The 262,192-nt window shown below is 33.3% G+C and overlaps 1 protein-coding gene across 17 annotated transcripts; it reads right to left on the minus strand.

The window, feature by feature from the left end:
* Positions 1–2,434: 2,434 nt before the first annotated feature.
* LOC124369008 (proteoglycan 4) lies at positions 2,435–220,852 on the minus strand. 17 transcript variants are annotated; one of them, XM_046826629.1, is made up of 20 exons: positions 220,658–220,849; positions 177,897–177,990; positions 169,414–169,488; positions 145,078–145,155; positions 91,796–91,938; positions 81,987–82,151; positions 71,161–71,416; positions 64,411–64,543; positions 61,230–61,410; positions 60,184–60,314; positions 58,180–58,288; positions 57,297–57,387; positions 53,107–53,235; positions 50,490–50,633; positions 41,064–41,159; positions 33,273–33,497; positions 27,164–27,190; positions 14,138–14,242; positions 7,834–7,854; positions 2,435–5,491 (listed from the first exon to the last, which is right to left on the minus strand). In XM_046826629.1, the coding sequence occupies exons 1-19, from the start codon at positions 220,712–220,714 to the stop codon at positions 7,850–7,852; spliced, it is 2,244 nt and encodes a 747-aa protein (XP_046682585.1). In that variant the 5' UTR covers positions 220,715–220,849; the 3' UTR covers positions 2,435–5,491; positions 7,834–7,849. The 17 variants fall into 17 exon arrangements, with proteins under 17 accessions (XP_046682585.1, XP_046682586.1, XP_046682572.1 ...); XM_046826630.1 differs by lacking the exon at positions 27,164–27,190 and having other exon boundaries at positions 220,658–220,848; XM_046826616.1 differs by lacking the exons at positions 2,435–5,491; positions 7,834–7,854 and having other exon boundaries at positions 11,646–14,242; positions 57,303–57,387; positions 220,658–220,850.
* Between the last annotated feature and the right edge of the window lie 41,340 nt (positions 220,853–262,192).

Raw genomic sequence — 262,192 nt, forward strand, 5'->3', positions numbered from 1 at the left:
GGAAACATCATTAGTCTCACATATAAGCACCATAGCATCATTGTTGTCCAGTTTTTCTGAGTCAATGTTTTTGGAATTTAAAATGTTTTTGGTTCGACCGCCAGGACGGATAAAACCAAATCCATTATTCTTCATTTGTTTCTTGTTGATGTGATAAGCGATATCTCATCCATGGCTATCACCTCAAATCATAATTTTAGATTGCACCTCTTTCATATTAATTTCTTCTTCCACTTCTTCATCCAAGAATGTTAGGGAGGCAAAACGGTTTGTACATGGAAGGCCAGCTTGTTCAGGTATTCCGGTGGTTATGTTAACTCTTTGAGATGATTTGACTTGAGTCCATATCAGAGTCTCGTCAGAAATTTGTTTACCTAAATTTGATTTTGAAGGCTGCATTGGAGAATAAAACACCTGATACACTGAGTAGACAAAATGGTGATTTCTTGAATTTTAGTTTGTAAAATATTGTTATCTGCCTGTAGAATAGTTATAGCAGTTTTTAAATTCTCGTTTGTGTTGTAGATTGGTTTTTTCATGTAGCTCATTTAAAAAGGAACTTTACAATTTCACTTTTAGTTAGTATGGCCCTTGTTGGTAAATGTATTAATGTAGAGTTTCGGATCTGTACAATACAACTTTTTAAAGTCTCACACTGTTGGTGTTATCCATACTACGGTGCTGATGAAACACAACACAGTTTTAAAAATGTATACCATATTAATTATACGTTATTGATGCCAACTTAGTTAAAGTTTAAGATTTAGTTAATTCCACCACCTTGAAAGGGAACTCCACACATTACTCCTTCTGCTCAGCCTGATAACATTGACTTCATTACTGATAAGTTCACAGAATAAATAAAAAATTCAACTTACATTATACTATTAATATACTGCCACTATCATATTCTTGATTATATTGTGACACAAATAAAAAGGAAATAAATATTTTTATTAATTTAATTTTTTTAATTCACAAATATTATTCTATTTAAATATTCAAAACTAAATAATATTTCTTTAAGTATATGTAAGATGTAACTTTATACTAACCATAAAATGAAGAACTAGGCTTGTTCCCAGCCAAGATCCACCCTCTTATTTCATTTGCAATGTAACTCAACCCACACTTACTTTACTTAATTACTCCAAGTATAGCTTGGTTACATCTATGGGATTGTGATCTTGGGTTGGAGGGGAGATTGTTTGTGTCTGTTAAAAACAATCTTGTCCCTTCAGTGGAATGAATGTAACTTTTGCAATTATAACAAAGGTACAGCCATATTTTATACACCATTCACAACAACTAATACATTTTTATTTTAAAAGAGGACATCTTTCAGTTTTTTAAACAGCCAACATTTATTTAATTTCAAACGAATTACCACCCTATTTAAAATAAAACATTTGTTTAATAATTTTATTTTGGATTTGAGAACTTTTAGGAGATGATTTAAATTCTGACTCCAGAATAAATTGAATTCAGAAAAATAAATCGAAAACCACCAATAATGCAGTAAATATAAAATTCTAATTTTTGTCTATAGACTTTCATTACAATAAGAAATGCTCAGTATAAGCTTTATGCATTTTATTATGTCCGTTATGAGACACTATTGTATAAAGTAGAAAACTGTGGTGTTTGGTCTGAATGGCTTACTCTATATTTCTGCACTGAATATGGCCAGTGGATGCAGATTTTAAATATCAAAAGAACGAACAGTCCTATTCAAGATATGAGTTAATGATGAGCCATAGGGAAAATTTCCCCTCAAACTATGCTCCCTTAATATTAAAGAGGTTAACTATAATTACAGGAATAATTGTACTCATTGAATAAAGTACGTTTGTATGTGTCAATGTTGCATGGTCAATGCCTTGTTAATGCAAAATGAGTTTAACCACAAATTACATGTTTTTTTTTTCAAAGCAATCAACCTTTTAATTTAATTCCAAAGTTGTAAACCAAATTAATTATAATCTTGAGATTGGTGTATTATTGACTTTCCAGATGTTTTATAATTGAGCAATCTATTGTTGGCAGATTCAACTTTTCATAAATTATACCTCGCAAAAAGAACATGGGCTGATTTTTTTGTTCTCACCCATGAGAGATACTTGTAAAAAAGGATAAAAGAATTTTATATTATTACAAAATATTTTGCATTTCATATCTAATGATTTATAATAACAGTAATTTATTAATAATACCACATGTACATAATATAATAATTATTAATGAATAAAATTGAGAGTAAATTAATTATTTTAAATCATTGGTTATCAATACAGTTTTCAAACTATAATGGTATTTCATAAACTTATTATTAATAAATAAAATTTACTATAGGAAATATTTTTATAAATTATTAGATATGAAATGTAAGTGTTTTTAAATAGACAAAATGGAAGAGGAGAAAATAATCAACACATTTAGCATTTTGGAGTTAATTTTTTATTGGTTTTCAATTAACTAAAAGACTTTATATAGTTCTACACAAATAAATAGAACTTTCTATTTAATTAACATTTGCAAATATAACTTGTTACCATGATCGAATACTTATGACATATAATTTATGTAATACGGTTTATGTTTATTAAGAATTGTATATTAACAAAATAGGACAACTTTTGTATCTATAAGCTGTTATGACACTTAACTTCCAAAAGACAATCAACATGGATAACACATAATTTCAGTTCCACCGGTAGCTGGTGTCGGTTTTCACTCCAACATTTGACAACATTTTAAAGCATATTGTCTATCAGTAGCAACATAGGTACAGTAACAGTAGGACACATCAGGGTTCTAACAAAACAATATAACCCATTGTATTTTAATACCTACAGTAAAATTTAATGTTCTATAAAAATGGTACAGTCTTATCATAAAATGATCGATTCAAACATTAAGAAACTTTTAATAGTCTAGTACAACCCTGCTGGCTTTCTCCTTCTCAGGCACACTTGAACGTAACTATATAGGGAACTATCGTACATATTGTAGGCAACAATATGCAAAATATACTTAATCCGAAAACAAATTTTAAATTATTGGCTAAATAGACTACATGTTAAAAACAACATTCCATTTGTATATTAAATATTTTCTCTGATTCTGAGTAACGGTTATAAACACTCCATTGACTTCCCTTTCCTTTTAAAGCCTCTTACAAATTCAATTAATATGTTTTAGTTATATATTTATTCCAAAAAAACTACTTGAGAATTTTCAAATTTCTTTGAGTTTTACACATCAAAACTTATTCATAACGGTAATATTAGTTATTTAACTTTTAATAAAATAGTTTCTATTCTCATACAAAAATTATACAAGCAGAAAGCACAAAGCACAAAAAAAGAGAGGCAAGCTTCTTCAGAAAGGACAAATACGTATCTGGTATGGACACATATGATACGACTACAGCTTATATATCCAAAGCAGGTTACAACAGAAATTTTGTCAAAAAACTTGGCTCAAATTGTAATTAGTGAGAGAATTAAAAATATTTTTAGTTTTGATTTTTATCAAGAAAATAAAGATTCAAATACTCGTACTCAAAATACAGATTTACTTAAGTAGATCTAAACTGTACAATAAAATTCCCATAGTGAAAACTGGGATCTTCAAAACTGTTTTTACCTTCAAAATTGAAAGTATACTTTACACAGGTCATCTTGGACATTTTGATTGACTTTTATCTATCACATTGCATAATGTTGAATGATAGTACACGATTCTGATTCTGAAAACCATGTTTTGATTTTCAATATACTGGTAAAGTTTTACATGCCAGTGAATCTGTAAGACATGAATATTCATCATGACTTACTTAAACTAAAACTAACAAAAAATGTCTATTGCAAACATTTAAAACCTTTGAGTATTTCCAAAACTAATCAAGAGCAATTATTTAACACCTTAACCAAACACTTCTCCATTACTGATACAGAGCGGTAAACTTTTAACTCTTGTATGTGCAGCACATACCTTCCTTGAGGATATTCTCTATGGAATTTTTCATATTTACGAAAACTCTCTTGGATGAAAGATAAAAATGGCTTCCCTGCAAAATAATGTCATCATTTCTCACTTAATTTTTTTACATCTTATTTTAAGTCAGATTAAATAACATTGAAAACTAGATAAATGAGACATAAGGACATATAGATATTCAAGAATAAGATAACATTAAAAAAGAAACCCAACAAAAAGTTATTTTAGATTTATTACTAAATTAATATAAAGTAAAATCAAAGGTTTTTGTTGGTTGGTTACTGAAAATGAAAACATTTGTTTTTAACTCTATGCCTAAGAAAGTTGATGAGGTTAGGGGATCCAATATTTGACACAGTCATAATATGTAAAATTTTATGGAATAGCCAAAAGCATAAAAATAATTATTGTACTCGACCTCACATACATATGTACCTTATTTTCTCTAAACCATTTCATAATCATTCAAAGAATCTGCCAACTAAAATCATATTATTCGGCTCTTTATTAACATTTGTTATATTTAAAATCGTAAAAAGTACTACATGGATTGACTTATTTATATTTTTAGGAATAGAGGAACATTTTATTTTTGTTATACAATCATAAAAATCACTGTAGCTCAATACTCTTAGGAACCTGTTGTAATGTTAGTATATGTATGGTGTGATCTACATAACAATAATATTAATTTAAAAAACTTATTTATATTTTAATACATTTTGCATGTGTTAATACATTTTGCATGTGTTAATACATTTTTCATGTGTTAATACATTTTGTTGATTTTTTACTAAGTTTTACTCTATTTTCTTCTTTTAGCATTTGTAGACGAGGAATGTGCTCTTCATGAGAGCACAAAACTACATTTCTCAAAACATTATATGGAAAATAGGTTTTAAAAATTAAAACTTATGTTTACTCATTTTATAGTGCTCCTTCTCAAACAAATATTTTGCTTTTTATTTTCTTGTGATTTTTGTTTTTTAAAACAATCAAACTAAACCAAAGTAACAAACTTTTAAAACTGCTATGGTTGTTCAATCAAAACTGGTAAATTACGTTTAAGATAATCATATAAGAATGTTTAATTATTGTAGGAAATAAATTCAAAGTGAGCCAAAGTTTTTTGAAAACACAATGAACGGATCAATCACAACATAATAAATAAATGATCAGAATTGATAATTTGTTGATAATCTATAAGTTCGTATGTTTTCCTATACCATTCCTTCTTTTTCTGCCGGTTCTTGCTTACCCCCCCAAAACTTTTCAAACCTGGAGCGAGCCATGTCCATGACATCGGAGACTGATGACTTGCCGGAGGTGGGGGAGATGAGGGTGGGAGGAGTGGGGGTGTAGGAGACCCCGCCGCTGCCTGAACCGGACTGCGACTGTCCATCTCCGTTCACGCTAGGCCTTAAGCTGCTGTCTGTGTCCGTCTTTCCATTCAAGATGTCTTCAGGGTGTGGTTCGGGGGATTTCCAACCTGTAGTTTAAAATTTACTCATGACTGCCAATCAGCCTATTAGTTGCTAGGCAGGGCCGCACAGATGGCCTTTTGCGGCCGGGGCAGAGTTTTGGCTTGTGATCCCACATCCAGAGCCCAATACACAACTTGTAATATGACTGCCAATCAGAGTGTTATTTACTAGGCAGGGCTGCCCAGAGGCCTTTTGTAGTCCGGGACAGAGTTTTCGCTTTTGGCCCCCATCCAAAACCCAATATTCAACTTGTGACATGACTCAATGAACATTTATTTCTTTTTATTAAGTGCTTCGGTTATACCTTCCAATTAAGGTTATTTACTACTTCATAAGACAACCATGTTGCAATCACAATTAAAGCCATATCTTAAAAGAAACATAATTACTATATTAAAAGTAATTCCATTTAATTTTCTAAGGTAAATCTAAACTAAAGTTGCTGTCAGAAAAGACACATGATTTAGAACAATTTTCAAATTAAAGTCAAATAATAACAATAAATTCATTGATTGTTACTATGGAGATTTACAAGTATTTTTTTTTACTCTGCAATTATTTCATTCATATTTATTAATCAAACAAATAATAAATTTAATATTGTTTCAAAACTCGTGAGACAATTCATTCTCTAGCATTAATGGAATACGTACTTTGTGCTCACTCGGTTATTGAGCTGAGTGGAAAAACAAATGATTGAAAAAAACAATCGAGCAATAGTTGGTTTTGTTGAATTTGGTTGATTTTCACATCCTATGGAAAGAGGAAGGGAAGAGGAAGGGAAGAGGAGGTAAGAATACACAAATCACACAAAACAAATCTCCTATGGAGACATATACACTACATAGTACTGGGCTCTTAGTTTTTAATGTACTAATAAATGCACAATATGTTAAAAGCGTTCAAATTTCAAAAAATATTTTCATTTCTAATTTTTTATACTTCACATATGACCTCCGACTTTGTGATTAGGGCAACTTGCCTCTTTTCCCTCCCCTCCCCTCTGGGCAGCCCTGTTGCTATGTCTTGATGCTGACAATCATATTTTTAGTTAATCATATTTTAGTGAGTTCTGTTGGACAACTGTAACAATATCAATATACGGTAATAGAGTAAAGTTAATTTGCCTGGTAATAAATGAATGTAAAGAATTTCAGTATCTGATAACTTGATTAAGTTATTGAATATTCAATTATTTGTTTAAGAAAAGAATGAAAGTCAGTGAAATATTAATATGAAACCAATATTTGTACATGTATAGTATACATATAATTGTTCTCTATCGTTACAGAAATACAGGAATCAATGGTAAAATAGTTAATCATATAAGTTTCACCCTGCAAGTTCTGAATGTGTTTATAACATTGATGGAAGGGGAAAAGTAGGTCATGCAAGCTCAGAAGTCCACTCAAATACTTTAGAGAATTATAGAGAAGTCTCAAAATGCAATTTTACAGAATGTAAAATAAGTTTAGTAAAGTCCAATCATCTCGTCTTTAACTATACTGACAAGGCTTGAAATACCTTTGCTTTGCAAAATTAAAATAAGAATAAAATTATCTGGGACTAAAAGCCCCCAAATTACTAAATTGACCAATTGAACAACCAGATACTCTGGTTACTGTGATTACAGGTACTGATTACTGTAAACGTGAAAAGATACAACAAACAGCTCTGGTATTTTGAAATAACTGTCATCTTGTCACTTTTTTTCCAGCCTTCAAGTCATTACAAAACATCACTAGTCATTTTCGGTTAGTAACTAGTAGAGGCAAGAATTTGTCCAAACCAAGATTCAAGATTCAACCTTTGCTGATAACATGTGTACACATGTACACATTTTAATTAATAACACCCTTTTATGTCATTCAACAAATACATATATAGAAAAATTACCTTAGTGGTACAAAGGAAGCACCTATAATAAACAAAGTTTAAAAATGTAAAGAAAGTCCAAAAGTACATTTTTTAAATTAAGTCTTAGGTCTGCTGCTTTCAAAAAAATATTTTTCGTGATGTGAAAGTCCATGCGTACATTAATATGCGTACATTAATATGTATGTAATATGCGTACATAATTAGATTTTCATTGAATTTTAATTTTTTTAATAATGATGAGAATTGATTAAAAAGTTGAAAGCCCTTAGAAAGACACTAGCTGTTTTTATGAACCATATGGTATCATAATTAAGGATGAATAATTATGCTTCAATTAATAATGTCAATAACAACAATATAAAACTCCTCAGATGCTGTAATAGACATATGATACTGTAATAAATAAATAATGTGCTACAAAAATAATCTGTATTTGTAAAATAATTAAATTGAATAAGAGTTTACTTACCTTCGATTTTCTGTGGTCATCCTGCTCAGCAGCATAAAATAAACAAATCATGAGACATCTGTTAACTGGTCCAACAATAAAAGCAACTTCTTATTACAGAGTTAACAATTACAATGTTTAAAACTTAATTCTTTAAAAACTTAAGTTGAAACCGTCATCCTCATTTTAAACATTGCCTACAACATAACATTATATTATTAATAAAATTCAGTATTATCTCAACACTTGCGGTTAGTGATGTGCCACTCCTGGACATCCACAGGGTTGCCTCGATGTAAGTACATATCAAGCTGTACCCAGTGTAGTTCAGCTGAAAATTTTAAACTGCCAGGAGTGAACCCTTCTGAGGAATTCAACATGATTGATAGCCAATGTATTAATTAAGATTGGGACACACAGTACCTTCTGTTGTCTCAAAACTGGCAATGAAAGTAGATACTTTTAAATCTTCTTTGAGTCCAAAAACTGAAATGAACAATGCTCAAGAGACTGATCATACTCAACATTCAAAACCTCTATAAATTGTTGTAACTGATTTGTCTGCCTCTTTCTCTGATAGTGATGAACTTCACTTATAGATAGAGCTTATAAACTTTTGAAATAGAAAATCGCTAAAAGGAATGCAATTGTTGAACATTTACTGGATTGATCATTAACCCGGGAGCACTCGCGCTATTAGATTGAATCTAACATATTTTTTGTGGTATATACAATTTTTTTATCTGTTATCTTACAACATTGAACCCTTAATTTATTCTTCTATGGGTATGTCTGCTGCGTATTGCATCATGTTTAGACAGTAGAAGTCGCTGGGGTGGGGCGCCATAGTGGGGGGGGGGGGCGGAGGCTCCTCGCGGGTTATTAGTTTCAACCTAACAGCGCGAGTGATCACGTCAGCCCAGTGTTAGGAGTGATCTAACGGCGCGAGTGATCGCGTAACTGTCAGTTGAAATCCATCAGTTTAGTGATTTTTCTTGTTTTTCAGTTTGCTTTTCAGTTATATTTCCTAGATTGCTCTTTTATGACTTTACAATTATTGCAATGAATGAAGACCATGAAAAAGCCGTTCTTAGTTGGTTGGAGGAAACAGATTTCAGTGAAGGAAATATTTATATATTGGACAATGTGAGTGATTCTGATCGTTCTTCTGGACACAGTGAATACAACACGGACACGGAACAGTCAGGTGATGAAGATGTCAATGTTATTCTTCAAAATGAAATTGATGCTGCAATTCCTGGGCCATCTCAACAAAGAAAACGTCTCTCACCAAATGTAAGTTGTGTTTACACATCTAAAGACAATACAACTAATTGGAATGTCCATAAGCCAGTACAAACAAAAACTTTAAAACAAAATATTGTTAAAAAACTTCCCTCTGTTGTACGTGAGTTTAGGGAGCACAAGGCTGTTATAGATTGTTGGCAAATATTTTTTCCTGATGAAATGTTACTTGAAATAACTCGCTGTACCAATCAACAATTGCAAGTCATGCGTCAAAATTACACTCGTGCACGGGACTGCAATGACACTGACGTTATAGAGATCAAAGCTTTTTTTGGATTATTATATCTAATAGGTGTGAAAAAAGCTCAGCACTTATGATGAACTATGGTGCACTGATGGCACTGCTCCTGAAATTGTTGCCACTACCATGTCTAAAAAAAGATTTCACACCTTAGTGCAAGCCATCAGGTTTGATGATAAGTCTACTCGTGCACAAAGAAAGCAAGTAGACAATGCTGCTGCAGTACGTGAGATTTTTGAATGGTTTGTTAGCTTATGCAAACTTTGCTACAATGTAGGTGAAATGGCAACCATAGACGAAATGCTGGAACCATTTCGTGGAAAATGCAAGTTCCGCCAGTACTTGCCAAATAAACCGGCAAGGTATGGCATAAAGATTTATGCCATTTTAGATGCAAAAACTTTCTTCACGTCAAATATGGAAATTTATGCAGCAAAACAACCTCCAGGACCATATGCTTTGGAAAATGATGCAAGTAGTGTCGTTAAAAGACTGATACTACATGTCGATAACAGTGGGAGGAACTTGACAATGGACAATTACTTCACAAGCATTCCTCTTCTAAATGATCTGTTTACAAATCATAAACTAACGCTTGTGGGAACAATTCGAAAAAATAAGCCACAACTTCCCCAGGAACTCTTAGACATAAAAGAAAGGCCAAAATGTAGTTCAATGTTCGCCTTTGGAAAAGAACCAAATCAAGTAACAGTGGTATCCTATGTACCAGATAAGACGAAAAAAAGAAACATCCTTCTTGCGTCTACCATGCATAAAGATGACGACATTGATGCTGAAACTGGAGATGCTATGAAACCTGCCATTATTACACACTACAATCTCACAAAGGGAGGGGTAGATGTTGTCGATAGACTAAAGAGCGAGTACAGTGTTACTCGTATAAGTAACCGGTGGCCTTTTACTATTTTTAGTGGTCTGCTCAATGTTGGAGGTATTAATGCACAGATAATATACAAGGCCAATACAGATGATCTCAAACCTCGAAGAGTATTTTTAACTGAATTGTCAAAGGACCTGATGAAGCCACACATGATACGCCGGGGATCCATTGTAACACTGCCCACAAATCTACGGCAAACAATCGGACGTCTGACAGGTGGATCAGTAACGCCTGGACCAGTGGAACCACAAGAAAGAGGAAGATGCGCCTTCTGTCCCAAGAGGAAGAACCGATTCACTACTCGAATCTGCAGTACATGCAACCGGAAGATATGTGGTGACCACACCCAGACATCAACCTACATGTGTCATTCCTGTGGACAAGATACAGATTCGAATGATGAGTAATCATCACACAATAGGACTCAAAGCAATTTATCTTTAATTTTCACTTGTTTAACATTTTAAAGATTATATAAAAATATTAATTTGTAGAAAATTTAATGGCTGACTTGTATAACAATTAAATGTATTCAATAAACATGTGTCTACTTCTATGCTTTATTTTAAATCTGTTTTAAACCCATTCTGTCCTACTCTAAACAGGTAACATTAAAAAATGTTAGATTCGATCTAACAACGCGAGTTCTTGCGTAACTTCTTGTAGCGCGAGTTCTCGCGGGTTAAATACATAAGATAATAATTTTTAAATTTCTAGTAAATGAATTATACACATTCATCCTCAAACTTCATAGTATATTAGCCTCCCAAACGATGGCTTAATTTCTTCGGTAAGGTAGGGTCCTGTAGTGTCCTTCACTAAATGAATTCACTATATCAATATACTGTAGTGTCACTGAATTCTATCTTGTGCCTTAAGAAGCAATGGCAACAACTGATGTACAAATATTCACACAGCAATGTATAAAACATCTATGCCTTTTCCGAGGTGAATATTTTAGTTATGTTGAAAGTTATATTATCATTAGTACATCAGAAAACAAAAATTAACTTTAGTTTTTATGTCATATCCAAAATATTTAAATATGTCAATTTTCGTCCCTATCATTTGTACTACAACAATGTTTAATAGTACTTTTGAAATAAAATTAGAGCAAATATATTTTTAAAGCAATCCCGTTTTTGTAATTGTTATTAGAAAAATTCAAGCTTTTATACTAGGAATGAGCATGGAAAAAAATAAAAGTTTGTAATAAAGTCAGAGAAAATTATTGTGGCAGGTAAACTCTATTATGTATTATGACCTTTCATCTCAGAACTAGAGGAAGGCATTATCGCTCATAAACAAATACGTCTGATTATTTACAATACATATGTTACAATGGAAAACTCCTTGGAATAAAATGAATAAATTTAACTCATGCATGTTAATGAAAGGTATATTTGTAGAACAATAATTAAAATAACAGGTTCTAAACTTACTTTCCATTACTAGTGTAATATATCAGTATTGGCCTCTCCTTGTAAACAGTAGCTTTATAACTATATTTATTTCGTTGCTTTTGAAAATTCCCAGATACTTACTGTTTTTCGATTATAAGCCTTATTCATAATGTTTGTAAAACATTCATTTAATGTACATTCTGTACTATAAAATCTTTAAATTTAAAAACAAGCATATTTAATATAACTAAGTTTGAATATCTGACATTACACAGATTTTCAAATAACAGAGCAATGATTTTTAACTTTACCAATTACATATACTAAAAGACTTACCACAACAAAGATATCATGAAAACGTAACCTAAATGCAAACTCTATGTTATATCACTCATCCTATTAGAAGTACCAGCAAACAAAGTACCAATTAGTACAATACTGTGCAAGTTATAATTAATATAAACTAATTTATACAAAATTAGAACTAAATTAAAATTAATTATATTTTTAGGAAATGTTGATTTTCCAGTTGTACTGACTACATACACTGTTGGATTGTTACATTTTATTTGGATCTTTTATATAAGTTTTTGGACATTTTGCATAAATATCCCTTGGTTTCTCTATAAACCATAATTAAAAATCAAACTGTTCATTGTCATTAGGTATGAGAAAAACACAAGAATCTACTCCAATGATAAAAAAAACACTATGTTTAGATTTGATTTCTGAGTGCAACTACTACTATTTAGTTTTAGAAAATATACAGGAGTTGCATTTTTTTAAACTAACCATAATGCATAATGTAATTTTGGAATTTAATTACAAAAGCTACATACAAATGTTCTACCTTTTCCAATATATAGAAAAAAATGTAAAAGTTGAAAGATTGATAGTGTTTAAAACAAGATAACAAACATTAATGCGTACTTTATGAAAAAAGTTTACCAATTAAAATACTATTACAAAAGTAATTCCAAAAGTAAGGTCTCTAAAGGGCTATGTCTACAGAAAAACTGTTAATAGACCACACATATATTATGTTTCTTGCTTTCCTCATTACCAAACATATTTTTATTAGGCCCTCTGGGAAGCAAAATTTGATAGCTTTTTGTAATGGAAGTCTCCCAACCCATTACAGCATGGCTTGAATTTTGCTCAATTCATGGTATCAGAGTGCAATATGTGTCACAACCTATCAAAATATATTTATGATTGAGTAATGTATATAGAGTCATGTGTGGGTGTCGGAAAGGCTGCAAGTGCCCCAGAGAGCTTGCACAAATTGTACTATAATTTATGAGAAAAAAAGCTGTAACCGTCAATTTTCAATTGATAATCAAGAAAGCTGAACTGTTAATGATCTCTGAATTTTCATTTCTTGAAGGAACGTTTAAGGGGTTTTCAAAAAGTTTAGAATATCATAAGTATGCTAAATGTGTGTTATGCACATAATCACAAATCATCGATGGAGACGCATTAACTCTTCTCATTACCGCCTTTGGTGCTACATAAAAGAAAAGAACTACTATGACTGTAATGAGTAAGAAAATCTGCTTCAAAACTGATACCAAACAACAATCAAGGTAGTAGCAACATTCATAGTTGACTGAGGCTTGAAAATTTAGCACTTCAGTAATAATTACAAAGTAAAATATAAGGCCCAGAACTTCCTTTTGTGTTTATTTTTGGAGGTGATAATAATGTATAATCGTAAATAATTAGTATACTAATAGTTACTATTACCACCAAGGAAAACTATTCACTTACAAATGTTATATTATTCTAATACATATCTAATACATACACCCTGAGATTCTAACTAGTATTTTTCAATTTGGTTAAATTTGAAACTTTTCCCAAGTATGCTCCTCCAGACATTTCCTCTACCCATGACTCTGAGTAGATTAAGATTTATTCCATTATTAAATAATATGAGACCTTACTTTTCCTACTACTTTCATCATACTTCATTTTGAAACATAATTAAAAACACATAATACTTAATTTAATTATTTACCATTGGAACCAAAAAGAAGTTTTCATTTTTAGATTTACTTGGACTACTTCACTATAACACTGCATTATGTATTACTTGAGCCTCCATTTGCTAAGTGAGAGTTTGTTAAGAATCATTCAGGGGTGCTACCTCTGGTGTCAATACTACTGGTTCTGGACAAATATTTTGCTGTGATATGTTGTTCAGTTCAGTTACACTTTTTGGTTCTATTGAACCGTTATGTTCAGTTGGACCATTCTGTTCCAGTACACTCGTTTGTTCAATCAGACTATTTTGCTGTGAAGGGCCATTCTGCTCAGTCAAGCTGTTTTGTTCAGTTGAACCATTCTGATCTATCTGACTGTTCTGTTCGATCAAGCTGTCCTGTTCTGTAAAACCATTTTGTTTTGGAGGATCTAGTACCAACAAACTATCCGTTTGTTCCACAAGTTGTGTGGGGACTTTCTGCTCACCTTCAGACTCAGGGAGCTGTGGAGGGGCAGACTGGGGGGCTGCAGGGGGTGCTGCTGGAGGGGTCCAGGCTTTCGCTTCACTGTGGGGCCTTGTTATCAGGTCTCCTAGAACAGAGTTTATTCCAACTACATTTTCTCCAAACAAATTTTACTTTAATGATCAAACACGAGGTTAAATATCTTCTTCATTACCTGGAACATACACAGAGTGTGGCAAAAAGACATTGATATTAGAAACATGAGAAACAAAAGGAACGTCTCTTACTCTCGGTTATTAACTTATAAGTAAAGTTGTGTATCTAGTTTTCTAATCATGATACCAATTATTTTTAGTATTAGTAATATAAAAAAACTATTAATTACAATACAATTTAAAGACACAATGGACTTATTTAAGTATTATATTGAGTAATTATCCTTACAAATTCAAATTAACTTTGAATTTTTTTGCTAAATGGTATTGGTATGGTATTTGGTATATATATGTATATGGGACTAAAATTCAACAAAGAAATAAGCCAGGGTAGGCTCACAAAAGATGAACACAGGACTGGCTTTGCCAAGCTTAAAATGCCACTGTGTCCTGGGAGTAATCCTTGGGTTTTTTCCAGCCACAAAGAGAGCAGGGGTATCTCCTAGTAGAGCACTATAATCAGCTAAGCAACTATTCCAGAGAAACAAAACAATAATATACTAAGCTACAATTTCTATAGCTACAACAATCGTGTAATATACACAAGGAACAGAATCTGTATAATTTTGGTAACTGATAGCTACCATGCAGTCAGTGATGGCTCACCACCGATTTTATATTAAAATCAGAATTCAATATTATTGAATTCTTGGATAACCCCAGATCCTTTCCCAAGTACACCTATACTTTTATTGATAACTTAACGATATAAACATAGTTTATATTTTGTTCAATAAACATATTCTTAACTCTTTTAAAACATAAACATTTATTTAGTAGTGCTATATTTACGTTAATTACTTCCACCCAACACAGACATAAAGGCCTGAGATACTTGTAATTGTTTGAATGGTTGGCATGTGAGGCGGGACAGCACGTTAAACAGAGATATGATTACCCGATGTTTATAAGACCAAACCAATTTTGGGTAATCAAATTTCAAATATGACAGACCACCTAAAATGTAATAAGTTCCTAACAGAAAGCAAACTAGTAGCATATTGTACACCACTAAGTCTAACTTATTTACATATAAAAATTTACAAAATAATATATATTTATTTGATAAAATGTAACAATATTCCATTGTGCTCAAATGCAAACATCAATGAGGTTGACAAAATAGTTTGACATCTAGCAATAGTCACTTGTGACATGTTCACTGCTGTTAAAAATCACCCATAAACAGTAGTCACTTGTGACTTGTTCACTGCTGTTATATACAACTATGAACAGTAGTCACTTGTGACTTGTTCACTGCTGTTATATACAACCATGAACAGTAGTCACTTGTGACTTTTTCACTGCTGTTATATACAACCATGAACAGTAGTCACTTGTGACTTTTTCACTGCTGTTATATACAACCATGAACAGTAGTCACTTATGACTTGTTCACTGCTGTTATATACAACTACGAACAGTAGTCACTTGTGACTTGTTCACTGTTGTTACAATAACAAAAGACATTTTGTAGTCAGATAGTATAACTATCAAGTTGTAGTAATATACAATATAATTCATAAATAGTTATGTTGAGTAACTTTCTGTTTTAAATGGATTTATAGCAATAATGACTGTATTATGAAAATCATTTCATTCTAATAAGCGCATTTTGGATAATTGTGTTCCTAGTATGCAAGTAACCATAATTTAGTCTTGCACATTGAATCATTTGGTTAATACCTCTTTCTTTTCACTATATAAATTTCATGAATGGAATGGAAGTGTACGATTAAATTAAGACATAAATTTAATAGTGGAATTAGCAGAATTAGTTAGTAACAGTTATTTTGTAACCTTGTCACAAATAAACTTGGATTATAGTTAGCATTTTCTGATCTTTCATTCAGAACACGAAAACAAGCTTATTTGTTGGACTTTTTACTAAACTATGAAAAAACATGAGAACTCAATGAATGCCGAGACCCTAACCTCAGTGAATGCTTAAGGGCTATCATTTGGACTTCTCACACACCATTGATGTGCTAACATTAAACATAAAATGCAGGTTACTAAAACTATGTCACAATATTTATGTATATTGATTTTTAATTAAATAGCATAGTTTTATCTGATTATTACCACTAAAGCAGTTTTAAAAGAAATATTTGAACTTTACGTGTTATACCTATAAGAAATTAGAAGAATTAGAGAAGGCTAGTGAGATGTTGCCAAGCCTTGTGCAACTGCCTTGTTATGCACTATAATTGTGTCTACCTGCTCATTTTAGAGCAACACCTTATCATTATTTAACAATAAAACAATAAACTTTTCTGAATTCAACACCAACAAAACATTTTATCAGCTCATCAAAATCTAATTTAGGTAAATAAAGTATATTTACAAACAGCAGAGCTAAAGAACAAAATCTCTATTAAATCAGAATATATTTGATAATGATAATTATATAACAAATTAAAAATCTTTTTATTAAAGAGGTGGAGTTAGGGATAATGAAAATTTTTGATTACGCTTGATCAAAACCTAGTTAAGTTTATCCAATGTATTTTATTTTATAATTCAAATATAATTCATCATCTGATCTGATGAAACTTTTATGAGACTTTTATGAAATTTAAAATTGTATTGGCTTTCAGTGTGTGAAATAACAATGAAGCTATAAAATTACTAGAATACATTTTTAATACAAATTTTGCAGTTTAAAAATTATAAAACATTAATAACACCTTTAAAAAGTTTTTTAAAATCTAAAAGTTGAACAAAATATTGTTACACTGTTTTATTGATAGATTGAATATAAATAGATAATGATTTATTCTGATTACCCAAACAAAGACAACAACGAATCAAGCCGAAGTCAGTGTGGAAGGAAGAAACTGGGATACGTAACTTTTCAAGTGACCACTGCTTTTCGCTAATTATTATTAAATAGGCTATTATTTCTCATGACAAACGTACTTTTGTACAAGATTGGCACATTTCCATATTTTCTTATTGTCAAATGTCTTTTTAACATAATTAAATGCAGTGTGAAGTAATTCGATTTCTTCTAATAAGATAAAAATTTTTACTAACTATCTCAGTCACACTCACTGTAAAAGTGTTACTGATGCAAATTGATTATGATTACCACCCAAGGACAGTGACCCAAAATTTGAAGTGATGTTAATGGGATATAAGTTAGCTGGGTGAAAAGGATCAGACATTTTAATGCTGAAAGCCATGTAATAGTAAAAAATTATTAGGGAAGCCATAATAGCCATTATAAGAACAGTGTTGAATACAATAGATGCTCGAACTGCATTCCACTTCCTGCAGTGAGAGGTGCAGGTGAGAGAAGGATGTTAGAGGTGAGGTGAGAACCTCTTCTCAGGTCACTGAATTCCACAGTGTGATGGAAGAACTCTTGCCTCCAAGGCAGTGGTAGACCTGATGAAACTTAGTGTGATGGTTGGTGAACAAAGTTCATAACATTTGCAGGAATAAATTTTATGTTTCTTGTTAAACCATTAAATGCCTCTCTCAAAACTCTACTTACATCTTTTTTATGTACCATTTTTCTGCTTGTATTTTCTTTTATAACTCGACATCTTAATCAAGGGACATTGGCAAAAGAATGCAAATTTGGACTATCTGACTCAAAATTGCCAAAATAATAATTTTGTGTCAGATATAAATCTATAAATAGAAAAGGTTTACACATATGTTTCACAGGCTTCTTTGAACCCTCAGTGTGTTATCCTTGCCCTTCACTCAGACAAATGCCCACATCTGCAGAGGATGATTTCCTCAGTACCTTTAATAGTGTACAGTTTCTGTATATATTGATTGTTTTCTAATATTCATCAATGCCTCCTACAGATCAATGCATTTTTTGCTTATATTATGTTCTAAATTGTATAAATATATTTTCTGAACTAAAAGGCAGTATTCAAACACAATAAAAATGTTCACTTAATTCCATATTACACTTTGGTTTTATCACAGATGTTCCTTCCTCCTCAGATGACATCCTAAAAAGTATTTAGCTTAAGTTGAACAATGTTCACACTGCATTCAGTTGTTAACAAGACTGTACTCAGCTTTGGTGGGCCCCGGAAAAGATATTCGGCCGGGCCCTGTCACGTCCCGCCACCGTGCCCCCGTCACACACACCGTACACATGCAGTGGGGCTCTACCTGGGCCCCGGTAAAATTGTCAGAAAAAACCGGTCTGAGTACGGGCCTGGTTGTCATATATAGTTAAACAGATATTAAAAAAATAAATACGAGTAATGACAGTTTAAAAGAGGATGTAGCTTTACCAACTGTCCTAGCTCAGTAATCATCCCTTCAAGGTTCCTGAATACATGTGTACCATGTAGTAGCAGCAGCCTATTTAAAACCAATAAATACAAAACTAAAAAAAAATATATATCAAAGCCGTATACAATTTAATGTTAGAATTGTTGCTTATATCAAATGTTCAGATCCTGGGTAATTTTATAATATATACTTTAAACATATTTTACTTTCAAGTTCATATTCTTTTTGAGATTTTTCTAGCTTCCAGATAGCACGGGGCACTACCATTCAGGTGTCTGTACCTTCTCTCTTTAACAATGGCCCCACGTATTATATAAGAATATTATGAGATATTGGTCCTTTAGATTTTATTATAACTCTTAATGTACCACCCATCTACCTATCCTTAAGGCAAAAAATAATAATTCTATATAATTATAGATAAAAGAAGACTTCTAGAAATTTAATTCAGAAGAAATAAAGAACTACAGACTAATATATGAATACATTCTAAACATATTCATAATCTATTTGCTACACTTTTTTCTAATTCGAGTATTCTTTGAAGGATGGAAATCTCATTTACATTTTTTTATTGCAGTTTGTTTGAAGGTCAAAACTGAAAACATGAAAGACTATTTCATTTCTATTTATCTTACAGGCTACTACAGGATCGGCATCATTTTAGCAAATAAAGTTTTTAACATAGTGTGAAACATACATGTGCACAAATGAAATAGTACGTTATCTAGATAAAAGGTGATGCACACAGAAAAACTAACCACTACTAAAAAGTGATAACAACAAGCACTACAGCCGTCATGCACTGCGGCTTTATCTACTATTATTATAATATGTACTGTACAGTTATGCTGCATCAACAGTTGAGCTATATTGTAATGTTTTCTTGCTCAAAAGTTTAATTTCTAATCCTCTAAAACTTAAACAAAATATGTGCCAAAATTACTTCAGTGTTTTAGAGATGCAACCTTAGTATTTAGCAATTGAATATAAGGTTGTTTTCAGGGAACCAATACAGTTATTATTGATCTATGCTTTTTTGTCCAAGGATATACAGGTGGTTTACGAACTCACTGGAAATTATTTGGGGACTGGTTCTTTGTATCAAGGAAAACCAAACATATAGTATAAATATGGATCATAAATGCTTAGTTTATCTATCTTTCTGTATTTGTTTTATAGACGCAAGTAAAGTAAAGATCAAAAATTTAAATTCTGAACATTTATTGTTCTTGCAGATACAAATAAAGAGAAAAGTTAATTTAGGTTATTTTTTCAATTTTCAAGATGGCAGACAGTTATTAACCCTCTCCCGGGCAAACGCCTCGAAACGCCTCGGCAGGGCGCCTGGCTCAAAAGTCCAAACGCCTCCAATCGCCTCCAACTGCTTTATCAATGCCCTCTGCTTTGTGCTGCTGTCATACGGTTGTTTAGGGAACTAATACTGGAAATATCTATTGGCAGTGTCATTGTTGCCTTGTTTATTCATAGTTTTATGACTAGGGACGCTATCTAGGATTAATAATTTGAAACGGTTCATTGATTACTTCATTGACGGTGATCTAGTTGTTTAGTAGTAATTCTTTCTGACTTGTGCTGCTATGTTACGTAATTTGATGAACTATTTGAGACTTTTTATAACCACTCATTTACTGAAATCATTTTGTTAGTTGTTTTCAGAATCAATCAAAACAAGATTTTTCATGTAAGTTTGACTTTTTGTTTGATTTTAATTTACCTCATAAGTATAATATTTTTTAAAAAATAAATACAACATTATTATAGAGGATTTAATCATCTTTGTAACGATGCACAATACATAATAGTTTTATTAAAATAAAGTTCTTAACTTAGTAAAAACGTGAATAAGTGTCCCCTCGTATCAGAGCGCCGATTTAATTCAGCCCAGTAGCGCCAAAAGTGCGTCGCGGTAATTCGACCGGGAGAGGGTTAATGCTTAGTAACACAAAAATTAATAAGATTATGAAAGTTCTTAATAAAAGTTAATACATTTAAGTACACACATTTTAAGACCTAGATAATAAAGATCTGTCATTAAGTAATGTAAATTTGAGCTTTACTATTGTAATGCACAGTTAATAAAGTTGAAAACAATGGAAATTTGGCATGCATTACAACAGTTAAAAGCTTACATCTACATTATTTTTACTCAATTTTATGTTTCAGGTGTGTTTTATGTTCTTTACACAGTTTCATACTCATAACACTTTTTATTTCATTGAGATTTAAAAATATTAAATGCCCGCCATCTTGGAATTAGATATGATAATGTAATATTAATTCTTCCTTTGACTTGAGACTGCAATAACAATAATTGTGGCAAGCCTGAATTTTTTATCTTTCACTAGTTTTGGAAATATAAAATTAAACTTAAAAAGACATTGAGACAGGAAAACAGTAAACTAAGCATTTCTGACCCATGTTTGTTTTACATTTTTAGTTTGCATTAACCAGAAGAACAAACCCCAAAAGAACTCCAGAAAGCTCATAAACACCTTTCTTATGTATAAACAATACTTCATAAATAAACCAAACTACTGTAAAGTTAATTTAAAATAAAGAATAATGCACCCATTAATACAGTAATATCCAGTTTCTTACAAATGGACATTAAAATGTTATGTACACAAATTTTGTGTCTCTGTATTTGCAGCATAAACTACTACACATTTTTTATGCCTTGGATGATGAATACAACTCTTAAAAATACAAATATGAATTTCTTGCTTTTAAAACTAGGTCCATACAAATTAATAAACCATATTATTATGAGATTCTTGCTATTTTGTTTAAATAAGATCATTTATAATTTTATATGGAGATATGGTTATAGTACTATATATTAAATGTTATGCAGTTTAATTATTTTAAATCTTAGTATAAATAATATGTGACATACAAACACTCACTGGAAAGCTGTTTTCAGCTTTAATGTTAAAAAAACTATTATTGCTTTAATTTTATATTAAAATAACAAAAGGTTATCACAAGAAATTGTGAAAATCTCTATTCTTTTTTATAATTATGTTTCAACAAATATTTTTCAGTTCAAAAGAAGTAACTCTTTGACAGCCAACGGTAAGTAATACTGAATTATAACAGTTATTGTTTGTGTTCCAAATAATATAACTACTTTGATATTTAACATAACAAATGCTGATGGCTTTACATCGCTTACAGTTTGGCTTAACCAGTAGTAATTGTATTTAAACAAATTATCTGCACAGGTAATTGATGTAGAATATATTTATTGTACAACTCTGGGCTGCAATTTGCATGATTAATTAATCATTGTAATATTATTATTAAAAAAAAAAAATTAAAACCGTAAGCATGTATATTTATATGTGTGTTTTATCATTCATACAGTGTACGATAAGATTACTATTCTTTATTATTATTCGTTGTTTAAAGTTAGTTTGTTTACAGATGAATTTAAGCTGTTTAAGATAAAAGTCTTCACATCTAACTCCTATATTGTTAAGTATTATTAGGTGTGTTTGATGTCCTTCTTCTCAACTTTTCAACTTACTGGTATCTTAACTTTAATTTTTAAGGTTGATTCAAAGAAGAGAGCAGTACCAATTCTCCAAACACCACATTTAAGATTTTTTTTAACTCTACAATCTATAAAGTTTGCTAAACTGTTATCCTTCTATGTTATTTTGCTTGTTCATTTTTTAATAATTAGTTATTAAAATTTAATATTTTATGTCATAATGTGTTGTGAACAATATTATGATTCATGTACTACATAGATTACGTACAAATCCAAAGTAATGAAATGAAACCGGTAGTACGCAGTAAAAGAATTTTGTAAAATCCTTATGTATTGACAATATTTTAACCAGAGAATTTGTTGACTACAAAGAATAAAAGTATAGTAGCATTTATATTGTGTACTCCCATATTTTACATGAGAAGTATTACTGTTATTATTATTAGTATCACTCCTTTTCATGTTCCATAAATGTCTAAGTATGATAATTTTGCACATATTCAAATCTGTAACAAAGTTACTAATAATTTTTTCCACTGAAGAGTTCATTCAAATAGGTTTCAAGTAAATAGTTGTATGAATATTTTACCCTAAAAATTACATTTGTATTAAAAGTTAGTTACTAAAATCAGCAAATTTAGCTAAGTTAACAATTAAATCTAAAGGTTACATTCTCATTCAAACTTATATTGTTTACGAATGGATGTGTAAGAATAGGACAAGATTAATATAACCTATTTTTAAAAGGGATAAAAATCTCGTTTCATTTTTACCGTACAGCCTGTAATAATTAACTTGTTTTAACTATCAACTGTAATAATGTATTGAGGGTTCTTAATGTGAGATTTCTTGTCAACTTCTTATATTAAATATAAGCCAGAGTAGACTTTTGTCGAAACTTGGGTATGTGTAACAGTTGATTTTAGTCAAACTTCAAGATACAGTAGAAACCTGCCAATTCACCACCTATGAAATTGAGGTTTAGTCTGAACATAAAAAGGTTGAATTAAAAGTATACCAATTTTATTATTTTTGTCAAATAAACAAAGTTCTGAATACTGTTTCATATTCAGTCCTTTATTAGTAGTCCTGACTAGTAGTGGTTCTTACAATTATTTCCTTGGAAAATGTTTGAAATTATTTCCTTTTGTCCAGCACTTTAACTTTCTTGCTAAATGCAGTTTTTTACACGTTTACGTTTCATCCTAATATAAACAATTTCATTGTAAACTCTGTTAGGTAAAGATTAAAAAAACCGAGTACTGTCACCAAACCCTGCACAGAAGAAGAGTAAGTAGCGTGCAACAGATACTAAGCATATCCCAGCAGGGTTGTTGACCAATAAATCATCAATAAGATGGTGCATGAGCGATGGTCTGAATAGCTGGAGTGAAGGATTAGCCGAGGTTGGACTAGAGGGATTATACTGTTTTTTTTTATATTATAGTATGTTGAGAGATACATTTAATGATCAAATGTTCTATAATAAAAAAAGATACATAAAACTACAAAAAATTTAAGCCTATCATAAAAACAAATGCGTTACACAGGGGTTCACACATTGTCAAGTCATGGTGCAGATCATCACATTAAAATGTTGGGGAGGGGGTATAATAAATGAAATAGAGAAGTTCAAAAAGATGTTTAGTCACATTTTCTCTACGAATGAGTTTATTTGTTGTAAATACATATTACACTATAATTAGTGCAAGAGCTATAAAAATAATAATTATATAAATATTACTTTTTTAACTGAGAAATTTAGTGCATTATGAAAAAAGAAAATGTAGCTTACAATCAATAATGCTGTCTGTCGTCATATCTATTTGAAGACAAGTGTGCAAAGTGGAAAAAAGGATAAATTGAGGAGGACCAGATGTAAAATCAACTGGAAAAAGTCACTCCTTTTATTCTTGTGTCACACATATTTTTACATTTGACATTTAAATTTCTTTTCTAAATGATTTCTCTATGTTTTAAGTTCAAAATACAGCTTGTTATATTTAGTACTTTACAATAAAATATTCGGAAATAACTTTTATAGGATTATCAAAAGCTTAGAAAACCAATAGTTTTACCTACTCATTCTCTTTCATTCCGGTAAACAGACATAAGTTAAAATAATCAAGGTTGCTCAAAAGTAGGTTGCTGTATGACTAGAAGGGGTGAAGAGCATGAAATAGCAATAAGAAAAAATAGAGAGGAAGGGGTGTGGAGAAACCCTAGTCTATAAGAAAATATTTTTTTTTTATTTTATCAAATTTTAAGGAATGATATACAATTTTTTAACTAATTTATTACACTCCTAATACTTTACATAATTGTAAGCTCATATAGAAAAATAATAAGAATTACAACAACTAACAACTTAACTGTCAAACATTCAGTTAATACATGGAAGATCTTCAAATTGTCAAATCTTCCACAGAACAATTTAACTGTTATGAAGAAAACTAAAAAATTAAACGTATTCACGCTTTAAAATGTACCAATATAAATTTTATAATCATATTTGTTACTTCTATAACATTTTATGATGGCGGGGGACATAGTTTATAGCTAGGATTATGTATTTGGATATGAGCGAGAATGAGCTGGATTGTTTGGGTACCCTTGCTTTGTGGGTTCGGCAGTCGTCTTCTTATTATTTTTTTTTTTCTTTGAACCTGCTAAAAATTAAATTTTAACCAAAATAAAAAAAAAAATTAAAAGATGTTGTGTTAAATTGTTAGTTGATTTGGAAATTATAGCTTCTCTTATGATCTTGCATGGTGATCAGACACATATTACAGACACACCGTGTGATCATTTTAATCCACTACATAATTATTCTTGTCAGAAAAGATTGGAAAGTTCTATGGTGTCAGCTGCAGATTTTGAAATTCAGATACAGTGAAAGGAGACTTAACTGAGCTCAATCATTTTATTTTGTGTCTCTAAGTAAACATTTAACTTACTTGTTTCCATAGAATTTCTAAGACACAACAAATATGGCTATCATATATCTCAATTTGATTCCTTCTTGTTTGGATTTTTTTGATTATGAGTATGCTTCTTATGGTGAAGACCATTTCAATTTTTTAGTTTTCATTATCTGAATATAACTATAACTGGAGAACTACTAAATTCAAACCGATTTAGATTCAGAGGACCAAATGCTTCATTAGGATTCAGTTGCTTTTTTGAGTATACAGGTGTATTCATCTTCATTATGCCCAATACAGAGTTAAGTGCTGTGTAAACTGCTTCTAAGTGATCAGACTCAGAACTTAGATCATTGCTTATATGAGATGAGCCCTACCACTGTATAGCTGCTAGTGTGAGCAACTCACACAAGAAACTCTGCATTCAGAGTTGACGTCACATTGCATGAGTTGTCTCAGTGTTGCTAGTAATGGTTGCACAAATCCTTCCTTGACAAACTACTAACTGATGAACAGATATCACTTGTTCAGAGAAGTCTTTAAGGTTACAAACTAAGCTCAAAACTCAACCTGCACGATCTGGTCTGTACTTCTAATTTGTATTTTAAGAAATAGAAGCTAGTCTATACACCATAGATACAAAGGATCACCTAGAGTATTGAATATTGTAGCCACCTTCATGACAATTGCTGTGAATGATGATCAGTTTGTATTCAGCCATATGAGGGAGCTTAAACTACATGCAACTGCCAACTACCCAATGGTAATGTAATAGTCTTTTATTGATAATTCCCATGCCTACGCAATCACTGACAATGACAACAATGATCAGTTAATCAGTGATGTTGATCAGTGATTTTTGAGTCAATAAAGGTGAATGTGCTGGTCACTGGTGAAACATGAAACTCACCAAGAGATTCCAACTTCACCGAACAATCTCCAACTTTTATTACAATAAATGAGGCAGATTTTCTAAAAGAATGAGTCTTCAGATGAAGAGATAAATAGTACATCTCAATGAGCAACTTAAACACCAGGGAATAAAAGAAACAATTATTCAGGTGTGATTGAAGTTTATAAACAATCTTCAGGAAAAGTGATTTAATTTCTCAACTCAGGTTCGGCCAAAAATGGGCCGTCTTTGATGTTGAATGATGACGTAGTTGTCTAATATCCAATCTAATCTACATGATGTGATCATGTGTGGTGGAATATATACCATATATTTGAATTCTATTCTACATGAACCTCAAATTCATCAAACTCAGTCACCATGATTTTGAACCTAACATTGTTTATACAACCTTTTTGAAAAGAGTAAGATTTATTTTTCTAATTACAAGTTACTGGCTTATAGCGAAGATATAACACAAAGGTGCAAAATAAAATAATCTCTTAACCTCATTAAGTACGTTTGCCTCTGTAGATATAAAAATTATATATTGTTTGCTTTTATTACATTATTCATTAAATATTATTAAATACAACCTCATTATGAATGGAAATATGAGTTTTTAGATATTAATAGAGTTTCATTTGCTATATCTCACAATGTGATAACCGAATGTCTTGACACCCTAACCGATACAAAATCCTAGCCAACACTAGTATATTTATCTAACTTCGATTTTGAACTGTGATTTGAGGTTACAATTTGACATTACTGACCTAAATTTGTAGTAAACCTAAATTAATAAACAAAATATTAAAAATCAAAAGAATCTTGTATCTCATGAAAACTTGGTATCTCTTTTGCAAAACTGGATTGTTTAATAGTGTTACAAAACTATAGGTACAGTGTTTAATTTGTGGCAGGAAGACATAGCTATTACATACAAAAATTTCAATTTAAAACTCTGATTTCATTATTATGTTATCAAATAACTTATCATTTCTATTAAGAATAACACAATGTTGCAATATTGAATGTGTTTAGATTATTATTATTATTATTCGAATGATATCCTTCAACTAAACAGAATCAATATATATTCAGTATTTATAAATTAAATGTGTTCATTTGCGTATTTTACACAAAAAGCTTGATATGAGCAAAAAGCCACAAAAAATATGAAATCTAAGGCAGGCACAATGTAATAAAAATATGATCTTTCATTTACCTCGACAAAACTTCACATAAGGTAAGGCTGAAGGAAGAAAGTATAAATAATAATAATTATTACTTTTAACAACGCAAAAATAACAATTTTCTTCTAGTCTTATAGAAGTAGTAAGTAGCCTTCCATTGCAAAACTGGCTTGCATTACTTCAAATCTGTGTGATGTAATTCTAGCTTATTGTTAAAATCTTGTAATATTTGTACTTTGTAAATTATATTATGACTGAATATAGAATGTAAAATACAATCTTAATCTAGATATTACTCTATTTTCTTATAAATTACATGAAAATTATGATTTCAGTTTAATTATATTTTTAAATCAATTCTTAATTCTCCTTACATTTCCTAAGGAAAATTAAGAGTTAATTTTAAAACGTATTTTATAATCAAACTGGAACAGAGAGAACACTTAATATCAACACTTATTCTTATTGGGCTAAAGTCAAGATGGCCACCAGGTGGCTCTTATGACTTTAAAGTACTATAGGATATTCAAGCTGCATGTATACATCCATATGAAATACCTAATATTTAAGTGAGCTGTATGGTGTAGGGATATGTTGGTCATAAAAATTGATCTAAATAATACAATCAAACCTTCTGATGCTTGGATATTCATAGAATTCTAAACTTTCCGTGAGTGTTGAATTATAATCAAGAAATCTGTCTTCATGTAATTTTTTATTTATTTTATTCATAATACCATGGTTTTGTTAAATTCCAGAAAAATACAGTAAATTTGATTATACTGGCCTAATTGAAGCATTTCAAATTAACAAACATGAAATTATCTTCAGATTCATCAGATAAAGTCACTAAATAAAAATAAATATATAATAGAGGATAGTAGGGTGAAAGGAACCAAGTTAAACCAACTTCTTATTGTTTTGGTTTATTTGTACTGCTATCATACTGGAGGGATTTTACCAATAAAAATGTTATCCATTACATCCAGACATAACTTAGTCACAACATAGTACTGTGTTTACGTTTTGTACAATGGACTTTTAAGGTTCTCATTTTATACATAAGATATTTGATTTATTGAAGATAAAGTTACTATACACCCATAGAAATTAAATATTGTTACTTAAACACACAGATTAGGTGTTCTTAGAGTATAATTTAATATAAGACTTATTCACCACTTGTTGCCCTATTAACCTCAAACTGCCTATTTTTTCAGCCTTATGCTGTGGGGTAAAACTAAAACCGTAGTGTTGGGTAGAATCGATCCAGGTTAGTTTTGCCCCTTATATCTATGATAACACTAAAACTCCAGTTTGTCGTCTTTAGCAAACTAACTTTAATCAACTAACCACACTTTGATTGCATTAAAATCATAAATTACAGAAGATAAACTAATTTTTAGTTTAATTCAAAGACAACTTGATACTTTTTATTTTATTGAATTTTCTCATTTAATTTATATTTTTTTTCGGTCTTACTCTATCCATGAAGCCAAATCTAAATTTTTGCAGTCATCTGGAAAGAAAATTATTACTAAGATAATTAATTATAAACTTTCTTTTAATAATTCTTAATAAGGTTTAATATCTTTCTGATTAGTATTTTTTCCACACTCTGAAGATGTTGTTCCAGTTACAACGAAACTTATAGAGGTTGATTAATCCTACGTTCCTTTACCATCTGAGGGGTAAATCTTTCTCCCACTCGATTTTAACACAAAAACTATGTGTACGATTGTTTAGAATTAAACACAATAACTAAGGCTGCACAAAGGAGAACCGAGTTTACGGCAATTACTCTTGTAATCAATTGGAACATCTTTCTCACGAGGTGTTTGACAGCATCATTATCGTATCTGAATACACTAGTCTCCCTTGCAACTTCTTATGTCACTTTACTGACAGCTTTACCTACACAGCCTCAAGCTAGCCTAAAGATACTTCAGCTTCTACAGGTGACTAAAATCTCAATTATGATCTCTAGTTTAAAATATCATACAGGCTGTGTTTACATCTTTAAACTGCACCAAGTCACAAATTAAGTCAGAAAATTCAGTAAAAATACTAAATAATCATTAACAACAATTGTTGTGTTGTTAATTATTTCATTACTTTTCAGACTTACTTTATTATTTTAATGTTAATTCCTGTGATTCAATTTTCTAAAAATACTGGACGATTATGTTATAAATTTCTATACTACACATTGTATTTCAAGGATGTTGATATCTAACATTAAACTATTAATATTATGGTTACAATAACATTTTTATATAAATCAAAATTTAATTTTTACAACTCTACAGATTACAACTGGTTTAGGATAGAATTTGTTCTATTTTGTTATAGATAGTACTGTGCTTAAATTTTTATGAGGACTGGGGCTGCTTATTGAGAAAATTTTAGGTTTTTAACACAAAAATGTTTAAAACTTGTATGAAGTATAGCTGTGTATTTATAAATTAGATCTAAATGCTGAATTTGGTTAAAATTTATTTTTTCATTTAGTTTCTGGAGACACATTACATACACATATTTAGATGGACATTTTTAGGAAGCCATTATGACTGACCCCATTACTTATTAGTTTTTTTATAACTCGTAGAGACTTAAAACAAGTATTTTAACCAAAATCTGATAGTACATTTTGTGGAGATTCACAATATGTTCTCTTATATACAAGGTATATGTACATTTTGTATATTATACAGCCATATGTAGATGTATAGTGGTCTTGTAAGATTCAGGCTTCAACAAGTGGTATAATCTATAGATTTGTCTTGAAATATATGCTATAAATATCTGTTGTTGTATAAATATCTAATCTATTGAATTTTGATTTCTTTTTTAAACTACTTTGCCACAATTAGGAAATACATGCTGTAAAAAAATGGTATTAATAACTGACATTTAAGTTTTTGTGGTTCATGGCAGGTAGAAAATTTGCTAATACAATTCAATTCTTGAAATATTTTAGCTTTATTGTGGAGAGCCAGTATGCATGTTGTACTCAGTCAACAGATGCTAAACCAAAACATTAGTCATCATATGTTGACTAAAGATGGCTCTCCATAGTGAAGCTAAAATATTTCTAGAACTTAATTGTATTAACAAAGTGTGAATCAGAAAACTTAGATGTTATTTATGAAACCCACCCAACTAAGATTTAAAAAAATAACCTCTTCTTAAGGTTAGTTTTATTTCATGATAATTTACAAAAGTGATACATATACCAACTTTTTGGACTTCCAATAAAGTTCTCTGATAGTAACAATGAACTTAAAACAATGAATGTTCTACTTAGTTCTATTCTATTATGTTTGTATTGCTTGTTGATTTTCACAAAGTTCAGACACACTACATCTATATTCTAGGCTATATCATGCACTGATAGACTTCAAATTCTTTCTCAGATCAATTGCAATAATTTGGACTCTTGAGACATTGTCTAGTTCTAACCTCCAACATCTGCACAACTATACAAAACCAAACTTGGAGTAGTTAAGACATTGCTGCAGCAACTGACTGCACAGAAAATGTAATGGTAGAAAAAACAAGACTAGTGCAGATCTGTGCCTTACTGAATACCATATCCTTACCTTCACTCTCCTAACCTAACCTTACATTGATATATCAAGTCCATTTCTGTTATGTTTGTGTGGTTATAGGTATTTGACTATATATATATATATTTTGATTCACAAACAGAATCTCTTGATATGATGTCCTAATGCTCATAATCCATTTTTTCACTGGAAACAATAGGCATTAAATATAGAGAGATAGATATTGGTCCAACCTTTACACTATCTCCAAGATTATTCAAATTAGCCAATTACTATCAGCTTATATAGAGAAGCATTTGTAAAAACTAACACAACATGTCTCAAACACTGAACATTACCAGAATAGTCTTAAACCAGGAGGCTTAGATCAGTATTGAAAGTTAAGAAAGGTGCATTTTACCTATTTGTAATTTTGCTCATAATTTTAAAAATACCGTAATTAAAACGTATACACTGTAGGTTAATATGTTCACTGTAGCATGGTTCATTGGTGACTGATAGTACACTATTAGTTGAGAACCCTACTGGATTTCATCAAACCTACTCTATTTTGTGGGATATGTATTTTTACCAAAGTAATTGGGGATTTAAGTGGTGAGAAACATATTTTATAATTATTATATATGAGTCACAGATGGCTCATGCTGCACATGACTTATTTTGCTTACAGATATTTGTCATATGTGGCTTGAGTCACCCATGAAAGACATGTGCAGTTGTATCGGCGATTTCTGCTGCTGTCTTTGTCTGCTGCGTTTTGTTGTTTGTTTGCAAGCTACACAGTAGATCTTTACATTTGTCATGTATTAGAGCTTTTATAAAGTTTATTTCCTCACAACTAACTGAATATAAATAGTGTGCTGCATGAGTGGGGTGGCTCATGACAGTTAAAAGTAAACACCGTACACGGCAGTCTCTGACAACACAATCTTGTAGTTCCACCAAATTTACCTAGAGCGCTCTAGTGCTGACCTTCACTAAAATATCAAATGATAAAATCCACCAACTTCATGAGTCGGTGAACCATATCGCACTGAAATTAATGCATCTTTATGAGTCACGAGTGAATCAAGTCACAATATGAGAGAGATTACCAAATTTTAAAATGCAGCAAATGTGTTTAGCATTTCTTTATATATACAGATTAAATTTGTCTATTTTAAATATTACAATAAAATTTTGAATAAAGAGATTATATGCAACAAACTAGTTATTACTACTACATAGATGACAAGGTGTGCACAGGATAAAGTTGTAGATAAATCCAGCATATATGCAGCTAATATTGATCAAATTGAAGTGGTATTAAAAAAAGATGCACAAGTAAACTGTGGGAGCAATATAAAAGGTGAATGCAAATTTCAGATTTTTATTGTAGTTATTTAAATATTGGAGGAGTGATGGGAATTAGATACAAACTATTAATCGTAAAACTGATCAAATTCAATCACTTAATCAGTTTTAAGTGAATGGCCTAAAACCAAACTAAACCCCAAGTGATAAATTTCAACTTGATGCTGGGGAAATCACAACTGGATACTTATATAGATTTTCAAGAAAAGGGTTAAATCATGTGTAAAATCAGTTTACTTTGTGGATGTTAGTATGAAGTCAATATTACATTAGAAACATGGTGTACAAAATAATGTCTAAACCATTTTCAAATTACAATTTTGCACAACATTAATAGAGCTTAATTAGATAATTGATAATATGCTATGGTCAGCTTGTTTTAGTCTTTCAGTGGCTCGTAGTATTCTGGGTTATAGCATGAAAGGCAACAAACCAATTTTAAGAATCAATATTTTTTAAATGGTTATATGTATTTATAGTATTAATCAATTCAAAACATCATTTAGGTTAAGTGTTGTTAAGATAAATGTAATCCAATTGAAAATCTCACTTGTTTTGTCTGGCTTGGATAGTGTGTAAACAATAAATGCATTTTAAAGTTTGAAGCAATATCTCATGAAATATTTGTTTTTGTTGAAATTTTGTATATTTAGGATGATGAAGGGGTGGATAGAAATGTAAAAAGCAGTGGTATGTTATCAAAATCTCAGATTTGATCGATATATTTACTTAAATTGGTCCTGATTAACAGCAATTGTTAGAATTGATTCCCTCTATCAGGGATAATGTAATTGTAATCCTTCTAGTTATTTTACTTAACTATCTGTCTCAAACAGTTAAATCCTAAAGAATTAAACATCCAAAGAATTTGGTTACTTTTGAGTTACAATCTCTCTTCCTCAATTCTTAAGAGAATGAGGGACATAACAGAACACTCAAATAATGGTTTCTACTTGTAAAGACGTCTGACTGAAAAGTTTTTTCTCACAATGAATAAACTGTTACAATAAATACAGTAAATACAAAATTATCAATAAAACTATATCACTACAAATTGAGCTACTCCAAGAACTATTGCAAACTAAAATTAACAGGCAAAGTTCATCAGCTGTACAAGAAAAACATTTTCTAGATGAGTTCTTAGTTGGTTTAGTAATCTAAACAATAAAATCCAAATACAGGTAAAGAGATGATTAAACTTAACTGCATAACTACATACCTTCATGAACATTTTGTGTGACAGTAAATGTTTTTCCTGTGTCAAGAGGAACTGTCCAGTTGACTGGCTCGGGAGAACGCATGAGGATCTGCTCTGGTGACTTGACTCTGGTCGGTTCGGGCGGAGACTTAACAACCGGTTCAACATCAATAACTGGTTCTGGCTCGGTAGGCTCTTCTGGCTCGGTCACACCATCTACATTCTCTGTTTCACCAGCGTTTTCTTCTAAAAACACATCAAATATTACGTAATTCTATATTACACAGAGATGCTAAATCAGTGTTGCTTTTTAAATAAAAATTAATTCATGTAAGGCTCGTACTATAATTACAAGGGGGCTAAAAGAGCTAAAGCTCAGCATAGCCAAATCTGAAGTTTGCTTTGTTTATGATGATAAAATTGTTATACTTACATAGAGATAAAATAATTTAATAGTCTACTAGACTTCTACCTAAACTCCAATGGCATTCATGTATTCAATGATGTCACCATATTGTTTACACATAGTTATCAAGACAATATACATTTAAAGCTTGTGTGTGGGGATAGTTGGCATATGGTGATAGATCTCTGATTTTGTTAATCATGTGAGTTTTTTAACTATGCAGTTTTTCATTTGGCTTGCAAGTGCTGTATTACATAAACAGAAACAAAGCTATTGATGTACATAGCAACAAATGTTTTTTTCGTATTCAAATCTGTATTTTCAAATAATACTCCATTTATTAAAATAAACAAATTACAACTTTTTTATAGTTTTTTTTATTTGCTTTATACATTTGACAACTAGTTTTAGACAACTGTATGTCTTAGTGCCTGAGTGAAAAAAAACGAAAAAGAAATATGGATGTCAGTTCAGAGTTGGTGACTCTAAGGGAAGGGGGCAAAATCTGTATTTGGTAGGAATCTTCTGTACAAGAAACTGAAAATGCTGACAGTTTTCAGTCTTTGTGTCTCATTTTCTTATACCAATACAAGAATTATTTACATGGTAGATGGTTGAATTTATGTGTATAAAATAAAAATATGACCAGTGACTAAATAATCATAAGATATTTTAAACCCTCCACTTCTCTCCCATTTTGATCTTCACCAAAACTAGTGGAGCTGATGATCAATTCCTTTATTAAAGAAAATTCCTTTATCAAGTTCATGAATATTCATCACAAACACAGGGTAAGACATTAGTGTGTCAATAATTTTAGAGGTTCAAATGCATCCTACTGTATTGAATCTGAACCACATACATTATTACAATAAGTTGAGTGATCATTTGTGGACTTCAGTGGAGACATTAATGCAATATAGAGTTAGTATTTAATTTTACATTTATATTTGATTGTGATTTCTACATTACTTTTGAGTAGCTTTACACTGTGAAATAGTTATGTATATACATCGATTTATTTAGTTATATATACCACAGTGCAATATCAAATTTACTCTAATTTCCTAGCAAATGTCTGAATATTATGAAACTGATTTTTATAATGGTATAGGTAATATTTTAGCAGCCTATTAAGCCTCAGTTCCTTAGAATTCACCTAACTAGAATATTTAAAAAAATGATTTAACTGAAATAACATAAAACTGAAACTAACTTTAAAGTGAGAATTAATCGTCCTTAAACTGAAATTGGACACAGGAAGTTTATTTTCTTCTTTTTAAAATCACTTTTAAAAGACTCCAACAATGTCGTCAAAGATCCCAATTGACATCCTCGTGTAATTTTGAAACATCTCTTGACACCCTCGCATTTGTTGGTATAGGTGGTGAAACTCTTCAAACTTATAACACTCTTCAAAAATGTAATTTTTTGGAGCCAAACGATGTCATTTATCTTCTATCAGCTATACATTAGCTGCAAGTAACATTTTTTACTTAAAGACCATATGTTTACTTGTCCTGTGCTTAATGTAGAGTAAAAACACCTTCCGTTGTAACCGTCATATTCCGTTGTCATCTATTGCCAACCCAGCCAATTCCCAACCTATTAGCTTCACTCCAGGGTCAGTCAGGCATGTCCATAAGATCTTGATTGCCTTCAGGAAGTGAACATAATTGATTTGTGTCAGTCTAGCTTTGACAATGGCAGAGCTGAAAATTTCAAAGTCCTAAGTAATATCTTATCAGAGGCCCAGCTGAAGTTGAGCCAGCTTCATGTTACATCTCTAGATTTTGCAGTCACATTATGTTACACACAGATCTTTACTCAAGATAAACGTAATTTATTTTACAAAAACTGTTTGACTGTATATCACCTGCTCAATATGTAATTGTCAAACTCCTCAATAAATAAAAAAGTTTTGCTCTAGAATAGTTTATTGTAAAACATACTCCATAAATCAATCCACATTTTACTGAAATCCCACTTCCCTTTAAAATTTTAATTATTTGTTTGGCTTTAACATATATTTATAATTGTCAAATATAAACCTCTACTTGCAGCATTAACTTTTCTCCTTTCCTAAAATTAGGTGGCAACTAAATAGATAACTGTTGTTTCATCAGATAACACAATGGTGGTCATTATCATATAACTAATGAAAATCGATTTTTATTTGATGTTAATCTCACTCTTCCCATGTTTATGTTGAATTCTAAAACTGTGTATTTAATTCTTACTGTTTACCTCTATTTTGTTGTCACAATCCTCTATGGCAAATACAACAATCAAACTATTTATAAATGGTTAATACTGCAGTCATGAAAACTCAATTGACTGCCATTTGAACCATGGTTAATGTCCTAGCCGATAGTGAGATTTTCCTCATTCCCATACAAGTTTGTACTATGATGAATGATCTCACTGAGAAATAAAGAAGAAGTGGGATAAGTTTGAACTGGATTTGGTCCATGCTATTGAACGAATAGATAATGTATATAAAGTAACTTTATTTCAAGGCAAGAATAGTGTAAACGAGTTGTTTGTGCATGTCACAAGATTAGCTGAGCCTCTTAAACAATTATTTTAACCCTTGTTCTTATTACTTGCTGTTTTGCGAAGTAAAGCACTTTAACTGTGGCCACTCAAGATCAACTCCCTGAAGCTTCACAAAACTTTGAAGACGAACTTACAGAATGAGCATTGTACATAAAGTTGTACTCAGCATTTTATATCACTCAGGTATTCTCTCAAATGTATAAAAAATATAGTATTTTCTCTCCACACTCAGTGGTGAACCCCTTCTGCTAATTACATCGTGACTTATGACTTGGTGATCATTATCAGAAATCCAACCTCAAATTATAGCGCTGTACCAAAACCAAATCATGGTCAGCCAAAATCATTAGCCAAAAATCCAGGCACACTTAAAAAAGGATCTAATCTTTGTCAACTTGTATCACATGCTCTTGAATGTAATACTGCTTAAGAGTCGACCTTTTGATCACCACTTTCCTTTGCCAAAATGACATAGCGTCTAAGAGAATCAAGGCTACGCATTAGTGAACCTCATGCTCTACTTGATGTACAACGCATCATCATCTTCAATAACAAATGCTCGCACACTGAAGATGCTGGTCTGTATAATTATATGAGCTCTATTAAGCTATAGAGCAGACAACTCCTCCCCTAAATTTATAAAACTAAGCCATGTTTGGAAAATCTCAATCTTGACCAATTAAAATCCCAGTTCACATGTTCAACTTGCCACAAACATTGTCATAGTCTGTTGTTTATTCAATCTGGGGACAAGGCACTCTAATGACTTAAAGACCTGTATTTAACATAATAGTTTATTTTCTGTATTTTTTTATACATCCTGCTGGTGCAACTTACCTCCACTCATGGGATTACTTAAGCATTAAGAGCACAAATGGGCTCTGGGAAAATGTATGACTGAACAAGCTGCTCCACATACTGAATAAAATATATGTGAAATTCCCATAGTAAGAGTGGCTTTGGAAATTATTTCTGAAAGCTGAAGCACAGAGTACTCTAGGAGATCCCTTCACCTCCAAGGAAGCACTTATGTACTCTGGGAGGAAAATTGTTTCTTCAATCACTTACTAATAAGAGCTCTTGTTCCCTAGATGCCCCATATGAGTGGGAGTAAGTTTGGGTTCATAATCAAGGGACATTCATGGTTTGTGAATCACCTGGCCCTCTCACTTGAGGTTATTCACTCCTTATACTCTCTAGTAAAGATAAAGCCCTGCATTAATCTCTACAAAAAATCAGTAGAGATGGAACAACATCTATAGCACTTTGCTTCCACAAATTAGTTAGAGACGTTATACTGTTCAACTGTTGATTAAGAGTTAGCAATATCTCCTCAAAAACTTTTGTCTTGCTGCTAAATGCTGGTTCCACTATCTAGAAATAAAATTCAATTCATAGCCTAACTTCCATTAATTCTACAGTCAATCTGGGTAAATTACAATGTGATTGGGTATATGAACAAAGAGTTATAATGTAATGAAGAAACTTGTATCAGTTAATTTATTTCACTAAAATGTTCAATTCATATATTTTCTTAACTTTGTTATATGGTATATTGTTTTATGTATGTACGTAATCTAAATGTAATTGGAGTATATTTAGTTGTCGTTTATACAGGTTAATCATAAGAAAGGGCTATGTTGCTGTACATTTTGCCTCTCTAAATAAAGATTTTTTCATTTCATGTTTTATGATATGTAAAGGAGATGTTTTGAAGTTTTTCTTTTATCCTGATAGTAAAGTAAAGATGTCTTATGGCTTAAAGGAGACTTCCGAACCACCACCAATGGCCGGGCAGGCGGGCTGCTTGCAAGGACAGGATCGCTCAGCGGTCACCCATCCTAGCAGCAACCACGCTCGACATTGCTTGATCTGGTTATCTTGTGATCACCATTGTACCTGCTACACTGTGCCATTGGCTTGATAGTGTTGTTGAATAAATCCTAGTTCTGTATGGTGGTAGTTTTTTACAGCGGTGCATCAAAAGTTTGGCATGCTTTTACTAACCAGTTGCCTGTCACCAGTATTTATGCTCGTTTACATGTGGTTGTCATTATGCATAGCATACTGTGCACATTCGTTATCAGATAAAATAAATCTTTTGCCAGGTTAGAGTATGAGCAATACTAGTTCTATTATAATCTGATTTAATTTACCTATGAATAATCTAGAGCACATCATACAAGGTCTGACTTCCCATTACGAATATGTGTGCAAAACTGTTTAAGATTCAGAATATTTCATAGAATTCCTAATTAGAGGCCATGTCATAGGATGAACAGTTTATGGTTTAGTAAGGGAAAACATGTTCAATTTGCATTATTTGTTTTTTCCTAAGAAAAGTTGGCTTGTAACCAATACCTCTGTGACTAGGGTTTTTGGTGTTCCCTAAACTATAATGCCCTTCAGTTGCAGACTATAGTAAATCCACTACTTTTCTAGGGTCTGCTTCAAATCTAAGCGCTTAGGAAAAGCTTTACCAATCCACACCTACACTAAGTTAGTTTTGAAGAGATTAAAACCTGCAACTATTCTCATCAGAAGTCTTCATTTTCTTTTTGGGTAGACGGCCAGAAAACTGTTGCAATTCTCTCCTCAAAAGTGTCTATGAATACAGCATTGATTGTCTTAATCAGTAGTTGTTCTATCACAATGATATTGTAGCTTACCCCTCCTACTTCTTCACAGATCCTTTCTTAACTTAGGAGAAACACAAAGTTCCAGTCTTGTCAAAGGAACTTCAGAAAGACAATTTTAGAAAGAAACTTAATGATAATTGTATAATGATCTTCATGTAATTTAGATCCTCTCCTTATTCCAGCTATTACTAGTCTATGACAGGCCGTGATAGCCTTTGATACGGAAATAATGTCAAGGATGGTAATTCTGGAAGAACATCCAGTTCAACACAGGGTGTGCCTCAGATATAATGGTACTAGCTCTAAAGCTCTGGGAACTTATAGAGTATATTGCATTAAAAACACATTTGCATTCAAACTATATCACACATAAGTGAACTCAATCACATCATGACAAATATCAATAAATAGTACAACTTACAATTTAAATGCTGATATAGTTTGTCAAAATAAAAACTCTATAACACGTAAAAACAAAAATATTAGTGACTAGTTGGAATACAGAAATAGTATAAACAACATTCACAAAGGAATCATATGGTACTGAACAATTTATAAACAGATGTTATGAAACAAATGACAACATTTTTTGAGAAATAAATTTTGAACACAGTAATGAAGGTAAAGTTATGTCTAAAATAAAATTCTCATGTAAAACGGAACAGCAAAATCACCAATTCAATAAACCACACTCAAAATTACACTGAAACATCCCAATGAATCTCACATACAAAAAATCCTGTTTCCTTCACAACCCTTCCATCGGCAAAAACAAACCTCAAACATAGAATATTATAATCTATTTAAATCTCATTTCTGTCATATAAAATATGCTTAAGAAGATGGCTGCAAAAACGACTGGTGGCTGGTATCTTGCCGTTGTGGATTTGTTGTAAATGACTAACCACTTGTTGAATACACAATGTACCATTTTACAATTTGTGGTTTTATATATACACAAACTTAAAAAAATTGTAAAAAAATTAGGCCACTGATAAAACTTTCAGATCAAAGACAAGAACAAAATTATACATTGTACATGTGTGGAATCAATTATTTTGTGTGATTAATTCTTACACTATGGTTATCACTTCAGATTTCTAAAGAGAACCGATTTAAAATGGGAATGATTATTTCCAGCTAGGGGAGGAGTAAAAGAGTGAGAGAAAATCATTTATGGTTTGAACTTAGCTGGCTTTGATTTAAGGACATAATTATTACTCCTGGATATTAAAAAGTCCCCCTGTCACAGTTTTTTTTATCTTAGTCCATTACTGACTAAGTTGAATAAATATTTTCTCAGTAACCACATTGATATGTAGCATTTCACATTGATTAGTTAAATTATATAAAAGTTACTGAGGTGTTTTGATACTTTTTACATGATACATACATATGGATTCATATATAACATTATTATCAAGTGAACAGTTTTCCAAACTAATCACATACTATAATCTGGTGGTTCTGTTAAACCGGCAACTCAATTAAACAGTTGGATAAATTCACAAACACATTCTTTTCCTAATATTTACACAGAGAAATATTAAAACTAATATGTTCTTTAGTCCATTCTAACTTTAATTGTTTAAGATCTTCCTTATCACTTTTATTACTGCTTTTGATTAACTTTTCATGTGTTTTGGAGAAACCTCAATGGTTCATCACTTTTGTTTATTTTAATACTACAAGTGTTAGAAGCAGATTTCAAAACAAAGAAGCCAAGCAGTGATTCCAAGCTATCTATAACTAATATGAACTAAATAACTAATATGTTACTGTGATTGTACAACTAGCCCTACATTCTCCATGTAGGTATAGTAATACTACTGGCAAATAAATCGTAAAAAATAGCTTATGTGATCTAAAGTATAAGTGGCAATAACACTTACCTTTTTCTTAATATTTCAAGTTACTTCTTAACTGTTATACTAAAGTATGGCACATACTTAATTTTAAAATTAAATTATAATTTATACTTAACATATTTTTTCTGCTGATAGCTAATATTAAATGTTTAATGCTACAAGAAAAGCCTACCTGTGCCTCAGACGATTTACCGCAAGCGATGAGAGAGTGTATGACATATAAGGTATATCATGTAATAACAAACATGCGACACAGTACGACAATGCTGGGTCTGGATTGCCCTGGAAATACAAACACTTCTTTTCACTCACAACGAGATCGGAAGCAGAAGATACTCACTGGTTTTGTCGTCAGGCTTCATGGCCACCTCTTTGGGAGTTCTTCGGCTACCTGAGTTACTTTTAGTTCGAGAGGGAGCAGTGGTGGATAAGGTTGCTAAAGAGAGACAGACAAAGAGAATAAGCTAAAACACTAAACTCTTAAACAAGTTTGCTACCATCTATGACATAAAAAAATTCATACATAAAAACTATGGTAAACAATTAAAGGATTAGAATTTATGATCTTTTATTAAGTTTTATTCTGAATGTATAGTTTTTATTAATTTTACAAATAGTTTCAAAAGTAAATGATTTTTGAGAATGTTAATTGAAATACAATAATCAATGAAATCATAAATACCAACCCTTATTGAAATAATAGAGTATGGTTCATTCCCATATGTACTGGCAAAAAACTTAAAGAAGAATAAAAACTCATTGGTATATATTGTAAATGCTACAACAAACAAGGCACTAAAAAAAGGAAGGAAGCAACCGCTACAACAGCTAACATACTGGCAACGCAACGTACAGGAGTCTATAAAATGCATACAAGCGATCAACATCTAAACTATGTCAAGTTGTTGGTGTCCTTTGATTTTTCACTGACATTGAAACAGTTAATGGCATGCTACTAAATATTGTGATCTGGTGATACATTGTCCTGCATCAGTAGCATTTGTAATATAACAAATCAGGGTTCTTACAAAAATTACCTGAAAATAATTTTCAATCTCTCACACTGATTAATAATTTTAAATTATTTAAAATGTTGTGTTAACAAAGACCAACAATGTTTAAAAGGGCTAATAAAACATAGTCTTGGGACTGATACAAAATACATTGATCAAAGAGTGCTGGCAGAATATGTGATAAGAACAATAATAATCTCTGTTTTTATTTTAGGAATAATTGTACAAATATAACTTATAGGTTATATGCTAAGACTCTTCAAGTTACTATTTTGTATACTAACATAGGCGTAGCGTGACCTAATAAATTTGGGGGGGCACGGGGTCTCCGGGGGGGGGGGGGGGGGGTGGTGGTCCCGTGGAAACTTTTTTGAAAACTACCACTTAAGAACTAAAGTAAAGTATATGTGTATTTTTGTTAAACATTGGTTTTAATCAATTTTTACTATATTGATGGATTGTAAAAAGACTCAATTTCAAATTATACAAGTTTATTCTATTCTAGGACATAACTGCAAGGACATTTATAACACAAAAACAAATTTGTGTACAAGACAAAGTTTTAAGGTGAACAGAACTACAGTAATGGTTTTCAACGAACCAATGTTCGTTACTTCTAATGAAGCATTAGCCTCCTATCGGCTAGATTTGAAAATCTGTCAACTAACAGATCTAGTTTTTTATCTTTCATGTATTCAGACGTCAATTCTTGCTCAATAGACATCAGGGCAAGCCCACTTAAGCGGTCTTCTGTCATGGTGCTTCGAAGAAATGTCTTTAGCCTTCGTTAGTGTAGAAAACGATCTTTCTGCGCTTGCTGTTGTGATAGGCCACGAAAGTGATATTTCTAGTAGCTGCCAAACATCTGGTGCACTGGCTTGAAGATCATTCTCAATAAAAAAATCAGCCAACTCTTGGAACGTTATTCTTGTGGTTGCTTTGTCTGTTTTGACAAAATTGTTCTTTGCATAACAGTGAAAAAACTTAAGATGTACAGGAGAAACTTAAAGACAAGTTATAAAACTTTTGGATTGCCATAACAGCGTTGTTGTCAAATTTCGGTCCAATTAAATAGTAACTGGGCAATGCAGTTGATTTTATCATAATCGTTCTTGGAAAAACGAGATTGCAGGTTTACAATTACTGTGTCTAAAGCAGCAAAGTAAAATGCCAGTCTTGAACATCTGTTCAGGTTCAGGTTCAGGTGATTGATGAAATGCAGCAATCTGAAGAGCTACTACTAGCTTCAAGTTTTTTCGGAATCTTCCGTTTGCGTGGTAGTGAAGGCCTTTTCAACTGACAAACCTTTCATACCATATTTGTTACACTGTTCTTCTGACTCATTCCACATCTGAATAAAGCCATCATCATTTCTGTCCAGTTTTAAACAGTCAATGACTGATTCAACTTTTGCAAAAACCTTAGAAATGTCAAGAGATTCACTCTGCAGTTCTTTGGAGAGTATATCAGTCTGACTCAAAACGCTGTGCAATAGTTTTAAACTGAATACAAATTCAAATGTGCTGATTTGTTTGGCTAGACCATCAGCTTCGGCTGCAATTTTACGATTTGATACATCGTTTGCAATAACTTCCAAAGTTTCGTACACTTCAGGGAGCTGCTCTAGAATTACATGGATTGCTTTGTGTCGAACTGTCCATCTAGTTCGAGACAAGCTCACCAGTCTTTTCATTTTTGTTTCTCCGCTTTGCTTACATATTGATTCAAATATTGAAAACCTGTTAGCTGATGCATTAATTAAGTTATACAGGTGATTTACTATGGATAAGCAATTCCGAAGCTGTCTTATTTCTTCACAAAATCTCTGAACAGCCAGATCAAGCAAGTGGGCATGGCAGTGTGTGTACAAAGCTTTAGGCTCTTCTTCTTGGAAACCTTGAGGCAACACCTTTGAATTTGCCGCTCATGTTACTAGCTCCATCATATGCCTGGCCGTGCATTTTATTTAAGCTTATACCCAACTGCTGCAGATACTGTTTAATAGTGTGATGTAAATTTTCACCAGTAGTGTCTGACACATCAACGAAGCCCAAAAAACCTTTCATTGATTTTAATGTGTCCATCTATTTTAGTAATGTATCGAATGCAAATGCTAAGATGTTCACGGGTTGAAATATCCGTAGTTTCATCACAAATAATTGAGTAGGCCAAAGCCTCACTCACCTCTTGGACAATTTGTTGAAGCATTTCACTTTTTATGCAATCTATTATCTCATTTTGTTACCTGGGCACTTTTGTATGAATGGACTGGGGATTTCATTAATGTTTGGATTCCTTCCTCCATTTGAGTAGATCTCAGTGTAGCAGTTCTATAAAGTTCCCCCTGTTAAATGAAGCAGTACTTCTCATCATGTCCTCTTAAGGGCAAGATTCTGTTTTCCAAGGAATAGGATGTTTTTCAATTATGAATTTTAAATACCTCTATTCATCTCAACCATTTTAGTATGTGCCGAGGACAACGAATCTGCTACCGTGCTTCCTGCTTTTCTATACTCATTGAGAAACTGTTTAGGATTTTTGATGCATTTCACTATTCTCATGTTTCCTGAATTTTTCCAAAGCTTTCTTCCAATTGTTCATGCCCAGTTTAGTGAATGACTCCTCCCCGAGACCAGACTTATGTTGACAAAATAGTCGGCCATGGGTAACAAAATGCAGCGTCTTTAATGGGGCTATATTCGACCCAATTAAATTCACTGTACCAGGATTCTTTGAACTGCCTCGATTTGGATTGAATCTTGCTTACCTTAAAACAATCAAACAGGCTGAAATGCTCCTTTTGCAATATCTGCACTTTGTACTCCCAATGAAGGATCTCTACTTTCGCCCTGGAATTGTAGCATCACGATCTGGGCGTAAACAAGATGGCGATTCATCACCAACGCTACCTCCAGTGCTACTTCCCGCTAAATGTCTATCTTCATTTACACTTTCACTTGAATTTCCAAGTTTTTTAAAGAATGTTAGTACAGAGGACTGTTTCTTAGACTTGATGTAACAAAACGAACATCCGCAAAAATTACACAAAACAATAGCAGCTCAGCTAGTAACAATAAGCTTATTGAACGAATAAAACGTGTGGCGACACCTACACAACACAACACACGCGCAACTGAGCTGGTATGATATCCCTCCGCCAGGCGTTCGTCAATGCTCGGAGGCCCTCGGCCGGCGTCGGCTGGGCTCGGGTGCATTCGATCGGCTGCTCCAGGCTCGGGCGCAACCGGCCAGAGTCGGCTCACCGGCACTTGTAAATTTAGTTGTAACACGCGCATACTTTACACACACAGAATCAAATTAGATGCATACAGAAAAATAGAACTAACGGGGGATCTATATTAGTTATTCATTCGTAACTTTTAGTGTATACATATACGTAATTTAAAGATAATTTATATTATTTTTTTCTTTTTTTGCATAATGTTGGGGGGGGCATGTGCCCCCCCGTGCCCCCCCGGCCCGACGCCACTGTATACTAATGTTTCATAACCTATCAGTTAGACCGAACCAAAGTATTCAATCCTGTTTGTGAATACAAACATAGCGAATAAGAAAGTCTACTACATTCACTTGCCTTTGTTTACTGTGTTTTTATTATATAAAATACATTGAACTTTTATAAGTTTATAGAAAATATGTTCAACCAATATATACATAACTCAAATGGTCAGACAACGGGAGTTTGACTATTGATGAAAACAAATCTCAAAGAAATATGATGTTGTTTCTTGAAGGATTCAAATCTTAAATTAAACAACAGGAAGAGCAATAGTTGTAACTGATGACGTAGGTGAAATTAAAATACAAACATTTGCTTACAATTTAATATAGTTTACGTAGGTATTGAATCAGAATTATTGTAGGAAATGTTGAATCAAATTCTTTTCACTATAACGTCTATGCTTCTTGGATTATTATACACAATTTAACTATTATGAATAAATTAATAGGAATTAAAAAACTGTAGGCTAGGTTTGAAAATCCTCCTATCATATAGTCTTAGTGTTCAATTTAAAATGTGTTATCTTAATAAATTTAATTGTTATTTGTAACAATATACATTAAGTTATGCTATAGAAATATTTTGTATGGAAATCATACATGACAGCATCACAATTACGACAGGAAAAACTGTGGTTCCAACAATACAGCAATATACAATTCAGAAGTCCGTCCTAGCACATCAGTTGAATAATCCAGCAAGCTTACATGACAACATATCTTATACTCCCCACGGTGGTACTGTTATTTTAGTGTACAGTTCTTAGTATCAAAGTCAACCTGACGTTTGTTGGTACACCACAGTTAGCATCAGTTTCTTTACTAGTGGATATGCAGTTGTAAAATGTTCTCATTATTGAAATATCTTCCACTTTCTTATGGTTTTTATTTTTTAATACTCAACTATGTTGAATATGAAACTCTACACCAGCTGCCTTTTTTAACATTCAAAATTGTTCACTTGTTTTTTAATTATATCTGCCTGTCACTTATATTTGATTTAATTGTTTCTGTATCTTTGTTGATAAAAATGTCCTTTCGGGGGATTTTCATCAAAAAATTGTTTCAATCTTACTGTGATTAACATGGTCAAGTTCAGAATCTTTAAAAATTAAAATTTTGAAAAAATTTTTTAATCTTAAAAATGTGTATTTTGTTAAGTCATTTTTTTATCTCAGTAACCTCAGTACCCAGAAGGTAATTTTTCTTTGTGGTTTGCTAATAAGAAGTAAACCGGGCATATTAGAGTTTTTAAAAGTAATCAAATTTGTTGATAAACAAAAATTTAAACTGTTTTAAAAAATGTCTGTCTCTCATTTCCTTCTTACTTGACATGTCTAAGAGTCATTGATATGCCCATAATACTTTTCAGTTCACATAAGGGTATTTTTACAAATTAAACATCACATTAATATTTGAGCTGTATCCAGACTCTTCAAAGATCCATCTATAGCAATTGAATTGTGGATGTAAGCCTACCAACGTTTCACGCACTAGCTAGAAACAGTTATAATACTGAAAAAGTTTCACTGGATGTTTAAGAATCAATGATAAGGTGACCGAAGATGTCCAGAATGCATGTGGAACAGAAATAAGACAGCGTAGCTATTCACGAACAGTAATTCATCCGTATACAAATATGCTGTGAACAGTCAGTAAATGTGATATGAAATATTGAATAATTACATTACTAGATTGAAGGTGTCTCAAAACACTAAAACATAATCTCTTTGCTTTGCCATATTTTTAAATAGTTAGCTCCAAAAAATACACATATAGATGGAGAAAATGTTTATAGATAACAACTGAGATTCCTAGTAAGTATTTTCAATGCCAAGTGAAAATTGATTCAACAACTTCTTATGACTGTGCTAAACATTCTTCAGGATATCTACAGTTCTTTAGCCAGTGTATATTGAAACATTAGGAATGGCCAGATGATAAAAAATATTTATTATCCAAAAGCATCTGTTCTAAAAGTTAATAGTAAAAATGTTTTAAGAATTTTTTAGTTCCGTTTTGGTCTATGTAGTTTCATGTTTACTAACAATTTCTGTGAAAGAATTATTCAGCCATTTCCAGACGTTCGAACACTGAATTTATAGTTTTTTATATCATTGGAATAATCTCCTAGCAGCAATATCTATAGTATATTAATTGTTATATCTATTGTGTGTTAATTATTATCTGGGTCTGTATAGACAGACTACAATTTCTATTTGAGAAAATAATTATTTAAAGATTAAAACATCAAAGTTCCAATTGCTATACAACAAACATTACACAAGATGACATGATTAACAGTTATTGTATAACGATGTGCAAGAATATCTGAGTAAACTTGACTGTCATGAAACGTGCTTCATGCAGATGTATGGATATGTCATTGGCACTACACTGACAGCATGGCAGAGCAGAGCAGATGACCAGAAGCATGGAAATGTGTTTACCGTACGTACCAACCGTTTGTTGTCACTCGTTTGCTTAACTATCCTTCTTCTAACACTTTGTCACTTTACTTACAAAATATATTCATGTTTATTCAAAAAACACAAACTATAGTATCCATTTTAAATGTTGGTAGAAATTAATTACCAACTTCTCTTGAAAACTACACTTGAGCCTTCTGTTTTTGAGCAGAATTCATGTGTTATTGTTAAACCAATCCTTATTATCTCTATCTACCCATATTGCTCATTACGGTAAAGAAAAGAAGAGCTTTTAAACCAAAATATAAACTGCTAATTACATTCACATAGGGTAACCATTCTTTGTTTAAATATTTGGTATTGATGATTTATTTTAATTTTGTATTTACCGTTTTTAATGGGTTTTATTTAATTTTCTTTTTTTCTTGAAGGATGATGAAGATTTTCTTATCTCTTCACATATCTTTCGACACAGATCTTAACATCCGTTAGTCTTCTCCTTGGTTTTTTGAAGTGGCTTGATACTTGTATTTGCCTACATCTACTTTGATGATATTTGCTCCACACATAATATAAAGCTAAAAATAATATCACTTCTAATATTTTCGGTCAGTATTGCATGCTGCTGTTTTAACAGATAAAATTTTTACAAAGACATTTTTTATTAAAATTGTTTAATATGAATATCCAGCAGTTTCCTCACACATGAGACATTGTGTAGTGTGTCTAAATTTTATATTGGATTGTGCAATAATTTTAGCTAATTATTTATAGAAAATGTTTTATAAACAGAGAATTTCAAAATATGCTAGAACACAGCTAATAAAAACCTATATTCATAGGGTTTTTGGAAAACACTTTCATTCAAAAGAATACTAAAAATTATCAAATATCAGCATGACCAACTGGTTTTTGAGAAACCTCTCATATTCTGGATCTATCACAAGTTGAGAGCCAGCTGAACAGGTGGTCATCATGATTTCAACATTATAAGAACACTTTACACCCTTAGTATTAGTCATAGTATGATGAAAGATGTCTCATTTTAAAGATATGATTAAAATGCATCCAAACACTTTTTAGTTTTCACAGTATTTTTATTTGCTGTTCAGAAAAAAAATTCAAACGTTTTTCTAGTAAAGTATTAACTTTTTTATCATATGTTTGGAGTTTAACATTGTTGTTATGGTGTAAAACTCAAGGATGTTTCTTTACAGTTGGCTTTGAAAGAGCGCCTATTCCTTTTTCTTGTGAAATGTCAATATGTCGTTTTGTACTAAGTATTAAATTCTTTGTTTTCATAATCCAATAAAACCTAAACCTAAGAAGATAGCTTTCTTCTAAAATAAATGTTTGAACCCTAATGTACAGTAAGACTAACTGATTCAAACAAAAAAACTATTTTTCAATTTAATATAGTTCTTGCAGGTGGTGACCGTCTTCTTCACTTTCTGGGATGAAACTCTTTGCAAGGCATGAGCCGCAAGCAGTTAGACAGTTTGCTGTAACACAGTTTGCTATATCACAATGATGAGAATGTGCTAGTTATGCCCGATGAGACAAAACAACATCGAAACAGCTCCAATCTAACCACACATCTGTGCTCCTGCGCAGAATTAGCTGGTGGTGGTGCAGGACAGAACCGTGCTAAGTGTCACATGGGACTGTATGTTCCAAAGAGTCACTGAGACCTGTTAAAGGTTCTGAGTCGAACAAAGCCTTGAATATTCAAGGTCTAATTTTTCTATGATCATAAGCAGTCGCTTATTTACATAGGCCCAGACAGAACTTGTAATGTTCTTATATTCAAGTTTCAAAGTACAGTGATTTGTTATTTCATATTGTTAATCTAGCACAATTGAGTTAATTAGTAATTACTTCATCGAGTATTTTTACAAGTACAGTTTTAAAAAACATCTAAACCTTTTTGGGTAAAATGCTTCAACTCAAGTCCATTGTGTCCTGCACTAACTAATCTCAGAAATGTTCAAGAACTCTTTCAGTTCTATGCATATCAAACTCCATAGTACCATAGCTATTCTGGTCACAGTTATCCCAATTTTGCCTCCACTCATTGGAAATAATGGGAATAGATAATGAAACAAGTTAATAATAACATTTAAATAATGAATTAGTCAATTTCTAATTTTAAAAAAGGAATGTAAAACCTTTTAATGCTTTCTTTGAATATAATCAACTTAACTTATCAGTTAAATTAAAATTATGGTTCCTGATAAATTTAATGATATTCTGCCCTAAAATAATTGCTTTAATGGGCATTATATGAAATTTGCATGTAAATACAAAAGGATGCAGTTCGGTTAACAGAGAAATTTTGTGAATCCATCTCTAAGATCATGTTCATGTTTCTGCTCCTCACCTAGACCAAAAATAAAATTAGGTTTATTCCAAAACATTAATAAACTATACCACTAACTGCTAATAATAGACAGACAGCCTTGATCATGTGCTCTAAGTTACCATGAATGGAGCACGTGAATACATGTATAGTTAATGTATAGTTTCTTCTGACTATTGGTATTATAAATTGCTGTACTGAAGTCCCCACCAATTACTCTCATATATTTTGTTCAAGAAGTTTGAAAACATATACTCATATTTTCTGAATTAAACCATGCAGTTAACCTTGGATATTAATATGGTGAAATTGGACTGTGTTTTGTTCAAATATATCAGCTGTAAAAACTGTGCCAATCTGAATGTAAATATACGAAAATGATTATTGAAGTCAAGTGTAAATGAAGCGCAGTTGCATGCTCTGGAACTTAACCCAACACTCACTGGGTCTGTTGCGCTTCTCTGCAGGGATGGGACCGTTAGCCTGTGTCTTGCTGCTTGCAGCTGCAGTGCCACTCCTCATACTTCGCTTGGGAGACCGGTTCTCACTTGAGTACGTTGTATTCGGCCCAACAGAATGGGACCTCCCTGTAAACAGTTAAACGAACCATCTCAAAAATGAGCATGAAAAGACATTTAGTTAATTTAATTTATCTTTAATCACATTTTTTTCTTGTTTTTAAAATTACCTATGTTTTAAAAATATATACGTATTTAAACAAAAAAGAATTCAAATATTTTCCTTCACAAAAACATTCACTATTCTTGACATTGCACTAAATGTTTCAGTATCATATTTAATGGTTCATGACATAACAGTCTACTTCTGTATAGTACACTGCTGCCTGTAGCTATAAAAGAACAGGGACGTGTTTTGCTCCCTCAGGGATAAATAGATTGGAAGAAATTTAGAAATTTTTTAAACATTAAATAAATATGAAGAGGAAGAATCTGAGCTTAAGTGATTATCTTTTACTGGGATCTCAGAAGAGTCCAATTTTGCCTAGTTGAGCTAATTGGCAAAGTACATCACTGAAAGTCAAGGTAGCCACGAGTGGTGAAGTGGACATAAGTTTGTATTATAGAAGGAAACCCCCTTGCCTGTATACCCCCCTCACCACCAACTCCAGCTGAGTGTTTACCATCTTATCTTGAAACTTAAACAACATTACAGAACCCATAGGTCTTACTCCATTAGGCAATAGGTCTTACCTTATAAACATGCCACAGTATAAAGCGTGTAAAAATGTACTTGTATCTTTAACTGCATGGCTCTTAAAGGTAACAAGGGGAGAGATATTTAAACATTGTGTACTGACTCAGAAGAAACAAAATGTAAACCGATTCAAAATACCAAAAATCTAAATTAGTACATGCCCTATACTGGTCATTTGAACTTAGCATAAGATAATTATATTTTTACAACTGACACTGAGGTGCAATACATAGAGCAATCATTAAAGTGAAGTCACAGCACTTTTTCTGCACATCAGTGTTTCAAAATACACTTCACCTCATATTAAAAAAATATTTTAAAAGTTCAGTTCTAGGTAGATCTCAGCATTTGAAGATAGAGAAAGAGCTGAATACCAAGGAATCTGAAAAAGAATGCTGATAATTAACCAATTATAATAAAATTTTGACTTTTTTCGTGTTGATCTTTAATTATTTTGTAGTTCCAACTCAAAAATGTTATGCTTTTTTCGAAAACTTAAGCTTAGGGATCAAATTTCCAGCACAACCATAGAGTCACCAAGTTTTGAACCATATTATAAATAACTTCAGTAGCCCTGTGGCGAGCAAGCAGTATGTGCTTATGCATTAATGCTACATGCACAAAATGTCAGCATTTCAGAAAATTCATGCTCTTAAAGCACTATAAAGTGTGCTCTTAAGAAACTCAGAATATCCTTATAAGGACATAGTACACAGTGATCACAACCACACCCTCTTCTTCCGCAGAAGTTGGCAAGCTTAAGAACTTGGGACCGCCCACAAACAAAATGTTTCCTGACTCCACTGTCAGAAAATGGGCTCTAATAAACAAGCTTGGACTGGCATCTCTAATGATAGAATGCTGAATACTAAGAAACTTGAAGTTACTCGGCATGAGGAAACAAATTATAGTTAATCCTTTGAGGATATAGGAAGGCACCCTTCTGAAGTAACTTAAAATGAAAAGGAATTGTGCTGGTTGGCTGTTTTGTTTGTTAAAGGGTGTGGGTATGAGTCCTATTTACCAGTACTGTATTTAATATATTTATATATTATTTGAATTGATATATTATATATTTATTATTATATAACTTTATCAGCATACCCCTGCTAATCATAGTGCTAATAAACATTAATCATTGAATACTTGGTGATAACAGGTCCATTTTGGTAAGTACAGCCTGTTGATTTAGAAATCAAAGTTACTATAGTCAGATTAGAGTAAAACCTTCCATCATGCATCAAAAACTCATATCCACACTTTATTTCAGATTGGTGAAAGAAGTAGTTAACAAAAAATAAATGGTTAAAACTAAAGGTATAACACAAAACAGTAATGAAGAAGAAGAAAAAGATTCTCAATTAGAATGAAGACTTCCTATTCTCACTCTGGCAACAAACATTCATTATTGTAGTTATTACTTATCAGACTAGCAGATACTAATCAATTCATTCAGCTTAAACTTTGAAATTACAATCAATAGTAGAATCAACCTAATAAACAAAATCTACAATTTAATTTCTTAATGCTTTAAAATAAAATCATTAAGAACTTATTAATGTGTATGTAAACCAAATATTATTAGATATTCACAGTGCTTTACTACAACACAAACTGTGTTTTTCCACTTTAAATCAGTTTTAATTTTTAAATTAGCATAGGTTAACATTTTTAATCTAACAAGGTGCAGACTAACATAGGAGTTCACTCTACATAGATCCTTCACACAACATGATACTAGCTACAACACTCTATTCTAATATAGCTATAGTATATATATGCTAAATATACATACATATACTACAGTATATATAAATATATATGCTATAAACAGCCTCTAGTTACCTGACGTACCGGTAGAGTGACTTGGTTTTTGCGTACTCTTGCTAACTTGCTCAGAATTATCTTCTTTGCGACGAGGTAAAACAGGTTCTAGTTTCTCGCGAGTCGGAGAGTGCAACAAAGCTCCGTCAACTAAATCACCCGACAACGGAAAACTTATATTCATTCGCTCATGCTACTATAAAAAAGGATGTGATGGATTATAAAAACTGTACTGACATTAGCAAAAAGACAAGAAGGGCCTCCTAATACGAAAACTATGTATGAACTGAATGTTCAATTGAATTGTGTTACACTCAAAGGAATTGCATGATATTAATTTTAAACTGTCTTAATAAAACTGTAGAAAGAACAGGTTAGTTGATAAACTATGTTTTAATCCTGCCTGCCTCATCTAGCCATTAGAAAAACTATAAGGTAGAATTTATAAGTTTTTCTTGTATACCTGCAATATTTTTCATATCAAGTTGTTACTTTGTCAATCATTAATTCACAATAAAGATATGGCTTTCATATATGATTAAATAATTGAAAGTTTTATATATTACTAATGATAGTCTATTTAATATTATTATTTTTCCTAATAATTTTCATAGCGAATCCATATTCCCTCTTCTTCAGCGTTCTCTCTAGTGCAACATTTTCATAGTTCTCCATGAATAGGTTTGTCACTACATGTAACAACAGTAACTATGTCAGTTTAGTTACTGTGCACTCTGTAAGTTTCTCATTGAAGTTCTCTTCAAAAATGAAATAAGTTCATTTAAGGCATATTTCTGCCTATTCTACTATTTATGAGAATTCACACTGTGTTGAAGAGCGATTCTTCGTAAAAACTGACAAGAACATATTATCAATCAAATTTTGCAGAATGACTTCAACAAAATTACATAAACTACCGGATCCATAAAACATGATATTGGAAATTTAAATCTAAAATGCTGATTTTTCCAGAAATTGAACAAAGAATTTATAAAATATACTAAAATGCATGTACCAGTTATTGAAAGTGAGGATCTTGTTTAAAATCAAACATTTTACATATATACGAGGTCTGTCCAAAAAGTATCCGACCGCCGACCAGTAGGCGACCGTGGCGTAACCGACTGACTCGAACCGGTTATTGGAGGGGAGGGGCAAGCCTACTCCTTCCCATATTAGGCATTGAATACGATCCGGTCACTCAGTGAGTCACAGCGCTCTGTTCTGTACAGAACTGCCGTGTGTGTGCATCGCATTTCAATATGATTGAACATGTTGAGCAGCGCATTTGCATTAAATTTTGCCATAAACTTGGCCATTCAGCATCAGAGACGGCCATTAGTATGATATGGAAAGTTTATGGTGATGATGTGTCTATGGGCGATACACAAATAAAATAGTGGTTTAGGCGGTTTAAAAATGGTCGCATATCAGTGGAGAGTGATGACCGATATTGTCTTCAACGGCCAGAAACGCTGAAAATATTGAACGTGTTCGTGCAGCAATTAATGGAAACCGTCGATTGACTGTCTGAGAGCTGGAAGAAGATTTAGGAATACCAAAATCGTCAGTTTGTAACATTTTACACGAAGATTTAAAAATTAACCGTGTTTCTGCAAAATTTGTTCCTCGGCTGCTGACAGGAGACCAAAAGAACTGTCGACTTGAAATCACACAGGACAATCTGGATTTGATAAAAAGTGACCCTGGGCTATTTAAAAAAGTTATTACTGGTGATGAGTCATGTGTTTATGGCTACGACCCTGAAACAAAGGCTCAATCTGCACAGTGGAAAACTCGCGAAGAGCAACGGCCGAAAAAAGCAAGACAAAGTCAAAGCAACGTCAAGACAATGCTGACAGTTTTTTTTGACGGCGTTGTTCATCACGAATATGCTCCAAGAGGCCAGACAGTGAATAAGGAGTATTATCTTGAGGTCCTAAGGCGGCTACGAGATGCAGTGCGAAGGAAACGACCAGAACTGTGGACAAGCCATGACTGAATCCTGCACCACGACAACGCGCCAGCTCATTCCTCAAATCTTATTCAGCGTTTTTTGGTCAAACACGACATCAACTAACTACGACAGCCTCTGTTAAGTATTATTGCGTTAAATAACTTGTTTTTTATTGCCTAATATGAAAAGGCTACTTTTATTGAACAATAATTATGTATATATTTTTTGGGCAATTTATACTATATATTTGCCTTTATTTTACTAAACTGTATATACTGCATTAATTCTATATCTCTTTCTGCGGCCTAGTGCCTACAATACCATTCCTTACTGGATTAAAATATTCACGTACAGTGACAGACCAATGAACCATTGTTTCACGAATCAGCTGTTTACTGTACACTCACGAACCAATCACAACGGTTGACTTATCAATTGCCCACCTTGCAAGCGACTGCACGCTTGCTCAGTGTACGCTCAGTCTCGCCTGGGGCACTTATATAGCACTCTAGCCACTGCTGACCATACTTACTCAACACGTGACTTTATGCCCCATGTGTTACTCTCTCACTTAAATATTAGTTTATCTCTATTTGTTGTACATTTACATTAACATTAAAGTCAGTGCTCTGGATTGGCAATCTCTACCAGAACGTCTCTGTTCCCGGACACCCACGTCTACCGTGCTTTACAGGACTGGCCACAGTGTTATGAACTATTTGTTTGCGGTCGTATTGTGCGTGAGTGAATCCGTGAAGGACATCTTCCGTCTTCACGCCTGCCTACAAGACAGCAGCCTATTTCCACACTTCCTGATCACAACCTGGCCCTCAACAACAGCAGACTACGGTTATCCCTCATGAAAACAAAGGTAACTATTTATTTTCTGCACTTTATTTGAATATGCACTGTTCATAAACTCATTATGTGTAACCTGGTGAACTCTTGTTAAAATCAGTGTGTTCGGCGTCTTCACTGCCTAGTGTGAAGTGGTCCTTCTTAATCGAGCCTCTAAAATCTTATTTCACGGTTCTCATAACCAAAATCCATTCTTTTCAGCCTCCCTACAGTCCTGACATAGCTCCTTGTGACTTCTGGCTATTTCCGAAATTAAAAATTCCTTTGAAAGGAAAAAGATTTGATGATGTTGAACAAATAAAACAAAATGCGACGAAGGATCTGTTAGCCATTCCGCAAAATGAATTTAAGGAGTGTTTCCGGAAGTGGGAGGAGCGTTGGAATAAGGTAGTGGCTTGTGGAGGGGAGTACTTTGAAGGGGACCAGATTGCCGTTGCCGCTGAATAACGTCAGTTCATGCCAGACGTCAAGGTTGGATACTTTCTGGACACACCTCATAATATTCATGAGCAGCTAAAGTGATTTCAGTTGTAGGTTAGGTGTACATAATTTCTGTATTGTTAAAAAATGTATTGTGTATCAATCAACGAATTTGGAAGAAATATTGGAAAATTAGAGATTTGTATATGAAAGACACAAATCAATAGTCTCAAATTGGACTGGTGTGCTTACTGGATGCTGCATAAAAATAATAATTTAATTCAAACAATTTCTATGTAGGTGTAATAAAATTAGAAACAATTTCAACATAGGACTTTCCTCATATTTTCAATTTTTACTATTTTTATAACAAATTGAAAAAAAGCATACATTATTCAGTTTCAGAACATATTGAAAGGTATTGTAATCATATTTTAAAGTCATAAACGAAGTCTAGTCATTTGACATATTAGTAATTAATTTTTATTCTTAAGCCAAATGTTACCTTAAAAAAATTTATATTCTTTTAATGGATACAAAGAAATAAATAAATGATTTATATTCATAAAAAATATCATAAATGGAGTTAGTGACACTGTGGTCTTTCTGTAACAGGAGATTTTAAGAACCTTGGCCTTCATAAGAACAAATTTAAAAGTATAACAAAGAAAATAAACATGGAGGATGAGTAAGCGTGAATAAATATAAAGAATCATTGAACGAGAATATGTATAGAGCGTAAGTAAGCGACAATAAAAATAAAATATAATGGAATTTGAATATGAATGGAGTGTGAGTAAGCGACAATAAATATAAAGAATCACTAAACGAGAATATGTATGTAGTATGACAGAGCGACAATACATATGGAGCATGAGTGAGTGAGAATAAGAGTAGAATATGAGTGAACAAGAATTCATATGTTATGTTTATATGTGACGGAGAGATAAAGGGAAGGTTATAGAAAAGAATTCACCTGCACCTGTGGTTCTCTCAAGATGGTGTCGAATCACAGCTTCCTTCCTAGACCTTGCACTTTCCTTCTTGTTGTCATCCATTTTCTCAACCTAAAATAAGATAAATAGCCTAAGGTGTTTGTGAGGCAAAAGACCAAATAAGTGAAAAGATATTAAAGATACTTTTAAATTTTCTTAAATAATAGCATCCTTGATATGATGATTGATTTTACTGTGTGTTTGTATATATACTATATACCGCTTTTATATATAAAAACAGAAAGTTGAGTCTTTTGCAGGTCTCTGAGAAAACATTAATTGTTGGAATGCCTTTTGCTGATCGCTAAACTTAAAACTTAAAATGTTCTCAAAAATTGTTCTAAAAAATCAATCCACCAAGAGTGACAACTTTATTACATTACTCTCAGTATAAATTTTATGAACCTATATACACTTTGTTATTATGGTTACTTGATGATGCATATTGCTTTCTAAAGAAATGGAAGCTTAAACATCTATTTGTTTTTTTCAAAATTAATATATGAAACTATCTTAAGCTTAATATTATTATACTATCTTAAGATTAGTCAGCAGGAGGCGGAATCAAGATTGTATATTTCATGTGACATGTGGTTACCATGTTGAAACTGTCTAGATATATTTCAGAGACTTGAGTTTTGTATATTCTAAAAATGTATGTCATTCACTTCATGACAGAGGTGCAATTTTAAATGTTTCTAACACTGCAACGTTTACTATCTTAAAACTTTGAAGTATAATAAAAGTTACTATCGAATTTTTTAGTTTAGCATATCTAGAAATCCCTTACTTAACTTTTGTCAATCAGTGAATTGTCTTGTATAGCTTTGAATAGTACAGTACCAAAACTTTCGTTAAACTTACTTTTTTCTGAGGACTGACATGCCTGCTGGGACTTTGACGGGACCAAGGGGGCTTTGTCGGAGAGCTTTTCTTGTTGTTTTCTTTTTCTTTTTCTTCCTTACTAATAGATCTATGACATACAACAAATATCCTATCAGTGACATCAGTGATGAGTAAAAAAATCATACACCACAAAATAATAAATAAATGTTAAAATTAAGCTCAATCACTTCTTAGATGCTGACCAAAGTTTATAAGATATTGTTGTGAGATCAATAAATAGCCTTTACAAAATTTCTTAATATCAAGTTATTAAAATTAGTGTTTGTTTAGCATATAACAAACCAAATGTTTATTTCAGTTAATAGTTTCATAAAAGACATATCCACAAATATTGTTTTAAAATAGTGAAATCAAAAGTGAAACTAATTTAAATAGTTTTTTTTTAATTTGATTGAAAAATGCCCACAAGGGTCCGTTTTGGACTTTCCTTTATTCCTATTATTTTTAGTAAATCAAACAACAGGCATCTATACATTTCTTTGCCTTCCCTGAAAATGTTGAGTTCCCAATGTCATGATCTGAAAGTAACAGGTGACAGTCAAGTTCAATACCAAGATGCCAGTATCACAACCCTTCAAACATTCTCTTCTGACCATATCTTGTGAATTGATTTGTTTTACCTGTCTCAAAACATTAGGGGTTGCTATATGGATAGTAGCAAACTTGTCAATGTCAAAAGAAATATACAAAGCATGATACCATGTTTAATAAACTAGGTACTTTGCTCTCTAGTTTGCCATTTGCCAGAGGTCCACAATGGATACCTCCGGATCATACGATAGGTGCAAGCTGAATATCATCAGCATAATCATGGATATTGCAATGCTGTGCACAATAGGGAAAGTCTGCAGAATACAAAGGCAACTCAAGGTAAATCAATTGAGCTATTTCTCTTGTTTTTATAATGGAAGATGAGATATTTGTACCAACCTTTGTCACTTACAGACACTTTTTGAAGTAGGAAATGAACCAGTTAATGGCACCACTATACAAGAACCCAAGGAAACTTGTTTTGTGGGAACCAAGATGTCAAAGCCCTGAGAAAATTAAACATGACTACTGAATTACACTTATCTCGGTCAAGAGCCTCAAGTAAACCCCCAAATCTTAACAACCTCTATATGGGATCATGTAAAGTATACCAGAGCTAGGAACTTTTTAGTAATCCAGATTAAGCAACATCCATTTTCACCACACCCCTCGGAACACTGATTCTCCATTTTAACATTCTTTAGGTAGTTTAGCATATTCTATTAGATAGGTTTGTTTTATTGTATTTGCTGAGTGGAGAGTACCTTGAGATTTTCAGCAGGAGGATGGCTCTTTCCAATTTAAAGGGCAGCTTTTAAGAATTCTCTATGATTTGTAAGACATCATGCCACTGATACCTTTAAGGTGGGTTTACATGGGTAGAGTAACCAGTAGGGCAGTTTACCTTCTACTCTACCACCTTACTTGTCTCTACCACACAATAAAATTGGATCCTTTACAGCTAAGTAAAGTGTGATGAATTGTGGAATTTTAGGTTATGTAAGTGCTGTCATTTTGTTGTGGTTCAATAGCCACTAATAATAGCTCTACTCTACTCGAAACTGTTTACATCGGTAGAGTAGACAGTGAAGCCAACATTACAGTCCAGATTTTGGTGGTGGGGGAGATGTTATAGTAGAGTAACTATATCACTGTGTTAATCACTCCTACTCGGCCATGTGATTACTGAATGTTGTTAGTCTACTTGACTTACACTAATCCCTTCTTTCATACCATACTTCCTCATATCTGCATGGTGGCAACTACTTTTCCTACCAGTTAGGAATTAAATTTCCAATGACATGACAGCACAAAGGTCTTCTTTGCAGTGTGCTTAACACATTATTCTGGGTTCTGGGTTTAATTGAAATCAAACAGATCCTTTAGGTGTCAAGAAACAAATGTGGTATATTAAATACAGTAAAGACTGACCTAGGTGTAGTAGAGGCCAGACTGAGGGCTGACAGAGAGCTGCGTCGGGACACCTGTTCCCACAGAGTCATCTGTTTGTTGTATAGTTCAGCTATATGCTGAGGCACCAGCTCAGTGCCCCAACCTCTGTGCTGTAAACACAGATCCTACAATACTTCATATGAAGAGATTACAAAATCAATGTTTGATGTACAAAGACAAATATTTTAAAGAGCAACAAAAATTATTTAAAGAAAAGAAACCACTAAGTTTGTCTACCACCATTTTCCCTTAGAGATTCTATTTTTTTATATGTCAATGTTGGTGATCCACCACTTAGTCACTGCGTAGTAGCTTCAATTTTTAGATTGTGCATTACAGGCAAGAATGACTAAGTTTGGGAAATATTACTTTTGATTGGGAAGGAATACAATTAACTCAAATACTGAGTAATGCTGGAATTGAATGAAACTGTCAGATGTGATATAACCAGGTTACAACCATGTCGTCAAGCTCTCACTGAACATGAATATGTATATTTTAAATTAAGTTCATTAACAAGATATTTAGCATAATAAGGGTTAATAGATAGAAATAGAACAGTTTATACATTGAAAAATACAATGCTGATTCTGCCTTTCTGTTTATAAGTATATTTGCCCATGTACCGCCTCCTGAACTGAAATTAATTTATCAACATATCATTTTGTTAGCCTTCACCAAACCAGATCCTTTAACCATGACGATGATTCCTCTTAATTCAGTTCTTTTTCTAAGCCAATAAGATACAAATTAAATAATTCTCTATCTTCCATATTCCATATTCTAGCTTTGATTACCCAGTGTATGGAAGTGATATCCAGATTATCACTAATACAGGAATTAAGGCAGAGTTGAAGGTCAAGAAACTATTCAGTTGGTGATAGATGCATTCCTCGTGCTCTGTAGGTCTAAAATTACAATTTTATTCATAATTTTTTTATAAAATGTAAGAATGAAAAAGTTGATCAAACATTTTTATGTAAATTAAAAATCAGAAGTAACCTAATAGCATAAGAGATTCTTACTTTGTATTCCCCAGCTTTCTTGCGCAGCTCCAGGACCTCCCGATACCATGAATCTCCATGTGCCAACTCATGGACTAGCACTGGCTCAGGTTCTTTCTTGGCCTTGAACTTGCCCTCCACATAGTCATACTGCGAGAATGGGCGGAAATTCTTCTTGTACTCACTGTGGAACTCAGCTCGACTGAAATAAATCATAAATTGTTCCTATTAATATTAAACAATAATATCTTATTTTAGGTTGTTGTATGTCATATGAGATATATTATATACAAACCAACAAGGGAGTTTTAAGCACTGGCTGTAGTGAAACCATCTTGGGTTTTTGCCCACAGAACAACGTTAAACCTCATGCAGTTTTACACTGTTATTTTTAGTCATATAATTATTCGAGATATCTCATTTTAAAGATATAAATACTATGCATCCAAATGAGTTTTAGATATCTCAATATTTTTTTGGATTGTACAGAGAAATCAATTAAACATTCAAAAATTATTCACTTTTAGGAAAAAGAACTAAAAAGTGTTTACATTTGTATCAATTATGTCTTTAAAATGTAAAATCTCCTAGAACGCTACGATAACAAACAAGGATGTAAAAGTACACGAGATTTAACATTGTTCTTATACAAAAACGTAGCCAGGAAAAAATTTTGGGCGGGAGGCTACAGACAACAAATATTTTCTTGTAGTGGACAGAGTAAGGCCCCATTTTGTTCCTTAAAAAGTTGTTGACCCGTTTCTTTGTTGAGAACGATCTTTCAGCAGTACATGTCAAGAATACTGAATTATTTAAATAATAATTGCTTATTAAAAAAAGTAAGTGAAAAAATTGAAAATTTAGGGAGGGTCCAGACCCCTTGGACTGCCTCACTGGCTACGTCCTTGTTCTTAGAGGAGAAAACTCATTTTTCTACAACCAGTTCCCTAATATCTGCAAAACCAAGGAATTTTGTTTTGTTCAAGTGTGTTTTGTGTTAAGATCATTCAATATACATATATATGTATATTATGTGAGGTTGAGTGGTAGAGAGGGCTAAATAGCCCTAACTCCGCCTCTTAAATAAAGGCATATTTCATTTCATTCAACAGTTTTTTGAGGAAAATTATTGCTTTAATTGTAGTTTTCAGTATGCTAAACAATTTCAAAATTGAAATAAAAAACAGTAGCAGTCGTGGGACTGCCGATAGAAGTGAAAACGGAACTATTAAGTTGAGAGTAATTAACAATACGTTATAGTAGCAGTACATCTGTAATTGTAAATGTGACGCGTTTTTAATTTTCCAATTTTAAAATCCACGAAAAAATATTATCAAATAACTAGAAATCTATTTTACCACGCTAGTAAGATAAATCTTATACCGTAATAATACTCATTTCATGATGAAGAGGTTAAATATTAAAAAACATAATTAAAATGAATAATGCTAAATTTTAAATACAAATATTCGTACAAATATTCAAAATGTTTAAAAATATATTCGTTGTTTTCATTATTCATTTATAAGTGAGTAAACACCGAGTGAACAACAGTGAGTTGAACACCGTTGTAAATAATACAGTTATTGCTACGGATAAAGTATATAATTGCAATAACAATTAAACCCACAATATTTTTAAAACTAATAAATTAGTTAAATTAACTTGGTTCTTTCGTAAAGGTATTTTTATTGCACAATAAACTAATTTATTGAGTTAATACGGTATCAGTGAGCCAATGCGCCAACTACAGTTCCGGCAGAAACGTTCACTCATCACTTCATACGCTACTACAGGCTAAACTAAACTTCCAATAAAAAAATGATAAATTACAAAAAAAATATTCATCTATTTTCACACAACTTTCTCGCTGACAAATTTTGTCTGACCAAAAAATAAAAAAATCCTCGCTTACTACTTTTTTCTTGTCATTGTAAACGCTATGTAAAATGTAAACAATAATCAAAATTATTTCAAAATTTTTTTAATATTTAAAAATGTAACCAATAGATTGCCAATATTAAGAGCTTTAATTTGACGCATCTTACAGAATTGTACGACATTGGCTTCACTTTTAAATCGCGAGAGGAAGCCGTAAAGGTCACTGATTTTCGCAGTCTGTTTTCATACTCCGCCGGGACAGTTTTTAACACAGCGAGACTGACTTTTTCTTGCAGGTTAGTAGTCCGCGGCCAAGTCTAAACACAGCGAGACTGACATTTTCATGCAGGTTAGTATCATTAGCATGTCGGTGACGCGAACCGAGGATTTTACCCTCTACCAAAACGCTCAACGCGCCTAAAGAAGTTTTCACTTCAAAAATCAAAATATATAATCTAATATAACGCCTTACACCAGTATAGATAGAATGTTTTTTTTGACAATTCACATTCAATTACAAGCATTTCTGTCACTCAGTTAATCCAGGTAATGGATCCGGTTGATAATTGTATTATCACTACTAGTAATCAACACACCTATTAGTAAGTAATGTTTTCTATCTTTATCATCTTCATATATAACAGGAAAATTTAAATTGAGACAGCACCTGTGCATAAAAGTATTAACTCTTACATCTCGGCAGTCTACCAAGTGTGAGCCTTACTGATATCTCACAGTGCACAGGTGAAATGTCAGGATTTTTGTTGTCCCTCAGCTCATCAGACCATGAGTCAGCGATGTTCCGAGTCATTAATTGGCTGTGTACATCACTGTGACTCGAATTTATAAATGGTAATATCAGACCTCCGATCACTATAATCACTGATATTTAAATGCAATTGTTGAATACTTGCAATGTTTACTAGAGTTAACTTTGTATATTTATTTTATTGGTTATATACTAGTATTTCTATAAAATTATAGTGTACACTATAGCAGCTACAGTTGCACTGACATTCGAACAAAAAAAACTCTAAAAAATGTTTGTTACAGTACCTGCTGCAAATATTGAAATACAGATTTAGTTCCTTACTTCTGAATAAAAATTAGAAATACGACTAATTTAAAAAATGTGCTATACAGTGGGTCACACGTAGTAGGGCCTGCTGAAATGATGGACTGAACGTGATGACAGTCCTCCTATCTGACGAAAAAAAGCCATTGCCAACTGTAGGGATCTGCCAAGCTGAGGATAATCACATAATTTAAAAATAAAGTACTAGAACTTAAGGTCAACAGATACTACTATTTTGATCACAACCTTAGCTTAGGCTGAGATTTCTCTTCTTTGCTAAGAGATTCCTCTTGAATCTTCTCTTCTCCACCATCATCCTGAGTAAATCCATCATCTTGAGAGTCTGCTCCCCAGCCCACTAGTGGCTCCAGCTCAGCCCCTTCAATATAAAAATAATAATTAACAAGACAAATAAATAACAATTAAGCAAGTACAAATAATTACAGAAAATTTTGATCTTTATGTTCAGGGTGAACTTGAAGATCACCCTGAACAACCAGGATGATCTAAACCAGGATTTAATGAGGGATGTTTGATTAGGGAGGTTGCAGTATTGATGTGTGTTGAAATTATTTTCAATTAGTAACATCTCTTGAATAAACAAATTTTCATCAATTCTGAATTATTATTTTGTGTGTCTGTATCATGTATTCAAGTGATTTCCAAAAAATAAATCTTTTCCAACAAGATTTTTTTGAAATTTATCATAATTTAGTAATCTTTAATCTAATCTCTTTATCAAGTGGATAAATAAACTAAAATTTCAGATAAATAAACAAATCATACCAGAGTGTTAAGACACATAAGTCAGGAATCACAACTAATATGTTGTGTGTCAACTTCACACACACACTATCTCTAAAACATGTACGTAACAAAACAAAGGACAAATTATTAAAACTGATCTAAAGAATACAGGTCATAATAATTCTGCATTGAGTGAACAATCATTGACAACTGACCAGATGCTAATAGTAAATGGCAATCGTGACAGCAGAAAGAAGTTTTTGGCAAATCAAGAAATGGGCTGTGCCATTTTTTAAAACTATTGCTTCATTCTAGATTAACTTCTCAAAACTTAGAAATCTCTATCTGCTTGATTCTCTAGACTTCCTTTTTAGTTCATTCTTCAAAATTGGTAACCAAAGTAGTAATTTCTACTGATAGTTGACTGATCGGGTGGTCCACTAATGTAATATATGAAGCCTTGATTAATGTACTTTAACGAAATGAGGGTTCCTATGTATTATGTTGGCCTCATCTCTATTCATACAATGATCTTCAGACCAACACCTGCGGAAGAAAACAGATTGAAGATCTCTTAAAGTAGTGTTACTGATTTCTTATATCACTGAACAATGTGGTCCAAAAAATTCCTGTTACCGTCTGAATCCTTCCATCATCAAAAACATCATCAGTGGATCCAGGAAACTTCCATTATCTGTGTATAAAATATGGAATCAGTAGCACACAACTGAAACCAAAGAACAGTCCAAACTGAGGGTGAGATGCGTTGCACCACAAAAGGCAGACATCTTCAGATAAGAGGATTACTGAAGTTATAATATATAACAAAGACTAATCACTTTAGGATTTGTGGCCACAAAATTGAAGAATAAAGTGTTAAAACAAGATTTTCATCTCCCTTCCTCACCAGATTTGACTCCTGATTATCACCAATGATAACATGTTCCTGTAGAGGATTTTGTTCCACGGAGGAATTTGTGAAAACAAATGCCTATTTTGTGGAGTTAAACCAATAATGTTATTAGGAGGGGATAAAAAGATTACAGCACTATGGGATAAAGTGTGTAATATTGAGAAGAGATTATGTTAAAAATAAACATGATTTACTTTTTATTTTTGCACTGATTAAAAAATTCACTTTCATAATGTATTGTAACACAGACAAAAAACTGTACATTTTAGAACCATCATGCATAAGAACTTTTTAATTAGCATAGACAATCAATGGTTTGAATCTAATATGGACATTTATCAACAATAACATTCCTGCATGTTTTAATAGCAGTTTACCAAGTATGAATCCAACTAATGGTGGAACATAGAGGCTGTAACTAAGTATGTAGGAAAACACTTTACACTGTGAAAATAAAAAAATCACTATGGCATTGTTAGTTAAGATGCGTAGCATGCTAAAATTTGTACTGAGTATGCAAAAACATTTTTCACACGAAATGTTGACATTGTAATTTAACTGTAGAAACAAGTTCACTTGTATAAAGTAAGCAGAACTCATATATGCTGGTTAGTTTAATAGATTAGTATAAAAGGAAGAATATTTATTCCCCATAAAGCACCAAACTAATGATAAAATATTTCTGTTTTCATTAAAACAAAATTACAAGGTAATAAAGTGGACCATTATATCACTGTAATATGATGTCCACAGAGATACTTGCACAGACATGGATTGCTGATTTATATTAGTGATGTATTAACTGGGGTATTAGTCTGTGGAGGGAGAACAACCAGCATATAAATTTGTCATCTGATCTATATTTGGGAGAGGAATTTAATAATGAGGTAGGAATGTGTTCACATTCAGATTGAAAATTGTGTGAAAAACTATAAATATCAACTTACATATTTGTTCTTGATTTCATGAGATTTTCTTTTTGTAAGGTATATTATTAATAAACAGAATATATATATATATATATATATATATATATATATATATATATGAAATATGTTTTGAGAATAATTATAGACTGTTAAATGTGGTAAGAAATGTTTAACACTAATTGATCCAGCAATGAAAAAACAAATGACTTCTTAAACATTATTGTTCTTAATAATGGTCTGTTGTTCATCGTAGTAGGCAATAAATCATCTTGAAGTTAGTTGTTAATTTACAATTGATCAATATCAGACCAATGACATAAAAGCATTAACAATGTTCGCTTGGAGCACTCTGATTGATTGTTGTTGTGAAACTCTGGTTACACATCTATAGATCTCTCAGCCAACATTTGTAACTATTTACTCATACAACCACAAAACGTAAATATCATTTGCTGTTTCAAGTTCATTCTTTATAATGGTTGATTGTAGAATATTCAAGGACTAACTACAACATGTTTCATTTATTGTCAAGCTGGTGAGATGATGAAAGGAAACCAATCCCAAAAAGAAGTATTCCAGCTTTGAAAAGAAAACAGTGACTGAGAACTTTCCAGGTGTATGAAACTAACATTATGAATTTAATCCAGACATAGTTGTTGGATACTTCGAATTGTTCAGAAATGACTGTAGAATACAATTCATTAATGTTTAATTTTATTAGAATTAAGAGCACACTGAGATACTTAGTCAACAACCCAGGCCATTACTGATGCGTCCCATTCCAAAGAAGTTTAGAGGTGAATTAATTGGGTCAAGAAAAACTATTTACTAAGCACCTGTGGGGATCTATTGAACTAGAGCACTTCACTGGTTAAAATATACGGTTTAAGTTAGGGAGGGTCTGAATAATGTGTCCAGAGAATGTGTGAACTCTGATTCCCTATGAATCTTAAGTTGGTGTTAAGTTCAGTTCGTTTACATTCAACCTATTGCCTACCAACAGCAATACACAAAATAATATTGGTTGTTCAGTGCCGACCTGGTTGCAATATGTCAGAGACTGCTGCTCACAGATACTGCTGTCACCAATCTTATAACAGTTACATGATCATGGTAATCCTTAAGCTAACTTTTACTCGGGGCTCTGTCTATAGGCAACAGAGTTGTTCCGATGTGGGTGCCAGAGTATGAGGGAGTTGCAGGGAATGAGACAGTGAATGGTTGGGGAATGTTAGAGCTATGTTACATCTTATTGGTCTGGAACGCCTGGAAGTGTTGGGTCAAAATGCTGTGGAGTTCAAGAAAACCACGGAAAACATAATTTGTAAACAATGAACCGACTGTCCTGACAAGACGATTATCCACACAAGATAGGAACACCTTCATGGGGTATTCCTTAAACCTAATGAGTTGGATCTGTAGCTTCTAGAGAAATATTGGGATTTTATAAAGAGTCAAGATTACATTACATGGCAGTCTAGATTATAGGATTATGAAACAATAGATCCATAAACTTGCAATATCCTGTTTCCAATCAATTTTATATTTTGTGTAGTAGTCACAGATAAAATGGCATGATGCTGTATCCAACAAGGTTCTTTTGGTTTTATCAGATCCTGGTTTGAATATGGTATATGAGGTTTTGTTTGACACTGATGTAGAATACCTTAAGGCTGATTCTCTACAATAAACGATAGCCTCATTGTAAGGGGAATGTACATTTTCAAAAATTAAATTTACTAAAAAAATCTTTGCGGTGTTTGAGAGAGGTCATGACATTATCCTCTTATTCTGTATGATCACTCAGATCAGTTACAGAAATCATCACGAGGGTTATCCGATACAATCATATTAACATTCTATATATAGAAGTTTAGTGTATTGTCACTAACAGTGCATGTTCTAATATTCCTATTGTTTTCTACTTATTAACATTTTTTCTTAATTTTTGTTTATATCCTGGCAATGTCAATTACACAACCAATTTAAGTTCGGTATTTTTAACAGCTAGTTTTATGGTGTAATGACTTCATATTCTATTGCTTTAAACTATGTTTTTAAAAACACCATTGCAAAAATGGTTTCTGCAACGTGTTTCTTATAAATAGTAAAGTATTTTTAAAGTTCAGATTTTAAAGTATAATATAAGATATTCATAATCTAAAATATTATTCGTAAGATATTCATAAACTGCTTGCTTTTAGAGAATGTTAATTTAAAACTAATTTAAAACTCATAATTTCAGTAATCCCATTCTACTTTATCAAAGATTTTGTAGAAGGGGATTAAGCGTTCTCCCTTCTTATTGGGAGTTTTCTTCTTTCTTCAGATTAACCCTTCGAGAGCCCTTCAGGTCATCATTTGTACGTTGATTGCTACTATAATTAGTCCTCAGCTCGCAAATGAGTTGCTAAAAAAGAACATTCTCTTGACGGGTACTGTAATGCAAAACAGGAAGGGAATGCCCAAAATTGAGACAAAGAAAATGAAGCGAGGGGATGTTAGGGCTTTCAGAAAAGGAAATTTAGCAGTATTGTGCTGGAAAGATAAGAGGCCAGTGACACTCCTCAGTACCAAAAATAAAGCTAGCAAGTTAGACATGACTGCAGTGGCAAATAAAAACCCTTCTAAAGAGCCAACAATGAAACCAAATAAGGTAATTGACTATACAAAACACATGGGCGGTGTGGACAGATCCGACCACTATATAAGTGACTACCAATTCATGAGACGGACAAAAAGATGGTATAAAAAAATGTTTTTCTGGTTGGTTGAAGTAGCCACTGTAAATTCATACTTTCTATACAAAAGTGTCCAGGAAATGAATGGCAAACAACCTATGAAACACAAGGACTTTACAATGAAATTAGTTGAGCAGCTTGTTATTGACCACATGAGCCAAACCACCAGAGCACCAAGACGTTCAGGACGTCCTGCTCGTGAACAAAAAATGTATAGGTTGGATGGAAGACTACACTTGATGAGAAAAGCCCCAAGAGGAAACAGATGTGTCATATGTTACAAGAAAAAATTAGAAAAGAAACAGTGTACCTTTTTAAAACATGTCAGGAAAAGCCTCATTTGCACCCGGAAGACTGTTTTGAGGCATACCATACTAAGAAAAAATATGCCTGAGTGGAGTCATAAATACATGTTTTATAATATTGTAAAATAAAAGTAAGTTTTGAATTCAATTAGCACTTTCTGTACTAACTACCTAAATTATAGACTAAGATCAACAAGTGTTTGACGGGTATAAACACACAAAATAATGTTACTCAGAGCTTATGACGTGTACATACGCATGGTATATATATATATATATATATATATATATATATATGCCACCCTATTAGATAAAAAAATTATTTAGTCCTAACTAATGTTCATATTGCATATTCCAGATCATTCTAAAGCGTATTACTCCATAATATTATAACATTATTTGACCATAACCACTATAATTATGCGTACATAGCAATTTTTATTCAGCTTTTGAAGGGTTAAGTATAAAAAATGGTAAATTGCTACCAGTAAAATATGAGTTCTTCATTTCTTAGTAAAATAAATTAAGAACGAAATTTATGAATATGGTTTGTTGTTCATCCTGGCATTACAAAATGTTTAATAGCACACATTGTTTATGACTGAGGTAAAACACTTTCATACTCCTCCCTATGCACAAAAATTAGATGAACATTACATATATACTAACTAGTATGCTCAAACTCATTAATTCGATTAATTTGCCCAGGAGCTTAATTTAGATGTTTATATCAAAATAGTACAAGCAAATAATGTAACATTTACTTTTATCGTTTACTTGTCTTATGTTAGATTGGAAGGACCTCAATACATTACAATCCAGTAATTATAATCATTTAATGATTTTGAATTCATATCCTTATTAGACTGGCTGTATGCACATAAAAATTTGTGTTTTTGCAATTTTCTATGTTGCAAACAACACAAATGAAAGTGTTGATGAAAAATCATGAAATAACTAATATATTAAGTTAGGCAAATATTTTAGAAACAGGATATTAACATGCTCATATAAAAATGTTGAATTGTAATTAGTTAATAAACAATGGTTGTAATCAAGCTTGTGAAGTAGCAATGTTGATTAAAAACTTCACTGCTGATCTAACTCAACGACACCAAGCAGTCTCCCACTGCTAGTGCACTATAAGGCATCTGACGTACTGAACATGTTAAATTGAAACCTAGAAGGCTGAATTTCAGATCAAGATCATTATACCTATTAAAGTATAGTGAAATAGTTAATAAAATAATGTATTTATGGTTATCATAACTGAAAGTTGAAAGGATAACAGGATTTGGCATTGTAAACATACTGTCTACCATCTCATAAATTAGACTTAAAAGAGAAGTATTTATGTTTACCATATTTTCGATCAGCGTCGGTGATTCTCTTCTTGTGTACAGCAGCTATGGCAGTGTTGAGAGGCATGATGTTGCTGGTAGGTTTGATAGCTCCCATCGACAAAGACTTGCGAGGTGGACCTGCCCCTGCAGCAGCCTTGTCCTCCACTTGTTCCTTGGAGCCCTTGGGCCACGCGAACTGCAAACGGTACTCAGTGCTTATACGCGAGATGGCATTCTTCAGTGCTCCTCCAGTAGGCTGCACTGTTGCTATCATCTGTAAATTCCATACAGTCTGATATTACGTGTAATCATTAAGACCTTGGATTTTAGGACAAGTGTATGGTGTTTAGTTTATTTTAAAAATTTCTAGGCAGGCATCACTACAAAAACATGCTCCTTAATTTCTTCATCTGCTTTGCTTGTCAAATTAAGCCTTCAGATGTCTACGTTGTCTACAGGTGTATGGTTCGTTTACATTGAGCATCAAATTATACTTTATAATTTATTTCTTGACTTAATTAATCACACTTATCTGCAGTAACATTCATTCTATTACTTTTCATTTGTTCATTCAGAATTGATAAAAACTATAGAAAAGTCTACAATCAGGCACTAAAAGTTGCTATAAAATTCGTAGATGGTTTGAATGAAATTCAACATGAGAGTGTAATAGCTTCCAACAAATAATTACATAATTGGGTGATAACTGAAGATAATATATCAACAATTTCGTCAAATTAATAAAATGTTTTAATCAATGTTTTGATTCATTCTTAAGCTCAAAACACCTCCTTAGAAATCCGCTGTACTGATGCAACCTTGTGTTAATTTCCATGAGAACCAGCATAAATTACAAACCATTTTATCCACTTATTTCTGTAGTTAAACCTTGATAAAACACACTTTAAAGATATGATTTATTCGTATCCAAGTACCTTCAGTTTTTTGTATCAAGTACTTTGCTGCATATCAAATACCTTAAAATAAGATATCTCACAACATTTTACTGCTTAAAAGAGTAAAATAGTGATGATTTATATATAAGTTCTTATGGAACAAACTTTAAGGCTCATTCAGTACAGCTGACTGTTATAATAATTGATAGGTGTATAAATAATGCAGCAAAATAAAAAATAAAAAAATCAGAACCTGAAAAAAATAATTTTAAATTAAATTAATTAAATACTGTTGAATTCAAATACTTTTCACTATACTCTTTTTCTAAAAATTTGTAATATATAAATTGAAATTTATAACTTCTTTCCCCTTCTAAACTTCTGAACAGGAGAATGTTTCCACTTGCCAATCAGGAATTGGCCATTTTTTTCATCTAATGATTCCACTTTTCTTCAAAATAGTAAGAAGGGTATAAAGAGATACTAACAAACGTTTACTAAAATTAAAGTAGCATAATTTTATTATTCAGAAGAAAACTAATAAATAAATTGATTATTTTATTGAGACGATGATTGTCATTTTGAATAGTGACGCTGAAAATTAGTTTTTTATCCTGTTGGTTCTGTTCCATCTTCAAGGTATCACGTAACAAGTCATCCCTGTATTAATTTTGTAACATTTTGCAAAGTGGGGTTATATTGAATGTATTAAAATGTATATCTGCAAGCATTATTACTAATGCCCACAGAGTGTTCTGTTTTCCAAACATACTCATTCGTTCTAAACTTAGGAGACTGCTCTGTTTCCATATGGTGTATTTTTTCTTCAAAAAGTATATTATCAAAAAATGGAGCTCTACTAGAAAATACATTTTTCAATATACAAAAAAATTGCACCATTTACGTAGCAAAAATTTAAAATTGAATAGTAAATACTTTGCAACACACATCAAATACAAAAATGAATTCAGCCTACAAATGACTAGATACTTGTTTTTAAATAAATATGATAAAAACATAGTGGTATATCTATTCACACCAGTTATTAGGTGTAATACAAAGATGCAATCAGCATACTCAAACTAACAACTACTCTAGTATTTTGAATTTCTTTCTTCATTATAAGGATCTCAAATAAACAACTTAAACTTACATAAGATGAACAGTAATATATTTGGAGATATTGTAGTATCATTATATTTTATAGTAAGTATTTAACGAGAATGTTTGAAAAATTAATGTAGTCGAACATTAAATAGAATATATTTTTTAGTACTTCAGTACAGTCATTTCTAATGCTTCCCTTACAATTGATAAACAGCTGTATATACCTGATGTGGTTTTAATAAATAAGTACAATACTATACACAATTTTAAATATTATAAATTTAATATTTTTTTGTTATGTTAAATTAACAATCAACAAGAAAACACATTCTGAAACTTTTTTAGTTACCTTTACTATCTAATTTGTTTGAAAAATTAATTTAAACTCTTTTACCACAATCCATTATGGGGCATCCCATACATAGCTTTCAAAAGACCGAATACTTTTAAAATATAAACTTGGAAGCTTAGAAATAATCAACTACTTTTTGCCATAGCCATGACTGATGCAAATGTTTCAAAATTGGGGATGTAGGGTATTGAGGAAGTCATAACACTCTTAAATGAAGCATGGGTTGAATGATAAGTTTTATAGCTCTCTAGAACTTTTTAATTAAGCTCAACCCCACTTGGGTCACCCAGTCAAAAATAAAGGTCGTTTAAAGTTTTAAAACATACTTGTAACATGTGTCCCATGCAATGACAAAAGTGTACGGCATGAAAATACTAGCATAATAAACAGTACCACTTCATTTAATAACATTTTTCCTCATCAACTAGATTCTTAAAACATTTATTAACTTAATAGGGATGTTTAAGGTTTATAAGTTTTCATAAATTAATAACAATTAGTTGGGATAAAAAAGATATATAAGTATTTTATCTAAAGTGAGGTTAAATTACAGAAATATTAAACGGTAACTAAAGTAGATACTCAACATTATCCTGATTAGTTTAACAATTGACTCTGGGACTGAAGTGCAAGAAGTCAATAGTTGTTCTGTCCAACTCTTGAGGAAGGAAATTGAGACACGACGTCTGAATAGTTCCTTAAAGCTACCAAGTTTTACTATGACATAAATCTTGTTTTGCATCACTCCATTCCAGGACTTCAAGAACATCTGGCAGAGTATAAACTGTACAAGTATAACTTATATTAATAGTTCTGAGAAATATCACTGTTGAGGATAGAAGTACGCTTCACTCGGAAGGAATTGTATATTTGCGCTGAAGCTGGCAACTACTTGCTTGAGGCATTTAGCACTTGACTAAGAGACATTGTGTAAGAGGCATGTTTTCTGTTTCAAGCTAAGTGTTTGGTGTCAGCAGCTTTTATTTGTCATAAGTTTCTACCATTAGAGAGTTTATGAACATTGATAGTTAAAGAACCGCATGAAACAGCAAAGATTTATCATTTGGTTCCTTTAAAGATTGATTGTTTCTCATACTAATACTGTGGGTGATGTATTAACCCAATGTTTTGATAAAAAATCACCCATCACATTTTTCCATGTATAAGTAAACACTTCTTTACTTTACTAGAATGGTATCCACTAAAAAATTAACCATTAACACTTTTACTACTAGTCTGCGAGTTTTTAGGAGTTAATATTATTTTACTCCTAAAGAGTTAGATACACCAAATTTCCATACTATATTTGGTGTATCTAAATTTTCTTATATTGCTTAGATAAGACTTATATTTTCTTAGTTTTGCTTAGTCCAGGAGCCAAGAGCCAATTTGCAATAAAGCATACAACCCGGATTTTCTTGAAATCTATAGAAGATATTTCCTAGAAAAGAAATTGATCATTAGCGATACTAATTTTGGCTGAGCTCAAAAAGTATGGTATCAAAAGGGTTAAAAATAAGAAAAATATTTTGTTTTAAGATTATATTTTTCCTAGATTGATAAACTTAAAACAGATTATCACACACTTAAATAATAGTTGTATCATAGTCAGACAACTAGGTAAAATGCTGTAGTCACCACTTTAAAAGTCTGTATAAAGTTAGTTAGCTGATGCTTACACTTGTTTGTGTCTGATGGTCGATTTTAAGTATGCCAAGCTGAAAAATAATCATTTCATATTTTTAACCCTTTTAATACCTTCCCATTTTGACCCCACCAAATTAGTGCGGCTGACGATCGATTTCTCTCTTAGAGGAAGTTTCTCTACCAATTTCATAAAAAATGAGGTTGTGTTCTTATACCTTGTACATTTACTCTCAGCTCCTGAACTATTACCGTACTTCAAGTAAACAGTGTTTGTGTGATAAAATCATATTCAAGTTTTTACCAAGAAAAACTAGTACAATTAACTTTAAACCCTACTTCATAAAATACATGACAGTCTGTAACAGTCTGTTTTACCACAAAATCACGAAGCTCAAAATATTTCTAATTTTCTAATTTTTCTTTATCATCAAATATGAATATGTCATAAATTGCTGATTTATTTCAATTGCTGATAAACAGAAATATGACAAAAAATGTATAACTATTTGGAAATTTTTAAACTGTTGGTAATGCACACAGTGTTTTTGTCTCTATAACGGATTGTATCAATGTTCATTTACTCTCATCTGTAGTCACTTTCAGAGCAAGAGAATGAATCAAGTGAAAACTCAGTGTTAGATCAAACAATTTGAAAGAATGACAACTAAAAGAGCTACAGTACAAGTCATGCTAAACAATGTAACAGATTACAAGCACTCAGATTGACGTGCCATGCAAGGCTCCTGTATACTACAAGCAAACCGCAAACTGTGAAAGAGGTTTTGTTTTCTCCCATCTACTGCAGAAACATAGATAGATAATATATTCAAGATATAAGTTTGCCATAAGAAGTATAGAGACAATTTTGATACTTTTATGTGATTTTGCTGCCTGAACTAGACGTATCTAAGTTAAAACATAGCACAAAGAGTAACTTAGGTGTCACATGTAAATGATTATAACAAAATGAAACAAGTATTACAGTAACTACAGATTTTTTAAATAAATCCATATAAGTTATTGCAACCAAATCTCAGATCACAACATTAAGGTTTGCTCTTGGAAAAATTAATGATTACTTGTAAATGTCTAGTAAAACAATTAAGTGTGTAAATAATATAAATTTCATCAAATGTAATGTTTTAGGTTCTTCAATTTTACAATTTACAGTGATTGTGGAAACAATATTATCCATGTAAACATTCAAAACAAACTGAATAAATGTTAGTTATCGACTTTAGCATGTTAAAGTTACATACAAAGTATTATATTAATTCAGCAAAAAGCAAATGAGGACAATTTTTTAGATTTAGATGGTAGATACTATTAGCATTTTGAAAGAAACTTTATCCATTGTAACGTGTGAATATTTAAAATTATTTTTTATTATCAGAAAGTTTAGACATTTAAATGTATGTTATTAATGGTGACAATATTCTCAGTGAGTATAAAACAATTTTATCTTCGATCTTTGCGAATGTAATTTTCAAACAAAAAAGGTACAATGATTTATCTTTATAATCTTCATTATCTTTATCTTAGTTCTGAATCTTTTAACACAATTACAAGTCTTAGAGATGTTTAATTGAAGACAACTTCTTTGAGTGCCTTTGACTTCTTTGACGATAATTTCTTAATCTTTTTTGGATGATGGATATATTACTTATACAAAATAATAGTTTATAAATGGGTTGAAATTTGAGTTTCTAGCTCTAAATTTATAAAAATGTTGAAACCCCAAATTGTTCTTCAATTTTGTATTTATAACCTTTTAAATTTTCGACTGAGCAAACTTATGGTTTTATATTATTTTTATTGCTTATTTTTAAAGGCACCAATTGAAAACTTGGTTTGTGAGATTTTTATGTTTTGTTAGGAGAAAGTTCTACTGCAAACATTACAAATTAAATGTGTGTGTGTGTGTGTGAGTTTTGTTAGCATAAAATGGCTTTCAAACGATTTAATTGGGTGAACTAAGTCTATCACTTGAGAGGCCGGGAAAATTTTATTACTATCTGTGAGCAACATTGAGTTTGATGATGGTGTATATTACTCCATGGGATTTGGCTGAGCGTTAGTGAGTATTTTTATATTGGTCTCAAGGATAACCATGATACAAATAGAAGAATAAATACATTTGTAATCTGCGTACAATCATATGTGATCTGAACATGTGACATTTTATTCATAGAGTAAGTAAAAAACGTAATAGAGTGAAAAGTCAATCTTACAAGATTTGATTTTAATGCACTCTTGCACTGCCGTACCCTCCCTAGCTCACCGGAACTTTTATTATTTGAACACTGCTATGAAACCTAACTTAATGAATAAAAATGTGTACCATGAAACAAGTTATCCTGAGAAAGATTTCATTTGTAGATTGTACATTTTACATGATAATTTATTTTACACAGATAATAATGAGTTCTATGATAGGACATGTCTATCTGTGGAATTGGACCGATCGGCATGGAAAGCTGTTACTCAGTAGGCAGACACAATGTCTGCTCAGATTGTGGGAGGGGGAAGGTTGTAAAAATTATCTATGTAATAGAGAAGAATTGGTTCTATGATCGTGCATGTCCAACCATGGAATTTTGCTAAACATAATGTTTGTGCCAATTTAGTTTCAATATGATTGTCTGTCTGTATATCTTCCCACAGGACATGTGAGGAATTAAATAAGTTATGGAATAGAAATTGTGCATGCAACCACAGCAAAACCTGTTAGTTAACACATGTGTGGTGTACTCCTACTATGTAATTGTTACCACGATTTAAAAATACCACGATTTAAAATATCCCACTAATATTTATTTATTAGAAACAAATTCTTAAGAATTCAGTATAAATATGAGTTATTCAGGCCCGATTAAGCATTAATATTTCTCAAGGCCAAGCGGGGTAAGAATCTAATAGCAATGGCAGCAGAAATAGTCCTACTATTTATCATACTAAGATATGATTCACTACTAAATCATAGACTAAACACGTGGTGCATTTATATTTTTATTTAATGCGTTTCTTAATAGATGTTCATACTGAATTACGGAATAAATACATGACTAATGGATTTATATTTTAATTTAATGCATTTCTTAGTAGGCATTGAACTAAATGGTGTTAAATCAATTATTGCAGAGAACTTAAACTCTTACTTTGGTGCAAGAGTATGAATAAAATGTCCTTTATCTAAATCATTAATGAATTTCCCATTTAGACCAAAAGGAACATGAGCACCAATACTTGTGTGTCTAATTTGGTAAACTTGATTTTCTTGTTTTATATCAGTTGGTAAACCTTGTTGAAGAATCAGTTTGGCATTCTGTATTTTGATCAGCTGCCATTTCAGTTGTTTCTAAATGGTGAAGCAAAGTTGTTGTATATACATATACATATATAGAGGTTATTTTATGTTTATGAAATGACTAAAAAGAGATGACTCAAAAAAGAGAAGAAAAAAGCTACCCATTAAATAAGATACAACAAAATGTCATGAAAACATCAAGAGCAAAACATCAGGCATTCATACTGAGGTTAAGATGCAAAAAGTGCAAGAAACATTTAAAAGGAGATTTACTGAAATATCATGTGTAATCTTAACAGATGAAATAAAAAGTCACATTGGGTATATATTTTTATGTTATTAATTAGATATCAAAACGTTTAGAATACCTACTTAAGTTAAATGATTTTAAACAAAATGACAAACCATAAAGAGTCGGTCTCAGAACTAAGAAGTTGGTGAGGGACAGTCTTTCAAAGACAAAACCAGAAATGTACTAGGCCTATAGTACTATAGAAGACAGACTCCATTGGTGAATAATATTTTTTTACTTTCAACTTGAATTTATATGGTGCAATAGGAGTTGTTTGTAAAAACACGTCCATTAAAATACATTATATTATAGACATGGGCTTTTTTTCATCATGTACTACAGTTACTGAAAAAGTTTTGTTAACTTCTGTGACAACTATTTTCTTGTTTGAGAACTAGTTGTTAATAACTAGCATACCTGTGCCTGGTATAAACATTGTATTCCATAAAGTAAATAATACTAAACTAACATGCTATTGCTAATACAGAAGACTCCTCTTAAATTTGTAATATTTCTTGAAAATCTAGGGTTTTTATTGTTTTAGTCAATTGGCAGCAGTATATAGGGGGAAATTTAACCAAAATAGTTAATTTTATGACCTGAAAAATGCAAACGCAATGCACATCACAGAAAATGACAAAACATTCTGGTATTGGAAAAGATTTATTAAAGGAGACGGCTCTTCATTTAACAAGATAGCAACAACTGCAGAAACATGAGTACTGTTAACATTATTATCACTCCTAACACAAATTCATAGTTGTAAAATTTATAAAACTTGTCACATCACTTTACATTTATAAAAATGTTATACAACAGCTTAACTATTTCATCTTTAGCCTTTAGTAGAGAAAGGCTATTCTTGATCAACTCTCTCACGATTGAAATACTTAGAAATCACATCATATTAAAAACTCCTCTACTATCTCACTAGAAAAGAAAAGAACTTCTGAACCACAAATATATGACTTGCACAATTTCAAAATTGTTATTGAATTGTAGAATTAGTTTTATTTGTAATATTCCTCAGTTTCAGAAAATTAATTAATTTGATCTTTCTCTACCACGATGGTTGGTATTCTATTGCTGTTCTATTCTTAATGGCACCATTTGAGGATATGCCTTACATCTATGAGATGAGTATATTAATAATATTTAAAGAGTGTGAGTACTACACTGTTTTTAGATAGAGCACCCGTTTGATCGAATACTGAGCCTATAATTGTAGACTAAAAGTAAATTGTTCATTTGGACTTCCAATTTTAGTTTTAGGAAAATCTATTATCTTGTAAGGGAGAAATCCAAAAGTTCTAATAAAACGACCACTTCAGATTTATCTTAAGTCTTCTTTATCTACTTTACAAATGTTTCTTTAATTTTATTCAAATCTTCCAATTTTGTTTAAATGTGTGAGAACATTCTAGAAGCTTTTATATGCAGCAGTCATTGAAGTCTTTGAGAATAATCACTCTCCAACTGTTTATTTCCTCTCGTTATCTGATGCTGAGAAACTCCATTAGATATTGAAAAAGTGAATACCGTTGGCACCAAGTTTGGACTAAATGGTGGATAAATCCTCCAAAAGATCTCATCAGTTCTCATCCAAAAGATCTGATCAGATATTGCGTTCGAATTGCAAAATTGGGGTCTGGCATTGTTAAACACTAAAAAAAACCGCGTCCAGACCTTTTCGATGGAAACAGGCACTACATACTGTACTGTCCAGACTTTGCATCTAGTAATTATCACTTGTTCAAGTACCAAAGAGAATCTCAAAGCTGCAAGTACTTTCCCACAAAAGACAATGTGGTAGGAGCAATTGAATACTGGATATCCTCGTTGGCAACACACTTCTACAAGTTTAGAACTAAAAAAAAACTTGAATAGTATTTCAATAAAAATGGAAATTATTTTTAAACAAAGATATAAGGAATTAAAAAAACAAAAAGGTACACCAAAAAGGTAGGTAAGGTACTTTGAAAAATATGTAAAAATTATGTTTGATAAGATATTGGACCTTACTTTCTGAATAACTGTTTTTTGTAATATCTGATGAAAGAATGTTTTGAAAAAATTAATTAAAATGCACATCTGAGAAGATTTAGTAAACCACGGGTCCAAGTTTGGTATTAGTATTCTTTTTACCAGAATTCACAGTGTTCCAAGAACTTTAAAATAAGGTGTAATATGACATAATGATGTAATTCTAGTATTAAGGTATTCAAGATATTAAAACATCCAACATTATGTTTTCATTCTTCCCTGAATCTAAATAACCATCCACCCAACAAAATCATTCCATATCAAAATGTTATGAACACTCGTTACAGACAGTTTTAAAATGAGTACTGTATATTTAATCAGAATAAGGAAGAGCACACTAAAATGCTCTTTGAATCTTGTTTTTTAGTTAGAATACTAAAATAAGGCTCCAATAATGCTAAATACGCAGTCTTTCAAAGCCCCATCATCCATCAGGCGGATTACTAGTTGAAAGATAGTCTGATCTTTGATCTGTCCAAAAAAGCATTTAGGCAAATGCTTGATGGATTGTTGTTAAAACCCTGAGAATATATTTTAAAAATCTACAAATTTTAGGAGAAATACAGTAAATTATTTTTTAACCATAAAACACTGGTATGTATATGAAGGTCCTTGATATTGTTCTCAGTTCTTTGTACCCTGTTTATGTGTTGAAACTTCAAGGATCCAGTATGTGGGTGGACATTAATGGTCCTGAGGACAGTATTGCTTTACAAAATACCTTGCCCAAATAGTACGGTTCTCTATCAGATTGTCGCAAGACAGAGGAATCTGGGGAAGAAATGTGATTGTGCAGTGCAGATTTGACTCAATGACTCAGACGAGACTTAAAACCACGGCATTGTGTTCATGGTATAAAAGGTTAATTAATATAACTTGCCGAATTTTCAAGAGTACATTTGAAATAAATTATTCCTTAAAACTATAAAAATTTAAAAGAAATATTCATTTGAAATTGTCTAACATTATTAGTACTATAATATTAAATAATTACAAAACTATCATAAGCTTTGATTTATAAACTTATATAAAAAAAGGCAATGCACAGTATTCATACTCATTTCTTCTATTGACTAACTACTTCTATGGTTTACTACTCTATTTCCATCAGATCATCAATGGCCATGGAAAAAACAAAAGCCTCTTTCACATTTTGAGCCATTCCAAAAAAGAAGGTGTTTGTGCCGAGATGGAGCGTACCACCAAGTCCTGTTCAAAGTTGTTAGGGCCTGAATCACAGTGCATGTTGCACTTGCGGGCCCGAGGGCTCAGATACCGAATGCGGTACTCAGATTCTCCTGGAGGTCCTTCTGATTTGCTTCGGCGAGAAAGGCCCCGCGCTCGAGTTCCACTTCTTTCTTCAGACTGAAACAAACCACATGTGACCTACGAACCATGCACCGTTTCCACGTAGACATCTACAACTAGCCAGCTTTTACCTCAACCAATTGTCCAATTGAGACCAACACTCTCGTTTTATGTGCAAATCGATCAGGTTTTTAGCAAGTGAGAATGTGATGACTAAAATGCTACTTCTCTACTATTCCAAACTGACGTACTCACTGAAGATATCCATTGGTAACATTTTCAATAAGTTGTGAAAAGCTGTATGAACAACAGCAAGAAGTAAAGGGCAATTAAACATGTAATAAAATATATGTTAGTAAATATGACAGTATGAAACTTAGTGTGCACTGTTTGTATCCTGGGTAGCTAAATAAATCAGTAAGTTATTCACTGACTTTACTATAGGAATATCTTATATATTACAACAAAAGCTATTAGCAGTATACCATACTCCAAGAACTAGAATCACTTTCCATAACGTTTTACTAGTAAAAAAAATTGTCTGTGCCACGTGTTTTAGTTATTTTTATCAAATAAACTATAAATGAAATGGAATATAAAAAAGTTTCATTCTAACTTTATTTAGCTGGTCAATATTAAAAAAAAAAACTTTGTATGAAACATAATAAGATGGTGAACATCTAAAACCAGACTTCAAAGAAAATTTCTGTAAGGCAAGGACAAGGTCAAGAGTCAATTTATTCTGGAACAACCACAGAGCAATCTAATTTCAGATCAAATTCTTTTAAAACCCTTATTAATGTTACATTCTGTTTCATACCTACTACACCAACTTTTCAAGATAAAGAATTGGTTCAGAAGTATATATTCTTATATCAAACTTAGTAGGCCTAGGAATCAATGCTCATCTCTCATCTCTGCCCAAAGGCAAGTTCCTGTAATTTGATTTTAATTTGTGATTTGTGAAGTCCACCTTTGTATTGTTGTACTATTAAGTATTGACAAAGCAGATTTTCTGTTCTTTTCATATTCGTACTTTTATTTTAGGCTAGTACAGCTTCAAAAACGCCTTTGTTTTCAAAACTGTTTTTTAGTGATCGACTATGTCACATTTCGTTCAAGTGAACCGTTCTTAATCAAACAATAAAAATTTGCAAGTTTTTCTTTGAAATAGTTGAGATGACTCTGTAATTGAAAGGTTTCACGTTTTTACCGATAACCATCCATGCCTAGACTATGAAGATTTAATCTTAGCAAGCATCTGCTCATATCTGCATGCACTTCCAAACGATTTCCCCATGTTTTATGGACTGTTTGAAAACTTTATGCTGACTAGAAGCAATGAATAATCATCATGTGCTTAAAAATGTTTTATCCAACTCATATTTTTGCTCAGAGACATCCCATTGATAATTTTTTATGAAACCGTAACATCTGGGTCTTAATCCGCCTATGATGGATTCACGATCATGCAAGAATCACGATAGATGCCGCATGTAACCGCACGAGTAGATTTTGTGGACCCGCGAAAACGGCTTGTTATGTGTGGTGTGGGTGAGAGGAAGAGAGAGGCAGAGGAGGAGGTCTAGGAGGCAGCAGCAGCACAGGAAGTGAGGCAGAGACTGCGGTGTGCGGTGAAGCAGCAAGGCAAGCCGCACCTTTCGTTCTGCACTAGAGTTACGACAATCACAACCCACAGCCCACAGGTTCCTAATACAACGGCAGGACAAATGTCTCATTTGTTCATTTCCATAGAAAATAATTCTGTTTCCAAAATGACCTATTGTTCTATAGTATTTGCTTTATGTTGAATCTCCTCTCGTTCCATTCAAAAAACGTAATTTAGATTCACCATTGTGAAAGATTCGATCAGTAATGCCACTTTTCTTAACCCTTAAGTTGGTAGTTTTAATCACTTGTGACATTAATTTCATGTTATAAGACGAATTCAAATTATCTTTAGAAAAAAGATGTAAAATATTTGCAAAACTCTTCTAATATTCTCTACTTAATTTATATTCCTATTACATAATTAGGCTCAATTTCAAATTTCATCAAATTTTATGAAAGTATGTCTTGTTAAGTCAAGTTAATTGTTCTGTTCCATCATCTCTCACCTTGACCTGAACCAGAGTACGCACTACTGAGCACAGCCTCTTAAAATGGCGAACTCTAGATTATCATCTAGGCTGTCATTCTTTCCGTATACCATCAGTATTTCTAGCAGTCTAGGTTCTGCACTTAGAGTCTAAAGAACAGTCTTTCAAGTGATATAAAAAAATAAGAATAGATGTAAATTAATCGATATCTGTTCAATTTTTGAAGTAGTAGAGGAGACCGACAGAAGATTGACCAGGCGTTTGTACATAGCCTACGACCAATCTTGCCGTTGCCAGTATGTTAATTTTATTTTCTCGGGCGTTCAACAAGATCCTCTACTTTACATATAGCTTAAGTTTGAACATATATGCAATATGTTTATGTAGTGTTAAAAGGTCTTTAACACAATGTTTAAGATAGTCGGTATTTTAATGTTTACCAAGTCCTTTAATTTTGAAAATGTTCACATAAACTTATCCAATATACTTGTACTTTAAAAATATAGGCATCAGATTAAACTACATACATTTTTGTTATGTTTTATTACTTTTGGAACACTGTAATAACTAAAACAATGTTTTATAACTATTGGTACCTCATCATTGATCACCCTCTGGCTACAACTGCTTTGTTTTAAACTATAAATAGGAAAGACTCTTAAACTTGATTTGTCCACCTACACATCGTGATTGTTGTGTACATAATCCGAACGGCACACAAACCTTGACGATCCAGACCTTGTAAAGTTGTTACTGAAATCAACTCAAGGCGCACAAAATCAGGACGCCTTTTCAACTGATACAGGACTATGTAGTTTATTCTGATCATCGACTCAAGCGAAACTAAATGTTCAGACACCTTAAGTTCCAAGATTGGATATCATGTGTTTGAACGGAATCGGCGTAAATGTGGTTGTATCTTCATTAACTTGAGAGGAAGGTTCCGCTAGGTTTGTAGAATCTTAGTATAATTTAAGTTATCAATTATAACTCTTAATTTTTTTGCAAAAAATATAATTGTTATATATTTTAGACAATCACGGAGCAAAATTTGTATTTGCAATTGACTAAAATAGGACCAATCAGTCAAGGGGTTTATACTGTTTATAGCCCGCTATTGCATATTGTCTGATAAATAAAATTATGATCTTCATTGTTGCGACTGTGATCAAACCTATCTCATATAAAGGAGCAAAAGGTAACGATATCCAATAGTTGGGTTATGATAGAATAATACAGTTTTTGATAGAATTAAGGCATTAACTCAAAACCAGATAATTAGACTGAACACAAAACTAATATATTAGTCAAATCTTGCGAAGAGCAAATATTTCACTATAAATGTATAATATTTTTGTTTACTTTCATGTCAGACGTTTAGTAGAATAATGAATTCTCCCGGAGTCACGTAGGCGTTGTAGTATGCAATCAGTTTTAAGTTGGATTAATTCTAAAAATCCTTTTTAGCCACACCCGAATACAATATTAGGTACCTTCCCTGAAGACAGGGAAAATATAAACATATTTTTAAATGTTCATAAGGAATCATAAACATTAAATTACATTCATTAAAGTACCAATTTTGGCCACATTGAAATCAAGCGAACGAAATGATAGTAATGATAGTGATGTGATAGTAATGACATTTTCACAATAGTCCTACCTATATATTAAAGGGAATAAAACAGTGTAATTTCTTCACGTCGTATTTCATTTAGAAACATTTATATTTTAAAAGTCAACTTTGTTATAAAATGTTGTTTGTGTAAGTTACATTTGATTAAAAATAAGTCGATCCTTTAAGCCATAACTAATATACACCTAATTTATAAATATTCCATCCTTATCTTCAGCCGTTTGCAATTGGGTTTGATTACGAAATTGGCCAAAATAATTACTTTTACTGTCTAAAAACCTATTGCCTGATAAACTAGTTTTTAAATGTGTATTCTCTTTAGGAAATGTGTGTATTTTTAGGCTGTGGATATAAATAAAAATTTAACACTACCAAAACCCGATCGCACCATTGACCTAATGTCAGTCGGAAGTTAAAGCTATTAGCTAAATTATAAAGTACTTAAAACTACTTTATCCTTCACGCCTTTTCTCTATTTGAGTAATTTCGAAATGACGTATGTGTAAATTCGGTCTATGATCATGATACAAATCGGAAAGAATGCAGCTGATGCATCCAAACACACAAAAAGCCAAAATAATATAAATTCGGGACATTCTCCTTTGGCTGATAAATTCAGAAGATGTACTGAAGTTCCGTGCTTGAAGAGAAAATACAAGCCGCGCGGCGAGGAGCGGCGCCAGTTAGAAGGCGAAGGGAGAAGACTAATCAAGTCGACTACGAGTTTCCTTCCACTCTCTGGTTGTTGCCGAGGAAACGTACCGTGAAGGCGACATCGTCCCATCAAAATATCACGCCTATTCATTAACATTCCGAATAATTACTACTTGCATATATTTCCACCGCCCTCGTCCGCGTCCAGGTCGACACGTAAAAACGTTCAGAACTCATTGGAGATTGTCTCTGACTCTTTCGAACTGCCAATTTGCTAATAAAGTTGCTTCCTCAAGCCGTTTTAAATACATAATGTAGAAACGCTATTGCAAATAATTTAAATGCACTTTTAGTAAGTCACAGATAGACATAGAAAGAAGTGGCATGTTAGACTTAGAAAGATACAAATCGATTTTGGTGAGGAAGGACAGAGTAGTGGTGAGGTCGAATTACAATTTTGAAGGAAATAAGACGTATTGAACAGTCCTGTGCCTTGCATGGTGCCAAAAAATGCTTCGCACCTTCAGTAGCGTAGCCAGAAATTTCGTTCGGGGGGGGTCCAAAACTGGGGGATCCGGGGACGTTTTGTGTGTTATTTGCCAATGAATTCACTGGTAAAAGGTAAATACCAAAAACATGGAGCTTTAGTAACTGCGCCTTATAGAAAGTGGAAATATGTTATAGGCAAATTAAACTCTCACAGCAACTCTAGTACACAAATTTTCTTGTATAGCTACAGAAACTTTACGAAGTTCGATTTCTGGCCGGGTAGAAGGCACCAAAAGTGATAAGAAAGAAGAAGAACACAACAGAGCTTCACTCAAGCGTATAATTGACTCAACTATATTCTGTGGAGAAAATGAAATACCCTTCGGGGACATTGGGCCACTGACGGCCGAAAACCCTTTAGAAAAGAAGGGAGATTTTCGAGCGTTGCTCGGGTACAGATCAAACTAACGCAACGGTCGGAAAATGCACCGGAAAAACTCTACTGATTAGAAGTTCGGCCACTTTGGATTTCACTGATTGGGGTATTTATGAATGAGTTATAATGACGATTTTTTGTATCATTACACTGTAGACGAGTATATAATTATCGGAAAAATCACTTTCGGTTGGAAATGAAATACACCTGAAAAACTCTGATGATTAGAACTTCAACTACTTCGGACTTTGGTTATTGAGGTAAACGTGGTATTTTTTTTTGAGTTTCTACGATTTTTTTGTTGTCATTAAACTGTACTCGACTACCTATATAATTATCGAGAAAAAAAAAAACACTTCCGGTCGGTAAATACCGAAGAAAAGCTCTCTACTGATTCGTTTTGACGATTTTGGATTTCACTGGTAGAGTGGTTGAGGTAAAAGTAGTACTTATAATTAATTATGTTAGGACATTGAATTTAGAGATTAATTCAAACGCCGACTAATAAATATATAATTATCGAGAAAAAAAAACAAAAATAATCACTTCCGATCGTAATATACTAAGGAAAATAAAAAAAATACCTCAGTCAGTGAAATCCAAAGTAGTCGGAACTTCTTATCAGTAGAGTTTTTCCGGTGTATTATCTGACCGGAAGCGATTTTTCAATTTTTCTTTGATAATTATAAAGATATAAGTCGGGCGTTCAATTTGATACCTAAAATCAATGTTCTAACATAATTCTAAGTACCACTTTTATCTCAAACGACTCAACCAGTGAAATCCAAAATCGTCAAAATCTGAATCAGTAGAGCTTTTCCTCGGTATATTCCGACCGGAGGTAATAATAATAATACTTTTTATTGTGTCAACAATAATAAAAATTGCGTACAATCGTCAAATGAAATTATTTAGAAATCTATATATCTATTTTAAATTTCCCCCATTCATACCCGTTCATACACAGTCCACACTCATTCCTAAGACTGATACATACTTACAGCCATACGTTTTTAAAATCTTCTAAATTTTACCACCAGAAATAGAGGATGACCGAATTACTTTAAATTTCATCCCAGCGGCTCATCATAAACTCTTCCACTGAATAAAACACCCTCGACGCCAAAAAGTGTCTCAATCGAGCTTTAAATTTTTTTGGTTCATTCAAATTTTTGATTTCCTCAGGGAGCTTTGTTGATCAGCTTAACACCAACCTCGGATGGCAAACGTTTGAATGCGGCGCTGTTCTGTGCGGATGTAACCCAAGGTTGTCCCTGCCTCTTGTCCCATATTGATAGAGACGTCCCTGCCCGGACGAACTCGCACTTAAATCGGCAGTAACAGGGCGACATCGAGGATGTAGAGATAGGGCAAAGTTAGAAATCCAAGCTCCCTAAAGGCATCTCTGCATGAATTTCGGGATTTCAATTTTGAAATGATGCGGACAGCTTTCTTTTGACTTCTAAATACTCGCTCACATTTGTATTTAGAACAGCTGCCCCATAGCCTCAAACTCGTACATTAGATGGGGGTGTACAAGGCCGAAGTAGGCCATTTTTAGTACATCCCGGGAGCAAAATTTGGAAAGGTTCCGTAGAGCATAAATGCCTGAAGAAACCTTTGAGCAGGTACTTCTTTCAATGTGATTGTCTCAATTCAGACTTCGATTAAGGTACATTCCGAGGAACTTGGTGGAATCAGTTTCCTCTATGAAGACATCGTCCGCCATCACAGCAGCGCGATCCTCAATCTCTCTTTGCCGCAAACAGAAATTTAGTGCATTTGATTTGAAGTTGTTGGTCCTCAGATTTAATTTAGAAAAAAACTGAATACATGAATTCAGTTCTAAAAAGGAAATGATTTCTAATCCATGTTTTGTTGGAGCTTTAATGCAGAGCGTTTGTATCGTCAACATACTGGACCATTTTCCCTCTCAGGAGCGATGAGTTCCGCCTGCTGATGTACACAAGGAACAAGACTGGTCCAAGTATAGATCCCTGTGGGACTCCATAGGAAAAAAGTCGCTAATTTAAAGTGATTTAATTGTTTTTTTCTCGATAATTATATATGTATTAGTCGGCGTTGAATTAATACCTAAAATCACCGTCCTAACATAATCCTAAGTACCACTTTTTACCTCAACCACTCAACCAATGAAATCCAAAATTGTCAAAACTTGAATCTGTAGAGAGCTTTTCTTCGGTATTTACCGACCGGAAGTGATTTTTTTCTCGATAATTATATAGGTACGGTGTACAGTTTAATGATAATAAAAAATCGTCGTTCTAACTCAATCGAAAAACCCCACGTTTACCTCAATCATTGAAGTTCTAATTAGTTGAAGTTCTAATCAGTAGAGTTTTCAAGTGTATTTTCCGTCCGAAAGTGATTTTTTTTCAATAATTATATACACGTTTACAGTTTAATGACACCTAAAAATCAACGTCGTAACTTAATTCTAAGCAGTCACTTTACGTCCCTACGACGAATTTGAACGAAGTGGTCGGTAATTTAAACTGTTCGTCGTGTTACGGTTCAGGTGACTTTGCGACGTCACGTGACCGCGCGCTCTATAGAAATACCGTGATTACACTACACTATCCGAAAGGCCGAGCCCAAAAGTATCGTTTGATACTTTATGATGAAAGGACAATTATATATTTAACAACGGTCACTTCAATCAGTGAAATCAATCAATTTAATGTTTGTAGACAAGAGTAATGATAACTGTCCTTCTTTCTCCTGCTCCATGCTTTATTTTTTAATATGTCTTAAAATTTCGGGGGGGGGGTCCGGACCCCCTGGACCCCCCCCTTCGCTACGCCACTGCGCACCTTCATTATGAAATATTCTTGTAGAAAGTTTGGTTTAAATTAGTATTATCCAATGAAGTCGTCAATGCAATGCGTAAAACATTTTAAGTGATGGAAACGGTTGTGTAACAACTTTGAATGTTGTAAGGGTAACATAAATGCGAGTTTTAGTTGCGGAATGAAATAGAAGGACTCTAAAAAAACTTTAAATTTCCCACGAGTCACCACATAACACATTTTGTTTTATAATAGGACCCACAAGGTAAATGATTAAATTATTAAACCTATTTACCCTCGGAATTTACATTAGCGATCTAAGTGCGGTCGGTGCTCAACAAACTGTACGGAACTAACGTTACAACTCACAACGGCTAAATACTCATGGGTACTTTAAACACTCCAGCAAACACAATCCACGCAATGGAATGAGAACACATGGTTCTGCTTTTGTGGTCCAATCATTCAGTAAAATGTAGCCATACTGCTTTGTGGCTAATACGATTCTTAAATAATCATTATTCGTAAATTAACTAAAATGAATAAATACGGTAAACAATAATTACTTTATTTCAGTAATCAACTGTAACAATAAACATTTGTTTTGGTAGTTTAATAACTTATAAATTTAGTTTGTACAAAAATACAGTGCAGATGTACCGTAAATTTCAACTTTTACGTTTGAATCTGACACAAGACCTAGAAAGCCACTCGAGAATTTCGTTCCTCAAAATAATAATAATAATAATAATAATAAAACAACCAAATACTACACAATTAAATTAAACTTTTGATAACAAATTGTATCGTAGAACCTGCAATGCCTACGACCTTCAAATTGTTTAAGTTTGTTAAGACAGTACCAAAACTTCGACAGTGATCGCAATTTGATCTTCTCAATTAGAAAATATTTAAGATATTTCTATTTTATACCATGGAAATTCTCGGAAGCACTGTATTTATCGTTCTTGTGAAACCTGTAAGAAACTTGAAAGATACAGGAGCACCTCATATTATATTGCATCATTATTTTATGGAATTACTTAAATTGAAGAAAATGTACTCTTGTGGTGGTTCCAGAAAGCTGTATGACATAGTAAACGACAATTATCTGTCTACGTTATGATTTCAAAGACATTTTATGATTTGGTTTATCCTCAAGAAGATATATTTTTATATTTGTCCCAGCAAGGCCCCCCATAAGTCTACATACACTTGGACCAAACACCTACACTTTCAAAAGCTGTTATTTGAAAGGTATAAAATGGTATGTTGAGTTTACAATATGTACAAAATAGTGGATATTTATACCACAGTTTTTATGTTAGGGATTTCCTCTGTTGTACACATAGACCTGTAAATTGGTAGTTTTTCACGTCAGTGCATTATGTGTATTTTATATGTACTTTAAGTATTGTATTAAAATAACAGTTTTGTAATAATTTCAATACGTTTATATCTTTAATCTCTCTTGAAATCTTTAGTAAATTTAAACCCCTAATTTGCGGCACTGAGGTGAATATGGATGAACGTTGCAACCTGAAAAGAAGAGTTAACCGTTGAATGAGGTGACTTACCCGTGCACGGTCGACGACAACGCTAGCATCCAAGGATTCGTTGGATCCGACGCCATCAGACATTGCCAGAAACTCATGCGTCTTGTAAGCCAAAGCCGGGTTTTTCTTGCGGCGAGGAAGCGCCGGTTCGAATCCTCCCGGCCCTAAAACAAGGAACACAATGAAAACAATGAAACATAAACATTTCAAAGTTTAATTGTATAGCAAATAAGAGCTTTCAACTAAATTACACACTCAACAATTCAACTGTATTTGTAAAAAAGACTCAATGCACCGAGCTGTCCTCCCGTCAAAGATATATTTTCAGAGGGTTTCTCAAAAAGGACGAAATTTATCTGATAATGTCACTGAAGCAGTTGTATATGGCAAGTAAATATTGTTCAAGTGATTCTTGGCAAGGCTTCAATAGAGATAGTGATAGAACATCTTCTCCAAGCAGTTGCAACCATGTGCAGTTATAAACTACACGCCTGTAAACTTTTTCTTCATTCACACTTCCAGCATATTAAAAAAATCTAAACAAACTGGATAGGAATAGGATTTGGATTTCATACATCATATGAAATATTTGACAGAAAATAGATTAATGGAGTTATATTTTAAGTAACTTTTACCCAAGAAAAAAATTATGTGATTAAATAATGTTGCAGTACGAAAATCTTATCTCCGGGTCTAAATATAGTCTATGCTTATTTATTATACAAATGTACAAATTCATTAATATTGATCGGTTTTATCAATGCACTAGATTAATGATTCCTTTGAGTATGTTTATAAAAAGAACAAACACGTAATTAAAAATACCATAATGCCTAAAATTCATCGTGAAGTAATAAAATATGTTTTTATTACCCTCCTCTTCAGGAAATACTAAAGAGAATGACTATGCAATTTAAAAATACAACAAAAAACCGATCGCACCAAATTATTCGTTACAAATTTATCACATATCTCGCAATACACGATGCCTAGAAGCATAGTACACGATGTACGTCAGAATATAGTACACGATGTTAATACTAATACTCCCAACCCCTTGTTCTCACAATGAGAAGTCGCTGAAAACGCTGAAACAAATTTAAAAACTAGTTAAAATTGTATTCTTGAAACTAGAATGCGACCAGACGACCATAGAAAGCACATTACACTTCGATTTGTAATCACGAGTAGAATACCGCGGGAAACCACTGAAACTCAATCAACGCCCTTTCTCTCAAACCATTATCGTTGAAAACACGAGTTCAGAGTATAGATTGCTTTTGATGCTCTTGAAATCAGGGTGTGATGCAATTTATTGCTATTCAAGATGAATTATACGTTTTTCTGACTGTTTCACAAGGGGTTTCTGAAAAAAAAAACATCAGTATTGTGAAATTGTTGCCACGAAATGTGTATAAAAAATTACCGAGTTATTAATGCACAGTCAATTTTTGTGATCCACGTTACTGAAAACGCATTAAATGTTTTCCTTATGTAACTCTATTATTTTATGGAGAAAACCTAACAATTATTTGGCAGACATTCTTGCTTACCAACATCTAGGAAAAACCTTGAAAAAGTCTACAGTGGTTGAAGGCACATTAATTAGGAGAATATTAAGCATAAATACTATGTATGTTTATATTACGAGTTTATGTTTATATTTACTTTGCATAGGAGCAGTGTGTACTTTTCTACTTATTTTCAATCAAATAATAATATTAAATGTCCTTTTTGAAATGTTTAGGGCACTCAGATGTGACGTACGATTTCTGGACAGTTTTGAAACTGCCAATATTTTGCAATTAGTAGTTTTGATGTTTAGCAATTTAATTAACAATAGTGCAACGTTGCCAAGTAATGGTGATTGCGAAAGGTGTAAATGGCAATCATCTGTTAGGATATCTAACCATTATTTGTTAGGAAGTCTAACAAATTAAGTACATCAAAGACGTGAGACAAACATAAGGTCAAATGGTATTTTTCTGTCTATTTTAACGTATATAACCATTTTATAAACGCTTTGTTCACTCTTTTCAATTGTATTTACAAACTATATTTTTGTTGGCTTTGGTAAAACCCAAAGCCGGTCTGCAGCAGGCTATTCAAGTTAAGCCATCAAAGCGGGAAACGTGATGTGATAAAAGAAAGAAACTGAAGCTGAAGTACCCTACTTTTACCCTAGCAGCGTAGTGAGTTAAGAAGCCAAGGAAAGAATTATCTACGACTATAAATAAGTATTTAATAGGCTACTTATTTCTAGCCTGTTACTAAGCTTTAAAGAAGTATATAACTTATAGTTGAATGTCGGCGCACGTATTTACTTGAACTTTTATAACTCATAAACGGAATAAATAATTGAACGAAGTCAGCATTTTACGTTTTCATGAATACTTGGTTTATTACCAGCTACTTATAATATGAAATTATAAAAATAAACTTTCTGCTTTTAATGCCTAACACAACTTAACAAAGACCATCATAACAGGAAAATATGCTCAAAATATTGATCAAAGTATTCCCAACATTTAGTATCGTATTTATGGTTTGAGATCAAAAACTTAGTTATTGAGGTATTAATGTTCAAAGAAACAAATAAATGTTAACACCTAATCCACCAATATTTTGTTGCAATGGTTAGAGAAAACCGTTTCCTCTTCATCCGATTTTTGAAATTTTCATTTGTGATCTACTGTCAAGAATTTAGAAGGTAATTATTATTTTTTTATAAATTGCAATGATTCAAAGCAGATTTAAAGTTTCATTTAGTGAGAATGAAATGAAGGGGGAATGAAAAGTGGAGTTAAAAGCAAAGGTACCTCAAAAAGTGGACCATTGCTGGAACATTCGTAGGTCTAAACCAAATTCAATAACATTACACTTTGAAATGTCATATCTACGTTCGCACATGCCACACACAAGGTTGAACCGAACTACTAAAATATCATACAGCTAAAAAAATTATAATTGGCGAGTTTTTATTTTGTTCACAAATTCCACAAAAAATATAATTCATTATTATGGATATTGAAATATATTTCTGTACTTTTTAAACGTTTCCACTCATTTAATTTTTCGTTCTCAATAACAATAATATTTTTCAACTGCGCAAAATATAAAGTGTAATATTTTAATGAATATGTTAGTTTGCTATGTACACGGGTTACACCAAGTATTGATTTAAAACATTTCAATAACATCAAAGATTTCTATAGCTAAAATTGCCTCAGTGGAACACATTTAAAAGATGATGAGAAATCCATTGCCTTTGTTCCTTAACAAAAGCGTCTGTATATTCCCACAATGGCTCCCCAAGAAAGAGAACCTAGCATAACTCAGGCGTTGATCAAATTCGTCGGCTTTTGTCTTTCCAGAAGATACATATTTTAAACTAAACAAGATTTAAATATAGTGTACAGTATGTTACGATCGAAGTTAGGTTCCTTCGTTTATTTAGATAAAAAAGTACTGAAGAGAAATTTAAGAAGTTTTAAAGTAAAATTTTACTGATTAGTTTTCTCCCTAATCGATACTGTTACACACTGCAAAATGTTCAAAAGGTTCAGAAAAACATACGCTCAGCTAAGAGTTCTTGATATTGACATATCACTTGATAAGTAAACAATATAATAAAATGAAAAACAGAACTTTTGTTACCGATCTGATTCACTTTTCGTGATATACTAAAAGTAAACATAATAAATAGAAGCTGCTTTGAGAAAACAGTTACTATGTTAATATGACGAAAATAATAAAATCAACTTATAATGAAGATAGCTAATTATTACTTAGTTAATTTTGGAAAATTCACCTTGAGATGTAGTGCTATGTAAGGGTATTTGGCGAATTGCACTGGTTTAAAAATATATCCAAGTGTATGGAACATTGACCGATCATTACCTTACCTATGGTGTAAAATTTCGATCTCTGAATTTTAATAGCCTAAAAATAGAAAATTGCTATTGCTTCAGTAAGGTGGCATGGTTGTTCACACATCTGGAATAACCATTTCATTTTAAGAGTGGTTTTCTCTTATTGACACAGTTTTCACACAAAACCCGATTCCCAAATTAAAATTTGTTTTATTTCTTGAGGCATTCAAAGTTACTATCATACACCATTATCTACAAGTTTTTCCGGTTATTCTGCGCTAAAATCTGCTCACTACTCAAAAGTTAATTAAATTTAAGTACCAGTGGGATTGTTAAATGTCGACGTTCTTTCTACCCACACTTGGTATGCTCATAGGACGATGAAATAGGCGTGATGAAATTTATAATTCTCATTTTAGTTGTCTTTTCCAAAATGCAATGGGAAAGAGACACTCAACATTTAATAATCAAACTGAAGAACACAACAGTTGAAACACAGCACTGCTTCCAATTTTACTATCAATTTTTAATTATATAATTTGCAAAACTAATATCATGCAGTCCTAAAAAAACACTTAGGGAACTTTTTTTGTAAGTGATATAAATGCTGTGAGGATTGATTTTGCAACTCTAAGTAAACAAATAATTCAAAAAAGAAATAATGTCCACTGATACCGAAAATGTAATTATGTATGAGTATTGTGTATGGTTCAATTTCGTATACTTAAAAATGTACTTAGATGATATTACCGGTTGTACACGTTTATATCAAGTGCCACCAAAGAAGTCCTTTGAGTAATAGACAAGTGTAGAGTAGGGCAAATATGTTAACAATTAATTTGGACACAGTACCTATCAGAATATATGGCCTCAGTGCTCATATCAGCTAAGTCAAGCGGTATTTAGCTACGCAGCGGGATTCGTGTGTTATAATCGTTAAATTTTGATATTGCTAGATAATAATGAATGTAAATTAATCATGTTACGTTAATGACTATGGTCTAAGTTTTGTGTGTTGGTTTACACAGCATTAAAATATTACAAACTCAATTAAAATATCAAGTGTTAGCTATCTTTCCATGTGTTGCAAACAGTAAATAATTACATGATAGTAATGACAATGGACATGTGATTCTGAGATCTTCATGCCATACTAAAGTTTAGCGAATTTTGAATAAATGTTTCCTTAGTTTTAGTTTCATAGTTATTACAATTTTATGCCAAAATCGGTAATAATATTAATAATTAAATTATTTTCAAAAAATATATCATACTATTAATTATTCAAACATATAATTTGAGGGTAAATATTAAATTTACCTAGTACTCCGATTTAAAAAAATCATCGTTAAAATAGACTCTAGGAATTATTGTGAGGTACTTTTTTGTTTTAAACGGATACGTATTTGACAGCTGTTAAAAGCGAGAATCTCGCGTTATTCTCAACGACGTATCTCAAACTTCCAAATATAAGAATGTTGTTTGGCCCCTTATAGTTAATTTAAAAAAATATAATCATACTTTTTAGCATTTTGTCTATGCCTTTAAGCTAGAAAACAACTTAGATAGACTCTTTCTTCAATGGACTTCTTTGCCGGTGCCTTCTGTACATGTGTACATGCACATAGATAAACATACGCAAATATTATCGCATTAAAGACTTTTTGTTTTAGATCATTCTCAGCACGATCAGATGGTACTTGTACACGTTAAAACTTGTGCTTCCAATTGTACTTTGCATTAAATAGGATTGAAAAAAAACATACAATGCTCAATAATTGATGTAGCTGGTTGTACGTATACCTCTTTATTTTGACTTGTTTAGTTTTGTTCATAAATAAGCTGTCAACTGTGACGGTAAATAAACCCCTATTATTTCTCAGATATCACGATCTCTCCCCCCAGAAAAATCACCCCTGCTGTTTTGTGAAAGCCCCACCAAACATAACGCCTGGTGCCGCTCCTGGTCAGATCAATTCAGAGGATTTGTCATAACGCTCGGGCACTCTCATGTTCACTGAGAGATCTAACCCATGAGATACATAGGATTTTTCTTACACCCTGTGTACATAGGATGTCAATACATTAGGATATTACTTGACTTGGAAACACAGACTGAGTACGAGTACGAGTTTAACATTACTATAACATACGACATAATCCGATAGCATCCCACATGTTTTCATTATTAGTTTAGGGCACAAGCAGATCAGAGTTGACCTTATGTAACTTGATTATTACAGGCATAATATCGCTAAATAGGGCATGTCTCCGTCGCTGGGCCGTATACACACCCGTATGACCTTTCACCATATGTCACCAGCCACACTATACTAGAACTGCTCTTTGTACTAAATTGCAAATTAACATTTTTAGTGGTTTCAAATTGTATTTACACCTCGACTGTTTCGTCATAAATCCGTAACGATACTGCAACTACAGCGGTGTGAATCATTTAAACCTCGGATATTAAAGCAACTTCCCAACCAGAAGCCAATCACTGTGCCAATGAGATTGTAATATTAGTTCAATTACACGCAATAAATAAAATATACGAGCTGTAAAATAGCTTTTAATACGTGCCAAATTATATAATGTGATTTCATTAAATATGTACACAACTAATTCAAATTTAGGCATTAAATAAATAGGAAAAATCCTGCCTTTTGCTACGTTTATGTTCTGTATTATATAGTTTATTGCAGAATAATGTAATAAACTTCATGAAGTTGAAACGATTTACTAAAGAAAACTATTACATTCACGAATAACAATACATTTTCTTATGATATCTCATTACAAAATTCTTAAACATTGTTGCCACTACGAACAACGAAGCTTTTGTCACTTAATAATTTTCTAATTTTTTTTACACCCTGTGTACATAGGATGTCAATACATTAGGACATTACACTTCACCACACTACTCTTGACGTTGGAATAAATAAAACATATCATACAAAGCATAGTTCTATCTTGCTGAGTTCACCACCTGTCTATTTGGGTTTTTATAAATAACTGTATACTTAAATCGGAAAAAGGCATGAAACTTAAACCTTTAAAAATGTTGTTAGTCTAATTAAGATTTGGTTTTAAAAAGATGTTTCATAAATACAGAATTTCAGATTTAAAATGTGTGCCATATACAATTTAATAAATCGAAAAGGGATATCTTATGAAACACGTATAAGAATAGTAAAGTAAGACTTACTCGGGTGAACAATTTAAGATCAGAGTTATTGCGCTAGGACGAATAAAAACGGAGTATTGAAGATTTTTCTGAGTACTCTCCTTCACTTAGAAATAATATAATAGTAAAACTACAGAAGGCCAAACTAGATAACAATAGCTGATTATTTTTTCCGTTAAGAGTAGTAATGAGATATAATGAGATAGAGGATTTTATTAGTTACTATTTGCACAGACAGTTCAGTGGTATACAGATGTTCACCGACTAGAGTATGTAACCGTTGTGTTATGCGGTAACGATCTCGTTACGCTCACTAATTACTGCTGTTATTATTACTTACTTTAACCTCAAACGCTACATCCATCATTATATATTAAATGGGTAGTTATATTCGACAGTTACGGTTTTCTCTTGTAACTAACAATGGCTTTTTATTTTCATGTTAGGTTTGATTTTCGTTGCCTCGTGCGTAAACACCAAATTTGCGTTTTATATTAATTTATAATATTGAACAACTTAAATAAATCCAAACTTCTATTTGTATCCAACTTTTAACCGTTGGTACTCGTGATCTCAATAAAGTTTCAAATAAAAATTAATTATGGTTTAAAATTACCAAACAAAAATATTCTCTAAACAGCATTTATAAATAAAGCATTATCTTGGAAATCGGGTAGACGAATGCTTGGACAGAATAAACAGAACGGAACAACGTGACAGGAGATAGCACACGATAATAGAAACAATTCTGTAGCGCCATCTAGATGTTTTGTACTCTATTTGCGTTTATTAAATTGCTTACCATATATTACAAAATTACTGTGTAAGGCTTGTAATACAACAAATAAAGAAACCCAACTCTAGAAGGTGATTATAACAGTATCAGCATTATTAATATAGCGGTATATACGACACAAACAGAAGAAAAGAAATAAAATTATTATAGTTGTAAATAGTAAAACCATGCCAGGGCTAACTATTACTGACATTTATAGGAGAGGACAACATTTATTTTCAAATGATTTAATCTTCTGAAAAACTGTAACAAATTGGGATGATTTAATAGATAATAAATACCTCGATAATGACCCAAACAGTAACAAATTCCAGCTATGTAATTATCCTGATTTCATAACAGAACTATTAGTAAGGTGATCATATAGTAACAAATATTCTAAATCATACTAATAAATCAAAGTTAATGTAATCACACATATTGAATATTGTTTTTATTGTATTGCTGTAATAATTGTTTGTATTTTTTACCCAATTTTGAAATGGCAACTTTTTAAAAGGAACCAAACTTTCTGGTGCAGGGAAAATCACATTTCGTTTTCATTATAGGTCTTTGGAAAATTATTCAAGGAGAAATGTTTACAATTTAAGGTATTTTGCTTTTCCGTCCAAAATATACATTGCATTTTATTGTCCATCCAGAAAACGTATATGTAATTCTGTTTACAAAAAAAGATGCATTAAATTTTGTTATAAATAAAGGAATCTGGTCTCTCTGGCTCCTGTTGTTTACCTAGTAAAGGAACAGGTCTACTATAATTCTTTCACGTTGGAGTGAACAGTATACTTTTGATTACAGTTGCATAAAAGTCAGGTTAACTTGAAATTTTTACGTGAATAATGAGTATCGTTGTTTTTTCCCCATTTCTGGGAAAATAGCCATACCCTTATCGTTGTAGATTTCTTACCTCCATTTGGTCAAGAGGAGGTTAGAAGTATCCAAATCCATTGAATAAATAAATATGGAAACTACGACACATCCACAGTTTTTGAATGAATATATTATTAAAGTTAATATTAAAGTATACACATATAAATATAACAAATTTAATTTAATCGGTAATGTTATTAATTATTCCTAGATTTTGTTATTGTTCTCATAGCTAGACAAACGCTACGGTCACGTCGGTGTACTTCGTCTGACACTTGAGGGGCAGGATTTGATATCGCCGTCCGACCAAGGATTTTCGAATTTCTCTTCTTGTTAAGGATTACATTTGAACCTTCAATTCATACACTAGGATCAGTGCAAACTTGTGCTTTGTTCAAGCAAGTAAGACGATTCAAGCGACTCTATTGTAGCGACCTCTGGTCGTTTAGGCGAACCCATTGTAATGTGATGAATCGTAAGCAGCCTTCCCTGCTTTGCATAGAATCTTCTTACCTCATCTGTATCGAAGTTACAGTGACAATTAGGACCCAATTTTGCTAAGCACGTACATAATAGTTTATGATTTTAATTTAATTAAATTAAACACATTATACGCAGTTGAAAAGATATTTTAATTTCATTATCAGATAAGTTTGTCATGACAATCGACCTGTATAAGTAGCTAAGAGGTGAAATTAAGAATTAATAAATTCTCAAGCTGTCAGAAAATCATACAAAGTGCGTTAATATTGTAAATTTTGTTAATAAGGTAATGTTTATAATATAAATAATAAATAATTTGTTAGATTGGGTTAGACATAAACTTGGAAAAATAAAATATGTTTGGATATTTTAAGAATAATAAGTCTCTGGTGGTGAGCCACCCTAATAATTTACGATGTAAAATTACAGCGAGAATCAAACATTAATCTTTCCGTCGGGAATTGGAACAGCGGCGTCATGAAAGTTTGGGTGTGGTCAGAAATATATCGCCTTATATTATAACAGGAATACAACTGGCATAGAAAATATGTCCCTCGTTGTAAACCAAAACTTCTAAGACATGCTAAGGGAAGTTGGAAATATTACATTAAACTTATATAAAAAGCAATATAATTGTTTAAATGAAAAGGAGTAAGCAATGTAAATGGAAGTCAATGTTTAACCATATTCTTTAAAAACGTTCATATCAAAATAAATAATAAGGTAACTCATTCCTCGTAAGATTAATAAGCTAGGCGGAAGAAGTCCCTCCTACTTGACAGAAGGAGATGTGTCATGATTTCCTTGACGGGAAGAGGTTCCTCATACGCTATTAGTCTGCTTGACGGGAAGAGGTTCCTCATACGCTATTAGTCTGCTTGACGGGAAGAGGTTCCTCATACGCTATTAGTCTGCTTGACGGGAAGAGGTTCCTCATACGCTATTAGTCTGCTTGACGGGAAGAGGTTCCTCATACGCTATTAGTCTGCTTGACGGGAAGAGGTTCCTCATACGCTATTAGTCTGCTTGACGGGAAGAGGTTCCTCATACACTATTAGTCTGCTTGTCGGGAAGAGGTTCCTCATTTGTGCGCGCACGGAGTTCTTCTAAAACGTTTTTGGTCTGTAAACATTACAGGTAACCAATAGGGCGTGAAAATAAACTGCAATACTCTTTTAAAACAATTAGTCTTTGTGAAGAATAATCAATTTCACTATGGTTGCATATTTGTAGTTTAAGTTAAAAGCTGAATAAAATATTGTTAAAGACATTTTCTGTGTCAATTAAAAAAAACATGTTTTAGGATTTTCATATTCTTGCTAGTTAGATTTCGTTTAGAAATGAAAGTTCCGCCACAATACATAAACCAATACACAGTATCGACGTCACATTTGACATTCAAAACTCTGACAAGCTTCCGGCTAAAACTTCCGAAGATCGTTCCAAAATTCATCTTGGATTCGAGTGATCCAATGTTTTTATACATACTTTGTGAGTAATTATTTGCAACGTTACTTACAGTCAAGCAACTTTATTAAATGTATAATCCATTTGCCATTTTTTTACAAAACTGTATAAATTCTCAGCGTTCCTTTATAACGTTTTAAAAACATGTTAAATTTATAAAATATAATCAGAAGCCTTATGTCAAAATGATTAGGAAGGAATGATTTTTTTCAATATAGTGTTGTATATTTTATATGGTATTTGCATTGATTATTTACTTCGGAATTTATTACACCTATAGTTAACTATGCAGTTTATGCAGTTTTGATATATTTTATTAAGTTATTAACTAAGTTGGGTTATAACTAATTTAGGTACACACCCTTTTTTATTTCCTTTCAAAAAATGTATTTTATCACAATGTCTTATTAGTGAGGTACATATATTATGTGTTACAGGTCAAATTGAAAATATAAAAAGTATTGAACTTTAACCTCACAAATTGCACACATGCAATAAAAGTAACGTATTCATTATCAAGTATGTTTTTATGTAAAGTTACTTAAAATTATTATAGATATTTTATACTCATTTTGACTTAATATGATGAAAAATAAAAAATTTTGATTCTAACAGTGAGCTTAACTTTTAAGATGTGGTATTATTTTTGTAAGGAGTAGAAAATAAATTACTAGATATTGTATGTTTTAAAGTGATCCTTGTTATTAAGCGGTGTTGGATAATTGGTTAGATTAGGTAATATAATTAAATTTCGGTAAAATAATGTAAATTGGGCAGAAAAACGACAGATTTTTTAAAGCTCGAATAAGAGGTTTTCGAGTATTGATGATATTTTTGAGGTTGATGGTAAAAACCTTCTGAGGAAAAATGAAAATTTTAAATATTGGAGTATCTTTGTTGAGGTACACAATAACATATATTGCATTGAAAAAAATCTGTGGTAATTTTGACACGCTCTTCACAGGCTTCTAGAGGCAAACACACAAAAATGTACATTCACTCGCTAATTATGTTACTCCCAGTCCCAGCTCCGCTGCCAGTCCGCGAAATGGGTGGTTTCCCAGTCAAACACGAAACACTCGCCGACATCATAAAATGTTTGTAACGCTAAGCAGCATTTTATCCCAGCGTTGGTGCATTCTTGATTGTAAGATATGTAGGTTTAGGTTTTGTACTACATAATAAATTTAATGTATATTAATTTAAATATTAATTCTAAAATGAATCCGTTCGTTGTCTGCACGAATTGTTAAGGTGGGAGTCAACTCCGGCTGACAAATATGTAGCATATCTTTGATACATGATTGTATCTATAGACCAACATGAGTGACCAGCAATTTTATTGTGATAAGATTGGAAATGAGTGGCTGAATCTTCATCCAGACAGACGGATCGATCGCTTCCTCCCCTCAGCCCACCACCCTCTTCCCCGCCGCACTCCCTCTGACACTCACCACCCTCGCCCCCGCTGCACTCCCTCCGACACTCACCACCCCTTGCCTCCGCTCAGGCTACCCCGCGGCCGCTGCAGCTGCGTAACGTGCGATATTGTCATCGACATTCGCCAGGCTTTCGATCACGTTTGACACACAATCTCGGCGCTCAACACTTGACAACCTAAGTGGAGGAACACATGTATTGTCATCTTGTGTTCTGCGCTAGTTCCAGAACCAGTGATCCAGAGTAATAATTGACACAAGACGGTGTTATAATTGAATTAACGATAAATTCAGTGGTGTATTCGTGGGGCTAGACGTACTAGAGTAGTAATTTAAGGACTGTCCATATGTGGCGACAGTAAACGTTTTTTTCAACATGGCTGTGTGTGTGAGACCCATAATTATATTCCCTCGTCTTTCAAATAAAAATCTGTGCAAATAAAACAACCGATGCATTTTACTTCAAATTAAAAACCATACAGTTTTGTGAAAATTTTGCTCAAAGCAATCTGTAACACAATTTGCTTTATATTTTACTAATTTAATTAGTATTACACATATATGTTACATTATTATGTCACTACTAGTAATTCTGATTTAACTTTATTCAGTTTATACTGCCCTTACTAAGTAGTTAAATTGTTGGACTTTCTAAAATAAGTTTAATTTCCTTACAATGTTTAAAGATAGCGCCCTATCGGTTTCAACTTTTGAAAATTCCCCAGAAAGCCATTGAATTTGTAATTTAATAAAGAGATTTTGGAGAAGCGCTTTGAATAATTAATTACTGAATTGAATGTTTGGTTTTTTAAATGTAATAATAATATCGTGATATTCGATTTATCTGTAATATTAAGAGGCACTTTATGGTTTGAGTATAATTTATGAGCGTTTGTATTATTTTCATTTTTTTAGATAAAAAGCAACTTTTATAATAACTTCCAAACATCCAATTTGTTTGTTGGATACATGAAATATGTTGCTTTTATTATAAGTTTTAAAATGAGGTGTATATTTAACCTGCATTTTAAAACTGTTTAAATTCCGTTGTTTGGAATATCAGTTGAAATTAATCGTGTACGAGTTGAAACAATACTGTACGTAACTATAAAACAATCTTAAATGCTTATGTAAAACTACAAAAGATGAATAAGATCAGATATTCTTTTAATCCACCCCCTCCCATTTCAGCGCCCAGTGGGCAAACGAGTCAATTGTCAGAATTTTGTTTTATTTCTCCAATACTACAAGTTCTGTACGAGCTTTAAATAAAATTTCACATATGTCATAAGTTGTCATTTACGACATTTGAGATGACGGCTTTGGACGAATTTGAGAGAAAATTTGGGGTTTTATGTAACTTGTTTACAGCAGTCCTTGTTCGTGGATAATAGCAACAAATAAAATAAATCTGTTTCAAAAACTTTATGGAGGAAACAGGATTTTTCCGGACATTTGCCATTGCTCAGTGGTACAAACTAGCGTGCGTTCTTTATTAAAATATATCAATGGTGAAACATTTATTCCGAACTGCATTCCGTTATCACAATGTTAACAACTGCAATTAGAATATTTAGTCTAACGAGGCACTAGTAAAATATACAACTAATAGCCAGTAATGGGACAGTAAAGTACAAATACTTTGTAAAAACAAATAATCTCGAAACTCGACACTTTTAAATTTATTAATACGAGTTGATTTCCATAACAAAACCGCGAACATGTAACCTTAATAATATATCATACGAAATTAAGTACATCTGGAAAATAACAAGTACATTTAATAAAACATATTAACCAGTTGGCTACAACGAAATGTCGTTCAATCCAGTTTGGTTCCATAAATTCCAATTTACGAATAAAAGCGTTTATAACGTCATAAAGAATCGTCGATAGAACGTTTCTCAGGTCACTGCACACCTCCTATTGCACCATATACTACATTGTCCCTGCTGCTGCCTCAGACCGATTTAGTCATCTAACGTGATGAACACGAATAAGAATATAACAGAATAAAAGTAAAAACAAATATTTTACAACTAAAACAAATATTGTATTAGTATGAATTACGATATGGTTCATTATAAAATGTGGCGAACTGAGCAACACGTGGCGTTAACAACAGATCATTTCATATTGTTAAACCATAATTTCATGCTTCATATTTAAGGACACCACACTAGTGGTGTGCACTATTTCAAAATATGTGATATGTGTACAAAATCTGATAAATTGTTGCCACTTTTAAATGTCACATTTTGGACGTCCTAAAATTATTGGAGATGAATGTTATATAGTTCCCTGTTCAAATAGTTTTCTATTATTCCTTAGTTTACTATTCATATCCTTTCCCTATACTCTTTGTTAGCAATATTCTAAATAACTTTGAACTTTCTCTCTGATTAAACATTACAGAGGTGCAAAAACTGTTTTATTTGTTAGAACATAAAGGCATTTTAAAGTTTATAGAAAAAGTTATTCAAAGAAAAAAATAGATTTAAAACTTTTAATGTCAAAGGACTATTTAATCCAGTATACAGTCGTTCACCGACAAAGTACTGCTTTATCACTTTAGGTAAGAATTACTAGAGAATTGCGGTTTAAACCTTGTTTACGAACCCGTGTTACACCGCATATGGAGTTTGTACAGTGCACAAAGCACATGCGGGGCAAGATTAATGTATGTTAAACGATAAACACGAATTCGTATGATAAAAAAATAAGTCAGATAAGAACTTCTCAAGCATATAACTGAAGGCCTACGCTTTGTCATTAACAAAGCTTACTGAGCACTATACTATTTGTAGTCACATGGTATAATAAATTTCGTGTTAATAGCAAAAAATTAAAAAATAAATACTGAAATGTGTTAGTTAGTAAAGGAAAGAGATATTTAAAAAATACTAATCAGATGAGAACTTGTCAAGCATACAATTACAAGGGCCTCCCTCCCCTTTGTCATTACGAAAGCTTACTAAGCACCGTTTTATTTTGTCGTCTCATGATAGATGAATATTTACACATACTTACACTTGTTATGTATAGTACAACGCGTTCAATCCACTAAAAATAGGTTTTGGGGAGAAAGTAGGGACTATGGAATTCAAATTTTCCTGCAATAAAGCTGTGAATACAAATTTTCTTTTGGTGGTTGCAATGAATCTATAGTGACTCGTGAGTCATGATGAAGATAGACTGGGGTGGATGGTGCCACACCCAACCTTGCGTGACCTCTCGCCACACACCGGACACCCACAACTGACCCCCCCCCTCGTCCTGAGGTCACCGACTTCAAAGCGAAATAAGTTCAGTTTTAATATGTTGACTTGAAATATGCACTTCGATATTGAAACACTGGCCAGGAAAGGTTAAATGAGTAAAATTGATTCGAAAATTGTAGACATGTAGGAATGTGAGAAACAGCAGAGAAATGGATGAACAATAAAATAGATGTATACGTATAGATATAATAAACTAAAATAACATAATATAACCTGATAAATGTGAACGTATATGGACAAAATGGAATTTTTTGATAATATACATATTGGTTTAGAACAAAGTTAAACGAATAATAACAGTTCAGTTTCTGCTTGTAACATACACCAATCTTGCACACTGGACTTACGATGAAGTTATAAGTAATAGATAAAACTTAAATTAAAATTATAAAACGAAAACTATAGAAAATAATGACGTGCAACAATGATATCTCGTTAGCCTGAGTACGGATCTTGAGGTTACAGGTAAGAATACTACAAGATTAATGGACAAGTAAAGACATTTTAAGGTGATGCAATTTTAATTTAAGCTTTAAGAAAACGTTAAACCAAGTGTTGGTGTTTCGTACGAGGATTACACCAATATACGGCCAGAGTGAAATAAAGTGGACATTATTCATTGCACAACAGAGAACAGCATTTTGCTTGTTCTTTTTGCGCATTTTCGAAAATAAAATATGCAAAGTTAGGGTTTCTCTACGTAAAGGTATATTACGTAGTATTATGGATTACAATCCAGAATATGAATAATTTCCATCCGTTAAATAATTAATTCATATTCTTTCTTTTATTTATAGCTCGACCAAGCAGGGCCTGATTTGCATCTTAATTAAGCAATTTCATTCTCTCGCTTTCAAGTTTCATAATTTATTCCAGATAAATCTGAAGATCTTGAATGACGTGTTGTTTTCCATGGAAATTCATTGTTAAATTTTAATAGTAACTATTTAGTAATGAAGATTTGGAACGTATATAGTCTAACAATGATTTGAATGACCTCTAGACTGCATAACAGAGATTAGTATGCTTTCAATGTACGTAGATCTACTTATTATTTTTTGCACGAATTAAAAACACAAACATTTCCCATTATGCCATTTTCCTCATTGAAGTTAAATTATTTTATATAAATTAAATAAATTTCCTCATATCTCGTGCTTTTTATAAATCTTCTCGATTGATTTCCAAACTTATATATCTGAGTGATTTTGATACAGCGATGCAGTTGTAATACAAAAAAGTGCATCCTTGTATGTAATAATATTTAAGAGAATTTTTCTAAAAAATGTATATAATAAAAAATGTTAAATATTAATTTAAAAATTACAAAAAATAATAAATAAATATGAAGAATATGCGTAACTAAGAAGAATTAAAAGATAAATACTGAAATGTGTTAGTAAAGAAAAGAGATATTAAAAAAATATACTTAAAAATATATAAAAGTATATACTTAAAATATATACTTTCAAGTAAATAATATAAAAAAAAAAAAAATGTACAAAAAAATAAATATATACATTACAAAATACAAAATATATATATACATTTTCTCCATATTTCCTATTTAGACTTATTTTATGTACAACCAACCAGATTTAATTAATAAAATTTATTAAATCACTACAAAAACTAAAAATATCTTTGAACTTGTTAACTAAAAAGACTAAATAGAGATCAGACCATATTTGACAAAACTTTTTATTTTGAAATAAATCAAAGTACTGTAATTATTTTTTATGCTAAATAAAAATAAAATTTTGTGTATACGTAATATTCTTTGGCGAAATACTGTCAATAAAATTTCTAATGTTTCTAAAAGTGTATTTTCATTGTTATAAACAAGAATTCATTGTTTCAAGTATTAGTATAGTTTAAGAAAATTACAGTTGCTAAAGCTTGAACGTTAGATTAATATTTGTGTGTAAGATGGATCATTTACATTCTTTATATGATAGACCCCTAATATATTTGTTCTGGGTGTATAGCTCACAGACAAATTTCATTTTTGTGTATTATAAATTTCTTGAAGAGAACTTCGATTCTTATAAATTCCAAAATAGTTGAAGTAGTTTATATTATTTCCAAAAAGTATTAAACATATTTCTGAAAAACGTAAACGTTACGTTTACTTTTTATATTTTCGGCACATAAGTTTATGTGTCATATTGTTCTGTCAAGGTAATCAAGTACCGGGAGTTAGTGTACAATTAATAAAATAGTATTGTTTCCAGTGAGAGTTATCACGTTTAAGTAAAAGGAACAACGTACAAAAATGTTGAAAGTGACTTAAATGACGTGAAATGAGTATCAATGTTTGTATTGGAAGTGATTAATTAGTTTGTGGCCTAGATAATGATGATATATCCACAATTCATGGTAAATGGCAAAGGGCAGTCTCAAGATAGTATCACACCCCTGCACATTCCAAGTTAGTAAAAAGTAAAGTAACCTACAGTATCATCCGTGAAATTAAGTAAAAAAAAATATTCATAGGAAGGATTTTGTTTTACGTTTTTCAGTTTTGTTTTTAAATAAATGTTTTAACACATAAATATGACGATATTTATAGTTTGAAAAACGTAGTATATCAATACAATTTAGAAATTTGTTTTTAGATATATAAATATTCCAAAAACAAAAAGGAAACCTTAAAAAACAAAATATGTTTGTGTGCTTAATTAGAATATTGCCATAACATTGATGTAAAGTGTATGTATTATATGTACATACTAGTGTTTATTTGAATCATGATAAAATCTAATTTTGGATAAGGTTGGATGTTGACTGTAAGGTTTCAACCTTTTATCATTGGAAAAGTGTTCCCTCAATTTTTAACCTAAAAAGTCTTTATTCTTTTTTTAACGATAAACGACAAGTAATGAGTGAACATGAGATGGATTTGTGTAGAATGAGAGAGTGTATGAGGGTGACCGATCCTTAGAAAGGGTAACCTAATTTAATGTATATCCCAGTGAGCAGAGAATCTAGAGAACTTACAAGATAAATTGGTCTCCAAGCTATTTAGGTATTAGGTTGATTGTATTTGCTAATGGACAAAGCCGACTCTCTGACCTAGCTCCGAGTGACGTTCCCTGGACGTACCAAACTTCTACCGTGACACCCAGAGATAACGAGACAATGCCGTAATCAAAGTTATGGGAAATGTCAGATGAAATGAGTAAGGGAGCTTAGGAGTAAGGAGTTTTGCTTAGTATCTAATGACGACTGACTCTTAAGAGGTTAAATGGTAACGACCTGGCTCTTCAATATACATAAGTAAATATAACACATATAAATATTTGGATGATATGAACGGCGAAATACGAAAGTCATAGTTCAGATACTACTACTACGACTGTTTCTGTAGAAAAAAATAACATTTTTAATTTCGATTAAACACATTTTGGACGACACTCTGAATTTTAAGGGAGAGGGGAATTGTGCCTTATTACTGATCTAGTTCATCACACAAACTATATATATATGCAATAACTGATTGAGCATTATCCTGAATACCACATATAGATAAACTATAATTACAACTAAGAAGTAATATCAGAAAATTTTATTTTATAATAATCTACTAACCGACAATATGATGTGCATGTATACTTTATATTCGATTCTCAACAACTACTCGTGTCGAATCATACAATGGTTCAGCTCTGTTGTAACGCGTTAAAAGATGAAAACAACTAATACAATGAAAGATTCCGAATTTAAGCCTGAAAATTGAGTATTTTTCTTTAAAGTATTTATTTGTTTTCAAAATACTAAAGCTACTTCATTTACGAAGCTGTAATAATAACTATTTATACTGCATCATACAGAGTTTTTAAGATTTAAAATATCTAAATCGACATTTAAAAAATAGAAGATATGTTTTAAACAAAAAACCTGTTTAGTATGACAAAAATAAAAAAATAAATCAAAGTACTATTCTATAAATAAAATCCATCACCACATATCCATAAAAATATATCGATCAAGCTTATTCTGTAAGGAGGTACAATCAATTGGTATTTGGTTGGATTACGTATTTTATAAGTTAAAGCCGTAGCCTCTAAAATAATTTCCCTGTAGATGGAAAAATAGAAAACAGTATAATAGCTGACCGAAAAAAGATTTTGCATTTCAAGTATAAATTTAAAGTAATTTTGCACTCAGACCCAAATAGATACAGCTGAAGAAAAATATGAATTTTAACAGTATTTTAAGAATTTATAGATTCATTAACATGATTTTTAATGATTTATAGGTATTTAAAATTTTATTTTTATCAAATGTTTTTAATAATGAAATGTTTTTTAATTACCTAAATCAATTATATTTCTATAAATATAAAATATACAATCGCCTTCGGTCATTATACATCGTGTAAAAAGTAGTAGCCTTCCATTGTTTTTTATATGGATCTGAGTATAGGATACACCTAAAGTTTGCATAAAAATCGTACTCCTCGTGGAATGATCAAATATTTATCCTCGTCTTCAGAAAACGTATTTATAGCAGTAATAGCAATCACCTACATATGTTTTTATAAAAAAGTATGCTCCAGAAAACCGATTGCTGCATCAGGTTTCAGAATTAATGTTGATGTCCTAGCTAGTAAATATAAGAAACATTATGGATGAGATATTATTTATTTTTATGTTACTTTTATTGCTTGCTATTATGTTATCTATATTTAATTATATTTTGTTTTGTATCCAATATATCATCTACATTTTAATACGAAGATTTTATAATAGTAAAATAACCAATGATTATGTGAAGAATATTTTGTTTTTCATTTGTATACAACACTGCATCTGGCCACCTGTATTATAGGTTAAATATAGACTGTTACAGTATAATTTATTAGTGAAATTTCAAGTTGTTACATTGCTTTTGTTATATAATTTGTACAAGTAATAAATATTTTCTTTCCGTTTGATCTAACTAACTGATAAAATAGAGTTCAGGAAAAATAGAGGTTACACAGAATAACGTGAATTCTGAACCTTTTACGTATAATCTGACTGTTTCGAGTAATCAACAAAGCAACAAAGTCGACTCCTCGTTGCTATTAAGGCCGTGACCCGAATGACATCCCCTAATCAACCTGGACTAGTGATGACAACGTTGGTTGGAAAGGGTAGGCAGGCGTAGGGTATAGACAACGAGAGAATGCCGTAATAAAACCTCGTCGCCCCAAATCTCCCGAATACTTGACCCCGAATTGGCCGGATTACAGATAGAACTACGCCTCGAGTTCAGACTCAACTTTATGTCTTCAATATCTGTGTACCTTATCAGATTGATTACCAGGCTGGAAGTATAACTTGATTAAATGTTTGTCTAGTTACTATGTTACTAGCCTTCACAGTATTTATCTCCCAATTACTTAAAAAAAACTCTCAACTAAACTTAATAAAACCAGAGAGTGGTTTGGAGTTTTTTATATTTTATAAAATATATTAACTCTCATTATATTTAAATATTATAAGTCTAAATTTAACCATCAATACACTTTAGCGCTTTTCTTAACATTTTGGAATATTTACATCACCACTATTTTTCAGTTAGACCTAATTTAATGTAGTCGACTTATCAAGATTAAATTAATCTGTAGTAATGTAGAAGGTTTCTGATCGCCTCCTCTTGACTCATGATTCTTACTCTATATAGTCCATGAGAGACGAGAATCATTACCTCTTTGTTACTTACTTTGACGTAACACCCATTGTTTATACCATATTCATATATTTGTATTCTGTAGAATGTTACAAATCAAACCATTAGTTAATATATTTAAATATTCTCCCGGAATAAGTGCTTGGAGTGTTCCAGATTTTTAATTCCTTTCAGACAACGGAACAATTCTTTGTCTATTGAATTCACTTATGAGTATTGCATCAGTATGAATAATTAAAAAAAACATTTAATATGGCAATAATTTTGCATATAAAGCACATTTTTATACAGTTATTTATCAGTCTAGAAATGGAGCATTAGATGAACTGCCTAGCAAACATAAGTTTACCTGTGCAAGATAGTCGCAGCTAGTAAACATGTCAGGCTTGTTAGCTCATTAAATTATTCACTGAGTAAATATTATAATATATAGTTAAATTTATAAGTTTTGAAAAAAAGATGATTAAATCACACAAAACAGTATTGTTTAATTTAACGCCCATAAAAAGTATTTTACAAATGTTACAAAACCGAAGAAAATAAATAAAATATTAAAATAATGAAAAAACATAATAACAGTGTATAAAAACGTTTCGATTGGTAATAGGGATAAACCACAAAATAATACACATTTCCGCCTTTTAAGTAATGAAAATTAAAAATAGAAAAATATTTAACAGACTTCATATTAATAATTTTCAAAATTAATGAAGTATTCGAATAAATTGCTATTACAATATTTACTCCGATTATTGACACCAATACAATAGCTTTGAAATAAGTAGAAAACTTTATTTTCCCAATTAATTTGAAATGACATTTTCTACGCTTGAGAGCAATAGAAAATGTTTATACAATTAAGCTTGACGTTTTGTCTTAAGCATGCGACATGACACCAGTTTCTTTCAAAATCAATCCGAGATGACGATTGGTTTCACAGTATCTCTAATACTAGATACATATAGATAATGTATACAAAACTTTAAATACTAATATGTTCCGAGTGGTAGCTTAATTCAAATTAATTTGATATTGGCAATAAAATATTGCCCATTGAAGGGAGGGTTACTCGAGGGCGAGTGGAAGGTACTCCTGTCTGGAACTACACTTAAGAGGCAGTAGCTTATCGTGCCCAGGCGATCTTAAGATTGGGCACGACGTACTCGGCAGTCACAGTGAAGTGTCGCATCTCATTCCTTAATATCAAAATAAGTATTTACTAATATTAAAAAGTGTTCAATACTGATTGAACAACTTTAGCTGGTATGTACATCATATCGGTCCTAATTCTTTCCGGTGACTTCGGTAAACGTTGCTCGTGCGTAATAAGACTTAACACTTAAAAATTATTATTCTTACTAAAATATGTTTTATTTTTTACTTTTGTTAATAGGTGGTTCAAAAATTTGCTTTTAAATATTAACCGTTTATTCACTAATAACAACCGTAATTATTTATTAAGGAAATAAAGATAAATTATAATAACTTACGTTAGTATGAAACTGAAAATAAGTTTCATAAATTAACGTAAAACTAAAAAGATTGGCTGAGTTAGATTTAGCTTATTAATTAATATATCCTTTCATTATTATATAATGCGCTGGCATAAGACTGCGCTGACGGAAAGATCACGAAGTTATGAATAAAGGTTATGTAAGTAAAGGGGGTAGTCACTGCAGTCCAATTAAAATCAACTTTTCCTCAGCAAGAGCAGTTGGGTGACAAAGTAACGAAGGGAACTAACAAAAACTATTACGTAAAGATCAAAGGTAGCGTATTCTAAAAGGTTTATACAACAATGGAGCTGCATTCTTTCTGTGAGAGTATATCGAGTATTTTTAGGGCTTTGTAAAGTCTGGCACAGAAAATCTTGTGGAGACAGTGCTCAAAGAGGGCGCTTTTCAAAAGGATAGCCGCGAGGAGACACTATGTACACGCATTTCCTGAGATTCATCTCAATACAGATTACATATCGGATTGAGACAAACTTTATATATTCGTATTGTAGCATCTCAAGCAGATTGTACTACATTTTGTGTGATGCTACCACTGGATTATTTGGGTGTTTAAATCCACTCAGCATAATAAAGTGACTAGAGTTGATGAATATTTCCTAAATCACAGCAAGAAGGTTGGATAAGGTGGTTCACAAGTCTCTTTAGACCAGTTTTACAACAGAACTGAAAAATTCACCATAACATATTTCAAGAATAAAATATTCATTTGCATTCGAATTATGTCTACCAAGAAGCAGTGGCGTACCATTCTCTCTATATGCCCGCGCCAATCACTTCGACATACGTCTCCATTTAGAAAGAAAAAAATCTCCGCATATATAGATGTATGATCGGCAGCCATATACAAGAGTACCTGCTCCATTTATTCATGTAATGCTAATGCCATCTGTCAGCTCATCTATAATCCGTCTTGAAAAATCAGCTGTTGTGCAGGGTGAACCAGGTGAGGAACCGAACAAGAATAAACAAAGAATAAGGTGAGGAGCGAGGACATCACGGAGGCCATTGCCGCTGTAACTAGATACGGCACTGGTCCTGTTCCTGTTGTGTGTCAAATCTACTTTGTCTCGTACTGTTGCCTGTCAACAGCTGTTGACATCTACGGTCTAAACATGCACGATGCTTGCATTTAAGATTTACTGTTACAAATTAAAATTGTATTCTTAAGAAAGTGTTTGAATATTATGTATTCAATCATTACGTGGGATTTGTATATATCCAATTAGTTTGAAAACTGTTAAAGTTGTTTTCGAGATAATACATTTTTAAACTTTCTGACGGAATAATTAGGATTTGATTGATCGTAAACCCAATTTGTCCATCAGTAAGTCTGTGTTGTTACTTAGGAAGAATAGATACACGTAGAGCTACAGGAAAAGATAAGTAGTTGGTGTATGGGGACCAATATAGGTAGTTAGAGCGACTGGTAAATTAGTTCTACTGAGTATGCTATAGGGATGTATGTATGTATATATATATATATATATATATATATATATATATATATATATATATATAATATATATATATATATATATATATTAATAGGTATACTCAGGGCGAGAGGAAACATTTGGATACGGGTATACTGTTAGAGTGTGTACATAAGTACAGAGTGTTACAATTTATTGATCTGATTAAACAAAGCTTTGTTTGCAAATCCTAGTGGTATACATTGATGCAGAACGAACACCTGACAACACAAAAATTATTAAAGGTACTGTAACAGTTTCAAATCCAATATCAAGTTCGTGTGAAGCATACCTCTGTGGGACCATTAAGAAAAAGAGGCACAAAGAAGGAACAGTTGGTATAGCATCTTGTTACCGAATCTTAGGAACTTGATGGTCAATGCTCTCATTGTCGACCTGAACGAGTAGCGGTAATATCTTTATGAAAATGCTAACATTTTGATCCAGTTAAAAGTAAGTACTAGCCACGTTTGGGGTATTAAATACGACGTTTTATATGACAGTGGTACAGGAAAGGACGATCGTAAGTTAATCGTACGAATACTGCGTGGTAATTACGAATCACAAATATTTACGGAAGGGTTGAAACAACGCCACCGTTTTTTATGATCAATTGGTAGTATCTTGAAAATTAAAATATATGAGAGCAACACTTACTGATATATGCATCTTAAATGTTTTATTATCTGATTCTAGGAAATATATGTAGTAAGATATATTTGCAGATCTAGCATTATGACTTAAGGTTCACGAAATAACCGTTGAGATAAGCCACCGCTAGGGGACGGGTGAATGCTTAATTAAGTATAATGGGGATATTGAAAAAAATTCCAAGTTCTAACGCGAATGCTGTGTTATATATAATCTAGGAATGTCATCGTTCAACTAACGATATGACGCCCTTCAGGCGGATGTGCCAGGAATTATATACCGGTACTTAAGAGGATGGTGATGATGTTTAGTACAGGAACATATTCTGTGAATATGGGTCAACTAGAAGCAGTTATGTGTACTTAAGAAGGAGTTACGACGTTCATCATTGAACGAGGACCTCATATATGACGTATTGTACAATTTATTAGGGAAGTATTTCACCAGCTGGGACTATAGACAACACTAAGCGAATTGAGAGATGGAAGGAAACATTCAGACGAAGATAACGTTGAAGAAGACTGAGTTGAAACATAACAGATGAGTAAACTTTGAAAAGGGGGGTAATACGGAGAGAACTAGATTTCCGACTGGCCACTGAGTGATTTTTGTGCTGTAATCCTACATGATGAGAATTGGGATCTCACCAGATCCCACATGGAAAAAATAATGAGATATGAAATGGCATGTCACGTAGTATTTGACTACCCGCTAGTATACATCATCCGAGCTCTCCTGCCTTGGGTATCAGTGGAACAGGGAATAAGGAGAACAACAGGATAGTATACTTTGAAAATTTTCATGATATTTAAGGTACCTGGAAAAACGGTGTCAACATTGAATGCACGTGGGGGTTCACAAACAATAGATCTAGGCTGAGTGGCAATTACCTAGAGAGATGAGCATCTAGAGGAGAATCCGTTGTATGGAAATCTCCACCTAAAAAATTTCTACCCACATTATCTTTAAGTGAATGTTATAACTACATCACGTATACGACCACACAGTCAGCAGAGCTATTATTCAATTCGGGGAATCCATTCGCATCAAACCTTATAAGTTTACTAGTTACCAAGTCTTTGAGAAGTAAGACATCAAATATACGTAATATAATGATGTGAGTGGAGATTATTGTGTTTTCTGAGTAGGTGGACATAAGTAATAAATTACAAATAGGCTACAATGAAAAAATCTGAATTAAGATTCTAGTTAATAACAGACCTTCATAGCTTTTTAAAATTTTTATGAAATAAGCATGTTTTTTTTGTAAATGGCCCTAATTCACCAGGTTCCCTACCACGAAGGGAGTTTGCTACAGTAATACATATGTTGCTACAATTATATATTTTTGAAACATCAATATTTAAATTTCTTGATACTGAGTAAATTTTTTCTACTAACGATGTTTACAATCACTATTTTATGTATTGATTGTATTTAATATTATATATTTGTGTATGCACAATATTTGTATTTAATTTGTGTAACACTAGTTAATGGAACAATCCAAAAAATTTTCTGGTGTAATTTCCAGAAACATTTATGTTTTGTTAATACTAATATATACATATATTTTATTAGGAAATACACAGACAACAGTAACAGTTAACAGTAAAAGTTTCACATTCAAACTTTTACTGTTAATAATGTCTGTGTATTTCCTAATAAAATATATGTATATTAATATTAACTGTATAAAAATGTTTCTGGAAATAAAGAGGGTTTGAATGTATATGCCGGAAAAAAAATATATATATATATATATATATAGGCTATATATCGGACATCGGGTGAAACTTGCTCCGTAACATCCTACAATCAAGCAGGATGGTGACGATTTAGTAAACGACAGATTATGACGTAACTTATTAAACTGATGAATTATCCAATCTAATAGGTTGCTATTACTGGGCCAGAGCCCCTCGTGGGACAGATAAACAGCTGCTGATATTTTCATACCAGACCAAACCCAACTTGTAGAAATGTGTAGTTTAGTTTTTTAATCTAACTAATCTATACCAGGAACTTTTATTTTCCAATTTTACATTTTTACAGTATGTTCAAAAAGTCCTCCCCAATCATGACTTTTGAATGGTTGAGATTTTTTTATCTCCTACGGGGATATGATATTACATCACCAGAGGACGTTTGGTATGGTTTTAAAAATTACGACCATCCCCCAACATTGGTGTTAAAAAAAGATGATCCATCGAGTGATACTTCAAATCAAAAGTCTTAAAGTCAAACTTCTGACCATCCTGTCCAAAGAATTTACGGATTGAACAAAGGTTCCAAATTCCCTTTTCCCGTACATACTCTCACTAATACATTTTCAACGTGTTTTTTATTGCCTTATTTCTGAGTAATGGGGAAGACTTGCGTAATACGAAATTCAGTACAGCTGTTATAAACGGCCAATTTAACTAAAAGTTTCCTCAAAGTTGGCTCCGTAGATTAGTTTTTCAATGTTGTATCACATTTTAAGATGTCAAAGAATGTCAAAGATGTCGGGAAACACGTTAAAAAATCTATTCCACGAAAGATGTATAATTTAATGTCCTCTAATGTGATATATCGCGGATATAGAAATGAATTGAGTTAACGTTTATAGCTGATTCCCCCTCATCTTCTAAACAACTTACTTTCATTTTAAATATTCCTAGTAACAAATTATAGTACTATTGTTTATTGCTTTCTTCACTTATATCCAATTATAAACTCTAATGGTTTTTTGTTTCAGATTCCTTTATAAGGCACCAGGAAGAGGGACATAAATATTTTTTAAACAATTGTGACACATCATTTTTGCAAAGGGCCCGAGAGAAAAAATTAAGCAGAAACGACACTTATAGAATACTGCCAGTGGCCTTTTCCAAAACCTCTGACAAGTATAGAGGGTTAAAAACGTAATATTTATATCGCCCACTATTTATAACTAATTGAACTTTTATATTTTTGTCATAATCTGCTTATGTTAATCTGCAAATACCCAATCAGTAGTTGTAGGTTAGGTTTTATGGGACACGCGAGGTCTACTGAGAAGTGGTAAGGGCTGCCTGCGCGTGCCACTCGATAATTTGCGTCGTGGTCTGTCGCTAGTGCGTAATTCACAAACTACCATAGCTAACGTATTTAACTCTCTATTTTTTATTTATTTTTTGCTTTAGAGTGCTTCAAATCGAATGAGTGACACATTTCAATTTAATGACATGATTAGCTTAACTGTGAAAAATTGTTTTTTACGGAATGCAAACACTGTATATTCCTTCTTTATACCGTACAATTCTAGTGGACCTTTCCTGAAAATTTCACTTAAACAGTTTATACCGTACTTGGGTTAGCAACAAAACAGTATTCACACAATCATCATACTTTGTAACATCCAGAACTTATAAATAAAAAATATATTTCTATTAGTGAACGAAACGCATTAATAAAAGTTCCACGGACCACTACTAAAGGGCTGTAATGGCCAGATAATAAAGCCATGTGTATACTCAATTTGAAGAACATTTTGGTACCTAATATGGATTACGACTTTAAGGGAAATATATAAAAATAAACAAAAATTACTCGCCTGTTGCAATATCTATTAATAGTTCACTATATATTCTAACTTGTATTAAGAAGTCACAGACGTAAGAGGCAAATTATATCATTATTTAATTTGATAAATATAGTTGTTAAAGGTTTGTTATAAAAAAATGCAGAAACCATATTTCAATAATATAGTTTCATTAGAGTTCTTCATTAGACCACATCGGTTACGCCGCACCGGCTTGTGAGATGAAATTATGCCGGCGGCGCGCTCCAACGTGATACACCTGTCTGTCAGGCTGTTTAACTTGACCATACTTGACTTCTCCGGCGCGGCGGCTCTCTGTGTTGACACTGGACATACACTCCATAAGCCCTTGCGCTGTTGGGTGATACGGAGAACAATAATACATTTCAAAATTGTAGTGAAATAATTGCGTTTAAAGTATGTAAGTACAAATTCCTGAATGCATTTATAAACCAGATTCCATATTTTACTAAAATTGAGACTTACTACGGTTTGTAGTGACATTTGAATGGCTGTACACCACATTTTTCAGATTACCTCACAATTGATATTTTCATCAAGTAATAAAACAAATTTTGAGATAGTGGGATTAATCTCACTGTCAAAGTTTTTATTTTTAATAACCAACACCTTTGTGCGTATAACAACCTCATAACATCAACTGAAGTAGAACTCAAAAAGATGAAATGGGTGACTTTAATTAGTGCTAAATCTGTAAATAGTTGGGGGAGGCTTGTTGCACCCATCACTAAAGTGTTCACATATTAAGAAAAACAGGAGGTTTATCGAAATGTTTTGAAAAATAATACGTGTAACATATAAAGTACCTAATTTTTTGTAATTAGATAATAAATTAATTTATCCTCAGTATTTAAGTATCTTTTAAAATCAAAATAATTTTACTGTAATATTCCAGGTTTTTAAATTTTATATTTAATTTTGGTTGTTTTTAGTTTGTAATATATTTTAGCCTCTTTCAAATAAGCATTCTTAATTGTTTTAATTACATAAATCGCATTGAACCAATGCTTAATTCCAAAATCATATTATTGACATTAATTTGTTTAAAGAGGTTTAGATCGACTAATATGATGATTTAACTAAACCAAACGGTGGTTTAAATTAAAGAACTTCGTGTTAACTGTTGGAAAATAATGTTCAAATTATTTCATAGTTGTGAATGATTTTTAAATGCAAAAGAGAAACCGAAATAGAACCGAATATGCTAGCGGCTATAAGAATAGTAGAAGGGTTTAAAAAGTTTCCCCGCAGTGAAACATTCAATAATGTTCAATGATATACAAGTTATAAACTTAAAAACCTGATAGAATAATACCTAATAAATAACAAGAAAATTACGACTACTGACTGTGGAGTCAATTTTGAATGCACTCTTTTAAAGCATAAAATAATGGCAGAACGAAGTTTTAAGGAATTTACAGCATTGTAACAGACTTTCTAGACCTATTAAACACTGATGATACTTATAAAAAAATAATCCTCCATTGTCTAGATACGAGTGTTAGGAGACGATTTAAACCACTAAAAGTTGTCATAAAAAGTATTCTAATACTTAAAAACTATGTTACTTCATCAATTCTCAATCATTTGACGTACGGAAAGTGAACCAAATGCCAGCCAAATATTAAGACAATTAAAATATATTAAACAAGTGTAATCAAATGTTACTTTAATGAGAGCTTTAAAAAACCCTTTCTGGAAATCATTTTGCATTACCTAGGAAAAAGATTAACTAGAGTAAGGAGAAAATGAGATGAGAAAGCAAAATGAAAGCCGTTTAATTATTATCCTCAATCGACGTGAAATGATACGATGACTGTTCAATGCCTCAATTTAAGTTCCTAAGTTCCTTTCTGAACGGTGATTTCTTCGCCAGCCTAATTATAATTAATGCTGCATAACGGGTATAAAAGTGAAGTAGATGAATACTTCAGTTGTGGGTCGGCTCGCTCAGCGACAGGGACGGGGCTCTTTGTTCAATTACGCTTGCAGAGCACCGAGGGGAACCCCCTCCCCCCCAGGCAGTTCGGAATAGCTGAACAGCGACTTCCTCGCCGTCGTCGCTTGCTTCTATACCGCTTGTTACCAGAACTGCTGGTATTCAGACAGGCTATAGCTCGATAGGTTTACCCTTCAATTGAGAATATATTATGTACGACTGGCCTGAGCACGCTTCAATGGTTATAAAACCACGTATACGTAAGGACCTGTTGCATATATGTATTCACCTACTGGAAGTTTGAATACTCGGTCTCCATGCACAGCAAATGCTATGATATAAGAAGGACCGAAAAACATGAAAACAGCTTATGTAATAAAATTTAGGATAAATGTTTAGAAAATGGGTCCTTTATTTAAAGTTTGTTATTAGCGATTGACAATTTTAAAAAAATAACAGGATTGTGGAAATTGTCCACTTTTTTAAAATGTTCACCGTATGCTTAAATTTTTGACACCTGATGTGAATATAACGACAGTACATTTCTGCAATCCTGCTATTCTTTTAAATGGATTCTGTTTTTATCAGCGTTAGGAAAACTTAGCGTTAACATCCTACAGGTTTCATTTATAAGGTAGGCTTAGAACAAAATTGTTGGGTTTACTTTGTAACAGTCGTGATTGCAATGGTTGGTTTGGAAAATTCATGAAAGTACGAGTATAGTAGTATGATTAATAAAATAAAAAAGTAAGTTAAATAATTAGAAAATTTGAAATTTTGAGTGAATCATTTATGGCACTTTTCAGATTTTTGACACGCTTCTAATAGGAACAAGTTTGGGTCAAAATTACACAAAAACCTTAATGCGAGAAACTTTAAGTTCTCAGAATTCCGTCTTCAATAAAAGTTCCGGATAACTTGGGGGAAAGTGGCTTTTCCAATACGTAAAATGGATAAGTTGAGGTTTAAACATTTCACCAACTCAATATTACCTCTAATATTGTCGAAGTGTTTGCCACAAAAGAGGCAGCGAGTTTCGGCTATTTCCAATGTCAAGTATTAAGGAATCAGCTTGAATGTTTAATTATGGCCGGATTTTAAAGTTTAAAGCGTTTCAAATGTAAAATGTTCAATTGACAATAACATAAATTATTGCTAGAAATACATTGCGGTGTTTTATGATGAATGGCAAAGTTATTGTTCTTTCAAATGTTCCATTCGAGATACGTATAATTAACTTCTAAAATTAATAATATGAACTTTAAATTTTAACGTGTTTGCAGTTCAAGATTTTTAATCAGAAGATTGCGATTAAATACATAATTTATTGGTTTATTAGCTTGAATTAATTCCTTGACTATTCCACTCAAAATTATCGTGATATTTAACCGTGTGAAAAATACCTTTCGCAGATATGTATGTTGTAAATAAGCAAAACGTTCCTTATCAAAGCATTTTTGACCTAATTGCATTGTTAGCTTCACTCGAGATTTCTATAGCTTAATAGTTCTTGCTTGGATATATGTCTTTATTTGTGAATTAACTGTAATATAACATATGAGAATGAATAGGTTTATTATAATTTACTTAGATTTCGCTTACTCGGATGATATTATCAGTTGTATATTAATATCTATTCAAACCGACCTCGTATTAATGTAAATAATAATAGACAATTAATTTATTCATATGTTGTAAGATTTAAAATGCACGTTAAGATAGATTGGCAGTCAGTCTTTAACGGGTGTGTGTAACTTAGTAGAAATCGTCCAACATATTGCTTGGCGATTCTGGTGGTTCTCTGACTCTTTACGCCCGTAAAAATAGAAACTGATTCACACACTCCCTACTCACTTCATAACTCTTGAATAGAAGAATTTGCGAACACTAGTTGTAAGTATACAATTCAAGCATTTGTTTCAAAACTAATTTTTATACCTGTTTTTACTTATTCACGAAATATTGGAAAGAATATTTAAAAATTACCCTAAACTATTCCACAAGTTGTGTTCGAATACAAGCCGTATTACAATATTCAACAGGATTTTTGTATAATGGTAATCAAAGTAAATTAATTATCGTCCCGAAATATCCATGCAAAACTAATATTCCCGAAAAATACCTAATGTATACCAAATTAACGATTCTATATGAATAATTAATTAAAATCTACTTATTTATTATTACTACATCTATGAATTTTAATTGGGCAGTAGACGTGGATTTAATCAATAGAAGGCCAGTAAAATTAGTTTTTAAATTATTCTTCATTTCGTATGAAATACAAAACTTTTAGGGCATTAATTTCGTATTTGAGAGATTTTGATCAAATTGAGCTTTAACACTTGCCATTTATAACCGAAATACATGTTTGATCTAATAAGACAATTATTAACAATGCACAATAAATTATAATGATCTAATGGTTGATGAGTAAGTTGTTTTAATAAAATAACTGTTTTATTAAATAACTAACCAGACACATACAGTGAGATGTCAAATTGTCCGAAGGAACTGTCAATTCATATTAATTAACTTTTCAAATCTCTTGTCTAGATCGAGTAATGCTACCTTACAACTCTACTTTAAAGTCTAGTTTAATAGAAAACAAACTTGAATCAGACTTCTTCTTGAAAAGTTGATTAAATAAAATTTTACAATGCCTGGCTTCTTGGTCTCAAAGAGGAAAAATCTATTATTCTACAAAATTATAGTTCAATCTAAACATATACCAGGCTAAGAGATGTGCTATTTGTATATAGCTTGTTACGAATGGTTGGATTTGTGTATTCGACAACGATGGATGGACTACGCAGTTGAATACATAAATAAATATACTCGCTGGTCTAATGTTTCTGCATTATCATACATAAATAATACATTATCTCAGTCACTCATAAAATGTGCTCTTTCGTCTATTCACTCGCTTGTGTGTAGTACGTGTATAATACGTGGTTTCTAAATACAGGCCAGTTTACAATGTAAACATTAAATACGAAATATTGATATAAATTAGTATAACACATAAATTAGTATAAATCGACATACAAATCTATCAAATATTTACTGAAGGAGTATACCTTAAATTTGGCTAATTTGCCGTTTTGTATATACATGTGTACCTATTAATTTAGGGTGTGTGTAGGTTTAATTTTAAGATTTAGATTCACGATTTTGTAAATTTTAGGGCTCATTTAGAGAGTGGGTTTAAAGTTGAAAATGAGGCACCCTTAGAAAAGAAAAACAAGTTTAGTAATTTCTGGCACGAATGTTTGTAACCTCATGTTAATTTACGTAAAACAAATAAGTGAAATACCACTAACATCAACGTTTGTATTCAATACTCAAATATCAAAATTGTAACATACTGTGGGGTTCACTGATAGCTTTTATCACTGAGAAGTGCAAAGTTGAAGGTTAATATGTTTTGTCCCAACGTAATAAATGTTTCTATTACATTATTTACTTAAAAGTACAATTCTTCAAATTGACATGATTTGTTTATTCTACACATAACATATATATTGTGGGAAGGGTTTATTCAATGAGAATGTTGATCTGTATTTGAGACCTATACTGCAGTTTTTAGGAATCTAGTCTATGAGAGTATCAGTCAGATTTCAGATGCTGCACTAAGAGGAAGGTGAACTGGAGCTAACCCCAATATTCGGATTGAACCAACCCTTCCCACGATAGCTACGTTATGTGTAGAAAAATAAATTGCTCCGCCGTGTTTTGGGATCGTGTCTAAAACACCGTAGATCACTCAAATGTGCACCTGATGAGACATTGAGAACGTTTCTTTGTCTAGACGACCCCTAGATGGTTGCTGGGTAAACCAGACAGAGTTCTTTTATAGCATAGGTGTCTATCATTGCGAAAAAATGCAAGTACTAGCTTTGAACGCCTTTATCAGGCAAAGAAACCCCCCAATTTGTATCTATACATTTACTATTCTACTGCAATAACTATTTGAACACAGCATAATATACTGAAGCAAACATGCACAGTTTGGGAAAATACGAATTTTGACAAATGTTTTTATACAACTTACAATTATACTACACAATAATTGTATTGTGTATTGAATGGTGTAACCAATAAAGTGAACTATTAGGCTGTAATTAAAAACTTGTATATTTAACGTTTATTTCAAATTTTAACAAGCAAGAGTAATCAAATATAAAACGTAAGAATGACAAATTCAAGTCAAGGCTGTAACTGTAAGAACGGTTTTGGAAGAAATTTACAAGCCTGGTTGTAAGCATTATCACTACTATCTTATTATAACGGCGTATTCACATAAACAAGTCTGGAAGAAATCGGAAGTTTATTTCAAAGACTCCAACCGAATATAGTATTTAAATAAAAGCATTACAGTCACAGCTGTGATTTTCAACACAACATGTATCGATGTTCACGAAACAATCTGCGGATGACGTATAGCACACGATCTGTCTCTGTGGGAATATGTAGAGAACCTTTATGTAACGTAGACGTACAACAACACAAACAACACTTGTGTTCCCGCTGTTGTATTGTAATGCGGCTCTCCATTCGCTGTATAAATAAATGGTTACACTCAATGGTTTCTTGAGTAAATTGACAATGCAATAATTTAATACAATACAGTCAGAATAGCCTGGCAGTAGCCTTATGTAAGGTGACAAGACTTCATGTTTAATGTTTACAACAAACTTAACGATAATGTTTCGATTGAGAGAAAAATATTTATAATTGTTTTTTGATTCCTACTCGATTTTCATTTTATAAATAATAGTAGTGTATTGGTCAAACGAAGACCATTTGGCCGGAGTGATAATTATTCCCTAAATATGTGAATATTTATACAGAGTGATCCAAAGAATGTGAGGATATATTTGGAGATATTTTTAAATAGCTGATGATAAACGCTAGCTTGTATTTCTTACTATGATGTAACGTTCTTCTAAAAGAAAAAAATAGTAATCATTTTAAAATGTCGGCTTTGTTAAATCTTCATAAAAAGTAAAATTTCATAAAAACTAACGAGATAGCTGACACAGGTACAAAAATTCCAATACCTTATTTTGATGCGAACGAATGAAAAATTACCAAATAAATACGCGTTAACAATATAGCCGTGCTCTTCTTTTGATTGAAGTTGATTGTACGAGAGTAGCAACATTTATTTTATTTTCTTGACAATTCAAATGGGCTGAACGCGAAAACTATGTAACTTTTCGTATAAAGAAATGTATATATGTGTTCTAATCTAATTATAAGAAAGTGAACACCCTACCCGTTCAGTTTATGAACAGGCGATATTTATTACGTCTTTCTCCCGAGTTTAGTATTCAATTCAAGAAACTTTTATATAATTAATAGTAATAAAACCTTTACTCCCACTGGAACACGACGTGATCACGACAGCTGGCACAGCACAATGATCCACGCCAATGATCAGTTCAGAAATCATTAGATCATCCTTACATGAACTTAGGTGAGACTTTATGATTGGCCAAGGATAAAAAGTGGAGAAAACAGAGACACAGACTTTGAGAGCTGATATTAGTCCAGGCATAAAATCCTCAATACATTTTGTGGACAGAACATGAAGCTAATTGAAGAGCTCATTAATTCCAACATTGTTTATAATAATTACCTTCTCATTGAACACAACACCATTTAGAACATTACAAAACATAGCCGTCGCAATAAGGTTTTGTGTATTCCATTTACTAAGCCTTACTATCGGATAATCGTGTTAGGCGAGACAGCGATCAGGATGGAAGAGCAGGCCGCCGATACAACAGAGATGAGAGATGACGGAGATGAGCGAGTGGAAGAGTTTGACCTTGACCGGATAGGAAATGAAGTTCTGCACTACTGGAGATCTAGTAGGCAAAGTTAGCTGTACTCTGTTAACGCTACAAACGACCGTTCCACTTCAACCTCCATTCGGATTCGAACCCAGAACGACCCAAATACTATGTTATAATAGTTTTTATTTAATTAACATTTTATTTCATAGCTTCGCGAGTTTCTTATAACTGCACCCTTCACAAGACTAGAATCAGTGTTAAATATTTGCGCTATAAATGAGACCTATAAGGAGTAAAATTTTGAATTAAGAATCAGAAAAAAGATTGCAGTCTATCATTATATAACTTGTTTTATAAGTGTTGATTATGCAACACTTCAATTTGCCTTTAAAGCCACACAAATAACAACTTCTTTCTTTTATCACTTTATGGTTTCGTTTGAACCTGTCTGATTCTATAAACATTTTCCTCTGTTTTTTAAATGTAACCATTACGGAATGGATTAATTATTGACGGTTTAATTTGCAGTAGACTTGTAGTCAAGGCTTAATTATCTCTTCATAGGCATCATCGAAGAAAATGTACTATCGAATTGACACTTAACAGAACTCAATTAACCACTTGATCACACTATACATATTTTTCTCAGAGAGTTTATGCTGTTATTAAATACTTTTTTAGATTTTGTGATGTTTCAATATCTCCACCAACAAAGCATAATTAACATCGAAAAAGTACCACATAAGATTGAATATATTTTACCCAAGCTGCCTTAATGTAATACAGTTTACTGAAACAAGAATTAATAATTAAATCTATACGATCCATACACAAACTTTCCTCCTTTCATAACGTTAAGAAACCCGACTCGGTTCGTATCCATTTAAACTCGGTGGGGGGGGGGGGGTGGGGAGCGGAATTCCGATTCTGCCATTTACGAGTTTACCAAGTGGTATCTTATAGAGTAATATAAACTGTTGTTTTTCAGTCTCAGTTCTAATTTGTACGAACTGTTCATTATACCTATACAAGTTGTTACTCATTGATCCTTTAAAGACTTTCCATAATGAAAAATAATGTTCTATTTTAATATTATCTAAGTTGCTCGAAGAACTTTAGACGTTAAGTAAGGTTCACATATATTTTCTTCGGCAATACAGGATTTTCCAAAATGTCTCCATACCTTCCTACATGATCAGTTTTCAGCCGCGAGAGTGCTACTCATTTTGTGAGGAAGGTGGGGAGGGTAGTCGGTTTGTACTATTCCCGACCAAGAAAGTTAAGCGTGCAGGCTCCCATCTCCAAACTCAAATTTCTCGAAAATGATACATCTTAGCCAGTAATTTTAAGATATAAAATCGCTTCCGATTGTAGGCAAAAAATATTGTGAAATAGTTCAATTTAAAATTCAACATAAACTTAGTCAGAAGAATAAACGTCTCGGATCACTTTTTTGGTCACTGATGAATTCTTTCAGATGACTTATTACTATTATAATATTATTGTCATTATATTATTTCAGTTTTGTACAGTTCATCAAAATCATGTACCTGTTATTAAAAAATATATTGTATGTTCAATTTGAAGTGTAAGTTATTTTAATATATATTTTAGAAAAAGAGCGCATAAAAACATTTTAAAATGATAACATAATGCTATTTTGACCTTTACAGTATATCCTAAATGTTTATCGCATAGGCTTTGACACACCCTGTGAATGCAGATAAAGTAAGCATTTTTCGTTCTCCCATCAACTAATTTAGTCGATTATATGTTTTGTTTCGTTTTATATCGTAGTTGTTCTGAAACCATTCCAAGCCCCATGGAAATAACCTATGAATTATTAAGACACTGCGAACTCGAGGTCAATAAAGCAATTCAATATTGGCTTTTTCATCTTTACATAAAAAACAGATACATATAATTGAATGATATTCTTAATAGATCATCCAACAATTGTATCTGAATAATCCTCGTCTATGAAGATTTCAAAAATCATTTGAACTTGTTTTGGTGGAATAAAGATGTTGTAAAAAAATAAAACCACAATTTACATATAATACATGATAACTTTACGTTGCATGAAACTGTAATTCAGTATTCAATTTAGAATTATTTCTTGTTACCAATTAAAATAGTTGTACTTTTAGAATAATTAGACTAAATGCTGGGGCGATAACACGAAAGCATAACACATTCGGGTAGCGAGGACGTGTATAGCGACTCATAGAGCACACTCGTACTGTTGAAACACCGAATAGTTGAATGTGGAATGAGCCAGTCGAGCCTTGAGCGGTATCTTTATCGTTGAACCGTAATATGGCTACCAGCATATCAGCAGTGCCTTGTTCACGGTCGTAAGGTATGGCCAGGAAACTACAGTACATCGTTATGCTGCCATTTCACTTCAAACTACGAGGAATTCCTCTTTGCATTCAGCTCCGACCGTCGGCCTCACTGAGAGTAATTGTTAAACCGGAGTAGTAATAAAAATTCCTGTTTGTTCTTATTTATATTTTTCACTCTAAATGGAAAAGTAATAGAGATCCTGCCGTACTAAACTTATTTGGGTTTAGTCCAAAATTGTAAAAATGTAACAACTTAAGCGTATGTGGATAATGATAATGATCTTAATAATGATGTTTATGAAATGAGAATAAGGGCAAAAAGTGTTTGAGGATTACTATGGTTGTCATAAGATCAAACTCAAGGCCGTGCACAACAACCGGCAATTAAGTGAATTAGCCGAAAAGTCATTATTTTAATTAAATATGTTAAACTGATTTGACGTAAAAACCCTGACTTCTTAACTACTTTCAAATTATACATGGGTAGGCATAGGATTTTGTAACTCCTTTTCAGTTTCACTTTCCTTGACTTGTCCTCCCATTGATTGTTAATACTAAAAAAATGTCCTTTTCTACGTAATGGGCATTAATGGAAAGGGTATCTTTCAACTATTTTCCCTCTATTGTATATTTATATATAAAAAACGTGTATATGGCTAGATAAAATATAATAACTGTTGAATGTGAATTATGAATCATAATACAAAATTAGTGTAATTGATTTTGAGAGGTAATAAACTGAAATAAACTAGTTTTCCAAACGGGTAATGTAGTATTTTATCAAAATATATCTATTTGATACATATTAAAGGCAGCTTATTTTGAAAGTGCACAGCATACCTATTATTGCCTGATTTGGAGTTATAATTTTCTCCATCAGAATGTAGAATTGATTTACCTAAATATAGGCTAACTACACTGAGAAACACATTTCTTTGAAATCCATGGGCAATAATCTAATATAATAACGGAATCCCGTAAACGATATAAAAATAATGCAAAGATAAAAACGTATTCACATAAAAATGACTCATAATTACAAAAGTATTAAGTGTCCATAGCCTAAACACACACTATCGTGTGTTTCTCAGTTCCAATGCTGCTTGCCGGTGCTTCCTGGCTAGCATTTTTAAGACCGTTGAAGGCCACGATTGTAGACCCTTGGAAGCCATTTGTAACCAGCTTAAGAAACCACACTTGACTGTTTAAGTATCAGCGACTTTGTCTGGCAGTCATTGATATTTATTACTTAATTTGTTTGTTTTCGTGACAGTAAAGTTTTAAATCAAATAAAAATTACTAAATGAAAATATAAACATTTAAAACATAACAAACAATGTTCTACCTTATAATCGACTGATATTTAAAACATGTTTTCTCTCATTAAAAACAGTAAATTACAAAATTAATAACACTTTCATATACGATATTGCGTTAATTTTAAATAATGCAGGGCTATTATTTAAGTGACCGCAACGCTGCACAATAGTTGCGATAATTTTGATGTGAGAACAGTCAAATTGTGCAGCTTAGTACTATTAATTAGCGAGAATATAAATATTTAGGCTATGAATACACAATTTGAAAAAGTGTTTTTCGTATTATTATTTTATTTTATTTATTTTGTTTGATTATCCTTGTATCACCAGCGCTTATTGGTTGTACACGGCCTTATTTATCCCACCTTAAGAAAAAATAGTAATCAAGTAATTAGTCTCATTCCAAATATTTTCAGCCTGAAATTTTCAATTCAGGTTTTGTAAGTGCCTCACTCAATTCTGTCTGTCTTGTAGCTTCATATGTTACACATATGCATACTTAATTGCTTAGTATAAGCGAAGTGTGGACACGTACTTTACATGTAATCTAGGCCTGACTGAAACTCCAAGATACTGGCTAGTCAGGGAATCACATTCTTCCTGACCAGTAGAAGTGAAACCACGTCGACAAGTAAGATAACAACAACTGACGCGTGCCACATTTAATCTCTGTCTCCCAAACTCCAATAACAACTAATCCAATCCTTTAATGAAATTGTAATAGTTGAAATAGAGGAAAGTGGACTGAAACTAATCGAAATCACATTGAATCAACCCTTTCCACCATGGCTACATTATGTGTATGAAATTGTACTTTCATAAACCACTTGCGTCAATTTACACTATATTACACGTCATTAAAAGTGAATTTTCTTCCATTATAATTGTAATAAACGGGCTGTAATAGGAGCATTTTTAAAGTTAAATTATAATTTTTGTAAAGTGTGATAAGTCTGAACCGTTGCGTGTTGTACGTATGAAACACAGTCACATTCGTTACCGATGACAAATTAGCAAAGGGTTGTAGCAACTGCATGCATGCATTTCCCCACCCCTGCTATACACCCTCCCTGCACACGACATAACGCTATGTCAAACAGAAAGCACGTTCCTTACTGATGACAAAGTAACAATGGTGCGTAGCAACTGCATGTTTGCATTCCCCAAACCCCCCCACTTTATTTATACTACTCCCTATGCACAACATAATGTTATGTCATACAGAAAGCACGTTTCTTATTGATGACAAAGTAACAATGGTGCGTAGCAAATGCATGTTTGCATTCCCCAAACCCCCCCCACTTTATTTATACTACTCCCTATGCACAACATAATGCTATGTCAAACAGAAGAAATTTGGTTATTGATGACACAGTAACAACGGTTTGTAGCAACTGCCTGTTTGCATCCCCCTATATACTCAACATAATGCTATGTCAAACAGAAGGCACGTTCGTTATTGATGACAAAGTAACAATGGTGTGTAGCAACTGCCTGTTTGCATCCCCCTATATACTCAACATAATGCTATGTCAAACAGAAGGCACGTTCGTTATTGATGACAAAGTAACAATGGTGTGTAGCAACTGCCTGTTTGCATCCCCCTATATACTCAACATAATGCTATGTCAAACAGAAGGCACGTTCGTTATTGATGACAAAGTAACAATGGTGTGTAGCAACTGCCTGTTTGCATCCCCCTATATACTCAACATAATGCTATGTCAAACAGAAGGCACGTTCGTTATTGATGACAAAGTAACAATGGTGTGTAGCAACTGCCTGTTTGCATTCCCCAACCCTGTTATACACGTCTCTTTATATATTTAGCCTATGATATAATGTTAACTAATTGCCATTCTAGAACTATGTTATATATGAATATTGGATAATTAGTCAATTTATATTTAATACGTACAAATTATACTTAATTCGATAATTTTGTTATATTGGTCAAAAGCATTGCAGGTCCACACAATATTATAAACGATAAGCCAAACCAATTACTCTTTTCACACAATTACTCGTATATTAAATTTAAAAAAAATTACGAACTGTGTTGTATAGTACTAATTAAACATTTAAAAAATTCCCTCAACTCATTTCCGTTCATTAAAATAGTCAAAATTAGCAAACTCAGAGATAAAAAATAAATCTGGTATTGTTTCAAATATTTTCTAATATAATGCGACATTGTATTTTAATATTGCATTTAGAAGACATTTTTAGTAACTATTTAATTAATTTGTAGTCAAATTGATCTATTCTACAGTAGCCGTTTTTCCACTCGAATGTTCGAAAAACAAATTTCAATAGTATCATTTTAAAAATTATTTATTAGACAGTTTGGAAAATTTAATGAACATTTTGAAAATTTTAAACTCTATTATTTTACTTAAATAAATATTCTACTCTTTTATTGTAAAGCTTTCAAATAACTTTCTCACAGTCGAATTTAAAGCAATTATATTTAAAGTGAAGGTGCGCTTGCCTAAATGTTGCTGAGGCCAAATAATATAGAAATTATTATTAAATTTAAAGAAATTCAACGCATCTAACTATAGAATGTTGCACATATTAGTTATATACGATGGTGTAGTATCAATAAGACAAATACCTGTTGAGTTTGCTAGGCAACATTCATGAACATTAACAAGCCGTATGGAGTTTTATAAAAATGTTACGCTGATTCATATATACCATATAGAGGAGGTATGATATGAAAAGGACTTATGAAATATAATATTAAATATACAAATTTTTTTAAATATGAAATGTGTTTTAAAATTAAAAAAATTATTTCATTAATGTCATCGTGGAATTTACAATATTACATATTACATGTCATGTATTATGACATTAGTAATAGTTAGTATATTATGTTTTGAGGATCTTTTGGAAATGTCGCGCTCTTTTGTTGTGGGTTCACCCCTCCCCTCCCATTCCCGTTTTAATAATATTATAATTCCTTATCGTAATATTTAGGAATTATCTATGGGGGACTGCTTAAGTCTTACGTAGTATGAAACAACAGAAATCTTTTGCAGTATGGCTATAAATTGTAAGCCAAATACAAATACTCTTAGAGTACAAAACAGTGATATGGGACTTATGTAGTCACATAAACACAATTGCGGGGAATGCCGGTATAAACAGTGACGAATATAGTATCTGATTAAGGCAGCAACACAGATATCACAGTCAAACAGTAATTCGGGGCTCAGTATGATCTTGTTGAAGAATAATTTGAGTGGAAGTATATAAGAAGCCGCTACTGAACAGTTTACATCGACTTGTAGCGGCATAAACACAATTGCGGGGAATGCCGGTATAAACAGTGACGAATATAGTATCTGATTAAGGCAGCAACACAGATATCACAGTCAAACAGTAATTCGGGGCTCAGTATGATCTTGTTGAAGAATAATTTGAGTGGAAGTATATAAGAAGCCGCTACTGAACAGTTTACATCGACTTGTAGCGGCATAAACACAATTGCTGCGGGGAATGCCGGTATAAACAGTGACGAATATAGTATCTGATTAAGGCAGCAACACAGATATCACAGTCAAACAGTAATTCGGGGCTCAGTATGATCTTGTTGAAGAATAATTTGAGTGGAAGTATATAAGAAGCCGCTACTGAACAGTTTACATCGACTTGTAGCGGCATAAACACAATTGCGGGGAATGCCGGTATAAACAGTGACGAATATAGTATCTGATTAAGGCAGCAACACAGATATCACAGTCAAACAGTAATTCGGGGCTCAGTATGATCTTGTTGAAGAATAATTTGAGTGGAAGTATATAAGAAGCCGCTACTGAACAGTTTACATCGACTTGTAGCGGCATAAACACAATTGCGGGGAATGCCGGTATAAACAGTGACGAATATAGTATCTGATTAAGGCAGCAACACAGATATCACAGTCAAACAGTAATTCGGGGCTCAGTATGATCTTATTGAAGAATAATTTGAGTGGAAGTATATAAGAAGCCGCTACGCTACTGAACAGTTTACATCGACTTGTAGCGGCATAAACACAATTGCGGGGAATGCCGGTATAAACAGTGACGAATATAGTATCTGATTAAGGCAGCAACACAGATATCACAGTCAAACAGTAATTCGGGGCTCAGTATGATCTTGTTGAAGAATAATTTGAGTGGAAGTATATAAGAAGCCGCTACTGAACAGTTTACATCGACTTGTAGCGGCATAAACACAATTGCGGGGAATGCCGGTATAAACAGTGACGGATATAGTACCTGATTAAGGCAACAGCAGAGGTCTTACAGTCAAACAGTGGTAGGAATGACTGGAGAGTGAGCACTAAAATACTTGTACTCGACAAACCTTTTACTATATTTTACATAAATATTTTCTATATGAAAACTGAAATGTTTAAAAAGAAATAAATCTTCTTGAAGATGGAACCGTAATATAGAAGTAGGTGACATGTATTTGGTTGAGTAATGGCATCGTATCTGGGAAATATACATCTTGTCGCACGTTTAGCCACTCTTTATTGCGGTGAAAGCTTGTAGGTAGCGAATATTTGAATCGTGTGTTATAGCCTATTCAGGATTTATTTATAGACGTCTTAATATAACGACGACTGTCGTTTCTAAAATCTTAATTACTTAATTATTTTCATTGTATAACAAACAATTACTATAAGGGATCGAACGTAGACTACTAATTAACTTTCATGATATTGAATGCATTGTAGTAAAACTGCTGATATCATGGTATAAAAGAAAAAGCAATTTGTAACCATCCATGCAATTTTCCATAATTTTGTAGGAACTAGCGTTTTATCAGAAGCATTAGAAAATCTAAAATGTTAGTATATACATGTATAGTATTAAATGATAATAAAGTTAAAGAGAGCAATTTCATTTAAATAATGAATTAACTCGAAATTATCAATAATTAATATTGTTATAATTGATAGATATATATATATACACATATAAATTGTCGATTAAATTTATCCCTATTTGAGACAAATTGTATACTTATGAGTTATGCTAATTTTAAGAACGAGGATATATTCACCATGTTTCGTTTGAACTATCAGTTTCGAGTTTTCTTGAGACATTGAAGATGATATAAAGTTTGAAAGCCACAGGAGTTCTTTGCCGAACCTTTAAAGCACTGAGTCAGCCTTACACTCGCTCAGAATAGGAAATTTAAATATACACAATCGAGGATTTTCGGTCACCGTGGGACGGTTTTCGATACAAAAATGATTTAAGATTAAGATCAACAAATACTACAATGTAGGAAAAGTAGCAAAGGTGAGATCGAACTTTGCACCACACAGCACACAACACTAGGTACTAGGACGAACTAGTGACCTTAACAGTTGCACACAGACAAGTGGGTGAGTGTTAATTGATGTCGTCATGGGTGCGAACCGCAGCGACGCCGGCATGGATATTTTGTAAATAGTCGCCACTAAATGCATACTCGATAATTGCCGATCAAAAGTGCCTTGTACATGTCGAGATTGTCAAGCTGACTGGTATCACGGACTACAACTTATCAGCAAAATTTCTTAAAGTACCCTTCAATATTTCAAAACAAAAATCGACGTCAATTGTTATTTAATGGCAAACGTTAACATCATTGTATGCCCTGTGGAACGTTAACCTTGTATGTTGTGGTTGTGATTGCTATATACTCAAGACATCAGCTGATTCAAATACATGTCCTCTGGAAAGCTTGTTATATGTTGTGTTTGTGATTGCTGGGTACTCAATAAACCAGCTGATTCAAATGCATTTCCTGTGGAAACCTTGTATATTTTGGTTGTGATTTCTGGGTACTCAAGAAATCAGCTGATTCAAATGCATTTCCTGTGGAAACATTGTATGCTGTGGTTGCGACTGCTGGATAATAATTTTTATTCGAATGTATGTCTTGTGAAAACCTCATTGTATGTTGTGGTTGTGAGTGCTGAATATTCCAGAAATCAGCTGATTCAAATGCATGTCCTTTGGAAACAACATTTAAAGGTGATTACATGTTAACTCGTATATTACATGAATTTGGGTTAACACTGTATGTGTGTCTCTACTTATGTTCGACAAGGCTTAATCAGAAACTGCATTTTATTAGTGATAACAACCTCTGATGTCTGTCCTCTATAAATTAAACAATTAACCAGCAAACAACTTAAATGGAAAGAATATTTTTTAACCCATAAAGGAAGAGAAATTAAACTATAAAAATATAAGTATGTCTAAGTATAATTAATTAATTTAACGAATATTTTGATGCACACAAAAATTAGATACTATGATCACCCATAGATTTCTATCTGGAGCCGAGTTACTTGTACATTTTAAGTGTTACAAAATTTTAATAGCATGCTGGGTTACTAGGTTTTTTCTCTGGGAAAATTTGGAGGCAGCTCAAAATATTAAATAGAATTAACTATCACAAGATACTGACAGTTAAAACTAAATAATATGAGTATAGCTGTATAAAACCATTCAAAACAGATGTCACCAGAAGGCGATAGATAATCAACTATAGGATTTAAATAAATAAGAATAAGAAATCTTACTATAAACATCTTATCCGAAGGGAAAATACTTTACTGTTTAATTTTGTATCTAAAAAGTAAATCGTCGCAATTTTAAATATTCAGATAGAGGATATTCTTGTATCTTGAATTGTATCAAGATCGTTTTTTATAAATACATTTCGTCGAACACGGTTATATCAATAGAATTATTTACTTTCACTTTTTTGTTAAGATTGGTCACAATTTGAATAATTCAACTTCTGCAATTAAATAATGAGTATATACTTTTTTATTAAGGTTTTTACTCTGGTTATTGTTAATTTATACAGTTAGTATAGTTTGAAACCAATTAACATTATAGCATACTATTATTAGTTTCAATTAATTAAACTTTAATGATTTTAATATAATTTCTAAATTTCTATCCTCAATTGATGATAATTTTAGTGTTTTCTAAAATTAGTATAGGCAATTAGAAAATTTAACTCCGTCACTTTTAAAGTATTATGTCCTGGAAATGTAAAACGGACAGCATTTGATCTAATACTACTCAATGATACTACAAGTACGATATGCTTACAGCCAGTATATAGCATTATGGAAAATATAAATATAACATATACAAAATTAATTACATAACTTAATTCAGTATTGTTCCAATAATATTAGTAATTTCTTAAATATATTTTAATTTGTGATTTGAAGGTATTCATGCACATATCTGAAATATTTTCCATAATTCCTTCGTAGAGATGAAAATGAATGTCTAGGGTCAAGAGGCATATAGTCATATATGGAGGTGACGGGGGCGAATCGATACAGTGTTAGGGAGACAGTGCTAATAATTGGTAACTGGATTACCGCTATCGAGACGGGATCGAATCCACGCAACCGGAGTGTCATTGCCCTAGCACCCATCTTCCCTTCAGTTGGCCTACCTACAGTACATTTAACTTGAGACTCTGGTTGTACATTTATTAACTACTTCATTTTCACTTTGTTCAATTTCGTTAGCTATAAGGTTGAGGCCATTCGCCACTATGAACACAATAGTTTGGTAATAGCAATCGGCTTTTATTGCATTCTTTTACAATCCAGTAACATTATTTGCACCTTAATCTAATATAAATACTCGCCATCGGCAAAATAGCAACATTCAAAGCTAAAATTCTCTTATTAGCACACATTCTACGAGGGTTGTATGGTACTCACACACATTTATACTCTATCTCGTAATTTGCAGTTATACATGGGCAATAACACAATTGCCCTGAAATTCCAACCAAAAAGTCAAAGACATACTAAGTAGATCCATCATTCCATTAGAAGCTCGTCATGAAATTAATGACTGAGTAAAACGTGTTTATAACCATAAATAACAAAGTTTAAATGGTTACATTACCAACGAGCTTACAACGAGTGTATCAAACTTCTCGTAGCAGATAATGAGGTGGCATAAATCTGTGATAAGTAAGTTGTTCCTGCCTCTCATTTCCTTAGGTGAATGTTTCCTTCCCGGATCAAAACACGCCATTACAGATAGTACAGTATCATACAGTATGTTTTTGGCCGGTTAAGTTTTTAACGAGACGCCAACCTTCTAACTAAGTAACTCTAAAGACAGGAAAAGTAAAGGAACGTTTTGATAACTTCAAGAGGGTTTATATGCATCTAATGATGTAAATTTGGCAGTCTTTGACCATGCTCAAGCAAATGTGGCTGAAGATATGAAAGTTTGCAGAATGCATATGAATTATTACTTTAAATATTCTTCTTTTGTTAGAAAAATGATATTTTCTATATATCATATAAATGCTATAAAAATGCACATCCTTATCTTAAATGTTTACCATGGACCTCAAGATGGCTTAAATCAAAATTTAAAATGCCTTCCACTACTTGTGGGGTTGTTACTATGAAAGAGAATGTCCTGACCACTTACCGATTGCACCACTACAATTGAATATAAAAGTACGATTGCAGATCCTTGATAAATTTATTATTACTATTCTATGGTATAAATTACGTAATATTTGTATAGATTTGTAGCACTTTTGCAGCACAATATGCATCTACTATGTGTCTTGGCAATCAATTGTAAACAGTTATTATACTTTTGCATAATAATGTAAAAAAAAAAAAAACATTATTTAGACATTGTATTTACTTTTCTATGGCTTATTCCCAACACCTGAAATTCCAAAGAGCAAGACACCCAAATGTGAATATTTTAATATTTAGAATATAAATATAATAATAACTCGTTTAAGCGTGGTCATCAATATTTCATAGGCCTGTTTCCAACTACAATCTTTTGGCATATTACCCCAGGATATAAAATGGGAAGTTACAGAAAATAATTTAAGAAAAACTGCTTACAAGACTCTGTAGTTCACGAGCTATTTTAAAATCTGGAAATTAATTTCCTTTTTAATTCTGGACTGTTAACCGAAAGCCCTGTCCCTTTCATAATTTTTAAAGGTCAAAGTAGACAATATAAAAATTGTATAAACCGCATTTCCTTGAGGCGTTCCAGGTACCATTGAAGACAGTTAGGCAAGCCCTGGAACTCGTGTTAAGTCAGTTTTCTTGAGAATAGAACTTCGCTAAGCTACACACAAAACTGTAGCACTCGCAACTTTATCAACATGATCGCTCCAGTCCCATAGAGGACAGCCCTCTGCATCCCTAAAACTATCTTGAGTCAAGTTTCCTCGAGAAAACTCCATCACGATTCCATATATGCATGGAAACACATATGTGTAAATAAAAATCATAAATTACAAAACATGTTATAAATATAGCGGATTGTATCTATTCGGGAACAACACAGGGAACAGTAGTGTCATATCAAGACATGTTTCAGGCATGTTACTTCTGACCATGTTCAGACATATGTTGCAATGTGATTTCTGCCCAGAGATATGATTTTCAAAGTGAAGGAATTCAAGCAAACGGGGATAAACGGTGGATAAATTTATAGCTTAAGTTTCAATTTCCAGTTTTAGGTCATCTGTACGTAATATAAATTCACGGCTTAAGAGTATTTTTGATATAGAATGGAAACGTCAAAAAAAAAAACAAAAAAACCAAAAGTAATAAATAAGCATAAAAGGCATTCAGCAATAGTTAAAATAAGACACGGTACGTGCAAACACGGTTGATGCGTAAGGACGGATAAACGAGACAATCTCAATACCAATATATAGAAATACTGCCTCAGGATAACAATGTGGATTAATACTCTGTAGTATTATAGCCTAGATCAATAATATTTTAAATACATTTCACGCAAATATATTTAAGAAATAATAGACTTCTAACAATTACTAACATGTTAAAAGAAATAGAAACCCTTTCAAGTTTGAGCAAAGGTACACGATACGTTTTTAGTTCGTTGTAAGAATGTTATGGGTTGACCGTTACATAATAATCTGTTTTAAAAATTTTTCAACTCACTGTAACCTGAATAGCTAGTGCAGAATAATAATTAACCCTATGTATGATTCATTTTATTGTAATATCACAACATTTAAAAATTGTTCACCTCACTGTAACCTGAATAGCTAGTGCAGAATAATAATTAACCCTATGTATGATTCATTTTATTGTAATATCACAACATTTAAAAATTGTTCACCTCACTGTAACCTGAATAGCTAGTGCAGAATAATAATTAACCCTATGTATGATTCATCTTATTGTAATATCACAACATTTAAAAATTGTTCACCTCACTGTAACCTGAATAGCTAGTGCAGAATAGTAATTAACCCTATGTATGATTCATCTTATTGTAATATCACAACATTTAAAAATTGTTCACCTCACTGTAACCTGAATAGCTAGTGCAGAATAATAATTAACCCTATGTATGATTCATCTTATTGTAATATCACAACATTTAAAAATTGTTCACCTCACTGTAACCTGAATAGCTAGTGCAGAATAGTAATTAACCCTATGTATGATTCATCTTATTGTAATATCACAACATTTAAAAATTGTTCACCTCACTGTAACCTGAATAGCTAGTGCAGAATAATAATTAACCCTATGTATGATTCATCTTATTGTAATATCACAACATTTAAAAATTGTTCACCTCAATGTAACCTGAATAGCTAGTGCAGAATAGTAATTAACCCTATGTATGATTCATCTTATTGTAATATCACAACATTTAAAAATTGTTCACCTCACTGTAACCTGAATAGCTAGTGCAGAATAGTAATTAACCCTATGTATGATTCATCTTATTGTAATATCACAACATTTAAAAATTGTTCACCTCACTGTAACCTGAATAGCTAGTGCAGAATAATAATTAACCCTATGTATGATTCATCTTATTGTAATATCACAACATTTAAAAATTGGCACATATGGATTAGACTAAGCAACCTAGTGGTAAATTTACTTGACTGTGTTATTATTCCATGACAGTTCGAAAATCGGGGATATGGGTCAAATCAAGACCGGTTAGTTCGATGTTTGGCGAACACAAATGTGAGCGCTGATGTGTTTATTAGATTGCCCTGATGCCTGATAGAACGGCAGATGTACGTTTTGCTAGAAATTATTTTCTCCTTGCTTTTTATTTTTTACAGAAAAAAGATTACCACATTACTCGCGTGTAAAAAGTTACTTTGCATAATTTTAAAAGAAATCAATTTTTATTTTCTGAAAAAGTCTCTTTCCACAAAGATATAGGCAAATTAGAGATTGGATCTATACGTTAGGAACAAAAACAGAGAAATGCGTGAAATCTAAAAATCCTAGCTACTATAGTACAGAAAACAGTACATTAAGACAAATATAGCCTACGGTACAAAGTTTGTAGGAAATGCCCAAAGTATAGTTTTTAAATTTATTGGACGTTCAAGCAGCAAGAGATGAGTAAAACAAAGAAATGGTCACAATTCTCGAATAAGAACCCCAAGATATACTTTTAAGCCTGCTAGGTTTTGGGGATATAGTATAATCGTGAATTATCTGACTAAATTAACTCCGCACAAGACAGCTATGACTCCTCGTTACCAGAAGAATGAGTATGACATGAAATAGTAAATAATGTTATAGTACATATGACTTAAAAGATTTTCAAGGGGCAGGATAAAGTAAGAAAATTATGTTATTAAAGTTATCAGAACATTATTCACAATTTTTAAATGCGAGCATTAAGTAAGCTATATGACATTGTACATCCAGTTAAATAGGGCTGAACATTTTTGACAGTAAAATTAAAAGTGATGTTTGTTAACTTAGACAAAAATGTTAACTCTTTTAAGATTTTTTAGAACGTGAAGAGGTTAAAAGTTTGTGAAAATACTTTCTTGGAAAACCCAATTTGAAATATACATTTTTAAGCTTCATAATTCTATATCCTGATTAGAAATTAAGACATATGATTAGTAAGATATATAACGTAATATAAATTTCCAGAGTACAGTACATAAAGTCCTGTGCAGAGGTTCAATTTAAATTTAAACCATTACAATTTTAAGCTATCCCAGTGATTTTGAAAATCAAAGTATATAACCACAGAACATATGTGGCACGATTCTCAAAAACTCTGATGACATCAAAGTTATGATTATTTCGAATTCACTCTCAACTATCACAGTAATCGCCTGCTTACGTAAAGAGTTCGCTTGTTCGTGCAAGATCGCCCACATCTTTTTCGAAGTAATGATCAAGCAGCTGCATCGTATTTGTAAGTAAATAATTTTCAAACATAATTTTTTCGTTATGCTGTAAACATAACAGTACAAATTAATTAAAATTTAAGAACAAGTATCACTAAAAATATGGAGTACTACAAAGACACACAAGTGAATAAAGGGTAGATTATCTGCAGACTTGGGGTCATACAATTATTACCATGCATAAGTTCAGTAATTACGTCTCAGTAACTAACTTAAAAAGGGCTTCATAGCAAACGACTAATTTTATGTCGTGGAGGGTTGTAACGTCTATCACTGTATTGTTGACTCCAAAATGTCTTTTAGTTTCGGCGTAAGTTTCTAATCCTAGCATCTAAACACCTAACAATCCTGTACAACAATATAGCAAACCTAGCGGTGTGTATAAATAAACTGCACGGTGAATATTTCGTTAAAATAGAAGCACTGCTATTGGACGCAGACTTTTGTTTGGCTGCGGATTGCGGTTGCAGTAAATCTGTCGGCCTATACATCCTTGAGAGTTCTTTGAGAGGGATTATTGAGGAGGAGAGGGGTGGTGACTAGCAAGGGATTACCGCTGACTCGACGAAACAGGGTTCAACCACGGCCCAATCAATTCCAGCTACGGAGTTACTTAGTTAAATCAATCTGTTAAATGTAAACAATTATAATTCCGATTTAACAAAGATTTACCTAGAGCCTATTAAAATATAACGCTTTTAGTTTAATAAAGTAACATTGTTTGTTATATCGTATAGATTTCACTGTACACCTTACCTCACGATATTACAAAAACGACGAGTGGCGTATCCACAGTGACTAGCCTCACGTACCCGGATCGGCGAGCCAGTGCTCGGTGGTGACCAGACCATGAACTCGTGAATGGGCCAATCTATGAGCCTATCCAGGTCGCCTGGACGCTCTCAGTTCGGAACAGTCCACCCTATCATTAATCTAACACATTTGATTGCAGTATTTCATAACGCATTCAAACATTTTCATATTAAGGCGAGCACTAATAAAAATGTGTTCAAATATTAAACACGTGTTAATATTTAAAAATTTATAATAATCAAGATAACCATAAAGAATACAAATTAGTTTGTAAAATATTTTAGGAAATGAACACAACAGCTGCATCCCCCATGCAATAATATGTTCGAAATAAAACACGTATGCGATTAATAGAAATAATTGCGCTGTTCATTAGAGAGCCGGAACCTCGCACAATTGCAGTTGAGTCATTGCAGGAAATTAAACTAATTTTAGCGGGTAGAATGATGTTATATCCAGATAATCGGTAAGACACTTATTATCAGTGGTGCGGAGATAGTGAGAAGAGAAGAAGGATGGAGCAGTTACCTGGAGAGGTTGATGTGCTAGTGGAACACGCAAACGGCGAGTGCACGACCAGCCAGCTGCGAATCGACTGCGCCTGACCTGGAACAAGTGCGCGCGCACCTCCTTATCGACATCCTATAGTCACATTACCATATCACTCACCACACCACTCCATTGTTCCCTGTTCCAGTTCCAGCTGTTCCTGTTCCGTCCCGACACACCGTTCCGGAACGATCGTACCTGTGACGGTCACAGTGACGTGTCAGGAGCCTTATTGTGACTGCCCCTTAACAGGTATTTACAGAAGGTTTCTCCTCTCCTAATGAGGTATTTGTTATTTTCCCAATCCTAATCTTTCCAGGAATTACCTATCCAACTATAAACTTTCTAGTGTACTCTGTAGTTACGATAAGAACATTTTTTATGGCGATAACTGCAAACGTTAAAATTAGAACTAACTTAATGAAGATAATACACTACCTACCTATTACATGAACTAAAATCATTTTGCTACACGTAGAAGGCGAATTAATCTTGTTTCTTTATAGCAGTTCCAGGATAATAATATTATATTTAAAGAGATATTATCTATACTACCATTCATAACTTTAAAATAACACAAATATTGAATAACCAGCTCATTGTTGCCAATGACGAATCAAGTCGCTTTCTCGAATACACAGCGGTGTCACCGGTTCGCCAGTCACGTATCAATACCCTGTTTTCACGGTTACAGTTTAATCTTGTGCAGAGGGTGATTGATAGTCTGAGCTTTTAAGTACACTCCCTATGACCTCATTTAAGTTTTCATAACTGATCTTCATGTTACGCTTAAATCTTTCAATATAATCTATACAGCACATACCTGTAGTTTTAAGACCTTACTGTAGTAAGCAAACCTGTAGTTAATTGGAAATATTTTCATATCACAACCATAAGTAAATTATGTTTTATTTTGGAATAACATGAATTATCATATAAATCAGACGCGATATAATGCTGGAGTCCAATACATTAAATTGTTCACAACAATAAAGGAACATTCATGAAAACGGTTTTTTCAGTATTCTCAAGGGAGAATGACTCAATCCAGAAAGGAAGAATATATTTTAAGCGAAAGAAATAGAGAGACTAACTGAATAGTAAAAGAGCTTACAACACTCAACATAGTTTTAAATAAACTGTTCTCCTTTAAATAAAAGTTTCAAAGTTTCGTATTTCATGACATTTAGAAGGCCGTATCATTTGACCATACTTTCAGGAATTAATGTTGTTACGTCAATATTTCTGGGACTATTCTTCTCTTGTGTCTCAGATCAATAATCGTTCTTGCTTCCTGACACAAAACTGATGTAAATCTTATTGCCCATTTCCGTACGTTATAGCGTAAATGCTGGTCCCGAATCGACGTTTGAGCTATTTTATTTCTCCACGACACGACGTTCAGGAGCCATTCCTGTTCTCCGATATTACGTTCAGCGAATGTTCTCGATTTTTATATTAACATTGATGTGAATGTTATTGATTATGGACGATACAACATACAGATTACTACCTGTCCCTAATCGTGATTTCAGCTACGTTCGTTCTCCCCTCAATCAGTATTGAAAGGTTTTTGCTGAATTCTGTTCATTTAGTCTATCATGCTTCCTGAAGCATGATTAGAGAAAAGAGAAAATAGTATGAAGATGGGTATCAGTGATTACTATTACATACTTAGCGTGGCAGCGTTTTAGTAATTTTTCTCTGTTAACGAAACTCAAAATGATATTTCCTTGCGTTTTTTATGATGCAACGAACTTTCTCGTGTTCTAGCGTGAACAGCAAAACCAATTCTGAGTAGCTTATATATTTACCAATATCACTAAATAACACAAACAATACTTTTAACCATATTAGGATAAATTCTTTTAAATCAAGGTTTCGTGAATGTATTTTCATTCAGCAAAAATGTGGAAGATGAAATTATTGATATATTACCAAGTATGAAATAACTTTGGGGCAAACAAGAATTCACTTTTAAACAAGAAGGTAGTGCAAATTATTGTAAATAGACGAGAAACGTTACGTCGCTTAACTGAAGAGATGTTCAAGGAAAGTATATCCAGAGACTTTGAAAATACCAGCCAATTACGTCACTTAGTTGTAGAAAAGTTCCAAGAATGTATGTCTAGATGATGTAAATAGACCAGCCAAACCAATTACGTCGCAGACTAGTAGAGAAGTTGCAGGAAAGTATGCCCAGAGACTGTAAACAGACCAGCCAATTATGTCACTAAGTTGTAGAGATGTTCCAAAAAAATATGTCCAGCCAAACCAATTACGTCGCTAACTTGTAGAGAATCTGCAGGAAAGTATGCTCAGAGACTGTAAACAGACCATCCAATTACGTCGCTAAGTTTTAGAGAAGTTCTAGGAAGTATGTCCAGAGGCTGTAAATAGACTAGCCAATTACGTCGCTAACTTGTAGAGAATCTGCAGGAAAGTATGCCCAGAGACTGTAAACAGACCATCCAATTACGTCGCTAAGTTTTAGAGAAGTTCTAGGAAGTATGTCCAGAGGCTGTAAATAGACTAGCCAATTACGTCGCTAACTTGTAGAGAATCTGCAGGAAAGTATGCCCAGAGACTGTAAACAGACCATCCAATTACGTCGCTAAGTTTTAGAGAAGTTCTAGGAAGTATGTCCAGAGGCTGTAAATAGACTAGCCAATTACGTCGCTAACTTGTAGAGAATCTGCAGGAAAGTATGCCCAGAGACTGTAAACAGACCATCCAATTACGTCGCTAAGTTTTAGAGAAGTTCTAGGAAGTATGTCCAGAGGCTGTAAATAGACTAGCCAATTACGTTGCTAACTTGTAGAGAATCTGCAGGAAAGTATGCCCAGAGACTGTAAACAGACCATCCAATTACGTCGCTAAGTTTTAGAGAAGTTCTAGGAAGTATGTCCAGAGGCTGTAAATAGACTAGCCAATTACGTCGCTAACTTGTAGAGAATCTGCAGGAAAGTATGCCCAGAGACTGTAAACAGACCATCCAATTACGTCGCTAAGTTTTAGAGAAGTTCTAGGAAGTATGTCCAGAGGCTGTAAATAGACTAGCCAATTACGTCGCTAAGCCAAAGAGAAGTTCCTGAAAAGTAAGTCCAGACGCTGTAAATAGACCTCTTTAAACTCTTAGAGGTCTTTCTTTGGTAATCTCACCGTCAAGAGTCGGTCTCAGAGTTATTATGAGGGGTAAAAACATTAATGATATCTATTTAAAATTTATTATTTTAGTTTACGTTTTGCAATTAATAATATCTTGTCTCTAATTATTATGGTGATGACTTTAAAAATAATTCATTCGAACAATTATTAACAAATGTCATCTTGCTCCAGTTTCAAAACTCAAACAAATAAAAACTTTAGGTAAGATAATTTATGAAAAGGTGATGAAAATATATAACTATGAATAAATACAATAAATTTGTTAATTTATTTTCGTATCGTGCTTTATGCTTGACATACTTTACAAAATGATTTTTATATTGATAATATAAAGCATTATATCCTAAAAACTTTCTCCTCTCTCTGTTTTTTGTGATATTAAAAAGACGCTGATAACATCACTGCAGATGTTTGTTGGAGCCGTGAACATAAAGGAATAATATAATACTACCTGTGAGATACGATGTTATTCCTTTATGTATGCGGTTGAAAAAGTATCTCGTTATCCATACCGCTCGGGTGGGTTGAATCACATCTCGTACTCGTTTTACTGGGGATTGCTGGTAGCTAATGGATACAAAATAAGTAAGTTAAACAATTTTAATAAGACGCTCTTTCGTTTAATAATTTCTAATGTTTTAGTTGGCTATAATAAACAAAAATAATGTATGCTTTTTTTTATTTACTTGTGATGTAAACCATTATTCACCGCTCACAGACGTCGAGTTGAGAATAAACTAGTAATGAACTGCTGAATAAACTGGTAGTGAACTGCTGAATAAACATTCGTTCCGTTTCATTGGCCGTTCGTAATCTTACCTTACTGTGTTAAACTTTGATTAGTGTAGAGAACATTGGATTTATAGTATACAAAACCAAATTAAGAGCAACGTGATGTATTTTAAAATTAAGAGCAACGTGTTTTTGATCAAATTGTAATCCTAAAATGCGATGTTGGTGAACTAATGTTATACAATTTGGTATAAGCGTGAAAGAACCAGGCAAAAAATTATGTATGACATAATTATTGTCAAACACAAACTATCTTTAAGAGTGCCCACTATGAAAAGAGGGATTGAGACAAGATCAAATGGATATAATTATTTGAATTATTGCAAATAGAGTAACTTAAAAATCAATAAAACAGAATATCAAAGTTTTATCAGCATTGGAAATTATACACAAATTACACGTACAAATGTCCCAAACTTTACTTTATTGTTTTTACAGCTATAAGTAACAGAGTTTTAAAAATTGTTGCCAAAACATGTTATATTATAGCTCTCAATATGTTCATGATTTTGCTTTAAATCTTAAATGTCAATTGCAAGCTATTCAGGTATTTAGAATTAAAATAATACTAGAATTTAACATGTTTATAAAAAAGGAACATCGCTAGAAATCCTCTATCTGATCAAATGATTTTTCTGATGTAAATTTGTAGAAGTAGAACTTAATTTATTTAATATTTTGTTTCAGAATAGTTATATTATTCTCCTGTGCTTCTCATATCAGACAGAATAATACTACAAACAATTACACTTCGACTGAAGGTGATATGTAATATGTACAACGATATGTACAAAATTAGTCATATAACGGGCACAGTCCGTAGACATGTGTCACTGTTGCTGAATAGTTCATCAAGGGTGTTTATAACTGGACAATTTCAGGATATTCCTAGCTCTCGAAAAATAACTGCTTACATGTAAACAATTATTAGCCTTGAATCAATAAGAACGAAATAAATAACAGCCTGGAACTAAGATAGAGGACAGTGTTCTGACTATTGATCCACATGTCTTCAGTTGAATGAAAGGACAAAGTATTTAATTTAAGAGTAAAAGTAAGTACCTCAACTTTTGCTGAGGTTTTGGAGCATATTGCAGTTCGACCCACCCTAAAGCAGAATCGGTGGATTATAGTAGCTAAGTGGTCTGCTACCCTCAGGGCAGGAGCACACAGGCACAAGCTACATATTTTAATATGGTCAGCAAAGATTTGACGCCATAAATTAAGATAGATTTTAATTTATAGATAAAAACAAAACAAAATATAGTTATCACATTGGAGCCTTATAGATCCTTCTGAATTTTCACAATTCGTTTCATCAAACTGTACTCTCAAGATATGTCCTCGTCATTAAACTAAGGAAGACACAGAGATTGTATAATGCATCTGTCGTACAACCCGACCCTTAATAGGTTGATTGTGTCTTTGTAGTTTTATAAGAAGGAAACTACTAAAAGAAGTCGATATCAGAACTAAATTATCTTAAGATGTAAAGAAACAGAAGGTAAGCTATGAGATGGCAGCTAAGAACTAAGAAGTAATTAGGTAGGTTCAAAAGGTTAAAAATGAATCTGTAACCGTTATATAGATTAACTAATGATAAATATTATTTAAGTATGATGAGTAGTTACATTTTTAATATTGTAACATATATTTCATTATTTACAAGAAAAAAAATATATATATTGATATAGATCAGATAAATGTTTAATACAAAAAATAACAATTTTGACAAATTCCTATTACAATTCCGATGATGTTTATTTACAATAAAAATTCATTGATTATGCCCATTTTGTACACAGTTGACCACCTATTTAGTTATTCTTACTTCCCTCAAGTCCAAAATTGATTAGACGTCATCGACTGATATTGTATTTAGGGTAAGAATACTTAATTAATTTTTATATTTTTAACCCAGAAAAATACACAAATTACTATTGAATACAGATAGACAAAATAAATTTAACTTAAATTTAAACTTAAATCACGATATCTAAGTAATTTTCGAGACACAAAAGTCTTAATTTATAATTTCCGGGGAAAGCGGTGTACGTTGATGCTATCATTGATTTAGGAAGACAGGGTTACCGTAAAACCTTCAGGCCGTGTCACAGAGTTACACGTTTATGATCTTTTCCGAAGTGCTGTCACTAAAGATTCGGTATTTTAAGATTTATATATATTGTAAGGGAGCTTAAAAACATTGAACATTTATTATTGGGATGGAATAATTATGATGGATATCGTTCTTATAATACTTGTTTAATTCGTAGTTATTTTTATCTGAAATGTTTGGTAAATATTATCTTGAATGTTTTATCTAATCTTGCAATTTGTTATTTTAAGTATCTTTTGTATTACACGAACAATCAATACAAGCACTTATAACTGGACTTACATTTAACTGGTTAACTTCAACATAATTAAAACTTATTTACTGTTTAATTATAAGTTTTCTAATTAAACAAACCTAGGAAATTTATAGCTACAGGGTTCGTGGTATGAAAGCTGTTTATACCTGGTGTACCGAAAGCGTGAAAAGCTGTGGAAGAGATAATCTCGTAAACTCGACAAGTTAAATCCCCCTCTTAATTTATTCCCTTGGCTAAACTCTGTATTTGGCAAGGACGGTGTCCATAACTTAGTTGATGAACTATTCTTTAAAGTCTTTAACGCCCTCCTCACGTTAAGTATTGTGAATAAAAGCCATTATTGATAATGTTACAAATTTAGTCATATTTTATATGATATGCTGATCCACATAAAAGTGGGGAATAAAGTTCATATCCCGTTACAAAAGTGCATTTTTAAAAGAGTAGTGGTATGGTTATTATAACGTTTTAGTTGATTTTAATTTAAAGACTTTACATGAACATGATAGTTCTGGTGAGGTGTTTGAAGGCATATATGCAACAAAATCTATGAAATCTGTCAAATCTGAATATCTGTCAAACAGTAGGAGAGTGTTATGATATTCTGAAATAGCAATCATACAAACCGAACTATTTTACTATTACCGCATTATTAATTAACGTAGAGTATCGTCAAGCATATGTTAATATTATTTAATACTTTATTATTTAATAAATTATAATATTATTAATAATATTATTTAATAATGAATACCTACTGAATACTTTCAATAACCTCTTTAAGGAACATAAGGAATAGAATTTAGATTAACATGATAGCTTTTGTGCTCTTCTTTGTATTCTCATGCTAACATTTCCCTACTTCAACGTATGATGAGAAGATAATATCCTTTTTTAAAAGTAGTTTTAACTAAATTACGAAAAGGGAAGAAAAGGAAACTACATGTTCTCGGATCAAGTTTATCTTCGAATTATGAATTAAATTCACTCAATGATAAGCATTACAGCATTGAAGTTACAGTATTTACTATTTTTTAAATTAATCTGTACATAAACGTAGATCCACTACATGGAACCGTAATTTTGTATCACTAATGAAAAACATTGTTTGTATAACAGTGATCCTTCTGAAAAGTGCAGGGATGTATAACAATTCAATTATTTACAGAAACAGCAATTCTGTGAGTTAAACCCTACAGCTCAACAAGTATCAAAACGGGAATTGTTTCACGTGCCGTCTCTCTTTTTCTCTCAGAGCTCGCGATAACAATTCTTTAAACATGTGCCACCCTCTAAACAGGGTGGGAGAGTCTTAACTGGCGAACAATACTTACTGACAGCGTCTCCGCTGCACGCCTTGCCGCCTTCACAAGTACCGAGGAGTATATATTACTTCCTGATTTCCACAAGATACAGAATACAATCACTCTTAGATTGCGAAAAGCCGTTATATCTAAATAAACACTATTCACAGTGTTGCAATCAATGAAATTCTGATTAAATACTTCTAATTCTCTGCGTTAAATTAAAAATTAATCTGTAGTCTCAGTAGCTTAAAAGCGAAATGAGCGCTGATTATAATCGCTATGGTATTGCAAAAATTATGCAAGAGATGTTAGAGTGATGATGTTGGAAGTCCACAGTGTAAATGAAACATAAACTTTTTGCTATATGAATCAATGCAAATTTGTTCAATCACTATATAATGTTTTTGTCACTAAGTTTCGAATTCTGTTCTCTTCACTAAAAGTTGAGGAAACCTCTCGCTGCATTAAGTTCCAAAAGTACCCGTCCATTGCTTCAGGAGAGATGCGATATTCAGGATGGGCAAAGTTGAGAGTATGTTTCACCTCCTGTCGAGATAGCACATTACATCAACTATGAGAAGGGATAGCTGGTACTATATTTAAATAATTTCGTCTAGGAAGAAGAGGAGGCAAAACTCTGTTCGTCAAAGCAGGTAGGCAACTGTACTCCCTCATGTTTAGCATTGCTAAAACCTCACTAAGAGAGGTCCACCCACCCCAAAAGTCATCCAGCCGAGCTATCAACCCTATCGAAACATCCTATCGATCAACCTTTTTAACCCAATATTTTTATATTTGCGTTTTGTGATGTTCCTGGATATCACAAAGGTTGCCCTGATTTAAGTGACACATCGTTTTTTGTTGTACCCAGTTTAGATTCAACTGAATGATATAAATCAGCCAGAAGAACTTCATATCACTGTTACTAAATACGAAATTCCACTTTTCTAGCCTTCCAACTTCCAATTCATTGCGTTTGCGTACCATGTGCATTAAAATCACTTTTTGAGAATCTAAATGTATGCAGGGTTAGATATATTTTGTTCTTGAAGCTGACTTGTTGTTTCCAACAAAGGGCTCGTTGGCTAATGGTCAACCCTGCCAGCTGCCAGTTCTCATATTGGACGCTAAGTGGTGGAGAGGCGGTATTTAAATAAAACGAAGAGAACTTTTTTTTCCATAACATTTTATCTATACCATAATATACACAAGTCAAGGGTACTGTCATTGAAAGTTAAGTTAATTTCAATTTAGAATGTAATACATAATATTTTAATGTATTAAAATGGAATGACCGTGGAATCGACCGAATGACCGTATGAATCAAATAAATAAATAGTCAATTTGCAGGGTTTGAGTTTTAAAAGATATATTGATACGACATATTCTATATTGATATTTAAATGCGGCACTTAAGCACATAACACTACTCAATTTCATATAATTTATATTTTTTTAAGAAAAATTTTAGAACCGATAGGAATTTTCAGTGTGTTAATATAACTGGATTATATTACGTTTAGTTTAATTCAAAAGTATTATTATAAGTTTTTGATTGTTGAAAAGTGAAGAATAAATTGAAAAGTCAAGAATAAAAAATTACTTATTTATGTTTATCTCTGACAGTCATTAGTGAAAATGTTTACTTAAAGGAAATGGTCATTTTTATTTTATTTGTGTGCTACTTTAGTAGAAATATTAGCCCGCTGCATTAATTTAATTTTGTATTTACGAATATTCGTTGCAGGACTTTGCGGATAATCAATTTTTAAGTGTTTCTTAAATAAAAAGGTTTGTTGAACTGTACTGAATTCTTTTAGTTAAATAATCCTTAACTAATTCGTTTTTAGTTTTAAATGTAAAGTACACTTCCTAGCTTGCTGAAACAAATTTAGTTTTATTACCTTAAGTAGTACCTTAAGAGAACTGTAATAAAATAATTGACAATTTAATAAAGGTTTTGTAAGTACATAAAACAAAAACATATATCTAGGTAGCGCAATCGTTACAAAAGGTCTACCTATTTTTCAGTGGTGCTAATCAATATATAATTATCCACCACTGATTAAAACGAACCAGCTAATCAGTACCTCACAGGAAACAGTTACGTAATATTTCACGTTTCGCCATCCCGCGATATATAAGACTCGGCGATACTGAATATAGCGGATGATATCGATTTCTCAACAACTTAAACGAGTTTCGTACTCTAGGTCACCAGAGTCATCAGAGGTGTGAAGACGTGTAGCCTAGTAGATTGTGTGAAGCAACAGACTCAGCGGGAGGAGGGGGGGGGTTCATGTCATGCATTCACATTCATGCAAAAGTAAACAAATGTATCGCGTATGTGTATAGTGCATAATATAGTTTTAACAGTATTGGTAGCCATATTGCCATATAATGAAAATAGTATTATTTACGGAGGCAAAGTAAGATATTAACACGTATCTATCTTACTATTATTTCTTTAACAAATTACTAGAAATAGACATCAGGGTACTAACTTAAACTAAATGCATTGTAGTAAAAAAAATCAATTACAGTTTCAGCAAGTGATAGACAACCATAGCCTAAGTATTATGGCTTTAAAACTTTGCTAACACAATTTAAATATTTAGATATTTCTATCTAGCGAGGTATTTCGATAGAGAACAATCTTCAGTTTACAGACGTAAAACCAAAAGAACTACTTTCAATTTATTTAAATGAATCAGGAAGGGATTTTCATCTTCAAACAGTTGTAACAGAAGAGGGTTTATTATACAAAGTAGTTTCACGGTCGGTTGTTCATAGCAATGATGAAGAGAATTGAGTGTTCGTTGCATCACCATCACACTGAACATTATACCGACCATTATATTTCAGTTATGTACCAATTTACGATTTGTACCTTGTTACGACGTTTACTTCCTCTAAATGATCAAGTTTGGTCATCTTTCCGGCAACATCGGCGACCGCACGAGGCGATCGCCGCGCACCAGTCCGAAGACCTCACTAAATCATTCAATCGGTAGTAGCGACGGGCGGTGTGTACAAAGGGCAGGGACGTAATCAACGCGAGCTTATGACTCGCGCTTACTGGGAATTCCTCGTTCATGGGGAACAATTGCAAGCCCCAATCCCTAGCACGAAGGAGGTTCAACGGGTTACCCGGGCCTTTCGGCCAGGGAAGACACGCTGATTCCTTCAGTGTAGCGCGCGTGCGGCCCAGGACATCTAAGGGCATCACAGACCTGTTATTGCTCAGTCTCGTGCGGCTAGAAGCCGCCTGTCCCTCTAAGAAGAATTTAATTCGCCGGTAGCACTATTGTGGATACCGGAGACGCCTAGTTAGCAGGCTAGAGTCTCGTTCGTTATCGGAATTAACCAGACAAATCGCTCCACCAACTAAGAACGGCCATGCACCACCACCCACCGAATCAAGAAAGGAATTTTCTCTCATGAGCTATAATACAGACGGACAGACAGACAATAACACAGTTTAAAAAAGGAACTTCAGGTTTTAATAAAGAAATATTATTATCATACATTGTAGGTTCTCTATACTAATTGCATATACTTCTTTATTAATTTCGATTCAAACAATTCAATAATACTGTATATATTATTAGTGAAATATTTCGCTTTCAAGTCATCGTAATCACACACAAGAATGTAATCCTACTATGTGGTTCCGATGATGCTTTCTTCAAAATAGAAAGGCCTCATAAAAATCTAAAATATTATTGGCTTGTTTAATTTATTATTATTATTTTTTCTTTCTCTAATACGAAAGTTTAAGTAAATTAGACTGTACATAATAAGGTGTTATATATTTTGCTCGTCTTACGCTGTAAGTACATCTAAAACCTATGCTTTTATTTAAGTATTAATTTATCCGCCCACGCTGCAATCTTTTCTTCTCATTAATACCTAAACTGAACAGTTAAAGTAAGAGGAGATATAGTTTTTATTAGGTACTGTTAATGATTTAGTGAGAGAGTTTCGTTTCAACTTAAAGTCTTATTAATAGGTAGAGCAATATTTCTAAATGCAATTAACTAATAAATTGTTAATCGCAAGTCATAAACTGTCTATTAATATATTGCTATAAGTTGTGAACGACAAATAACAATCCTTTGAGCCTTGTTTGAGTTATATTTCAGTCCATTTGTATCTATTAAAAAAATTATTAGTATTGTTACATTCTTTAGAAACGTTGCGGTTGTTATAAAATATATGCTCAATGTCATTGAGATAGTGAATTTGTAGTCTTCATTTACATCTACATTTCGAACTTCATGTACTTATAAAATGATCACCAATATAATTTTGGATGAAGAATGAATAGTAAGAAGCCTAATATAAATCCTTCAGGACAGACAGGCAAATAATTTACTATTTAAACCAAATTACACTTTTACTTGTATGTTTATAAAAGTACCATATCTTTTTTCATATTATAAATTCGTGTATTTTTATATAATTTTGAATATGGGTAGTTGATACAGACTTTGAAATACATTTTCAGAAGTGTAATTTTAGTCAAATATCAATATTGCATACGAAGGAGGTAATAACATTTTTTAAATTTCCGCATTTATACATTTTCAGATTAATTTATAACGACATTAAACTCGTTTGCGTTGATAATAAAACACTGCTACTATTCTGCCAAAATATATTTAAATTTAGAACAGTCGATGACAGAACAAATTGTACTACCATCATATAAACGGGAAACCTCTATACGTCACCAGAATCTTAACCACTCAAATTCAGAGTGAGTCCAAATTGATCACCATTCACCTACTTTCTGAGAGGACACCTAATGACTGGACAGAGATGTGCCACTGAGTTTTACTGTTATGATTCCAGAATAAAGAACATAAGGCTTATAAAACATTACTGCACCTGTCACAAGTGCAGACATAAAGCTCTCGTCGAGGATCCTGGTCTCCAGACAAACGTCTTTAACCTAAATGAGATCGTTTTATCTTGAATTACTGCTGAGAGGGTTTTTTAATAATATTTGTTATTAACGATGGATAATAGTTTATTATGATAAGATCAGTTTTACGAACTAAACTTCAAACCAGTCTAAGATACCATAACTCATCGAAATGTTTTGATTAAATAATTTAAAATTTTCAACTAACCGGAATGAAGATGTATGTTGGGATTGAAGCGGTTTGGTGAATATTAACCAACTATCCAACTTATCTAAGAGATCAACGCAGAAATCATCGTAGCTGGCAGCGTATCTGAAATTAAGGTTTGAGACTGGTTGAAGAGGCTTTATATCGTCCCAAAATGTTAAATGAAAATAATCATGTATTTGAGCAAAATTCGAAAATCTTAACGTAGAGCTAAAATTAGTTTGAATAATCATGGGTTTGATCATTACATGAACATCTTCCCCGAGAGCCCTCATTGTTTGTATAATCATGGGATCACATAACATCTTTGGTATGTGTTTATGTAAATAAATAGTTATTAATCTGTTGAAATTTAGTTATTTTAAACCTAAACTCGGTAACAATAAAGTAAGGTACCATATACAGTATATTGTTCTATAATTAAAGCTTCATGGCTATTACAAACATGGATCAGTATTCTTGTCCATGAAACTGATTATGGTATTAATAGTAAATGATGTACGTAATGTATGGTTTTTATAAGTATAACTAATTACATAATTAGCATATAATTTTGTTAAAATATTAACAAAAAGGAAAGAAAAAACACATTTATATTCATGAACTTTGTAATCTGTTTTAATTGATTTTATTTTATTGAGGTATATTATAAACTTTATATTGTATTTGATATGTCATTTAAGATAAAAGAGGACTTTTGATTTCTTATTATGTAATAGAAATAATAATAGTTTTAGCTTCTTAGCAACAGGCTTTATCACAAAAGGAATATTAGCTGTATAAAATATAATCATAGTGAGTACTATTTATCAATATTATTTTAATAGAATTGCAGCACCCTAACATAATTAAATGTCTGAAATCAGATTACAATCGAAAAGTAACTGGAATTTTTCTTCAGTTTACATTGTCGATAAAAAGACCTGTGGAGATAAATATTATATATGTTCTACAGACATGTTATATTCTACACAATTTATACATGAAAATTAAACTTTCTCAATAGTCCTTAGTAAGAATGATTAAGGAGGAAATTGCACTAATATTCAGACCATATTTACAGAAATAAAAGCTGAAATATACTAAAAGAGCAGTATATAAAATTAACGTTCGTGATTGTATGGTTACATGCATTGTAAGGCTGTTTATAAACGGTAAAGTCAGGACTGTTCTTAATAAATCCACTAATTTTGGTAAACAAACAATTAAACAGTAGTTACACGTTTACCATTTAGAGGCATTGTTTGTTACTCTTTTTTCCTGTCAAGTTTAAAGAACAGAATAAAAATCGTTGATATTATATATTAAATTCTGTATTGTTTTGTAAATTATTATAGTTGCAACAGTAAAGAAAACAAGAAATATGAAAATTCTTTCATATACCGGTTATTTACAGATACGATTGCTTCGTGATAACTAATTTGCTGTGGGCTAATTCGGTCAGGTACCAGTAATAACCGGTTACGTCCGAATAACAGAGTATTAATTCTCCCACTTCGCAAACAAGAATAGATGCTATAATGTGAGTAATACCTAGCATATGTAGCTTAATTTATACGATTATATTAACAAATTAATGATATACGATGAGGTTACCATTAGGTCTGCGTGATCCGTACATCGCGGTGTTGAGGCACTAACTTATCTGAGCCAGTTATAACTAAGCACACCCTATCTGTCTGATAGTGCTTAGATAAACATCATAGCTAGTCACTCTAACTCGTTATCTTGTCTCTCTACCATACACCGAGAATGGTTGCACCGCAAACAATTGTATGCTTTGACATCAGGCTCTATTTAGTGCATTCCAGTTAAATTATTCAGCTTAATCATCAACTCAGTCAAGAAAGACATCAATTCATAATTTAATAAGTAAGCGTTGAACATTAACGTGTTTGCATAATTTATAATCTCAAAGGAACTCGTTAGATGTTCCTTTAAGCGTTCCTTAAATTTTGCATGGGAAATTATAATACGCTGCAAATTACCAATTACGTAACATATATTGTAAAAGATATAAATATATAAATATATATATATATATATATATATATATATATATATATATATATATATATATTGTATATATATACAATGTATATATACATTGTACATAAACATATCAAAGATAAAGTTTGACAAGATTTCAATATTATTTTAGACAGTTTAAATAGTTATATGGGGTGCAAAAAAACTTAAACACGAGGATTTTTAAACTGGTCCACTCTTTTTCAGGTGAATTACTGAACCTGCATCTTTGTTTCTCCTCACAGTGGTTTTATACTTTTCATCCGAAATAATAAGTTTTTGTGTACCATAATTGTGAACATTCGCTGTATAGTTATTCACATTATCTTTCACTTAGGTAGAACTAGGTATAAGTAACTAGGTCTACGACAAAATCCCTTCAAAATTTTGTCGTTCTGTCTGGTTGTCCGTTAATTAGTTGGAACTCCGAGGTTAAGAGCTACCGTACTACGGAACTCCCGTAGCTGTATTTGTGGGCTATCTTAATTCGGCTCATACTAACAATGATAGTATCTACTTTATAATAATTAAAGGAGAAGCCGATCTTCTTTTAAGCCCTTTTTTGCCCCTCCCCCCCACACGAGCCACTGCGAGGAATTCATCAAAGAGAATAAGGAGGGGTGTCGATACAGTACTGATAAAAAGTACTGCGCTCAGGATTTGAACCTTCGCTGTCATTAACTCGAATACAAATTTCGACGTCTTAGACAGTGCGGACATCGGCTCTCCGAATTATACCTCCGTAATTATGTGATTAAAAATAATGCCGTAAAAGAGTTTGGAGTTTTATCACTGTTTTTACGGGGTTAAGCCTCAGGTTGGCTCTACTTACAGTAATTTCAGTTCGCTCTAGAGTCGGTAAATGTCTGTTTAACGTTAACTTGAGATGTTTCATTACATACAAACTATTGAAAGTATCACTGTATTAAAACCATAGAGCCGCAATTTTGTAGCAGGGTCGTGTTTTTCATTGTATTCAATATTTGAAATTGAAATTGTCTCGTCAAGCCCATTGCATTACATACACTATGTTCTAAAATTATACTAACAGTACAGGGAGATTGAACCAATCAGCCCATCAATAAGATACAACTTAGTTACAATAAGCCAGAAGATTTTATTTTAAACCAGAAAACTGGAGGTATGGAGTTCGAGCCAATGTTCTCAGACGGAATAATATATTTTTCTCATATAAATAACCAGATGTTGTCTGATTACAAAAATACAATACATATGTAAATATATTGTGCTTGTTGCACAAAAGAATCAATAAAAATAAACTTTATGCCATTCATGCAACCGTTGTACAATTTTGTTTTATATGTTGGAAGATATGAACAACTGATCAATTGATAAAAACTCCTGGCATATATGATGTCGATCAGCTGCTTGATAATGAAGTATGAAACCATCACTGATTCGTCACGCGAGGTATTTATAATTTTCTGGCTATTATTTAAGAATAATTGTATATGTTTTGCTTGCATGTATTTTGTATTTATAAATAACGTGTATTTATATTAAAAGTATTTAAAAATGATATATTAAAATGTATTATTTAAGGTATCGATTAAACATAGGTTTATTTATAGATTGTATTCAGTTAGTAAGAATTTTGTATTCTGACTGATAAAAACACATATTTTTATGCTTTGAAATACCTTTGATACGGATCGTAGGACTTCTGATATTTGCAAGAAAATATACGTTTCAAGAACAGAAATCTGTCCTCTTCTTCAGGTATGAAACCCCAGACCTTAAGAACTAAAAAATGCAGTGATTGACTGCCACTCAAAGTTAAACTAATTATATAATGTCAAACTTGACAAGTGTAACGTATAACGATGTCAAATGTCCGAGATCCTACAATTCTTCACATCAAATCTCAAACAAAAAATCTGTTATTCGTCATACTAGGTGTCTAAAAAGTCAGTTAATCTAATAAAATTATAAATAACTTTTAATAATTCGCTTAACACGCACTAAATACTTCATTCATATTTATTCTTAATTTTAAATAATAAAAAAATTCTAAACTTGTTATTAAAAAACAAGTTCATAATGATTTCCATATACTTCAATACATTTCTTACGGAGTTTTTTACACTTGTATACAAATCTTTGTTATTATTTAAATTCCTTTCGACAGCAGCACTCAATTGCTACAAATCTGAAAGTGTTTTTAGTACAAACATTATTTTCCACAATTCCCAAACTTAAAAGTCTAGCGGGTGTTCACCATGTGGTCTTGGCAGTCAAACGTTTGTACCATGTTGTCTAATTCACTCGCCAAATACTATGTGAATGAAGTGTCCTTACATTTAAAGTTATATTGTGGGAATTATTGTGTATCTCAACTCGAACCCCTTCTTAATACAATAATTCCTCACTGATTTTCTAAAATACACAGTATTATTAACTAAACTGCTTCTTGGGGAATAGAATATTTTGCATAAGGGAAAATTTATAAAGCCTATGTTGATAGTAAATGTTCTGTTTTGTAATATATTTAAATTTCTACTTTTAAGCCATTTAATAAGTTGTGAATGTTGAGTTTGTTCCAGTTCACCTTCCTCTTAGTGAATCGTTTAAAATCTAACACTGTCACAGACTTGACTCCTGGAATCTGGAGTCATGTTCGTCTGAACAGATAAAAAACGTAGGCGACGAAGATGCTTAGAACGAATTATTTGTATTGTTTCAACATCAGAGACACTTAGACTACAAAATATAGTGTAATATAGGTGAAGAGGTTTTCGCACTGTCTCATAGACGCACAGTTGAGAGATAAACTCTTCCCACCATAGCTACGCTGTAATGAGACAATGAGAATACCTCTTCGCCTGAATTTACACTATATTTTGTGGATTAAGTGTCTCTGAAGTCGAAACGATGGAAAGATTTCGTTTTGACCTTCTTCGTAGCCGACATTTTTTTATAGACGAACATGACTCGAGATTCCAGAAGTCAAGGATTATTACTATGTAACGCACATATCCTAGCTGTAAGAACTATTTAATCGATAATAAATGTTCTGTTCTGTAACACATTTTAATTTCTGGTTTTTAAATCATCTAAGATATTACTATTATGTAATCAAATATTCTAGCTATAATACTATTTAATCACAAACTAAATAACTATTGCATGTGTCGCTCGATACAATATAACCTATAAAAAAGGCTGTAGTAATACGTAGCGAGATATAAGTTGTGATGACATCATATTTCATTATCAAACAGTTCATTGTACACTTTCATGCAGTGATATGTCAAGTGTTCAAACAATCGATCAGTTTTTACCAATCTTCCAACTGTCAAATTATAACAATTCCATTGCAAATTAAAGCAAATATTATTTTATGGATTTTGTGTACATCTATCCATTTAACATTATCTAATTAAACATTATCCATTGGTATCTAATATTAATATTTTTGTAACCAGAAAAAACACCCATTTACGAGACAAAAATATTATTGTATTTAAGAAAACTGACTCGAATCCCAGAACTCCTGGCCTAAAAAAAGTTTGATACGATCTTTTAAAATAAAAAAATATTTTATGTGCATTTAACATATAACATTTTGCATTTTGAATAACTTTTAAAATAACAATTTCCATTAAAACATTTTTGATTCTAACTGTACGTAACTAGTTTCCAACATACATATAACATTGTTGGTATTGTTATTACGCACTACTTTTTTCATTGAAACCGAACTATAAGGTTACCTAGACCATTACATTGTGAATACAATTTATAATAGGGTGTATAATACAACTAAAGTTTTTCACGTAGAGATTACAGTGGGCTTATATAACTTTGAAACTATTAAAACTATCATTAAAACTATTCGTCCACATTTCGTTATCAAAATTCACGCCATAAATATTTTTATCATTATGTACATCTTCTGTGGTCGCATTTATGTTTCCCAAAGGTTCTTTAAGCTATTTCAAAACGTTATTGGTGCCGATTCATCAATAAAAGTTCAAAAATTTTAAGCACTTTTCTATTAGTAATGCAGATTTAACGTTAGGTCAGATTTTCTTGTTGCATAATCGAGTCTGAATATATATATATATATATATATATATATATATATATATATATATATATAAATATATATTTGTTAGTAAGTCAATATAGTTGGTAAACATTTATGGAACCATAAATGTTAATTTTAGTAATTAAATTTTGTCCTAGATACATTCGATATTGTTTTATCTATGTGTGTTTTTGTCACGTCAAAACCATAATACTATCATCAATAATTTGACTCCTCGTGTATTGGTCCCCTCACATACGAAATAATGCAACCTTTGGAGGCTACAGCTTACGGTAAATACACTATGGTAAATACATGCTTGCATCGAATGTTTAATTCTAAATAGGCATCCAGCTTAAATTATACTCTAAATATTGTGCTGGAACCTGTATAAGTAACTTCTTTATGCTCAGCAAAGATTTTTAACAATCAGTAAAAAGACTAAGTACACAAAAGAAGATAATTTTTGGAAATAACGACTATTAGAACCAGGTAAGATTAAAAAAAATAGCTTAGGTATAACCTAAATGGTCGTATAATACGAACCTTTTAGAGAGCAAATACATAAAACGCGATATTTAAAGTGTTCGTTTCATTTTGAGGGTTTTCCCACTACGAAATTTGAAGAATATAAGAATTATTTACACATAAAACAGCTATGAAGGGTATGCAGATAGACGACAAGTAACAATTGGTCCGAATAGAATAGGAGCTGCACTGATAATAGTTGGCTGAGCTAGGATAGGAGTAGAACCAGAGTTAATACGAGTTGGTCATACTCCATCAGGATCGAAAATGATGAGGACAGGAATCGACTCTGTGTTGATACGAGTGGGTATTTTGGCATGAATCGAATGTCTGTAGTTCATAATAGGCAAACTATAGCAGAAACAATACACAGCCTGTATGTTCCTACCATCTCGGCTGTATCAATAACAGTGTTGATTGTCCTCTACCAGTAAATAAAAAAAAAAAATCGAATTGTAAGTTAATTATGGCTACTAAAACTTAAAAAATTAGAACATTTTTTATTTTATATCAATCTATTCCGTATTTTGTACCATATATTATTTTCTTTAAAAGTAAAAAAGGCGAGTTGAGAGAAGATAAAATTTATCAATCATGTTCCACTAAAACACAATTTACATACCCCATCCTTGTCCAGAGGCACGATATTGCAAGTGAGATTCACGAGCAGGATTCGATAGATCTTACAAGTAAAAGTATGATGAGCGAATAAGTGAGTGGGTTTAGCCTTTCTGCCAAACATCAATGCAGACGTCCATTCTCATCAGGGTCTCACAAACTGGTATAGTCATGAATCTGAGAATGAATTACTCTTTGGAGTGGGCGACATACATGCTGTGTACCCGTAACACGCATGACGTCAGTCCTCATACTTTACGAGGAGTTATTTGACACCATTGGTCGCGAATTCTATCTTACTAAAACATCTTGACATATTGTACCGACAAATTAACAATAATTAATTTGTTAACAGAAAACTATATTTTAAACAATTCAATTACAAATATATGGTTTTCATCACCAACCATATTGGTAGCTGACACCGGCATCGTTTTGGAAGGTAAAAAAAGAAAATTTGTAAACTGTACGACGAAAAAACACATCATTGCTGCAACCAACCGGTTGTCTTGTACGGAGCACACCTTAATTATGTGATCCTGAACTCCACTTATGAGGTACAATGGTTTAATGTTATGTCCAAATCTGTTTTTCATGGATATAACAATTAAATACCCCTTGTTTTTCAAACCCCTGTTTGGTTGGCAGCGTTAACTATATCCCGTACCTCCATAAAGATGGACAGGTGTAAGCTTTCTTGTTATAATATGGTTTAACTGAGGCATCTAATCACTACATATCGAGGAGCTTCGTTATTATATACAGTGGGATCATTAGATTGTATTATAGTTTCTTAGTTATATACTTTATTACGTAATTCTTTGGACGAAATAAAAGAGCAAATTTTATACGGATGATGTATAATTTCCATTATGATGTCCAAATGATATCCATTATGATATCATCAAACGACATCATTCCATATCATATCCGATACGATAATAAAAACCATCGTCAACATTAATCAGGTCCTTACATCTTATTAAGATATATTTTTTCGATTAAAGTATGTACTTAAAACAGCTATCTAAAACTCCATTCTGTGCCTTAGTTTCATACACACGATTGTTGCATATTTCTTTTCATTGTATAAGGAGTGAACCTTTTCGTTAAACGTCAAATAGCTAGGGAAATTAGAGCCATAGCCAAACCTTAGCAATTAGTCAACTTTAAACTAACTTGTTAATTTTGCCATAATTTACTTCTCTGGAATTCAATTATACTTGGTAGTTTGAAATATTGTACCAAACACATGTGCCAAAATAAATATTCTGAAAGATATTGATTAAAGTTATAAAATAAATATTAAATTAATAGTAGTTGACTTCAAACTTTCTATCTACATCATTCCAAATTTATCTAGGTTTAAATCTACTGTTGTCAGACTAAGCTATTTTTCTAACACAGCAGAAACACATTGAAGTATCTTTCATGGATTTTTTCATGGAAACCTGGAGATTTTGTTCGCGAACATTCTGTTAAATTTAATTTTATTGAACATTTTATTTATATTATAGAAGCTTCCTTTGATAAAACTTAGGGATTATATTTGTGTCTTTAAAAACATTTACTTCTGAATGAGCCCATACTAATTTACCAATCGATTAACTTATAGATTGTTGATTTTCTTTAAGGTCTTTTTAAGGTGATATGTGGCAGATTTTTTTTCAAAGTTCAATATTAACCATAGATGATTAGATGGAATAACGGAATTTACAACATTTTCCAGCGTAAAGTTTTACAATAAAACACCACATTTACAGAACTGGAACCTATCATCTTCATCAGGTGTTGAATACTGAACCATGAGATTTTAAGCTTGCAAAAAGTTCACGTGAAGCTTTATGTTTAAGCATTTCACCCTCTTCATGATAAAATTTAGTCCTTGAAAGACCATGTTTCTTTCACTTAAGATTGTCTGTAATCCTTTTAACTGCAAATATTTATCCCTGATATTTGTAACAGCATTAGCAGGTCAGATTATCCCTTCAGATCCATGTGCGAATCCCACACATAGTGTGGCCATTTGCTTGGTGCCTGTTAAATCCCAATATAGTTATTTTCAAGAATTTTGAATTTTTCAGTAAAATTTCCATAAACATTTCTGTGTAGTTCAAATCATCGATCCGCAGGAAAAGCAGAAAACAATTCTGTGTGTGCGTGAGTGCGTGCGTGCGTGCGAGCGGGCGCGCGTGTGTGTGTGTTTGCTGAACGTGTAAGTATGATTTGCTGTATGGAGAGATTTCCTCCTTTACTGGAGAGTGTATTACCTACAGCAAACATGAAACAAAGTTCTGCTTCTTCCTTGATTGCCTAGAACGGACTTTTGCACAAAACAAAACATATGAAATATTTGACAGCGTTATAAATGATCTCTTTCCTAGCAACGCCCTATAGTCAAATATTAGAAATGTACAGAGAAATTTAGTCTTAGTGGTGGAATCTAGAGGTACTAAACAAATTTCTAGGTGAATTTGAATTTGTAACTTCCTTTCGGTTACCGTTCGTATTTATTCTATTACGAAGAATATTATACGTTTCTCCGACATCTATGGGACATATTAGGATATTTAAAAAAGAATGTTACAGGTAAAAACCGGGATTTCAGTTTTTCTTAATGATACAAAAGTCCATTTTAAAAGCTTGACTCCTTTCTTTGTACATACAGGTTTATTTTTACAGTGTACTTCTGTGTTACGTAATCGGACGTTGTATATTGCCTAATAATTTACTACATCGCATCAGAAACTAGACATTAGTTGATTACTCCTTCTTTGTCAATAGATACTCATGAATGTGAAGCCTAAATAAGGTGAAAAGCAACCTATTGATTTTGAGCGACGAGAAAGTTCATTGATTTGAAAGTACCATTCGGATTAAGACGTCTTACTTTAACGAATTTATAGCTCTACAAAATGGTCAATATCATGAACCATGACCAACAATAGTGCTTAATAGCACAAAAATGATAAGAATTACACATGTTCAATATAATTCAATATTCACATTTCAATAGCGTAGATTCGAGCACTCAAAAAAGTCGAAAAAGATTGAAAAATGAAATATTAGCACCAACAGCGCAATAAATGTCATAGCTAAATAGCATTTCAGTTGATAATTCCAAAAATAATAAACTAGGCCTATCTGTAGTTTTATTCAGATTCGCACAATTTGCTCAAAAGTGTTTCGGTGTTTCGTAATAACTTTCGGATTTGTTCGTATGAGTGAGGAAGTTACACGTCTGCGCAATCGATGTGATGACAAGGATGCGTTCTATTTCGTTTGGAGTAGAATTTTCTTTTTTGAGGTTTAAATTAATTTAAGCCAGAGTGTTAAAATTCAAAATTGAAATTGCTAGTTATACCTGAGTTTCACCACGCTAGTTGATTGCATTTTTCAGCAAATCGTTCCGAAATGGTGGCCAATGATTAATTACTTCAGTGCGGGATCAATAAAACAAATAGGAAACCCTACATTTAACTCAGTATATAGCAGAATATCAGCAACTAGATCATTCGCGGATAGTATGAACTGTACACTAGTGTATATAGGGTAACTGGAAAACGTAACCATTTTCACTTACAGCCAGTTACTGTATGTAATATATACTTCAGTATTTGTACAAGTATATACAACCAATTCTCTTTTACTGCACCTTTTTTTATTAAAGTAAAAGTTTATAATTATATTAATATACAAGAATTTAAGGTTTAAAAATAACGTTTCGGTCTGACTGTCACGGTCAAGTTTATTATAAGAGTATAAAATATTAAGTAAAATATTCTACTGAGAACAGAGATATCTCATTTTCCGGATGAGCAACGGTTGAATTCTCCGTGGGTCAATTTTCTTATGTCTTTTCCGTATGAAGACAAAAAAATACAGCTCTTCCCCCTGAACTTAAAAGACATGGGGGAATTTTGTATCCTAAAAAACTGTGAGAAACTTAACACACCTTATAATTAATATAAATGAATAAGTATTAACAATAAATATTTGTGTTATCAACTTTTCATTCTCAGTTAAAACGTCTTACTTGATATAGTATACCTTCAGTATCCGTATATAATGATATTTATGTACAAAAAATATAAGTAATATTACCATACTAATATCATAATCATTAATGATTATTATTAATATTAATATTAAGATTAAATATCTTAAGATAATTAAACTTAAGTTTAGTATTTCTGTACTCGTACTGGTGTCCTCTACATTTAAGATGTAAATATTCTTCGTAAATAAAATAAGAATATTTATAAAAAAGAAATATTATATTCAATGAAAAAAATATTTATCCCAGTTACCTGTCGATTGTTCGACAGCGTCTCCTCTCTGGGCGTCTTCGTCTGGAGCCCGTGGCGTGGGTGCAGGTGCTCCTCCTGTCACAGATGAAAAAACTCAGACTTATTGTAATTTTATTTTTAAATTTATGATTAAATCTATAGAGTTTGTTTGCGACCGTAATATCAGTTTATGTAGTCAATAAATATGTTCGAACATATTCATTTTGATTATCAATGCTGTGTGCATATTGAAGACTTTATTTGAAACTACTTTAATATTCATTATTGTTTTTATTCGGTCGGGATAACTGTACCTAAATAGATGTCAATACGCAAAGAACACGTTAAGGTCGAGTTTTTACCATTTAAAGGTGTACATCTCACTATAAGTACTAAATGAGTTTGAGAGTTCAAATTAGTCATTGGTGGTATTTTGATGCCAAGCCAACATAAAAGGCGAAGAGAAAGATACGAACTTGTTATTATATGTTTATGAACAATAATTAAAGAAAATTATGTAATTCGTCATTTTATATAAAAAAAATTAAATTTATTAAGTAACATTTTACATTTAAAAATCATGCATTTTTCATCAATCATAATTTATTAAAACAGCTATATCCTTCAGTAGTAATATATTTAGAACATCTCGTTTTCGGATATTTATACATACTGTAAGTAAGAAATTCATATCTTCGTCAAAGTCTTTTTCTCTGAGTCTTATTAAACAAGTTGCCGAAGTCTACGTTTAATGTATATAATTCCTAGTAGAGTACTCGACATTTCTGATGGCTTTCGGTAAGTTATCAGGCATTGTTACTGAAAGCCTAATAAGCCAAAAAGACTTTGTCTCGAACTACCCTGATGGGAATAAGTATGTTTCTTTTTTATGCTATAACATTTAGAATTTTGTAATTGAATGAGTGGGTTTGCCGAGATGTGAAACAGTAAGTTGGCTTAACTATTGTTTAGTTCTATTCTTTTTAAGTATTAGTTGTGTGTGGTTGGTTTATAACATTAATATGCTGGAAAATGTGAAGATTAATTTTCACATCATGTTAATTTTTTTATGTTGGTCTAGGAATGGATGACAACAAAACTACCATGAAAAGAATAAGCATTTAAAAGTATTGCACAAATTTTCTTACTAAACAAACTACATATTTTATCGCACTGTTATCACACACTGCCAAAGAGTTCTGTGAAACTTAAATGGAATGTCGTGTCGTTATAGTCTCAATGTTTGCAATTAAAGTGTACTGAAAACCAAAACGAAACATTTTTAAGATACAATTTTATCCGAGTGTCTTTTATGTCACATTCAACTATCAGCAAAGATTTATTCATTTAAACATCTTCCCCTGAAATCGAATGTCGAACCCTTACACAACGCCCCCCCCCCCTCTATTATACAGTTGACAGTAGTAATATTATATTTCTCCATTGGTCGCGTGTGTTAAACTAAATGTGAGAAAATATTGATTGTAAATAACTATAAATAAAGTAAAATTGTGAAAATAATCGTAAATGTTGTGATGTATTGATCACTCAAGTGCATACCATAATTTTATTTTATTCTAGAAAAACGTGTGATGAATAGTTATCTAAACCAACAACCGATTACACCAATTTAACTCACTTAATGCTTCCTTTAAAAGTTAACTCGTTTATTCTACATCCCTGGCCAATTACTAGTAGCGGAATTACTTAACTTCGTGCTTGATGAATTCGTTAGTTCATTACGGAGTCGAACTCCGCATACTTCGTAGGTTTCATTGTCTTTCGCTCGTATCATTTTCATCTCCATCGTGATATACACTGTCAATAACGTCCTGTTCAATTTGATAAGTGTCACGTTTTATCATTAACTTTTGTTCTTCCAAAACCATAAATCTCTGCTGCGGCCGTCGGCATGTTCGCTCTTCCTTTAGGTAAGTTTAGTTTACGATTTGCAGACATTTTGTTTTAGGCATATAATATGCATAACTGCATACCATATAAATCCTTTTTGTACATGGCGCCTACAAATTATTACCTTTTTAATATTCTATTCCAATAAGGCAAGTCCTTGTATTGGAAAACGCGTTTGAAAATATTACTTTTATCCTAAATTGAATATAATAATTTTCCTTGTTAGGCCTCAATGTCTGCAATTGAGCATTTTCCGAAATCCAAGAGTCCATTCAGCTCCAATAAGAGAATGTCCTTAATGTTGTACTGCTTACGAAATTACATTAACAATTTGACATTTATCAAATATGAATAGAGTTTTCACCTACAAGTCCGTACACCCACAAATGTTAAATTTTTCAAAATAAAATACCGTACTGAAAATAACAGGCCAGGAGATTTCTAGTGCGATACAAAATTGGACTTTACAGTTATTAGATTCATCTTTTTTTCAATGTTACAATATCAAAATTTTTAGTCTCTAGTCAATTAGGTAACGAATGTTTTTATTGGCAAGCCGAAATTCATATATGTGGTTTGACACACGTTTGACCTAACACGATACCTAAACACAAGTCCATCTCCTAACTTTTGTTCTATCGGAAGGGGTCTGAAATAAAAAAGTAAAAATATAAATAACTTGTTAGGTTTCTTTATCCATAAGAAATAAAAGTAAACAGTATTTGACTCAAGGAGTGTTATCAAAGCTGGATAGTTAAAAGCCTCTATAAAGGTTTTCAAGTTATGATTCTATATTAGAGGTTTATCGAATTGCGAAATTTCAAGTTGATAATTGAATTAAGCAAAATTATCTTGATCATTTTCTCTTATTTGTATCATATATACATCTATAGTGTACTAGCCTTCAGCTCAATAGGAGCTATGCCCCAGGCCCTATCGTGGGTAGTTATCTAAATTCGGGAATTAGCTTAACTTTAAGTGTATACATATTTTATTCAATATCATGGCACATGCACAACATGCAGATAGACCCTATTTACAACCCCTTTACGTCATATAAATGTATGACAGAAAATACAAAAATACCGAAATAACTAAGATTGTGCGTTCATTTACATGACTGTAGTAGTTGATTCAATATATTTGCTATAAAAACTTCATATTAAACTTCTATTTTATTTATACCGTTACTACAATTCATTATACTAATATGTATATTGAATGAGAAATACAATGAATAAACACGAAGAATTTGTACTTTTTCATTACGGTAACCGTCTGGCCGTTATTGATTCGACTTTGTGGAATTTCGGAACTGTATGCTACGTTAGATTCTTATGTACATAAATGTCCCCTTAATTTATTAAAACACACTTATAGAATCACAAAACCTATCTTAATCATAGGCCCTCATGTTGGGCTTATTGGCTCTCTTATTGGTAAACATTCTTTGGCTTACTTTGTATTAGGCCCATTAGTTGTAATACGAGTACATGATTGGCAAAATGACGCTTTAAATACTGAAAGTGTTGGACAATTTTGTGCTTTTGGCTGTATATCTAACACGTTTTCCAGTAGCTTATATCTCATGAAAATTCACAAAATCACGAGACCAATTTGTATTAATATTGTAGCAAATCTATATTATTCCAATACCGTCTGTTTATATTGTCCCTGTCGAAGTATAACATTACTTTTTACTAAAAGTAAACACATGTTAGGTTAGGTTGGGATCTTAAACTTAGATGAATGTAAATAAAAAAGGTGTTTCATTGAGTACAACTACAGAGCTCTTCCACTCATTCTTCGTATGAGTACTACTAAGCTTCAAAAGGCGATGAAAGGGATTATCTTTCTTTTGAAAGCATTTCGTCGGCGTTAATAAGATTACTTTCACAATCGTTCCTTTATACTTGGTATACTTCGTATCGTTCAAATACCAGATAACACACTAATATTATATTATAGTTTTTATTAAAGTGGAGTAGGAAATCTATGACTTTCTTAAAAAATTTGTATTTATATGTCTAAAGGTGCGTGAAATTTGTGAAGTTTAACTTGATACTAGACAAAACCTATAGTGGATTCTGCTTTGGGCTGAATATTTACCACAGCTTTTTTCGAAGCATTAGAACGTGAGATTATACCCCGTAACGTCATTTCGTAACACATTGCAAATTCCTCATATATTCTCCATCTTAAAGGAAAAGTCAGTGACATTGAATGTGGAAACCTGGCCCCCTTTAGGTGCATTATTTATTAACATATTCAACATACATTAAACATTAATTCGTTACCTAACAGTTCTGTGCTCTTACACAGTCAGATCTTAAATGTTCAGGAATAAAAGATTTCAATAGTATTTTTTTTAGATTTTTACCTCCACGATATAACAATAAAAATGTATGTATATATTAAACAATTAGGTATAATTAATTCGTCTTAATTTGAATAAGATACGTACTTAATTTTAAGTCGCTACCTCTTAAACCCATTTTTACGTACCTTTTGTAAAATGCATTTCAGTTTTTACACAATGCACAATATTAATTTACACTTAAATTAGCACGTATTTAATTATTTTCAGCCCTCTTCCACCTGGGTTTCACCCTCACCTGCTGGGCGAGATTGATATCATTAAAGCTCTTACTTTTTCTCCATAAATTATTTTTTATTTCGTTGTGGATTTAACAAGTGTTTAAATAAAGGAACTAACATCTAATCGGAATACCGAATATTCATAAAATCAGGTTCGAGTCCCGGCTGAGCGAGTTGCATGTACGAGATAAGCAATCGCAAAGGATGTTTCTAGTCTATGTTCTAAAACTTAAGGATATAGTCCCTTAATAGAAGTAAGAAATAAGATCCTACAAACATAGGTTCATAAATTGCTTTGTTTTCTGCCTGTTTGTGTTTCTTCTAAAAAGTTCATAACAACAACATTTTTCAAGTTACCGTGTTGTTAATTTGTCATGAATATATAACCCATTTTAAACAAAATTTCTGCTAAAAATTGAAAATAGTCATTTCACCAGCCTAAAAACGGCGGAAATGTGTAAACATTCTTTGCAAGAAGTCAAGAGATTCACTATTCGTTGTGATGTATAATTATGTAAATCAAATGCAATTTAAATGTTTGCGTGTAGCCAATTTGACATTTAGGAGTACATAGGATTTACGTTCTGTTAGATACAAAAAAGTCACTTACTAGCAAAATTCTTTTCCATTTCGACCCAAGGAATAATATGGTGAAAGTTTGGAACGCTGTTGGAAACATACTGTGTAATCTTCAACTCTTTATAGTTGGATAGCTTTTCCGACAAAAAAATAATACTCCTAAAAAAAAAAAATAATAATACGTTTTGGCCTAAATTATAAATTAAGAATCCTATGTGGTTCTGTCGGTTTTGGTTGCATTTATTCTTAATTTGAGAGTCACTTCTCTTCAGTCAAACTACTTCCCTGAAGACAGAAAAACTATTTAGATTTTCTGATAACGTTATGACAATTTAAACGTTTAAAATAGGACGTTTGGACAAGTTTGTAATGAGGCCAAGAAAAAGGCTGAAGATAGGAATGTGATTTTTTCACCAAATACACACACACACACACACACACACACACACACACACACACACACACACACACACACACACACACACACACACACACACACACACACACACACACACACACACACACACACACACACACACACACACACACACACACACACACACACACACACACACACACACATATATATATATATATATTTAATTAAACATAGTCTGTATAGTGTATATGTTTTTATGAAATATTATTTAAGACATTTGACACATTACATTAGTGAAAATGTGTGGTTTCATACAGTTATATTTCATATAAAAAATTTCACAACCTTATATTTTGTCGTTTTGAGTATGCCGGACAATCACAGAAGGGACAACCTCCTTGGGAACAGTTTCCAAAAGTACTAAGATAATTCCAAATACTGCTTTAAATATAAGTAATTTCGCACAGGGTGACAAAATATTTTTAATTTATCTTGTCTCAAGAAAACGTATACTAAAGAGAGGTGACCATAAATAATATAAAAGTTTTAGAAAACTAACCGAATTGAATGCTAATTTTATTTTCCTCCGAAGCTTTCTTAATTAAGGAGCGCATAGGTCCAAACCTTTTGTATGAAATGAATGAGTGTAAAACAAAGGTCAGTTTACCCTTGGAAAGTCATGAATAACTTGGAAAAGTTGGCTAGATAACTGTGGGCTGGGACAAAGATTATAAAGGTCTATTACTTTTCTTGAACTCCGAATCAATAATATTGGCCTCTTGCCTGACTGAATAGCTATTACTCTGTTCTCAAGATTATTGAGTTCCGAATGCTAACTATTAAAGCCAGATAGTCCCTGATAGTTTGTTCAAGTTGACTAAAATTGCACGGAGATGTCTTGAGGAGGTACGCTAAAATACCCTGGTCAAACCTCATTGGATCTAATAAAATCTGCCTCCAATAAACCATCTGTAAAACATCGTGCTAGGTTATCTCATCAGCAAAACATGCATTTGAAAAATTTGTAAAATTAGACTGACAGTAGCAACTGTAGCAATAAACCTGTCTGTCACAAAAAGATAATTCCCCAAACAATTGCTTCCTAGTGGGAAATAACGGTGTAATTGTTTCCGCGAAAAAGGAAATAAACAAAAATCACCATTACTTTTTCAATTGGTAATTAAAGGATATTTTTCTAAAATTATCGGAATGTAAATTTAAAATAAATAACCCCAACTTACCATTAATACTCTTAATTTAAATAATTTTAGTATTACTTTAATACTGAGTTTAAAAAATGTAGTAAATCTTATTAAAACAAAACTTTTCCGATTTTATTTATTTTAATGGACGAAACTGTAATTACAATTCCAGTCTTCTTTCTTCTCAATTCATTCAAATATTAAACTGTAGTCATTTATAAATTTTTATCTTGGCTGAAATGTTTCAAAATTGTATTTGCATATTTACACTATATGGCATTTTAATATTAATTGCAATAAAAACAATGAAAATATTTATTTGTGGAGTCACCTGGCAATGATACCTTTGGTTTCGAAAAACCTCATTAAAAATGAATTATATTGGAAAAATGATATTTTAATAGCATTTACTACATTTTAAAATTTTTCCAATTGCTTCAAGAGTATTCAATCAGTTAAAAAAAAGATAAGTCTCTGTTTAGTATTTACATACTTTCCCTATTCTTAATTATGAGTTTGCCAACATAAAAGTTACATTCAGTGTTAAGGTTTATTTAGAGCTAAAATAAAGTTTTGTCTGTCCCAATTATTGTGCTCAACGTTGTTTACTCAAGGTAAATGAGGTAAATGACAGTCATTAAACTGTGGTTTGCCGGAAGATATTCTTCCTCACATTTAACATTTTTCTGAAGAGTATTTACAAAAGGAGCGAAGTTTTGCTGTGGTCTGAGACTTTTTGTTTATTATCTATACAGTTTCTTGCAGTCTCATTACTCATTGTCTCTATAACCTGATATTCTTCATAATGCGCCATTAGGTTGTATAATAAGCAAGTGGGATCATAAACAATTTAACTACATTGATTTTTACAGTTTTTTCGGTGCTGATTTCAGAATATCTTCATATCAATCAAGTACACTGCTAAAAGATGCTTAAAATAGTAATTTAAATAATAATTATAAGCTTTTTACACATAGTCTGAATTGTAAATTAGTGATTAACATTCATGTTGTTAAACACAAGATAGCATTAATCAGCTAAATAAAAACACACAAAATGAATAGGCTTTCATTACAGAGTATTTACATACAGACAATTGTTATAAAGAAAAAAGACAATGCTGATGAAAAGCAACATTTTATTATTAAGAAACCGACAGAGCCCTCTTTAAAAATCGTGTCGTTGTCCGTCCGTCTGTGCATTAACTCTAGATAGAGAGGTCGTAGAGAGTTAGAACTTAGGTTCCTCTTAATCCATAGAAGAAACCTATATTATTTGGGAGTGATAATGTCAAAAGGCTGTCCGTCCATCTGTTCTTCCCGTCTGTGCGATAACTCATAAGATAAACACAGAGCCTTGAAACTTGGTACATATGATCTTCAATGGTACAAGGAAGAACCGTATTAAATTTTGGATCAAGTGGTCAAAGAGCGGTTAATCTTTCAGTATGTACGATAACTCTTGGTAAAAAAGGACGAACTCTGTTTGTTTTTTTGATTAAAAGGTAAAATGGGAGTCCGTCTGTGCGATATATCGACGTTTCTTAGATCTTTCGACACTCCTTTATATCAGCTTACTCATTATCAAACGGATTATCTTTGATTATTTTCCGCATGTTAAAAATGCATATCTTTATAATTGCACAAGCTCCATTTTATCACGTATATGTATGAAATAAGTGAAACCATCATGCGTTTATAATCTGATAGTTCTTATAATACTTTGCGTCCTCTCTACTGAAATGTATTGAATTTTGATAAATGACTGAGGTGAAGTTAGTTAAAATGCCCCTATATTGGCTTCTCAAGATGAGATAACATGTGAGGGTATCTTACCTTGGGGCTGGGACTGTGGAGGTTTGCGGATGATCTCTTGTCTGGGGCCTGTGTACTCATGCCAACGATAAGTGCTTCTGTACTCCGAGTGCAGCTGAAACAACACATCATCTTATTATTATTACCTGTTTGGATTGGTGACTTTTTAAATTTAAAAATAAAATACACATTTAATAGTGTAATACTTTGATTGCAACTTATTAAGGAGTGACATTTAGTAATTTATTTCGATTGCTTTGTAAATACTGGTTTGTACTAGTTATTAACAGTTGAATTCTCATTAGCAAGTTTTCAACTTGGTAACTAAACGTAAAATCAGGCAACTCTCAAATAGTGTAAGCCTTCTGTTAGTTACCTCTTATAAATTATATAAGCGCAATACTTGTGTTTAATTCTATTACAACAAATTTAGTAACTTAGTGTCAGTTAGTTTTAAAATTGTTTATGTCGTAACAACAGTAAATGTCTTCTGTGTAACATTTCATGAACCGTGACCTCTAACTATTGTGGTAACATTAATTTCTATCAATTACAATGTGTCAGATTAAAATTTTTTTTTAATTTTCAACAACGTTGTTAATGATATAAAGATTACGTTGTATATGAAGAAACTATCTCAACATAACTATGTGATAGAAATTGTTTTATTTACAATTATAAAACCTACAAAATTATGTCAGTTAGTTTTAACTTATTTTTTAATTGTATAAATTATCATTATATCCATGACCACATATTTTGTCATTAATCTGTTTGTAAAACATTATATTCTTATTTGAATAGAAAAATGTCCCCTCCCTCCATTCCGATCGTGTTATTAATTTCTTTTCCGTTATTTTTTAATAACATGATACCTACTCTTATAAAGTATTCGCCATTAACACTTTGGCTCGAATCATAAATAATAGATATTATTAAATATATGGCGTATAAGAGAATAGATTACAAGATTCTTACAGTCCGATGTATCCCCTGTATGAAGCTTGAATATGTTGTGTTGCCTAATAAATAAATTGTTGTTAAATAATTACAAATTTCCTACTTACTCGTTATTTTGCCTTAGTCTGCATTCCCGAAAGATTCGTTATCAGATACGTTTGATACATTACTATATGAACTTATACAAATATTTTTTAAATATATCATCTTCATGTACAATATATTCAAACTAAAAATATCAAGTTGATGCAGAAAATGTGTTAGGCCTATATAAAAAGTAGATATTTAAAATGTATATATATTTTCTAAAAATTAAGATCTTCCTATCAAATTTTTATTTGTACATTTAGAAAATCTTCATTTAGACAACATGTAATCCATATTTAATAAAAAAAATTGAACCTTACCATTGCTAAGGAAATTAGGCATGTTAAGAACTAATTTTAAAATTTGTAAAATTTGTAGGAGAGACAGGCATTTGTGATTTACCTGAAAATATTTGACTAATTGATTTATATCACCACTAATTCTAGCGAATGCAGTTTCGTTTAATAATTTTTTCCTTAGATTTTGCTACTTTCCTACGTTAAAAGGTAATACACAACCTAACAATATATTAGACTTTGTGTGTGTGTGTGTGTGTGTGTGTGTGTGTGTGTATTTATATTTAAAAACGTTTTCTATTTCTATATATAAAAAAGGACAGGGAGTTGGGTAGCAGACAATTTGAAAGCTTCGTATATACTATTTTGAATCTTTGAAGTTTTGTAGGGATAAAAATAGTCTATACTACCTACGTACGATATTAATCCGAAATTGCCTGAATTAAGTGTCTTACTTACACACATCAGGCAATAATTTCAAAAGTCATAGTAGTAGTAAAATTCAACTATAATTGTCCTATAAAAACATCCTGCAATACTTTAATTTTAATACTTGGCCGCAACTGTCCAATCTTCATACCTTACATTATTTTTAGCTAAGCATAAATGAGGACAAGGCCAAAAATATTCACTTCCTAGGATCGCTCTCTAAAAGGCGCAAAGCAGGTACCCCTGAGACAATGAAAAATCAATCGATTGGTTGTTGAGGAGAGATCGCCCTTGGTGGCCGCAGAGAGCTGCTTCTGTTTTGTTCCTGAGCACTTCAGAGATATTTATGATACTGTCCCATTTAAGAGAAAACTGAAATTCTGACTATGGCAGAGCTCATGTAATCGGTTTTAAGATTCCAAAATGCAGTTTTTGAGAGCTAAACTATTATATTTACTTGATAAATTATATTCAAATTTAATAAATGTTGTGAGTGCTTAGTATAGGTTCCACATATATCTCCAAACTCGTGTTTTTATTACGTTTAAGAAGTTAAATATTATATTATATTTGAAATATCGCTTTGAGTCATTCAGCGAAATATTCCTAGGTTCGAATGCCACAATATACATTGTTCTAGTATACCCCGGAGGCGTGTATGGAAACGTCTTATAACTATCTAGCTATAGAGAGAATTCTAAACTATTGCTTTATACGTACCCCAATAATGACTATTTAGTCATATTTTTACCATTTAAACACGAAATTACGTTTACAGATTTTCATCCGTGATGACCGTCGAGTTAGACGTGTATCCCAAAAATTTGTGTGGTGATAAATATTATCTGGGAATCATTCGGGAATTTTTAAATTTCTGCAACATTGAGTTTTATTTATTCGGTCTAAACCTCGACTATTCATTTCTAAAAACGCTAATTACTATCCATCAAAGAGTAACCAAGGCACTGAGTAACTAGAAGTTCCAAATAGGAGAAGATATGAACTCGTCGAAATCCTCTCTGGACATCAGCTGGGAAGGAAGTTGGGACCACAATACCGAACTTGCCAAGACCAACTCCAAAACAAGAGAATAACCAATCTGGGACGCCGGAGGCTAAAAGCTGTGGAACTTCTTTCTCAAACTCTCCTGAGCCGAGAGCTATCAGTCATCCATGATGAGATTTTTACATCTTAGCTCGACAACAGACTAGGAAACTTACAATGCAAAGTGAGTGATGCAAGCTGAAAATAACGTGGCGGAAGTCTTGAAATCCTGCTCTAAGTCGTTCAAACAATAATATTCTCACAAAGTAAATTAGTGTAAAGTCCATCCAAGGAAGTCTCGGCTGAAGTAGAGTTACAAACGACCTCTCACAGGTTGCTCGTCAATACTAGATTGTGTTATAATACTTCATCAGTGATCAAAATATTTTATATAATAAACTAATGACTTTTTAAATGGTTTCTTAAACAAGTTTGACCTGCAGTTTCAATTTACTCTATGGTATTCTTCAGACTGTTTGTATGACAACTAAAGGAGCTGTTACTTTATTGTGGAAAATCAAAACAAAGTTTTTGCTGATTTATTTATTAGTGTGTTACTCATTGCAGTTTGCCTATAATAGTACTTCGGTAGTGTTTTATAACGGAAAAAGTACTAAGAAGAGATGAAGTACTAAGAATTATGTATTAGCCAAAAAAGTACTAAGAGTGAGAGAAATAGATAATCATGTTCAGAAAGGTGGATAACAACAACTGTACCTACAGTGTGTTTTTTGTTCATTTGTAAAATAAATATTTTTAAACTTACTCTCTGTTTCTAAACTCACCTATTAAATAATGAAATAAGGCATAGCAAAAAGTATCAGAGTGCAAAACCAACCAAGACTGTAATATATCAATTCAAAAGAATTATTTTGATACTGCGATTATCCGAAAGTTTGGTTTTTTGTGTTTTTATATAAAAAATTAATATTTAAAAAAGAACTCCAAAATATAGGAGAGTGAGTTTTACTATATACTCTTGAATACATAGTGTACAATAATATGCATTTTCATAATTCTATAAATCATAAAAAATATACATATAAAAATGTATACAAACATTAAATTTTAAATACTTACTTGTTTAGTCCAAATTTAAACCTTAGAAAGTATATAGAATTTTAGAGGTTGACATTGCCTACAACATCGTTAAAAATCATGAGTTTATATTGTTTGGTCTCCGTGGAATATCAATTTTAAAATGTTGCTTTAAAAAGGTACATTTTAAAAGCAACAGTAATGTGTAGTTTTTGGGTAAACCCAAAAACACACATTTGTAATTATATTACACATAAACAAACACTAAATATTATTAAAAAGTATTCAGCTCTTGGTTTTATATAGACAATGTAAATAAATAAACAAAGCTTACATAAAAATTACCCTTCTAGCTGCAGAATGCCCTTAAATGGATGATATATAGCGCAACTGACGGATCACGCCGGAGGTAAATCACGACAAGTAAAAAATGTTTGACTAAATATGAAAAATATATGTCACAAAGTAAAGTCTAGAATTGTTATCACTATTACATGGGAATAATAAATTCGCAATAAATCATATACAGACGTGAAAAAAGTTTAGAGTTCATAGTGGAAAGACTTCACAGGTGGAAAGACCACGTAACTTCTCCTAATGGGTAGTTAAATTGTGCATGTACGAGTATTGTCTTAACAATCTTAGCTCTATCTGTTAACTACCAAGAACAAAAAACTGCGACATTTTGGTTCTTTTGAAAACCATAAAACCATGTACCTTTGAAAAGAAATTACTCATTTGGTTCCCAATATCAAAATCACAACAGGGTTAGAGAGGTCGACAAATAATATTGATCGCCTTATATTACAACGTGGCACGATGAAGTTACTAACCACCTCTAACCTGCCACCAAATATCGTTCATCTCTCCGTTCATAGAATTTTTAAAACATACTCTCGGAATTCACTTGGTCCTTCTACATGTCTTAAAATATTAACAAGTGGCTCATGCTATAAGATTCCTTTGCGATATGTAGAGATTCAGCGTGCTATCTGGGTCTTCTTTACTTGTACTTTATTTCCGAGAGCCACCTAAACACTGTGACATCGTTAACATCACAGCACTACTAGAACAGAGCGACTTCATTCGTCAGGGAGATCTTATGAAGAATCTTGATTGATATTGAATTGATGATGATAGGTCGAAAATCTCCCGATTGAACATAATTAATTAGTCCTTTAAAACAATCAAATTAGATGCCACCAGAGCTGCTAAGAACGAAGCAAAATAAATGAGCTAAGCAAGACACGAACTATACTCCACTCAAGCTCTTAGTATAGACCGTATAGTATCCACCACATACTTGCTCAGAAACATTAAAATGTTTTGTATGTTTTATCAGAATTCCAGTATTATAGTTCTATTGCTGCTAAAATGGTAATGAAAAGTGATAAGAAACGTGCTTTACGCTTGTCAGCACTTTATCAAATCAAGTTGATTATCAGCTTTTGAAGCAATTTTTTATAAACATCTAAAATTACAAATATATTTATGAAATTATTATATATATATATATATATATATATATATATATATATATATATATATATATATATATATATAAAATTACAAAATGAGCAACTTACATGGAAAGCTATTTTTAAAAGTATTTTAAATTCTTTAACTAGTAGTAGGGCGAAAGTATTAAAATGGTTAGGGTTAAATTTGACATGCTATGTAAGCATTTTTCGACGTCGAGGCTCTTTCGATACATGTCTAACAGAATTTTACGCTAATTTTATTATTGTGCACATTCTTTAAAACGAAAGCATTTGTAAAGCGGTTCATCTACTAGAAGAAAATAGTGTCTCCGTGGCCACCTGAGACAGCAGCAGGACTATCTTAGGAGAGGAAATTTAGAAATCTGTTAGTCCTGTTCAGCAGCATCTGGGGAACGAAGCAATAAGCTACCAGTTCGGATATAGGATACGTGTGTAGAATACTTCTTGTGTCGCGAGTAAATTAATGTTTACCACGTCGGCGAAATTAAGAGAGATTTGAAGGAGCCTCTCTCTCCAAAGTAATCACACTATTTCTGGCCACAACTTCTGGAAGTATGCGTCACATTTCTTAGAAATTTGCTTTCTAATTTTTTATCTTAAAAAAGAGGCATAAAGTTGCATCTGACTCTGTCAAGGACACTAATATATGAATTTAATTTGGAACATATCGTTCATAGAGTTTTCATGAGAAACGTGCGTTTTCACTTCATACGATGAACACGATGGTTGAAACTAACAAGCAAACGTGCACATGATAACACAGCTGGGATAACGTACATGCATGTCTAACCACGTAGTTGGATACAATGAAGCATGTACGTGACATCTTAGTCTAACACCAAGGCAACAACAGGGTAGTGATCAATATATATATATATATAGAATATATGTTAACATCAATTATAATAAACATATACCATCAATTATAAGGTTAGTAATATACGCAATGAACTTTATCCTAAATCATTATTTTCAGCATTAATTTTAAAATATTTAATATTCATTTTCTTTATAATGACCTTTACAAATTACAAATTAACAAAAATTAAAACTAATCGAACAAAACTAATTTAAATAGTGAAAACAGTGGCATTTGTAAGCAATTATTTTCATTAAATTTATTACATAGTAATAAAGTAAATTTAACTTTAAGATATATTTTTAATGTGTATACTATACAGACCACCTTCTTTTGTATAATATAGGTATCTGAACATGTGTACGACATCTCTTTGAATGGTCGTGGAAATAGAAGTTAGCGCTAGACAAACGAATAAACCACAGACACAAGGTATTCCAGATACAAATAACACTATTTTTCCTTCTATTGATCAAATTATAAGGACATATTGGACAGAGTGAAATTTCAATATACAGTAAATTAGTTCATGTAGAATACTGGGCCTTTAAATAAACGAACATACAATAATTCAATAATAACAAGCATTGCTTGTTCCATATAGTTATAAAATTGATTGTAAATGTAAAATGTACTAAACTTAAAATTCTAGGTAAAAATACTCTTAGAGAGTATTTCATTATTTGGTGTAATCAACATAATCTTCACCTAAGAAATCCAAACCTATGTTCATAAAAGTACCTCCAAATATACATAGAATAAATTATCTATTCATTGGATGTAAGAAAATACAGACGTACAATACACGTCACTTGATAACAATACGCTAGTTATCAAACAACCAAGTTAGGACAAACACCAACTCAACACGAGGTACTGGAAATAAATGGAGAATACGTACAGCAGTAAATTTCAATAATTTTGTATAAATTGACCGTTTAATGATTAATTAAAGACAGTCCCCCTACAAATACAAAATGCATGCGGACTTATGCGTAAAAATTATTCATTTTGCTATACAAAAATTAAAATGTGTATTCTCAAAAATCGTATTTTAATTCGGGTACAAATTACCAGGGAATAAATATTTTTAATGTCATGTAAAAATTTACAACTGCGTATGTACGAGTATACGACAATCCTTTAGAAATGTAGGGTACGAGATGCTTTGAAGGGCAATACGTAACATACACACACACACACATATATCTATATATATACCAACAGTTTTGACTTCAGTTTGAATAAACACAAACGTGTAATAAATACTTGAGTGAAGAAAAGTATATAAAAGCGATTTTGTGCACATAAGACAAAATCCCAAGTATCTCAAAGTCAATTTCGTGTTACAGCCCACGTGGTAAAATGGAAAACTGGAAAAAAGGTTGAATGCGTTCAATGGGCACACACAAGACGGACCAACTATGTGCTTTTCTAGAATATTGTCTTGGAATGTACTGATACGAAATGATTCAAAGTTCTTGAGTTAAATAGAATTATAATATCGACACACAGCCATGCGTTTAATGCGTTACTTTACATAGTGAGCAGCGCCTAATCTTACAATTTATTAAACAGGTGCTATCGCGTTTTTGTGAGGTTTAACTCACATTTGAAATTCAATGCATACCTCTATCAGTTTGTATATTGTTATTTATTTATACTCATACTTATTTATACTTCAATGCCCACCAGTATTTTAGTAAACTGAGTCTGGTACCCTTTTCCTGATTAAAGTACCCTTTTACTGGTATACGACTATCGCCTCTTTTCATTTCATCATCATGTCTGCTCTATTTCGCCAACCACTATTAGTACTATGTAGTTTCGCAGGAAGGTTGCTTACAAATAAATAACTGACTACTTTGGACGAGATCTCCTTTATGTCCTAGCACACCCTTTTATCATATCTACGTAACCATTATTTTTTTGAAACACCGTAAATCACTCTGGAAAACATCTATCTATAGGGTTCCAAACAAATGTATTAGAAAATTGCCATTGCAGGTCCAGGACATAATATTAATGTCGCCATATACTGCTCTCAGTGCAAAAGGTGAAGTATTTCAAAACGCTGAAGGTTTGGAATATCATTAACTGCTTTAAAAGTAACGTATGAACATGTCAACTGGAACAAATGAGGTTGGCAGATACACATAAAAAATATTACTTAAATGGGTAAGTAATATCCAAGATAGCCCAAACCATGGGATATTATGAAGAAGGTGACCTTAAGAAACATTAGACAATATTAGTGAGGATAGAGGCTTAAACAAACCATATACCCTGACCCACATACAAACAGCCAGGCCATGATAAAGGACAAGGACATTTGGTTAAAGAAGCATAGTATATATATATATATATATATATATGTATTTATATATATATATATATATATATATATATATATATATATATATATATATATATATATATAGGGAGATGAGGATAATTTAGAAGTTTGCCTATGTTTATACAGTTCACTATTTAAAAGTTACTTAAAGATTCTTTAAATTTTATAGAATGGTTTTGACAACAAGCATACGAAATATTGCTGGGGAGATGAGGGAAATTTAGAAATTTGCCGATGGTTGTACAGTTAACAATTTAAAAAGTTACTTAAAGTTTCGTTCAATTTTATTGTTTAGCGTTATAATGTGGCGTGATAACCTTCGTTTTTATTATAATTTAAACTTTTTTTGTTTTGGTGTAGTTTTTTGGAAAATTTCCTTATTCGCTTAGGTTAATAATATATTTGCAACGACACTGTAGTACTGTGGAGAGGAGAAGTCAGTAAATCCTGATTTGAGATGAACAGTACTTATTAAAAAATGTTCAGGTCAAGTAAGGATATGAACCTAAGCCCACCTTATTACTGACTCGAGGTCCAACATCTTTGAACTTTCAGCCAACGTCTCTCCAACCGGGTTCATTGTGAAGTTACTTGAGAAGTATTTAAAAATACAATAATTTACAATACATTACTGTTGTAGATGTACAATTAGTTGTATTAAAACTTTTTAAATGTTTCATGGCATAATTTATACATTTATGTTCATGTGAGACACATCGCCAAAAATTATTATAATTTTTCTTCCTTCTACCATATTACAATAAGCAGAAACACTGTTTAAACAGATTTCTTGTATTACTGTAATTTTTCCTTTTTTGCTCAATTTTATCGCTAAGCTCTAGTAACAGGATCGGCCAAGAGTCTCGCCTGCTACCCAGCTAATGATGTAATAACATCCCCACCCAATACACTTACTACGTAAACAGACTTTGGGTGATGAGATGGATGGGCGAAGGCGTTTTGTAATGGAATGTAAATATTGAAACTTCTAATTTTACTAACTTATAGAGATAACTTCTAAGTCCAACTTCTAATAGCTACACTGATTGACAGTGGAGCGTAGAGAAAATGGGCCAGCACTATATTAGATACATCGCACACAATATGTAAAACCAATTAAGCGAGTCAAGGATGGCCACTTCAGTACCTCACTAATTGCTTTTAATTTCTTTATAATCTAACCTTTTATTCACAAGCTCGAGTATGTTCCAAATTGCTTTTTAGAACTGCACTCTCTGACGAACAGAGAGAAGACGGTTTTATAGTGGTCAAAACAATAAGCCTAAACTGAAAAAAACGAGAGGTATTGTAATATTTTGTTATTGGCTTTCACAACATTATTGTGGTATATGTTCCTAACCCACTTATACAAACTAAATATTCAGAGAAACGTGATTCAGAGAATTCTTCCTTGTATGGTTTCTTTGGGGTTAATGCTCGTCAGAAACGGCAATCGGTTTTAGAGTTACCTAATTTTTCGAAGCAAGTCACTATAATCGGGAAAAAACAAATTTTAGTGTTGGGATAACATAAGGATGTATAATACAGGGTCATGATGTAGATGTATACTACAAAATATTTGTTCTTAACAACAATTAATGTATTTTCATTTATCCTATAGTCTTTAAGAAAACACACCTTCTTTTAGTCAAAATATGAAAACTTATCGTGTTTGGAATTTAAGAAACTTAAAAATCTTTAACTATGAACATGCTACGGCGTAGTAGGAATGAATTACGGTTGAGATTCTTTCACAGTTGAGATTCTGATTCTCTTGAGGATACTTCACAGCTACCTCTGGGATATACAACTGAAATATACAACCGGTAGACACAACCAATTGATGAAACCAATATCGCGTGAACAATCTGGGCGTGGAGTTGACACGAAGCTTCAATCTTCGGTGCCGAATTCTGGTGTGGCTTACAAGGCATTTGAATTACCTGTATCTCTTTGTATATATCAGTGGAATCGTGGTTCATATTTTGGCGTTGTCCAATAGCTATTGTCATGGATGCGGGTACTATTCCCGTCCATTTATTTATTTGCGGGAGGAATGAAGAAGAGGAAAAACGAGGCCCTTAAAGGCTCAGAGGCACACCCCAAGACGGCAACTGTCCCAAAGCCTAACTGTTATTTACCGGGATGCCGACCACCGGGTTTCCGGTAAACGGTTTGTTGTGTGCTGGCCACACAGTCCCGGCGATAAACACCAAATTGTCTCTCAGTTAACCTTTGAGTGTTGTTCGGAACGAATCATGCTATCCAAAGTGAAGTTAGTTTGTTGTTTAGAGGCTCTAAATGAATTACCAAAACAACGAAATAGGGTACATTGGGTTCATCCATTCAATGTAGATGCTAAAGCTGAAAAATGTTCCATAACGCTGGAATACCGTGGACACATTCTATAAATTTGTCTGTATCAAACATTATCGCAACTTTACACTACCCTCGACAGTAAAACACGATACACAAACCAGCAGCACACCACAACAGCTACACACCACTGACACACAGACTTGACTGGAATCGGGGACCCGGCGGCGGCCGGCACTGTGTGAGCACGCACGACAGATATCAAGTGTTTTGTATTGCCAACCCGATTTTCACCGGCTGCAGGGCTCCCGGTCGCCGGTAGCATGCTTGCCGGTCTGGACCGGCACGCTTTGTGCCGCACAGCACCGGCATTGTGTGTGCGCTCTTCAACAAAACTACATGTTCTCATCAATCCCGGCCGGGATGCCGATCACCGGCATCCCGGTAACCGGGACTGTGTGTCCCTAGCCTTAGGCAGAAACGATGGATATAGACCTTTCTAACAGACACAGTAATTCACGGGGGGTAGCAATTATCGAGCTTACTCATTGCAAGATGGGAATGTTTGGAAATTCTAATGCCCTCATGGTCTCTTGATTATGAAGACGCCAATCAAATCTTCTTTTGCAGTAGTGAGGGATTATAATTGGATTTAAGAAGATGTTGTGGAAAATTATTTCTCATCAATAGGCTTAGATCAGCATCTCTGATTACGTAGAAAGAATGCTTAAAATGAATAAATTGAAAGATATATTTGGGCCTTCTTTCCTTTGCCTTTATTTCGTATTGACAATCGAGAGGACTAAATTTATGTCAGTACAGATAAAAACTCGGGATGCATAAAGTATAACAATGAATAAAAACGTCACATTCGCTGTATCTGTAATAAATAAACAACAGACAATGTAAATCTAAACTAATACTAAATTCTGAAAGTAATTTAACAATTCCATAAAATATAAATAAATTACAGCATGCATTTTTATGTGAGAAGAATGAAAATAAATAGAAAAATAAATAAATCGTTTTTAAACAACAGGATCGTACATGCCCACCTAACAAAATGGTCCTATGTATGCGACTATTAGCCACGAATTCTGATCAGGAGCTAGACTGTACTGTACCAATGCACGTACAATATCGGTGTTACCCAGCCTGATAGGACAATGCCAGTAAGTATTTTAAGGAATTATATATTCACCCGTTTGTTGTAATAAAACCATTAGTCTCGAGAAGGACTGATACCTGAGTCGGTGGAATTTTTATTTAGTGAGAACCGGTTGGGGGTTGTAATGTCGTATTATGCATTACGGATAATAGCAGGAGACAACCACATCTAAAATTTAGGAAAGACGTGATGCTAGATGTCGAAGACGAGGTTAGGAGAAGAGGAACGTGGAGCAGGAAGGGTGCACAATAATTTGGATGTGTGGCAGGAGAACTGGACTAGGTGTGAAAAGAGAAGTGATACGTAAGACATTGCCAGATCTGAGAATGAAGTTGGGATTAATGATTTGTCTGGATCACAATATGATCTGACACAATCTCCTGTTTCCGACAGTAGATTAGAATTGTAACTGAAAATTAGCACGATTTGGTTCAGACATGTGGCGATGTGTGTGTTATGTGTACAAGGGACATTCATTACATGTTCTGGTCACGTGTTAATAGATTCTTAATTTGCTAAATTGGGAGGTTGAATGGAATGTGGGATAGATGGACTTATCCTGCTAGTTAATCTACGTAAAGAAGGTATTATTTTAGAAAAAATTAAGGTTATTTTTATAATATGCAATTAGAGTGCTTAGTTAAGTTCAGTGGAAATGTGATAAGAACTTTTTTAAATTTGTCTAACGATTAGGTTATTTCCAACAAGGTATGATAAAACGTGGATTTCAAGAAGGAATCACGACGGTACCAGGAACAGACAAGGAAGTACCAGAGTGAATTCATGATGTTTGCAATGTTGACGTTACGGCTAAGGTAGATTTGGTAAGTTCAGTATGCCAATAGTTGGTAAAAGAAACCGAACCAGAGGTAACCGCTGAGTGATCCTGTCCTTGCAAGTAGCGGGCCTTGCCTCAGCTCAGCTCTGAAAAGAACAAGTTCAGTGTGTTTGTTCAGTACAGTGACATTGTAGGTACTTGATCCAATCACCCTGGACCCCTATTTACACGTTTTACATGCTTTGGCGTACTTTTTCTGTTAAGCATCAATTTGGCGAGTTCATCACTACATACTAATTAGTTTTTCATTTTTGAGTATGCTTAACCTTACTGAAGTTTTTTGTCACCTTAATAAGATGTTAAATTCCCATTCTCGAAACATTATGTTATATTTATTTAACGCAAGAACAGTAAAAGTTGCAAACCTGTTATATATATTCATATCATCCATCGTCAGTACTATACGTTTAACAATTAAATTATTTATTGTTTTAAATATCATTAGTTATGAAAAGAGTTATTTCCAAATTAATTGGGACTTTTTTATTATTGAAATATGAACAGCTGGTTTTCAGCATATATGTTCAATTGTCAGCACTTAATTGCATTATTCCTGAAATTTCATTTGTGCGGTGAATAGCTTTTGTTTGGTCAGGCTACCCGTGTGTTAAATGGGTTATAGCTTTAACAGTATCGTTTGTTAAACCCTTATGAGAATGTAACAAAACAATTGCGGATAAAGTGTTAAACTAGTATTCAACCTCAAGCAGTACATCACTATTACTTTATAATAATAGGGTAAATTGTTACAATTTTGTGGTTATAAATGTAATTTTACTATATAAAACAAACGATGCTTTAAATCGTACCTGCAAGAAAGAGTGGTTTAAAAATTGCTTTGGACTAAGTAGTTATCTCCTAGTTGTAAAGTGAAAGAAAGTATATACCACCATGTTGAAGACACGCAATGATGGCGTGTCGACAGTTAATGATGGGCATAAATAACTACTCCCATTTAGAAATATGGAAGTGTGATTTCTCTTCCGTGTTATGAGCTATTTTTGTCACAATCGATGTTCATTCTAATGGGATATTCTATTGTGTTATGTAAATGTATCGGCATTATTTATTTAGATAAGGTAATAAATACAGAGAAATAAATGTATGTGTCTGCGGAATATACTGTACACATTATGTTATTCCAGTAAATAATAATAATAAACACACACACACACACACACACACACACACACACACACACACACATTTAGACGTTCTAGTGTTAAACTAGCGTGTGATAAATTTTTAAGTAAGGGCAATTCTCGAAGTTTTATTTTCCAAATTCAGTCAGCCTTACTACGATGGGCTAATCAATTTTCGTTTGGGTTTTTAGCCCTTTAATACAACCTTGCTAAATATATACAAGTTTAAACACTCCACGAGCATTTATAGACATTTAAAGTAGAACATTTTGCATATGTGTAATCAAACGCAAATGAATACGGCTGAAGATGAACATGTGAAATTTTACATTCAAGAATTATAACTCCAGGTATTAGCATGCTTTTTAATGAATGAACTATGGAAATTACATTTCTGTAATTAAATGTTATTTAAAAAAACTGTATTTTTCTTATAATCTTTTCTGAACGAAATTAGTCCGCTGTAAATAAATAAAATGTCACTCCCTCCAGTCAATTTTCTACATGTAAAACGTTCGTTTCCTTCTTATCAGCCGTTTTCTTTTGGATCTGATTATAAGGTACAATGAAAATCTGCTTCTTAACAATACAGCTCCAACACCAACAACGTATGATTGATATATATTATGAAATAAACTTGCATATCGAATCACAATATATTTCCTACAACTCTTCATAAACAATACGTTTCTTGTCTTCAGACATTTTATAGGTCTGTGACCACAATTTTGTTTAAAAAACATATTCTATACGGAAAACGGTATGAGGATATGCTATACAATAACCAAGTTATTAAACATTCTTAGCAGAGAATGTTTTATTTGTATTTTTTTACAATAAACAATGATATTTAGTACAACATTATAAAAAATTCCCTAACGATATTAGTGGTTTCAAAAATGTACCTGTTTGTAATAAATTACCAGTATAAAAAGGAAATTAATCGAGGAAATAAATTGGAGACCAACCGATCAGTCGAAATTAGGCCGCTTTGGTTGCCAAATTCTAAAACATAAAAAAAAAGAAAACCTATAATATTAAAAAGATTAGAGATTTGGTATAAACCAATGAGGAGTTAATGAATGGTTTTAAGAACTTCATCTAGAATGAAGCAATAATTAAAAAGGCACACTCCCGATTCCTCCTTTTTTCGGTCAGCCGTGACGATCGCCATTTATTACTGGTCTCTGGTCAGTTCTATGTGTTAGATCAGTGAGTGTAGACTTATCGTGGCCTGTAATCCGTCTTTCAGTTATAATTCGTGTTCTGTTATTATTAAGTACATGTTTTAGAGTTAGTCTACATGAAGTTGGTACACAACATGGTTGTTATGATTTCTAACTTATGCGTGTCACAACGCTCTGGTATGATTTGTTTATTTTAACCTAGTCTGTAGTTATGAGTTAGTTTAGTTATTTACCTGAGTAAGAGATCAGATTGCAGTTCTCTAAACGTAGTGTTACTGATTTTTTTTATCACTGAACAATGGCAACTGTCCGGAAACCCCTGTTTCCTTCTTAAATTACCTATTTATGAATAATTATAAATGCTCTGATAAAATTCAGAGTCATAATGCTTGGTTTTATTCTGTCACAATACAAGAATAAATATTCAGTGCCGGCGGAGACACTAAATCCTGAAAGTTTCTCGCGCCTGTACTTTGTCTCGAGTGAATATATTACTTCTTCCTTCAGTTTATATGAGAATATCTCTTGAACATCTGGAATACGCTACTATTTGTTGAAAACAAAATTAAAATACAGGTTTTAACTTTAATCAAATACAATATTCAACATCAGAGTAGACAGCACATATAACGTATGACTTATATATATTATGAAATAGAACTGCATTTCGAATCACTATGTCTATAGAATAAAACAATTTGTATGACGGTTGGAAAAGTTGGTTGGTAAACTTGACTTGGCTAGTCATTAAGTCTCTAGTGATTGTTGAGCCGCTTTCTGTTGAAGGATAGTTCACACTGTACGTTTATATAGGTATTTACTGGCAAACGTAAGTCCGCGAGAGTGAGGATATTCTCGGGAAATGAGAGGGTATTACACTTACCACTCACTCCCCAAGTCCGCCAGCCGATGAACACAACAGCTGTGCGGGTCGTGGGGAGGGAGGGGTTACAGTAAATCGATCAAACCGCAAGCAAGCCAAAGGTTTCCCTTCAATCGTTAGTCTTTAAAAATTATAAGTATTCCCTCTAAACCTGCATAGTGTCTGTTTAAAAGCGGCCAACATTTCAACAGAGTTGTACAACTTTACTTGTCATTCTAACATTCTAACAGTTTTGAGTTAAGGTTCTAGGTTTCGATAAATTTAAAATTCAAGGCAAAGTTTTACACTATTTTCTACCCTTACACAATAGCTTTGCTCATTGCGTAATATATATTTGCATATATGAATATGGTATGTATGTATTTATAAATGTGACATTAACACAATAAATGTCGCAGACTGTTCTTCGGCTAAGTTTTATATTTCAATTTCAAATATCTGCCTTGGTTTCAAAATGACTACCAAATCAACAATTCTAGTTTTAGGTACCAACTTTGTCTTTAAATATAATTCTGTCAAAATTAACGTCACATTATGACGAATTTAATTTACAAGAGTAGTATAACGTTCAAGCTATAGCCAAAAAGTGATAATCATCTGTTAATAGTTTAATGTACTCGTATTTGTTTTTTGAATAGCATGCCAGTTTATTAACTTGGGAGCTTCCAGCATGATAATGAAAACTGTCATGTGAAACCTGGTAAAAATTTTATAGAGTTTTTTCATTATTAAAAAAATATTCATCAAATAGGGGTGTCGTAAAAACTAAGCCCAACACAATTTGTTTTATGAACACTTCCTACACCTACGCTCAATTTTTATGTGAGTATAGCTAAGTTAAGTTACTAGAAACTATACAATTGAAACATATCAAGGAGTATGTACAGGCCAAATTCATGATAGATTTTTTAGAATTTTTAGCAAATTGAAAGGAGAATAATATGGTTCATGAATAATTATTAAATAGCTCAAGATTGCCGCTGGAGTAGAATGTAGAATACGTTTCTCGCTATGCTTTCTTCCTTTTAAGAATCGCTTCTTTTAATGCAACGACCTTGATTTCTTAACCTCGAAGTTGAAAAATGTTTACTTTTTTACTTTTGGTCTTAGAATCATGGTTGATGGCTCATTTTAAAGATACAAATAATACACATCCAAACGCTTTTTCGATTTTCTATATAGTATACTTTTTGAGTATTTAAACAACAAGATGTAAAGAAGTTTGAGTGTTTTGATTAAAACCAATAAATATAGAGAACAATCTCAAACAAATTGATGGATTGATTATATTCTTAAGACAACATACCTGTCATCAATTTTATCATCATTATCCATCATTTTATCAAAAATAAGACAGTAAACGTGTTTGAGGCTTAACATTATGGGGATAAAATCTAAATGTTTTTCAGTAACCCCGGGTCTTAACTTCTTTTCTGGATTATAAACTAGTCACTCTATTGTAACTAAAATGCCATTTAAACAAATTTGTTGTTCAGGTTGTGTTATACATCAATTAGTGCAATCATTGGTTGGTTGGATTAATGATTTTTTAAGTGTATATATATATATATATATATATATATATATATATATATGTACATGACTTATAAAAAATTCCATTTTTAAAAGAATTGTTACTTAAGAAAGAGGTGTGTCTTAACTAAACACTTTATCAGAAAATTACATTTAACACATAAAAGTATAAATATAAAAAAAATATTACATTTCTTAGACAAAGTGTAAAAATGTATATCCTTATCTTTAGTAGTTATTGCCATAGCCAAATGTTCTACTTTAAATGTGTATGATTCCTTGTATCGTAGTGAAAAATGTTATCTAATTTTGACTTCAGTTTCAATATCTTAAAGGTCGGTGATTTTTATATTTAAAATTAACCAAACATAAACCTATAGCACCAAACTCGTACTGGTAGAATTGAAATACAATCGTTTGTCACGTTTAACTTATAGGATCCATCATCCCTCCATTTCATTTTCATTTTGTTATTGAATGGAAGACAAACCCCTCATGGTTGCGTTCACTAACCATTGATTTTCGAGTAGTTTCAGGATTTGAATTTAAATCAAAATTAGAACGTCATAAAGTTTATATGATGACAAAATACAATGTTATTACTTTAATATAATATGTATGTTTGTGCGTAGGAGGAAGGGGCAAGGGATTATGATTTTTAATATATTTCATTCTGAAATTATTGACAAGTTTTATAGTTAAATAAGAAAACCAATAAACCGTAAGCGTATCATACTACGGAGTTATTATGGGGTTATGTAAAATACCAGATAGATTTTATTATAAAAATGTAAGTAACATTTACTTACGGGCACAACTAAAATAATGAAATAAGTTTTTTAATCTTTAAAATTTGTCCAATTCCTTACGCAACACAACGACATATCCATGGACGGTTATTGGCAATCCCTACTACAACCAACTAAATTAAATTGTTACACTGACCTTCTATCCCTCTTGCCAATTTCAATTTCAATATCTCACCAGACCCGAGGCAGGTGTCTGATATTGAACAGCTTTGCTGGCAAACCTATCTTGTCAATTTTTGACATTGCCAGAAACATTGACTAAAATAAACGTAAAAAGGATAACAAAATGATAACAGAATTTATAGAAAGGTTGCTGATACCCACAACACATTGATGACTTTTAATTCGCTTAACCCCCAAATTTAGATTTTACGTAGATATTTTGATGAATTTGAATGCCATTTAACATATTAATCGAGTCTCTTTTAATTAAAATAAATATATACATAGCTACCTTAGAATATCATTTTCACCCTATGAATATGATGTTAAAAAATAAAATAATTGTAAATTTGACATTCAAAAATATATTCAGTCTCGAAGCTATGTAAACAAAACTTAGATTCTAACGGAACACGAAAGTGAAAACATATATCTGTTTACCTTTCGTTCAACTCTTGACATAGCAATAAAACATTTAATATTCTAAATTTACCTAAGTTATTGAACAAGAAATAACCATTAAGATCTTTCTATTACAATCATAAACAGAAAATAATATTATTCTTACACAAAATCAGGAGTTGATATGATTAACGATTGTAACAAACTATGCAAAACATTGTTCTAATCTTAAGAAATGTTGTAAAATAATCTTATATAGGAGAAATAAATCATTATTTCATAATTTATATAATAAGTCAGAATTATAAATGTATAGAAGTAAAACATAAAATCATTAGTTTGTAGAAAAAGACGTAATAATAGTATTTTAATATTTATCTTTTATCATTAAATTTAACTTTTATTATCTTTTAGTTAATTTTTATTCTTTATACTTTTATATTGTTTAACACTTTAGAAACTTCATTTGTATATTTAACGCCATTAAAATAAATATACAAAAGCCAATAATGAAGCAAATTTGAAGATTAAGAAAATTAAGAACAACAAAATTTAACAACATAGAGTTTGTACTTTTTCCATATTACCAACATATTTGTTGTTATTATTTTAATGTTCATAGTTAATTAATTTGATTGAAGTTAGTTTGTTTGTGTCCATGATATAATACACTAAAGAGTTGTCAGATAAACGGTGGGGGTATTACGTTATATATATATATATATATATATATATAGTGAATAATATCATGGACCATGGACACATATATAAAACACACACACACACACACACACACATATATATTATATATATATATATATAAAAACTTTTCAATAAACATGTCAAAATAATTTAATAGTAAAAGGTAAGGGCTCTGTGGTGTAATGGCAGTACACCCACCCGCCGCCAAGTGAGAGAGCCGGGTTTGAGTCCCGGCGGAGGAACAAGTACTTTTTGTGATTTAATGTTTATTGTACTATTAAATAGGCTATTGCCATTTATACAAATTTAATACATATATTCGTAATAGCTTTTCCAAATAACCGTAATTGTGGATTGCGAAGACGAAACTTCGAAACAAGTGAATATTCCAATACATAGCCACGCGCGTGACGTGCAAACATGTAAACAACTCAGGGCAGACCTCACCTCCTGAGTATCAATAACACACAGATCATTGCCCGTTTGGCAGGCTTTATCTGGTTTACACCGACCCGCATCATTATCGAACATCTGTTCCTGTGCCACAGGACAGCCAACATCGGGTAAGGCCACCACACGACATCATGATGTTTAGCGCGATTACCATACGTTCTGTGGTATCTGTCATAACGTGAGCAGCAGTCTCCGATACACAGCAATCTCCCCCTTGTAACTTGTACTTGTAGAATATTGCTGATTCGTGCGTGGACAAATTAAACAAACTTCAGACCCAAGATTCCAAGAGAATCAAAGTCCACCCAGGCTGCTGATTTGATGATATTTGGACTCTTGAGTTCAAAGCCATCAGTCGATCTATCAAGTGCTTCGGCTTATTGTTTCGGCATTCTTAGCCCAAGCGATTCCTTTATCAACTCGTTCAGACCAAGAAACTGCTGTAAACGAGTGATAACGAAGATAAAATCTGCAAACCTGCTAAACACCAAATCAGGACGTGAGGGGCACAGAGGGAAGGCCATCGTAGGGTTGCAAAGTGTAGCATGGAAAAGCCAGTACACAATTTCTGAACCAAGTTAATAAACGATTAAGCCAGCGAGAACAATTTAGAAAAATAAAGAACATCTTACATACTACTGAAAAAAGAACTCTCTATTCGCATCGCTAAATCTGAAAAAGTATAATCGATAGATAATGCACAATGGTATTAATAAGCTATGTTGTAAAATAATGAATAAAGAAAAAGTAATAAATTGAACCTCAAGGTAACATTTGTATAACTGAGAAAGTTATTGATTCAACTGGTATTATTGTTGAGGATTCTTCGGGTGAAGAACTAATGACTAATATATTTGTTGTCAGAGCAGGGAAAACTTTGAATACTAAGCCCAGTACTGTTTCAAAAACATGTATTTTAAAGAATCTTCGTAAAATTTTTATATCATACGACTGTGTAAGAGGTAAAAGGTGTTGCAATGTCAATAAAACCAAGTTATTCATCAGGTATAAAACAGAAATCTTATAAATTTGTAGCTTACTTTCTTTTCTGTTAAAGGCTTGTTAAGAAATCATTTTTAGAAAAGTCTGGTATTGGAATTTAATCTATGTTTGTAACTATATATAGTTATCTGTGTGATAACTATATATAGATATAGTTTTATATTCTTTTATATAAAAGCATAGCCCAGGTATGCTTTTATATATTTTAGCATAGCCCAGATATGCTTTTATATATTTTAGCAAAAAATACATTTGGTTTCAAACCAGTTTGGTTTCCACAAACACAAAAGTTACAGTTAATATAATGTTTTGTTTTATACAAATAATTCAACACTCTTTTGTCAAGAAAGTGTATGCCTTATAACTTGTCGACCTGAGTAAACCTTTTGATCTAATTTACCATTTTGAAATTTTAAATAAAGCTCTCAGATTAGGTTTAGAAGTATAGATTTATTTTCTAAGATATATACTGCACACGAAATAGCGATTTATTTATACCAAAACCTTATTAGCGCATCGTAAATTGATCATGTATAATGCAAGTAATTGTTTGAGAGATGTTATTTTATTAAAGAGGGTCTTAGTGGTGCTACCTTCCACACTAGTCTAAAAGAACACGTCTCCAGGGACCAAAAAACCTGCTGGAGTTGAGCAATGCTGGTGGCCAATAAATAAAATCTAATTTTGTAAAGTATTGCATAAAAAACAAAACCTAACCATTGAAATCATTTTAATGGGCTGAATTCTTGAACTGAGCATTGAGTAATTAATGTTAAAACATAGAAGTCAAAACCAAGCCTTCGACAACAATGCTGAATTCCATTGGAACGCACTTTGATCGAGAACTGACAAAGGTTTATCACATTGAAAGCGTCTGCTTAAATATTATCCTATTCATTTATGTCTTGCACAACTTGCATAATTTTATAATACGGATATAGCCAAATTTAATAAAAATACATCCTCATTTTGTCCTACTACTTCTTTATTATAAATATAAATTCGAAACACATATTTTGGAGCAAACAGCATAGTTTTCAGAATAATCTTATAACTCCGAGAGCTGTGCAAAGATGGTTCACAAGAACAGTGTTGATTTTAACCTGTCTCTACATTTTCGAGGTCGCCTAATACTGTCGCTTCAAATAGAAGTTGATCCAAGGCATCGATATTCTCCAGTACGAGAAGAGAGGCAGTGATTACTTTCGAAATGAACAACCCAGCGTTTGAACACTTACTGTCTCAAGTTCGCGCGAGACTAATCAACACGCTCCCTGAAGGTATTGAACATCTCAATAATCACAAACAATACAAATCTCGTCTGAAACACGTCCCGGTTTTAAAATTGTTTTCCTTTGTTCTTTATAGGTCGATGGGATGCAAAACCTTGAACATATGAATAATGAAAGAAATTTCCCTTGCTTGAATTAACAATCATCTATGGTTATGTATATTCTAATATACATAACCATAGAATAACCATATTAGAATAAAATCTGATAAAAGTAAATAGAATTAACTTATGCTGTTCAAAAGTAAGATTGTTCAGGCAATAAAGAATTTTATTATTACAACTGGAAGAATCTTCCTTTCTATATTCTCATTATAAAGCACACACACCTCCTGCAGCTCTACTCACATCTTTTCTATATAAAGTTTGCCCTCGTGCGCTCTCCTTTCACCGCAAAGAATAACGCAACTTTGACTGAAGGGGCACAGCCTAAACAAGAGACCATACAGTTTACTATGCACCTCTTCGACACAAGGTTATTCAGCCAAAGCTACCTTGGTGGTTGTGTACCAATCACGGATACTCATCGGCATCATACAATCAATAGCAGAGATAGAGGTAACATGAGATGTAGTTCTCTCAGGTGTCTTTGGTGGGGAATGTGTCAGTGACGATTTCACATCTAGTACGTTTGTAGTCTACTAAGAAAAACCATCGGACGTCTAAAGGTAAAGATAATTATAGTAAAAAAGTGTCCACCTCCACAGTTGAGAGCTAGAATAGCGTACAGTAATATCTCTATAAGTATATTTTTCAAAACTTCTCTAGGGAGGGTTCCCGTATCCCTCGAATTTTGTACTGCATTCCCCCACCTTTCGGTAGATGAGGGTTTGCAGACATCAAAACATGTTCTAATGGCGCCTATGACTGCAATCGTTGATTCTTTTGGATGTTTTAAATATTGTTACTCGGGGTATTATATTAGAATGAAACCATTGTATGTTACTGATATTTGCAATGCAACAGAAGTACAGTAACACTCGTAAGTATAAGGCGGTAAATCCAATGTGCGCCAACTTAGAAGGGTTGTTTTTACGAGTTGCTGTTTACTGCGCGATACTGGGATACTCGTAACAGCAGTTTGGTGATCTCATAAACGGGACGAAGTCAAATTTCCCTCATCTACTTAACACTTTGAAATACTGGTTCTATCAAAAGTTGATTTCATTGTCTTATAAATATGAAAAAAAACTATTGCAATATGAAAAACGAAGAGTCAGACTTCTTATTCAAATCAATTTGAACCAAATTGAAGCTATGAGAATATTACATCGTATGGCAAATGTCAATTAATAATAATATCCTAAAATTTCTGTTATTCATACTACAATACCTATTCATCCATATAATCTTTACGATCATTGATAGCCTTTTTCAATGATAGCCAATGCAACCCACTCGAACACCGCTGTATACTGTATACGAACAATTAATTAGAGCTGTATACTGTCCAGTTCTGAAAATGCCAATAGTTTTTTAAAATGACTAGAATTTCTAAAATCCATATTTTGATAGCCCCAAACATAAAAGTATAATAACAGTAATAAGTAATATTTTTAAATACTAGAAATGTTTTAATATGTATTTCAACGTAATATTAAGTCAGTTTTCTAATTGGACGATCTCTCAGTTGAAAGCCAAAAACTCAGCTGCATTATAAAATGCTTGATACAACAAGAAGCATTTTAGGTGAGTCTCAGGGGATGGAGCATCTTTGATTAAATTGGGCAGTTGAGGAATTGAACACTCGCTTGCAAGGGCAGGCGTTCATAACCACCGTTCTATGTCTCCCAGTTCGGTAGTTTGCTCTGCCACGTGTCTCATGCATGTGTATGTCTTGGCCTCTGGTCAAGGCACATTTATTCATACAAAGTCGTTTATATGTAGAGGCATGGCAGAGTCAACAGCTGTAATTTTTTGAAAGCTTGTCTGCACGACTCTCTGAATGGGGATTTTTGCAATGATTTGAATCGCTTTTTTGGAGTCTCTATGGTCTTTGGAACTGAGTGTTTGCGCAAGCTTCCCAAAGGACCACTGCATAGGCCAGATGGGGGTAGATCATGCCATAATATGACGTAATCGACTCGAGCTTACTGACTTCAATTCTTGATGATTTGAACATAGATAGCTTTTTGAACTCAATAAAAGAAACAATACTACCCATTATGTTTAGGCACTAAATGTTTTCCAGCAACTAACATTTTAATATATGAGGGCCATCGCAAACATTGTGAAAATTTAAAAATTTTATAATAACAAAATATAATAATATTTACTCTTTAAAGTCGATAAGTTTATCAAATGTAAGCTATTTCCTCTCTAAATATGGAAGTTCTCTTGATTTTTTGATAAATTAACATTCGGCGAGCACCAAAGCCCACAATAAAAAATATATGGTACTCCTTAATTGTAGTAATAAATTAAAATGTTTTAAAAGTTCTCTAATGGGGGTTATGCTAAAATTTTCACGTCCAATTAGAGCTGTATACTGTCCAGTTCTGAAAATGCCAATAGTTTTTTAAAATGACTAGAATTTATAAAATCCATATTTTTATAGCCCCAAACATAAAAGTATAATAATAGTAATAAGTAAATTTTTAAAAAGTAGAAATGTTTTAATATGTATTTCAACATAATATTAAATTAAAGACGTCTTTTTTAATTGTCAATTAACGTAGGTTATAAATAAAACTCAATAGGATTTGTAAGTATATTTCTTTACTTTTTTGAGAAATAAGGGGAAATTATACATTTAAGAAAAAACACACCGGTGGGATTTCAGACTGGATCAAGGTCATAACATTGGTTACCAAATAATTAACTATGTAACGGATATAAGTTACAACTTGTATTCCCAACCTATAGACTACAAATTAGTACATGGATTTTAAATTACTTTAAAAGTCTACATGATCACGCTAAATTTACATACCGCAGATTGTCACATTAATATGCTTCCCATCCCCTCAAGTGCAATGTATTACTTAATTATTATGGTAAACATTCACGAAGTTTCGCAGTATAATATTGGATTATAAGTACGAGTAAACTCCTATGAAGAAATGTCTCTACTTGGCGGCATTTGTAATAAACACAAGTATGTAGTTTTCCCTCTCAAATAGGCGATAGAGAAACGGGGTTGTTATTTTACCAAACTAAATTACCTTGAATTTTTTCCCACTGGAAAATGTTAAACCCAAAAGCTCATGACCAAAAGTATAATAATTAAAATGGTTTAAAGCCATTGTTCTTGGCAGATAAAACACACATTTTCACCACTCCAAATGGCTACATGCGTATACTGTAAAATCGATGAATGGTGGACTTCTAAGAACCCCTCACTGACGCTTTCCCAGAAGGATCGTTATCTTCCAAGTTACATTTTTATAGTCAGAGACAAAAACTTCAGTGTTTGTTATACGATCCATTCCATCCAAACAAGTTTTTTTCATTTGTGAAATTAATTCTCAATTCTCTGTCAGCAAATATTGTCATTTCACAGTGTAGATCAGCGAAAAAGTAATTAATTAGCTACCGATATTATATTTATTCATGAGGAATCAAAACTGAATTTAATTTAAAGTTCCAAATCTCCTATTTACATACATCTTTACTTTACTTGTTTCACCATCAGAATGTTTTCGATTTGTGTAATATTACATTAAGTTATAACCTTGATCATGATTATTTAGTTGTATATTTGGTTAACCTCTGTAAATTGCAGACCCATGTCTACTGAAAGCACTGGTAAGGTAATGTGCACACAAAGATAGTATATTGTAAAGGTTTAAAGTTATTTTAAGATGCCACGTAGATTGTGTCTTCAGATGAAGCCTCCATCGTGGATCCTCTAACCTACAGATCTACTCACCATTTTTTTCTTAATTTATTTTTTGATTTCTCAATTAGAATTGAAAACCACTCAAACCGTTTGGAACTCCCAGAAAGTCGTTTATATAATTAATTTCTTACGAGCATTACTGTCAAAAATAGTATTTGTCTTTTAATGTATAGTAAAATCATTTTTCACTAACTTACAGGCCGATCTGTTGGCGTAGATAAAATAAAATTGGAATTTAATCAGAGTTTCTAACAGGATTTCTTGTGGGCCAATGAAAGTCTGGCTGTCTTCAGGAGATATTAAATGAGGAAAATGAATGGAGAACTCAAAACAATCGTAATGGTAGATGAGTACGTCAATACGCTCAGCTAGAGCCTGCTACGTTGCACTGGTGTCCCTAGTTACCAAATGCTTTCCGGCCGAGTATTTTGTTCAGAAACTAGTCGATACTAACATGTTAGACTTAAAAACGTTTCGATTACTAACAAGAACAACCAGGTTTTGTGGTTGTCACCACGTCGATCATTACGCAAACAATTCAATTCTTGAAATAATTTGTTATCGCTGTGGTTCTTCTGTCAAATATATGTTAAACTACACACAAGAAAACCGATATATTTCTAGATTTTTATTGTGAAAGCGATTGGTACACAAGACTGAACCGGAAAATTCAGTGCTACTTACGACACCGGCCGCGTAGGATTACGAAATTAAAAAATATTACGCGTTTTTACTTGAAATAATACAAGTGTACACAATAGCAAATATACAATGACTCTTCCATCCAGAGAACTCAATAGACCTCTTATAATTGAACTTTTGATAAATCAGATTTTTAAACATTTAAATTTAAACATTTTTAGAATTGTAAGCTACTTAGTGTAAACCTCAGCAAGGAGAGGTCACTAGTTTTTTTATAAATTATCGGTGTTCACTTTTTTCCGGAGATCAGGGAACTTTACGAACAAGTATTATTTAAGTTATTTAATTAATAAAACCCCATAATTAATGTTTGTTGGTGTATACTACAAGGTCCGTATACACATATTGTGTTATTCTGCACATGTATTTTATAACAAAATTTACTTTTGCAATATAATTTCATTGTCCTTTTATGTCCAAAAATAACGTAACTACAGACCTTTTGCTCCACATGCAATATAACATGACCTTAACAGGAAACCTATAGTAAAGCAATCTGACTGCCATCAATAAAATACAACTGGTTTTGCGCGAGTGGTCGTTTCTGATATTAAATTCCTTTGTAGTGTTGCTTACTGACTCTAGTGAAATTTTTTGAAATAAGATTTCTGCAATATATAGCGGGTAAATAGAAATAATTTTAGTAAATTTTTATGTAAAACTCCAGTATGTAACAATTGCCCGACGAGAAACTGTTAGAAATGTCTTTATTAAATTTCAAATAATTTTTAGACCCTTTTCGCTATCACGATTATGAAATACTTCTAAAATGACTAAAGTGGATGAAATTTGTGTACTTTTTTATGTATAACCTGGCTGAGTGTAAGCGTAGTTTCACCCGTTTTTTACTCGGAAAAGCGGTACTTGTTTGATTGTTTTTCCTGTTGTTAATACTTTAACAGGAGAAAGGTTTGAGTTATTCACACAAGGAAAACGCCAACCGATTTTGGTGAGTATAACTTCAAGGAAAGAACACTTTTAGAGGAGAAAGTGGTACTTGAAAAGTGATTGTTGTCGCTTTAAATGTTGAGATTTGCGAAAGCAGTTGCTTTCCATTATAGTGTTAACGTAATGGCACTACTTACTCCTAATATTTTGTAATACAGACAAGTGTAAAAAATGAGTCATTTAAAATAAAGCTTTTGAGGTTTTAGTAAGGGTACTGTTCTATAGTGTTCTACAAATATAAAACACATAACTCTAAGAGCAGAAAAATTTTTGAAACGAAAATCGAACGTCCTCTGTTGAATTAGCAGCTACCTCTTAGTTGACCATATTCAGAGGAAGCATTCCAGCAGTTCCGCCCAGACCAAGAAGATAGATCCGACCAACTGATCGGTGAATGTCGCGCATCTGAAGTGATGATGAACGCCACAATAGCTAAGGTGTGTAAGGAACATAGTATAGACGTGCTGATATAGTGGTAAAGTTCTCTACTAACCATCATCTCTTGAGTTAAGAAACATAGTATAGACATGCTAATATAGCGGTCAAGTTACCTCATGACCATCATCTCTTGATTCAAGGAACATAATATAGACGTGCTAATATTAAGTTACCTACTAACCATCATCTCTTGATTTTCGAAACATAATATAGACGTGCGGATACAGCGGTCAAGTTCCCTACTAACCACCATCTCTTGAGTAAAGGAACATAATATAGACGTGCAGATATAGCGGTAAAGTTCTCTACTAACCATCATCTCTTGAGTTAAGAAACATAATATAGACATGCTAATATAGCGGTCAAGTTACCTCATGACCATCATCTCTTTATTCAAGGAACATAATATAGACGTGCTAATATAGCGGTTAAGTTACCTACTAACCATCATCTCTTGAGTTAAGAAACATAATATAGACGTGCGGATACAGCGGTCAAGTTCCCTACTAACCACCATCTCTTGAGTAAAGGAACATAATATAGACGTGCTGATATAGCGGTCAAGTTCCCTACTAACTATCATCTCGCGAGTCAAGGCACATAATATGGTCGTGCTGATATAGCGGTCAAGTTACCTACTAACCATCATCTCTTGAGTTTAGAAACATAATATAGACGTGCGGATACAGCGGTCAAGTTCCCTACTAACCACCATCTCTAGAGTAAAGGAACATAATATAGACGTGCACATATAGCGGTAAAGTTACCTTACTGGTACACATGGAAAACCTGAGTCGCTGATAAGACGTCTACCTTGTAAATAGATCTTGGGCGATACTAATTGATTGGCTATGTGGAAGGAGGCATATTAAGACATTCGCTAAGGCACAATTCCGAAATTATTTTCAGGAGTTAGGAATAGTAGTTAGGGAAACCTGCTACTCTCAAGACCGATTCAGTTCACTGTTCAAAAAATATTTCGCTTGAATTGTGTTTTTTTTTTTTGCTTGATATGGCAACGAATAAATCGGAACATGTGACTTAATTGTAGTGGGCCCAGAAAATTATGTCGATGTCTCCCGTTCTAATCATAGTCTTTTTATGAAGACAACTTCCGGGTATTCAATCTTTTTAATGTTTATATTAGATATTTAACTAATACGTTAAACAACTATATTTCTTAAAAGTGTAGTCTCAAATCAGATTAATATTATGGTTTTACTTACAACTTTTCTTTGTATCTCTGAAGGTTTTAAAGTGTTTTACTTTAAAGAACATGTAAAGCATAAAATGGAGGTAAAAGTAATTGGGCCGATTTGTTCAGTTGAAATGAAAAGGGAGAACCTGGCCACACTGTCTAATGTAAGGCGTCACAGCTGGGTTATTGATAGCCCAGGTTCAAATCCTGCCTTGACCACAGCAATCTGTATCGGTACTGTCTACTTCGTACTTTACCGTTAGCTCTCTCCTTTATTCTGCTTAGTAAATCCTCGCACACGGCTGTAACCCAAGGGAAGTTCAATCACTTACAGCAACACACATTAGTTTCCGTAATTACTGTCAAACTTGTTTTCGGCAAGTCCGGGTAAAGATTTTAACCGATGCGTGTTAAAAATAAAATTACCAACCTTGTCAACCTTATTACATATTCACTGCACTAGACGGTAGAATCTTCATATCATCTGCATAATCAATATTGTAGAAGGCCAACCATTCCAGTCTCTTGCTCGAGGTCTCAAGGTGATCACGATAATGACATATTAAAGATCCATCTCATTAAGTATATTTAACAATCTTGTGTATGCTAAAAATTTTATTTTTGTTTTAAATGTTCATTTAGAACGCTAATAAATTATTATTATTCTACGTAACCAAGCCTACAAGCTAATCCATTGTGCATTAGACCAATAATTTGCGAAAAGTTAGCTTAAATTAGTTTCCTAATAATCAGAGACCTCTTATTAGTTTTTAAATTTTGTTTGAAATTTTACTTGGGCCCAAGTCATAACAATAAAATTTACTTAAATACTTTTATAAATGTTTGTAATTTGTATGTTCTATTACAAGATTAAGAACAAATACTATTTTCGTTAAAAATCTATAAATAATTATATTATTTCTTTAAAAAACACATTAAAGAGGAGATTTGAAATATTATGAAACCCTACTTATTTCAGCTACTACTATTGGTGAGAATAGCTCAATTTCTTCTAAACATTGCAAAGGATTTTAGAATAAATCATCGTCTCTTCCACATTCTCTTTTGTTTTGCCACAGTTCATAACCTACTACGCTTTCCCAAAATGTTTAAAGCTGTCTGTGACGAAAAACTGACATTTACATGTGTTAAATGTGGCATTTTCATTTTGAATATTCAAGATGAAAGATGTGCATGTATTGTATAATATGTACCGATTGGAAATAAATATGTTTATCTTAAACCAGGTTAAGAATACCGTAGTGACACAGTGTTCATGAAATACCTCGTATGTGTACTACTATTGAATGTCACAAAGATTGTTTTAGAGATCAAGGATTTTCAAAAGTGGCATAAGTTTAACAATAATAATTTATTTTGTTCAATTGGTTTGTATTTCTATTTTATACCAGTAAATAAGCATATCAAATAGTCATCTTGGTGCGTTTTCGAACAATGTTAATATTTCACAGTTTATAAATATTTTGTTTACTTCATAGAAATATATAGGTTAGTATTGGAGTTATTAAGAGCTTGAAGGTATCTCGAAACCATTTGTTCAAATTTTACCACACTGTGAATCATAATTTGAACAAATGGTTTTAGTGAATCACTTAAAAACTAAATAATATAATAACAAATAATATATTAATACATGGTAACATACAACATATTTAAGTCAGTTTTTGAAGTTATCTATTTGTTGTTTTTTTTTTTTTTTTTTTCTTAACAGACCACCCAACTGTTAGACAAAATTAATCTTCTCAGTTATTCTTGACTCTATAATAAAACCTGATATGCCATTGGATTCGAGTTGACATTGCCTAAATATATTGTTTTTGACAGTTTCTTTTAAACTGTAGATTTAATAAATTTTAACTGTAAATATTTTTAACTACTGCCATTTTGAAACAAATGCCTGCGTTGATATTTTGGATACAGTTTTCTGCCGAGCTTCATAAATTTTTCTTAAACCGTTCATGATATGATATTTTTTTCAAAACCCAATATAGACAGATAACTTTTAAACTAAGCCTAGATAGGACACATATGTTATATGTTAAGTTTTACGTGCTGAACAATATGGTAAAAGTTGATCAGGTTGCGAGACACCCTGTTCATCATTAGAGTAAGTAGTGTTTTCGTGCTGTTTCTTACTAATTAATATGGCTCGAGACACTCTCAAGCATAAATGTTTTCACATAAAATAAATTTGAAAATCCGACGGTAACAACACCATCTTCAAAGTCAGTCTTGCCGGAATGTCAGTCCTGTTCGATGTTAGTTCAAATGTGTCTCATGATGTCTAAGCGTCTGCGGCAAAAGCCGGAGAAGGATGAATATCATGAAAATTAACTAAGGCTAAGATACCTCAATTTAACACTTTGTTTGGAAACGAACACGGCGGAATTTTGGATTTATCTACAGGAAACCATAAGATTTCTTCTATGGAAGTGATTATACTCAGGTTCTTTTCTGTATATAAATGATGTAGAAAAGTAGAAACTGCCGAAGAAATAGACAGTATACAGCGGGATATTTATGATTCAAGGTTTTTACTATAATTGGAGATGTTGGAAAAACTGCATTGAAAATGGCAAAATTTAGTTGTGTACTAAAATGGTGAGTGGGCTTATTAATCTTTGTGTGGCATTACCATAAGTTACATTGATATTTCAACAACTCTGTGGGAGTCTTTGGTTTAACTTTTAAAACAATTTCAAAGCATCATCTTCGTTTCCTAATTAAAAGTCTACGCGTTCGTTACTTATGGACCTGACAATGAAACCAGACTAATTCAGTATTCTACTTTGGTACCACTGCTTTCAAAGTTATTGCAAAGGTGTATGTTTGTGTGTATATATATATATATATGCCTTTTTTCTTGAAATTGTTGATGACATCCCGTGACTTGTTGTTACTGTTACTAGTCAAAACAGTTCTACCATATATCTTTGAATTACTTTTTTATGTAATCTCTAACATACGTGTATATTAGTGTTGGACATTTGTACACTCCAATAATTTCAATACATCATTAATCTGCAAGATTCATGTACAGAGTTCACAGAAACTTCGGGATACCTGCATATTATTAGAACAGTTTGAATTGAAACATCGAAATTTTGAACATCAATATGGGACATACAAATTTATTCATGTGCCATAAGGTCAATGAGAATAAAGTCGGCGAAATATCGATAACACTTACTTTATATGCACTATGATTATACAGGTCTAGGTGCATATATTTTTTTAATTGTGATGAGGCAAACCCAAATATATCGAAACAGTTCATAACGAAACCCCCCAAAAATAGTGGTAATTTAAAGTTTTTAAATATTCCAAACCAAGAAGTCTTTATACTGTTAGACAAAGACAACACTGCATTATCCATTTTTTTCAATATCAACATACAAGTTAAAAGTTTATTTCTTTATAACAATTCTTTTAATCATAAGCTATCAAGCTGTAGCTACAATAACACAACTATAAAGATTAATACTTAATTGTGGAAATTATTTAAAATTGTTCAAAAAACATTTTCGATGGAAATCAAATTATTTTAAATAAATTAATAAATCTTGGTATGTACAGCAGGTGTGGAACATAATGGAACATAATCGTTTACAAACAGCTGTTTATGATTTTCAAAAAAGTTTTGACATCTTAAAACTTAAGCACTTAATATAACATGAATTTATTGGCATATAGGATAAACAACGTCTAACCATCGCCTCTTTTAATATTAACATTAATTTAATACTATTTACCAAATGGTTAGTGATGTTTTTGTGGAACATCCGGAAGTTTAAGCGTCTAAACATGTTTTGTTATCTATCGTATGGGATCCTGCGTATTCAACTCGGCTGTAAACGGCCTTTAGTGGGTCGATATTGCAGTGTGCTGGCCTGCAATCACTTAGCTGCGAGGCCAAACCAAGAAATGATGCACCCTATTCCACCTCTCATAGCCTATAAATTCTGCTATCCTTTCAAAACAAACATCCTTTCACTATCATCCTATCATCAGAAAAGAATTTCTGTTTTATGAATAGCTGACCACTGCTGTCCAAGTAATACTGGTTAATTAATTATAGTAATATGGCCAGTATCTTGCATCATGAAATTTAAATTCCTCCTTCCTTAAATACTAAATTTTGGACATAACCAATCATACAAAATCTTAATAATCCATTAAGTCATTACATTTAAATTAAATGTAATCTATAAAAAAACTTCTACAGCAAACAATTTGGTTCTACATAAAAATTCAAATATATAGAGTTGTAATTCAAATACAATTTTAAATAATGATTTGTATTCACAGCTTAAGAGAAAACTCGAAACAAAATAGCTTTTAATATTGTAAGAGTTTATGGGGACAAGTGTATCACACGTCACAATTTAGATAAAAAATAGCATTTTTTAATATAACAAGCATATATCCAACCAGTTTTCTTAAATGAATATTTTTAAATCCCTATTATATAAATTCAAGTATTCTGAAACGCCTATGTCTTGTAAGCAATTACCGAAGGATACAGGATTTTTCCCGACATTTGCTATCGTTCAGTGATACAAAAGGAATAGTGTTACAGCTTTTTTGTACTGATTAAACAACACTAGGATCCACTGATGTCCAAGGAGCATTTGAACATGATTCGTGGGATCATAAAGGTCTTCCTACGTATCTTCAACATACTTTTCTCCTAGTTAAAGTAAATTTCAGAAAGTTGAAATCACCTGATTACTCTTCTGTACGTGTTTAAGTTCGGCGATAGACTCGGCTGACAAAGAATATCCCTACAACTGACTCCACGAAACCGTACACAACTGTAGACCATAGGCATTCTGGTTTCACCATCCCTGGCTTGATGCAAAGCTAGTATACGCAATCGTCCTTGGTTCTAATAATAACCCGTTCCAGATCGAGTCAAGAAGCAGTTTGCTTGGGCTGGAATACCAATACTCATGATAGCGGTAAATGACTTTGTGCACCCACGGCATTATGGAGAGGTTGCGGTTTTGACTTCCAGAGAGTCCCAACGTTACTAACCTTAACTGGACGTGTAAAATGTGTTGCCTTTTAAATCCAAATATGGAAAAGTGCAATTCGCTCAAATTTTGGATCAAGTGCTTCCCATCTAGAGAACAACAAGAGGGTTGTGGCGTTTCCACACCCTGTACCGAGTGGGTTTCCGTGTGTCAAAGGTTTAGATCGCTCACGTGATTTAGAATTGCCACCAAACACAATGTTATTTTATAAATGCATTGATGTTATATGTAACACTTATGTTGTGGCTTTATAAATATATTTAATGGTCTGTAGCTCATGATCAGTTGTTCTACACTTCTTAAACATTATCTGATACGGTACGTGAAAGAACTGTGTTGTTGACACTAGGGTGGTAGTTGAATGCCTATGGCGAGCCAATGATGCCAAGGATAAAGATAGCCATTTGTGAAGGCCAATTTTATTTCAGAAGTGCAATTCTCATCCTCGTACAATCGTTTTCTCATCACGAAGATCACTTGGCGCAGGATCCGTTCGTCTCAGAACGCGGAAATCTTGGCTAGTTTAGGCCGTTACTTGAGACAAAAACATAATGTCCCTGAGACACCCATTTCAACTTTGGGAGAATAAGGCCGACATATCTGCAAGGGTTGTACAAGAATGTATTCCATCCGCTTACCTCACCTGCAGGGTGATCAAACATCGCGGGTAACAAAACCTAGCCCATTATTCCTAACCCCCCTCTTTAATGTCCTTTTTCTCTTCATTACTTGTTATGTTCTGAAAATATATTACAGTAATGAATTAATAAGGATACAGGTTTAAAACTCTGTTAAAACTAATTTACCTCAGAATCATTTCTCAGGAAGATATAGATTGCAGTTTTTAAGCATTCGTCGATAGCATTTTAAAATTTTTTTAAATTGTATTATTAAACAATTCGTTTTATTAATATCAATTTATTTTTATACATCAAATACATTTTTAAAGTATAATACGTGTTTGAACTATTTTGCAAAGCTCGAGACACTATAATCACTTTTACACTATTACATTGTCTGAAGTAGTAATAGGTGAAATGCATACATAGTAAAATAGTCTGTTAGGTAGCACCATTACGGTTTTTTCGTTAGTATTCCAATGAAATATTCATAAATAACCAAAATATAGCGGTTGTAAATGAAGTACTTTTATTTTACATCACAACATGAATTGTTACCAGCGCACTTGCTGCACTAAATTCAGTAATTTTATCGGATTTTTCAATTTGATATAAAAACAGAATGATAGTTTCAAACTATTTTATTTTATACTTGAGCGATAACACATGATTATACTAGAATCAATACAGCGGGTCAATTATAACTTGTCCAGTCTAAGTTTGACTAGGAAACATTTATGTTTCTAACAACACAATGTATTTCTTATAAATAGTGACTCAACAATTTCCCTGGTGAAAAATAATTATGTGGATTTCTTATTATTCGTTATAAAACTAAGCAAAAAGTTGTCTTAATCGTACTGCTATTCCAGTCTCACCACAGAAATGCTCAATTACACTAACAACATTTTGCTGTACGGTGGCGAAACCTTGTAACTCATTCCTCACAAGACAGATGAGGCTCCAGTCTTGGGATTGGAGAAACCGTTTCCCTGATACTATTACATTTTACGGAATTACAGTCTAGCGTTCTGATGTGTAAGAGTTTATTATAATCATTTTTACTGCATGTAACAATTCATAAAGGCACTGTAAACAGGTACTTAATTCTGTGCAAGAAAATATTTAAGTTATGATACAATATTTTCTGGTTGTGAAAAATATTAGTCCTATAAAATCATGCATATTTTAACCTACGCTTGTTCAACCTTCAAATTACTTTAGTTCTCGATGTTTTGCTTTTATTGTAATTTTTGTTATCGTAAATGGAAATGGAAACAGTGACCGGTTTCTAACGATTAACATTACAGTGGTCCGTGGGGTGTAAGCTCATCTATGGAGTAATGTGCCTCTGACCCTGGGAAGTATCTTAATCGAGAGCTAAATTGTTTTGGGTCATAGATTCGTCTGATTTCTCCAGGGGGCTTATTGATTAGTTTGACCCTAACTTGTGATGACAAGTGTTCGAAAGGGGTTGTTCAGTGCTGTTATTGGGGAATTGTTCCTGCCTATCGTTTTGATTGGTGCACTTCAACCCCAGACCAACTAACACTTGACTCGGCAGTACAGTACGACGAGTTCGATATCAAAAATATAGATGCTGGACAGAGTAGCAGTACATAAAAGATCCCAGACTGAACTTAAGAAATATTCTGATCACTGTCTTTTGTGTTACAAAAATCCCAAGCTTTCAATTTTATATTTGAAATTACTGTTTCTAATCTCAAACAATACACTGTCACACTTGTAACATTGTAGGTTACAATAAATGAAACGTGTATGTACTGAAGCAACCTTTGAACAGAAGGAGGCATGTCAATGGAAATCGAAATGGGCCGTCAATACTTTTTATGACAAAGTTGATGGGCTACAGCTAGCAGTTTCTCGCGAAATAAAGTACTACTCAGACAATATTTCTACTATTAGAAATAAAAGCAACCCACACCTGGTTGTGGTTATTTGTTTTAGTTTTTAAATTCAAAAACTTGGAATTTTAAAGCACTTCATCCAATAAACTGTATGGGCACGTTTTAGATACAAACCAGTATATAATAATGCCATAACCGAGTTGTATTATGGTAATTGCATGTACATTTATTGTAACTGAATAGTAACCCCAAACTAACTAAATAGGAAGTCAGTAACACGCATACTACAATTTCTATCAATGGGTCATTTTGGTATACCCATTTGTTAATCAGGTACGTTTCTTCATATTCGATATAATTGATTATGATAAACTCTCAGGCTACTGAGAGACTCTTCATAAGTTTTGAAGAGTTCAAAAACTAATATAAAGACCAATTCAATCTCTTCTCTCACACTTTTCTTTTTCCTCTCTTTATTCGTCAATAACTTTACCAACTAGACTTATGATGAGTCATTTAAGGATATTTAAATCTTTATATTACTTGTTCACATTGCTTCAGTTATTGCTACGATGAGAATTTGTTGGCAAATATCACCTGAATGTTAATTTATTACTGGTTTTTATGCAAAATGTTAAAACTCGACAAACATGAATAATTTTCCTATTTGGGATTTCTGTAACGATAAAAGAGTACCCGTCCCTCACCACCATTACTTCCACAGGTTCAATAGAGCCCTATATCCAGGTTAATCTCCTCCTCTAACTACCTCAATTATTTCTGTACAAGGGCTATTACAATCAAAGCGCATCGAGAGAAAATGTCGATTAACTTTTATGGTAACGATCATAACATTAACAAGTAACAACCTGGACGACATCGGGCATAGAATCCCCTGATCCTTCGAATTGTCTGTGCACTTATAAGTTAGATATGCAATAATGATAGGCTGTCATAAATCGATTTCTTGCGCAAGTTATTATAAAATATAAATGAACCAACGCAGTAAAGAATAAACGTCACCATAACAGTACGCCACGATTTCTCATGATTATCTACTTTCCTTTATCGTCCGATGGTTCTAGAAATCCTTTTATAACATATCCACATCCTCCCCCACAGATGTCCAGTGTATGTCCAGCAACACTACATGAACGGAATGCCTGCCAGGTGCCAGAATTCTCATCCTCACTGCTCCCAGATCTGATACTGTTACTCTTAGACGATGGAATGCTGTTCCATAGTTTTTAGTAGTCGTTTTATTACATCTCGTTCTTGACTTTGTTAGCTTCTTCTTTGATAATTTTTTATTATCAGAAATATTTTCATTCTTAAAAGTCGAACTGGGCCAAGACATTACTATCACATCAGTGGTATTCACATATCTTCAAAACATCTTGAATCAGAAACCGAATATATAATGGATTAGCTGCAGCTTTGCTTTTATGACAGCTGTGCTAGTGAGGTGTACATTTTATAAGCAAAATATTTTCCTCTCCTTCTTAAAATTTTGATATGAAGAGTTAAGTTATGAGCTACTTTACTATTTATATCTTTTGAACTTAATTGAATACGTTTCAAGAGTAAGTAACCAAAATTCGTAGTTGTAGTCATGTTCCAAGTCCTCGTAAGAGCACTTCGACATACTTAACTTGCTCATCTTTAAAAGACTATTTCTAGCGTTATGATGATAGTGAAATTAATGAGATAAAATTTCATTTTCCTGTATTTCTAATCCACACTTTGGTAGGTCTCCATCAACCGAACTATTCATCAACTTCTAGAATATTACCACCACAATTCTTGCCAGTTTTCAATTTTTCTGGTTTTTTGATGGTTGAACACCTCACCCCATACTCTTTTTTCCATAAAGTACGTCTTCATTCCAAAGAAAACTAATTATTAGCAATAACATGACAATCACGTTGACTGCTCACTCTAGTACTGTTTCTTAGGCACTAACTACCCATAAAACACCATTCCTCTCCACTATCAACATTTTGCGTCTGTAACATTCTTGAAAAATGGCATCAACACATTCAAGAGAACGGAATATTCAGTGTCCACTTTGACCCGGGGCTGCTCATCCATTCATGCCAGAACTCTTATGATGTCACGGTAGACAACTACTGTGCCTCATCAAGAGTCCTCGGGGTGCCCGTACCTGGGTGGTCATCCATATATCCCCCTAGGAGGAAGACTCCCTACATAGGTCCGTGACCGAGGATGAAGCCTTGAACTGCACATGTATTGATCTTCATCCTACATAGCGCGTTGGCTATAGAATACATGAGCTGCTTATCCCTGAGGTAGCACTAAAACATTCTTAATAGTTTTGCAGAGCCGTAGTATATTCCTTGTAAAGCGGCCACCTATCTGAAATGAAAGTATTTTGCACGTCTATCGTGACCAAAGGAACCAATTGCGCTACAGCCCCACCTGCCAATTCGAAACTTGTCTGACTGACGTTAATTCCCCAACCTCCCTCTACCGATTCTGTTAGTCTTGGCTTCAAATTCCGTGGAGCTTCAGGAGAATCCTTACAGCTGTAGGAGCTTCGATTTCGTGGCTAACATACACAGAGATCGTTATAGCCTTGTCTATAGAAACTAAACTTTGGAACTTCCATCGAATATTTAACTGTACACAAGCAGTGGGCAGTTCGTGTAGAATGTTACAGAAACAGCAAGCCCGAACTATTACTTAAGTAATTATACATGGGCGCTGTCAAAAACTGGCGCCTAAAGATATCGCATCAGCCCAGCAGCAAGGGATGGCTCCACTTCTGTAAAAGATAGTATCATCCCGTAGTACATTTGGATGACTCGTATCCCTGGCCGGATAGTTCGGGAATAAGGCATCCATTTTGCTCTCCATGGAAGGGACATTCGTGTTATTACTGGCCGACTTAAGGATTGCAAAGGCAGAATCGATATTGGTTTCTATTGAAGAAACTATTTTTAACAATAACAAGAACGTTGTTTATATATATATATATATATATATATATATATATATATATTTATTTATTTATTTATTTATTTATTCTGCACGGTTAGAGCGATCTACTACAAGGTTTGACTCTTAAAAGTACCAAGTTGAAGCTTTGCTTGAAAAATCCATGTAGTTGAAAATATAAAACAGGTAACGGTCTGCCTTCATTCATTTAAAATTGAATCTCTTCAAATAATGAGAATTTAGTGGACACATTCCCTATTCCTATTTAGGGAAATTAAATTCCTTATCGTGTCAAAAGCACGTCTTTTAGTCTTTGACATAAAATCCTGCCATGGTTCGTGCCTAGTAGCCAATCTACTAGTGTACAATATAGATGGTTGTCCATTATAAATTCTAGACTGATATGCGATTGTGATGTAAAAAAAATGAAAACTTAGTCAGTGCCACTACGAAGCTGTGAAGGTGATCGATGGAGTTCCTATTTTTATGTAGAAGTAACAATTCACAATATATACCTTTGGTTATACAGGATACCCAAGTATACGTGACACTGTTTAACAATTGACTATGGAAAATATTTCAACTCAACTGAATATTAACATCACTTCTTGAAAAGATTCAAACAGTTTTAACACACATTCGTAGATAACGATTATAAATACACATAAGTAGATCTCTATTATATATTGCTTCAAATATCTAAGCAGTAGCATGCATCACTCACAAATATTTTAAATATCTACAATAATGCTCGTAACGGCAATACAATCTGTTGTATTGTGCCAAAGCATATCGATAGTGTTTTTCTGAAATGGCAGCAGGGGTCGTGCCCTTTATAGCAATCATCGAACCAATCATCGAGTCCAGATATTGTACGACCCCAGCCACCACTTTTAATGTCATTGCTATGCTCATAAATGGGTGGGGCTACGCCATTCGCAACGTCAATGTAATGGAATGAAGGAATATAAAGCATTCCAAGAAAAATAAAGTAAATAGAATGGTATTCTCGTGATGCTATACGAGTATTCGACACAACCTTACCAGTCGTCTCAGTAGACAGCTGATATTTGTAGAACTACAAATAATATTTAATCTAAACATACTTCTGATCTGTACAAAATATTGTTTATTACATTTTTGTAGTTTAATTAATCTACTCTAGAAATTTCAGGTTTTGTGGATTTGCCCTGAACTGCGATAGATGCAATAAGGAGGGCTGAATATCTTTGCAGGACGCCATGCCGATAGTAAAACATATCACCATCAATCTTTTACAACGTAACTTACTATATAAATACATTTTACACACAGAATGGCTGTATTGATTTACCCTGTTATTGGTAGTGTTCTGAATGATGACATTTATCACCATATACTCGATGTATCTGTATCCTTACAATATTCAACACCGTTTTATCGATGGTCAAGGACTTCGATTTATGATTTGTCCCTTTGAAATATTCACTTGTCATTACAATGTACTGTACTGATAATTTTAAAGAATTGTGTACATAATTTCCTACATTATTGTGATATAATATTGATCCATTATATCATAATATAACATGGAAGCTTTAGGTGTTTTGAAGTTATTAATATTGTAATTTGTAATGAACCACTTTTTTATACCATCCAGGTGTTGTGTACATTGTATAAAGAATCTTTTCTTAACATATGTGTGTATGTGTGTGTGTGTGTGTGTGTGTGTGTGTGTGTGTGTGTGTGTGTGTGTGTGTGTGTGTGTGTGTGTGTGTGTGTGTGTGTTTTCATCAATTTGGCATTACGTGTCCTTTGTACAAGAAATGAAACAGTGATATACTTTCTAATTTCCTATTTTAGTAACGATACAGATTATTGTTGTCAGGGTTCATGTCAAAATTGTATGTGGATCTATAAAACACTGTATCTAAAACTGTATTCTTATCCTACAGGAATTATATTGATTTCATTCCAGATGTTAGCCAGTCAGTAATTGACGACAATATATGGTTGCTGTATGCTTCGTCTCTACAAATAATCCATAATTTCTTCATTTAGTACTAAGTGAAATAAAGGGTTTAAATATCGACAAATCGAAATGTTTTTTTACTCGTGTTGTCACATTTTCATGCCACACATGCTCTGTATATAAAAAGCGCCTAGATATCCGACTTTCAGATACTGTTTTATGTTAAGTTTGCATTCCTTTACGACTTGTGATACACATACCATTGACACTTTGGACGCGTGCCCTTGATTAAGACAGCATTTATTATTGTAATATCAAATATAATCATAAATAACAGTTCAGTAGCGTTCCTGACGCGTATGCCGGTAAGGTTATACGATTAGCCATTTCATGTACAGATTGCAAGTTTCACCGGTGTACTAAAATAAATTACAAACATTCGGTCGTATAGTATTTTACTTTAAGTTTGATTACGTGATTGAATAAGGGTATTTTAAAGCGAACAAGAATAATGATTATGTTATGTGTCGCGTCGTCGTCGCGTGTGGATTAAACAGGCGGCAATGCGGCAGGACTACGGGGCTCAAGCGAGGCCACATACCGGCACCGTCTCACCACCGACGACGGAACCTTCTCTGCGGATGACGATCCTCCGGTCGTGTTGAGGCAGGGCGGATACACACCCTACAGATCGGAATGCTCGTATTCGAGCACGACAGATAGAAAGCGAAGCGTATTTTACCTTGTCTACCGGCATCGAGGGACAGGCTCTGCACAGGTTCCAGAAGGTGCCAATCATGAGGTGGCCGTTGTGGTGTCGCCGCTCGGGATGTGTGTCGTGTGTGTATGTGTGTGTGGTAGTTGTGTGTGTGAGAGTGAGCTCCAAGACAGACACCGGTCACTATCAGGTTATCAGGAACACTGAGTCTGGCACTGGTGCAGCGCGAGTACGGGATCGATACCGGCCACCCCCGTCACCCCTCCACCCCCTCCCCCACCTGCGTGACTGCGACACAACTCCGCCGTCCATTCACACACACACACAAACACATATCACCCTCCAGCTACCATTCCCTTCCATTCTCTCCTCGACTTATATTCGTTATCCCATTATCAAATTCGAACACTTAATCATGCTCGGCAGCTCTGACATTGGAAGGGAGAGAGCGGACTTCAATCGCCTGCCAGTACCAATAGCAGAAAAACAGTTTAGATAGAATATTAGTTATTGCAAACAATCATGTGTAAAACACAGCACAGAACCTATCCTTTCGTAAAAGAACGGCTGTATAAAACACATAATACAGAAACCACTGCTTTCCAGCAATAGAATAGAGGGAGGGTCTATGTAAAACACAATACAGAAACCATCCCTTTTCAGCAATATGAGGCCTGTGTAAAACACAGTTGATACAGAACTTATTCTTTCCCAGCAAGAGTAAACCTGTGTAAAACATTAGAATTCTGAACCTACTCATTTCCAGCACTAGAAGGTCTGTGTAGAAAATATCCAGCTTTTGCAACAATCACATCTGTTCAGAGAACAGATATTTTTGCACACACTTTTTGTAAATATAATCCGGAAACACTCAAAGTTACTGGAGACTCGAAGCACTAGGGTTCCCGCAACCGCAAGTGCTCACTGCTCTGCTACTATTAGAGCATACCATCTTGGTTTAAATTATACGAGAATAATCAGTTGTCTCAACACATGTGCAAAAGTCAAGATTATTCAAACCACCAATGTACGTGCTTATCTTCATCTGTTTTATCAAGATGGGGAACAAACGTTGAATTCTAGATGTATCAGCAGTATTCCAGTCAATAAAGGGCTGAAAATCTAGGTTATCACATCGTAAGGTAGTGAAAAGCTAAAACTGTCACATGTGTTAGACCACAAGTGGAGAGTTATTTTCCCTATAGACCACCTAGTTCACGTTTGGTGGCGTTTTCTTATAGTCTGCCCTCAATTTAAGAAATACACTCTTACATTCTCCTATATATATTAAAGACTTTTTAATATTTATGGAGTTGATCGAAGCTTTCATCTAAAATTAACCACAAACAGTTGGGGCTGGGGGAAACGTAAGTCTAGAAACGGAGGCGGCTCCTGTCTGAGTAGTGTTATAACTTATCTACGTAATAAAGTATTTTGATCAAACGGTGATTCGACTTTCTTTCCTGGCCATGAAAGACAGATAATTTTCTTTTGCATAAATAAAAAATGTGTCGAAATTTGCAATGCCGTTGGTAATCGGAAACAACTGATTTTGTTTGATGAAAAAATAGTAGGAGGACAAGAGCACAACAGCTCATTTGATGAGTCGTTTGATACTTTAATTTATTTATACACGGCTATACAACATTTTACATTATAAATACATATGATGGCAGGTTTATAATTAAAAAGAAATATTTCGAAAAGTCGAAATCCGGTCAAGGCAACATGGAAAAAGATTTACTCTTACAGATCATCTTCAATAACTAGTACCTGTGAGATTTGTAATCGTATTGCGAATCGACAGTGCGAAAGTTAAGGTGCCCTTACAACTAGCAACAGCTCAGAATGATATATTTTGCTATATTGTTTCCAATGTCTATTTTTCCGTCTACACCATCTATACAAGTTCACAAAGTGCTCCGAATAGTGTAATTCACAACTTCTTCAAATTTTGCCTAAGAAAGGATATAATCGGCGAATACTCTAAAAATTACAAATCACGAGATGTTTTTAAAGTTCAAATACTTCATTTGAAGACACATTTCTAATACGCCATCACCACTTTAAGTTGTTAATACATTGTCCACAATATACTCTACTGTTTACAAACTACTCTACGTCTTCGGTCCTATTTGGTTCCAGACGTACATGTAGTAATTTTTCAGCTTTATCATTTACTTTGTACAATCTCCTGACTTCCATTGATTCTGGTGACCATGCTCTTGAACTCTGTCATCTTACGAAATCCTTAGACATGACTAATACTCTTGTTTGAGGTAAACTCCAAATTTATAGTATTCGTTTATTTATAATATTATAATATCAGTTAATATATATCATTTGATTAGTCCAAATCGTATTTAATAAGTTACTTTTTCAGTTTGAAGCAAGTAAACTTTTTAAGCAATATTGAAATGTACTTTTGGAATTGTTATATTTGTTATTTCTGAGGTTTTACAATGATGTATACTAGATTCCCATCTGTTAAATTTGTCATTAATTATCATCCTCCATCATGTATTTACTAGCAATAGCTCCAGATTTACCTAATATCTTTATACACACTTTACTAGTTTGATTTGGAATCATTACAGTAGCAATCGCTATCTGGCAGTGGGTATACTGTGACATCTGTTAATTCCTAAACTTTTTCTTTACAAACCGACTTTTTTAACCCTACAAAACACATATTGTAAATATTTCATATAAAACTAAATTCCTACCAGTTATTATATTCATTGTGCCATCATAACTTATTAGACATGTCGAACCACTATTTAAGCCTCATGATTTTGACCACGTGTAATTTACTTATAGAAGGATCTCGCTTATGCACCATTACTTCAATATAACAATATAACAGCGAACGACTGATAAAACAAGGTCTGTCATCAGTGTTTAGACCTTGACGCTCCGTGGAAGCTCTTGTCTGAATTCATGTAAATATTAAATGAAGACTGTCAAGAATACTGTTCTTATTACGAGTACAGTAAATAATTCATGCAAAAGTTTCTATTAGTAAATAAAATGCCTTAAATGATGTCGTATCACAAAAAGGTACAAAGGTGCACTAATATTTTATTTAAATTTACATAATAATGAAGAATATATAATTAACTATAACAGCGGTAGCATGCTGTTTTTTTAACATTGATTATAAAAACTTTATAAATATATAAAAATCTACGCATTTAATGAAAATATTGTGTGTTTTATCCACTCTGAAGATGTGTCAGTATTTAGTAAATGTTGAAAATGCCTTGTTTATTTATTATTTATTTATATTCTCACAATATTTGATTTCAACTGTAGGGTCAATTACAACAAAAGCGTTGAGAACTCATAATATTATATTATAGAATGCAAATAGTTTTTAACAACAATAGTTTAATAGTTTTGCTTGTATGGAATAGATAACTCCCCCTTCCATTTCTGACTTAAATTTAAAACGTTATAGGTATTAAAAAAACTTTCTGGATTACAACGATCTAAATTAATAGACTACTGCAAGCCGTGGACAGTATTTTTGGGCAATTAAAATAACAAAAGTGATACATATATACTGAATAAGTTAGCGACAATACCTCTAAGCAAGACAGCAAGGCTGAACTGAATACTTGGCCTACATTCCTCATTGTCGGCGACATAAAATATCAACTTTATTTATTAAATACGTTTGATCGTGTATTTCTACGAAGTGCATAAAAGTCTCTATTGTATTTGTCTATAAATGTTTTTTTTTTTTTTATCAGTAATACATAGTTATAACAGAAAACCCTTAAATTAAGACAACTTTGAAAATATTACAATGATTTCTTAAGAAACTGTAAAGGTGAAAGTAAATTAATGTCTGCTTGGTTAACCTGTTTATACTTTGAGAATGCTGGATAAAAGCCACAAAAGGGTAATATCTCTGAGGAATTCAGATTTTCATTAATTGCTTCCTTTCACTAATAGAACAAGTAAATGATTTCATAGTGTTTAGATACACGTTGTTGGGTTCTCTTCTAAAAATGTATGTATCATCTGTAAACGTTTGTACTACCAAAAACGTGTGGATGCTACACGTATATGCATATTAAAATCAGATGAAAACCTAAAACAAAGGGTTTTTTTGGAACCACGCGTTTCACTAACGACCACTCAGAATTCAATGTACTGCGACTATTTACGGAGCGGCGAAATAAGTAAAATAATAATAATATCTCACAAAAATGCCATATCAATTCAATTTGTAGAGTAACCCATGGCCAATTCAAATCGTAGGGTCTACGGTTCAGTATTTAGGATTGAGTTAGACATAGCTCGTGTTAAAATCCTGCCTACGTCACTTTTAAACTAATGAGGTTTAGTTGTTCCTAATGATTCTCCTGGAGATTAAAAAAATGCATATCCTCAAAATGACTTTATAACTTTGAAGATAATTTGAACTAAGTCGTATAAAAACTGATAAACATAAACCATTCTGAGGTTATATTTATAGGTTAACATTGGTGTAGTTATTTAATGCATTAAGCAGTTAATTGTTTTATAGGAAAAGATATTTGGTTGTGCTATGCATCCTTTAAATATATTATGCTGATAACATTTTTACGTTTTAATTAATGTTTTATTTTTATCTATGGATATAAACGGCATTTTATCATCATTTGTACTACAACCATTAACGCCACATCAACAACCTCCTAACCAGAATTGGTAGAGCTTTTACACCGAACAATAGTTTACCTATCACATTTTCGTTTGGATCATGATCACATTCCATTTCAAATTAAGTAAGTAGACTAATCATTCATCGGGTAGTCAGTTTCTGATTTTATTGATGGAAAGGGGGATATATAAAAGTAAAGCCTAAAGCCTGAGAGTGGTCTTTGTGAAATTATAGAGAGCCTTGTTGTACAAGATTTGTCTTCAATCTGTGTTACATAACTTGAAGCTGCTCAATGACTAATTACTTAATTACTTGAGCAAATTTGTTTTACACTTTATTAGTTTTCTCATTGCAGTGGAACCTGAATTCTCGCGTTCCCTAGATAATCTATGCTTTGGTATGATAAGAAACATCTCAAATTCCCAACGAGACTGCCGGATAACTCCTTTTTGAGGTTCTGATCCTCTGGGCACAGAGAAGGGAGGGATATTAGATGGGGTGTGTAGATGAAGATTCTTCATTTATTATCCTCAATCATTATGTCACTAATAAACATTACTGACATAATAATTCCTTGTGACATATTGATATCCACGCGATGGTGTCAAAAATCTTTCCTAGGTTGCAGAGATGGCGATTGTTTCCAGAATCAATAAATAACCTTTGAAAACCTTGGAGACATCTTCCGCCTTGATGGCCGTATTTGATGACGCTCCAGCTGGAGTTCCAAAGCTTCTAGGCCTTGAACAAAGAAATTGGTTAAGGTGCGGTGTGTGTATTAAGATCAATAAACATTGCCGTCCTCGGTTATGACTAAAACCATTTTACTAATAAATGTGACTCATTACAGTCCTTATAGTGTGCAATTATACATTATGGTTTCAAAACATGAGAATTCTTCACAATGTGTATCTCTTACTTCTCGAAAGCTTATCTCATTATAGAGATTAATGTATCTATTAGAGATCCGAAATTGTTGAACTTGGTGAAGCTAGATATATAAGAAGAGATGTAGAGAAGATAAGTTATTCCAATCATGATACTGATATCAGTATGCATAAAACGTCTTACTATAAGGGTGAAGACACTCAACAATATCCTTATTCGAGTACTAAGTTCCGGACCTGGTATAGCCCTGTTCTTTGAAATATCGGGATGCGTATATCAACAATATTGAATGGTGGCGAGTAATGATAATAAGAATGTCAGAAGTCAGAAACACTTTATTCAGTAATGGTTTGCATTTTTACATTATTTAAATTCGCAAGCGTCTCGTAGGACGCGTGCGAGATATCACATTACACATCGAAAATATCACCTTATATTATTATATTGGCAGTCCAAACAGTGTCACTTTACCATTTATAAATACATTTTAAAAGATACACAACATTCCGTAGGCAGGCTAAAGTATCATCAGAAATCATTAAGTAATCATTACGTTCCATAAATAAACATCCATTACAGTGCAATATAAATTACAAAAAAGTACAGGCAAAAAATGTTTACGACAAAAATAATATAATAAATAATAATTATAATATATATTTTATGCATTTAACAAATTATTAGCAAAATTATGTTAACAAACCATACTTTAACAAACCCCAAAGTATACTCCCCTCCCAACCACGCACTTATATTACTCCATGTTTTACTTACTTTCTAAACATAATAAATATCAATAACTAAAGATATGTACATGTAAATAAATATAGTGAAAAACAACACATATTACATTGATTGAAAATGTCGTGAAGGCTGTGAGTTTATATAAAAGTTAAATAAATACAATTAATATTAACTTAGCAACTACAAAATATACGGTTGGGAAATGCATTATAGCAATAAATAACAAATACAACAATCAACAACACCAGTTCACGTATAGCAACAGAGAAAAATTTATAGGAAAAATTAAATGATCTTTGTATAAAAAACAAGATTAAAAATAAATATATACAGTTTCTGAATAAATATCTTCAAGGCAGTCCCAGAATAAATCCTCTGACTTTCATTTTAAATTTTGGTTTCTTTGCAAAAATATAATTCGTTGCCACAATTTTCAACGAAATTGTTGAATACTTTAGGTCCCTTGTAACAAAATTGGTTTCTACTTCTTTCTTTAGTTAAATTTGGTACTTGAATTTTAATAAATTGAATGTGTATGTTTGGTATTACCCATTTCGTTAGTGTAAGAATGCCTGGGCCTTGTACAGCAATAACATGTGTGGTGTTAATCAATATAACGTTTCTGCCAATAAACATGTTAAGGTATGCTCGGGAGTACTGGTTATACGCGTAATGTTGCGCAATAATAACCTTTTGTGAAGTCTTTACAGTGAGTTTTTTTAGCCTTGTGCAGTGAGGCGCAATGATAGTTGAAGGTAGGAATTTTTCACAACCATTATAACTGTTTTTCAAAGGGTACATCTGAGAATTGAGGGTGGTTCCTGTTCATATCCTTTTTAAAGGCTACAAATAACAGACATTTGAGATGTCTTCATCACGAATGATAATTTTATCTATTATAGAAAATATTAAAATATGAAGTACATATATAACAACAAGAAAAGTTGACACATTTCTTAACAGTAGGACCCAAAGAACGGACCCAGCTTGTTCAAATACTTCAAATATAGGCAAGTGATTATTCTTTCATATATGCTTAGTGTAATAAAAGGCAACGCTGACAAATCGGTTGACCCGTGAAATACTTGTATAAATAGATATATTTGTCATTCCATATAGCATAAACATACTGTCATTCTTCTAAAATTCTGTTCTCTTCAATTTTTAGACTCCATGTCACTATGTCCATGATGACAGTTTCGCGTCGTTTAGAGTTAAGAGTTATCGTTACCTTTCAGTGTGGTAGTGGTTTGTAAGACCGCGTAACTACTTATTTCAGAGTTCTGGCTTACGTTTCTTTAAAAAAAACATCCTACTTTGATAATCCGAACATCTTGGCGATTGTGATTGTATTGGAGAAAGAAGAATAGGAATAAAATAATGACATAACAGATTTTTAAGCGTCACCTACTCATCTTATACCGAATTAAAATACGTTACCAGTTGAATGTCATTCAACAAAGTGATACGAGGTGTCATTCAGATACTAATAGACCATGTGTGTAACCGTAAGATTCAAATTTTTACCGTTTCACCCCTCAATACGATTGTAAAATTAAGAATTGAAGAGTAAAATTAGGAATGATTGTGTCTTATTGAAGGATGTAAGAAGGTTAAACTTGTAAGATAATCTGATTATTGTATTATACAGAAATCAGCGTCTCTTCAAACTTATTTGAAAGGGTATGGTTTAATGGATTTTATAGGTAGATAAGGTTTTATAATCCAAATACACAAAGGAAAGAAGTAATAGGCAAATTGTATTCATAATTTTCTGGCAGAGATGTGTACTGATTACATGAGTAACACTTACACAGTCCAGTGTAAATACTGTTCAAACCCAATTTAATTTTACAATTCCAAGAATTGAATCCAAGACCTCTCAATTAAAAAGTTTAAACTTTACCTCAGGCAGGGCTTGCAAATATCCATAGCGTAAGGTATAAATATTACATACAGAATTTCAAATAAAATAATAGTGCTGTAAATAGTGCCGAAATGTTTTACTATTATGTAATACACAATTAATATTTATATGGAATACACTTCGAAATAAAAAAAATATGCTTCTCTTACATACTAGACACTGTCATATTATCTGTTTCAAAACCGAGAAAAAGTTCTAGAAGGTTTAGGTTGAGACATATACTGTTGTATGTTCAAATGATTTTCATTTATTTTAAATTATTTCACAATTACAACCTGTTTAAGTTATGTATGTGAATAAGTAGTTGATGTTATGTAAAATTATTTCATGAAATTTAAACTGCGTAAATATATTCCAAATCGTTAAAATCTTTTAATTAGGCAAAATTTAGATTTTGGAGTTAGATTGGTGAAATGTTCTCGCGTCATCGAAGTCTTTAAAAAGCATTTGGCGTGATACATTTCATGCATGTAATATCCAAATACCAACAGAACTTAATAACAGTACATCATGTGTAACCTGCTATTATTACTGTATGCTGACGCGAGAATCCCGGTAGAACACGGCATTGTGTGACTATTTACTGCTTTGAGCGAAGTATAAAACATGCAATACTAAAACTCTTTCTAAAATGTTATAAGACCGAACATATTTTATCGTAGTAGTTGACGGTCCCAAGGTCGACACAGTACTAATAGTTGTTACTCAAAGTAAGTGTGAATTACTGTATCATCAGAGTAATTCATTAATTGTGTGATTGAATTAGTATTCATACATATTCATTCACTAGTGCATTTTATAAAGATGCTTATTTTAAGTTTACGTAATATAACACACCATTTAAGAAATGTTTTAGTACGGCAATTGAAACCATTAACAGAAAAATAAATATTTATTTTTATTTGAGAACACGTTTTCTTAATTTTCTTTTCTTCAACATAAATAAAACACGTTTATAGCATTCAAAATCATGTTTATCATTTATAAGTTTCTGTTTTTGCAAAATGTAAGATATAAATTGTAATGTCACAAAATAACGTAATCTTCTTTGTACAAACAATATATTTACTTCATTTACTCTCTAAATGATATTTTGCCGAACACAAGCCTTCGACAAACAACTTATAACCTTTCCATTAACGTAAAAAAAGAGTTACCGCACAGGAGTTCTTTCTTGGACCAAGAGAGACCTATGCATCAAGTTTCTACACCCTAGGACCTTTATATCAAGGGATGTCACACAGGAATTTTTTTCTTGTACCAAGAGAAATCTATGCATCAAGTTTCTACACCCTAGGACCATTAAATAAAGGGTTGTCGCACAGGAATTCTTTCTTGGACCAAGAGAAACCTATGTATCAAGTTTCTACACCCTAGGACCATTAAATAAAGGGTTGTCGCACAGGAGTTCTTTCTTGGACCAAGAGAAACCTATGTATCAAGTTTCTACACCCTAGGACCATTAAATAAAGGGTTGTCGCACAGGAATTCTTTCTTGGACCAAGAGAAACCTATGTATCAAGTTTCTACACCCTAGGACCATTAAATAAAGGGTTGTCGCACAGGAATTCTTTCTTGGACCAAGAGAAACCTATGTATCAAGTTTCTACACCCTAGGACCATTAAATAAAGGGTTGTCGCACAGGAATTCTTTCTTGGACCAAGAGAAACCTATGTATCAAGTTTCTACACCCTAGGACCAAAAATAAAGGGTTGTCGCACAGGAATTCTTTCTTGGACCTAGAGAAACCTACGCATTAAGTTTCTACACCCTAGGACCATTAAATAAAGGGTTGTCGCACAGGAATTCTTTCTTGGACCAAGAGAAACCTATGTATCAAGTTTCTACACCCTAGGACCATTAAATAAAGGGTTGTCGCACAGGAATTCTTTCTTGGACCAAGAGAAACCTATGTATCAAGTTTCTACACCCTAGGACCATTAAATAAAGGGTTGTCGCACAGGAATTCTTTCTTGGACCAAGAGAAACCTATGTATCAAGTTTCTACACCCTAGGACCATTAAATAAAGGGTTGTCGCACAGGAATTCTTTCTTGGACCAAGAGAAACCTATGTATCAAGTTTCTACACCCTAGGACCATTAAATAAAGGGTTGTCGCACAGGAATTCTTTCTTGGACCAAGAGAAACCTATGTATCAAGTTTCTACACCCTAGGACCATTAAATAAAGGGTTGTCGCACAGGAATTCTTTCTTGGACCAAGAGAAACCTATGTATCAAGTTTCTACACCCTAGGACCATTAAATAAAGGGTTGTCGCACAGGAATTCTTTCTTGGACCAAGAGAAACCTATGTATCAAGTTTCTACACCCTAGGACCATTAAATAAAGGGTTGTCGCACAGGAATTCTTTCTTGGACCAAGAGAAACCTATGTATCAAGTTTCTACACCCTAGGACCATTAAATAAAGGGTTGTCGCACAGGAATTCTTTCTTGGACCAAGAGAAACCTATGTATCAAGTTTCTACACCCTAGGACCATTAAATAAAGGGTTGTCGCACAGGAATTCTTTCTTGGACCAAGAGAAACCTATGTATCAAGTTTCTACACCCTAGGACCATTAAATAAAGGGTTGTCGCACAGGAATTCTTTCTTGGACCAAGAGAAACCTATGTATCAAGTTTCTACACCCTAGGACCATTAAATAAAGGGTTGTCGCACAGGAATTCTTTCTTGGACCAAGAGAAACCTATGTATCAAGTTTCTACACCCTAGGACCATTAAATAAAGGGTTGTCGCACAGGAATTCTTTCTTGGACCAAGAGAAACCTATGTATCAAGTTTCTACACCCTAGGACCATTAAATAAAGGGTTGTCGCACAGGAATTCTTTCTTGGACCAAGAGAAACCTATGTATCAAGTTTCTACACCCTAGGACCATTAAATAAAGGGTTGTCGCACAGGAAGTTCTTTCTTGGACCAAGAGAAACCTATGTATCAAGTTTCTACACCCTAGGACCATTAAATAAAGGGTTGTCGCACAGGAATTCTTTCTTGGACCAAGAGAAACCTATGTATCAAGTTTCTACACCCTAGGACCATTAAATAAAGGGTTGTCGCACAGGAATTCTTTCTTGGACCAAGAGAAACCTATGTATCAAGTTTCTACACCCTAGGACCATTAAATAAAGGGTTGTCGCACAGGAATTCTTTCTTGGACCAAGAGAAACCTATGTATCAAGTTTCTACACCCTAGGACCATTAAATAAAGGGTTGTCGCACAGGAATTCTTTCTTGGACCAAGAGAAACCTATGTATCAAGTTTCTACACCCTAGGACCATTAAATAAAGGGTTGTCGCACAGGAATTCTTTCTTGGACCAAGAGAAACCTATGTATCAAGTTTCTACACCCTAGGACCATTAAATAAAGGGTTGTCGCACAGGAATTCTTTCTTGGACCAAGAGAAACCTATGTATCAAGTTTCTACACCCTAGGACCATTAAATAAAGGGTTGTCGCACAGGAATTCTTTCTTGGACCAAGAGAAACCTATGTATCAAGTTTCTACACCCTAGGACCATTAAATAAAGGGTTGTCGCACAGGAATTCTTTCTTGGACCAAGAGAAACCTATGTATCAAGTTTCTACACCCTAGGACCATTAAATAAAGGGTTGTCGCACAGGAATTCTTTCTTGGACCAAGAGAAACCTATGTATCAAGTTTCTACACCCTAGGACCATTAAATAAAGGGTTGTCGCACAGGAATTCTTTCTTGGACCAAGAGAAACCTATGTATCAAGTTTCTACACCCTAGGACCATTAAATAAAGGGTTGTCGCACAGGAATTCTTTCTTGGACCAAGAGAAACCTATGTATCAAGTTTCTACACCCTAGGACCATTAAATAAAGGGTTGTCGCACAGGAATTCTTTCTTGGACCAAGAGAAACCTATGTATCAAGTTTCTACACCCTAGGACCATTAAATAAAGGGTTGTCGCACAGGAATTCTTTCTTGGACCAAGAGAAACCTATGTATCAAGTTTCTACACCCTAGGACCATTAAATAAAGGGTTGTCGCACAGGAATTCTTTCTTGGACCAAGAGAAACCTATGTATCAAGTTTCTACACCCTAGGACCATTAAATAAAGGGTTGTCGCACAGGAATTCTTTCTTGGACCAAGAGAAACCTATGTATCAAGTTTCTACACCCTAGGACCATTAAATAAAGGGTTGTCGCACAGGAATTCTTTCTTGGACCAAGAGAAACCTATGTATCAAGTTTCTACACCCTAGGACCATTAAATAAAGGGTTGTCGCACAGGAATTCTTTCTTGGACCAAGAGAAACCTATGTATCAAGTTTCTACACCCTAGGACCATTAAATAAAGGGTTGTCGCACAGGAATTCTTTCTTGGACCAAGAGAAACCTATGTATCAAGTTTCTACACCCTAGGACCATTAAATAAAGGGTTGTCGCACAGGAATTCTTTCTTGGACCAAGAGAAACCTATGTATCAAGTTTCTACACCCTAGGACCATTAAATAAAGGGTTGTCGCACAGGAATTCTTTCTTGGACCAAGAGAAACCTATGTATCAAGTTTCTACACCCTAGGACCATTAAATAAAGGGTTGTCGCACAGGAATTCTTTCTTGGACCAAGAGAAACCTATGTATCAAGTTTCTACACCCTAGGACCATTAAATAAAGGGTTGTCGCACAGGAATTCTTTCTTGGACCTAGAGAAACCTATGTATCAAGTTTCTACACCCTAGGACCATTAAATAAAGGGTTGTCGCACAGGAATTCTTTCTTGGACCAAGAGAAACCTATGTATCAAGTTTCTACACCCTAGGACCATTAAATAAAGGGTTGTCGCACAGGAATTCTTTCTTGGACCAAGAGAAACCTATGTATCAAGTTTCTACACCCTAGGACCATTAAATAAAGGGTTGTCGCACAGGAATTCTTTCTTGGACCAAGAGAAACCTATGTATCAAGTTTCTACACCCTAGGACCATTAAATAAAGGGTTGTCGCACAGGAATTCTTTCTTGGACCAAGAGAAACCTATGTATCAAGTTTCTACACCCTAGGACCATTAAATAAAGGGTTGTCGCACAGGAATTCTTTCTTGGACCAAGAGAAACCTATGTATCAAGTTTCTACACCCTAGGACCATTAAATAAAGGGTTGTCGCACAGGAATTCTTTCTTGGACCAAGAGAAACCTATGTATCAAGTTTCTACACCCTAGGACCATTAAATAAAGGGTTGTCGCACAGGAATTCTTTCTTGGACCAAGAGAAACCTATGTATCAAGTTTCTACACCCTAGGACCATTAAATAAAGGGTTGTCGCACAGGAATTCTTTCTTGGACCAAGAGAAACCTATGTATCAAGTTTCTACACCCTAGGACCATTAAATAAAGGGTTGTCGCACAGGAATTCTTTCTTGGACCAAGAGAAACCTATGTATCAAGTTTCTACACCCTAGGACCATTAAATAAAGGGTTGTCGCACAGGAATTCTTTCTTGGACCAAGAGAAACCTATGTATCAAGTTTCTACACCCTAGGACCATTAAATAAAGGGTTGTCGCACAGGAATTCTTTCTTGGACCAAGAGAAACCTATGTATCAAGTTTCTACACCCTAGGACCATTAAATAAAGGGTTGTCGCACAGGAATTCTTTCTTGGACCAAGAGAAACCTATGTATCAAGTTTCTACACCCTAGGACCATTAAATAAAGGGTTGTCGCACAGGAATTCTTTCTTGGACCAAGAGAAACCTATGTATCAAGTTTCTACACCCTAGGACCATTAAATAAAGGGTTGTCGCACAGGAATTCTTTCTTGGACCAAGAGAAACCTATGTATCAAGTTTCTACACCCTAGGACCATTAAATAAAGGGTTGTCGCACAGGAATTCTTTCTTGGACCAAGAGAAACCTATGTATCAAGTTTCTACACCCTAGGACCATTAAATAAAGGGTTGTCGCACAGGAATTCTTTCTTGGACCAAGAGAAACCTATGTATCAAGTTTCTACACCCTAGGACCATTAAATAAAGGGTTGTCGCACAGGAGTTCTTTCTTGGACCAAGAGAAACCTATGTATCAAGTTTCTACACCTAGGACCATTAAATAAAGGGTTGTCGCACAGGAATTCTTTCTTGGACCTAGAGAAACCTATGTATCAAGTTTCTACACCCTAGGACCAAAACATAAAGGGTTGTCGCACAGGAATTCTTTCTTGGACCAAGAGAAACCTACGCATCAAGTTTCTACACCTAGGACCATTAAATAAAGGGTTGTCGCACAGGAATTCTTTCTTGGACCAAGAGAAACCTATGTATCAAGTTTCTACACCCTAGGACCATTAAATAAAGGGTTGTCGCACAGGAATTCTTTCTTGGACCAAGAGAAACCTATGTATCAAGTTTCTACACCCTAGGACCATTAAATAAAGGGTTGTCGCACAGGAATTCTTTCTTGGACCAAGAGAAACCTATGTATCAAGTTTCTACACCCTAGGACCATTAAATAAAGGGTTGTCGCACAGGAATTCTTTCTTGGACCAAGAGAAACCTATGTATCAAGTTTCTACACCCTAGGACCATTAAATAAAGGGTTGTCGCACAGGAATTCTTTCTTGGACCTAGAGAAACCTATGTATCAAGTTTCTACACCCTAGGACCATTAAATAAAGGGTTGTCGCACAGGAATTCTTTCTTGGACCAAGAGAAACCTACGCATCAAGTTTCTACACCCTAGGACCATTAAATAAAGGGTTGTCGCACAGGAGTTCTTTCTTGGACCAAGAGAAACCTATGTATCAAGTTTCTACACCTAGGACCATTAAATAAAGGGTTGTCGCACAGGAATTCTTTCTTGGACCTAGAGAAACCTATGTATCAAGTTTCTACACCCTAGGACCATTAAATAAAGGGTTGTCGCACAGGAATTCTTTCTTGGACCAAGAGAAACCTATGTATCAAGTTTCTACACCCTAGGACCATTAAATAAAGGGTTGTCGCACAGGAATTCTTTCTTGGACCAAGAGAAACCTATGTATCAAGTTTCTACACCCTAGGACCATTAAATAAAGGGTTGTCGCACAGGAATTCTTTCTTGGACCAAGAGAAACCTATGTATCAAGTTTCTACACCCTAGGACCATTAAATAAAGGGTTGTCGCACAGGAATTCTTTCTTGGACCAAGAGAAACCTATGTATCAAGTTTCTACACCCTAGGACCATTAAATAAAGGGTTGTCGCACAGGAATTCTTTCTTGGACCAAGAGAAACCTATGTATCAAGTTTCTACACCCTAGGACCATTAAATAAAAGGGTTGTCGCACAGGATTCTTTCTTGGACCAAGAGAAACCTATGTATCAAGTTTCTACACCCTAGGACCATTAAATAAAGGGTTGTCGCACAGGAATTCTTTCTTGGACCAAGAGAAACCTATGTATTCAAGTTTCTACACCCTAGACCATTAAAATAAAGGGTTGTCGCACAGGAGTTCTTTCTTGGACCAAGAGAGAACCTATGTATCAAGTTTCTACACCCTAGGACCATTAAATAAAGGGTTGTCGCACAGGAATTCTTTCTTGGACCTAGAGAAACCTATGTATCAAGTTTCTACACCCTAGGACCATTAAATAAAGGGTTTGTCGCACAGGAATTCTTTCTTGGACCAAGAGAAACCTACGCATCAAGTTTCTACACCCTAGGACCAAAACATAAAGGGTTGTCGCACAGGAATTCTTTCTTGGACCAAGAGAAACCTATGTATCAAGTTTCTACACCCTAGGACCATTAAATAAAGGGTTGTCGCACAGGACTTCTTTCTTGGACCAAGAGAAACCTATGTATCAAGTTTCTACACCCTAGGACCATTAAATAAAGGGTTGTCGCACAGGAATTCTTTCTTGGACCTAGAGAAACCTATGTATCAAGTTTCTACACCCTAGGACCATTAAATAAAGGGTTGTCGCACAGGAATTCTTTCTTGGACCAAGAGAAACCTACGCATCAAGTTTCTACACCCTAGGACCATTAAATAAAGGGTTGTCGCACAGGAATTCTTTCTTGGACCAAGAGAAACCTATGTATCAAGTTTCTACACCCTAGGACCATTAAATAAAGGGTTGTCGCACAGGAATTCTTTCTTGGACCAAGAGAAACCTATGTATCAAGTTTCTACACCCTAGGACCATTAAATAAAGGGTTGTCGCACAGGAATTCTTTCTTGGACCAAGAGAAACCTATGTATCAAGTTTTCTACACCCTAGGACCATTAAATAAAGGGTTGTCGCACAGGAATTCTTTCTTGGACCAAGAGAAACCTATGTATCAAGTTTCTACACCCTAGGACCATTAAATAAAGGGTTGTCGCACAGGAATTCTTTCTTGGACCTAGAGAAACCTATGTATCAAGTTTCTACACCCTAGGACCATTAAATAAAGGGTTGTCGCACACAGGAATTCTTTCTTGGACCAAGAGAAACCTATGTATCAAGTTTCTACACCCTAGGACCATTAAATAAAGGGTTGTCGCACAGGAATTCTTTCTTGGACCTAGAGAAACCTATGTATCAAGTTTCTACACCCTAGGACCAAAAATAAAGGGTTGTCGCACAGGAATTCTTTCTTGGACCAAGAGAAAACCTATGTATCAAGTTTCTACACCTAGGGACCATTAAATAAAGGGGTTGTCGCACAGGAATTCTTTCTTGGACCAAGAGAAACCTATGTATCAAGTTTCTACACCCTAGGACCATTAAATAAAGGGTTGTCGCACAGGAGTTCTTTCTTGGACCAAGAGAAACCTATGTATCAAGTTTCTACACCCTAGGACCATTAAATAAAGGGTTGTCGCACAGGAATTCTTTCTTGGACCTAGAGAAACCTATGTATCAAGTTTCTACACCCTAGGACCAAAATATAAAGGGTTGTCGCACAGGAATTCTTTCTTGGACCAAGAGAAACCTACGCATCAAGTTTCTACACCCTAGGACCATTAAATAAAGGGTTGTCGCACAGGAGTTCTTTCTTGGACCAAGAGAAACCTACGTATCAAGTTTCTACACCCTTGGACCATTAAATAAAGGGTTGTTGCACATTAATTCTTTCTTGGACCTAGAGAAACCTATGTATCAAGTTTCTACACCCTAGGGACCATTAAATAAAGGGTTGTCGCACAGGAATTCTTTCTTGGACCAAGAGAAACCTATGTATCAAGTTTCTACACCCTAGGACCATTAAATAAAGGGTTGTCGCACAGGAAATCTTTCTTGGACCAAGAGAAACCTATGTATCAAGTTTCTACACCCTAGGACCATTAAATAAAGGGTTGTCGCACAGGAATTCTTTCTTGGACCAAGAGAAACCTATGTATCAAGTTTCTACACCCTAGGACCATTAAATAAAGGGTTGTCGCACAGGAATTCTTTCTTGGACCAAGAGAAACCTATGTATCAAGTTTCTACACCCTAGGACCATTAAATAAAGGGTTGTCGCACAGGAATTCTTTCTTGGACCAAGAGAAACCTATGTATCAAGTTTCTACACCCTAGGACCATTAAATAAAGGGTTGTCGCACAGGAATTCTTTCTTGGACCAAGAGAAACCTATGTATCAAGTTTCTACACCCTAGGACCATTAAATAAAGGGTTGTCGCACAGGAATTCTTTCTTGGACCAAGAGAAACCTATGTATCAAGTTTCTACACCCTAGGACCATTAAATAAAGGGTTGTCGCACAGGAATTCTTTCTTGGACCAAGAGAAACCTATGTATCAAGTTTCTACACCCTAGGACCATTAAATAAAGGGTTGTCGCACAGGAATTCTTTCTTGGACCAAGAGAAACCTATGTATCAAGTTTCTACACCCTAGGACCATTAAATAAAGGGTTGTCGCACAGGAATTCTTTCTTGGACCAAGAGAAACCTATGTATCAAGTTTCTACACCCTAGGACCATTAAATAAAGGGTTGTCGCACAGGAATTCTTTCTTGGACCAAGAGAAACCTATGTATCAAGTTTCTACACCCTAGGACCATTAAATAAAGGGTTGTCGCACAGGAATTCTTTCTTGGACCAAGAGAAACCTATGTATCAAGTTTCTACACCCTAGGACCATTAAATAAAGGGTTGTCGCACAGGAATTCTTTCTTGGACCAAGAGAAACCTATGTATCAAGTTTCTACACCCTAGGACCATTAAATAAAGGGTTGTCGCACAGGAATTCTTTCTTGGACCAAGAGAAACCTATGTATCAAGTTTCTACACCCTAGGACCATTAAATAAAGGGTTGTCGCACAGGAATTCTTTCTTGGACCAAGAGAAACCTATGTATCAAGTTTCTACACCCTAGGACCATTAAATAAAGGGTTGTCGCACAGGAATTCTTTCTTGGACCAAGAGAAACCTATGTATCAAGTTTCTACACCCTAGGACCATTAAATAAAGGGTTGTCGCACAGGAATTCTTTCTTGGACCAAGAGAAACCTATGTATCAAGTTTCTACACCCTAGGACCATTAAATAAAGGGTTGTCGCACAGGAATTCTTTCTTGGACCAAGAGAAACCTATGTATCAAGTTTCTACACCCTAGGACCATTAAATAAAGGGTTGTCGCACAGGAATTCTTTCTTGGACCTAGAGAAACCTATGTATCAAGTTTCTACACCCTAGGACCATTAAATAAAGGGTTGTCGCACAGGAATTCTTTCTTGGACCAAGAGAAACCTACGCATCAAGTTTCTACACCCTAGGACCAAAACATAAAGGGTTGTCGCACAGGAATTCTTTCTTGGACCAAGAGAAACCTATGTATCAAGTTTCTACACCCTAGGACCATTAAATAAAGGGTTGTCGCACAGGAATTCTTTCTTGGACCAAGAGAAACCTATGTATCAAGTTTCTACACCCTAGGACCATTAAATAAAGGGTTGTCGCACAGGAATTCTTTCTTGGACCAAGAGAAACCTATGTATCAAGTTTCTACACCCTAGGACCATTAAATAAAGGGTTGTCGCACAGGAATTCTTTCTTGGACCAAGAGAAACCTATGTATCAAGTTTCTACACCCTAGGACCATTAAATAAAGGGTTGTCGCACAGGAGTTCTTTCTTGGACCAAGAGAAACCTATGTATCAAGTTTCTACACCCTAGGACCATTAAATAAAGGGTTGTCGCACAGGAATTCTTTCTTGGACCTAGAGAAACCTATGTATCAAGTTTCTACACCCTAGGACCAAAATATAAAGGGTTGTCGCACAGGAATTCTTTCTTGGACCAAGAGAAACCTACGCATCAAGTTTCTACACCCTAGGACCATTAAATAAAGGGTTGTCGCACAGGAATTCTTTCTTGGACCAAGAGAAACCTATGTATCAAGTTTCTACACCCTAGGACCATTAAATAAAGGGTTGTCGCACAGGAATTCTTTCTTGGACCAAGAGAAACCTATGTATCAAGTTTCTACACCCTAGGACCATTAAATAAAGGGTTGTCGCACAGGAATTCTTTCTTGGACCAAGAGAAACCTATGTATCAAGTTTCTACACCCTAGGACCATTAAATAAAGGGTTGTCGCACAGGAATTCTTTCTTGGACCAAGAGAAACCTATGTATCAAGTTTCTACACCCTAGGACCATTAAATAAAGGGTTGTCGCACAGGAATTCTTTCTTGGACCAAGAGAAACCTATGTATCAAGTTTCTACACCCTAGGACCATTAAATAAAGGGTTGTCGCACAGGAATTCTTTCTTGGACCTAGAGAAACCTATGTATCAAGTTTCTACACCCTAGGACCATTAAATAAAGGGTTGTCGCACAGGAATTCTTTCTTGGACCAAGAGAAACCTACGTATCAAGTTTCTACACCCTAGGACCATTAAATAAAGGGTTGTCGCACAGGAATTCTTTCTTGGACCAAGAGAAACCTATGTATCAAGTTTCTACACCCTAGGACCATTAAATAAAGGGTTGTCGCACAGGAATTCTTTCTTGGACCAAGAGAAACCTATGTATCAAGTTTCTACACCCTAGGACCATTAAATAAAGGGTTGTCGCACAGGAATTCTTTCTTGGACCAAGAGAAACCTATGTATCAAGTTTCTACACCCTAGGACCATTAAATAAAGGGTTGTCGCACAGGAATTCTTTCTTGGACCAAGAGAAACCTATGTATCAAGTTTCTACACCCTAGGACCATTAAAAATAAAGGGTTGTCGCACAGGAATTCTTTCTTGGACCAAGAGAAACCTATGTATCAAGTTTCTACACCCTAGGACCATTAAATAAAGGGTTGTCGCACAGGAATTCTTTCTTGGACCAAGAGAAACCTATGTATCAAGTTTCTACACCCTAGGACCATTAAATAAAGGGTTGTCGCACAGGAATTCTTTCTTGGACCAAGAGAAACCTATGTATCAAGTTTCTACACCCTAGGACCAAAAAATAAAGGGTTGTCGCACAGGAATTCTTTCTTGGACCAAGAGAAATATGGTTGTACACCTACACCTCGCACAGGAATTCTTTCTTGGACCAAGAGAAACCTATGTATCAAGTTTCTACACCCTAGGACCATTAAATAAAGGGTTGTCGCACAGGAATTCTTTCTTGGACCAAGAGAAACCTATGTATGTATCAAGTTTCTACACCCTAGGACCATTAAATAAAGGGTTGTCGCACAGGAATTCTTTCTTGGACCAAGAGAAACCTATGTATCAAGTTTCTACACCCTAGGACCATTAAATAAAGGGTTGTCGCACAGGAATTCTTTCTTGGACCAAGAGAAACCTATGTATCAAGTTTCTACACCCTAGGACCAAAAATAAAGGGTTGTCGCACAGGAATTCTTTCTTGGACCAAGAGAAACCTATGTATCAAGTTTCTACACCCTAGGACCATTAAATAAAGGGTTGTCGCACAGGAATTCTTTCTTGGACCAAGAGAAACCTATGTATCAAGTTTCTACACCCTAGGACCAAAAAATAAAGGGTTGTCGCACAGGAATTCTTTCTTGGACCAAGAGAAACCTATGTATCAAGTTTCTACACCCTAGGACCATTAAATAAAGGGTTGTCGCACAGGAATTCTTTCTTGGACCAAGAGAAACCTATGTATCAAGTTTCTACACCCTAGGACCATTAAATAAAGGGTTGTCGCACAGGAATTCTTTCTTGGACCTAGAGAAACCTATGTATCAAGTTTCTACACCCTAGGACCATTAAATAAAGGGTTGTCGCACAGGAATTCTTTCTTGGACCAAGAGAAACCTATGTATCAAGTTTCTACACCCTAGGACCATTAAATAAAGGGTTGTCGCACAGGAATTCTTTCTTGGACCAAGAGAAACCTATGTATCAAGTTTCTACACCCTAGGACCATTAAATAAAGGGTTGTCGCACAGGAATTCTTTCTTGGACCAAGAGAAACCTATGTATCAAGTTTCTACACCCTAGGACCATTAAATAAAGGGTTGTCGCACAGGAATTCTTTCTTGGACCAAGAGAAACCTATGTATCAAGTTTCTACACCCTAGGACCATTAAATAAAGGGTTGTCGCACAGGAATTCTTTCTTGGACCAAGAGAAACCTATGTATCAAGTTTCTACACCCTAGGACCATTAAATAAAGGGTTGTCGCACAGGAATTCTTTCTTGGACCAAGAGAAACCTATGTATCAAGTTTCTACACCCTAGGACCATTAAATAAAGGGTTGTCGCACAGGAATTCTTTCTTGGACCAAGAGAAACCTATGTATCAAGTTTCTACACCCTAGGACCAAAAAATAAAGGGTTGTCGCACAGGAATTCTTTCTTGGACCAAGAGAAACCTATGTATCAAGTTTCTACACCCTAGGACCATTAAATAAAGGGTTGTCGCACAGGAATTCTTTCTTGGACCAAGAGAAACCTATGTATCAAGTTTCTACACCCTAGGACCATTAAATAAAGGGTTGTCGCACAGGAATTCTTTCTTGGACCTAGAGAAACCTATGTATCAAGTTTCTACACCCTAGGACCATTAAATATAAAGGGTTGTCGCACAGGAATTCTTTCTTGGACCAAGAGAAACCTATGTATCAAGTTTCTACACCCTAGGACCAAAAAATAAAGGGTTGTCGCACAGGAATTCTTTCTTGGACCAAGAGAAACCTATGTATCAAGTTTCTACACCCTAGGACCATTAAATAAAGGGTTGTCGCACAGGAATTCTTTCTTGGACCAAGAGAAACCTATGTATCAAGTTTCTACACCCTAGGACCATTAAATAAAGGGTTGTCGCACAGGAATTCTTTCTTGGACCAAGAGAAACCTATGTATCAAGTTTCTACACCCTAGGACCATTAAATAAAGGGTTGTCGCACAGGAATTCTTTCTTGGACCTAGAGAAACCTATGTATCAAGTTTCTACACCCTAGGAACAAAAAATAAAGGGTTGTCGCACAGGAATTCTTTCTTGGACCAAGAGAAACCTATGTATCAAGTTTCTACACCCTAGGACCAAAAAATAAAGGGTTGTCGCACAGGAGTTCTTTCTTGGACCAAGAGAAACCTATGTATCAAGTTTCTGTATGAATAGCTTCTTCTCTACGTGCTATTTATATTCGAACACGGATGTAACAGCAGCATTGAACATTGAACATTTCAACGTTCACAATTAGCAATTGGCTAACGAATTCTGACGCACCTTAGCTTATTGCCTCAGGTGGGAATGTTGCTGTTTTTGTTCAGAAAAATTGTTCGTTTCTTGTTCCTATCCACAGCACAGCTGACACATACAAAGAAGTTACAAAGGTAAACTCTTTCACAGGCCTCCAAACAGAGATTAAAAAACACTTATTTTTCAAAATCCTGACTGATATGAAGAAAAAGAATCGAAAATTATCTTTTTAACATCGACATTTCGCTGACTTGTTGGGAATATTTGGTCATGTCGATGACACACCAATCAGAGTGACCGGCATTTCAGCGACAGCAATAGATAACATCATCTCAAACTTGACTGACCTCCGGGTGTCTGTGATCAACACAGCCATCTCAAATCACTATGACCAACAGGCCATTGTGAGTCGTCTCAAACCAGCACGGGATACAGTCATACTAACAACAATAAGAAACACAAAGCCCTCAGATATTGCTCTTCTAAAATCTTTCCTTTCTTTCTTTCTTTCGAGAGATGGAGAGTGAGAGTGATGAGAGAGAGAGAGAGAGAGAATGCACGTTTCTTGAAAATCTCTCTCTGAGTTAGAACTGCCGCAATTCCAGAGATCCCGCTTATTTACAGTTCAAAAACAATTTCATTTTCCATCTGAACGTGAATTACCCACTATCCAAAGGCCACAGTAAAAAATTTAAATGAATTACAAGAGGCATTTTAGTTTCAAGAGAGAAAGATGTGTCTCTGAAATCAGCAAACATTCAAGAGACGAGGCTTTCAATTTTTTTTATTACAAGTGGATTTATAAAAAAGGTAATTAGAGATGCAAAAGCATATGACGTCACCAAAAAATTGCTCACGTCCAACAATTTTCAAAACCACATGGACTATCATAAAAAATAAAAGTTCACCAACCAAAAGACAATTTGAGCTTCAGGCTTGTAAGTAGGTGTTGCGGCCTAAGTTGCGGATGCTTTCAACCATTCCTTTGCTTTGGTTGATGTTGACCAAGGATTCAATGCAGCATAAGCCACATTCCACTTCGGTACGGAATCCAGCAGCTTCCATAGCCCTGCCTCCTACTACAGAAGATTAAATTGCGCATTGACATCAGAAGCATTTTACAGTACAGACGAGTTCATGGCAAATGTTTTGGTGACCCCATGATTGGCTGACTGACGCTGGTGCTAGAGTGGAAAATTCGAATGAATGAAAGGAGTGTATGAATCCAACATTTTAGCCCATTTCCTTTCTTGATATATTATACAGTACATGTTCAAAATGAATAAATTATTATTATTATTATTCTCTTTAGGACTTGTATATCAAGAGATATAGCGCAGGAGTTCTTTCTTGGACCAACAGAACCTATGTATCAAGTCTTTACTTCCTATGACCTTATACCGAGAGTTGTCGCACAGTACTTTCTTGGACCAACAGTAACGTATGTATCAAGGTTCAACTCTCTAGGGTCTTTAGATCCTTTAAATGAAGAGCTAACGCACACACGGATTGAAAAACGGACAGACTGCCATTTGACCTCTTGATCCCAAAGTAATTTTCTTACACGAAGAATAAACTATGTACCAAATATTCTATTCTATTCTATTCTTTACTGCCTTTTTAACAAGAGTTATCGCACAAATGGGTGGACGGACAATAACACGGTTTTAAGAAGGCATTGCCGGTTATTTAATAAATAAATGGCACAGTATATGAACCAATACAATACAACATATATTTATTGCAAGAGAAAACAATGTAAATATAGCCTAAAAATCTTAAAATTACCTATATTAGTTATAAAAATAACTTTCTTTGTTTAACAATAACATTAACATCAACAAATGACACTAAGAACAACTCATAAAACACACAATAACATACAATAACATTAACAAAGGGTAACTTTGGATGGCAACTCCCCGGTACAATGGCACAAACCGGTTGGTACCATTAAGATGATCCATAGCTTCACCAACTGTAATACAAACTGAGACACAACAAATTGTTTACAGAGGCGTATACATTTTGTGTGATATTTCTTAAGAGAGCCCATTTAGAAACCTAATGTAATCTCGAGAAGGAGATTGTTAATGATTTCAGCAGAGGCATGTAACATTGCTTGAAAAGTCATGTCAAAATGACATTCAGGTCAGTTGACTTTAGACACATTTAGAGAACTTATTACGTCAGACACTTACTCCTCTATTACTGAAGTTATTGCAATTCAAGAAGGTAATCGTGTAAGCAATGTTTCGACATGGTGTGAGCCGTATAACTTCGATATTAATCATAACACCGATCATGAGTTCAAAAAATAAGTTTAAACTTATAGACCTCTCAATTTATACTTATAATGCTACCTCTATGATACTCATTATCGTCAGAAACTAATAGTAAATATTTATGTGAGATCTATGACCATATTTCATTTTTAAGAGCGCTAAACATCGATTTATTTGGAAAAAATACATTAACGATGTTTACTCTCAAAAGCATGGTTTTTCTCTCTAATCTGGTTGTTATTAATAACCTTGCTCAAGGTTATAATGACGCTCAGGGTACAACGGTATCTGAGCTGCGCATCATAGTATCGCGAAACTGTTGACATTGGCCGAGCACAACATTCCACATTCTAGAATAATGGTGAGTAATACACTTGTGCGTAATGATATAGGCTAGTAGGCTCTAGCAACATTCATTGTCCTACTGTTTCTTATGAGCAATCATTTCGGGGTTAATTTTGTTAAGGTGAATCATACAGTGAAGTGGCATCACCTGGGTAGAGTCGGGAGACACCTAAACAGGGTAGGAACCGTTTGTCTTCAAAATTTAATTTCTCAATCTATTCGTGAGTGTATACACTTTCTGAGCTGTCTAATAATTCAACATAATAGTACAGTTTAATTTGGGCTTGTAGAGAGTGGTGCTACCCCTTCTAGTTATTCTATTGTTTGTAAGAATGCCTAACCTCACCTGGTTGACAGTGGAGGTGAAATAGCCCGTTATGTTAAAATGATATAGGTACCTGACCAGGATTTACAGGTGCATTACTGATATCTAGGCGCTTAGAGTTTCTTTTTGGAATGTTTTCAATTAAAAACCCTTAAGATTTTTGCCTTGATTTGTGTTAATTATTCATTGATAGGTTTCCCGAAGTAGATACAATTGTCTTTTTAAGAAATCTTAACATAAATATTTTATATATCAACAAGACCGATTGCAAATATATCATGAATATTCTTCACTCAACGATTCTTGCTCAGCTAATTTAGGAACCAATACGTGTACCGGGAACACCTGTTCTCTCCTTGACACTATTATTTGGACGGTTGTCATGATTGTAGTGTTGGTGATATTGACTTTTCATTGATTCTAGAGGTAAGAAAATTACTAATCTTAAATTGGTTGTCAACTACCCGATTTAAAACACAAAAAGATTGTAAAATATGTGCCATACCGTAAATTCAATAATATGGACTTGGTACAATACTGGTATTGCGGATAGTGTATAAACTGGGACTACTTGAATCTTTAAGCTTAATTTTGTTCTTCGAGAAGCAAATATGCTTATTTTCTTCAGAACTTGAATTGCAAGGATTCAAAAATTTTTTGGGCTTCGCTATGAGCTGGCGGAGAATTGATATTTAACTCAAATCCGTGCTCTTTTGCTGCAAATAAAGTTAACTCATACTTTAGCCAAATTCACAGCCGTAATAGTATAAGTACAAACACGTTAAGATTCTATATTAATTATCAGTGTGAAAATGTATGCTGACAGTTTCATTTTACACTTGTCAATTAAAGAAAGTGGTATATTGTTATTCATATCTCACAATGCTTTTTGTGTGGACGGTTTGTCTATTCAGATTATGAGGTGCATGGGTTGCTACTGTGCGAGTGCAATCAGCTACTTGGAATCATTTCTGGACGGTTTCCTAGTAGCTGGAAGCGATGTATGGTTATACCACTACGTAAATCCTCTCATCCAACGTTATAATCCCAGTTTCATCCATTATCCATCATTCTAGTGATTTGTAAACTACAGGAAACGGTAATGGTTGAGCAGACAGCTAGTTGCTTGGAGTGTTGGAGCATTCAGGCAGAGGTCCAACACGGTTACTACGCTCCTCAATGTAGTTGATGAGTTGCACTGTGCTAAAGAGAAGAGTCTTGAAAGTATAGTGACTGTCTTGGATTACTCACAGGCTTTTTATTGTTTGAACTATGAACTGCTCTTAAACGAATTTTTTTTTGTAACAGAGGGCCAGGTTTCCTAGGCCTGGTAGTTGCCTCTCAGCCATCCGACTTATTGTGCACCCTCTCCCAGGTTTAAGCTGTATCAAATCCCAGACCTTTACAAAACCATGAGATCTTCTGAACAATGCTGTCCTGTTCCAACCCCTCTTCCGTATGCATAAGAACACCTAGGGATCTTGAGCGTTTGCTCTGTAATGCCGGACATTCAAATATGACGTGCTTGGCTGTTTCGTCAGCCTCGCCACATTTCCTGCACAGTGTTTCCTGAACTGGAATACCTATTCTGTTCAGGTGACTTCGGAATATCCAATGACCTGTAATAAAACCAGTCACCTTTCGGATCTCCGTTCTACTCATTCTAAGGGCATCTGCTGCAATGTTCCTTGATGGTCCCTTGAGCATCCGCTTTGCTTCTACATTCCCCTCAGTATTTCTCCAATGTTGTAGGTGTTTGTTAACCATCCGCTTGGTAACTGATCTACGTGCTAAGTTATATGAGACCCCAAACGTTGGTTCAGGACCGGTAAGAGGACAGTTGGCTCCCAAGTTAGCGCAACTGTCTGCCCCTTCATTACCTGTGATTCCTCTATGTCCAGGCACCCAAGTTAGAATAACTTTATTGGTTTTCGCCAGCAATTTCATGACCTTATGGCATTCTCAGACTGTCTTCGAATTACAGTCATGGTTGGCCTGCAGAGCAGCCCCGCTGTCCTAGTTAATGTAGATGGTTTTGCCTTTGTAGCCCCTTTCCACATTAACTCTTGCACATTCTGCAAGGGCTGTAACTTCAGCCTGAAAGACAGTTGCCAGTTTACCTAGGCTAAAGCTTAAGTTAACCCTAGGTCTGGCTCCCCAGACCCCTGCCCCAGTACCCTTCAGAGTCTTTGACCCGTCCGTGTACCTGGTTAGAGCCTTCTTCATGTAGTCAGGCTCACCTTTTGACCATTCCTTCCTTTCAACAATGTTGACTTGAAATGGTTTTTCCCAGTCCGTAACCTTTGCCATTCTGTCAGACATCATTTCTAGAATATCCAGTTTGAGAATGTAAACGATCTTGGAGTGCTTACTAGCATGGTGATGATGCCAGTTCCCATTGCACTTCAGTTTGTAGGCAGCCATCCTAGCCTCTCCTATGACGAATATGTCTAGGGGTGGGAGGTTTAGCACTACTTCCATAGCAGCGGTTGGTATTCCTCTCATGGCACCCATTGTCCCCAAGCATGCCAACCGCTGTACCTTTGACAGGTTTTTGCGGCAGTCACCTGTTGGACTTTTGGCCACCATACCACTGAGCCATACAACATCATTGGTCTGATGACTCTGGTATACAGCCAATGTGACATGTCGGGTCTAAGCCCCCATGTGCATCCTACCGCACGTCTCACCATCATCAATGTAGTCTGAGATCGGCTGATTATGTATTCCAGATGACTATTCCAAGTGAGTTTATCATCTAGTTTGACTCCTAGATATTTGAACTCCCTGCTTATTTGTATCTGGCCCCCACATAGGACTGGCTGTGTGATTTCCAGTTTCCTCCTACTTGTAAATGGTATCATGACGGTCTTAGAAGGATTCACTGCAAGTCCTTCTTCATCACACCATCGCTCCACAATGGCCAGTGCTCTCTGCATCATTTCCAGACACGTAACCATATGCTTGCCTCTTATGAGTATGACAACATCATCTGCATAGCCTTGAGCATACATACCCTGTTCATTCAGAGTCCAGAGTAAGTCATCCACAACTATGTTCCACAGGCTTGGCGATAATACACCTCCTTGTGGACATCCTCGCTGCGTTTTGACCTATCTTGTGACTCCGCACAGAGATGCCTGTGCTCTTCTGCTCTTAAGCATGTTATTTATCCATCTAACAACAGTTTTCTCCGTACCCCTGGATGTAAGCTTAGACACTATAGAGTGAGTACTCGTATTATCAAAAGCTCCTTCTATATCCATGAATACTGCTAAAGCTATTTCTTTTTGTTCAATAGCTTGCTCAATCTTGCCAACCAGACAGTGTAGGGCTGTTTCACAAGATTTACCTTTCTGATAGGCATGTTGATTTGGATGTAAGGGACGGTTGATGAGGACTGTGTCCCTTAAATGCCTATCCAGAACCTTCTCCATGGTCTTGACGAAGAAAGATGTTAGGCTTATTGGTCTATAAGCCTTTACAACCTCATAGGAGAGTATACCTGGCTTCGGGATAAATATAACCCTAGAGGTCCTCCAGGATGAGGGCATGACTCCTGTCGCTAGACTAGTTCTAAACAGTCGTAGAAGCAGAGGTATCACCAAGTCCCCACTTTCCTACAGTAAAGCAGGAAAAATGCCATCGGTACCTGGTGATTTGAACGGCTTAAAAGACTCCAGGGCCCGTTTTATCCCTAAGTAGTTGATAACAGTCTTTGCACAGTTCCAGTCCTCCTTAGACGAGCTATCTCTAGGTTCTCGCCGCCATTCACTAACAACTGTTTCACTGGTTTGAAAAGATCCTGGGAAGTGTGTATTCAGTAAACACTGAAGAGTCTCCTCAGGATCCTTGGTGTGAGTCCCATTTTCCCTAAGTATAGTACCCACCACATTTATGGGGCTTCGAGCTAGGACTTTTTGAAGTTTTGCACAGTCAGGTGCCTTATCAATACTCTGACAGAATTCTCTCCACGAGTTTCTCTTAGTTCTTCTCACCTCTTTATTGTACTCTGTTAGGGCAGCAGAGTACCTATTTCATTTCATTTCATTTTCATTTATTTATCTCATTTACATATAATACAAATATAGTGATAATAATATACACGAGAAGGTACCCACATGGGCAAAAGCCTGTGTGTGAGAACCGAGTCCATCTATCCCAGTTCCCTGCACGTTTGCATGTATTATATGCTCTGCGAAGATTTTTCCTCAAGGTTTCCAGCCCCTGGTTCCACCAACATGATTTTTTCCTTGAGTTTTTTTCTATCACGGGGCAGGCTTTGTAGTACGATTCTTTCATGGCGTTTTGTAAAGAGTTCGCCATGTCCTCGACCCTTTGCCCCTGATACCCATTTTCCCTTACTAGATTGCTTTTTAGTTCAGCATTGAAAGCTACCCAATCTGTTTTCTTTGGGTTTCTGTTTGTACGACCTCATGTCAAAGGAGATATACCTATGATCTGAAGCAGATGCTTCATCTAGCACACTCCAGTTTAAAACTTTAGTTGCAATATAGTTGCTAGCCAGAGTTATATCTAAGACCTCTTCTCTTAACTCTGTACCTCTTCTTTGTACAAAAGTTGGTTTACGGCCTTGATTCATAATAACTAAGTTAGATTCTACTATAAAATTCAAGAGGCACTCACCCCGATTGTTGCTGCTCCCCCAAGCGGTGTGGTGGGCATTCACATCACAACCGACAATCAGGTGCCTCCGCGTAAGGGTTCCGAACTCCACAATTTGCCTCATCTCCGCAGTTGGCGGTGGTTCTGGAGAATCGTATAGGAGGTAAACCGCTGCAAACAGGATTCTGATGTTGCCATCACCTGTCTGCAAGTGAACCTCTGTCACGGCTGTGTCTCTAGAACAAATTTGTGCCATTTTTAGTGATTTGATTTTGTTACTGACATATATACATGCTCTAGGGTTGATACTGCCAGAATCGTATAACAAATTACCTTTAGCGGTGCTCATCCCTATCACACGACTGCCAACGGTCCATGGATCTTGGATCAGGACCACGCCTATGTCGTCAGCCAGGATCTTCTGGCAGAGTGTTGTCGTAACTGCTCTGCTGTGGTGTGGGTTTATCTGGAGCACCGCTGTCATCCTCTATTGGTCGTTACCTCCCTGCAGCTTGAAGGTGATCCTGTCGCTGCCCAAAAATGGGCGCATCGCCAGAGTCTTCAGCTTATTCAGGGAGTCTTCGTCCACATGAAGGACCAGGAATTCGCCGTTGGTGCTAGATTTCCCTCCAACAGCAGTCCATTGGTCCGTGTCAAGGTCATTTTGGTTTTTGAGGGCTTCGAACAGCTGTTGCTTGCTGTCCACCTCGATGTCCTTAGGGATAAAAGTTGACACTTTAAAAATCTTTACCAGGCTTCTAGCTGGGCTCATTTTCAGCTGAACTCCTTCAAAAGGACTCAGCTACTGAACCTGCTTCTCCAGCCACTCCTTAGTTTCTGTGTTTACACAGCCGACCACTATCGCTCCACCTTCAACATGACAGCTGGACATCCTAACGTTTTTGCCCTTAAAGGCGCGTTTGCCCAGCACTTTCTTCAGGTTGTTGGCTTCTTCCATCGATAGTTTTACTTCTGGGTGTTCGAGCCGGACAATATCCAGCTTCTCCACAGAGATCTTTTCGGCATATGTTTCGGGTGTCTTCTTATTGACACCTCCATCATGCCCCTTCCTTCTTTTCTCCCCTCCCTTTGCTTGTTCTTCAGGTGTCAGCTGCGATCGCAGCCTCTTCACACCTGCATAGCTTGGGATTTGTTGTTTTTTGGCTGGTACGGAATGAGTTTTCCCTTCTTCTGGGGCCCCGACAATAACCAAGTTCCCTTTTGAGGAACCGGCTTCGTTGTGTGGTTTTATCAGAGCTCGGTTTTTCTCTTCCCACCTCTTCTGCCTTTCTTTCCGGGGGATTATCGGCTCACCTCTAGCGACAGCCTCTTCAATCCTCCGCTTTCGTAGTCCGCCTCTCGAGAGCCGCTTCTTTTTTGGCTCTTCCGGACGAACTTCGCCTTCTGACAAGAGAGGTCTGTCTTCCTCCATTGGGGTCATCTCAGACACTCTTAATTGCTTAATCGGTAGCTCTTCTGGTTGAGTTTCGCTTATCTCTTGAGTTTCAGTTTTGTTTTTATTTTATTTTCCATTCTCCATTCTGTTCCCACGAAAACCGGGTGTTTGCAGTCCATCTTCCCAGTGACCCGATTAGGAAGATAAGGGTAATTACGACTGGGTGTCCCCTGGTTCCTAGAAGGCTCCGTTGAAGACACTGAATATACCCCAAGTGCCACGAGACTCTTAGCACGGGTCGTATAACACCTTAGTCTGGGGTTGTTGGTAAAGTAGGGGTAGGAACATCAGAAAAGGAAGGGATAGGTAACTACTCTCAATTTCAGGGCCAAACCAAGAGGGGGGATAGGTTTTCTACCCTTGTCACTGGAATAGTGATAAGGGAAGGTGGCTTCCTCCCCTTGCCCTGCCACTCCCTTAGAAGTTGCAGCACACGACGAGGATGGTGCATAACCCACGATCTCATCTGGGACAGTGGCTGATGCCGATGAGGATGCCAGTCCCCCACGGGAACTCTTAAACGATGGTATCTATGTGTCTTAAAGGATGGTTGGAGGATCATGGGACTCAACTCATTTCCGGCAAATGTTCTTTTTTAATTTAGCGGCTTTTTTAGGAAAGTAGAAACCATAGATAAAGATAATTGACTATTACTTGGCAGTGAGCCTCTTAATATGTGTAAGTGTTAAAAAATATTAGAAGTCAATTTTGATTCTAAACCTAATTTTTGATCCCAAGTGGGTGACAACTGTGGAAGTGTGTTTACCAGGTTGTAATTTATAGGTTTACAGTTCCTATATATATATATATATATATATATATATATATATATATATATATATACTTTCTATTAAACAGGTTAAAACAGTCTTACATGGAGCTGCTAAATTGGTGATAACCCGATTTATGATTTTCCATTAATTTATTATGCTTTTCCAATTTTTGATAATACTTCGAATCTTGGATATACAAATGAGGAGCGCGCAAGCAAAACCAAACAAATGCAAAAATTTAAAAGTATCAGGTAAACAGTGGCTGCCACTAATGTTTAATACTGGAATCCACTTTTAAACTTCAATTTGAGCAAAACCAAACATTTCCTATTAATTTTGTATGAACAAAATCACAAACCCATGCAAAAGCAAACTTGTGTCTCTGTGTAACTCCAGCAGAAACAAACATGTCATTTCAGCCAATCAGGACCTCTTATTTTGGTCACGTGACAACGTCATCATTCAGACTTCACTAGTAGTTTTGAGGTTAGTGTTGTTTCTTCCCTTGTTTGTTATGATGCGATATCCTCAGTTTATTTTGTTTAGTTAAAGTAAATAAAAAGTTTACCAAAATGGATTTTGATGGAGAAGGCCTTACAACAGTTAAAGAAGGTTCTAAAGGCAGCCGGAAGAGACAGAAAAGTGAAAATCTTAGGGAAAGTTAAAACAGAAACGTCACAGTGCACCTTTAGGCTCTAATGTGTTTGTGGGTTGTAAACATAATAATACACGATTTTCATGCTGCAGAATTCGTCCTCCTGATGCACTTCATATTCGTGAGTTGTTGTTTTCCTCTAAAAGTAAGATAATTTAAGATAATAAAATTGCTGGATGGGTACACATATTAGATGTTAAACAGAGACGAAAACGTCATGTACAAGAAGGTAGCAAGGCGAAGCCTCATACATTTCAAGTAAAATATACAGTACCAACTAAGGTTGGGCAGACAATGTATGTATGTAAAAAGTTTTTTATGCATTTAACTTGTTTGAAAAACAATCGGTTAAACAATATCTGCAAGATTGTAAAATCGGGAAAAGATATAAAAGAGAGGAGAGGAGGCGATCGTTATCAGTAATAAGTCAGCAGCCAAGAATGAAAGTGTGCTGGAAGTCATAGGGAACTTGAAGGGCAGTGAATCACATTATAACAGGAAAAAATCTGCCCGAATCTACTTGCACAGTGATTTAACACAGAATAAACTTCGTAAGATTTGCAACAGCACAGTTTCTTCTGAACTACAAGTTTCAAGATCAATGTTTCAACGCATTTTCTCAGAGTTTAATGTGGGTTTTAAATCTCCCGCATCTGATACCTGTAGCTATTGCACCCGACTCACATTTCAAATAAGAAATGAGAACAATGCAGTGAAACGATCTCAGTTAATGTTACAAAAGAGAGTTCACAAAATGAGAGCAAAGGCTTTTTACGACCTACTTCGTACAGAAGATGATGATAAGACAACGACTATATGTTTTGACCTTCAACAGGTTCATCCACTCCCCAAAACCCCAATTCAGCAAGCCTATTATGCTCGTCAAATAGGTTTTTATAATCTGTGTTGTGTTGACCCAGCGACTAACAAGTCTTTTTTTACTGTTGGACAAAGGACCAAGCAGGCAGAGGGTCTCTCGAGATCTCTTCAGCTCTAGTAGACTTTTTAGAGAAGAATATTAATGAAGATGGAAAAGAAAACGTTAGACTTTTCTGTGATGGGTGTGGGGGACAAAATAAGAACAACATTGTTGTTCATGCTCTAATGAACTTTTTGGAAAAAAGATCACACACTACCCACATCCAAAACAATACTTTGTATTTTCCAGTCCGTGGGCACACTTTCTTGCCCGCAGACAGAGTTTTTGGAAGGGTGGAGAGAGAATTAAAGAAGCATGTGACAATCCAGTCGAAAGAGGAGTACTTGAATGTCTACAGAATGTTTGGTACGGTAAGAGTGTTAGGCCAAGATTGGTTTATAAAAGATACAAAATCCCTTGCAACAGTATACAAAAACCTAACTAACATTAGCTCTTTCAAACGCATTGAGATTTGTAATAAAAGTACCGATACGCCCAATCAAACCAGAATTCTTGTGAAAGGACAGACATTTCTTAGATTTAATGAGGAAGTCACAGCTGTTACTCTTCTGAAAAGGGGTTTCTCATCAAAGAAAGCCAGGGAATTCATTTTATAAGTTGTCCCGTTGCAGCATAGTATTTCACAACCAAAAAAGAAGGATGTTGATTCTCTTCTGAAGGAACTGTTTGGCGAGTCATTGAGAGAATGCGAGGCATTTCCTCAGCGACAGTGGTATGTGGGCATCATAGATTCACAAGATGTGACAGAACCAACGACAAGCTGTGAAGAACTATGTGATTGCTTGTAAGACGATGAAGGTGTTTATATCTGAGTTACTAATTATTGCTTTAAAGACGACGAAAGTGTTCATATTTGACTTACTAATAATTAAATACTTGGACGTGTTTATTTTAGACTTACTAATTATTTTTAAAACAAAGTAGACGATGATACTGATTACAGATAATTTCATCATTGATAAAGTAAGTAAGTACATGTCAATAAATATTGATTTTCTTTAAACTAAACCTGTTTTATTTCTTTATTGGATAAAAAATTCAAACAAATATAAGTTAATTTTTTCCAACCAAAGAGATAGGCTATGTCACTAACCTACTCAATGACTCAGTCAAAACCAAACATGTCAACATAATACTCAACCAAAATCAAACATATCACTAAGATTCAATCAAAAGCAAACATGTCAATAATTAAAATTGTAATAACTAATTTAAATGGTTACTTAGATTTGAACAGCTTATGTAGCTCATATTCTTAGTCACATATGGTACTAAAATACAGTTTACATGATTTAATCAGGTTATATATTAAGCAAAACAGGTTTTTCTCATTTACTGTAAATTTGCATTTGACTGACATGTTTGTTTTTGCGTGCGCACTCCTCAAATATTCCTAAAAAACTCCAGAATAGTGCTCTGAGATACTTTTATAACCTAAACTATTTGACAAAATTAACAAATATCATACAGTTTTATAAGTTTTGTTCATGTAGAAGTATTACCTTATTCGGCCTGTTTTGATTGTACATAATGCACTATTGACACATAGGCCACATGTTTTAAATGGACGCATTTCACAGTAAGATATTTGCTAACATTAAGTGAAACAAAAATCAGTAACGCTAAACATACGACTGTCTAAACAAATAAAGGAAGATATATTTACATAGCGAAATAATTGTTTATACAGGGAAATTAATATTTGGGAAAGGGATAATTATATGCTTAGCTACGAGGGAAACAATGACTTTCGCAAATTTCAGGTGTATTAGAAAATAGACCATTACCATACAGAGTGATAGTGAAAATATTTAAAATATCAATAAAACCATCAAAAACTCGTCAAACAAGCAGCTGCGTACCCGTTATTTGATAGAGCAAAGAGCTTGTGCTCTGATAAAGAGGAATGTGAGAAAGTCTCGTATATGGTCTTAGACGTAAGGGATGCCCTCAACCAGTAATAAACAAGTGCAAACGAAACAGAAGATTCATTTCTGAATTTGTAAATCAGAATAGAGATAAATTTACTTTTAATACAATCCCTTGTGTGGCTGGATTATAGGAGAAAATTAGAAGAGTAGGTAGAAAGTGCAACATTAGAATCGCGTTTAATTGATGTAACACTCTTAGACAAAATAACGTAAAAACAAAACCAAATATTGCACACAGGTTTGCAAACGTTGTGTTTATAGTACACAATTTAGTTTTTATAGGGAATATGTAGGCGAGGCAAAAAGGCCATTAAACGTACGAAAATAAAGACCACAAAAAGCACGAGAAGGCGCTAACAAGAAAGTCGAAAATTGTATATGATTGTTTGTCCAAAGACCATTGTATGAACTGGGCTTCGAACATTAAATTAGCAGACAGACATTAGGCCGCTTCGGTTGCCAATTCTGAAAAAAGGAACTGACAAGGAAATCTAAAGTAGCGAATAAATTATAGATATCTAATAAACAATGCGGAGTGTCTGTCAGTATGGTTTTAAGAACTTCATCTAGAATTAACCAATAATAAAAAAGACCGACTCCCGTTTTCTCTTCTGCCGCCATCTCTTTTCTGCTTGGTTCTTTTTGGTTGGTCGTTCAACGCAGATCTAGATGTTTTCTTTAGTTCAATTTCAATAAATTAATGTTTTGTTTGTGTTTAGTGCATGTTGATAAAATAATTAAATTAAAAGAAGTTATTCGTGAAATAAAAAAATAAAAACCGGAAATTAGCAGACATTCTCCCATCACCATTTATATAAAGCCATCTTCCTATAGCCTATGCCTCGAAATCGTCAACCCGACGAGGCCCGAAACAGATGGTCCTTAACCACCTCCCGACAACGAATACCTCTAATATGATCCGGGAGATTGTTCCAGAGTCGACAAGCAGAAATTGTGAATGATTTACTGTAAATAGAAGATCTATGAACAGGAATAGGCAACAAAGAGGACCCACGTCCAGTATTCCAATTGCTGGTTTCAGAAATAAAAGAAAACCGTTCAGACAAATAAGAAATGGAATAATCATTATGCAAAATATAATGTAGCATGCTAAGCATGTGGAATTGATGGAGTACATTCAATATCAGCAGATGTAACGGATTAATGTAGGGTGTTATACGGTCATATCGTCTAATGTTGAAGATAAAGCGAACACAATAATTTTGGGCACGTTGTAATCTCTCCGAAAGCTCAACCATCATGTAATTTATAACGACGCTACAGTCATTGAAATAGCAGAAAATCAGGATCTTCATTAGCAATACTTTCAATTTAAAGGGTAAATAAATAGCAAATTACTTAAGACTATGAATACCGGCAAATACTCTGCCACAAGTCTCAGTAACATTATTGGCCCAAATAAGGTTTTTGTTGTAAGGTTTCAATCCATGTTTAAAGGTCCAAGTTGCAATGGCGTCAATGTCAGTGGTCATGTCAGCAACAACGTTTGGATAGTTTGAAACGGGAAAGTGGCTGTAAATTTGCAATTTGCCCCGGTCATTTCATGAAACGGTGTTCTTGACAAACAGGATTCGTGGCTGGAAATTGGTGTCCATATTCTTTTTTGCGTTATGACGCTTCTCGCCAACTTTTGATGCTTTATGTTTGGAGTTGTTTTAATTTATGAGACTGGAACAACACTATTGTCCATCATAAGTAATTAATTTTACTCCTAAAGGTTTATTTTCAGGCTTTTCCAGGCATTTGTCATATCCTAGATAAATGTACACTTCTCCATAAATATAAATTTGCTTAAGTTTTTTAGGGAGGGGGGATGGGTTTGCAGAGGTCTGAGGGCATAGACAATTCGAAAAGAATATTGTATATTATTGCTAACTTAAGTAAAACATCTGGGAGATTACAGTTTAAACCACTGTACATTACTCGTACTGTAGAAGCTCTAGTTTTAGCAATCTTAGCTGATATAAAGTGCTTATATTTCCAAAAGACCAAAGTGGTCTGTGTAAGACCCGTTGTTTTTATCAATAAAATAAGATGTTATAAAGGTATTTTTGGTTGCCATTAAGAGGGTGTTGCATTTATCTTGAAATGCACTCTCAATTGTATATGTTTTATCTGCAGTGATTCTGCCAGTATTTGTGTGGCTAGCGGAATGTTGTGATCACAAGTATTTGTTACTAAAGAAACACTATCATAAGTTTTATAATGCATTAGTTGTAAATAGACACTGACATTAGAGACAGATAAAAAGGTTGATCAAACTTTTTTTACTGTAACAACTTGGAACTGATGGATAGCTATTTAGTATCTCGTAGTGTTTACACTGATAACAGGCTATGCCGGGATGAGAATAGTCTCGTGTCGACGCCAACGAACTGACTAAATTCCGCGCTGGCGCAAAACGTCCATTCGAATTCAATTTTTCTTGGTTCGTTTAGGTATAAAATACACTAAAATTTGAAACAACAGAACTTAAATAGAGTAAAATATCAATTAAAACATACACAACAATACTACTACGAGCTCCTTAGTCTCTGGAACATATTATACATGTACATTAATGTTCTTCAACTAGTGCGGGAATGGCGGTCCGGCACCACCTAGTACACCCCTTATGGAGAGATGTTCATCAACGAGATTATGTGCCTTGCCCTCCACCTTCAAGGAAGACCGGAAACCGTCCTTCTAATACCAGAGTTGTCAAAATCTGGAACTGCTCGATTACTAAGTAGAATTTTAAACTGGAATTTTATACACATCGAGTTGTTACATGCAGACTCTACTCAATGTTAACTGTCGCCATCACTTTTAACTTAACGTTGTCTCGTAGTGGTCTTCTAACCTATCTATGGCTGAAAAACAATGCTCGGAGAGGATGAAGGTTTAGATTGTATCTTTAAATATTTAACTAGCAAGTTGTAACCTAAAAATTGGACTAACCTGTAATATCGTTGCTAATGACCCAACCCAATGATAGACTCAATTTATGTTCAATAAATGTGCAACGTGTACGTAATAAAATCCACGAGCTAGAGGTTCTGTGAGACCAAAAGGCCATAGATATATTGTTAGTCTGTGAGCATTGGTTAGTAGAAGAGGAAATAAGGCTTTTCGGAAATATTGTCAATCTTAAACTTAAAAATTATTTTTGTAGGAGTAACATCAAGTGGTGGGGTTGTTATTTTTGTAAAAAACAAACTCTCTTTGTAAACTAAGCCTTTAAATCTTAGTAAATTTTGTGAAAAACTCCAGGTTGAATTTACGGGATTACTTATTCCTGGTCTATCCATGGCTGTAGAGGCAATGTACAGGCTACCCAGTGGTAACCTACAAAGGTTCTTTTTCCTTTTGGAGCTTTGATTGACTTATCTAGTAAGCTTAGGAGAAAATGTTCTTATTGGAACTGATCATAACTGATTAATCCTGCGAATGGAGCTCCTGATTTCTTGAACGTCCTAGGATCGCATACTTGTTTTGTGTGACCAGAGAACCTACAAGAGGTAAAGTGTCTCTTGATAACTGTTCAACTGATATTAACAGCTGGCACTATGATGTCGGTGTTAACGATAACCAAGTTGCTGACCATAAGCATGTGTTTTGTTGCCAGTAACCAGTGATCAGACTCAAGCTGCGGCTCCTCTGTCATCCAAGCTTGTTACGTTTAGAATATTTAATGGTGTACAAATTCAATTGTTTTATGAGTTCTTGTAGACAGAAGTGGGGGAGTGGTATGGTTGGATCATGTATATGAGGGCCAATAACGTTTTTGTGAACTTTAAAAAAAAGTGTTGTGTTAATTTTGACTGCTACTTTTCTGCCCATGTAAAAATCCGTAGGTCAACTGTTAATGGGCCTAGGGGTCTCACAGTGGTGTCTCATGTTATAGCCCTATATCTATAATTCCTCCACTGGCTAAGCTGTTTGATGCTCTTATGTTCAACCAACTGTACATCTACTTTGAGTTGCACCGTCTCCTGGTTCCTCGGCAGTTCGGTTTTCGTAAGTGTAAGTCAGCCTTTTTTGGCAGTTTAATCTCTTGTTCAAACTATTTTTTAACTCCTTTAAAGCCAAGCAAGCCACTTCGGTTCTGTTCTGTAATCTTTCACGTGCTTTTGATTGTGTTCAACATAAAACTCTCATTGAGAAGCTTAAAGTGAATAGTTTGAAGCCTGGTGCTCTCAGAGTAGTCGAATCGTATCTTACAAGTAGACAACAGGTGGTGAACTGGAATGACTATATCCAGTCCCGCACCAGACACTCGGAGTTCCTCGGGGCTCTGTGTAAGGCTCCTTATTATTTTTAATTCCGAATAATGATCTGTACTTTAGGGTAGAGAGCAGTATTTTGATGTTTGATGCGAATGACACTACCCTTTTGTCTTGTCATAAAAGTGCTAAGCTGGCAAGCATAGCAGTAGATCGAATTTATATTTTATGTTGCCTCTCACAGGTTCATTGAGAACAAGCTATCTCTATGAAGCCAAGACGCAACATATTACTTTCAGTCTGAATGGCGATGCTCTCAAGGGCGACCCTGTTAAACTTCTGAGCTTCACTTTGGACAAAGCTTTGCTGTAGGACTCCCACACAGATTTGTTGTCTATTAAACTAAGTCGAGTTGTGTATCTTTTGAGGAGGCTTGCAGTGGATCTTCCCAGTGGGTTTCTCAGGCAAGCATACTTTACTTGCTTTCATAGCCATCTGGCCTATGGCACTAGGTTATGGGGTAATTCATCTAAGGTTTGTAAGTTATTGCTGCTTAAAAAGAAGGCATTAAGAGCCATTTCCCAGGCTGACTGGCTTGACCACTGCAGGCCACTTTTTGATGAAAACCAGATTTGTACTGTATATATTTTATGTATAAGAAATAAATATAAACTTGTATATATTTCTGTGCTTAATTGAAGTTAGGGAAAATGAACATGATTTTTAACAGTTAGTAATGTGCATGAACATGTAACAAGAAGTAACTGTAATTTTTTGTGCCTAGGTTTAGGCTTAGTAAAACTACTGACAGCTTCCCTGTTTCAGGTATAAAATATTTTAACATACTGCCACGGCAATAAGAATTTTACCTGAGATAGATTTTTGAAAGTTATAAAAGACTAGGTCTTGGAAAACCCTTTCTACAGTATCAGGGTATTTTGTGAGATAGATTGTTTTAATTTGTAAAGTTGTTCAATCACCTGTCTTAAGATAGGCTTTCTATATTACTAGTGCATGGATTTTGATTGCATGGACTGACTGAAACCTGCATGGTTTGATTAAACTAGACTAAATTATATCACATACCGTATTGTATTTTATACCTAATGGCCTAATAAATAATTATATCATTGTAACCCA

This window comes from Homalodisca vitripennis, chromosome X (genome assembly GCF_021130785.1).
Source record: "Homalodisca vitripennis isolate AUS2020 chromosome X, UT_GWSS_2.1, whole genome shotgun sequence".
NCBI classification, from domain to species: domain Eukaryota; kingdom Metazoa; phylum Arthropoda; class Insecta; order Hemiptera; family Cicadellidae; genus Homalodisca; species Homalodisca vitripennis.

Bases quoted from the DNA above. Each gene is read 5' to 3' on its own strand.
- LOC124369008 (XM_046826614.1), bottom strand. From the start codon at position 220,714: ATGATTGGCACCTTCTGGAACCTGTGCAGAGCCTGTCCCTCGATGCCG. The intron at 145,156-169,413 runs GTAACTGGGATA...CACTTGTTCCAG, and splicing joins CGCTGTCGAACAATCGACAG to GTCAGGCGCAGTCGATTCGC. The intron at 61,411-64,410 runs GTTGTGATCAAA...GATTTATTTCAG, and splicing joins AAATCTCAGCCTAAGCTAAG to TCGAGCTGAGTTCCACAGTG.